Source organism: Phaenicophaeus curvirostris, chromosome 9, assembly GCF_032191515.1.
Source record: "Phaenicophaeus curvirostris isolate KB17595 chromosome 9, BPBGC_Pcur_1.0, whole genome shotgun sequence".
Lineage (NCBI taxonomy): Eukaryota > Metazoa > Chordata > Aves > Cuculiformes > Cuculidae > Phaenicophaeus > Phaenicophaeus curvirostris.
The window spans coordinates 28,797,268-29,016,886 of NC_091400.1; the positions used below are offsets into that span (position 1 = coordinate 28,797,268).

The 219,619-nt window shown below is 38.7% G+C and overlaps 1 protein-coding gene across 1 annotated transcript; it reads right to left on the reverse strand.

Moving 5' to 3' along the window:
- Positions 1-23,121: 23,121 nt before the first annotated feature.
- ADAM12 (ADAM metallopeptidase domain 12) lies at positions 23,122-206,754 on the reverse strand. Its single transcript, XM_069864168.1, has 23 exons — positions 206,485-206,754; positions 190,846-190,979; positions 159,782-159,855; positions 105,659-105,737; positions 101,651-101,727; positions 90,164-90,347; positions 85,849-85,914; positions 84,888-84,959; positions 83,031-83,200; positions 81,745-81,829; positions 75,846-75,994; positions 56,203-56,380; positions 51,370-51,459; positions 49,644-49,839; positions 42,285-42,393; positions 41,989-42,187; positions 39,476-39,553; positions 37,241-37,349; positions 34,101-34,236; positions 33,350-33,458; positions 31,660-31,842; positions 25,775-25,902; positions 23,122-24,515 (listed from the first exon to the last, which is right to left on the reverse strand). Exons 1-23 carry the CDS (start codon positions 206,603-206,605, stop codon positions 24,455-24,457), a joined length of 2,787 nt encoding a protein of 928 aa, XP_069720269.1. The 5' UTR covers positions 206,606-206,754; the 3' UTR covers positions 23,122-24,454.
- Between the last annotated feature and the right edge of the window lie 12,865 nt (positions 206,755-219,619).

Below are 219,619 nucleotides of genomic sequence, written 5' to 3' on the forward strand. Positions count from 1 at the left end.
TGGCTCCAGTAAGGTGATAAGGAGGGGGTGGGGTTGTTGCCTTCTCTTGTAGGTAAAATTTATCAAATAGTAAGCACTGTGTTGCAAATATTTTCCTGCCCAATGAAGAGCAAAGCATGTTTGATGAAATGAGAGCAAAATGAGACAAATATGATTTAAGTTAACTGCTACTAGTGAAAAGCTTTTCAGAAATAATAGTTGAAGCAATAAAATCGTACTCATTGAAATTTGCATGCAGGTAAGCTTTGGTTTCTTAGGTGGGGAATTCAGTGGCAACATTAAGTAATAAATTGAGGTAAAATAACCCAAACCACACGGTCATTCTTCATCCCTTCTCCCCACCTTAATGTATGACTTCTCATCTTCAGAGCAGGAGCGTTGTCATTGCATCCAGCTCGCTTTGATTTGTGCCTGGGGCCAAAATCTGAATTGTGCTCACAGAAGCTGCTGAGGAGATAGTGCCCAAAATGAACTAAAATTGACTTCTTTCTCCGGCACTTATTATTATTCAGTGGGTATAACATGCAGGACACTCTGAGACTTTGATTGTCCATGGAAGGTGTGATTTCCTTGATCAAAATGGCAAGATTTATTCTAACTCCTTAGAGATATAGTATTTTTAACAACATGAAAATTCTCTATTAATGATTAAAATAGTCTTACGCATAGCACAAGTTACAGGGCGGTATTTGCTTTTGCTAAGATGTGTCTAGTGGACAGATATTTATTGAAACCTGCTGTTAACTATTACCAAAGAAGATAGTATTTTCTCTTCATTTAGAGAAAATGATATTTAAGTGATAACAAGTCATGAAATGGAATAAGTAGAAGTGTGTATATGATAAAAGAAAAGCAGTATATAGTCCTCTACACATGCAGAGCTGTAAACATTACAGGTTAACTTTGAAGAAAAATAGTCTTGTTGTTCAAGTAAACTTTGCTATTCCAGACTGCAGAAAAACCATATGTGGGAGTGAGTGAGGGAGTACAGACTTCTGATAAATCATTTGTTTATACTCTTTCTCTATGCTCCAAAAATAAATAGAGGTAAGGTGGGATTTGAAAAATCATTCAGGAAATGTTTGAATTTTAACATTCATTCGAGTAGGACCTAGATACCTAGACAGCTTGGCAGCAGAAATGTAACTATAAAACAGGGGCTGGGTTATGTGATCGCCAGCTCTTTCTAAAAGCTTCTTTGGCCAGAGAACTTAGTTGGATGGGGGCCTCAGGCCCTCTAGTATGAGGTTGTTCCTTTTCTGGTTTTCAGGATTTCTGAAGGTGGATAGTAACTCTTAAGGCTTGTTTTTGCTAATTTAGCATTCTGCTTTGCGTGCATCTGGAAACTACGCAAATTGTATTTGACTACGTGTAAAAGCATAATGGTACAGGAACCTTAGAGGACTTCCCTTCAAATTGGATACTGCTTCACAGCTTTGCAATGAGATACAACTTTTCTTTAGGGAAATTAAACCATTTTATCAAAAAAGAAGCATCTGCCACAACAGCTCAGGTCCTTCTAACAAGAGCGAGTTTAGACACTGCAATAATTCAGACTGTACATTGAAAGGGGAAAGTGCCCTGAAAAAGGGGTGTCTTGGGCAGAGAGTATACAAAAACTCATTGTAGCATTCGTACCACCCAGGCTGCAAACATTAAATCAGTTATTTATGCTGTACGGATGTTGCTGAACCTAGTTACTTCTACCTAAGCCTGCCACTTTTGGTCCTCACCATGTTGTACAAAACTGATATAAGTTTTACAACCCAAATTAACTGATAACATGTTGAGAATACCTTTGTAAGGTATTTTTGCCTTATGAGAACCAGGCATTTATCCTACGTAGGCTTAAATGTGATGAATACAAAATAGTTTGAATCAGAAGGGGAATAAATAATGAGTATTTTTGTTACGTGCAGCAGGTCTTATGTTACTCATTGGCTTAAAAAATATAGTATTACTACTTTGGTACAGTGTAGTATAGCTCACAGAAAACACTTTTGGCTTCCTTAGTGTTGTTTCAAACCACTGAGTATATTTTGCCATGTTTTAAAGCATAATGGAAGAGCAATGTACATTTTTTCATGTCACTTCATTCACAGCCTCTGTAAATGGAAACTTCTTAAGGAAATCTTGCAATATTTCAGGGGCATGTTTGTGTTTGGAGTTTGACCTGCTCGCTTTTTGAGAACTACTTTCTTGCCAGACTGACTACCAGACACGCTCATCATTTGCAAAATCGAAGGTTTTACTCATATTATCTTTGGAAATGCATTTTCTACTCTTTTGCCCTTTTTATGGGATCTTGTTTTCCCTGAAGATCTATTATGCCAAATTTTCTTGTCTTTTCTCATCCTTCAGACTGATTTTTCTCATTTATGCATTCTTCTTATTAAATTCATGCTTATCAGGAGTCACATTTTATTTTCAAAATTATCTTTCTTATATCCAGAGTTCTGTATTTGGATGTAGTTTACCCAGAAACAAAAATGTTGGTTGTGTTTTAAAATTTGTTGCCTTTAACTGAATGACCCTTGCCTAACTTAAAATTCCTGCATACAGATTTTTTGTTAACCTCACTTTCTCTGTGTTTGTAGAGCAGTGTTTTGCAAGTATAGGGCACCGTGTGTTTTGTCATCCAGGCTATAACAGCTGGAGGGAAACCTCTGCTTTTTGCTGTCATCATAAAAATAGAGTTTTTCCTTTTGTACACTCAGGAAACTCAGTATTTGAAGTTGCACATTTATTAGTTATTTAAGCAGCTCTATGTAGACCCATACGGGCATAATGGTTTACTTTTAAAAAATATTATGTATTATAATAACAATTTCTTTCTTTCTTTCTTTCTTTTTTTTGCATTATATTATTAACATTTAAAGTACTTTCAAAATAAATATCTGGAATAATACCATTTTTTACTGTAAATATTGTCAAGGAATATTTTTCTGCTCTGTGGCATGTGGATTTTTTTCAGAACAGGACATTGCAACTGCTGAATAATTTCAGAGCTATTGCATACCTGGGAATCTGCCATGTCTTTCTTCTTCAGGTCTGTCATGGTGTGGTTTCTTAAATAGACTGAGTCAGTCCATAGAGGGATAGCATGCACAACTTCCATATAGACATCACTGGGCTGGTTTTGGTTTGTTTTTTTTCTATCCTGCTTATGTGTTGGGCATCTCCCAAATAATCTCTTGACAACTATGAACTCACTTGTAACAAACCAATACTTTCCACATGCTTAGTTAACTTATTCACCTTTTAGGCAGTGCAACAAATGAGTATAAATATTCTCTGTTTCCCATTCCTTAGAACTAAATGCTAAGTGGTGGTGGTAGTAAAATTCAGAGTTTGCTGGTTTGGTTAAAAAGGTCCTTTTCCTACAGACAAATGTGGTTTCTCTTGAGACATATAGAAATGTCCTTCGAAAATTTATGTAGGAAAGTTTGTCGCTAGGTGGCAGAATCAGACTGTATTAGTACTAACATTTTGTATGATTCGTCCACTTGGCTTCTTTCTAGTCCTTAAATACCCTATACCCAGCACTGAATAGTATCTAATGTTAAAAAAAATTCTAATAAATGCAGCTCTTCTGAAGGAGTATTTTATTGAGATAGCAGGTATAGTATGCTGGACTTTAGAATTGTAAATATTTTATTAATACTTCACTTTGGATCGTGATAAAACCTGTTCTTCTGAAATCTTCCCTCTCATATTTTAGAAATATTTTAGTATTCAAAATTTAGATGATCTGTCAATGAAGACATGTTATTCCCCTTTGGCATTTTCCAAAGATGCATAATATTTAGGTATTGCTGAATGGGTATATGAGGTATTTGTATGTGCAAATGTCCTTTATTGTCCCTAAATGCCATTTTTTCATATGAGAACAGCTACTGCACAGGCATAGTTAAAGTTACTTATGAATTAGGGTTTTCCTGCGTGGGACAATTTTAAATCTCCTTAATCGGGGACATAATCAGAATCCAAAAAGCTCTGCTCTACTTGGAAAAATGGTGATTATACCATTTGTATTCTGCTCTTAATTTATGGCTTAACTTACACTGAAAAAAAATCATTGTGTTTCAGTATAGATGATATCTTGGTGCCTGGATTTGACAGATGCATCTGTATGGGAGCAGTGATGCAGAACTTCAGGACATCTTACTTTGAGGGGTAATGCACATGTTTTGAAAACATTGTAGAAACATCTCTGATCATTTACTATGTGCTGAAGTGTTTGGAAAGTGTTTGGAATATTTGAAGGGCCATATGGAACTTCATTTCTTTTTCGAGGCTATGCTACACAGCATGTTGTAGGCGGCTGTGAGCCAAGAATGTCCTACAGATATCGATTAAAGGTCACTGGCCTCAAAGGAGCTTTTCCTTATAGTCCAGTTATCTCTGTGTTCCCTACTAGAAGGCTGTGCAGATTTTAAATTATAATGAAGTGAATAATTCAAGGACTCCTTAGACAGATTAAAAAAAAAAAAAAGGAATGATTAAAATAACATGTTTTCTGGGCAGACATTAGGGAAATCACATAATTTTACTTTAATAATCAGATTAACTAGCATGGACTAAAGTTATTCTGTAGATTAAAATAGAGTTATAGCAGTCTCTAGAATACTGTCTAACATAATTTTAAAAATGAAGAATAAAACATTACTTGATTTCCTTATTTCTTTTTTTTTTTCATCCGTTTTTAAAAATCTTTTTTGTCTTAGCCAAGTATAGGTTGTTTGAGGTGAGGAGGTGGAAAAACAGCTGTATACATTTTATATAGCCTATCTCATGCTTTCTGGATTTCGGAAGAATCCGATTATGATACCAGAAACATTCCTATCAATGAAAGTGTAGACATACATGCTTTTTCCTGTGTATTACTTAGAAATTTTATTGAGAATATAAGGTACATTTCTCTTCAGGTGTCCAAGACATTGGTGTGTGAATGCCTTGCTTTGAACATGTTGTACTTCTGAAATTGTTAAATATTGCTTTTGGAGGTTCTCAGTGGGATGAGAACAACAACAGAAAGGACATTCTTAAGCAAACAGAAGTAAGAGTAACTTCTGTACCTGCCCGGTGCTTGGCTACCATAAAAATAATATAAAAATCATTAATGATGAAAATAATAAATAGTTTTTTTCTAATATAAATATTCTCAGGCTTGAATCATGTCTGTTGTTCAGAGGTTGTAGTTCTGCGTATTTTTTGATGACACCCGAAATAACATCAAGAATTAATTTTTTTGTCATGAGCCTTTTTCATTAAATCTCTAACTTGGTATTGCAGATTTTTTTCCACAGTGAAGGAGAGCTATATTAAAATGTAAGCATATGTTTTTATAGACACTGTGGATGTTTAAAACTGATAGCGTTTAAAAGTTGTTGTATGGAGTATGTGGAAGACTTAGATGCAGTAAAGTAAGCTTAAGCAGATTCCTCTGTTTCAAAGCAGATCTTCCAAAGCTGAGACAATTCTTTATGCATTTGTAACAAGCCCTTAGTTTTTCAAAGAATGACAGCTTGCTTAAAATAATTTTTAGAGTTGAAAAATATTACTGTGCAAGTTGCCCACATTATTACAGGCAGGATCTAATCCCCGGCATAACCTAAGCAACAGAGTTTTATTGTCATACTCTTGCTCCTGGCTGAACTGGAATAACTGTGGAGAATCCACTGCAGCAGTAGTTAAACTGTTCCAAAGATTAATTACTCCTGTTAAAAAGGTACACCTTGTTTCTGGTGTATACTTCATTAGTTCCACTCTCCAGTCAATGCATCTTTCTCTGCCTTTGCCCACTACACTAAAAAGCTGAGATGTCATCATTAGTTTTTATTCCCTATTTAGGTAACTTTCCAACTGCATTCAAGCTTTTCTAATTCATAACTGCACAAAGCAGAAATCTCTTTAAGTAGTTTTATTGCAGGTTGCTTGCTTTGCAATTAGACAGTGTTAGTTCATGGCAATTGTCAGTTTGATCTAACATCCAGAAAGTCTTAATGCTAACATGTTGGTCCATACGTATATAGAATCATAAAATCATAAAATGGTTTGGGTTGGAAGGAACTGTAAAGATCATCTAGTTCCAAACCCCTGCCACAGGGAGGGACACTTACCCCTGGATCGTGTTGCTCAAAGCCTCATCCAACCTGATCTTGAATTCCAGATATGGGGCATCTATGGCTTCTCTGGGCAACCTGTTCCAGTGCATCACCACCCCCACTGTAAGACATTTCTTCCTAATACGTAATCGAAATCTCCCCTCTTTCTGCTTAAAACTGCTACCCCTTGTCCTATACCTGCACTCCTTGATAAAAAGCCCCTTCCCATCTTTCCTGTGGGCCCCCTTCCAGTACTGGAAAGCTGCTCTAAGATCTCTCAGGGGCCTTCTCTAGGCAAAAGAAGACCAACAAGACCACATGGGCATATAACATACATGGGAGAGTTGGTGTGTGTATCTGACTAAATAGAAAAGGAAGTTTAAGCCTGAAGTAACTTCTTGCACCAATTGCTTTTTTGTTACAGTTTATTAATGATTAACATCTAGAAGATTTTTAACTTTTTAAATAGTGTCTGCATATTATACACATCAAAACAGCATAGTTTTCTAATTTGTGTTTGTCTGGAAAGATGTTCAATAAATCAGAAAAGAAACTACTCGATTTGAAAAACATTTATCTCTCTCTTCGGTAAGTACAAGAGAATTCTGCTTAAATGAAGCATGCAATTTTAATCAATTGTACCCTAAGAAAAGAAGACAAACATCCACTGCTTGTTAATTGGTGAATGTCTTCACCAATGGACTCATCACTTATTCACTGCTTTCGATGCAGCCTTAAATTCTCTAAATGAAGGTGTTATCACCATGTGATATGACTGCCTGCACACTTGCAACTGAGCAGCGCAGACAATACATGAAGAATTAATTTCAAAAGACAAATATGTGACCTTCACCATCACAGATTCATTGTTTTCATCCAATAATCACATTTCCTGTGAAAGGTCAGATCTCTTGTGTGAAACCCAGGGGAAAACATATTTAATCTCCCTAACTAAAAGACTGGTTTCTTGTTAAAAATTACACTAAACTGTGAAGATTTCCCCACTCTGAAAAAGGGTTCTCATGTAGAACCACAGAGTCTTGTGATCTGGAAGGGGCCCACAGAGGTCGTCCAGTCGAGCCTTCTGCTCAGATCAGATCTTGCTGCAGCAGGTTGCTCAAGGCCTCGTTCAGTTGTGTTTTGGAGCTTTCCAAGAATGGAGACCCCACACCTTCTCTGTGCTCCAGTTCCAGTGTTTTACTGCCTCATGGTAAAATAAATTGTTTCCTTATATCAAGTCAGAGTTTTCCATCATCCAAGGTGAGTGTGTTTCCTGCCATTGTGCCCCTAGGAGAAGAATCTCTCCATTTTCTCTGCACCCTTTGTTTGATAGCTGAGGGCCACCATCATCTCGTTCTCTCTTCTCCGTGGGTCTTAATTTAGTTGTATTTATTTTCCACAAGCTCTCTGTTGCTTTAATTTATAGCTATTCTTTTGGGTTGGAATTTTGTCCTACACCTTTTTTCTGACTGTTCATTTGCAGGTTTGCAGTAGAGTTGCAAAGTTTTCCAGGGAAGTAAAATATGGTGAAATAGAAGACTTAAACTTGACATAGTTTGAATGTTTTCTTCTTTCCTTCTTTCCTGTTCTTTCACACTTTTTTCTCTTGTCTTGTTACCTTCTGTATCTTCTTTTCTTTTCCTCCTCTTTGAGAGTATTTTTTACGGCTAAGCACTGTCACTGTGCTTAGTTGTTATGTTCTTATCTTCTATTTTGCCCTTGCCTCTGGGTTTGTCCTTCATATTTTGGTTTCACAACTTGTTTCTTTGAGCCTTCATTGTCTCTGCTTTCCCTCTTCACACATGGACTGTCTGTTATGGGCCTCTATAAATGATTCTGGGACTATTCCAGTGCTACGAATTTACCTGAAAAATATTTGCTTTGGGTTACCTAGCAAATAAACACAAGGAACTATAAAAATGTGAAATCCAAAAATAAGCCCTGGTTTTCTTTTAACAAAAAGAAGTTAAAATTATTTGGCGAACAAAAGGATACAAACACTATATTTGATCTTATTTTGTTTCCTTTAGAGGTATTTTTAAGTTAGACTCTGAAAAGTCTCCAATGAAAGCCATATCTGAAATATTTAGTAATATCAATGATATTAGATCTTATCACAACTTTGAATAATATATTACATGAAACATAGCTAACTGAAAATTGTGATATGGGTTCTATTGTTGGAGTAAGTAAGCTGGAAACTAAAAGATATCGGAACATTGTATTACAAAATGTGAAGATTAATCATCTACCAGCAGCAGCTTAATATTATATGGCTAAAATGAATGTGCCCAACAATTGTTTTTGAAAAAAAGCTTTGTGCTTTACTTTCTATGGGAGAACCAAAGAATGGAGAGCAATTCCATTGGCTGTTACAGTAAACAATGTAATGGCAATTTTTTACATTCTTCAAGGAGGGTAAGAAAATGTTCTGGTCTAAAGCAACAGATTTAGAAGTGTTAAATAGCTTTATGATGTTATTTAAATGTTTTAATAAGGGTATTATACTAAGTTCTGTAAATGTCATTTACATTATAATTTCCATTATAATGTGAAATACCAAAAATGACATGCTATTGTGCTTTCAAAATTCAATTATCAGTGTATCTTCTTTTATATCAGGTTTAGCTATTATAGTTGCAAATTTTGTCTAAAAAATATTCTGCAAGCATTCTTGCTGAATTAAGACAGAAGAATGGAAGTGGAAAAGAAAGGTACAGAATACCTGTCTTGAATAGATTTCTTACATGATACATAGAGACTTTATGACATAAACATTGCTGTATATATCTAGAATCATATCAATATCTGTATTAAAATATAGAAGATTTTTTTTATGTAATTACTTTTTCATTTCTGGAAATTGCTATTTGCAGCCTAGTTTAGAGCACAGTTAAAAAACATCTTGTTATTTTTTTGTCATGTATTTTCCAGATATTCCTGAAGATGTTAAAGGTGAAAACAATTATATGCTTGTTGAGACTGCCGGCTGGAGGTTACCACTCCCTTAGCCCATGCATTGGATGCAGGTTCTCGTCTACTTAAGGTGATCCACTTAGTTTAATATCCAGTGAATACAGTTGGAGCTGGTTGAACTTGGTGCAAAGTGCATTAGAGTTTGTTTGATGACTCTGTAGGGGATGGTGATTTCTAGCCAGAGACCTGGTATCAAGTAGCTGAGGAATCAGAGCACACAGCACTGTAGGTATGTCTGGCACAATTGTGCATCTATGCCTTCATGTCTGTGTTATTCAGGAAACTGGGGGGCTTTGATAATCCCCTTTACCTCAGTTCTGAGCACTGAATGTCTTGGGTCAGACGTGACGTCTTCTAGATGGGATCTAAAGAGAGAAAACTTTTGCTGTGTGTATTCCTCATGTATTACTGAAGATCTCTGTTTTCTTGGCTCTAACCAGCAGGGATTTTTTTAATCTTCATTAATCCATTTATATATTCTTAGATTTGTTAAGAAAGAAATCAAACAAAATTAATACCTTTACTCAAAAATGGCTGTTCCATTAGCAGACTCCATCACTGCCAGATACTCAGCAGGCATCTTTTTCTGTGTCTGACCTCTCCACTTCATGTACATTTTGTGAGGGAGTTGCTTAAGGAAAACCTATTTCTCCATATTCAAAAGCAAAGAAGCACTCTACATCAGTGTATGCTGTGATCTACGTCCTGCTGATTATCTTCCCTGGTATCCTGAAAGTAGTATGATGCTATTTTCACTGAAAATCCAATATATAGTCAAATGCTAGCTTCTCTTTGTTGTAGGTCAGTTTTTAAGTCCCTTTTACTGAAGGATTAAAAAACTGCAGTTAAGTAGATCAGGCAGGCAAGTTCAGTGTGTTGGATGTGCAGAAAAAAACCCGTAATGCCAAAGAAAGAGGAAGGTAGCTCTGAATTAAACTTGTCTGCACTGGTCATTGTTCTTTATTTAGAGAATTTAAGGAATTTTCTATAGGCTAGATGACACATTCCCAATAATGTCAGTTTAGGTCTCATGTTCTGTAGGTGGGTAATTACATCTTTGGTTTCTAGTCTGTTACCACACACCACTTCTATACCGTGTGTTAAAGGGCATCAGCTAGGGTAGTCCAGAAATTACAGAACCTTAACAAAAAGGTTTCTTTTGGGATTCAGCAGATGTTTCTCAGTTAAGCTGTAAATCCATAAAAATCCTTGTGTGCTGATTGCTGCATTGTTTGGCACCTGTTCAGCCCTGATGGTTGGCAATCATGGAACTGATGATTGTGAGGAGGCTGATAAAATTGTTGTTAGCCTCCAGCAATCCTGTGCTTAAAACCTGTATTCCTTGTAATAGTTTTTGTTATAACAGTCTTGGCCTTTTCTTCCCTGGACTCTGGTCATCCACAGAAGTTGTTTCTTCTAACTGTAGCTTGGTACTCTTCAGTAAGAAACCCGTGAGCATCTTCTTACAGTGTCATCATATTTACTTAACTGGTAGAACAGCCACTATGTAGGTCTTTCCCTTGGATCATCCACGGGTCTGTCAACTGCCCTCTGCCAATTTTCCCATTATTTTGGTAAACAAAGCTGGTTTCACTGGGCAGCTTTATGCCCCGCACGCAGCTGTACTGCTGTGCATGGATATTTGATAAATTATGCAGGAGAGAATGCTGTTGCTTAGCTTCTTTCACAACCTGTTCATCATTCTTGTATTGCTTGAAGTGGTTCAAGAACTGATGGCCTCACTCTTTTATATATTTTCTTACACATATTGTCCCCGAGTTTGTGAAATTTATTCTGCACTCATTGAAGAAGTGTATGTTATGATTTACTGTCTTCGCTTGAAAAAAATTCTTTGTCATGTTTTTATCTCTGTCAAAATACATATTTGCAACCAAGGAGCCAAGGTTTGAAAGCTTTCTGAGTTTAGGGAGTATTTAAGGTTTCCACTGTGCAACTCTACATTCAATGGATACAGTGCATTGTAAATCAAGGAAATTACATCTGTTTGCTAATATAATGGTTTTAGACTATTTTTCTGAATTGTGAATTGCATTTACTCACTCAGCTGGCTTGTTTAAGCGATTTGCTTCCAACTCTGTCCCACAGACCTCACATGCAATTCTTTCTACAGGATAAATTCACTGCAGTGTCAGCTGGACTGTGACTCTACAGCTGACTGAGGATGATGGACAGTGATCAGACTTGTATTCTCTTTTGGCTTAATTTGCTTTCTTTACATTTTTACTATTTTTGGTGAATCATAGAACGGTTTGTGTTGGAAGGGATCTTAAATATCACCCAATTCCAGCCCCCCTTCCAGGGGCAGGGACATCCCACTGGATCAGGCTGCCCAAGGCCCCATCCAAGCTGGCCTTGGACACCTCCAGGGATGGGGCAGCCACAGCTTCCCTGGGCAACCTGGGCCAGGGTCTTACCACTCCATTGATGTGGTGTAGAATTATTATATCAATGACTGGATAAACCAGTATAATATTTTGGTTTGAATCCCATTATACTTAGCTATATATATAAGACAATACACCTTTTAATGCATCTTTAACCATACTGCAGCTGACAATTTGCATATTCATTTCCATGGCAGTTGGTCTGTTTAGTAAGTGGGATAAATACATCCTAGTACTTGGAAAAGACTGTGATAAATAGAAATTATTTCTCATTTAGAAATAAAAAAATAAACAGAAAACTTGATTTTGACATGATTGACACAGAGATGTTTTTTGTTCAAACACTGCATTAAAGGCTCATTGAATGATAGATCCTACAGTTTTCTAATTGTAACCTCTGAGGGATAAATGTGGATAATTAAGCACCAACCAATTTTGTGTCTGACTGTAATACACAGAACTGAAGAGATAACTATCCTGCAATAATAAGTTTTAAGATACTTGTTTATGTGTATATATCCACTATATATAAATGTATAGTAACACATGAGAGTTGCTGTGGAACAGGAGGAGTCATAGCAGAGCATGTCATCTGAAAATGAACTCAATCGTCTGATATTTCAATCATTTAAGAAAATAAGAATAATTTTTTATGAGGTATTTTTCAGCTGGAACAATAAAATATTACAGGGTTCTTTCACAGTATATTTTATTTTATTTTATGTATTTATTTATTTTTAAATTCTATCTATTTTCACTTTCTATTATGGTCAAGATTTTGAGAACCGGAATGGTGTTAAACTAAATGAAGTGGACCATCCAAGAACCACTAGCGTGTCTCATACAGTTAATGATGTTGAGAACACCTGAAGCATGGTGTTCAATAAAAGGAGAGAAAGAATAAGAATGAAAAAGCAAGACAAACATTTATTAGTCTAATGTTTTAAACTCCAGTGATTCCTTCAGTTTCTCTAATCCCATAAATATCTGAAGTCCACCAATGACTTGACAACAGACGTGAACTCAGGGAAGAGAGGTTTCTAATGGGTATGAGAAAAAGCTCTTCACCGTGAGGAATGTGAAATGGTGCAACAGGTAACCCAGAGAGGTTGTGCCTCATCTTCATCCCTAGAAGTTTTCAAGACCAAACTACATAAAACCTTAAGCAACTTGTTATGACTTCAGAGCTGAGACTGCTTTGAGCAAGAGTGAAACTGAAAATCTCCTGAGATCCCTGCCAGTTTTTATGATCCTATGATTAAGGCAGTTCTAGATATTTACTGAAGAAAAGGTGCAGAGTTCAAGATCTTACCATTTGTGCTGGAGATAATGCTTAACTAGAGAGCTGATGGAGACGTTAAACAGCTGCTAAAAGCTGCTTCAGGCACTCACCCTTGACTGTATGTGAAGAACTATCAGAGAGACCTATCTGCTGGTTTTATTTCAGTGGTGAGTGCCACTGACCTCCAACAACAGGTGGTATGGAAATGCAGTAACAAATCTCTGGACAAAAATAGCATCTAAAATACCATTGCCTTTTTAGTATGAAAAGGATGTTTAAAGAATTTACCCAAGCTGAATGAAACCTATTTTCAGAGCCACAGTTTGTCTCTTTTAGATTAGAGGCATAATTCCAGGTCCTTTAGGTTTTGATAGTTTCCAGCTGATATCTGGAAATTTAAAGGTCACACCCTTGCACCACTGTAGGAATTCCGAATCTAGTAGGAAGAAGAATGACATTTGGTGTGAAATGTAGATGTTGCAGTGACATCCCCTTTCTGAACTAATGGATAGTTGAGGCAGTAGGAGAGTTGAGATTCAAATGCAGGTTCCTCAGCACTTGTTTCTGTGCTTTTTTCTGTCCTCTTACTCTCCTCTGAAGTGAGGTGACCCTTCAAGAGGTTTCAGAAAGCCCTTAGGAGCATATCAATTTTTTAAAAATACAATTATGATGTTTTCCTTGTTATTGTATGTTAAAATACAATTATGATGTTATCCTTGTTTTCACAAGGCCAAATATCTTCAGTTCTCTCACACATTAAAGTTAAGCTACCATCAGTACAATTTTGTTCTTATTTATCAGAGATTTACATGGCAGTGAATACATTTAAATTCTTTTTGAACTGTGATAATGATGTCCTGGTTTTGCAGCAGGTTGATTTCCTTTTATTCTCTATTCTCAATATTGCACTTTGATGCCTGCTACTTTTGCTGGTCACCTGGATATGATTAAGTACCCGAGATCACCAGAGACCTGAAAGGCTGTACAACTTTGCACTGGGCTGCAAGCAGAGGTCGTGATTATGTTACTGAATGGATGATTGATGATGTCGGTAATGTAGGTATATTATCTATAAATTTTTCAGAGAAGACAATATTGTCCCAAATGTGAAGAGGTTAATCTTTTATACCCATGTTAGTCCTGCACTGATACATTTCTGAATCCTTTGGGCAAAAGAATGTTGCTGCTTAATAGAAACTTATTTGCCTGAAAGAATGATGACAATGGTTTGGGTTCAGAAGACTGAGGAACTGTGACAGAAAAATGAGAGAGTGGATAAAACCCTGCTAAAGTGATAACAAAAAGTAGAATAAACTCTAAGACTTTAGGACAGTCATGCTTTCTTTGTGGTAGTTTTGTACTTAGATATCTTTTCTTTAGCTATATTTAATTAATGGGAAAGTAATAGTTCCCTAATAGGGAAATTTTCTCATTAGTAGTTGATACAGGATATAATAGGTAACATTCCTTGCCTATAATTGCACACTTAGAGTTTTAATAAAAATATGATTTTTTTTTTTATGCAGGCTTCTGTGAAACAGGAGATAGGCAGGGTTGCCTGTGTTTGGTCTTACATCATAAAAAGACACAAATGTGCATTAGCAAACAACATTGGACATATTTAGTAATGACTCAGTAAACATTAGCAAATGGATGATATAATTTAATTGACATGGTTGCAGTTGATAAGGTGTTGAAAAGCTCTGATGGAGACTACTGGGAGGCTAAATGAAAAGCTGAAGATTCAGAGATAAGAATTGATAGATATAATGTTACTCTAATTGAGAATAGTGGAGAGCCTAAAGCACTGAGAAATTAAATTTATGACCTGTAAAACAAGCTTAGATTAAGAAAAAAATCATACTGATAGAGACTCTTGAAGGAGTACAGACAGAGCAAGGGGCAAGAGGAGATTGGATATGAGTGGTATAAGCTTAAGCTTTGCCTAATAGTTTTCTTAAAGACAGTCAGGGTGATATAGGTAATGGTATAGGTGTCACTCGAAACTTGTATACTGCGAGATAGAATTTAATCTTGTATTTCTTTTATAGAATTGAGGGTGAGGCTGTTTTTTTGGTTTTGTTTGGTTTTTGGGTTGTCTTTGTTGTTGTTTTTCTCCCATTAGAAATCTGCTTTCCTCCCAGAGGTGCCTTGTTTGGGAGCTGCGAGTTGTGCTGAGATTCTCCATCCCTCAGCTTGCATCACACTGCTCCCAACATTAACCTAGGCATATGGTTACTCAGTGCTGGCAAAAGCCTGGGTTGAGGGAGGAATGCTGCATGGGGAAGGCAGGAGGATGTGAAATGGAGATTTGGTCCACATAGTAATGTCCCAGCTCTGAAAAGCCAAATGGAGGAGAACACCCTCGTTATTTATCAGGCATTACTGTCTCAGCCATCAGTAGCTTACCAGAGTTTGTCTTAATAGCTTTTCACATCAGTAATTTTAAGGCTAAGGTGCTTATAATTATATACTTTTTATTACTTAATGCATTTGTAATGCTATACAGTACAACATGCTATTGATTCTTACGGTTTGATACTTCTAGATGAAATGGAAGGAAAAGTTATTTACTAGGAACTTCAGTTCTCTAGGAGGTGTTGTCCCTGGATGTGTTCTGCTGTGGGTGAACATGTCTTAGGAAGTGAAGTTTGGAAAACTTTCTGTTTAGCAGTAGCTAAAGGCACTTGTCTCAACTGTTTTTCATGCTGTTTCCAGAGTATAAAGGGCGATAATGTTTTTTGTTCCTCAAAAGACAAGACTTTGAAGAGGAAGGGCAAGATGTAGGATAGTGCCTCTCCAAGAACTGTATTGCACTGGGAAATAACCTTTCTTGTTTAAGTTTTTGCTCATTTCCTTGTTGTACTTTGGGCTGATATTGGAGATGAATATTAAATGGAAAACTACCAACAGTTCTCCGGAACTTCCTTGCAACCAAAATGATTTTATTGTTGAGTTTCTGTACCCTTGGTACTTGGAATAGGTACTTTCTATAAGAAAGGTGTTGAAATTGCTTGCTATCTGATCAGATGAGCTCTATTAGCCATTAACAGATTTTCTGGACCAATGGTTTATCTGTATTTTAAGTATTCCAAGACTCCAGTGACTACACTGTTGCACAGGTTAGAGATTGCTATGGATTTTGATTTCAACCACGGTTACTTTGTGACTTCTATAGAAAAGCTGGTCCTTAATTTTTGGTGTGGAGAGCTTATAGCTGTACTCAATCTAAAGGAATTAGATGGTGAATATGTTTGCTTGGATGAGTTTCTGCTAGCACTGACTGAGCCCTCAAGGAGACATTATCCACACAAAAAACCAATTTAAATGATCTGTTATCAGAACTTTGTGCTGGGAAAAGTACTGGCTATGCCATAATAAAGTTCTTAGGACAGAGGGAATAATAATCATTGGCTGAAGTGTTGAATAAGAAATGTGTAAAGTTAAAGTTCCAGTAGCAACCAGAACTCTCATAGGAAAAAATATTTTGGTTGGAGCCTTTAGAAACTTCAGTATGTTCCAGATGAGGGACATGTAAACAGTCAGTGCTGAGAAGGTGTTCAGACACAGGTTCACAGAATGGAAAAACAAGGTCTTGGGGTATTTCAATAATGTAGAAAAGTCCAGGTAGTAGGAAGAGAGAAATCTGATATGTTAGTATGTTGAAAATGTAATCCATCTATTCCAATCAATCCATTTAACTATCTTTCCTGTTACTTTTTATGGTGCTTCTGGACATTATTAGTGTACATCTGAGGCTGCAAAGCTTCATGGCAGAAACTATGGACAAGAGGAGGAAAAAAGAGGGAAAAAAAAAAAAGAGAACAGATTCCTCAGCGAGGCTTGTATAAGGTCTTCCTTAGTAATCACATTGAGGTCTGGGATTGGCTAGAATGCCTGGAAAAAAAGTCTGCCAAGAGTATTGTACCTCGGCAAATTTTGTGCTGCTGTTCTCTGGAGTTGTAAGCTGAGTTGTAAATTGTAAGCTGGGAATTACTGAAGTAGTAAAATCTGTAATTTGGCTGAATACCTGGCCTAGCACAGCAAGTGAACTGTACCCACAGCGCGGTTCTAGGGAGTTGGGGTTCTCCTTACTTACAGAAATACTGAGTGAGCCCATCTGAGCCAGGCACAGTGCCACCATGGGAATGACTTGAATCTGCATGCCTTGGAAAAACAAAGGTAATGTTCAAAAGAAAAGCTTGGCTGAAATAAGAGGGGAAAAACAATCTCATACATCCAGAGGGTTTGGATAAAATTGGCTAGGGGAGATGTAAATCTGTCAAAAAGACAACAAAGCACAAAGAGGATACAGGAAAAAGAACAAATGAATGAATGACAGAAAAAGACCCACAGATGAGAAAGAGGGAATACGTGGAGAAAGACTATGCTGGATGTGTTTAGTGATGGATGGGAATGGTTGGACTTGATGACCCGGTGGGTCTCTTCCAACCTGGTGATTCTATGATTCTATGTTGAAGGGCCAGACTGTACAGGCTTTCTTGAAGAGAACTAAATAGCAAAATGTGAGTGTGAATGCGTTTATTGCAGGGCTGCTAAGGCTCACATATGCCCTCCGTGGGTATTGCTAAGGCAGAGGGATCTTTGAGCTCATCTGTGGGTTGCAGTATGTGAGCTCCCACAGGCAATGGGTAAGGAAACCCATGCTTGAAAGTAAAACTGTAAGCTTAGGAAGGTTAAACACATGAATTGCATTCAAGCTATTGTTGGGTAGTTTGCTGTGTCTTACTGAATGCTTGAGAATATTGGAATTTTGCGTATTGTCTATGCTCTAGTAAATCTGGAGAATTTTTCTGTCTTCAGAGCTGTTATTTCTCTTTAATTTAGGCTACTAATTTCAGATAATAGACTGAAAATAATTGTAAAGGAAAGAATAGTGCAAAATTTATACAAAGTACATTTTTAGGGAAAAGAATTTTAAGCAGCAAATCTATTAATTGAATTAATTTATTTCTGATACTTTCCTAATGCACTGCAAAATTATGTTAGTGATAAACAAGGATGAGTTTTATGTTAGTGATAAACAAGGGAGAGAATTCATTAACTGAATTAATATATTTTTGGTACCTTCCTAACGCACTGCAAAATTATGCTAGTGATAAACAAGGAAGAGTTTGATAAATTTTTGCAGCTGTTCCTGACCTATGTTTTTATATAAATATGTAAGTCATGCAGACTACTTGGGCATAACCTAAAAATTCTTTCAGACCATCTGTTTGATGCAGTTTCTGAGTTGCTGGGCTTTACTTACTGCCAAAATCAAATTAATGGTTTCTGTACCAGTCTCATGGCTCTGTGTTGAATCCTTGTGTGGGCTCAAAGTAGGAAGAGGGGTATTAAAATAATTTGGTACATTATCATTTGCTGAAGCCTTAACCCATACTTTAATGCTGGCCATCAGCACTTTGGATTAGATCGATGTAGGATGTAGATTATACCTTCCAAGCAAGATTTAGGTTTATTGTTCCAGTATGTGCTCCAGGAGAGAGTACCCAGACCTGCAGCTGCAACAGCTTGATGTTCAGGTTGTTTTCTCAGGTATGTTTAAAGATCCTCTTTCCAACACTGATGATTTTGCAAAGTATTAATTATTATGGTTCTCCTTCAAGTCTGTAGTCACAATTGGAGCTGCATAGTATGGATACATGTTGGCATGTGGCAGGTAACATAGTGCAACTCCTCTAAAGTGCTTTTCTTAAAACTTACAGGTATCCTTATTAAATAAACGAGGATTACTGGTTCTGTTGCTGCTGAAAAGTGAAGGAGAAACTGCAGTTAAAAGTGAGATAGCTAAAGTAAACATGGATTTCTCTATTTTTTAAAGGAAAATGCTATGTTTTCATCTTTCAGTTTTGTAAAGGACTTCTGGAAGACTGGAAGTTTTTACAGGCAGGTACGAATAATTTCTAAATATTGATTTTCTGGCTCTGTATTTTTTCAAATGCATTTCCTTCTCCATTTCTTAAAATTATTTTTGTTTGTTTGGAGATTGGTCAATTTGTTAAAGGATTAGAAGGAAAAACTAAGAAAAAACCTAGCCTCTCCTTATCTTTCAGGTCAGAGATGGGTGGCTCAGATAACTGATAGGTGTTAGATTTTTTCCTCCAATATGAAAATATGAATACTGGGCCTCAGCTAAGTGATATAACTTGCTTGTTTCAGTTCTATTATTCATTTTGGGGGGTCTTTGGTACTCATTAAGTTGTGGAGCTCAGCCTCCTCTTCAGCATATATCTGTAGGATTTATAGTCACCGTTTTCTTTAATAAAACCAAACTCTTCTTGCCTACAGAGTTAGATGTAAAGCAAGAAATTCGAATAAGCAAATATACTTTTTGGCATTCCCCTGAGGATGTTGAAAACAGTTGTTAGGCTGCTGGAAATTAAATGCTGAATTACTTTTTTTCTTCTCTGCTGCTTCTTTCCCTTTAAGACCTTTTTTAATTTCATGATTGTCCCTTCAGTAAACAAAAAATTAGCATTTCTTACCCAACCTTGTTGTTACTAATCTTTACATTTTCCAAGGAGATGCTTCTTAACTTGAAATTGTGAGCACAACACTTGTGCAGCAAATTCAGCTTCAGCTCTTTAAGTGAAGAATATATTCATTCAGACAAGTTCATTAGCCTACAACTAACCTGATGTATCTTTGTAAAAAGTTACTCTCAAACTCTTGACATTCACAATTATAAAGTAATTAACAACTTCAATAGTAAAACAATCTGATATAAATGACCTCAGGACTTTTTAGACCTGTGTGATAGTGGCACTGATGTGAAGGTAAAAAATTACCAATTTTTAATTCTACTCAGGAAATGGTACTTTTCGGTGTAATAAAGGTTTAAACCTTTATTTTTTGCATTTATCTTAGCCTGATATTAAACAATGCCTCCATTTATTTTAAATTATTGCATTATTGTATGTAGGGCATTATTGTGTCATATTGTGAAAGAGTCATTCCATAAAAATTTATAGAAAATTGTATTTTTATCTCAAGATTTTAGTAGGAGGCCATGGTGACTGCATAGAAGGAGAGAATTGATGGTTAATTCCTGTAGACTGGTGAGGAATATTTGTGTTTAAATACAGACAGGATTAAATATTCTTAGTGGCCGGACTGCTTAGAAGGTCACAGGACTCTGTACACTTTGAGAACAAGGTGTAGAAATTAGAGATGTTAACTCATCTTAACCACAGCCAGTATTTGATTGTCTGCACATTACAGCATGAAATATGCATAGACTAGGATTTAAAACATTCTTTGTAATGCATTGTAATTCTTTCCAGTTTGTAAAACACTGTAGTTCTCTCAGGTACCTGCTTTGCTTTGAAATGGCCAAGCTGCCCTGCACCCAAGGAATAACCTGTGCAAACTTACAGGGGTAATTACATCTCAAAATGCACATTTTGTTCCAAGAAAAAAAAAAGTTGTGGGTTTTTTTTCTAAAGTCCAGTCAATATTTTTTATACCACATGATAATGAAAAATGACACACAGCTTTCTATTCTTGTTTGTTACGTTTTTCCCAAATATGCTTATGCTACCAGTTCTTAATACATCCTTGTTTTAAGCTACGTTGTGGACAAGTTGCCAGAACAACAGAGACATTAGTAGAAAAATGCTATTGAAAATGGAAATTAAAATGCAATTTAAAAAATAATTCCATAAGTTACTTGAACACTTTAAAAGAAGAAATATTCTAAAAATGTTGCAGAAAACTTGATCTCAATACGCTCTAGGTTTCTAATGCTTCTCTCATAAAAGTATTGTCTGAAAAGGGCAGCTCCCTGTAACATACAGAGCAACTTAACAGTTGATAATGTGTGGTACAGTGATCTGGAAGGGTGGGCTGTGTACAGAATGAGTTTTAGCATTACTGAGTTCATAAAATTTTGTTTTGGAGAATGCTTGTAAGATAAAGAATATATTTGTTTACTGCTATGTGGTAATTTATAGTTAAATTTAAAATACTGTTATTTGATCGGAAGTTAATAAAGGAGAATTAGTATTGTATACTGAAACGATCAGAAGAAAAAAAAGTTGAAACTAAGAAAAAAGCTATGTATATGTTTATTTTTTGAGCCTTTGAAAAAGCTCTCCAAATACTCCACAAAATTAAAGATAATTTGGCACTCTGATAATTAATAGCTATGAGAAAACATCTAGGAATACTAAACCCAAGAGATTTGATGGGGAGAAAGAGGTTAAGTACTCATTTTTCTTTTTGTTTACTGCTTATTTATTCAGTTTCTTTGATGGTGTTTTATACTTACTGTTCTCTTGATTACCATAATAGCAACATTGCCAGGCAGCGCTTTAGAGAGAGCACACAATGTTCTTGCCTTGCCTCTGGAAGGGGGCTCATCTGGATTGGTGCCTCAAGATGAGTAGGAAGGAGAATGAAATATGTATATGGAAGAAGACAGAAAGGAAGAGTAGACATCAGTATTGTCTATTCTCTCCCACGAGGATAAATTGAATGCTCTAAAAAAGTGAGGATATAAAGGATGATGCATTTTAATTTTTAAAGGTGAGTTAAAAGTTTCTGAGCACAGTGTGGATATATGATGACAGGACTTCAAGCCTGTGCTGATAACACTTCTTTGTAACCGGGTCCGTATGCTGAACAGCTACCACAGAGTAGCAAATGTTGAATCTCGCATCCTAATGTATCCAGTAGCAATTTGTTTGCTTACACTGTCCTTAAGAATATAACCGTTCAACTGGTTATGTTGGTTTTCACAATGGAATTTTACATGACCGCTACATGTCTGATTATACAGACACTAATCTGGTATGAAAAAAATCACACTGCCAGCTACTACTTGCATCCTGGAGAAAAAAATTGCACCTAACCAAAAGAAATATTTGATAGCTTCATTTTTTTGTTGTTTGTTGTGTTCCCCTGCCAAAGAAAGATAGAGATCCTTTTCTGCCTGTAGTATCTTGCATATGAATATGTAAAAATATATCTGCATATCTGCTAATCTGTTTTGCTATGAAAAAAATCAGCTTGTGGTATGCCAGTAACTAACTTTTGCTGGTTTCAAATAATTGTAATCATTTTTTCACAGGATGTTCAGGTTCGCTTGCCCTTGCTTCAGACAGGGAATTATGAGCATGAGCTCTCTCTCCCTTGATGAATTGTTTAAAACGGTAACAGTTATTACATTAATGAAGCCCCATTGTCTCTGGGCTCCTGCTACTCAGCTGCAGAAGCCATGGGTATCAACTCAACCTCATCCACAATGAATAACTGGACTTTGCCTTCCTCTGTCAACAGGAGATGTGATACCAGGCAGCGTGCGTTGATGCTTGTGCTGCTCATCAGCTCAGGAATATGCTAGCAGCCAGGTATTGTACTCTTTGAGGGATACAAGTCAGTAAGGCCACCCAGGAATTTCAGTCTTAAACCTCTAGTGTGCTTGGACCAGGGACACATAGCAGTGTCCTTATTATGATTCTTCTGCTGTCTTCCCCTACAGAGGAAAAAGTGTGTGTGCGGTTCTCTAGGAGGGAGGAGGCACTTGCCTCTATCTCCAAAAGGTTTTTGGTATCACCTGAGGAGCTTTCCAGCTTTGGTATGTTCAGGTTCCAGAACAGATGGTCTGTGGGCTGTTCTGGACTTGGTGTTGACGAGAGGTCTGCTTGCAATTCCATGAATAGGACTGCGTGCCCTTTATGGTTATTTCTATTTCTGTACTTGTAAGACTCCATAGGTGAGTTACATTTACTTTAAACCTATAGGCTCCTTTATAGCTTTAAGTTTACAAACATGTTAAGTCTTACCTAAGGTGGTGCCATTATGTTCAGATGTTAAAACTTCTGATGCAGATAATACAAACTTTTTAGTTATTTAATTTCGCCTTCTTTCACTACTTCGTTTCAGCTTAAAGTTTTCAACATCTGTCAGCATCATTTTGAGTGATGTCTTGTCATTCTAAAAATGGGAGTATTCAAACAAAAAACCAGATCGTGTGGCTACTCAAATTGAGATGCTTCCTCACGTCCCCGCCCCATTTAAGATATAAAGCTACAGTTGTCAGAAAGAAATTAGTGTTTTAAATACAACCTATTTAAAAAACATAAAAAGCATAATTTTGGTCTCAGCTGCATTGCTGAGCCTCAGATAAGTTACTATCAAACCGCTGTAGTGATTCTCCATACATAAAGCACTACTGCTGTTAGAGTTGCTTAAAGATGTGAGATGCTTTAGTGAAGCATTTACTTTGCTATTAAGCCATAAATTAAACTATGTCTTATTTTGATTTATTAAGTTTATCAATAAACATGAGTGTATATTGCTACAATGGGGAATAACAGGAAATTAAACATAGTTACACTTACAGAAATGAGATCCAAGTTTCTATCAATGCTTTTATTTTTGCTTAAAGAAACAAAAACTACAAGCAATGAGGAAACTAACCTATATAAGGTCACATTTCCTTCTCCCTCTATTTCAACAGATATTTGAAAACTGGTTTTTTTACAGCATAGGTGAAACAACCGTGTTCAGCAGTGCTACTGAGAAGGTACAGAAGAGATCAGATGTAATGCTACCACATAGTAGAGAGATGATTTTTATTTTCCCCCCATGTCTTAGGATAATCGAAGTCTATGTATTAAAATACGCATCTTGATTTAAGAATTAAGAAACCCAGAATGATATTTTAGAAGTTAAATACAAAACAGTAGTAAATATGCAAAATAAAGTTGATAAGCAGAGCGATGAGGCAAAGGAAATAAGTATAATACTTGATTCTTAAAATGTAATTCTGTGTATTGCTTGGCTTCCCCCCACCCACTGCATGTAATGCATTGTCAGTCTAAACAGGACAGCTATGCAGCATAGTGAGATGGTACCCCCTTACACAGTAGAGTTGAATTTAATTACCAAAGCATCAAAAAGGTAATGACACTGGGAGGCCCGATATTTGCATTAGTATGTACTAACCATATTGCTTTTGAGGAAAACAAGGTTAAAAAACATACAGCTTTATGATATACAGTACTTCTTCAGTAAGAGAACTTGCTCAAAGTGAATGCATCCTCTTTCAGCACAGATTTCTCCATGATTTCAAACAGTAACATGAAAATTGAAATTACAGTACAACTGCTAACACTGAGTGATACTTTGGTTAAATACATATATTATACATCTGTGTGCAGATATCGGGCATTTCACCATGTTTCAGAAAATATTTTTCTTTTTTACCCTGACATATTTATTCAGAAGTTTGTTATGAACTATTGAGATCGAGTTGTTCATACATTTGATTTACCCATGAGCATCCTTAAAGCATAGGTCAAAACTAAAAACTCTACGTAGGACCAATAGAGCAGAATTATTCAAGTTCAATGAAATATTACAAAAAAGGCTTCCCTTTTAGGAAAACTCAGCTATGGTAAAAATATCTACTACAGTGCACTGCACTGTAATAAATATTCAACATAAATTAATAATTTACAAGTACCTGAGCAAGTATACAGAGCACCATAGCACAGCACAGCACCAAAGGCAGTAGCTCAGAATCCTTAAAAATAATGCTATTTTAAACATTAAAAATTCTATGTATTGTCATAAAAAATGAACTCCAGCTGGAGTTTAAAGATAGTGCAAACTTCTGTCTTCACTTTCTAAAATAAAGGTGTCAGATTTTCTAGTCATTTCACATCAGCAGACTTGCTGGACCTGGATACCTGTGCTGGATGCTTAGGAGCAGGTCTGTTGGAAAGAAAGAAAGAAAATAGCAGATTTAAACTTTTTGTTAGGTCTCACTGTCAGCATCATACTTGAGGTGTGAAGATGAGTGGTAAAACCTTAGCGTTATCTGAGTTAACTTCAGACATGTAGCATGGGGCCCTTATACTTGAAGGAGCAGCTTGAAGGTGTATAAGAAGTATATACCTTACTATACACACAAGCCTATTCAAGAAGTGTAAATGGTACCAGCAGACTCCTTTTTTTCAGTCCATGCTTTAATTGCTGCCTGGCCAGTGGGATACCCTAGCTCATGGTTTCAGGTGTTGCTCTTTCAACTTTTTACTTCTTTGGGTGCTCATCATTTTTGCATCTGTTAAAAAATGCTACTTAACCTTGGAGAATTGCAGTTGGTTTCAAAAAGTTGCAGTCGTCAGCATGAAATATTAGCATTTTCAGAATAACTTAATAGAATGGACAGCCAGGAGCTTAACCAAAGTTCACTCTTGAAGTCTTTGCATGAAGTATTAGGAAACCAACCTGATTCTTTTTTCAGTATTTCTAAGCAATGTTAAGCGCCTTACTACTGTAAATCCTATGGCTTAAAATACTAACTTTATTTTCCCTGCAGCTCCCTTTTATTCATAGAAAACTGGATAAGAAAATGTCATAGACAATGCTCCTTAGCAGTGGGCATAGTTATTTCACTTCCAGCTTATTTTTTTTTCCAAACATCCTTTGTTTCGAAGTGTACAATCTGTGTGCTTTCTGAATGTCTTGGGTATTATTTTCAGATGATATAAATTGATGTTCCGTTGTGAAATGTATGAACGGAAAATTGCTTTTATTGGTAATTGATGTTAACAACATTCCGTTCTCAGCCTAATTCTGTAGGTGGTCTGAGTAGAATTTTTTTTTTTCCCTGAGAGCTTTGTTTCTCTTGAAATTGGTGCTTATTAACTCTTTTCTTTTGCATGGAATTATATTTACTGAACAGTTTTTCTAAATGTACAGTCAGATGCTTACAGTCAAACCTTCATATGTTGTATAAACTCTCATTCTTCTGTGGAAGTCAGTGCAATTGTGCCTGATATACTCCCAGTGAGGATCGGAATGGTATTTTGTGGTTTTATATAAGCAAATAGAAAATGGTTGTTGCGTAGCTTTCAGCAATAATTACAGCACAGAATAGTTACTCCAAGCACAGTGGATCTGCTCAATGACATGTTAGACCTGTTGTTGAAAGAAACGCAATAAATTGAGTCATTTTGATCAGAACTAACCTGACAGGAGTAACGTGAGGCAGAGCTTTTGTGTGTCCAGGTGCCGATGTGGGTGCGCTGCTACAGCGCGCTTTGTTGAGAGGGTCTGCTGGTAGAGGCTTCTGAGGAGGGTTTGGTTTGTGCTTTTCCTGTTAGAAAACATAAGGTCATATTAGTCTTTGGAACTGACATAAGACACTTAATACAGCAACAACTGAGATAAACTGAACATAAATTTGGAGCGGTTGTGACTGGATATACTTAAACGAGTAATGTTTTTATAAAAAGGCAACTACATTTTAAAACAAAGGTTTATTACTATATTTTATTGATTTTGCTTCTTTTGAATCTCTTCTCCAAAAATACTGAGTGCATCTATACTGGAGTTAATGACTAATCGGTTGTAAATGAAAATATCAGACTGAATACATAACAGTGTAAAAGTAGTTACGCAGAAAGATGGAAATACTAGAAATGATTTTACAATGCAAATTCAGATGCCCACAAGAACAAACTGCTCAAGTCCAGTTTGAATTAATTGGTAGCATCTGTGGGATTTTTTTTTTTTTTTCTGAGATGCTGCTGTGCTTTCATTCTGTGGAATTAAATGTTTCATTAATAAAGAACAGAAGTCATCTGCTGTCAGGCATGAGCTAATGTCTCTTCTGTGTGGTCCCTGAAACACTGAAAACATAGTAACATCTCTATTTGTGGTCTTCATTATGAAGAACTGGGATAGATTATGTGTCTTGCTCAGGGCACACAAAAACTCTCCAATATATCCAAAACCTCACTTCGGATCCTTCTACTATTTGAACAGCATAGTCATGCTTTTTCTAATTAATTTTACTCTTTACTATTAGTTTGCCATAAATAATAGCTGACCAAAAAGAAACAAGAATGATTTATAAGCATAATCTAGGTAAAGATCCCCTGAAAGATGTAATCAAAAGAAGGCACGGATTGCTCAGGATTAAGGTACAGCTTTCCATTATTAGTTCTGAGTATCCCTCTGTTTTCTCACTTTTCATTGCAAATGTTTGCTCTTTCAAGAGGGAAATGTAGGTTGACTATCAATAGACATTTTGATAAAGAGAAAATATCAGAGCTTAAGTGAACCTTGTACATAGTCATTTCCAATATATCACAAAATACATTTTAAAGTTGTATATAACATACCTCTTTGTTTTCACTCTTGTCCTAACATGTGCTAACTCAAGTGAATGAGAAATAGCATATGAAAAAGAATAATTCTGTTAACTTGTTGCTGTAGCCAAATCTCATCTTCAGTATAAATATTAGTTTTGACTCATTCAGAAAAAAATCTACTATAAACCAAACAAATTTTGCTATAAGAAGCGTGTCTTTGAGTCCTTTTGGGGGAGGAGGGGAAATATTTGAAAATATTCTTAAAATAATCAAGCCTGGCAAACAATGAAATAAACAGCATGCTTTATGTAGCTTTATTTCATTGTGCTATCCTGTTGAAAGTCCCTGAGTGTAACTGAACACTTGTTATGAAGTTCTTCAAAACATGATTGTTTCCCCCCATACAAAACTAGAACCTTTAAAATATGAAGAAAAGAAATCTTACTACCAGGATTTCTTTACTTTGTGCACTAAATGTCTTATACAGTGAAATCTTAATGTGTGTGTTTGGAACAAAAATATGCCAATTTGGAACATATTAGATCACAGTAGAAACTGACATTTTTTTAAATAACTGAATTACCTCTGGAGTAAAATATAAATTTAAGCCACTTCTTGAATATTTTTTTAAGAAATCATCACATTTATTATATGGGAAAGTATATGCATCATCACATTGACTGTGACAGCATTTAAAAAGAAACTGCAACAAACACAAACCCATCAGGATTATAAAGACAGCAAACAACAAATGCATCCTTGAACATTATAAAGCCTCTATTCCCTTGACTGCGTTCACAGAAGTGGCCTTTTCCCTCAAGTACTTTTACATGATAAATCACATGAATTAGTCTGATCACATGAGTATTCAGCTGTTTGCTTGATCAGTCCCTAATTGTTATTGCATGATTTGTATTTACTCTTCTATTGGCAGAATGCTTAAGTACAATAATTGGGAAGAGAAACTGATCCAGGCTCAGAAGTCTAGAGAAACAAAGGTCTGAAAGGGCTTGAGAGCTGGTAAGGATGAATGAACAAAAAGAGAGGAGAACTGTCCTTGTGTATTTTTTTTTTTATTAGCAGTGTCCTATGTCTGATTACCACATGCAACATCTGATAGTAGGAAAAGATCCACTTTCTGAGGAGCTCAGAGCAGCTAAGTACTAGTTGAACCTTATCAATTGCTTTGCCTGCTTTTTTGCAGGGGAAGCTGGTTCAACTGGCTGATCTAGAACAGTTCTTCAGCTGTGGAGTGAGCACCTTCTCAAGGTTGAGCACATTCTCAAGGTTGAGCATCTTTTTCACAGTTAAGCATTACGACAATGTTAGATGCCTAAGCCAAACAAATTCCTTAGTCTCCATGTAAGGAAGTATGTTGAAACAGGAATCATACTATAACTCTAACTCTGGTGGTTACACAAACTCAACATCTAATTTCTTCTTGTTTCTTTTTTTTTCACCCAGACCTTGTAAAAATATCATCCTAGAGTTAATACCCTTAAGGAGGAAGCAGCAAAGTGTCGTGACAGAAAGAATAATGTGGCAAGCTGGTAAGAAAGGGTGAAAAAAAAGAAAAACAATAGGAAGGTAATCCAGATAAAAATAGAGATGGAGGATGTGTAATGGCTGAGATGAAGCAAAATGGAGAAGCATTTTGTAGACAGAAGCCAGCACGGGACAATGCCATCAGGAAAACATACATTCTTAGAAGCAGAAGAAAAAAAATATTTGAAGAAATAAATCCCCTCCCAAACCAATTTCAAGATGGTGTTTATATTGTTTATGTGCCTCAGGAGAATCCAAACTGATACAGCTTTGTATGTTAATGTGTGGAAACTTGTTGTAGCCTTTGGTGTCCTGGCAGATCGCTAGCACAGCTCATAGTAACCCCATGGCTGCACTTCCCCAATTCATCTCGCTCTCCTTTCTTTCCCAGCCCATTACTTTTTCCTCTACAGAGCTTCAGCTTTTAACTACGAAGAGTTTATAGGTGGATACTTTGTCCAGTTTATATCAGTAACTCTGCATGTAATGCATTCAATCTCTGTTTGTATTTGGGGAACTATTGCTTTAAATATTGTCATGATCTCTTTTTACAGCTCTACTAGAAAGAAAACCATAATTCTCATACTGAGCAGCTACAAAGACATCAGGTGCGTGGAGCTTTAATCTGTTTTGCTGATATATTTCTTAAATAAGACACTGGAAGAAGGTTCTTGCCTGAAATGCACTGCGTGATTGGGGTGTCTTCCTCAATCTACTTAGACGGGAACTTAATTTGTGTTAGCCATCTGTGCCTGAAGCCAGTCTGAGGTGTCAGAGGAGAGATATTAGCAAGAATAACTGTGGCATAATGAGCAGAAGGTGACCCCAGCTCAGTTTTGCTAGGGGAAAAGTAAAAATACCAAGCTATATTTCCTGTAATAAGAATGACCTGTAAAATATGAGATATATTTTGGTAGTAAGATGATGACAGTATCAGAGGTGGCAACTGCGTGCTAACAGTGATAAAACCAAAAGGAAGTGATCAAATCAGAATGCATGGACTGAACCCATGGGTCCTATAAACCTGCACCGTTCCCTGGATTTCAGTGGTGCTGTATTGATTTATATTGACCGTGAATCTGTCCCGTAAATAAGGGATGTTTGTTTGCCTTGCAAGAGCACCTGAAAGGAGAAAAAGCTATTTATCAGTCAAAAGATTGTTAAATACTAAACTTGGCAACAGTTTGTTTGTTCAGTGTTTTTTTATTTGTTGGTGGTGGTGGCTTTTTTGAGTATTTTGCTTACATCTGTGAAGAAATTTTATCACAAAATAATAATCCATTCACTGCTGTCTCAACAGCCACTAGAGGGGAAAAGAATTATCTTATTTAGAATGATGTGCCTTAGCTATCCACTGCTTGAAGCCCAGAGGCAGCAGGAAAGGAGCTTGTGCTGAAATATACCTCTCAGACGGCAGAAGCAGAAGGAGGCAGCTGTGAAGCCATAGAAACAGTGGATAGTTTAGGATACTCTTCTTCAGCACTACGCTGCAGTACTGAGCAGCTGGATGATGTTATGAACATAGCAATGATTTTTAAAGTGCTTCCTCTTGATGACCTGATGGATGCACTTCCAAGAGAGTGTTGAAGCAATACATTCAGTAGTATTCATATAAACTGGAAAAAAATTATCCTCAAGTTAATCTGCTTCTTCCAAGCTTTGAGAGAGAAAAATTGTTGACTTCAGAAGAAAAGATGTTCTTCCCATACAGTGTTTTCTGTGTCTCTGGGATGTAAAATGTAGCAACTTCTGACAATTTTGAATTGAGGTTACAGACATAATTTTGAAAGAAGCCACTCACGCTTATTCCCTAAATTGTCTTAAGTTAATCACAGAATCATAGAGCATCTTGGGTTGGAAGGGACCTTCCTGAAAGATCATCTAGTTCCAAGCCTTCTGCGATGGGCAGGAACACGTCCCACTAGATCAGGTGCCCAAGGCCCCATCCTGCCTGGCCTTGAACATTTCTGAGGGTGGGGCAAACCATTCCAGGAACTGACGCCCTATTTGTTCTGTTTCATGCAGCAACTGAATACTGAAAAAAGTGATGAAAATTTGGAAAAAATATAAAATGGAAAAATAAAAATGAGAAAAAATCAAAGAAAGAAAAATGGAAACAAAATTAGAAAAAATGAATTAAAAAATTAAAAAAAAGAAAAACAAAAAATGAAAATGAGAAAATAAAAATGAATAAAAATTTTAAAAACCTGGAAAAATGAAAAGATAAAAAATGAAAAAAATAGAAAAATGAAAACATAAAAAAGTTGAAAAGAAATGGTGACTCTTACTTGAATAGCTTTTTCTCTGTCTTTCTTTCTTAATTTTTTTAAAGAAACCATTTGATTAAGAAACAAAAAAGCACCTGTATTTAACATCTTATCTTTGACCCCTGTGAAATATGCAGAATGTTTTAAGGAGAGCAAGAAAATAAACAACAAAACTATTTTAATCTTGCATCGTATTAAGGATAGCACAATATCTACAAACAGAAATAGCTGGGTGCCTGATTCCTTTGCTCAGACACAGTCACGCTATAAATGCAACCAAAAGAGAGATACCAGTGACAAGTAAAAGGGCAATTTAATATAGACAACTGCACAGACAACTTCATCTACACTAAATAACACCTTGAGATGCTTCTTACCACCAAAGCTATGTTACCCGCTCTATTTAAACATCGTCATAAAACGTACATCTTCACAAAGAACTGTGCACAACTACAAGTCTGTTTTTCACATCTGTTCTCTGGGAAAAAAAAATTACACAATTCATACACTCGTCAGCAGAATAGAAGCACATCAAGCTAATGTACCTTTTGCTCTTGCATAAGCCATCTGCAACCTGACTTCGTAAGTCCTATCACTGTATTTGGCACCTTGCTAACAAACCATAAAGTTTCCCCTCTGGTTTGGCAGCTGGAAAGATAAGCTTTTGTTTGCCTGTCATATGGAGTTTGTTTATACTGTTGTGTAGTCTGAGTGGTGAAGAGACAGTTCAAGATCCTAAATCTCAACTGGCATCTCAACAGCCTCAACTGGCATAAACCAATATATCTACACAGCATTTCTAAACTTATACAAAGTACTAAGGAAATACTGTGGAAAAAGGTCAGTGTGAAAGATGAGAAAACACTTCATTCCTCTTTACCACATGCAGGTGCTCACACAATAAATATTAAATAGAAGAGGAGCTTAAAGAAAATCAGTGTTTACCTGAGCGAACCTCAGCGAAGGGTTAGCTGGCAAGGGTCTTTCAGGCACAGCTTGGTGACATGGCAGCGGTGGAAGAGGTGGTAGGACTCGCTGTGGAGTTTTCAATTGTGTCAAATCATGTGTTTTCACAGGGTTACTAATGTCAATGATCTGATAGGGCAGTGGTCTTCTTGGACCATCTCTCTATAAAAACAACCCCAAGAAAAAGCTATAAACTTCAAGAGTTGACAATAAACATTGCTACTTTAAAATCTACTCTTCTACTCTGCTTTCATCTCCCCTCAACGTCTCTGTGACCAGAGAAGCAATTAACAGCTTCCAGAGTCCTACTCAAGCACTAATCCCCCACAGTTCAGCTGTAGTGTTCTGGTGTAAGCCAGCTGGATCTCTCCTGGAGACTAAACTATAATCTAAATCACCTTCAGTTTAAAGCCATTCCCCCTCATCCTATCACTACATACCTTTGTAAAAAGTCTCCCTCCAGCTTTCTTGTAGGTCCTCTTTAGGTACTGGGAGGCTGCTATAAATTCTCCCCCGAGCCTTCTATCCTCAAGGCTAAACAAGGCCAACTCTCTCAGCCTGTCCTCGTACGAGAGGTGTTCCAGCCCTCTGATTGTCTTTGTGGCCCTCCTCTGAACTTGCTTCAATAGGTCCATGTCCTTACATTTGGGCTCCCAGAACTGAACACAGTACTCCAGGTGAGGTCTCACCAGAGTAGAGGGGCAGAATCACCTCCGTTTTCCTGCTTGTCACAATCTTTTTGGTGAAGCTCAGGATATGGTTGGCTTTTTCTGGGCTGCAAGCACACATTGCTGGCTCATGTTGAGCTTCTCATCTACCAGCATTCCCAAGGCTTTCTCCTCAGGGCTGCTCTTAATCCATTGTTTGCCCAGCCTGTAATTGTGCTTGGAATTGCCCTGACCCATGTTCAGGAACTCGCACTTGGCCTTGTTGAACTTCATGAGGCTCACACAGGCCTGCCTCTCAAACCTGTCAGGGTCCCTCTGTATGGCATCCGTTCCTTCCAGTGTGTCGACCACATCACATGGCTTGGTGTTGTCAGCAAACTTGCTGAGTGTGCACCCAATCCCTCTGTCCACATCTCTGACAAAGATATTGAATGGTGCCAGTCCCAATACCAAACCCAGCGGAACAACTCTTGTCACTGGTGTCCACTTGGATGTCAAGACATTGACGGCAACTCATTGAGAGGCGCCACCCATAAATTCCTTATTCACTGAGTGGTCCATCCATAAAATCTATGTCTCCCCAATTAAAGACAAGGATGTCATGTGGGATGGTGTCGAATGCCTGCATGAGGCCAGGTAGATGATGTCAGTTTCTGTTCCCTTGCCCACTATCGCTGTAACGCTGTTGTAGAAGGCCACCAAATTTGTCAGGCACAGTTGGCTGTCACCAACTGCCTCCTTATTTTCATATGCTTTAGCATAGTTTCCAGGAGGATCTGCTCCATGACCTTGCCAGGCACAGAGGTTAGACCAACTGGCCTGTAGTTCCCTAGGTCTTTCTTCCCTCTTTTTTAAAAAATGGGAATTATGTTTTCCCTTTTCCAGTCATGTAATAACTGTGTCATAATAAATTACTTAAATGAAATCCAAAATATATATTATGCAGGTTTTTTTCCTCCTTTTTTTTTAAAAAAAAAACCCCAAACTACTTAGGGACTCACTTTTTGTATGTTTGCATTTTGTGGCTTCATGATGAGATTTTTACTGAGAGATGTGCTATGAACGTGATTAGGCTCAGATGAACTGGAAGATCTTGCTGGACTCACAGACCTGCAACACAAACATATATTTATTGAACACAACATTGTGCTATATAACATTTTTTTTAAACAGTAGCCTCATTTTAGAATGAGATTTTGCAAGGACTTTCTGACTTTTTATAGTAAACAAGGAAAGTAAAAAATTGTCTAGCGCTCCTGCAAGAATAAAAATAAATATTGATTTTTTGGAAACCAGTAGTCTGTTAAATTAGCTTCTGCAATCTGTGGGAATGCAGCTTTGTTACACCCAAGAGACTATTCTAATGAATCTAGCATTTAAACAGTAATGACCTCAAATATGAAACTTTCAGCTCACTCGACTGAATTTAGATAAAAGGCCATGCAATATAATGGAAGTATTTCAAGCAAATGAAAGTAAAGGCAATGCTTCCCTCGTGTCTTAATTTTTTATCACAAAAAGAGAAGAGGTATGTAATCAACCCCACAGCTACATTATTTACTGATGATCAATAAACTTAGACTAGACCAGGAAAACACTGCTGTTAATACTTGGTGAATGTTTTTGTTAATGCTGGATTTTTCTAAAACATTCACACCACCGGTGATGATGAATATCAAGATGAGAACTGTCACATTTACAGCTACCTTCTACTAATATTTATTAAAGCATAATTAGGGAAGATGATCGTACCTTAGTTTCTCTATTGTTGTCTTTTTACTTGTAAACAGCCATCTCATGAAAGTCTTCCGTTTCAGATACATGATTGATCCAGCAAAGACAAGGCACAGAATGGTTATCAAGACTCCTGTGGTTAAACTTTTATTATCTGCAACAAAACACATTGAGTTCTTTACTGAACTTTGTTGTGTATATGGAGCAAGACATTGCGACCTGGTCCAGGTTTCTAACGGCGATGCAGGTGAAGTGAATTAAACTATGAATTAAAGACTAATAAACTCTTATTTTTGTAGCCTAATGCTTGAAATTTGGCCTGTCTAAAAGCTATTTCTTTAATACTGGGGGAAAATTGGTTGAAATATAACATTGTAGGTCCTTTCCAGCTGAACTATTCTGTTTTATTTGAGTCAGATATCTGGGTCCAAACACCTTCATGTACATTCTATGCACCTATGCTCAGGTCCTGCTTACGTTATCCCCTGCAAATGGGGCCATAAGTTGTATGGGCTATTGGCCTCACCCAGACACTCATATGGCTGTAGCAATGCCGACTGGCATCTACTGGGAGGGAGGCAGAGGTTGAGAAGGAGAGAAAAGGGACAGAAACGCCTAGATCGTGGTTTGGTGAAGTGAAAACTTAAATAAGCAGTAACCCTTGTTACATTACAGACAGATTTTAAGGGTTTCATTGTGCTGTAAATCCGGGAAAACTGTGTGGTAATTCTGGACTACTGTGGTCCAGCCCAGATGGCTGTCAAGTCTAATCTGGAGGCAAGCATGGATCCAAAGCAAAGCCTTCAGCAACAGTATTGCATGCTCTCAGGGGGATACTCTGCTTAGCAAGGGGCTGCAGTCTCTTGTACTTGTTCCAGTTTTCAGAGTGCTTCAAGCTGCTTTAAGTGCCTTGCCGGGACCTAAGTGAGACACAATGGTGAGATGAACCCTGACTAGATGACTTGCAGCTGAAAGAAATCCTTATTTTTAGGAAGAGCTCTGATTGTTATAAATATGTGATACGATCATTGCCTGGAGGAAAGGATGTTGTGATGCTTCAGGACTGCTGACCTAAAAGATGCACACTCCTACAGCAGGAAAAACATCTTTAATCTTTGCTCTGGTAACCTATTATCACTGTCTCAGTCTTATCCTGGTTGATTTTTCAGCCAGCTGGCTCTCATCTACTGGCCTGAGCTCACTTGGGTACTAGTCAGCAGCCAGCAACACTGACTGAGCAAACTACATGTGGGGCTTGATGGGGCATGAGCTGCTACGCTTTCTACTTTATAGCCTTGTATAATAATAAAACCCTTTGCCATATATAAAAGATTAATAAAATTAATAAGCTAAGATTATGCAATTTAAATTAATTAACATCTCTGCCTAACAATTAAATATTTAAGGCTTCTCTGTAAGAAAAATACAGTGTGTCAAACACATAGGTTTATCCTAAGTCAGCAGGGTAAAATCAGTTACTAAATAATAATGAGACCATGTGCCTTGTTTGACCAAGATGTAAGTATTTTATTGAGCTAATCCTTTTGTAATTTGATTTAGAGATGTGCAAACTACTCAGATCATAATCCAAACCACCCCATCAACTGTTCATATTTAAATTCAAGTGTCAGCAATAGAAAATCAGGTCCTTTAGCAATTTCCATATTTGTTTATTCTCAGTATTACTGAATGTAGCACTGTCTTTAGAGAAAAAACAGTGAAATTACTACCCTATATTAAACTATCGTTAAAACAATTTCATGTTACACTGAATTGTTGGCTTCTGAAACACAAAATGCAAGAATTATCAAAAATGTCCTATATTTATATTCTCCAGTTAGTGTTGTCTATGCAGCACATTATTATAATGTATTTTGTAGCTCCCTATATACTTAGCTTTCAGGTAAGCTGAAAAAGGACTATAATGCTTTAGGGCAAATATTAAAAGAAAGCATTTAATACACAAGTAATCACACTTGTTCAGTGCCTGAACATCATTTCTTTGCTGTCTCACTGACTGGTAGGTAGTTTAAAAAAAGATCTTTCAACAGTGAAATCATAATGTGAAGCTTTGTCATGAAAATGACCGTGATGTCATAAATCCAGTACAATAACCCATTGCAGGATGTGGCACATACAGAATACAATCCCTTTTGGTTTTGACTAGCATTACTCATAAGAAGATATGGAGATAATTTTGCAGCAATTTTTAGTTTATGTATATATATGTGAGCACACTGCTTGCGCTGTCCCTTGCCCGGACAGAAATCAGAAATATCTTTATGGAAGTCACTAAAGTTACAGTACTCTGGAGAAAAACTGTCATGTGTTGATTGTCAAATACTATATAATTCACAATGTGTAGAAATAATTCTTTCTCAGGTTGGCCAAAGGTTAAGTAGGCTACTATAGCCAGTGTTCTGCAGACTGTAAAAGGGGAAATTGAAACACAAAATATAGAAAAACCTTGTCTCCTACTACTACCATAAGCAAGGGCAACCTCTGGTAAATGTGTGGAAGTTATCTATACAATGTAGTTTTAATCTAATACAGATAGAAATCTGCTCTTTTTTGAGATTTGCTCTTTTTGAATTTATAGTCATTACAATATCCAGTCTTCATTAGGCACACAACTACAGAAGCAGGTTATATGTACCATAAGGTGGTTCTATCCCATTGCACTCAGTGGAGAACACCGGAGCTGGGCATCTCTCAAGGTGAAACCAAGAGTACTGCAACATTCATCTACCATGGCAACAGGATTAGCTCAAGTGTGAGAGTTAGCTCCTCATCCTTGGCTTAAATCAATACCATTTCCTACTTATTGCAGTGAGCTACTAAATATGATCATGTATCTCTGGGAAAAAAAAAAAAAAAGAAAGAAAAAGAAAAAAGAAAGACAAGGAAAGGTAAAGAAAAGGTAAAGAAAAGAACCCACCAGGCCTACTGTGCCTTTTGTTACACAAGAAAATTGATGCACGCAGCTAGCCTTGGTTTTGCTTCACTAAATTTTCAAGTTGATGGCAATGCACTTGGATTAAGCTATTTGATTTACTGACTTATTTCCCCATCTTGCAAGTTCTTTGCTTACAAGATGACACTTTTTATTTCCACTTTTTATCACAGAAACAACAAGTAGAGCATGAATTACTACCGACCTGCTTGCCTAATTGGTCCGCTGTCCACGCTGCCACCAAACCCTGGCTTGTCACAGTAGGGGGGAGCCCAGTCAGCCTCACAGTGACAGTTCTTTTTATTGTTACAGACCTGCAAACAAAGACAAATGACCTAACATGAAAAGGATTGCCCTACACAGATGAGAACAGCAGTGGATGATAAGGCCTTCTAATCAGATAGTGACACATCTGAAGGAAATAAAACTTAGGGAAGAAAAGAGATGTACTGTCATGTGCCTATTGGCACAACTGAGATGGCATAGAGCAGCTCTGAATGCAAGACACCATGGAGCAACAGGAGTCCTAAAAAAGCATTATTTATTTGGCAGGTATTCATTTAAGTTGCACCAGCTGACAACTTCAATAATATTAGGATAATCACACATCTCTTCTTATTCTCACTTTGCCTCCAGCAGCAACATTATCTGCTTTCTAATTTCTGTTCCTTCTGCCTTCACAGGAATAAGAGCCTCTCTATGCTGTTAGGGCTGTAGGCTTTGTCAGCCCACTGGAACACTCCTGTCCATCAAGAGCTTGCACGAGGGTGCATACTGATTTTTCCACTGCTCAGATGCCTCAGCTTTAAGATAAACCAGTTGCTGGAAGAACATGTGAAGCGAATCAGGGCTGAGGAAACCCTCCCTTTGATATCACACCTGCTCTGCCTATAGAGTCCTCAATCTTTTTAATCTGAGCTGAGAAGCAACTAGGAAGACTTGATTTACCAAATGTTCCCTGCAGAACAAGAGAGCTGCAAAGGACTGGAGAACACCATTAACATCATTTTGTTCCCACAGACCAGAATGAGCTAGTAGACTCATTTTTTTTCCTCAAAAGGTTCCACAGTCCCAAATACCCATTTTAATTTCCTTTTGCTACCATCCAAGCAGTGGCTTTGTGACTAATACAGAGGCCAAAGCTCTATGCTGTATCAACAGAGTATGTGAAATGAACGGGCCAAAAAATGCTGTTGCATGGGACAGAGATGGCAGAGTTACAGGCTCAAACTGATTTTTAAATAAAGTTTTTGAGCTTAGGGTTAATTATCAATATGGTCCTAAATTCTGTGCTGACACTGATCATCACTGATCTACAACCACCATGGAGAAACTACACGACAGATTAATAAATGGGTTGCTCAGTAGGACACTAGTTACTTCACAGGAATTTGCAAATATGCATTTTTCTGGCAAGGTCAGCTGGCAGGCTTTTAGAAAGACCATACTGCCTGTGTCTGCAGAGTATTAAAATATCATTCACATAGCTTAGACTGGCTATGGTCATGTAAAATTAAAAAAATAAGATTTACTTTTCAAAGACAGCAAGATAATTAAAAATATGATTCATTAAACATTATTCTTCAAATTAAAGCACCACAGGAGTTCTCATCTACAGTTCCACGAGGTCACTTTTTGTTACTCAGGAGTCACCAGAGGTTCCCCATTGTACAGACATAAAGACGCTTGTCTAAGCTGAAGCTCATTCCAGCACAATGATAACATGCAGCCCTGTCAACAGTGCTCTGTTTTTCAAATATGGGATGATAAAATAAGTTAAATCAAATTAAAATCCCTCCTCAGGAGAGGGTAGAGAATTTCCTATGGCTCTTCCAGTGTGGTTGCCACAGCTTTTCACAGACACAAACAGATCATCAGCAAATCAAGGTTAATAAGGCATAGCTGGACATAATTATCATTTTCATAATAAATTACATTTCAAACCACTTTTATGTTATTAACTGATATCATCAATTTTTTCATCTTTCAGACCATGAAACTCATCAATAGGTTTTTACCTTACTTTAATACTCTTGGAAACGCTGTTCCGTTTGAATGTCAATTCAAATGCATGTTTTAATTTTTCTATATCCACATAGAAATTGTATTTTTTTTAAATGTTAATGGGAATTCTTCATGAAGGCATGTTAGACTTAAAATCACTTTGAAGATGACAAAATTCCTTTTTATCACAGACTGTTAATTATGAACAAGATTATTGCTACCTGATAAATATTCCTTTGTTAAAGAAAAATAATTCCATTTCTTGCTGTTCACATAAGGGACATCATTTGAAACAGAAATACATAATAAAAAAGTATTACAGTGACTGTGACTGATATATTACAAACAATCATAGGTCCCAGAGCTATAATGTAGAATGATTTCTTGTCCAGTGTTTACTGACTGACTGTAAAAAAAGTGTTGCTATAATGCTTACTCCACGTCCATGGCACTTTGTTGCACATTTATGTACACCAAAAACACTTGTATTCTGGCACCGGCGGTTAAGGCAAATCTGCAAAATAAGAGAAAAGGAGTTTTAATAAGGACAGAACTGTGATGCTCACAAGGCATCCCATCCCTCTCTGTATATCTGGTCATCCATCAATGGTTCTTCTAGCAGTTAAAGGTTTCCCAGTACACATGCTGCATTGACAACGTCACATTGACAAAAAGATAAAGACACTGGAACTCTGTGTCGTCTTCTCATTCTTTTGTAGGCTTTTAAATCCTAATCTGTGGAAGTTGAGTACTATTCTTGATTGGCATTCTGGCCAATACTGAATTTCAGACATAGTTCATCTTTGGTTGGTATGCTGAGCCTGTGTAAATAAACATTCACAGTTTCGCTGAAGTGGAACTAGTGGTGAGCCACTGGGGTTTGGAGATATTCTTTATGCCAATTTGAAAAACAGTAATTTACATTTTTTCAGGACTAGGAATGTATTGAGCAATATTTTTTCATGTACCCGATCTGGCTGCATTCATGTCTTCACAGCAGCAGATGATTCCTCAAGGTTCAAGTTCCCTTGCGGTGTAAATTAGCATAGTTCTGTTTATATCAATAGCACAATATTAAATTGTGCCAGTACAGAATTTGGACCCAGGACAGCCTGAATTAGTAGCTAAGGTCACTGGTAAACATGAGCTTATTGTTCTTCAGCAAAACTGAAGCCTTTCTAAGAGTTTTCCCATGCATTTTTAGTGTGAAATATAAACCAACCATATTTAGAGAATAATAAAAATCATAGAGGAATAGGAAGTAAACCAATAGCATATGCAAATTTTGTTTTCTAGTCAAATAGGTAAGCTTCAGTCTGCATATATTGCTGAAAACTGAGGGTATGGAAGATTAGTACCATCTAATAATGCCATCAAACAATCAGATGACTGATAAATATGCTAGTAATGAGATATTATCCTACATAAAACTGAAAAAAAAGAAGAAACTAGAACTGGAATAACTTTTACTACGCTATGTTGACCAGGAAGAAAAAAAGAAAAAAAATCACTGCATAATTTTGCTCATGTTTAACTGCAATTGAGTTCAGTAGTACTAAAAGTCAGTCACAATAATTAGCATTAAGCAGAGAATAGTGTTGAAGGAGATGACAGGGATGCTTAATCAGGGCACTTATCCCCTGGGGAGAAGGAAAAATGGAAAGGAAATTAGAGTGAATTGGCATAAACATGCATGCATGTAGAGAATATGGTCTGATTACAGCAGTATTCACAATTCAAATATTCATAGTGCAGTAGCTCACAGAATTCTGATCACATTAAAATGGCTGCATTTCAAATTGTGTGTCTTCATCTTAGAAAACTCAAGAATATTTAAATTCATATTCTTAATCCATAATACAAACGCACTAATGTCCTCAAAATAAAACATACAATTTCGTAAGTATTAGCCTGTGTATTCTATAGTGTGTATGTGTATGATTAGATAGATTAGAAAGATTAAATACTCATTAGTAAAACATAATGGGGTGCTTTCCCAGCCTTGAATTTTCTTTGAAAACACATTTTATAACAGATTGACTTTGAAATGTTGTTAGGGTTGTTTTCCTGTAGCAAAACTGTAATTTCACAAGGGACATATTTTAAACCTGTTCCCAATGCAGTGTGATAATCCAACATAACTCAAAAGCACTGAGAAATTCAGAGGCTTATTTGAATTTACCACAGATTACCAAAGCATTCTCTTTTTTTTTTTTTCCTCCTTATTGCAAGTAATCCACTGGGTGTATGGAAACCTCCTTCATTTCAATAGTTTTTGGGCTCTTTTCCATTGCTCTCTCCTGTAAACTCATGGCTATCTCCCACATTTCTCTGTATTTCTCTGTTCCTTTCCTCACAAAAGAAAACCCGAAAACGAGGCAGCCATGTGAAATTTGTTCTACATTCACACTGGATAATTAACAAAGATTGCAAAATATGATTGCAAGAATCAGTTTTGGATGTTGGACATCAATGAGTTTATATTTTTCTAATAGTGCATACAGAAATAGCTTTTCCTGCAAGAAAGAAAAAAAGGGGGGAGCCATAATCAGTAGATGTAATACATTTTGAAACCTAAAGGGAAGCTAATGACAATTTTGCAATGCCATACTCATTGGGAAAGGGAATACATTGAACTCAGAAATTCATTAACAATCCCACCACGTATTTTGCTGTACTTCGCAGAAAACCTCTGGCCTACAAGGACTTGGGACTGTCCTCAAAAAATCAGTTATAAACTTAAGCAACTTTCACTGCATCTGCAAATCTTTAATCCAGAAAAGTGGCCAAAAGAAGAAGGGAGTAAAAATCTGATTCAATGTGGGCATGAGAAACCATTCTTTTGTGGACAAGAAAATCCCAAAGCAAATCCAGGTCAGTTTAGTACAAAATACTTGGCAGCATGGAGGCAGTTGGGTACTCCTGTGTGGGAGTATTTCAGAACCTTACTTTTCCATCTTCACACTTGGTTCCTGACAGCACAAGACCAGGGTCGGGCATATCATCGCCCAAATACACATGGGTACCACGACACAGAATCTTGCCACCTTCCTGAAGTGGGATATTAGTTTCTATGGAAACAGCGTTGGTACCAATTACAGGTCGATTTGCTCCTCCTTGACACTGAATTTTTCCACATTTAGCATCTCTGAAGGAAACAAACAAAATCAAATATTAGTTTTAAATGTGATGATCCCTCTCCCACCACCATGCATCTGCTCCTGTGTTTGTAGGAGACACCCTACCTGGGTTCACATTTAGCGAAGGAGCTCTTGGAGTCTTTGCCGCAGTTGCCGTAAGGATCACCTGCAGAATTGACTCTCTCAAAGCAGATCCCAGGAGCAGGTTTCGCACCTGAAACAAAACCTAATCAGAACTTTCATCTCATACAAGGTGTTTTTAATAATTTTCTTTGAGCTCCACTGATGCTTTAGGGGAAGATAAGATGTGATCTGCATATTGATGAAGCACAACAAAACAGTTGTGCTGGATCAGCATGCTAATCAAAGAGCCTGAATGTGCAGCTTTCCATTGCTATTTATCTCTCTTGGTAATGCTGAGCAATAGACAATGCAGAACTCATTGTCTTTCAGAATATCTCTAGACTATACCCCTCTTGTGAATCCTCCTAGGATGCAAAAACTTTTAGCAAATGCCAAATCTAGTTTGGTGAAGAAAGACAAAGGACAACTGGTAAGTTAACTCCCATCTTTTACAGGAATCCATGTGATTCAAGTGAAAGCCCAAGAGTTGAAGCCAAAGAATATACTTTTCAAGAAAGGTCTTTTTAAGTGCAATTCAGAACAAGAAGAAACTAGCAAAAAAATCCAGTTTCAAACTAGAGTGCTATGTGACTGTAAAAACATGAACATGTGACATGGCAAAGAGAATACACTATTGTTACCTCGAGCTGAGTAACATGTATGGGGGAAAGGAAGAGAACCCATCCCCACCTTAATCCTCAGTAAATTCACTACTGAGAGGAAAGTCTAGCTTGAAAGGGTCATTTCTAACATGGTGGTTGAATTAGGAATCTGGGAAGACAGAAGCATCTGGCTCTTATCTACCATAGCCTTTTATGATGGAGACATATCCTGACAGCAAACAAATGTCCCTGATGGGACTGGAAATGCTTGTGCAGACAGAAAACTCATCCCTACATTTTAGAAGTTAAAAGGCACTATTAGAACATCTGTTCTAATGTCTTATACAGACAATCTCCTGCCCATTTTTTTTCCAGATTATGACCAAAAACTGAATATCTTCTAGGGGAAAATACATGTATTCATCTGAAATGTCTCAGAGGCAGAGGATCTACTTCCCTGGATTTACTGTAGCAATGATTAATCAATCCATGTATTAGAGTTTAATACCTTTGTTCTAATGTGAAGTGTGGCTTTTATTGTACTTCCAGCCAATAATTGCTGCTTTTTGTGAGATTAAGAGGTCCTTTGCTAAAGCCCTTTACTACCCCATAGTTTTTTTCCATGAAGATAATAAATAGCACAATCAAGTCATTGCCAACATTTCAACTACTCCAACAGACAGCTTTGCTTTGAGGAGATGATGTCGTAAGGAGATACACGGGCTAAAATTCTTAACAGATAGCTGCTAGATACATTTTTGTACTTTTGATAGATCAGCCAAACTAAAGCAAAAAGAACTGGCAAGAAATGATGTGATAGCCTCAAGGCTGAGAATATACCATTTCTACAGTGTTTCCTGATCCTTAACAGAGACAGGATATCTGAGTTAACACTACATTTTTTTTTCAGATGTTTTGAGCCACTTCTAAATGCGTATGCTTCTATCTGTGGGTAAAACATATTTATTTAAACCATTCTGCAGATTGAATTTGAACGCCTTCAAAGAAGAAGTTTTTTTAAAAAAATGAGGTCAAATTCCTGGAGAATAAAATATAAATATGATTGTAAAACTTCCAGTTAGTGTGGATCTTTTCACTAATAACTCAGAGATTAAAGCCTCAATTAATTATCTGCATTTCACAGTCCGAAGCTTGACTAATACTGTATACAGCTGAACAGCAATCTAATGCTATTAAGGACAAAATATTACAGAGGCTTAAGATGTCACCTTCTTTTCCTTCTAACATTTTTACATACTGAAATGGGAAACCTCAGAAAGAAAGGCATAGAAGGAACAGAATATGAGCTGCTGATTCCCTGGAGAGCAGGACAAGAGCTTGAAATTCTTTGGAAGATTATGATCAAGCTTGCTGAGTTCAGAATATTTCTCAAATCTGGAACTATTAAAAGAGACTCACATAGGATTCTTTCACTTTTTTTCATTAAACCACAAGCAATAATCAAAAAATCAACAAAAGCATCCAGACAAGGCACTGTGCAAAAAAGCAAAAGCAAATTTTCCATTTTCAGCATGTAGATTTCTCCTCATCTTTCCAGGGCAGGCACATTAACTATTCAGCTCGATACAAACATTAACATGTGCATATACTATGCCAGCTTTAGAAGGGAAGGAAAAAAATCATGCTGTAAGCAAGAGGTCAAGTAAAACTGCTTTTTCTCCCACATTTACAAAGACCGACTTGCTCAGACCTTACCAAAAAAGTAAGCACCCTACCAATCTACCATGATCATATGCAATTGCTATGGGTCTCCATTTTCTTGGTGAAGAGCCTCGTGACCCATCATTGCAATGACTGGAGGCCTCCTTGGAGATGCATCAGGTACAGCCCAGAGCATAGACACATTTTCCACAGAGTGGAACGTGGCTCTAAAAGCTGCCAAAAGCAAAATGAATGCTCATATCCTGTGCTTTGACTGTAAGAGACCTAACAAAGGCTTATTAAAGAAATGATGTTAAAAAGAGAAAGGGCTTAGTGAAATACTACGAGAGTTTGAGGTACTTATCTTCTTTTTTCACCTGGTGAAATTTTTTTTTTGCTTGGTTGAGTTTTTTGAGTATAGAATTCATGATGGAAATTAGCCTGCAGGGAGAAGAGCACATCTGCAGCATCCTTACAGGGATTAGACAGTGAGTTTTAACTCCAACCAATAATACTTGACAAGAAAACAGATCTCATAGAGTACAAAAAAATGCTCCCCTGCCAAGCTCAGAGCAGTCTGTGTATGAAAACACCTGGTACCCAATGATCATCTGTGTCTTGGAAACCAAAATCCAGCTTCAGTTTCTGTCTTTGGTATCAAACGAAAACATGCTGTTGCTTGGGATTCAGATGGCTGTCCCTCTCCTGACTGGTTTCTCACAATATTTGGACATTTTTATAGATGAAAACAGATCAGAGTGCAAGAAGCTGAACAGATGGAGCTACCAAGTTAAAAGGAGGATTTCAGAGGATGCCTACAGAAGAGAATTGTAATGTTGTATTTCTGAAGGAAACCCATTTATCATGATTACACCATATAAACTGGAGCAGAAAGTCCTGTCTTTCTCTATTTTTCTACCTCTGTAGGCAAAAGCAAAATGATTTGTGAAAGATTTCTAGTGGTTATTAAGTGCTTTGAGCTGGATGAGCAGAGTTTATTTCACTTTGCTATTGATAATTATGGTATTGTGACCCTCTAATTAAGGTCCTGTCGGCCTTTCCACACCACACCTCATTCAAGGGATTAAATCAGCCATTTGAAACTGCAGAAGGTCAAAGCTCACCACTGCAGCTGTCAGCCTGGAGCCTTTTTTTTTCTCCAAATGTGTATATTGATGAGCCCACTTCTTTCCCTATATGATTGCAAAAAAGAAAAAAAGAAAAATCTTCTGTGCTTCTGGAAGTGATACAGAAATCCTGTGTCTTTTCAGACCAGAGCAAGACCTGCTGCAATGAAAAAAATACCTTCACCATCTCCTGAAAAAAAGAGAGACATTTCTGACCATGGTGCTGATTCCAAGAGCAGAGAAACACCCGTTATCAGGCTGATGGCGGAAAATAAAGATGTTATACAGTGTATATGATTGTCAAAGGGAGACCCCCTACCCTAAGTAAAAGATGGGAGTTCCATTGCTCAGAGTATTCTAACTGTATAAATAAATATAAGCATAAAAATACAGTTCTCCGTTACATGATTTGTACCTGCATTTTATATCTCATTAAGTTTGTTTTACTGCACTGATGATACAAACCAAAATTCCCACAAGTTCCCCTTGGCCTCTTTTCATCTGGGTGATCCTTGTTGTTAAGTCTGTGCAAGAATGGGATTGGGCTGTTACCTTTTTGCATTTAAGGAGTATACTAGTGCTCACAACCTCTGAGAAAATGCCTTTCACATCTTCAAAGAAAAGGCCTAGTCATAAAACTGTGATGATCAAAATAGTTTGAGTTTACTGAATTCAGGTCTTTATGGTGCTTGGATATATCAGTATTTTTGCCAATAAACCACTCCCAGCTAGTAATGGTTTGGTCAACTGACTTGGGTGGGGAAGCCAACTTATTTTCCTGATGCGATTGTACCTGGAAAAACTGCAAAAGCTGTTCCACCAGTGACAGACCTCTGTGACAATAAAGCTAAGACTGTTCCTGCCTAAAGAAGGGGCTGTGTCTACACAACAAATTTAAGTATGTTCTAATTATTAAATCAATGCCTGCCATTGGCTCCCCCAAATCATTGTTCGTTTTTTTTCTCGGGGAAAAGTAGGAAACCACACTGACAAATATCTCCTTTCCTTCCCTAAAGAATCATTTTCTTGTCAATAGAAAAAGCCATGAATCTAAATCTAAGAGCTTTCTATTCCTTAGTAATCAATAATTTCTCTCTGTTAAGTAGCTTTTTCTGTGTATCTAGTTGCTCCCAGAAAATGCCAATGGAGTACCAGACATTACATAAACACATTACTATCGATGTATCTTCCAGTCACACTACTATCAATAGGTCAGAGAAGTGCAATTTGATCTTTCTGAATATGAAACAAAAAGGTCACAAGCAATTCATTCACGTTTCTCCCTAAGGATAAAAATGACATGAATTAAGGTCAGAGAGAATAGAGAAATCTGTGTGTTCTAAGAGCAGACTGAAATAAACTTGGGCTTTAAGTGGAATTTACGGTTAGTTTCAGACTGTACCCAAGTGCTTCTCCCCTCTTTCACTCCAAGCTTTCCATGCTACTACAGATAGGGAAGAGCAAAAAGTATTCCTCCATTTGATTTGAATTTATCTATTGAAAGTACCAAAAAAATCCAAGGAAGTCCAAGTATTTCTTTCCGAAAACATTCTTACTGCTCAGCCTAATGTTAACAAGCTCTGACAGTGCTTATCATTTTTCTTTATCTAGATCTACAAATATTAAGATTGACATTTATCACTGGGATACTGGACATCTGCAATCTGATGAATAAATATAGGCATACAGAAGAAGACATTAATACGGAATTCAATATACTGAATATTATTTTAAGAAAAGTCATGGTATTTTGTTCTGCATTTTGTTCTCTCCTACCGGCTAGAAGAAAAGAGGTATTAATGTAAATCAACTACAATCTGTTTTCTCTTTATGGTATTTATACATCTTCACTCTACTCCAACATACATAGTTGTTAAAAATAATTTTAATCAGCTACAAAAATGTGGTAAAAGTTTTGAATGTATCTTCCTGATATGATGTCCAGAGATAACATCTTAGAATGGCAGGTCCCTTATTGCTAGAAGCAAGGCTGGAAGGAAAGATTTTTTATCTGTTCTATAATATTGTTCTGACTGTATAGCCCACCTAGCCCTCTTCCTATTCCACCCTGCATCTGTCAGTTCATATTCCAACCAGATGTCACCAATTGACTGGATATTCACATTCCTAGCCCTTAAATCCAGAGTACAGGCCTTGTTTTTTTTGCTTGAACCCAGTCTCTGCTTTAAGTTTTACTTTACTGGCATTATTTGTAATCCATACTTCCAACGCTGTGATCAGAATCAGCTCTTTAAGTTCAGGTTTGGAAGTGGCCCACCCTCCCTTTCAAAATCTTTATCCCTGTATATTCCCAAGATAGATAAGGGTATTCCAGTGAAAGGCTGTTCGAGCTCTGTTCTTAACAAAGTCATCTTTCTCATGAGAAGACCCACATAGCCTTGACCACTGGAGACTCCCTGCACAGCAGTGCCCACATTGAATAGTCCCAAGAAGGAAGACAAGAAAGAATTAGAGGAGCCTGGGGGGGTTGGAGGACTTGTTGCCTTAGGAAACAGACCTGGCAAGGGAGCTGCAGCAATTCAGCTCTCTGACCTTTAGCTGAATTTTTCTCAGCAACTGAAATTATTAACAGTCTGACTGAGTAACTTTACATGGCATGGGAAACTGGTTTGTAAGGAGATTTTGCTTTATACAAGACAAAATGTCTCTGTATCCAAGGGATTAAAAATCCCAGTATGACTAAGACTGGAGGCTATAATTTTACATGCCTATATGAGCTCATATTAACTCTATGATGCGAGTGGGATGCAGAGGAGTGTTTCAGGTATACGGTTTGTTCCACATGGGGAGTTTAATTTTGAACTGGAACTCTGCTAACGTGTTCTTATACATACATGACCAAGCTAACCTATTAGCTGTATGAGTGGCATTATTTCTTGAGATGTCTTAATGCTCTTTAAAACAAAAATTATGAATAGTCCAAGTCCCTGTTAAGAGATAAATTCTTCAATAGACTTCTGATGAAGTTTTGACCGAGGGAAGCATGAATGTGTCATTAGATTGATATATAAGTATTGGAACAGTTAAAGGCAGAGAGATACTAAATTGAAAGAGACTAAAGGAGCCAGAAAAAATAGTTTAAAATAGATAGTTAAATCTAGCCCTAAATAATGCTTCTCTTCAGGAGAGGTAAAAGTGGTTTTCCCATTTGAGAAATGGGGCAAGTGAGATACTGAAGGACACATAACTTGTCCCCACCAATGCAGCAGGCAATAGCAAAATGCTCAGTTAGTACTCGTATTTCAGTGAAAGGGCCAAAGGACATTACAGAAAGGTGAGTGGCTCTCCTAGGCTATTATCTGTTTTGGATGACCCAAAAACTCATACTATCAGATTTTTGCAAAAAGTAAGTAAATTCCCATGGGAGAATAAAATCTCTTTCTGCTTGGGTGCATACTGTACTTAGAGTACTTAGGAGATAGGCTAACAGGGTAACACCAATTAGTAAAATACACTCAAAGATACAAGAATATTACATTAATGTCAAATACTGAACTCTGTTTCGGGATGTACACAGACATATAAGTTTTGCTGATGAACAGTTTAGAGCACAGAAGACAGCTTACATACCAGTCTGAAAAGGGATGCAAATTCAACTTGTCAAGAGCATTCAGCACCTTGTAGGATGACATAAAGCCATATCAAAGCCAGTATTAAATGATTTGTCTAAGTTCACTTAGCCATTTGCAGCAGTGTTGCAGAATGAACCTAGTTACTGTTGCTCTCTACCTCCTGCTGCAAGAAATGAACATGACTGCAAATCAAGGATAAAATGAATCACAAAATGATTCCTTCATTATTCACTTCTCTGTTTGAGAAAAGAATAGATACAGATTGGTACTGTATAAAATTCCTCCATCTATAATCACGCACTTTTTTTTATTTTCCAAGTCTATCTCACAAACGGATCTCCTGTTTCTCAGACTCACCTTGGCCCCAGAGGGTGATGCACTGCTGTTCGTGGGTCTGGCAAATGCCATTGTAGCAGTAGCCATCCACCCTGTGGCACGCGTGCCCGTCGTGCAGGTATACGTTAGCAGGGCAGTGAGGGCTGGCTCCTGTGCAAAACTCTGGCAGATCACAGGAATTACTTGACTCTCGGCAAGAAATTCCCCCTGGTTTTAACTGCAAAACAAACAGAACCCCTGAACTGTTATAATTCCAATCAATAAGAGTTATGCAGTGATATAACCCATGCAGCGCATGAATTGCTTTTTTCCGCTGGCTCTGCACCAACTGACCGCAGAGGACAGTGAAATGAATATGCAGCTCTTTAAATACTTTTACTTGACATGTGTTGCAAAGGGTTTGGCAGGAAGGAGGGCCAAACTGAACTTGCAGAGCTGCAAACATGGCTCAGGTCAGAAGGTAAATCCAGCCTTTTTGTTTGTTTTCAAATAGACACCAAAGCTATCAGCGTGCCTCCTGCAATCGTGCCTAAACAGGCAGGCATAGAAACATTTTGAGCTGCACTGCCAAGGATGCTCTGTAGCACTGACCAAAACTCAGACCAAAACCACTTTCATCCACACAGCTATAACAACACAGCAATGACCAGGGCAACCAGCTGATCACATAACATTAGATGTTATAGAATCATAGAATCACCAGGTTGGAAGAGACCCATCGGATGATTGAGTCCAACCATTCCTATCAAACACTAACCCATGTCCCTCAGCACCTCGTCCACCTGTCCCTTAAACTCCTCCAGGGAAGGTGACTCCACCACCTCCCACCAGCCCATCCGACTCTGGATTCAGCTGCCTTACAGCTTCCTGGGATGGAAGTGCATTTCCTCATGGAAATGTCACTCTGCCATGAGCATCAAGATCACCTTCAAATTATTTTTGTAAATGTTCCTTTCCTGTTTTCTCTGGATAACTACATTTTTTTCAGAGCTGAAGGCAACTAGTAGGCAATGCCAGGCTGAACATTCACTTATCCACAACAACCACAAAAGAGCGGTGTGCTCTGGGAGCAGCACAGAATTTTAACCTCATCACTGCAGCCCCTCTGGTAAAAAGCAAAAAGACATGAAGGTCGATCTCACTAAAAAGCATTCATTTGTTAGTGGTTTTGATACCTTGCTTCTACTGAGCTTTTAGGCAGGTGACATCACAGACACAACGGAAACTTGCTGAAAGCTTTATTAGCCCATATGCAAGAGATGGTCTGAGGATTCAAGAAGGTAAATGCCTGTGGCAAGTTAGCTTTTTACAGTATGTTAGGAGTTTACAAGAGCTGATATCTGCCATTAAAAATATATATGCTGTTGACAGAATTAATATTTTAAGAATCTTCCCTTAAAAAGAGGGCCCAGCATTTAATGACTTCTTGCCAGAGCACAGCATCCGTATAAGCATGAAAAAAAATCAAAGCAAACAAAAGTTCATGACAAAAGAAGAGGTTTTGTATGAGCAAATAAAGTAGCTACACACAGCACAGACACCACTAACAAAGCCTGTTGATCTGCTCCTCCAATAACTGTTGTATTTTGAGATTATTTTTTTACTTTTTTTTACATGAAATGCAAGTGTCCTAATGCTTAATGCTGCCAATTTGCTTGTTCTATATTCTTGCTTACTGCCCTGCAGTTGTGAAGACTGCAGAATCCTGCCTATCCCACATAGATAAGAAAGGTTTCCTTCAGTTTACCTGGCAGTCTTCGCAGCAAAGCCCATGTGCACACACTGCTCCCGGTTTCAAAGTACAGGTAGTTGCATTGCAGCACCGGTTTGTACATTCCTAGATGGAGGATAAATTTAGAGCAGACAACTTTCAGTCACAGTGAGTTGTAAATCAAGAGGCTGCCTATAGCCCTGCCAAGAAAAGCTAAGCATGAAATAATGAATTATACATGAAACTTGATTCAAACAGTCTTGTCTGTTCTTAGAATCAACATGCACAATAATTGTAGTAAAACCAGAGAAGCCATCGAGGAAGACTGGTTTATTCTGGCTATGGATCCAATCCCAAATATCACAAACAACTCAAGTATTCTGATACGAATCTTAATACAGTAGTATTACTACAGTATTTTATTTCCACAAAAAGCAGTGACATGATTCCCTTGCCTCCTTTGAGGATCCAGGACCTGTGTTACAGTCACTGAGCATCACCCCTACAGCTCTCTGTTTTGTGATAGCTGCTCACCAAACTTCTGTATTGCACAGAGGCTGGTGGTTGCCGTTCCATGTCATCTCTTATCAGAGTATGCCAGTAGCAGAGCTTTGAGTGATGAAATGAGTATGAATTGCATTCTCACTAACAGATACATCACACTGTTACGCTTATGGATTAGACGGTGGCATGTGTGGGTTTTTGCAAACTTTATTTTCAGTATTATGAGCTTGTAAGAAGCTTCAGAAAATAACAAATTTGTTTTTCCAAGATTATGGTCACAAGCTGCAAGTTACATCAGCTGTGCTAGAATTTCACTTGCAGAAATAGCAGCAGATAGAATTGCTCTTCAGCTGTGTTAAGTCAGTTTGACTTAACAAGGGATCACTAACAATATAGAGAACACAGGAAAAATAGGTGGGTTAGAATGATGTTCACAGCCTCTTGTTACTTTATTGGCTTTTGTAAAGCTTCCCAACTGGAAGACAGGGCTAAGACTGCACTCACAGATAAAGAGCAAAATGATTCTCAGGATTTGTTTTCTTGGATAATATCTGCCTGAATATACAAAGCTAACTGTGCTGTTCTCAAACAGCGGAACAACTTCCTGCACTTATTTTTGATCATGCCGGAAGGCAATAGGCTATGCAAATATTTCCGTGCAGCTGCTGTATTTAAGAAGTAATGTTCCTCTACACAGAAGCATATTTTATAAATGCACCTCAATAGCAATCTGAGAAGAGCAGAATGGAGGAAAGCAATGTCAGTTCAATTAAGATACTTCTGAAAGTCAGCTCCTCTACCCCATCATCTGGCTGTACACCAGCCAGCTGTGGAAAGCAATTGGCATTCCACAGGCAGGTCGGGATAAAGACATAGCCCTTTGAAAGATGTTACTGCAGCTTTTGAAATTTCCAATTGCTCACTCACTTCTTACTTATTGTAGGGAATAAGCTTGATGAACAGGTTTTGTGCCTGGGCTATTACATTGTCAGGACTGGTTTTAACATAAGCAAGCAAGCAAATAGAAAATACGAGGCTCTTAGAGGCTGCCACTGGAAACTAGTGCTGTGTTGAAGTTTATTATTATTAGTAACAACAGCAATGAAGGGAATTGGGTTTCTTGGTGTAGGTGTCCTGGAGTCATCAGTGTATCTCAAACAGACTAACCCAACAGCAATTCTGACATCACCCACGTGACGCCAGATACTTTAGACAGGATGTCTTGTTTTCACACCCTCTTTTCTAAGAACACAAGACAAGCCACATTGGGTCAGCCTATAACCCTTCTAACCTTGTGTCCCCCTGGCAGTAGCCGGCATAAAATGCTCAAGGACAAGAATGTATACATTATACCGTCCTAGTCTCCTGGATTCCCCTTGGCTCCACAGGCATTTCTATCACCTGTAACATTCAATGGAAAGGAACTCGGAAGTAATTGGAACAGTCCAGGGAGCAGATCCTTCTGCTTGTTTGAAGCCTGCCTTTTTCTGACCTAATTTGCACAGCTCTTGTCGGGGGGCAATCGCTCCCTATTCCCTCTTTCAATTTCACCCACAATTTTATCAGCTTTTGTTGCATTTTCCTTCATTTTCTTCTTTTCCAGCCAGAGCGCATCCAAAATTTTGAACTACCTTATTGCTTTTCTTTCAAACTTCTTCATTCTGCTTTATCCTTCCTGAGATCAGGAAGGGGTAGGAAAGAAATGCACATTTGGTTTCAGGTGCAGCACGCTGCAGATTTACAGAGGCCTACTGATGCTTTGTTTTGTTTTCCTATTTCTTCCCCAGTAATTTCTAACAGCCTATTTACTTTTTAAACCACTCTTGAATACTGAGATGACATTTTCATGTGACTATTTATTGCAATATGAAGTCTTGTTCCTCTATGGTCAGAGCCAGCTCAAAGTCCATCATCGTATATGTGAATGTTTGCAATATACATCAATCTGCACTGAATCCCATTTGTCATCTTAACGCCCAGTCTAGCTGTCTCAGAAGGTTCCTCTGCAGTTCTTCACAGCCAGCTTTCATCTTTACCATCCTAACTAATATCATCAGCAAATTCAAGACTATTCCTCTTCCCAAGCTGTTTATGAATATGCTGAATTGTGTAGTCCTCAGGACACATCTCATAGATATATCACAACAGATCTCCTTCCACTGCATAAAATGGATGATTTATACTTGGTTTTTACTTCTTGTCTTTTAAGCCGATTTTTTGCCTATACAATATTCTCTCATCCTACAGCTGCTCAGTCGCCTAATGAGGCTTTGGTGAAAGGCTTTGGTCTAAAGCCTTTCTGAACCCCTAGCAGGCTGCAATGACAGCATTGTCCCTTTCCATCCAATTGTTAAGTTCTTTAAAACACTGTGATAGGTTTGTAAGACAAGGCTTCCTGGCACAAAACTTGTGTGTGGTGACTCATCTCTGGCATGTCACAGCTGTTCAGGCATTAGCTCTTAATTACATTTGGAAGTAATTTGTCTCACTTCTGGTTTACCAATTTGTAGTCTTCTGATCACCCCTGCAGCACATTGTAAAATTAGCCACATTTGTCACCTTTCACTTCTCGGGCATCAAGGATTTTATTTTTTTCCCCCTTTCTTCTATCTTTCCAGGTGTAATCTGCATTAACTCTCCTTCCAGAGACACTGTAGCATGTCAGATATTTTTGGTAATAAAACAAAGTTGGGGCTTAATTGATAACATCGTCCTTGGTCAGGTCTTACACCCTTAGCCTGGCGATGGGCACAGCAGCATCCGTTATACCCAAGAAGGTGACCAGTGTCTGATGCAGATGAGACCGTAGTGTGGATAGAGGTGATCAAGCAGTCCCTCCTGCATTAGTGTTTCTAGAGTTGTCTGAAGAGTGGGAGGTGGGCAACAGTCATGACTCTCCTTCTGTCCCTTTCTGTCCTACTGCTGAGGAATGCCTATGATCACACATCTCGACATGGGGCTAATATTTTACTTAGAATAAAGGAGAAACATGCCTACCAGATGTCTACATCTATATATTCAAACTAATATTTAGTTTTGCTCTCTGATAAAATACAACTAGCATATGTTGGTGTACAGCTTTCCATGCCACAAAATGTTGCAATACTATGTCAAAACTCAGCTGGTATAAATGACTGAGTAGTGAATTATTAACTAATCTAACTGAGATTATAGCAGCAAATTCCAAAGTAATATAATTTTTGCAGTTTTCCAATATAATTAAGAAGGAAAAAAACATAGTAAGAAGAGGCAAATCAAGTCAATGTTTGCTGACGTTAAGTGGCTTTGACTTGGAAAGGTACTGCTAACATCCAAAAGGGAAAATGGGAAAGATAACTGGTTTAGAAAGACATTTGCAAGCTGCTTACACTCTATTGACTTTAAATAAGAAGATAAGCCTGCCTCCTCCAACCGGGTTACCCTGAAGAGTGAATGAAGTGTCAGGAAATCCTTATGGCTTGTGTAAATCCAATACACCATATAGACAAGACAATATCTCGCTGTTTTAATTGCCCCGATCTATTTTGTCTGAAGAACTATTTTTATCATAGGAAACAAATCCTTCATCTGATAATGTACTTAATTCAGATAATCTGAGAGAAGTTCAATACAGCCAATGAACATGGGAAGCCAAAGGGATAAGGATATCGGCTCGGATGTTATTTGACTCCCGGGTTTTACCTATCTCCTCCTGATCTAAGCAGTCCTCTGACACATTCGTTGAACCAAATGGAATGATCTTTGAAGTAGTTACAATCTTTAAGCGAGGCCGTAAAGGCTATTTCTTTTAGTAAGGTAATTGCCAAGTGGCAAAGAAATATCTTATAGTGGAGGAGGGAAAGGTCTTGTACCTAAGAACTGAAGCTGGCTGCAATGAAAAAAATACCTAGGCAATATTAATATTTATAAACTATTTATATTTATATAAATGTAAATATAGGAATGACTTCTCATATAGGGAAACAAGCCTTCAATTAATGCATGGTATCTTGAGAAATTTGAGCAATGTTAACAAATTTATTTTGAGTTTAGCTTATTAGATAGTACTTACAGGAATTTCTGTTGTTAGGAACATGGCAGTTAGTTAAGGTTAGTCTCTTGGATAAGCCATGTGAGAGTTCATTCTCTAGTGGTGAACAGAGCACGTTCTTAAGTAAAGCCCTGCCTGAATTTCAGCAACTCAAATGCAAGTCAAGCAGTAAATCCAGGCATTTCTGAGGACTTGAAAGTTTAAGCTGATAAGATATAAACAGAGAAGGGCAAGTTTTGTTTTGCAGCTAATAGGGTTAAACATGCCAAACCAATTCTTTACTGTTAAAACCCTGCAGACAGGAGGTGACCATTAATTCTCAGGTGGTGACTTACATCAGGCTCTCCGCAGTCGCATTCCTCTCCATCTTCCACATAGCCATTCCCACACTTCTGTCCACCAAAGGACTCTTTGACTTCAGGCAAGTTAAACAGACACATTCCCACTCCTTTTTCCAGGCTGTTTTCCAGGTCCTTTCTACTGCAGCTACTGAATACCATGGGAAATGGATATCTAGAAGAAAAATACATGGAGACAAAAAATTAGTGGTATTATCAGATGAAAACATTTCTCTCCTGGCATGCTGGTGAACTTAAAGCACATATGTACATGAACAAGGTGATTGTGTTCATACTTTTAACCCTTTAACATAGGATTGAGTTACAGCAATTCACTGCCAAACTGAGCCAAAACCATTTATAATATTATCTAATTATGAATAAGGGAAAATCCATCATTTTCACTTAAATTTATAGCTGCTGTTAAAGACTGGAAATGTTCATATTTGGAATTCCTTCTCTTTCTCCTGTGTACGTACTTAAGAGAGCAAATTTTGATCATGATCTTAAATGCTGGGCTTGCAAGGAGTATTCCTGAATTTGCAGGACTGAAAAATATCCTAATCCTTCCTGGAAAATGCATCCTCAAATGGCAAATTCATTTATTTTACTCTGCAGCATGGCAAACTTCCTGCTTTTTTCAGAAAAAAAAAAGAGAGAGAGAGAAAAATACCAAGTTACTTGATAAGAGCCTGCTCCTCCAATTCATCAAAGTTGAACTTGGGAACCCAAAGCAAATGTAGTTCTTATTTTAAATCAGGATGACTCTAAAGACACTACTGAAAATACCCATATTTCTAATTCACATTGCTGAGGGCAGGATTTGCTCCTGCTGCGCAGGCACATAAAGTGTTTGAGTTCTTTTGCAAAATACATGGACAATATTAGCAAAATATCTGCCACAGTATAAATACCACCAGAAAACTTGTGTTTTTTCATTGTAGGGCTTAATTCCATGACTAATGAATGTTTGCAGCTTGATTCACAGACACAAGACAAAGTGGCACCTAGATCTGGTCATCAGAGTCATGTCCTAAATTCTGCTGTGCTCTCTCTGCACCGAGATGTGCACATGGTTATATTCAAGTTGTAAAACAGCATCCCTCCTAAGACCTGGTACCTTCATCACTGCTGTGCTATGGTCCAGCAGTAATTCAACATTAGGGCAGCACAGGGAGCAAAACTGAATCACTCACAAGTCAATACGGCATAATCTTTACAGACAAGCAAGATTGTAGATGGAATTTCTACACTGCTGAAATTCAGACTTTGATTGATCTACTGTTGTTTTGACTATCCTGAAATGATAAACTTGCTTTGTGAATGACGATGCCTATAGGTATCAGAAAGGGATCATTTCTATTAAAAAAGTTGACATGTTTGCCAATTACAAATGCAATAGGGCTTCCTTTGCTGACATAAGAAGGCTAATTAGAAAGGTTATGAGTACTTTACAGAACAAAATATATTTTGGGCCAATTCAAAATTATCTCTTTTATAGATTCTTTTGCAGACAGCTCAATGGAAATGAACATCAAAATAATTCTGAAGAAGAAAATAATTTTCACGTATCACTGCAGATCTTGTCTACTTAACCTAACAGTTCTGTGATTCACTGACATATGCCTTAAGAATGTTAACAGGCATCTCGACTTAAAAAGCTGATTTCTGGAAAATATCAATGTTTAGGCAAAATAACAGAGTCTAAGATAAGTCAGGACATTTCAGAAAAGCATGAGGTGGGAGTCAGGGCCCAAGGGAACACAGGGAAGGTACTCTGAGTAATGGAACAGAAAATAAAGGCACCTGGGAAAGTTCCTACTGACCATTTTATACCAAGTAATTGGAGATGTTCTTAACAGGACAGCAAAAACTCATGCCTTACTCTTAGCTTGATTAGCTGGAAAAAAGGCCCACAAAACTTTGCTTACATGGCTATGAAGAAGTAGATGGATGTACACTACTATCAAACACCAGCAAAACCTCAAGAAATACAGACATGTCTGACTGATAAATCCTGCACAAAATGTACAAGTGATTAACTAGATGTGATCCTCCTATCAAAGTGCAAATAAATGAATTTTGCATCGTCCTGGCAAGATCCTTCACCTCAGTGACACAGACGTACTTTCATATCCACTGAGACGAACATAGGAAGACACGCATACCTTGCAGAGATTGCAATCAATTCAGGAACACAAATAATGCATTTTTTTTCCCCCTATTCCATATGTCTGAGCCACACACAGATCATGAGCTCACCAGTCAAAACCAATCAATACATAAGGGAGATTTCGTTGTATTCATGAATAGTAAGTATAATTTACATGAATGAGAGGTATTTCTGTCCATTGCTGGGAGAACAGAATCCTTACTCTCTAGCAGAGGTGAAATAATGTCATTGTTAATGAATGAGGTTTCTGTTTCCCCTCAAAGGAACTTCAAGCTGTTTCCTATTTTGAATTAAGAGATCCATTCATCTTCTGTCTCTTCCTGCTCCTGACACCGATTTCCTCATCTGACACCAGTGCAGCACATGTTATTTGATGACATTTTCTGAAAATATATTTTTTCATATCAATTAAGCCCCAAATAAAGCAATACAAAACCAGAGATGAACCCAACAAGTGGAAACAGAGAAACCGAAGGGTAACCGCATTATGCAAGAGAAGATAAAATATCAATTGATATATTTCATTGGAAACATAAGTGATCTTTAATATCATGATATTCTGACATACACCATTCTTCACTTTTTTCAACAATAAAAAATCCCATGTAAAAGCCACAGCATTTAATCATTGTGATTTTAGGCTACATTTTGGCTGTTCGTGCAATTTTTAAGCTGTTTCCTCAGAAGCATGAAATCCCTGGCAGATGGGAAGGGAATCTTTAGCTAGCAGATGTCAGTAACATTAAGTACAATGTTTAAGTGAATCTGGAAATTGTGAAAAATGACAAAGTAATAGTAATGTGAAAGAAACTCGCCCTCTGAACACACGTAGCAAGTTTCCTTGCACTGTCCTATTAAGAGGCCTCAGACCTCACCTGGAAATACTACCTTTGAGTGGGAAAAGGTAGTGGGATGTCCACAATAAAGTCAGTCCTTGATCTGTCTCCAGGATTTCAGTAACATGCTAAGCATGGACATTTGTTCTTTCTGCAGTACCCCAGACACTTTTCCTACTGGAAAGACACTCAGCTATTAGCTCATGTAGGCCATGGGAAAACCTTTTAGAGGTATAAAATTCATTAATAATTAGTATATTCCATTATCCTTCACTCAAGACATTTTCTTTTACAGATCCTTATTTTCCAGCATTTGGTAAGAGAAAGAAAACTTTAATAACACTCTAGTTCAACCTCATCACTATTCTAAGATGCTGAATAGCCCATACAATTTCTGCATTGTTTGAATCTATAGGTTTAATGCACACTGGATCATTTAGTCAAACCATTCTGGCTATGGATACCACTCTACAGAACTCAAATCATGCCCAGCACTACATCAGTCTCTTTGATGGGTTTATAGCATGGAAAATAATTTCAGAGTCTTTCTACCCCTCTTGAATCCACAGCATTCCTTGATGCCTCCTTGGTGCCTAAAAGATGTACTTAATGTCAAGCAATGAATACGCTCGTTCCCAGCAAAAAAGCTTTGACTGTTCCTGCAAATGAGAGCTTCACAGTAGTAAGAGGATGCCTGGTAATTGATTCTTTTAGAAACAGAGTCTGGTCTTGTCCCATTCATTTATATTTCAAGCACTCAAGCCATTCAAATGCCAGTTTCCTCTACGTAGTTTTGCATTTAGCCTGTATTAGAGGATCCTCTCATTAACTAAGTGAAGTGGCATCATCACTGTGTCAAGTCCTTTTAAGAATAGAGAATTCTTTGTAATAGCACCGTGCTGCCTAGCATAGGCTCTTTTGCATGAACTGTAAGTTCATCCCCATCATCTCCATTTCAGAGGCATTCCTCTTCCTAATGGGCTGAATAACAAGAGAGTACAGGCACAGAAAAAGAGTGAGTCAGTGCCCCAGAAAATTATAGTCTTAGATTAGGCAGCCAAAGAATTCAGGACAAACACAGTGGCTACTGATTTATGAAGGGTAACACAGCAGATCAACTACAGACCTAGCACTGACCCCATCCCTGAGGCTGGTGTGCATGTTTGCCATTGCTGTCTTTCCCATTACTCCACATGGAAAATCCTGGAAGGGCTCTGACTTGGGCTGCAGGAGATCCTTGCTCCAACCCAAGCCCTATCACTGCATTGCAGCAACGCCTTGGGAAAGCCATCTGAAGTGAAAATCGCTTGGTTCCTCTAAACTTCTAGATGTCTATCTACACCTTCAGGTATCTAAACATTTAGTAGCTTGACTCTACCTCCTCTGTGTGGCTCCTCCATAAACCACAACATATTTTGCCTCTTTTCAAGAAGCACCATGGAAGTGGTTACACCATCAGTGCTTCTGGCAGTCTTCCATATATTGCACACAAGGATAAACTGCAGCTTCACAATATTTTTTAAAAAAACCATTTTGATTAGTTCATAATATTTTGAAAACAAATACTGGTTATCATGATTATTGCTATCCAATCTTAGAAATTTTATTATTCAAGAACTTTAGGACTTGTATAAAGCAACTGCCTTGTTCTCTCCAAAATGCTGATTTATATACACACATTCACTATATGCATACATACATTACATATCTATTTATAGGGTTCATTTATTACGGTTCATATCATAACCTTATTATATAGCATTATGGCAATGTTTATACAGAACCTTTTACCAGAAGACCCTGAAGTCTTTAACAATTATTCACTCAATTAAAATGCACAACAGCCCCAAAGAGTGCTATTAAGTACCACCAGGCCTTCCTCCCTGAGGTAATATGATAATTGGAGATTATATTAATTTTAAAAGGGCATTTTGATTTTCCAGAGCATACTTGCAAAAACAATTGTTGACTAGTAAATTTCAAAAGGTGCAGAAAACTGTGACCTGGTTTTGTCCAGAATGCATGAAAAATCAGACCTGAGAAGCCATATCTGGAAATAGCTCAGGAATCAGCAGTGCTTTTTAAGAGCACAAAGGTGCTCAAAGACAAGAGGGACGCTCAGTCTCAGCCCTCTGAGTCAGAAATTTCACTTGCAGAGCATCTGGATTTCCAACACTTTCTGTGACACTGCCTTGTCTGAAGTGAACATCACAGTATCTCTTTGTGTCTGTCTTGATCCTAGGACCATTTGAGATTCACAAATACAAATTTGTCTCCAAAATTCTTGATTTTAGGCTGCACAGTGGCTCACTTACAACTGGAGAGGAGGAAAGTAAGTCAGATCCTTTTTTTTGGAGGAAGAAGATGTGAATTTGAGTTCTCTGCTGTTCAGATCCTACAGAATGACTTACACATATATCTATAGGTTTTCTGTTGCATATCCCAGTCTTACATAAGAACCTTACAATTGATGTTTTGTTTAACTTCTGTTGTTTTAGTTAATTTACGTATAAATTTTATTTATATATTTTACCTTGGAAAAAATGTCAGTGGCAGAGAGAGCAAGAATTGACCTTCAGAAGCTAGAAGCTCAAGTCACATGAATGTTTCTAGAACAAATGAGGTGTTGATTTCAAGGAACTATGACTATTTTCTGGCCTCCTCTAGCTCCTGAACTAATTGACATAATTCTTTCCCACTAAAAAGCATCCCTCCTGGTTTTAAACTTCTAGACATTATTAATGCTCTCCACCTCTTGAAAACAACCTTTTTATGGTCTCCTAGGAGATATCAACCTGCTAGAATAAAACTGAATAGCTATTGGATGACATTTTTTGACACTTCAGCTATTATGTACAGTATGTACGTTAATGAATTAGTAAGCATAAAGAATGTTACAAATTAGGTATTAAGCAGAAGATAAAACCCAGTTCTCTTTGATATTGAAATTGGTGTTCAAATACTACAGATTCCTTCATTTATATAGATGTGTCATTACACATTATTTCATATGCCTCATGTATTAATAGCAATTGTTTAAAGTTAGACAAGTGCCATAATATGGAAGGGCTTTTTAATCTATTATTTAAATAATGTCTTCATTTGTAAGTACTTTTGAGGGAGAAAGGCACAAATGCTATTTTAAAGTAGATCCAACAAGCACAATTAAGGGAGGCCATAGAGACAGTTACAGATTCATTCTCACCCAAAGCTTTTGCAAATGGCAAACACGTAGGACAACTGGGAAGAGGGGGTAAAATGTTGGGCTCCAAAGGATCCAGACCCTTGCAACAGCACTTGCTAGAGCTTTGTACAAGACATCAGTTAGAGAACTGAAGCGGCACAGCTTTTTCAGCAGTATTGGAACCATTTAGCTTAAAAACGTAGAGTATTTTTACATATATAAAAAGTCTTGAAATGAGAAGTTTGCTTCAAAAGGCACTAGATGTCTGACAGCTCATATTTATTTTTCTAGCCTATTTTTCACTCTCTTGTTCCTCTTTTATAGTTTTAATCCCTAGAGCATCAATAAAGTAGAGCACGGAATTGGGCCATGAAGTTATACATGACATCAAAGCTCTTGCAGTCTGAGTTCATGGTCAGTGATTTAAAAACAAGCCTAGATTTTTCCTACAGCTTTTGTCATGTTTACTACATGCTACTTTTTACACTTCCAATAAATATCTGTGAATATGTCACATTCCTGGTTAATTTAATTGATGTTTAGTGGCAACGGCTTGTTGCGCTACAATGAAATATCCAGGGTTATTGAAAAGAAAGTCTTTCCAAGTAAATGTTTAAACTTCACACACAAATGCTTTAGGTTCATTTTAATTTGGCCCTGGGGATTGTGCCGATTCCCAGAATGCATTCAAGTAATCTCACTTCAGGTGCCTCGATTGGATTGTCACAGCCTCAGCGGAGACTTGACCGTTCCCATTAAACTGAAGGTGAAAATTTAACTACCTGTAATATTCAAAAAGGCAGATTTATAATACTGAATGTGGGACTTCAGGGCAGAAAGCAGAGATGAAACAAATGGCTGCATGGTTCAGAAAAATACTTCTGCAAAGGACCAACACTTAATGGCTTTATACAGTATACATGTCATGTCTTGATATTTCTGCAGTAACAAAACTGCCAAATAAAACATTATTAGCAGTTACCATTACTTTGACAAATGTACCGTCAGAAAAGTTTTATCTTGTTGAGAGGCCTATTGTGACTTTCCTTTCTGTGTTCTAGGGGTGAAGCACTTCTGAACCAATTTATCAACCCTGACAGCATTCTGACTATACGCTGGAGTTATCTGCATTGCAAAAGCTCTATGGGAATTGAACTCAGAAACTGTTCTTCCTGTTGGAAACCAGACAGCCAAGGAAAGTAGCTATAATCAGTTTGAATTTGCCTCTGGCTCATCTTTTGCTCTGTTTCCTTTTAGACCACTACCTCATTAATAAAAATTTGCTGTATTGCTGAGAGTTCAGGTTTCACAATCTACTGCTTAGTATTTGAGGTTAATCCAATGCTGACTACAGCAAAAGTGAAAAAGCAACCAATAGTAGAGGGAGGGATGAAAAGGCCAGGTCAGGTCTGGTCCCATGCTAAAGAAAAGCAGGGCAGCAGTCACACCATGCCTGCCAGCAGCTGCCAGCAATGAAGAAAACTGTAGATAAGAAGCACAACCAGAACCCCTGTGTTTAAATTTGCAGCATGAAACACAACATCCTCAGCACATGACAAGCAAATAAAGACAAACGGTCCATCCTGTTGCTCAAAATACCTTGCTGAAGATCAGCTTCCTACTGATTTCTGGCTATATAAATGACACAGTCTGACCTGGCTTGAAATGCTACGGCAGCGCTACATCCTGATAACGCTGCATTAGTTCCCAACGTGATTTGGCAGTCAGCTTTTGGTTTAGGCAGTTATATTCTGATTGAGTGGTAACTCGGTAACCACTTTATAGAGAGAATGTTCAAGTGAAGAACAAAATCCTTTTTCAAAAGCCAAAGTGGGCTAAACAAAAGGGAATATAAAACTCAGATTATAATAGAGAAAAATCAACCCATGGTATTTATTTATGGACTTTTCCCCCTTTCACCAGTACAAAATCGTGTCCTGCCGACATTTATATTAAATACAACTCTTGAGGTACTACACCTTAAAGAGTGAAAGAAACATACAGTTCTCCTTCCAGCCAATGCTGTGATCAGTGTGACGAGCTTGATTTAAAGACAGAATCACAGAACCACCCCAAGGTCATTGAGTCCAACCATTCCTATCAAACACTAAACCATGCCCCTCAGCACCTTATCCACCCGTGCCTTAAACATCTTCAGGGAAGGTGACTCAACCACCTCCCTGGGCAGCCTCTGCCAGTGCCCAATGACCCTTTCTGTGAAAAATTTTTTTCTGATGTCCAGCTTGAACCTCCCCTGGCGGAGCTTGAGGCCATTCCCTCTTGACCTGTCCCCTGTCACTTGGGAGAAGAGGCCATCACCCTCCTCTCCACAACCTCCTTTCAGGTAGTTGTAGAGAGCAATGAGGTCCCCCCTCAGCCTCCTCTTCTCCAGGCTAAACAACCCCAGCTCTCTCAGCCGCTCCTCATAAGACCTGCTCTCCAGCCCCTTCACCAGCTTTGTTGCTCTTCCCTGGACTCGCTCCAGAGCCTCAACATCCTTCTTGTGGTGAGGGGCCCAGAACTGAACACAGGATTCGAGGAGTGGTCTCACCAGTGCCGAGTACAGAGGGAGACCTGCCATACTGTGGACACATGGCCTCAGCAGATGGATTTGGGGAAGGATGAGCCTGTACCTCAGGTGAGCAGGTCAAATGACAGTGAATTAAGGGAAGAAGACTCCGAGGAGGGCTAAACCCCACAAGGAAGAACTCAGACTGAGGAGATGAAATTTGGGAAGCAGCCCTCTGAACAAAGCACATGAAGAAGCTGCCCGCTGGAAAGAGCAGTAGCAGAAGCCTTAAGAGGACAAGGATTATGGAAATGTAAGTGAAAAAGATGTGGATGCTAGAGAAAAACATCTGAGTCCTGCAAAAAGCTGGAAAGAAGCTATAACTGGAGGACAGGTTCATACCAATTTCACTTAACCTCTCTAGTACATGATCTCTTAATAAATCAGGACTTCAATACAGGAGTACCTGACTTGCAAGAAGCATGGCTCAATTTTATTTTCTTTTAGGAGATCCAAAGGAAAGATATGTGAGACATAACAGTGCAAGAAATCAGACTGCACTCCCCCAGCATTTCCACCTTCCCCTTTTCTTCTACTACATAAGGACCGAGAAGCTTATATGTCATGTAAATCACCTCAGATAAATGGATGTGGAATTCTTTAAATAAAAAAACCCCACATAAATAAATAAATAAAAATAATATATAAATAAAATATAGATAGATAAGTATAAAATAGCAATTAATCACTTTTCCTAGCTTCCCTTTTCTTTTTCACAGAACTTGAAGAAAGAAAATAAACTAATTAGTAGCAACATTGTATAAAATCATTATTTCAAGCCATGAGAAAAGAATGGATCCAGCCATGATCTGAGACATAGGGATCCTTAAACAAGAAAATTAAAACTTTCACTCACAGGAATGAAAGGCTTCTGAAAAATCTAAAGGAATCTATAGGCATCCTGATGAAATCTTGGTCTTATTGAAGTCCATTGGAGCTCTCCTACCAACTTTGAGGGAGCCTGGATTTCACATCCAATGCTGGTTGGCTTCCAGGAGAACATCAGTAACAAAGATGAATGCAATTTCCATGCTATATTAGAAGCAGCCAGAAAGGCTCCCTATGACACAAAAGTTATTTCACCTTTTTATTTTCAGTGACTTTACACTAAAATAAGTGGTTTCTTATCTTCCTCTCACCACTGGGGCTGCACCATTCAGTTTTAAAAAGCTGAAATGGAGCCTACCTGCATTTCTGCCACAAGAATACCACAGTAAATGCTTCTGGGACTTTGTAATAGGCTTTGACGTTAGGAAAGAAAAAGAATGACTTTGCAGGAAGCAATTGTTGGGTTAAAATAGACATCTTCCCTCTCTGAATTTTAAACATTTTGCACATCTATCCCAGGCACAAAAGATGCTGTGATTCCCATGACAACTGTGGCAAATGCAGCTGTAGGCATCATTTAATTACAGTGATTCAGCCTTCCAAGTCAACATCAATTCCTTGAACTGCTTCAGGGCATACAACACATGTTCAAAAGGGAGCATTCATGTGACCTTAAGAATATGCCCGTTAGAGTATGTTTCCATTTATACTCTGGGAATTTGGAATTCATTAACGCCAATTAAAACTGGACATTGTGTGCTTAATTCTCCATGCACTGCAGTACAGATTTATCCCAGCAGGTTGAAAAGTTTTTTTGATGAATCAGAAAGCTAAGAGAAGGGGAAATGTTCTTATCTGCCTTATTCTCCTGGGCTGTGGCAATAGCACCACTGCAAGAGAAAAATGACCCTTACAGAGCTATATTTTCTATGGATATTACACTGACAAGACAAAATGCAGATGAGCTCTTATATACCAGCATGCAAGCCAGTAACACTGTACCCATTCTGGATACATTGCATGGTAGAAAACCCCACTTGTCCTTAAATATCTGCTATAAATTATCACACCAGAAGTAAAATGTGTTTTCATTTGAGAAGTAACCTCTCTCCTTGTCATTTTCGCTTACAGAAAATGCATGCTGTAAATCTGTAGTTCTCCTCTAGAATACACCAGAAAACTGAAATATTCTCGCTTCTAACAGCACAGCTACTGAAATGTGAAAGAATAAACTAAAATAAATAAAGAGATTTTTTTTTTGAAGACCTGCCCCACAGCTCACTGTGCAAATTGTTGACAGTGACCCATTCCTGTAAAGGACTGGGAAACATGCAATGTATTTCAACCAACATCATTAATTCTTCAATGCAGATCTCATTTATTTCAACTACTATATATATCTGTAATGCATGGAAATTATTAACAAAAAGGGATGCCAAATGCACTGCAGGCATAGGGCTACTTGGAGTTAAGTGAAGGACTGACATAGATCTATTCTGTAATCTTGTGGCTGTTTCCTACTGAAGGAAGGACCAGAATGCAATGTGCTAAATTAATAGGTCATAGGGATATGTTGCTTAAGTTTTTTGTAAAGCAGTCTTTGCGCTGCTGGCAAAACAGACCTAACTCTGTCACAAGCAATTTATTACATCAGTATATCAACTTTATTAAAAAAAAGAAAAAGTCAACGAAGAAGTTGTGTCTTTGTGCAGGACTCAGCTCAAACTGGTTTGGAAACATAAACAGCTTCAGAGTTTAATTAGAAACTGTTTACATCTTGAAGATAATTTCATTTTCTTCAAATTGTAACAGAGGTAATTCCAGATAGTTCTGCTGACTCCACAGTTTAATGTCTCTAAGCTGCCAGACCAAAAAAAGCAAAATGAGGTCTGCACAGCTGAAAACAAGCTGAGAGGGGTCAGGAAATACTGTGCTAACTAATAATAGTTTGATTATCTAATGTTTAACAGCTCTGCAGCCACAAGATGCTGTGAGATGTCTAGAAAGAACAAAAGAGTAATCAGCAAATTAGAGAGTCCTTTTCCACACTGTTTCTGATTTCTGTCCTATTTCTAGCATTATATGTTCCCTTCTTTTAGTTAAGGTTTTTTTTGTTGTTTGGATGGTTTGGGGTTTTTTTGAGGGTGGGGGTGGTTGGTTGTTTTTTTTTTTAACCTTGTGAAGTGTTGGAATAAGTGTTTTTCACTTCAAGTTGATTTGGTTCCAAAGCCAAGATGCTGTTTTCGTGGCATACTTCTGAAGCTAGCATGCTGGAAGAAATCTCTTGAGGATGTATGTTTTCACAGCCCAGTTCTGTAGATTCCAGTTCAGAGTCTGAATAATTAAAATCAAGGAGACCCCATATCCTTCTTCATTGAGTTAACTTTTCAAAAAGATGAACTCTGATTGAAACTAATATTTAATACAGAAAATGATACACATGATTAGTACTTTCCTAACTTGTCCTTAAAAGATTCTAACTATGCCTGATTTATTTAACTATATGTTTGTAATGGAGTTAAATATACTTTTGTACAGTACTTAAAAAAAAACAACAAATGAAAGCAGATAAGAAAATAATAAGTCTCCCCACAAAAGCCTTTGAGAGCCAACTCTACTGAGCAAAACGGTTCTCCAGGAGACATCAGCCACTCATCTATCATGCAAATATGTATTTAAGCATTATAAAATCAGCATTACTGTTACTAGTCTCTTTTTGATGTGCAGTCCTAATTCTCATTAATGCTAATGGCTGATACACAAGGGAAGAACAGACCTTCAGCACCATCAAAGGACATCAGTTGTGTAACGCTTTAATGACAGGGTGCTGTTCCCCTGGACCTGCCCTTCCTGGTTAAAGCAGATGAAGAAGCTGCTGAGCATCTCTTCACCTTGACCCAAATCCTGCTCCTCACCATTACCCCAACTACATTGAGACAACTTTCCACCTGAGCTGCCGGACAGATCACTAAATAAACCTCATTTGTACATATTCCTCTGCCCTCACAAGCCTTGCTTTTAACCTGGATGATCTTCATCATCTGGATTATCAAATAGCCCCACAAAATGCTCTTTCAAGTCATCAGAGGCGGAAGGAAATAGCAGTACAGGAGTAAGCCAGGTTGGGGTTTAGATCCATAAGACATTTTCTCTGCCCAAATCTATATTTCATGGTGTTTGCTGTGGGTGTAATGTGATAACCAGAAATATCTGATGGCTTTTGGATAGAGACCTTGTATACAGGTTCTGTAACTCACATGTCCATGACCTACTGTTTAATTTCACTGGAACAGAGAGAACAAATACCTAATCCCAATTGTGACACCTCAGTGGCTCTGGGGAGCATTTCCAGAAGCTCTTTTAGGCTGTAATAGTTTGGGGAAGAAGGACTATATTGACTGCTGGACTCCTGAAATACTAGTTACATGCAAGTGCTCAAACTTCTACTAGCCCTACCTGTACACTGAGTGTGAACACCGGAGAACTTAAAAGTCTGAGCACTGCAGAATGAATCAGAGCATTTAAACTAAGAAAACCAGGAAACAAACCAAAATAAGACCTTCAATTACATGAAACAAGCAGGAATTGGGGATAGAGGGAAGAGGAGAAAGCAAAGAAATAGCTGTTTTAGATGTCTCTGATAATATACTTGCTACCATATAGGGCTGTCAATAGAGGTTAGCCAGTACAACTGATTTTATTTTTCCAGCAGAAATGAATGCTATAAATGACACAAACTAAAGTGTAATGCACCTCCCCTTAGCCACTGCAGTTAATGCATGAAAGGAAAGCATCAAACATAACTGTTTCTCATTTGTAGGAAAGCTGCCTCTCCCAGATGATATAGCACTACCTTTCAAAACTGTTGGGCATTGGATTGTAACATGCAACAAAAACCAAATGTTTCCTAAACTAACCCTTTGGCTGCCTGGGCCACTCGTATAATGAACCCATGGACCAATTCATCACCAGTGGGGCAAACAGGAATGTCCACATTTATGACCACTGCTGTGCAACTTATAGTCTTGTTTGGTATCACTTTTTAGCCTCTTATAGACATCTGGCACTACTACTCAGGAAAAAATGCTATGTTTCAAGTTAAAGATTTTATTTAGCTTTAATAGTAACAAATGTTCTCGGTGGTCCATGCAGAATGCATAACTGTTCTTAGAAGGAATTAAAATATCATAAGTAGCAATGCTCTTTTTCAGTAATGTCTCAAAGAAGGTCTCCTGATGGTCTTTCCCATCTTTAGTATTTCTCTGTTTCTCCTCAGCTGTACGTAGATCAAGTTAATTAATTTACTTTGGTATTGTCACTCAGCTGATTCTTAACAGATCATGTTTTACTCTTGCTCTCATTCACAAACGTGCAGCTTCCCATTGGCTATCTATTTAACCATAAAGGTTTCAATATTAGTTAAAAAAATACTGATAACAGTGGGTGTTTTCTGGAATTGTTAAAAAAAAAAAAAGTCTTCTCCAAATTTCAGCAGCAAATGAACCACTATTTTTCTGCACACTTTGTACAATTTCTTCTATGTACTTTCTGTGTTCCTAATTGTTCTCCTCCCCCAAATTCTGCCTCCAAATACTCACTAATTAAAGTGAAATTGTGTGCTGAAAGGCAATTACTCACAATTAGCTGTTATTTTCTGCTGAGAGGCATAGTTCCATAAAAATCCTCTAAAATGCTGATCAATAGCTGAGAGGTTCCAGAATTGATCTCAGTTTCATTTCTCCTTTTTCTTCACTTATGATCACTACACAAAACCTAGTCCCCTGGCTGGAGCAGAGCCCCAGGCTACCCTGCAGCACAGGCAAAACAGGCATTTCCAGCAGCATGAAGTCACAGTGTTGCAGTCCCAGCTGCACTTCCCTGTAACATATGCAGTCATATTTATCGGGGTGAATTGAATTTAAAACTTAACTGAACCAGAAAGGTACTATGACTTTAAATTCTATCTGTAAAAATAGAAATGGTAACATTGGATCCAAGATAAGAGCAGGAAAAAAAAAAAGGCAGGCATAGAGGGATTAAATTCATTCTTTGACTTTTCCCAAGAACATCACTCTGAAAGGGACATAACAAAGAGGAGCTGTTGCGCAGAGAAATTATCATAGAGAAGCGGCTTCCCTATTTACTGCATGGCACCAAATATCTTTCTGTCCTTATCACTGTGCCCTGCAACAAAGCAACTCTTAGAACAGAGAAAAAAAACCCAAGTCTACTAGGGGCCTAGATTAAAATAAAAGTTTCTGAAGACATATCTTTTCATTCAAAAGTCTGTCGAACAAATAGCAATTGCCACACCCTCTCTCACACAACAGGTTTTTCACTTCTTAAATATACCACGTGTTTCATGTCTTGAAACAATAGCACATACAGTATTTTTCTTCTCCTAAGGATTTATGATTTTCAATTATTTTGCATTTATTTATCTCTTCTTCATCACGGTCTTTGAAGAGAAGCAATTTACAACCAAGGCAGAAATAAGAGTCAAAGTAGACCTAGCTGAGCTGCTGCCAGGCTGTGTCTGGTGTGCAATAGGATTTAGAAGACTAGGCACAAAGTGATGGTGCTTGATTCTGGAGTTTAAGGGTACCTGAAGGCATGCCCTTGTGTGTGTCAAAGCCCCCCATGATTTATAGCTGTAATGACAGCTTTCAGCCTGTGGTTAAAGCATGCACCCTTCCAGGTCAGTATGAGGCATTTCACCTCATAATACAAGGATAGCAAAAGAAATGGGGTGTGGACCTGGAGAAAAACTTCTATCACTGCCATAGCCAGATACAAAGGAGACTGGAGGAGAGACGTCAATGCAGCCCTTTTTCCATCATCCTCTTTTCTATCGGCATGGTGAAACCCTGCTTCTGTCTATGGAGGTGCAAAGAGAGAAGAAACAAATATCTCTATCCTAGGAGCCTGTCTGGCATTTCAATTAGCTGTGGCTGGGATGATTCAGCAACAACAAATGATCCTGGTAAAAGAAACAGCTCTGCAAGACAACAAGGAAGAAGCTTTCATAATAGCAAGTCATGGGACTCTGCAAAGCATTGGAGACTACAGTAGGATCAGCATCTGAAGGAGCTTGGTAAAACCTGGTCTTTTATGAACACTGAAACTGAGGGGGTGTGTAGGTGTGACAGGGAATGGAACAGCGTCAAGAAGTACTTTCTGTAAGAAGAAAGGAAGAACATGTTTATGGTACACCCAGCTTCCCTGATGACAAGTTGGTTGTCCAAGCAGAAGACCACACTTTTGGCAAGAACAGAGACATGTGGGTGAGAAGGAGTATAAACCCTTGGACTCACAGGAGGGGAGAAGGTTAACTGTGAAAGTTTTGCTCCCCTTAAGTCTGGCAAGAAAGTTCAAGCATATATGAATTCTTATGCTTTCAACTGCTTTGGGGGAGCTCATACAATCTCAACCACCCTGGAAATATCTGTGCTCAACTTGTATAAAGGAGCACATGCATTTCCAAATTTATTAAATAAACAAGCACTCCTAGCTGGCATAATTTTGCTCTGCAGCTTCTGCTAAATTCTGCTTTCAGTTGCAGTGGTATAAATCTACACTGATGCGTTGGGTTTCATCAGAACTCCTCAGTATTTATCTAGCTGTCAGGAAGAGTATTTTCATTCCCAAGAGTGGAAACTTTAGTGTGATACTTGGAAAAGAAAGGGAATACAGAAATGGCCATGCTGACTCAGCTAAGTCCCTTAGTTTTTAGATACTGCGTACTCAGTAAAAAGATTTACAAATCTCCTTTAGAGTCCTTATATCCCTCCTTTTCACACGGAAAAATCTATGGTTAAAAGAACTGAAGGAATATCATTAAAACATATGCATTAAAAAAGGGAACAATTTGTTAGTATTAAATATTTCCTTGTTGACACTATTTTTATAGCAAAACCACAGATTTCTACAGTGGTATTGATATAGTTCCCATAGCAGATATATGAATCTCTAAAAGACCTGGAGTGCCACAAACTTTTGGTTTTATATAGAATCACAGAATCATTTAGGTTGGAAATGACTTTTAAAATCATTGAGCTAACCATTAACTATACTCTGATCCCATGTTATACCAAATATATTTTGCAAAAGCAGTGGGTCTTTAAGCCATTTGCAGCTCACACACAAATAATACACATCTTACTGATATCTTTTAAGAGTAAAAGCTATAGGAAGCACATTAAAAGATAGATCCAACAGAATTTAAATTCCACACTGATCCCTGGAGATTTTTTTCCACCAAGAAGTAATTTCTAATACTTCTTCAAAGACAGAAACATAAGAACTGAAAGAAACAGCAGTAATTAATTAAATCACTTTTAGTTAAAAAGCTTTATAACATTCCCTTTTGCTGCACAACCACACGAATGACTCCTCAGTTAAGTTTACAGAGGCATTCCTGTTATAACCTAGATATATCCTATTCTTTTTAGATATCAGATAAGGGTTCTCAGGGGCTTGTACTTTTTACACTAGCTTCAGCCCAAAGACATTTTTTTCCTTGCATTTATTAAATTTCCTTTAAATCATCAGAAATTAGAAAACCACAGAGTGAGTGCCAATGAGTATACTGAGAGAGCAGGCTCTCACTCAAAATGTATGTGGCTTTTCTAGGATGCTCCTTGGTTTGATGTTTTTGCTGTTCTAAGAATATATTTCAGGTAGGAAATATTCATTTAGCCTTCCCCTAACAGACACATACTTTCAGAGCTGAAAACTCTTTGGTGTTCCTTGAATAAAGTTAGTCAGAGGAATATGACTGTTGACCAGATGATGAGGGAATATTAAATGTTAATTTTAAATTGGTAAAATGTAGTTTGGCTTAAGGCCTGGAATAATTATTACAGATTGACAGCACAGTTTGAAGGTAAAGCCTAAGGCTATAAACTTGATGTTAAAATTTTCATTTATAAATCAATAATCACTGCAAATAAAACAGCCTACTCAGTTCTGCGAATGCCACGACACTTCCTCAGGCGCAAGTTGTATGTAAAGTTTGGTAAAAATTGCAAGAGAGCATTTAAAAGTTGAAGTGTCCCTGATGGTCCCTTCCCCAAAGTGCCAAACTTGTGGGGCGCTGAAGTTGGGCTGAAGGAAGCGCAGCTTTTAAACTGTAAGGTACTACAGAAAGCCCAGGATAAAGTGAGCTGTGCTGCTTGTACTCATATCTGAGGAATACACGGTGTTGGTATAACCTTGATCTGTCCATGCTCTCAGCCAACCCAGAGCCAAGTGTCTGGAGCAGCACATCCAGCACAGGGGGTAGCTTCAGATACACCCAGGGGAGGCTGGTACAGAAGGCAGAATCAGGGAAGCACTATGTAATCTCAGGTTAGAGACACCTTCCCAGAATGAGTTCAGAAAGTGTCTAGAAATTTCTGTCCTGAGAGAATTTCCTGCATATATTTCCAAAAGTGGAATAACTGAACGGTCAACCAGTAATTCAGCTAGGATAACTAAAGCTTGCATGCAACTTTCAGGAGCACCAAAGCCCAGAACTCAGACCTGTGTGCCCACTGCCTGCCAGCTATAGCATCACCTCACCTCAGAGCCCTGTTTCCAATTTCAGTTTGTTTTCACAGTGCGTATAAGAGCCCTGATGTGCTGCAGAATGCAGTTCCATACAAATATTTACTACCTATTGTTTTAGAAAAGCTAAGCTATTTTTCTTTCCCAAACTGTAGAAATCACTCTTGTTCTCCTCTATACACTCAAGTCTCTTTTGTTTGTCTCTTAACTTGCTGTGCTTGGCCTCTCACCAGAATCCTTTTCTCTGCCTTGAAGGACGGTGACAGCACGTCTTTGAAGAAATGCCAAGGCTGCTGTTAGGCTGACCAGCAGGGAGCAATCCTGCCCAACACTCCCTAGCCTCTCCCAGATTGCTCTCCTTTCCCAGAAACATGCGGCTTCAGAGAAAGCAGAGGCTGAGCTGATCACAATTCCCAGAAGAGACTTTTAAGAAGCAGATGAAATTTAAGCAAACACAGAGAATGCTGGAGCTGGGAAAGACATCAGAAGATCATCTAGATCATCCCCCTGTCCCAAGGCAAATCCAGCTGTACCTACGAGACACTGCTGACAGATATTTGTCTGGCTGGTTTTTACCAGCTTCCAGTCACAGCCACTAAGATTTCTGCAGGCAGTCCAGTCCACCACATCACTTACCATCAGAAAGCTTTGGTAAATCTACTCTCTTACTCCAATTTAATCCTGTCAGTCCTTGTCTGAATATGGAGAACTCATTTATTGCATTATTTAGTTTCTAACAGTACTTTATAATACAGGGAAGCAAGCTCTAACTAGTTATCCTGGTCATGATGTCTATACTTTTTGTGTCTACAAAAACACTGGTCTTCTTTGTTGACATAGTGCCTTTATCATCAGCACCATCCAGCACTGACTCAGAGAGATGACCATGGGTTCACTGGCTGTATTTCCCATATATCTTTACTTGGAAGATCTCACTGACCAGTCCTAACCCCACTGACCTTACAGATTTAATTTGCTTACATGCTTGCTGCATACTTATAACAAGGGGTGAAATGCAAAACTGTGCAAAACTATAAACCTTCTCTGCACAAGACAAAGGCTTTACAGAAAGTCTCACAACATGCATTCTGCATTGCTTTATTTATTACACATTCATCTTAGTCTTGGCCTTGGGACGCTGCTCATTTTCTATTATGACTATGATATTAGGTTGGTAGGATGAGAGGTGAAATTTTGATTCAACACTTGCAATTCAGTTTGTTTTGTTTTGTTTTGTTTTTTAAATTAACCAGTTGCTTATGGCAATTTTGTCTTTCACACTTGTAACAGGGAAATAGAATGATACAATGGTACATGTTGTGCTCTGATAACAAGTTTAATTGTTTCAGCTTGAGGGGGATAACTGTGAGAAGATTTGACAGGTGTTGAAAAGGTTTGTCATTTTTTCTCCTTGAACACTCTTGAGACAAAAAACCAAAACAAAACTACAAGTTTCCCACTTTAACTGTAAGTTACCAGTGCTTACCCCATCCTTGCACTTACCCAGTAGAGGGATTCATGATGCAACCTCCCTTATCAGTAGATGCTTTGCAGTTACAGCCCCTCTCCAATGTATCATGATTCATTCCAAAATTGTGGCCCAGTTCGTGAGCCAGGGTGACTGCTGCACCTAGAGGGTTTTCTGAGTGATCCTTAAAAAAAGCAACAGAATTAGTCAGATCAACATTTAAAACTGACTGAAAATACAAATTGCCCATCTAAGGCCCTATTGCCTATTATTTAAAATGTTTTATAAACCTACCCTAACTGTTGTTAAAGGAACACAATTTTAAATTCATCCCCATATACCAAATGCAGACTGGAAATTTCAGGGCAGTCTATCTGTTCCAGCCATGCAGTTTCCCCAGCACTTTAGATACTTGAGTCCATTTGGCAGCTTTGAACATCTGAACATGTCTTTATCTAGGGCTTAAAATTCCCCTGCTCAGTAAATGCCCCAGACGCTGAAGACACAGCAGTGGCAGAAAACAGTCACTCAGACACAGGGTGTTGGAAGCATAATCATTTATGGATGAGGGTGCGATGAGGGAAAAGTATGAATCATAGAATGGTTTGGGTTGGAAGGGACTTTAAAGTTCATCCAGTTCCAACTCCCTTGCCACAGGCAGGGACACCCCTCATGAGACAGGTTGCTCAAAGCCCCGTCCACCCTGAACACTTCCAGGGACGGGGGCATCCACAGCTCTTCTGGGCAGCCCGTTCCAGTGCCTCACCACCCGCAAGGTGAAGAATTTCTTCCTTACATCTGATCTAAACCTCCTTCAGTTTAAAGCCATTACCCCTTGTCCTGTCACTACGTGCCCTTGTAAAAAATCCGTCTCCAGCTTTCCTTTAGGCTGGAAAACTGTTCCCCAGAGTCCTCACTTCTTCAGGATGAACAACTCCAACTCTCTCTCGGCCTGCCTTCATAGGAAAGGTGCTCTTCATCGAAGAGACTATGGGTGGGGTCTCATGAGAGCAGCGTAGAGGGGGAGAATTGCCTCCCTTGACCTGTCGGTCACACATCTTGTGATGCAGCCCAGAATACGGTTGGCTTTCTGGGCTGCAAGTGCATATTGTCTCCTCATATCATGAAGATCCTTCATGTCAGGAGGTAAATTAGAAATAGAATCATAGAATCACAGAATAGTGTGGGTTGGAAAGGACCTTAAATACCATCTAGTTCCAACCCCACTGCAATGGGCACAGACACATCCCTGCAGCAAAAGATTTCTCTTGGTCTATTTAATATTCTTCAGGCTGTTTCTTTAATATCAGGAAGTCCAAGATTTCACAAGCCTTGTAAGAATAAACAAGTACCTTTGAAAATCTCCTTTTTAAAATGAAAGGAAAAGGCAAGTCAAAATATTCGTTGGCCTCTTGTTAAAATCTATGAATATTCTAAATGTTGCAAGTGTCCAAATCGAAATATTAATGTTAATCCTTGTTGAAATGCTGATTTTGGGGCAATAATCTCTAGGAAATTCACTGTATGATCTGATTAGAAGCTACTGATCACACTGATGCGTAGGCTTACCCACATGTTAGAGACCATTTCTCATCATTCATTTTCCTTGAGGGAAAAAAATTTTAGTGTATTCATATGAAAGCTTTTCCTAAAGCCATAAACATGTAATATAAATGCATGATCCACTATTTATCAGAAAATAATTGGAATCACCATGTACAGCTGTCTGCTCTAAAAGCATATATATATTCAGTTTAAGTAATTCCTTTAGTATCTTCTAAGCCAATCTTCTCACGTCAAAAGAGGTGAAAGGTAAAACTGTATAAAATATTATCTATATATTAAGAAAACTGCTAATACATTATTTGGAGCAGATTTAAGAGTTTCTTCTTTGATATGCCTGTGCAAATATTTTCAAACAGAAAGCAAAATAAAAAAGAGAACACAGTAATTTTGAAAACAAGAAGCTATTCCTTCTGCAACTGGAATAAACTCAGAAGAATTAAAAATCTTGTGACTAACTTAACAGTCAGTTTGTGTGCAGTTATGTTACAAGATGCTTATTTGCTGAAAGAAGCTGTACAATCTGTCCTGGTAAAAGAAGCAACAAAGTAAGCCTATGCAGCAAAATAATCTGCAAGAAGAAGAAAATCTGTACCCCTGCACAATGGCTGCATATGGAGATACCTTACCTAGATACCAGTCACATACAGGATGATTTATATTTGTGCTCATAGTAAGTTTATGAAACAGAGAATTCAATGTAATCGAGCCTAATGTCATGAAAAGTGGAAAACAAGTGGAAAACAATCTAAGACCTAAGATTAAGAAAATAATGAAATAATTCCATATAGCTGACCAGCAACACATTGGTATGATGTCTTGAAATTAGGGCCACATGGACCAGACAGAAACTCTGCTAAGCTTTGAGCTACATAGGCAGACAACAACTGAACTCAGTTTTTCTTTATTTTGCTAGTATCTCTTCTTCCTACTGAACAGAGCTTACATTTATCTGAACTCCTCTAAAGTGGTAATTAAAAATAAAAACGAGAATTCACACAGTCCACTCCAGAACTAGAGCAATAAATGGTCTGAAATGTAATTTGGGTCTTGAATAGGCAAACAAATATTGCAGCTCATGCAGTTTTCATTACTTGCTCAGATCCACTTGGAATGCAATTTTATTAGTTTCTAGAGAAGGTTTTTAAAACAAGGAATGTGATGTCTCGGCAAAAGAGGTTACTTGAAGACAGCATAAATTAAGATTATCAAAACAAACAATGACATGTCCTATTTGATACTGAGACCATTTAAGTATCACAAGGAGTTAAGAAATGAATAGCAATGTGACTTTGATTTATTCCATTGGGGTCTTTTAAAGTTAACTTGAGCAGTAAAAGTAATTACCAAACTGTTTCACAATCACTGAATAAGCAACTGTCTACTGTTAAGACATTGTAAACTTGCACAAAACACACAGCTGCTTTCAGCTGAACTCTGCTTCATTTCACTGAGTTTCAGAACATATTATAATATAAAATACTGTCACATTCAGCTAGAAAATGCCCCAGTCCTGGTACTTCCCATGCAGTTTCATGCAGTTGTAGGAATAAGTTTCTTAAAACACACTTTTACTTCATTTAAGCAATTCACTGAAATGAAAGTAAGTGCATCAGTTCCACACTTGTCTTTTAGCTTAACTTCCAACTCAAGTCCATAGAAATTTGATGAGTAAGTATATTACATTATGGCAACACTGCAGTATTTTACTTTTCAAACTGTGAACTTAGTGGGCAATCTTTTGAAACAGAGTGAAGACTGAATCATGCATCAATGATTTGCTTTAATGTCAACTCTTGTTTGGTATTCTACAACACACCAAACCATCAGAGTAAAGTAAAATTATAATGATCGTGATACATCAAACCTTCCCAAACTCAGATGCCTTCTCTCTGCACTCTGAGTTTCTCTTAAAGTTAGTAGAAGACGAGATATCACCTACCACTGAAAGAATTCAGCCCCACATAAAAGCAGAGAGGGGCAGGCTCTCTGGGAGGCATAAGGGAGGACTTTAGATAATATGGTAAATCTAAGTAACTGCAAAAACAGTCAGGAAAATCAGATCACACAAGGATGACTTCAGTATTTGTATTCAAATGTTATTTGTCATATAATCTATCCCTTGTCCCTTCTGTCAGTTCAGTTTTGAGAATGTGGGAGCTTTTTGATATTGGGTGTTTGGGATGGGTAAGAGATTGGCTGAATTATAAGGATGGCCAAATGTTCAGCTGCCCAGTGTTGAGATGTTTGAGCAATGTAGCCTCCCAAGTTAACAGCTATTCACTCTTTCACTTGCACATCTTCCAAATTTAGAGCCTTCTTCTTGTGTATGTACAGGTATATATGAAAACTTTTTTGTATAGACTTGAATCAGCCTTTATTGACTCAAGGGGAAGGTTGGGCAGCTGCCCCATTTGGGTTTTGTGGGTGAGTGCTTGCTTGTTTTGGATTTGGCTCCTTTTTGAGGAAGACATTTCTAGTCATGCTGTGCGAGCCTCAAGTTAATTTGCACCTCAAAACTTTCAATTTACTGAGGTGGAAGTCTCTGGGAAACATCACACTCCCCTGCACAACTGAAGCTGCAGGCTGACCCACAATTCATACACAGTCACTGGGTTTCTCTTGGACACATATATCAATCTCTCCTCTATCAGAGCCCAGAGAGCACTTAAAGAAATGCTGATTCTTGTTTTCTTGTTATTGGAATGAAATATTTTCTGTTATTTCTGTTTAAAATGACGTTTTCCAGAGCGAAGACGACCGACTTTGCTGTAAAATACACTATAGCATAATTTAAAGCTTATGCTAAAAATTAAAAGGATGAAAAAGCCATCATTAATGGCACCTCTGACTTCAGATAAAGCCAAAGCAGTGACTACTGGCCTGAGGATGAAGTGGATAAAATGGGGCTCTCTGCCCCATATCTGCCTTTGCCAAGATTTGGAAGTACACTGGGAGATTCATACAGCTTTTTCTTCCTCTTTTCCTCCTTTTCCTTTTGTATCTATCTCCCAAGAAGACAGTAAAAAGCTGTAACAAACACCAGTAAGAGACTCAGCTTCTAAAGCTACCTTTGTGTTTTCTACAATTTTGACATGACTTTCTCCAAATTACGTGATTTGATTATTGTTTCCAACTCCCCTACATCTCAGCTTCCCTGCACACCTCATAAATCCTCACAGTCTGGACTGTCTATACGTCATCTTCCATGAATGCATATATCACCTCAGCTTGGCTTCTTGCCTCCTTGTCCAAGAGACCACAAAGCAGCCCTGCATTATAGACCAACCTCAGCTTCGACACTAGTTAAGAAGGAAGGAAACACAGGAGCTTCAAGGGACTGTATGTCTGGGATTATCCTGCTACGTGGACTGTTTTGACACAAAAGCCTTAATGTCCTGGGCTCCAGGTTAGCCCCAAGAAGTTCTGAAGAACTGAGGGCACTGAGACTATGAAAATTCTGAGCTTTGTGCATTCTTGCATTCCCACCTCATTTACACAGCGAACTGTAGCTGAGGTGTCCAGCAGAGCTGGAGAGAACCATCACATCACCTGAGATGCTGGAAGTCTTGATAAAGCTGTAGAAAACACAAAAGTTTTCAGCACCATGCAGGCTGAACTCAGAGACTAAGAGGTTATTAGGGTTCCTTGGATTTCTGCTCTAGAGCTGAGTTCTGAAGTCAGTAGCTGAGCCTGTTAGTGGCCTGAAAGCTCTGGGAGTCTACATCTAATTTTATTTAAAGTACTATTGCAAAGAATAGTTAATGTAAAACTTCTTTCCATCCCTTAGCACAAAACACTGTTCAAAATTTAAAAAAAAATCTAGAAATAGGCTAAATTCATCATGCCTAGCATCTAACAACAATATTACCAGTAATGCTCTTTGAAAGAGGCTTGAGAAGAATAAATGTTGCCATTGTTTGTTCTTGTCTGGCAATGCAATAAACCCACTGTGTTGCAAAGATGGCAAATAAGGTCTTACACAGGAAACTCTGTAAATACAGAATAAAATCAATATAATAAAAGATTCAGGATAGAGTGTTGTTGCCTGTAACACTACTATACCCAAGAGCCTAACAATACATCTTCTGGTTCTCATCCTTTATGGCACCTCAACACCTGTTTAAATGATAATTAGAAGTTGAAGATTCTTGCAAAGAGGCCATGTTATATTTTAATGCAATATTTTGATTTTTTTTCCCACTACAGAAACCATCATTTACAAGCAACATGCATGCAGATACAGATAATATTGAGACTGAAAATGAAACAGAAGGGGCTGATGTTCTGGTACAGAATAAAGACCTACAAAACTTGAGATGGTGTTGTATCTGTTGGGCCAGTTTCAAGTCCTGTGCTTCTACCACTTACCATGACAACCCCTCCAGACTGCTCTGCAGTGCACATGCTCATTATGGGCGCCATGCCAATGGTAGTCCCTTGGAAGTACACCCCGCTGCAGGAGGGAGGGAAAGGAGAAGAATCACATAATCACCATTCACTGCCAAGTTACCACCCTATTATTTTCAGTCTGGCATTTCTGCCAATCTCAAGCAAAGATCCCATTTCAAATGTGTCAGCTCCAGACATTTGCAGGTTTAAAACAATGAAAAGCACAGATTAGTCATGCCGACTTGCCAAACTGACAATGACAGCATGCCTGCTACGAGAAATATCCATTTGATCACCATCCTTTGGGTTTACTGCTGTAACAGGATACTTCTTTCCTTTCCTTATTCCCTAACTGAAGTTAGGAATAGAAATGTTAACATAAAAATAATGTCTCTAGCTCAAAGAAGGGTTATATTGATGCAGTGGAAGTTTATATGCTACTCATTAGAATACTCAGCCTAGAATGTAATCTTTCCAAACAAAGTATTATTATACACAGAGGGAAATAAAATATCTCCTGAGGGACAGTTTGGAAGGGCCCACTCTATTCTTACACAGCTAAGGAAAGACTATTTATTTAATGAGTAAAGAGCTCCTTTTAATTACTAAGACATCAGGTATATTTATCTGTATAGTACAGAGAATGGTTCATAGATTAAAATGATACCCGGTTCAAGAACGATGTGTTTTGCGTATGTTTTTTTTTAAAGAGTGCTTCTGCTTTGAGCATGTTTACTCAATTACTTTAATCCAGAAAACAGCAGCAGGGTAAAAGATGTGTATGATTTAATTTTTGAGTCACAAATGCAAAGGAATTGCCCAATTTAAGCTGCATTTTAAAGTTTAATGACATCTTTCTACTAACAAACAGGCTTCACATAGTGACCCCTTAGCTCTGCTTTTGGGGTGAGGGTAGGACTGCCTTTTTCAGTAAAAATTTAGACTGAGACCAGCTGAAACTGCTTGTAAATTCATACCCTAGGTATTTACCAGCTTATTACACACCCACACTTGTACATGAGTTGTATTCAGGAAAGGCCTGAAAGTAATGCAACTATTGCAGAGTTGTGGAAGGAAATTAATCTGAAGCATCTGAGGAAGGACACTGCAAAACGTCTGCATATTTGATGTTTACAGAGGGGAAAGACAAACTCTCAGGAGCACAGATGTTCCTCCCAACAGCTTAGCAAATGGGGAAGAATTCGGTACAGCTATTCTTAAATCACTGAAATCCCAGCCAACATTAAATATAGTGTTAAGTCTACCTTATCAGCTGTGCATTGTCGTGGGGTTTACGAGGTAGTAATTTTAGCTTTCTCCAGTCCAGAAACTCATGGAGGCTAGTGAAAGGGTCTTGGGAAATAGAGCACTTATCCATGTCATTCCATACTTCCACTCCGACCAGGGCTACTCGAATATTTAGTGGTCTATAGAACTAAAATATAAATAAACAAAAAATATAAAACCAGAAACTTATCTCTCAAACCCATTTTAGACCACATTGGACTAGAATATTTCAACAGAAGCATAATGTGCATACGAACCTTTCTTATAGAGGGTTAAATTGTCTCCTCTCCAGGGCAAAAGTGAACACTTGATAGGACTGACACAGACAAAATATTTCCATAACTTACAGAAAACAGTTCTGACCTGGCTAATCAAACATAAGGCATTCAAAGACGTCCAGAGATATGCTGCTTCTCTACGTCTCACCCAAGTTTGGTATCTTCCTTCAAGATGAAATGCTGCAACTACCTTCACATGTCCTTCACTTCTGAAAAAAACTTGTTGCTATGGCAGATGACTCTCTTCAAGGCTGCCCTCCGTCACTAGCACAAATGCAATTCAAGAGGCAGCTGTGCTGTACTACAGTTGTGGTGGAAAATAGCAGCTGAAAATTAGCTAGATTCATCGAGCGCTGCCCATAGCAGATAAACCCGAGTGATTTTAGCAGTGTGGGCTATGTACTCTATTATCCCATTAGTAAATGCCACAGTTGCTACAAGAGGGTAGCTGAAGCAGTGTTAGCAATGGAGCTGAGATAAGAATTCTAATGTGAGACTAATGTGAAGAAGGATTCAAGAATCAATCAAGTCCAGATTTGGCTGACAGTATCAGAAAAGCATATACTAGATCTTTGTCTTGTTTATATGCATTACAGTAATTCAGATACTATTGGCATTTGCTGAGGATAAAATTAAGCATGAAACATAACTATATTATAACATGCAAGATTAATTTTGAGCAGTTAACATATAAACACCTGTCCTCCAGTAATATGTCAGTGAGAAAATTATGCAAGAGGTGGAGGTGTCTTCAGCAGCTTGTTTTTAATCAAGAATGCTTCTCCTTGAGTTACTGCCCTTGAAGTATCACTTGAGAAGTTCTCAGCTAAATTAAGGCTCCCTCAGTTATAATTTCACTACTGGACTCCTAGGATTTTCTGATCATATGGTACAACAAAAATAAACTTTAGCTTGATCAAACCCCCCGTAGGGGATTCTTGGTATTTATTGTTTATTGTCAAGAAATTACTTCAAATGCAAAAAAAATCCACTGTGTGTCTCTCTTACTGCTTTCATTCAGCCATCAGTGCTTTCTTAAGCACTGCATATATTTAATTTCCGTGGGCTATATAACTTCATGGCCATATCTTCACAGGTCCTTTGTTTGTGTTACAACTGGACCGTCCCCAAAATAAGCCTTTTCCTATGGGCTGTTCCATATATGATTACCTTCACTCTCTTCCCAGGCTAATAAAATCCTAGGACCAAATGATACATCTCCTTACAAACAGTGCTCCCACAGATATATGCATTCCATATGGTTCAAGCATTCTGAGCACAGCTCAATATATTGAAGTGCACATGAAAGGCTTAAGTTTACTTTCTGGGTTTTACAGGTTGGAGAGAAAAAATTGCTCTGAAATACTGGAGTATTAAGAAAGCAACAGGGTTAGCTCCTTGAAAAGGTGGATAGATAAGGAGATGTGGCAAAGGCTGTGAAAGCTGCTGATCTGAGGATGGGGACTTTCTTAATGCACTAGCAGCAGAAACAGATCTCACATCAAAATCCTTCAGAAAGTGTTGCAAGTTCAGGAAAAAGTGAAATTATGTTCTTACCTTATCAACATAGTTTGCAATTTCTATCAGCCTCTGTTTAATTTTTTCCACATCCTTGCCTTGTCTCTGAAACTTGAAATGAAGAGAATCAATGTACCAGCAGCACAAATATCATAGTGTTTCCTCCCAACAGCCACTCTGGCTGAGTTGCCGGCATTGTTGGTGATGTTTGAGAATAACACAGTGCAACCAACAGCCATCCGCAGACTCCTGTTGGCATCATGGGACCCGGATCTGGCTCAGAATAAGGACAGGCTATGCGATAGGCTCTTGGTTCTCACAAGAAGGTTTTAAAATCCCTAAGTCTTACATAGTGATCTTCCTGGGACTGATGTTTTGTGAGAACGAAAAGGCCCTTCTGTCCAGTGGTTCATGCAGCAGAGTGACTGCTATTCTCTGATTAGGAGTGTTCAAGGAGATGAAAAATGTGAGTAGCAAAATAATTCAAATGAAGATGTAGGTCTCTGGGTGCCATTCAACTCTCTGGAACATTTCTACAGTCAGTCCTGGTTACTCACTTTGAAGCTCTCTCTTGCAAACCCGTCAGGAAGGCAGTTGTTCTTTATGCAACGTGATAGTAAAGTACTGCTTCAAAATCAAGTGCAGGATCCTATGGTGTCTTCCAAACAGTAACAGTCCCACTGAGGGCAGAGTCAATGGCAAAGAAGACTTAACTAGCTCTAGGAGATCCTGGGCAGTGAATCCATATTTGCCTTTTCTTGAGTTACTGCCAGATATCCCAATTATTTGAAAGTCAAATTCTTTATGAAGTATTGCAAGAAACTTTTACAACTGACTAGCAGTGTTGCCCTATCTTAATAATGCCTTCCATTGCTTAGCTTTAATTAGGGAAGAAGCTTTATTTTTGAATAAATATTCTATCTGAAGCAGATTACTTGCATTACCACGGAAGCTAAAACTGAGCTACCTTTCCACAACGTTTTAGGTTTAAGTTTCTTACCTCGCGATTATCTGCAACAATAACAAGCTCCACATACTTCTTTGTCTTCAGAGTCTCCCTCTTGAACTGCCAAAAAAGATGCAAATAGTATTTCATCTCTGCAATAAGTGACCCTTGGAAGTGACTTTCCCTGAGTCCAACAAAGTGCTTTCAAGACAAGATACACATCATCTCAGATTTCCAAAGATTTCACTACATACAAATTTTTATTGTATTTCTTCTCCTCATGGAAGTTCTCCTTTTATCTACCACAACATAAATAGTCTACATGGTACTCACAAACCACTTTCCCCCTATGCCCCCACGGATTTGATCACAGCAAGCAGGAAAGTGTTGCAAAGTCCCTTTCAGCTTTCTGCAGCTGAAATGTTTAAATTGTTGTTCCTCACGGAAGAATACCATCTGTAGCAGAAAGACTTTCACTATTTCCAAGGCACATTTAAAGAAAGGATAAGATGATTTTTAGCAAACATTTCACACAATAGACAGACTAACAAAAAAAAGAGAGAGATTAAGGGACATTGAGTGAAGCAGAGAAGAGGTCAAATGGTCAAGTAATAAATTATGTAGGAAGAGAAATACAAGAACAAAAACTGCAGAAAAAAACCAGAATGAACTGTCAGTGTCTGAGGAAGCAAACTAATACTCTAAAATCAGAAGGCATAAATTTAATTTTATACCTGTATATTCATACCAAACAGCCTGTCATGCTACTTGTAATTCTAAGTGCAAGTCTAAAAGAATCATAATGCTTAGCTGTAAAGAGATCACTGAAGAAAATGAAATGATTTTGTAGCAGAGCTAGTCATAGCACAGCTCCTCTGCTACTCTAAATTTAAGTGACCTATTAAAGCCTGTAAAAATTCCATGATTTACAGCAGCTGAGGATCTCTTCTATCTTTCCTCCCTTGATTCTGGAATAAGATAGTTAGGGAAAAGAGGTCTCAGCAGTATATCTGATCTTCATGCCAAAACTTAGGGAGCTTAAGTAGATGTATGACCTACTAATGACCACCATGTCTTGAACTAAACTAATGCTCTGTAACCTAAAACATGACTAAAGCTTTCCAAAGCAAACTGTTCCAAGGCCAATTGTGTGATCCCTTAAGCTAAGTCAGTGCTAGACACCACCTTCTAGCCAAATTTTACAAAGTTTTCTTCACATTACCAAAGTTTTCCTCTTTAATACCAGCAGATAAATGATTTTGAATGTTTGACAAGAAGCATTGTGTTTAGAAGAAAGTACCAGATGTAACCTTCAGTAACTCTCACTTTCAAATTCATACTTAATAGCACTACACAGCCTTCAAACTACAGTAAATGGAAAATAGTTAAGTTGCAATTGGGCAGTATTTATGAACTGAGAAAGCTGTAAAAGCTATCATTAATGAACTAAACATCAATGACACAAACACTTCAGAGGATTACACTTGTTAGGAGGTCTGGCAAATGAGCTTGGGTAGGTATTTTTTACAGCTTCTGCTGCTGCTGGGGGTCTCTGTTCCTCTGCAACTGTCACCAACACGGGGACATGATGTGCACACTGAGTTTGTGCATGTGCCCACAACTCCTCTGCCACACAGGTTATCAACAGTGCCTTGTGATATGCTGGCTGGGAATCAAGACACCAAGAAACAAGCCTGTCCCCTCCTGCTGCTCCTGGAACAGCAGTAGATATAACACAAAGGGCCTGCCATGTCTCAGTGGACTTCAGCTGGATCTATGGTGCTCTGCCAGAGCTTGATTCATCTCCCTGCAAGATATACCAGATATGAGTATGCCACGTAAGGCAAATGACCATGTGGGCTTTGTTTGTGGTGGAATTGATCTCTCAGACCCTAGAAGTCTAACAGAAACCTGACATTTATTACGTGGTCCCAATCAGAGGGAAAAAACGCAAGGTGCCTCTGCTCTTCTGAATGAAAAGATGAGACATGAAAATGCAGGTACTAAGATATAAGAAGAGCTCTGTCACATCAGTCAGTTGAAAACATTTACATTTTACCTAGAATAAAACTGTTTGGACCAGAGAAAGTTAGCCTGAGAGAAATTGGCTAGCAGCATATAATCGTGTAAGCCTCTGGTGACTGACTTGCATTAGGAATCCATTCCTGTGATTTGCCCAAAGGCTATATGCATTCCTTGCATACAGTATTTATTTATAAAATGTACCTAATTATGACTTCTTACAGTTTGCTTTCTGCAGCCAACTGCATCAACGCACAACCTACTGCCTGCGTTAATCCTTCAGAATTAAAATGAAGAGTCAATAATAAAGCCATGATAGATATACATGATGCAAGACAATATGCTTTGTTCCATGGACTGCTGTCTTTCTCCTCTGCTTCTACCCCACCTGATCCTATCACTGCTGTCCCATGTTGCTGGAGGCTGCTATAAATGCAAGGCTGTAGCATTTCTCTTTCTCTGTGATCCTCCTGCCTCAAAAGGCTCATCTGCCTGTTTTTTAATCTACCAGCACCACAAAAATGGTTATTTTGTGTGGCTACAGAGCAAAACCCATATGGTAGGGCTATCTTACACGTCAGGCTTGCTTACTGTAGGATCGTGTCTTAATGGAGCTCAACAGGAAAACACACTCTCTGCCACAGTTTGAGTGTCCACTGAGTTATGAAATAACACAGAACTCATAGAGACTCGGGTCCAACAGAGTAAAACATGGTTCTCCATACATCTGCTACGTTATCTGACTTGCTCTATTAAATCTTGTATTTGGATCTGGGAAGCTGAGTCCACTGTTTGTCCTGTCATTTATCTGTATTTAAATCTAACCTAAAGGCTAGTCTAGCTTTGTGATATATTGATCTCACATTTCAGCTCTCCTCAATAAACGTTTAGTGTAAGCAGTTGAATGAAGGGGCGGGGGCGGGCGGGGGAACCAAAAAAAATCTGCCAAAACCAGCCAAAACCCCCAACATTTTAATCCTTCCTAAATATGAGACTGTTTCTGCTTTCTTCTGTCATTCAGTGTAATTTCGAGCAGCTTTATATTTCCATATTTTACAGGTCATCTGTATTCAGTATGTCCTGACAGTCTACTTAGCTGATGACAACAGTGTAATGTGAAAACTGGCTCCACACATTACATTTGACAATTTCCAAAATTCATATATTAAAAGTGTATCCAACTTACTCATTATATATATTGTACCTATCCATATGATGTGACAGTTTTTATAACTGTGTCCACTGAACCACAGCAAAAATATTTTTCAGATATTTAAGGTGAATTCTGGCATGCCATTGAAGCCATCAGCAAAATATGAGAATCATGAGGGTAATAGCAAATCAGTTAGTCACATGCACATGTTTTATTTCAGTTGCATGGTGCTACAATGGTTACCTCAATGCAATTCAGTCAAAAGTCTCAAAGATTCTGGGGCAATCTTAATAAAATTGTGAAAGGCACTTTTTCAATGTTTTGAACCTACACACATTCCCAGAAATACTTAGCCGAGAAAACAGAATATACAAAGGTTATTGAAACAAAGATTACATTAGATGTAATATTTAATATGACTAAAATGTAAAATAATTTAATGACAATACATAAATAACCTCTAGGGATGCCATTTTGGTTGCCTTCCTTAACAATTAACTTGATGGAAAGGCTCAGAGGTACATGTAAGTATAAATTCCAATATGTGATACTTAATAAATACTGAAGGCAGATTTGTTTTGTGGTATAATTTCTGAACACCTAAACCACTCTTTTCTACAATCCCCATCCAATACGCAGAGAACTTATTACTGTTTTTCCTGATTTTTAGCTCATTTAATTTTCTACAGTTTCCATTAGCTAGATGCATTTCATATTAAGCATATTTCTTCCTACATAAAAACCATTACAACAATATATCTGGAAAATAATAGGGTGAGAATCTGGTTTGTCTGCATAAGATACTTTCCTACTAGAATGTAATCGGTTCAAAAGCTAATATTAGCAAAGTATCACAACCCATCTTGGGTGGGCAAGAACAATTCCAGACACTGCTCATTGTTCTTAGGGGTCTTAAATTTTTGCTATAATTATACATGGATCAAAATGTATTACCATACTACAAAACCATACACTTTTATGTGCAATCTCATTATTGAAACAAAAGAAAAAGCAAGATATATATGCGGGATCAAGAAAAAGTAATAAATGATGTCAATGGAATTCGACTACATGGTTTAATGTTTTGCTTACTAGGGACTCCCTGCAACAAAGAATTTTGTTGGGGAGTAATATGGGACTGCCACTGAAAGCATAAACAAAACCCACAAATATAAAAGTGCATCATCTACCTACCCTGCCAGCTTGAGAATGGTGTGATGTGTCATTGTCATCAGCTCTCACTGCAGAAATGTCCAGTTGGTGGCCACAAGACCCTGGAGCTATTTTCAAATTCTCTGCTTGGTAGATCTTGTGTTCACTTGCAGCACCTTCTAATGGCTCCAGAATGTAGCTTTTGTTTTCAAATAAAATAATTCCCCTGTTACAGAAGAGAATAAAATAAAATGCGTGGTTTTCAAGACCTAACTTATGTTTGTGTACAACAAAGTTGCAGTAGTTTTTAATAATGACAGAGTATGAAAAAGCAAAACGCTGATTCACAATGTCATGGTTAGGTGGAGCAGAAAACATCAAAGCTGTATATTTGTCATTGCAGCACACTATACTTTAAAAGAAGCAATGGCTCAAAGAAAATTTTCCTCTTCTGAAGTGCTGTCCTGTAGAGCAAAACTATATTTGTGTTTTATGTTTTCCATTCTCCCAGTAATGCATTGCCATTTCTGAGTGAAGTCACGATGTGTGGGCTTCTGAGGACCCACAGCAAACAATAATGAACAAAAGCATGGTGAAATGCTTTTGTAAGAAAAGGTAGAGAGTGAAAGCATTCATTATGATCTGCAGTGTCCATTATACCTTTTAAACCAAATGCTGATGCAAGCATCAATTCTGACAGATAAAAGAGGCACTGAAGTATCAAAATGGATTATTAAATATTGCACAGTGGGGCAGCAGAATGAAGCTCAGCTATATTAACCAGTGGATTCCTGTTTAACTCATGTTACTAGCCAAAATAATAACTTTTACAGCAATAATACCTGCTCTCTCAGGACCTCAAAGATTTTCCACCAGCGAAAGCACTCTTATTGCACTACTTTAAGCTACAATACACAAAGAGGAAAAAAGGGTTTAGGAAGAGATACAACACCTGGCTTCAAGCATGTAGAAGAACATAGGATATGGCCAATTCTAGGCTTCATTTGCCGCCTCCTTACCAAAAAACTAATCTCCTTATATACTCCAGACAACTCATAAATAAATGCCATGCTTGGGTTCTTGTTCTGGGTCCTGCCCAAATATTCTGAACTGCTATAGTAAAGTAAGTTGACCAAAGGTTGAATTCATTTCCAATTCCTCCTGCTGAGGCAAGCTGCTGGCTTGAGGCTGCTATTTCAGCTCAGCACAGAAATACAGGCAGTGTGGTATGGGCGTCCATGGTCTGTGCAGGCTGGAATAGGATTTCTTGTACTAAATCACATAAAGTAGGATGATCAACAGCAATACCACTGGAATTAGTAATCATAAATGCAACTGGAGGACCACAGAGTGAGAAGACTGCTCTACTGTACGTCAGGACTGGTGCAGCACAAGAAGGCATGAAGTAGGTTTACAAACAGGTCTCAGACAGAAATTACTGTAAGAGAAAGGGATTTAATATTCCACGACTAACTCACAAGTGCCTGGTTACATACTGCAAACTGCCCAGGAGGGTGGTTAGATAATTCCTGTATTAAGCTGGACATCAGATTTTGTTGGGTACTTATGTGACCAAAGAACGGAACACTTGAAAACCCGCTTCTCTTTTCTAAACTGGACATAAGCATTTGCCTATGGAGTGTTGCAAGCGTTCATCAACTGGACTCCACGGTGACTGCATTGCATTACTAATTCATTCCCTATCCTTAAACTATGACGGAATTAATCCCTAGGTTCTGGCAAAGGTTCAGCAGCAATAATTGCAATCTACCTAGCTGTAATTTCTGGTAAACTTTTAATTGTCCAAAGCATTCTTCCTCTAAACTGTACTGTCTATATATGCTATTAAACAGCAATCATTTTCAGCCCAAAGGTGGTTGTATTATATTAATGTATATTTTTGGTGTATAGGGAGTGTCTGCTCTTTTTATTTCTATCTGTACTGCAACAAAGGTAAGATACTGCAACTATTGTGAGACCGATTCTTCTGCAGAAACCTAAAAGAAAAGAAGAAAAAACATAAAAAGAAAAGAGAATAAAGAGGAAGGACCCAGAAACAGGTTAATGACACCATAAAGACTGATTTAAAAATAAAAAGTAAAATTACTAGGAAAAAGCTAACCTAGCTGTTCTGTTCTTAGTAAGATATGATGAAGAAACCCAAAGTCTTCGGCCTCCTAACGAGTTAAGTGACATTTTCATTCCAAGCTGACTGCACAGTTTTGCTACAAAACACCACTGACATCAATTCATCCAAGCCAACAGATGACCATTTTACTGTTAACTAGGACAGCTAGAAGTCCCAGAGAAAAACAAGACTGGAAACCCATGATACTAAAAAGGCCATACAACAGCATTTGCAGGAGCCTGCGTTACTGACCTGACCCGACCGGAGAATCAGGGTCTGATAATTAATTTGTAGCTTTCTTAGTACCCTTGGAAAATCAGGTAAGATTTATTAGTTACCCATTGTATGGGCTTGCTGTGTATGATGGATCATAGCTGGAAAAGCAGGACTGATTTATTACAGTGACCCTTGTAGCTACAGCTAGGATACACTATAGCTTGCACGACAGATGAGAGACCTCCAAGCAGGTCACATTGTGATTTGAGTAACCTTACGCCCTCCAGTTCTAAATTATTTTCAGATCTGCCTTAATCTTTGAAGAGTTTAGGAAACTAGGACAACATATTCCCATTACTCCAATAATCAGCAACTCTGTAATCAGTACAATCAAATAAGGATTGTTGTCTTTCCCTTGTGCAATTAATCATTTAATTTTGGAGGCAGCTGGAACTAGCAATGGAGGCAGAAGTCCATTAGTCACTGTTCAAAATGGGCCAGCCTGACCATCTCCCTTTATTGACAACTAAAAACTAACATCAAACCATGAAGGGTTTTATTTTTAGTGTTGGACTTATCCTGCTTAGAACATTAACTTAAAAAATACAGACTTAAGTAATTTTAAAGCCAGCATCTTGGTGGCAAGAGTTCATAGAGTAAACATGCCTCATCAATACCAGGTTTCCAATGTACCCCTTATATACCCAGCTACTGTCTAAAGTAATTAAATAACCATTAATTTACACTACATTTTCTTTAGCTGCAGAGGATATGGAGAAATGATCAGATACCAGGGTGATTAATTTTGGTTTCTATGAAAGTACAGCAGAACCAGGGCAGCTTGTTCCAGTTGCCACTGAGACTCCCATCCCAAATTAAAATATGAGCCTTTAAGAAAATTTCCATCTTTGTGTATTAAGCAAACCCATGGTGAAAAATCTACATAAAGGAAAATATACATTTAATTTAATGCACATTTACCCTTTGAGTGCTGCCTACAGGTTACCAGCACCTGGCTTGTAACCTTCTGTAATAAGATAATGAATATCAAATAGAAATTACTTTGGGCAGCTCTCTGGTTTTTACTAATTTCCTTTTCCTACGATTGCATTTTCCCCCCACTGATCAGCACCTTAAAAATCTGACTAGTCCAAAGCTATGGTTTCTTTCTTTTATTGCTGTAGCAACATTAGGTGAACAATGCCTACCAGTCATAAAGTACTAAGAATTTGATGCAAAGAAAATAAATTCATAACTATTTTTTCCTCCCACTTTTGTTAGCTGTTTCAAAAAAGCCTCTGCTACTCCTACACCACTTCTGTGTCTTCTTCTTGAACATGGTTTTCCTGCACTTCTGAATCAGCCTGCATTTCCCAAAGAACAAGATGCTACAACCTTTCCATATTTCAGGAGGCATTAATGTTAAGTATTACAGTGTTAAATAACAATAATAGCAAATAGAAAGTATATTAAACAGATTCCAGACCAAAAATTAGACAAAGAACCCCAAATGGATTTCAGCACCTCTGTGAGTACTTGAGAAGCAGATGTTCTTTAATGCCAGCTTCCACTGAAATCTGTGGAATTTCCACCATTACCTCTGTTGGGAAAAAGACTACCAGAATTCCCAAGCTTATAAACATTTTGGAAAAATGCAATATAAAGTATACATTTTTTTGGTCTTCAGGTAGCTAATTTATGGCATGTTTTTTTCCCTCAGCCCCAACCCATACTGGTGCTGGGAAGTCAGAAAGGTGTTGTAAATGAATTGGGCAGGAAAGACAACAGGCAATTCAACACCTGCCTAGAATTATCAGCCTCTCCTTTCCATTACTGATAGCAGAGAGAAGGAAAGAAAATCTATACCATACAGTATGTCCAGACATCAGTTCACAGTCTCCAAGCCTTGAGCCTGTGTTAATATTTCATTCTACCTCTTAACCAGACTTGAGCTCTGCTTATGTGCAGAGGTCAGTATCAAATAAACCACACCCACATTGCTAATCAGCTCTAAATATCAATGACTCATTGGTATTTGCCTACCATATGTCATTATATGTCATATGGACAGATGGAGAATGTGTATATGAGATGGCTCCTTCCACCTCAAAGAAAAAGATATAGTGTAAATAATTAATTTATTATTACTTGCTGTTTAACTTGCTAGGAACTTCACAATTAAGGAAATGCAATTTGATGGATTAATTCCACTGTTTAAATTGTTGATTAAATCAACAAAAAGAAAAAATCTCTTAAAAAGAAAAACCAAACCAAAATTTAATGCAAGGCCAGTTATATTTCATAAATCAGCAGGCTTCAGGAAATCTCAAAGTATAAATGGGATTTTTCTTTTCCAACTTGTCAGCAGAAGAAAAGGCCCCGCCAACAAAAACTATCAATGCATACTTGTCTGAGAAATTGTGATGCTGAAGTAAAACTTGGCTAGCACAGCATTATATGAAACTGTGATACATTATTCTGCTCTACTACACAGGGAAACCTAAGTAAATCAATAAATCTGATATCCCTGACTGCAATTAAACATTTGGTTTTAATGAAGCTCAAAGTTATATTCATTTCTAAAAAATAATAGTAAAAAGCTCTATTAGCACTGGAAGATGAATGTAGATGCCTTCAGTTTGCAAGAAATTAATATGACTATAAGGGGCTGTCATGTTTACACACCACAAATTTACATTAATTCTGTCTCTGCCCACAGACAGTGCAGGAAGGCACAGTACTCATGTGCCCCCCTAAAAACCTACAGGACCTTCATTTCATAGTTAACGCTACAGCTTCAAAAGCAAAGGGACCAATATCACAGCTGTACCACTGATTTTGATGGGAGTTAGAGGTGGATAAATAACAGAATAGGAGCCTTGTGCCCTGGGGTGTTATTCTCTTGATGCTCATGATGGAAGTACTCCAATTATTCACTGCAGTATTTCTAAACATACTTGATACCAGAAGGTGACCCGTAAAGTGATAGGGCATTTTTATTTATTTTCCTTATCTAGTCTACATTCTCAGGACTTTGTACAGCAAATTCCCAGACACATAAGCAGGCAAACAAACAAGAGAGGAAGAAAAAATGAAGTAGTGAATCATAACTGCACTTTTAGTCTGTTTTAATTAGTTGCAGATTAATACTATTGGGATAAATTAATAAGATGATCTGTGGACTGTTTCTCTAATGGGCAAGGTGATCTTTGGATAGCTTTCAAATGGTCTGTGATTTAACTTTAAAGGACTGCGAAATACAGAGAATGGGAGTTAGACTCCAGAGGCAGAAGTACTCCTGTCTGTACCATTGCCCTAGGAAGCCTTGGGCAGGTAATGCACCTCTTTCTGCATCAGTTCCCCACCTTTAAAATGGGTATATTTTAGTAGGCACACACAATAATCACCTGTTGCTGAAGGGCGTCAGACATGATCCAAGTTATACCGTTATCCCACTATACTGCATGGCATGATTCCATTAAAATAACAAGTCTGACCCAAATAAACAAAGGGCAACGTCTCAAAGGGAGGTTAAAGCAGTAGCATTATTGGTTTTACATATTGCAGTAGAGGTAGAGGTGTTCTCACATCAACACCTCATTAGTCAAATACATTTTGTTACCACCAATGCATTTCATTAAGCTGAAAATATATTCTATAGCACAGTGTCTAAAATGTATCCATAACCAGAGACTATTGTAGCACACGCTTAATCCTTTCTCAGGGCAAGGCAGCTTTGTCCAGCGTGAATGCATATTGGCTTGCCACTTTGATGCCTGAAATTTAAGCAGGGAGTTACCTGAATTGAAAGCGATAATGCAATTTTATGTCCAGCATTTTGGTATTTGTTTTATCAGGGAAAGTGTCAGATGTGAGTTCAACTGGGAGGGTGACAAGACAGTCTGAGGAAAGCAGAAAAAAATGTAGAAGGAAAGAGACATTGGCATCAGTGTCAACTTAGTAAGCGCATCTCACAGTACTGTGCAGCAAAGCCTAACAATAAAAGAAGGATTGATTAAAACTTGTACATCGCATTAAGGCTCATAGGATGCTTTTACAAGTCACAAAATGTATAGAAATATTTGTTGGTTTAGGTGTTTCATTTTCTTTATTTCTTTTCTTTTTTTTTAAATAAGGTGCTGTCAGACACAGACTTGATGGAGAAAGCTCAGTCAGGTACAAAACATCTCTCACACTTGTCCCGGTAGCAGCAGTGGTACCTGGGGATTACTGTGCATCCAAGGGTAGCATGCAAAGAGTTGCCAAAAATTGGAGATAATGTTCATCTCGGATCAAAGAGGAGATCATGATCCAGGAGCTGTTTACTAGCTGAATAGCCGAAATAAAGAAGCTATGAAACCCCAGAAGCTGAATGCTTTCTAATGTTAAGCTCAAAATCCTCCAGCAGTTTCATGGTCAGGGAGCTTACAAACCATGCAAGATGTCTATATGAACTAAAGGCTCTTCAGAAAGCATGGAGAAAAAGCACACATCCAAACCACTGCTTTTCTCAACTCGGATTTTCTCCTAACTTCTTTTTTTTAGATGATATTTCCCTTTCTGTGGGGAAATCATGCTTGAGGAGCCCTGAGGAATTTCAATTTTTTTCTCATTGGTTTTCCTACTTCCATTCCTCTTTTAAATAGTTCATGTCTGGATTGTCATATTCAAATTCCTTCTTGAGCTGACTGAGTCTGGGATGCAGTGAGCTCAAACAGACCATTTGAAAAATGGATGGCTCTAGTATTGGAGGCCTTGTGTAGCATAACTATGTAATCCCATTAAAAATGAGTGTCTGTTCAGTTCTGGAGGCTTATCCCCACCAGTGTTCCTGGGGGCACAGCATCTTTTAGTCGCTGATGGGCTTGAACAGCGACTGAATACTTTTCATATGTGTGAATGGGCTTATTATCTAGCAGCTGGGTAACTCTGCAGGATTCTTAGGATTTTCAAGAGCATTTTAGTGTTTTAGAAAGAAAAGGCTTCTAGGGAGATTTGTATGCTTGACGTACTGAGCCATTTCAGAGAGCATCTCTCAGGTTCCACCCACCCAAGAGGTCACTGCAGATGCCTTTGTAGCTGCACGGTTCTATGCCAGCATCCTCTGCCAGCCCCTGGACCATGGAGATTGTGCTTTTCCTCAGGCTGTGTTTTTGTGTGTGTTTGCAAGGTTCTGAGCTTGAAGACAAAGTAATAGCAGAAAAATCATTCAAGTCTATACAAATTCATCATAGAAGATGTGTGTGGTGGCTACAGGCCAAAAGTATTTGCTAAAAACTTGAAGAGCCTCCAAGCTAGATAAACAGAAGGGTATTTCCTGAGGACAGGAAGGAAACGACTTGACTTTGTCATACTTTCCCCTTCTCACAAGCTTTGACGGTCTAATTTGCTTTCTTATCCAGATGGAAACACTGGAAGTCCTGACTATCCATTGTTCCCATTTTGTGCATTCAGCATTTACTGTCTCCTTTTTGTCATTCAGCCCTTCTTCCTCTGGAGGAGACAGCAGGGTACAGATCATAGCATGATTTGATCCTCCTCTAGCCTGCATTTTAGACAATCTCAGTGTCAATCCAACTACTCATGCCTTTGTAATCCTATGTGAAGCGAGGTACTCAAATATTATGTCTGAGAAGATGTAACATAGCTGGAATACATGAGTGTCCATGTGTAAGAAAGCCGAGTCCACTTCTAATTTATATCTCATCCCCTCTACCTGCCTGAAAAAGGTATACTAGTCAAACCTGTCTTACTTTGCAAGTTTCACACTTTGTTCTTCCTATAGCTCCTCATAGACTAATCATGTCCTATTTACAAGTTAATAACATATCTCAAATGCTCAACCATACGGCTGCACTGTAAGACCCAGCTTAATGGTTGTGTTCAGTCAGAGCAAGATTGCTCCAGCCCAGCACCTTGTCTTTGGCTCTGGCCAACAGCAGATACTTACAGGCAAGATATAAAAACATAACAAGCGCACCCCAGTCGGTACCCTCAACTCTGACAACATAAGTGTCAGGAACATCTTAGGGTTTGACAGCCCCAGGGAGTGTCCCACATCCCCCTTACCCAAATCGTCTCATCTTTTTTGAATCCACTGATGTTTTTCACATTGATACACACCTGTGACAGTGAGCTCCACAGCTTCATTATGTGGTGAACAAAAAAGTATTTTCCTTTGTTCTAAAGTTTCATTTGATGACTCCTAATTTGGGGGTTATGAAAAATATTCAGCAATTGTCCCCTCTTCAGCATGACTTTCAATCTCGTTTCATCATTCCCTCTTTCTCCGTCATCTGCTTTCAAAAGTGGCAAGTCCTAGTCTATTTTCTCTTCTTGGATAAAAGCTGTTCCATACCTTTGATCATAATTTTTGCCCTTCTCTGTACCTTTTCTGGATATAATGCTTCCTTTTCTGGGCTGGGGAGGGGGAAACAAAAATAGCATGCAGAATTCAAGATGTGAGTGCATTATAGATTTTAAAAGTGGTAATGAGGGCTTTTGTTCTACTCTCTTTTTCTGTCTCACTAATTCCTATGATCCTTTTTACTTCTTTGACTACTGCTGAGCACTCAGACTTCAGAGCATGCTAAAATGTGAAACCTATTCTTTATAACTAGTTTTATGTCTTTTGATAAGCTCTCCTAATCTGGGGGAAAAGACACAGTTCCTACCTATCCATACCTGGAACAATGCCAAGGTGCCTGTCTAGTAGGAGTGGGAGAATATTCATGCTCTGAGATTTCAGTAAGCTAACAGCTTGCACTTCCTTTTATTAGATGTTTCTCAGGCATTTAAACTTTGCCCCATACGACCACTGTGTGGGGTAAGCAAGAATCATTAAATGAATTTCACAGATGGAGAAACTGAGACAGAGAGATTTGTACAATTCAGAAACTGTAACAAAGCCAGGAATATACCCGGAGAACTACACCAGTCTTTCCTTCCACTGGCTGCTGCAGGTGAAACCTCTGCTCCAGGGACTGCTGTCATGTGGAGCTCAATGGCTACATGACGTCTTATGTCTTTACCCTTGCAGTTTGCAGTATTTATCATGCTGTGGAAAAACAAGAGTGCCTACTCCAGCAAGTTGGTGGGCAAGTACCTCAAACCATCCTATCCTATACTATGTTATCTGTAACTATTCCTTCAAGCTGTAATACTAGAAAATTTGCCAGCAAAGTAAGCCATGAACCGTCCTATATCTCCTCATGTCATTTCAGACTGGATCACATGCAGTAAATCATAGAATCATAGAATGGTTTGGGTTGAAGGGACCTTCCAACCCCCCTGCAATAAGCAGGGATAACTTCAACTATATTTTTTCCACCCAAATTCTCAAGGGACACATTGCTGCAATAATGTTTTGGTGGCAGAGGTATACAGTGAGCTGCGGGCCTGATTCTGGAAGATGCAAGGACCAATTGACTTGGGATTTCTCACCACTTGGCCTTTCATTCCTAACCAGTTTTAATGAGAAAGCCTGGATAGTTCAAGGAGCCGACAATGCATTATGAAACCTTTCAAAAAGACCTTGCAAGCTCAGATCAAGCACAGGTAATGACTTGAAGTTATTACTATTGGCTATGAGGCTGCAAAATGAGTTTTGTGGAGTAAGTCAACAGACACCCTTATCACAAACTCTTCTCACTCATGGACACTCTCTCAACCAACCTCAGCAGTGAATGTAGCAGCTAAATGGGCACGGATACTGAGATCCGCTCTCAGTTGTTCTCCTACCAGAGCAAAACGTGTATCAGCAGGGAAACTTAAGAAACTTTGTAATGAAAAAGTTGCTGCTAGGCTTTTCCTTTGGGGAAGGAGCATCATGTTGTCAACTTGCACTTCAGAGATTTATCTGCAGTAGTGCCAGATAAGAGAAGAATGTCACTGCCAGCATATGTTGGCTTGACATACCTGATTACCTAAAACTGGGAAACAATTATATGAGCTCAACAATTGTAAAAAGAGCACATTGGAGAAGAAAGAAAATGCTTATAATGTCGAGAAAAGTAATTTCTCTTAACAGTTCTTAATTTCTCAGGTAGTCCTGGAACATGACATCGGTGCAGACCCCATCCAACATGGTACAAACTCTCCCTGTGGACCTTGCAGCAATGCAATCCCTTTAACCAAATTACTGAGAACACTGCACTGTAAGAATGGCTGGTGAAGATGGGCTGCAAGGAGTTAATTAGAGTAAACTCGAGGAAGATGTTAGATACATGCCAAAGCACTCATAAAAGCCTCTCTGAGTGGGAAGGAGCCACAGAAATGTCCTCTACTACACTCCTCAGACAGGGAGGGGGCATCTGGTAACAAACGGTTAGCTCTCTCAGCTGCTGTCTGTCCCAGAGCACCATCCATTATAAAAGCTTTGATAACACCCCTATTGCACAAAATGCAAAATCAAGAGAAAGAGACTCCAGCTACTCATGCTGTTTGTAGATAAATTAAACAAACCCAGAAAAGGTTGAGGCAGTTGGAAAACTGACAGGAAAACCGGGTTTTCCAGGGAGAACACTAGAGCCAATTTACAGTTAATTACTGTGATTTGGAACAGCTCTGTGAGTAAATATCCATCTCGGATTGTCCAAGTAAGGAAGATAATTGTTTCCTGAACTGTGTCCATTGTGTATTTGAAATCATGTCAGCCTGCTTCTTTCTTAAAGCAGGAAGAGACTTGGTTTTCAGCAACCTGAATCTGCTACTTTTCTGTTAATGTGTAGCTAAAATCCTAATGCTGAGTATCATACCTGCCATGAATGCAATTTATTGAATTCCACAGCCACATTTATAAAGCACTACCTTAATGATGAGGTTGCTGGACGCTGCATGATTTGCAGCTGCAAAGCAGTCCTGTCATCACTGGTGAAACAGCTTTGAGAACAAGGAGTGCTAGATGGCTACTGGGCATTGCCAGCCCAAAAACGTGCCAAGCACTGTGCTGCTGCAAAACAGTCTAGACAAGGATGGGGTAAGAGAGAATGCATGTCATGCAAAACCCCCAGACTGCTTTTTCTACTTCTTTTTTCTCTTCATAGCAACTAGAGAGAAAATGCTTTTACAGAGATTGTACTAATATTTGAAAAACAGTTTACATTCTTTGAAAGGCAAACCAAAAACTCAGTGGGTACTCGGATGGTATCTTAAGGAGCTTGAATATTACTGAAATATTGGCTCACCTGAGTCCAGAGCAGGTACTGAGACTGACTGAGGAGTCCGGGTACCCTCGTACATTGCCATGGTAATAGCAGTGACCCTGGTTGCAAAAAAGAGAAAACATTTCAATAACCGTAAATGCTCTTTGCTCTTTAGCTTTCTCATGGTTTTCCATCCTCTTTATTTAGAAGTGATTATCAGTTTGAGGCTACAGCACTCGGAACTACACTAACAACATCTTTTCTGCTCCACTAAATATTCACCATACTTAACAGTCCAAATGGTTCCTAAATGGAAATCTTCAGTGTCTTTTAAATCCCAAAGTGTGTAAGTGAGTTTTTGTTTCATTTTGCTTCATGCTGTTTTTTTTTTAAATAGGGTCACTAGTGTTTAAATTGCATGACTGCCCACATTTATCTGTGTTATTTTATTTAATGTTACATTATGGAATATTTTATATTAATTAATCAGAGGAACAAATCAGGTGACACAGTTTACTACTTTCTATAGCATGTACTCTTATTTAAGGTCATTTACATCTATATAGAAACATAGAATTATAAAGGTAGGAAAAGAACTCGTAAGATCATCAAGTCCTATCATCAGCTGAATACCACACCACCAATTAAACCAAGCCCCAAAGTGCCACATCTACATGCTTTTTGAACGTCTCTAGGGAAGGAGACTCCACCATTCCCCGTGTAGCCTGTTCCACTGCTTCGCCACTCTCTCAGAAAACAATGTTTTCCAATCTAAACCTCTGCTGGCACCACCTCAGACCATTTCCTCTCATCCTATCACTTGTCACTCGGGAGAAGACACCAGCACCCACGTTGTTACAACCTCCTTTCAGAGGTTGTGTGCCTATAGGAGATAGCTATGTATCAAGAGAAGTACAAAAAAAGCCAATACCAACCCTACAGTTTGAAAAAAAAAAATCAGAGTAAATGAAGAAGAATGGAAACATGTTAGAAAGGAAACCTTTTACTGAACTACCTAACCAAGTGGCTGTATGTTATTAAGAACAACACAGAATAAGAAGAGGGTCTTCTGTTTTGAGAGGCAACAATCCAGTTCCATTTTGTGGCTAGGCGATTGTATTTCCTTAATAATCCACCACTTGTAAAAGGCACCCACAACAGAGACACTTTTTCAGCACATACACATATCTGTCTGGAATCCAGGTTAATTTTATTGTTGACTAAAGGTTATAGCACATTCCTAATTATGTAACTGGCTGGAAAGCAATGATTGTGTCACGTCCAGCATTTCTTTCCTCATGGCTCCTCTAAATGCCACCTGGAAACTGAAAACGCTGTTGTAAAAGGTTCCTATCTTATTAGTGCAAAGGAAAGTTATCACTCATGCTCCAAACAGACAGTCATCTCACTGTGCCTTTTTATTGCTCTGTTCATTCACATCCATCTAGCTGCATTAATTGACCTTTTCAGTTTTGGGGCATGGTTTTTACTTACAAAGCCTCACATAGCAGACTCCTACAGACCACCTTGATTTTGTTAGAGAAAGCAATAGTCACGAAAATGATGGGCAAGATGGAATAATGCAGGTACAAATTTTCTGCAAATAAGATTATACCATGAAAAATATTTTTGAGTGTTTGTTTTTCCAATGTGAACAACTAACCACAGAACAGCAATATCTGACTTTCTAAATACAAATCTCAATAGCTTTTCTCATTCAAAGAAATGACAGAAACAGGGTAATAGTGTTTTACTCTCCAGTATTTTTATCATCAGTACTCATAAAGACTGAGTAACACATTAGCAAGAATAAAGCCACAATAGAAGCGAGGAAGTCATAGACTGGATTTTTTGGGGAAGATTGCTTCAGTTAAAATTTATATGGACATAAAAGTTTTCAGTCTGAGTGTACTATTACACTTTATTTTAATCTTATAATTTACATGCATCCACTTGATATGACAGAAGGAAAAACAACGCCCCCATCTCAGCATTGATTCTCATACAATGACTCTGACAGTGTCTAAAATCAAAAAGAAGGTAGGTTTATTCTAGTCATTTAAAGTAAGCATAAAGCAGAGGTGCAGTTCAGAACTCTTAAGAAGCCAGTCTTTGGGGTTTAGCACCACCAGTGTTAAGCACAGTCCTCAGTGAAATGTGGAGGGGAAGCTGATATCTCATCCCACATGGGCTGCTGCTGCAGTCTAGCAGTCTTTATCAAAGAGTGAATTAGGGCAAAGCTCCTGATTTCTTTCCATCTCCACACACAACCTGTTATTTTATTAACTTTGAGCTCCTCGTTGTGGCCCATTTCACAACTTCTCTGATATTCACAAGCTATAAGATGCCAAAGTTCAATACCAAAAATGCAAACTTACCAGACCATGGCCTGCAATGGACTGGTAGAAAATTGATTTCTAGCTCAGCCACTCCACTGAAGTGCAGGATTTTTTTATTCCTATCAAATCTTTTTATTCCTGTAAACTAGTATATAAAATGGATGACCCCTAAAATCAAATAATTACCATGGCTGATTTGTCTTACTTACAACTGTATTCTACCCTTACTCAAGATCATTTAACAAATACCAGCTTTTGACAACCACAAATTTTTCAAGCGCTATAAATTAGAAAAATAACATGGACACTGACTAGTGTGCTAGAGAAACCTCAAATGACAGCTTCACAAATCTGACTTGGTCTGACCTTCAAACTGAATTTGACTAAGCAATTTTTCAATAGGAAATTGGATTTGGTTTCAACCACAGACTATATTGATGTCTTCAGTGAAGAAGAGATATAAAAACAAAATCACAGAGACTTATCATTTTAAAACCATATTGCTGCATTTAATAAATAATGAATTCACTGATCTTTGAAAAAAATATTTTAGGCAGTAATATGCACTCTGACTTACCCCCATTGTGAAAACAGATTATTTCTTTTTTAATAAGGGAAAAACTAGCTATCATTACCTGCACACATATTAATGTTAATGTAAGTTAATCTGTCAGAGAGTTGTGTGCTTCATTTCTTTCTTTTTACTTCCTAAAGAAGTCTATACAGCCTTTCTATTTCTAAAACAAACGACTGTTTTCTATTAAGCTGATTTTGAAGAAGATATGAGCATCCAGTAAAAAAGAAAACACTGAAAGCAATTTCAAAATGATTGCTTTACTTGGGAAGTCTGGGGCTATAAGGAAGATGCTCTTTCAGAAGTAAGAAAAATGTTATGTATATAAATAAGGCCTTTCACAAAGTCCATTATGTATGGAAAAACAAAGCACGAAGCCTCTTCTGACAGTGTTAATAAATAAGTAACGTGACATATCAAATATTTTATAGGCCTTACGTAGATAAAAGATAAACTTTGTAATTAAAATAGCTTGCTGCATTTTTCCTAACAAGGGCTCTGATATTGTCAGAGAACAAAAAAAATACTACCCTAAAATCATTTTTTTTCTGGATAAATCCAGTTTTTAGCTACTGATTTAACAAGGATTATATTTGCCATATTTTTATATATATAAACACACATACATAAACATACACACAAGCACACACATATGTATAAAAGCACATCCTTAACAATCTTACAGCCTGGTTTAAAAAAATAAACCCAGGCAATGAACCCCCTCTCCCAAACCCCAGCCATGTATTCCCCAGTGTGGAAAGACACTCAAGCCCTCAAAACCTCTGAGCTTCTACACTACGGAAATCAGATACTTAAGGCTTTCTTCCTAACTGAACCAGCACTTTCCTCCATAATTGATCAACAACGGCTGCATTTATTATAAAACTGTAATGGGTGTATTTCCAAGAAGTTGAATAAATCATACAGATTTTGAAAGTCACTTGGTTAAAACCCCACAGCTCGCCTTTAAAGTCTCTCTCTAAAAAAATCATGTGTAGGATCACAGCAGGCAAAAAGGTACTGAAGGCAACAATAAAAATGATCACATATCATTTCATCCCATGGCTCAGATCCTGGCAGAGACCACTTTGGGTTTTAACGATGAAGTATCATCTACCCATGAAACGCCAACCTTACCGTGTAATTGCGTGTGAGAACCACATCAGTGCCGTCTTTCAAATAATGTGTTTCTGTGAAGCTGCTGGCTAACAGTCCCCTGCAAAAAATAAAGCAGACGTAATTTTAAGTCCACATCACCTTGACTTTGTCCTTTAGTGGTTCTGTTTGAGACAGTGATCATAGCCAAGTATTAAGGACACAATGACTACCGGGGCTGTGTGCAAAATAAGGAAAAATAGAACTACAAATACTGAAGCTACAGCACATGAAGACTTCCTTTGTTAACTGTGAAAATAATACAAGTTTCCAGACTGCTTTCACTTCCAAAGGTGGACTGAATGCCAGCCCATCTCAGTATTTAGTCTTTCTTCTAATTTTCAACACATTTCACATTATATCTGAAATCTAGACATTTGGAGTTTTGTTAAGTAATGGTAGTTTGTGGAAAGGGAAAACATTTTCCCCATGCTACTTATTTTACCATATTATGTGTTGTATTCATCAACAAGTGACCACCCAAAGACTGGTTTAGCTCTCAGTAAATGAAACTAACTTCTTCCATTGAGACTCCATCATTACAGAAGTTAGAGCACTGGATTTATTCTGATAATCTGAAAAGAATATTAACAAATGAAATCTAATGACTTGAAATGATGTATTAGGAGATGGTAAAAGGCCATGTCTGTGATGAGACATGTTGTTCTCATTCTCTCCACAGTTCCCTTCCAGCCTTTGGCAATGATATAAAAAATTTTGACTTGCAATTATCACTTTCCAGAAATCTCCAGAGAGGGGCATGTGTGTGACAACTATGAAAACTTCTCTTTGTAGTAAACTCACGGAACAGGGAGAACAGCATCTGACTACCTGAAACATGTTGTGCTGTGTTTATGTTTCCTACTGTCTCATTATCACAAAGAGCAGATGCTTTCTTAATTATCAGTATTATTTATATAACAACACTGCTAAGTTCTGTGCTTAGCAGGCATTCATTATCTTTGTAAAGGCAAAAGGTAATATCCCATCACTGTTGAAGCAAACAGAGTTCTGCTATGTACTTTTTTGGAAGCGTAATTTCACATAGGATATTGGAACAGTTTTTATTTAATGGGACAAAACAGAGGCAGGGGATAGGGTAACAGATGTGGTATAAGGGCAAAGTGATTGAGCAATATACTTGCTTTTTGCTCTGCTATTTCTGAAGTGTTTGACAGGAGTAATGATAAAGGTGACCTTTCTGCTTCTGTTCATTCTACCCTGAAGCACAGATTTAGAAAATATTTCATAGATTCATAGATTTTAATACCAGAAGAGAGCGCTGTGATCAGCAATCTGACCTGTTGTGTTACATAGGTCATTTGACTTGAATTGAATTAATCTTCTGGTACGATGACTATGATGGAAGCAGATGCATTTTCTTACTGTATAGAACTCTCATCTAGATCTCTCATGATGAAGAAGCTATCACAAGCCTGATAGGTCTCTAGCAGTTAATTAAGCTCAATGTAAACCACTGCCCTTTGTATCCAGCTTAACTGGGTTGCATTTCCAGCCACCACTGGATCTCATTCCCTTACATCAACATTTCATTTTCATTTGAATCTTTCATGGACAGTTCAGCTCACTAAAGTGAGGAATATAGTGGGTAAACAAATCCCTGCTGTAGCTGTCATCAGTCTCCCTACCAATCAGGCATGTTTCATCAGGATGAAAATTTGCTATCTACCTTGATGAAAACAACGTCTGAAAATAAAAATTCTCAATGTGAGTGGTAAAAGAAGGGCAAGAGCACTGAGATGATGGAGTCCCAATATTGGACTAGCCTAATAAAATAAAAAGTATGCCCTAATGTAGAAGCCAAAGTAGGATTTTAAATCACTGAAGGACGTATTTAAGAAATGGAGAATATTTTTCAGGAGTCTGCATTAACACTCTTTCAGGCTAGTAACTAAGATATCATTGCTGAGGCATCTGTTTTCCTGTCATGTATGGTGCTAGTATGAGTTTGAGAGCAAGCCAGAGGGAAGGTTTTCTTCACACTGTAGAGGCTGGGGACCTCTACAAGACACCTCACCAGGGAGTCCAACAATTTCTGGCAGAGAACGAAGCTGTTATCCCCACTTCTAAAAGGTCTAATATCTTAAAAGCTGTGTAGCTGAGCAAGTACACAGCATGAGTATCCAGGGACAGAAAGTCATGTAAAGGCATTTCTTGAAAGGTTATGAAAACTAAGTGCAACAAGCATTCAAATTCCACAACTGAGTGTGCACCACTTCACTTTCCAATTATGGCAATAATGTTTAACATACCAACAATGACTTCAACAAACATATCTATTAGGTAATTTAATTACTCCCCTGCCCCCCAGAGATATGCAACGTAATAGATTGATTTATATTTCTACTTTTAATCCACTGTAAAGGAGATTAATAGACAAAAGTAAATTAACTTAGATGCCAAGCTACTTAACCTAATTGGATCAATGTAATTGTGGAAGAGCAGAGATCAAAATAACATTAATATATCATAGTGCAATTCATCATCATGTCTGGAGTTTCAAACGTTGTCAGCTACAATACTCAGCAGTACCAGATTATTATCACTTTTTTTGCACTGCATGAGGAGGCAGAAGCAAATGCATCAACAGCTGGATATGAGTGAAAAAAAAATCAGTCGAACCAACACCACAACTTTCTCATTTTTTCTCTGGAGATGTAAAAGTGCATTTCTTGAGCTAGATTAGGTACTTAGTCACTGTGTTTGCTAGCACCATGGATTTTTTCATATTTGTCAGAGGCAGATTAACAAGTAGAAGCTTCAACGGTCCAGAAGGACAAGTTTTATCCCTCCTGATATATGAGAGGCACAGCAGAGCCTTCCTCATCCTCTGCAAATCGGCAGGAAGCTCACCTGTTAGATTTGCTGAAACATTTTCAGGTGTCAAGTAGCTTCCACTAGTGTAAGCTTCAGGGACTATGACGAACAGTATTTAAACTTCTAACCCTCAGTTTCTCAGCCCTCTACAATGTGGAGTCTTAGGCAGCTTGTGGGAGGGGGGAAATGTTCTGTTTTAAACACATCGAACTTTTTACTTAATCCATTTAATGGGAGATATAGTAATTTAACACATCGCCTCTCACTTGCAAACGAGAAAATCACTCTCTGCTCTCCAGGCACCAATATATTATTTCAAAAGGTTATAATGATATTTCATCAGCCAGGGAGAGTCAGAAAGAGAGAGTCGCAGAAGTTAGAAATAGAGACAATCAAGTGGATCATATACACAGCCTCCCTGGAAGCCAAGTATGCTGTAGATCAAACTAGGTTCTGTCTCATCGAGCCTTAAATGTCAGAAGCAATGCTGATCCCACCACTTTCAAAGAGAGATTACTTTGCACTCCAACAGATGTTACTGTCATGATGCATTTCCTGATATGCAGCCTTCTCCAGTTTTTCCTAGTCACACTACTTTCATTAGCTGAACCAATTGCTTCTCTTTCTTGGTACATGTATCATTCAGATAGGTGCACATTACTATTAAATTCTCCCTTAACCATCCACATGCCAAGTATAGCACATCAGGATATAAAAAAATGGTAAGAGCTGTGTACTTTTCATGCTAGTGAAAAGAGAAAAAATGAAGTATTATCACACTAGGAACAGACACCAGGGTTTCCCTTGCTGATTTAGGAGAAACAAGTAGACAAGGGCCTAAAGATCAAATATCTTTCTCTCAGGACATAGGCTTCCTTTCCAATCTGCCTTTTAGAATAAACTTCTTTGGTCATCTCCCTGTTCCAGGTCATCCCCCTGCAACACAGAAATAAGGGAGAAGACACTGACATTGTTATCCATTAAAATGGATCTTCAAGTCTCTCAAAGCTGTTTTGTGAGACTGCAGTGATGCCCAGCAGCCAAGATTCAACAGCACTGGTTTAAAGGCTAACAATACGACGTCTGGATGGTTTGTGGCACAAGTTTCTTCAAAGTCCTGGGTGGTGTGTGGCACACTGGTTACACACCTCAGAAGGACCATGCTCACAGTACTGACACATATGATCTGATTTTTGTTTCTCAACTCCTTATCACGAGGAAAGGTTTGGAAATGCAGCCACTAATCTTCAGCTTATATCTTGCTTAAAATATGACCACGCATGGACATATCTGTTCTGGGGACCAACATCACAGCAAAGCACTGTTTGGTTAGGAGGCTTCACACAGTTGTTTTTAATGATACAGAAAAGGTGTTGTGAACCTATTGAGCTTCAGAGAGGAACATACACTTTCTGTGCTCTTAAGTTGGCTTTTCTGCTTACCTTTTGTTTTGATTAACATCTTAGTATAGTAACATTACTTTAAGAACTGGTGTTTCAGGAAGAACATTAAATACATCCGTGACTTCTGAAATGATGACAGCCATCTGCTCTACCTACTCTGTGGGAGCATTGATCATAATAAGCCGCTGGTAGTGCAGAGCTGATTCAAATCTGACTGTGGTGCTTCCCTTCTCCTCAGATACGCTGCCTGCAACTCAGACAGACATCTGACCTTTGCTGATACTTGTTACTCTTTCTCCTCCTTCCAAGATAAAGTACATGTTTTCTTCCCCATTGAAGCACTGCTTCAGTCTGTTAAAAAATTTCTTATTAAAAGCCCTTCAGCTATGCATTTTAAACCTTGTCTACAAATCGGGGAGGTGAGGAGAATGAAACAGGCTGGCATGTAGGCAGTTAGAAAGAATGTCATCTAAATCTCTGCCTACTGACATCAGTGTACTCCATTAATCCTTAAGCATTTCTATTCAGGTTATTTTGACCTTTACAGTGGAATTAGTTGTTATTTCTTCAATTGCTGCATCTCTTCACGGGTATATCTAGAGGAATAAACAAGTCTGTCAAGCCTGCTGGTTCTGCAGTGGTGGTTGCAGTGCAGGTACCTCCTGATACACACAAAGGTGAAGCGTTTTTCAGTTCTTCTTCCTCACTACAGTATAATGAATGAGGGAAGCATGGGTAATGAGTTTCTCATGCACAGGCACTTAACATCATTCTATTCACAAAAGCACCACATATTCTTTAACCATGCCACATTCTTTCCCCTTGTTTAATTATCTTAAGTGATTTGAAATGCTTTTGGACATTTTCCCATTGAATGTCTCCACTTCATAATATCCTATCTGCTACGCTCCAGCGTGCTGCCATAGAGGGACTGCAATGTCATAAATGAAGAACCTGAGAGATTGAAATTCACAGAGCTTAATTAGCTCAACAATTCTGAGGAAAAGAGCAAAATAAAACTATAATGGCTAAGAAATCAACCAAGCATCCAAAGTTGCAATATTAACTCTATGCTAGTAGCCTTTGGCTTGTTTCACATGGCCTGTAGATAGACAATTTGAGTACATCATACACTACATTTGAAAAATATGTCTCTCTACTTCTACCCAGTTCTTTTGATGTAGAAATTCACATAATCCTGTGTCTACTGGACTCTGTGTTAAAATCCCACTCCCATCCCCTTGCACAAGTTGAACAGTGCCTGTCACAAGTGGGCAAATTTTCATAAACAGATGCCACAACATAAAAAGCAAGAGCCACACTCTGAGTTATCCCTGGACAGTATGTTGAAGCACAGGTACTCTCATCGACAGTTGCTCTCTGGTATGCTGAGGACAGAGAGACAAGGTGGACCAGCATGGCTTTTAAGGCCTACAAGGATCTTGTCTTCAGAACTCATCACTACGTGTGGTTGCAGTGTATAGAAAAGAACAATCTAAGCAAACAAATCTGAGCAACCAAGGAAGAAAACCACCTCCCTAGCCGGCAATCACTGAGTGATTGAGAGCTCTCTTGTTCTTGACTGCTTGGAAAATAAACCATAAACGTCACCTCCCCAAACTTCAATAGAAAAAGACTGAAATGAAATTAAGAACAGCAGAGGCCTCCCATGCTGTTCCAGGCTCTCCATGCACACTCTGTTTCCATCACTCATTGCAATGTTTACAGCAAACATTTACTTGAGAAACTGTAGCATTTATTTCATCATTCTAATTCCAAAAGTTAATGAAGAGAATACTGCTAACCAGTGTTGCAGTGAAAGCATGTTCTCCTTTGGAAGAAGATAAACAAGATGTTTTCTAACAATGTGGATGAGCAAAACCAAGTTCTTTCCCTGGCATGGTTTAACCTTGGCCAAAAACCCTCAGGGAAGTCATAATGGGACAGCATTAGGTACCCTGCACCTCAGATGGTCATTAAAGGAAGAAGCAATCCACATGGCATGTGTGGAGCAATGAGAGGAATACCAGCAAGGTTCGCTCTGTCTTTGCAAGAGAGATTGGAAACGTAACAAAACTTATCAGCAGAAGTTCTCTGACTTAAGAGGGAATTGCACCATTTACTTTGCTGAGCTTTGACTAAAACTGCTCATCTCACACATACCAAAAGCCAAAGTTAAAGATGTTTTCCCAGCAACCTGACCGTATTAACTTTAAAGTTGTTTTACTTTTGTTTTTCACCGGCCAACTGCAATATACCAGAGTGGTGTATTTCAGCATCTCTGTCACACAGTTGCCCTAGAAGAACAAGGGTGTGAGGAATATTTTATATTACCTCCTTCAACTTCCCCATGCAGCAGAATAATAGAAATTACATTATTGGCTCAGCTGGGGAGTATGCCATGAAAAGCAAACATGGTCAGTAAAGGCTCCAGAATAATACTGGCCACAGACTGTCATCAGCTACAAAGAGATGACAGCACTTACTGGCTAAATGATTTTACATGAAAAAATATAATTCTGTGCATTTAGGCAAACTGTGTAGGCTGACTAATTTAAAGATGCTTTACTCTGTGAGATACATTAACTACTTTTTAACATAAAATAATGGAAGTGTCTGTGAAACCCTGAAGCAACGTGCCAAAAGTTAATGCATTATGCTGGAAGTAACCATTGAACTACTGCTCCTCTGAAGTATCTATGGCAAAGATCAAAAGTAATGTGAGCTGCTACGCTGCAGGCTGAACCCAGACAAATTTATACAACTCAGTATTCTGAATTGGCTTTGACTAGGCTAAAGACTAACATGACGTGGCTCTGGAACTTCTAGCTCCCTGTTCATGAATCTGTTCCTCACATGACAACACTGTGGTTTCCGCTTAAATGCTTCCACTAAAATTTGTACAAGATAATCTAAGGGCTTTTTCAGCATTCTGATCTTGCATGCAGAAGACAATTACGTTTACAGATGCAGGCAACACAGACAGTACCATAAAAACATGGCTCAAAAGACTCACTAGAAAACATTGAGATGTTTCAGAAGCTAAGAAGTACATATTTCACAACTGGCAGACATAATATTTTAAGGCATTGCATTCTAACATCACAGTACCGTCTTTCATAAAACAAATTCTTTATAGTCCCTATGACACTTGTAGGATGGTGGATTTTCATTAAGTAGTACATCTGGGGATTTACTGGAAAGCTGTCAAATTCTATTTAAAATGTTTCATTCAGTTAAATATGTCATTTGTAGCTGAGTAAAATTATGCTGCTGAACAGGCATCATTGGGCAAATTGTCTGACTATGCTTTAAACTGAGCATTTTCAGACTACAACAGAATTCAATTTAAAATTTCTGCTAAAACTAGTCCTAATTTGGAAAATTTATAAACACAGAAATTTAAGCAATTCCAATGAAAAAACCAGAAGTTATTAAAATATAACAACTAACAAAATGTAAATAGTGCTGTGGGGGTTACATGCAAGCATCTGTAACATTTTAGAAAGCCAGGGTCTTAGATTAACAAAAAGTCACCCAGCCCAGGTTTATTCTTAGACTCTAACCAAGAATTACATCGTCTCTGAATCTTATTCTTGATTTTCAGTGTGTGCCTGTAGGTTTGCATTTGCATTTTTATTTTAAATGAAGTTGTCTTGCCATTTATGCCAGTTTGTTGAAACATAAAGTAGCATTTTTATTTAACTAAAGCCACAATTTTTTCCTTGCAATAACATTGAGCCCTTTGCTCTAAGCAGGCTCTACTCATCATTCACTTGCAGAACACTACTGACTTCTAAAGACATACCTTCATTTTGCCCTACGCCTCACTCTCGCTCCTTTGCCTTTTAAAATTCTGGATGAAGAGGGAAGAGTAGTGTTAGAATATTTTTACAAAATTTGTGTTCAAATCCCAAGCCTAAAAACCTGAGAACACATGCTTATTTAAAAGTAGTCCTATATTCTGTCTCCAGCAATGACCAATATTAGGGAAATAACACATAAAGAGGACAAGCATGCTACATTTTTCCAAAATACTGCTCCCCCTCTGCTTTCAAAGCCTTTATGAGCCAGGGACAAATGTGGAGTGGAGACTGAGATTAAGCAAGAGCTCGCAAGGGCTTTCTTGTTCTCCCTTGACACTCTTCCTTTCCAGCTAGAGCAATGACTTCCATGAAGATCAATTAATGTAATAACACAAGACTGCAGCTGCAGATTTCAGGCAACGTGTTAAGGCTAATGGCAGCAATTACAGCTTGGTGTGTTCGGAAGTCTGCACCCATGGCAGTCGATGGATAAGGCTTTGACTTTGGTGCCTAGCACAATCTCACTGGGACAGAAAAGCAGCCAGTAAGATACCCCCTGTCTCAGTAACCTGTACACTTTTGTTAGGAGGCTGACTGTGAATGCTCGCGTGGTTTTCAAGTGTGTAAGCATTGTTCCTGTCGCAGCAAACAAAGCTGCATGAGATCATGGACTCCTGTTAATACTACTCTGATCCAATAAAAATACAATCACTCTCTGGCTCTGCTAGAAGCATCATTCCTTGCACAAATGTCTTGTAAACCACTTCTGAAAGGAGCACACCCTCTACTGCTCAGGCTTGAAGACAGTGGGCTGCTCCTGCCCTACTGACTGCCACAGCCCCAGCAGCAGGGAGGAACATTACAAACACCACATCAGCTGTTGGCAGATGGCACTTCAGGTGACTCGGGAAAGCCTGGAGTGATTTTTCAGGCAACACTACACAATACTCTCACAGGATGACGGCTCATTTCCAATTAATTCACATTCAACATATGGCTTGAAATTAGGATGAGGCGATTTGAGTGTTTGCAGAACAAAAACATAGGCCTGATGTACCAAGCAATAAGAAGGTTTATAGAGTGGAGGCATCTAAGAGAAAGAATTGAGTTAAAATATTTCTCCTTCCTTTCTTCTTTCTTATCCATTAATTACTTTCCTACCTTTCCTGCTTTTTATCTTAGCCATTCTTCATCATCTTTCCATTCCACCTCCTTCTCCCCATATTATTTCTCCATAGCCCTCCTCTCATCACCTCTTACATGCCTAAGTTTATTATCACACTGTTAAAAAGGAGAAACATTTTTCTTAATAAGCAAGACAGACTCCAACCCCCAACATAAGTCATTTTCTTAAACAAAACTCAGATCTGTGAGTATCAAAACACATATGAGGCTGGCAGTTACCAGGGCATCAAGTGACCAACTTCACAAGATGTGACTTCAGTGGGACTTCTAATAGAGAAAACACAGATCATCATCTCTGTTTGTAAGGTCAGGCCCCATGTTCACCTTTTCCAGGCAGGAAAGGAAAAATTTCCAGTGAAATCAGGACATGGGGTAAGGGTAAAAGCAGCTTTTTAGTGGGGTTTTTTTCATTTCTCTCTCTGCTGCACACTTCTACTGTATCCAATTCCTCAACTCTGCCATGTGTCAGAACCCTTTATGAACCAATCAAACACATTAATTCAAGAATAAATGTCCATGGTTATAGCCAGGTAAGCTGGCTTACTGGAGACTATGAGCATGGAAGAGATGCAGCAGACAGCCGTGAGAAAGAAGGACAGAGAGTGGAGCTTGGGCATGAGGATCCCTCCTCCCCACTTCAGCAGCAAGCCTAGGGTCAGAAACACATAGAAAAACCCCAGTGCATCAGCTGCTTCTGATTTTACTTATTCAGGAATTGACTAATGTCAGAAACAGATTCCAACTTCTTTCTATCTCAAGGGTCCAAACTTGCTTCTCACTCACTTTGAGGGCATCTCGTTGCACTGAAGATATGCTGGTGGACAGCTTGGGAGAGAGAAGGATCAGGCACTGCCTTTTAGCAGTTAAGACACAAAACTATAATTTTCTTTTCAATTCAAGGAAGTAATTAGTTTATAATAACATTTAACATTTAGTTGCTGACAGAGATATGACACTTATCTTACATCAGTCATTTTAATTATTCCTACTAACCATGACTGAAAAATATTGTGTAGTCTAAGCTAACAATGCCTTTCCAGATATTTTTGATTCTACATCCATTTGAAAAATTGATACCTAGAGCATCAGCATTTATCAAGCTCATTATAGATTTCATCTGAATGACTACAGATAATTAAAAGTATGCTTCACTCTTATTGTAATGTTTTCCTCTCCTAACACTGCAAAGTAATTCTATTGTTGCTCAGGGTTTTAGGAATTAATGTAGACTTTTCTGCCAGAAGATAAAGCACCACAGGACTATAAACAAACTATTAATATACACAGACATGAGGCAAACATGCAGAAATTATATGTGCAGACACACACACACATACATATATATAATGTACTTTGGAGCACTATATGTATTTGCACAAACATAAAATAGTCTTCAAAGTGAATGGATTTTTCAGATACACAGTTTCAGACACTAGGTAACCATCCTCTGAAAGTCAGTCTTTTCTAAGGCACTTGTTCCACAAAATCCCTGCAGAAAATGTTTGTCATACATATCTTTACTTGGTACCTAAACGAAGTAAATGCACCTGATGCCCCATCATCTTACACCACACAGAATTATTCACACTTAAATAAAGCGTATGTATACTACTACTGCAGAAACGAGTAGGGAAAACTTGGCTGTGTATTGCTTTATTTTGTGCAGGTGTTACTAATTTTGGAGATGACCACAGTGAAGAAATGAGTCTTTTGAGAAACTATTCAACAGGATACTGGAGAGCCATCCTTCCTGAGCTAAGATTTAAGTGATATATTGGAAGTTCCTTAGTGCTGTACATCCCATTAGGAGACTTCTGAGCTAACTTCACTTCCTCTGCATTGGGAGCTACATCATTCACGTATAAACAGCCAGATTGCTGCATGAATGCAGGGGATACATTTCCACACAGCATTGAACTAACATCAGCTTAAATACGTTTTTCTGCTATTCGTACATCAGGATATGTATGTCATACCGGGAACTGCTATGATAACTGTTGATAACGCTCACGCAAAACTACATATGATTTTTTTTCTTAATGTTCATTAGTTTGCAATAATTAGTACAACACCAAGCTTGACTTGCACAAGTATAATACATTGCACCTAGAAGCCTGCTTCATTCTAGGATCCTTAATTGTACTTCAATTAAATAATATCATATATGATGTATTTTCCTTGGCATGACTTTATCATCAAATGCTTTATGTTTCCACATGACTTTCCAGGTTGCTTTGAAACTAAAATCACCCATAAATAGCAATGGCATTAAAAAACAATTACAGATACATGCCTTTTTAACGCCTCTATTATCATCCACATTCTGGTAATTCAGAGAGAGACTATTAAATGATAAAGGCACAGAATAAAGTCTCATGATTTAGTATCAACATCTATATGAAGCAGTGCTAGCAAGACGTTGGTGTCAGAGTGAGGTAAGAAAGAGGAAAAAATATAACGAATAGAATCTGACATAAATATTAGGAAATATATCTATATTTTATAAAGGCTATTTTATCCAAGAGAGTTTAGCTTTGCTACTGCTCACAGGATGAATTCACAGTGAATAAACCCTTGACTCATGAGAATATTTCACATGCAGATTTGGATTTTATGTAAATTATTTAAGTATATCTTAGAAACTTTGGGCAGTGATGTAGAAATATTCCCCTGCCTATGCATATCAGTCAAAGAAATAGCACTCATCACCAAGGAATTCATAAGGGTAAAAGTTTTGCCAACAGGCTTGAGACTAGACAGTGGCATGGAAAAGATGAGACTATGTTATCCTATCCATTAAATTTGCCTCCTCCTGACAACAAGAGGAGAAGGCAGTGCCTTACACTAGGCTGTGCTAGCAGCACAAAAACCTCTGCTCAAAACAGCACGTTGCAAACTGGAGAAACCTAACCCTGGAGAATGTGGAGATACACATCAATGCCAGCCAACATCCAAAAGGAAAATTTTGCAACCTTCACATCTGGAATATCAAAAGTTAATTCATAACATGAAAGTATATAACTTTTGGCTTTATCTCCTTGTTATTGCCAAACCACTCAGAATTGTCTTTATTTTGTTTGAATTGCAATCAAGCCAGGACATATTCCTTCATGTATCAGTGTTGGATAGTACCAGATAAGGCTAGAGACTGCTTTTAACAACAGACTGACAGAACTCCTACAGTACGCTCCTCCCCAAAATAGTTCTCCAAAGAAGAACCATTGAGACATCACAAAAGGCTCGAGGTAATCAATGTATTACCTCGACGTAATCAATGTTTACATGGCAAACACAAACAAAAGTCAGTTTGCTTCCTTGCACACTGCTGAATTTTTATTCTTTAAACTTATTTATGTCTAAAAAAGAAATACATTATCGTACTGTTGACTGTCCTACCTAAAATAAAGGCTGATATTTTCTATTTAAGCCGAGCTCTGCCATCAGGTCAAAAATGACACAAAAACCATGAAACTGTTTGATTGGATGAGAGATACTACCTATTACTCCACTGAAGAAATTAGCTCCAACACTTCCACAGAAAAAAGCAGGAGATAAGATTTTATCAGTACCATGCCAGCTGCCCAAACAACATAACACCCACTGAAGGTGTATGGGAGAAGCTCGTGTGGCTACCTGTAACCCAAAGCCAAACAAGACTACAACAGTGTCGTTGACAGAGGTTAAAGAGAAAGCACACATTACAGAAGAGAATGCAGGTTGTCAGGGAGATTTCGATAATATTGAACAAAAAAGCTCTAACCTAGCTCAGATAGGTAAGGGAAGAGAAGACAAGATCAGAGCTAGGAAAAAAAACAAACCAAAGCAGCAGGGAATTCAACAATTTGCGAAATGTGTAATGGGATACTGAGCTTTTCCCCTCCAGACTTCTGGTTTTAATTAGATACATGTCCAAAATAATGGAAAGGTTTTTGCAACTGATGGCTGATGTGTAGATTGCAAAAAAATGAGCCAGTCTGAGATTAGACAGTGATATCATAGTACAACACACCCAATCTAGCCACAATCCCCTTTCCCCCTCAATTCTGTCAATTGTCTATGTTGTTATCAGTCTGAGCAGGAAGGAGATATACTACAAATTCCCAACTATTCTCTCAGTATTAGGAGACAAGAGGCAGTGTATCACTGAGGCAGATGAACTAGGTAGAGGATAGAAGGATACAGTAAAACTGGTTTACACATTCTGCGTGCAAAGGTCTTTGATCCCAAGAACGTTAGTCCAACATCCGAGACAGCTAACCAATGCAGCAAAAAGAACAGACAAAACCCAGATATAAACACCTAGAAATTCAAAGCAACAACTACCAAAGAAGAATGCAAAAGTTTTCCTTAATATTTGAAGATATTTTTCAGGTGTCAGTAATGCTTTGGGTCATCCTTCTACTGCTTTGAATGCATTTCTTCCCCAACTCCTGAGTATCTTTCTGTAGAAATTAGTTGGTTTTCCTTAATGTAATTTTCACTGAATCTCCATTGTATTCACATTTTGGTCTCATTTTCTACATAGGAGTCAGGCCCTTCATTTCAGTAATAAAACATATTTACCCTGCCATAGCCGTTAGGTAGAGTATATGTTTTTATGATAATCACTGTTACCATAACCCTAACACTTTTAGATGCCATTAATCAAGTACCTCTACTTGATTCTGCCCTTGAAGGCCAATCTGTTTGGTCTTGGTCTGCTTGGACCCCTTGGTCTGCTCCAGTCTGTCACACTCTAGGAAGGACACTTTGGAAAGTGCAGCGGTTTGCAATTCACATGACCTTTTGAGACACGCTGTTTTCCCATATCGTAATGCTCCAAGAGAGATGATCTTTGGTCTGCAGCCCAGGAAACTGGTTTTTTTCAGTATCAAGACTGATGAGAAAATTTTCCTTGGAAGATGGTCCCCAGTACAGCAGTTCATTTCTTTACCTTGAGCTGATAGAAATGTTTACTCTTAAAGAGCTCATCAATCGATGAAAGTAAATACTTGGTTTCACAAGCATATTTTGGACAGAACTAGAAAGTGCACAGGCAGCAGCATTTCATAAACATTAGTGCAAAACAGCAGAACCTCGTTACCTCCTACTGAGCTATGGCAAGTCCTATTAGCTAAAAGAGAAATGACATTAAAAAATAGAATGCAGAAGAGACTGGGTCCTTCGATTAAAATCAGGAGGCAAACAAATGAAGCTGAGTTTTGAACTCAATGCAAGATGGTAACTGTAGGTTATGAAAGACTACAAAACTTATCACAAGACTGGAATTCCAGGCACTTGCTCTCCTAAGAGGAAATTTTTCTTATCCTTTCTGATGGATGAGAGGCTGAAAGTACAGTGTCACTGAAACAGGAAAGTAACTGCAGCTACAGAGACCCAAATCTGCCAAGATACAGAGTGCGCTGCCAAAAAGGCATTTTAAACTTTAACAAGACCTGACCAGAGACTATTTGGCTTGTCTCAGCTTCCTGATGGTTAAAAACTATAAAGGTAGCAGAACCTCAGCAAAAATACCTGGAAACCCTGGGTGGCAGAAAAATAGCCAGGAGTGTGTCTGGGAAGGGGGAGGACACAGGAGCATCAGTTTTCAGTAAGGCTTCACTACTGGAGAGTTTGCTGCTGTCTTGGGGCTTAAAGATATTGTTTACTTGAAAGCTTTTCTAAAGATGGCTTGATAATACAGTACATCAGCTTGGCTTGTGACTCCACACCTCAACAAACAGAAGGCAAACCTTTCTCTGCTTCTCAAAATATCCCTCCACATCTCACTGAGCTTATTTTTATGTATATGTCTTCATATATTTTTTTGCTTTGACAGTCTAGAAGCAAGAAAGTCATATAACTTTTCTATACACAAATGATTCTAGTATGAAAGCAATGACTGACCACCCTATGAAAGGATTAGCAAGAAAATATTGATGTTTTGTATGCTCATTTGTATTTGAAGAATCCCCATTGCCAATTAAAGTTGGCTGCTGTCAGAGAGCGTTACCCCTAACAAGATCTCCAGAAACACAAACCGAACACAATCTCAAAGTTTCTAATACTCCAGATCAGTAGAAAGCTTGAGGACAGTGATACTGTGCTGCCAACAGCTGTCATAAGTAGTATGGTTTCATCTTGTTGTTGGCCTAACAACTGTCTTTCCCTTTTCTGTTTTGTGCTTCAGCATATCTTCAGCTGTCATAACAGATATGTCAAGCAATATTACCCTCCCAACAATATCAGTTTAAATTATTTCCCAGAATATTCTTCTTCTGGCCTCTCAAAGGCATGAGTCTATTTTTTCAACTGCAGTCAGTGCAAAAGTAGAACTCATTTATTTTCAATCAGTGTATCTTTTCCATAAAGTACCAAATTAAAGATGTCAAGGATTAATATGAAAGGCAAATTCATATAAAATTGCTAAATCACAACACTCATGTGCTGAGTTGCTATGGAAAACTACTCAGCTAGAGGAAGAAAACCTTTTATTTACAGCATCGCTGCCAAGGTAATACAAAGACTGGAGTGCAGATCAACTGACTACCCGCAGGCTTTTCCCCACCAGCAAAATGAAGAATGAGTAATGCTCTTTTAAAGCTTTGCTATTTCCTAAAAATTATCTGCTTCTGGAATCACAGATGCGACACTAGTTTACAGAGAAGTCCTCAAGAAAAAAAAAAAACCTTTCCAGCAATAAAGTGTTAAAAATGTCTACAAAAACACCCCTATCCACCATGGGGGAGGAAGGGAAACTGGCATTCCAAGAGCTACGAATTCACAGAAAGCTGCCACATGTAACAAATATATTACAGGTCAGCCTGCATTCATGGACACATTTCCAGGTGGACTGTTTGGCCCTCTTCTGTGCAAATATTAGTGTTTAGGAATTCTATTCTTTCATGAAGACACAGCTCTTGCTGTAGCAGAGACTTGAACCTACCATGTATTTATTGTAAGGTGTCAGCTGTGGGAAGCAGTGAAGAAGAAAGGCTGACAAATCCTCTTTCTTGCTGTACGTCTCTATGTTAAAAAAGCAGGTGTGCCACAGCATGAATATTTTATTTCCACAGAGAAATTATTTCATCATTATAACATACTAACTTCTCAGCACAGCTGATTTCACACTTGGTTGGTATAGGTGATTCTACAGGTCACACAGCTGCTTCCTGACATACAAGATAAAAACCTGTCTGCTGGAGTCAAATCCAAAGCTGTCTTCACCGGAGTCAGTATTTGACTCAAATCATTACAGGAAATATAGTTTATCTGTAAGCAAAAGAAGAAAGGACTAAGCCAGCAGACAGCATTCAATCTGAGACAGACATCCAGAAACATATCAGATAATGCACAGGAGAGCTAAATTGTGTCTGTAGAGAGGTAGACATGCATCAAGTATCCCAACAGGGAACTCCTGCCAAGAAAATGAAGTCTAGTCAATTTAAATTGCAGTGAAGAGTATTTTCAAGTTTTCTCATTTCCCTTTATTCGCCTGCCAATTGTGTGTGTGTCGGGGGGGCTGGGGGGGTGGGACAATTTCATTTTCCTGTTTTGAAAAGTATCTCCTCCTCTTCCCAATGGGTAAAGCTTACCAAAACTAAGTAGGAAACTGCAGAATTATGGCTGGGATCCAGCTGAGATTTCAGCACCCATTTAAGTAAAAACACATGCTAATTTCCAGCTCTGTTCAGAGAAGTCTTTAAGCACATGACTGAAGCTTTTAAAGGATTTTTTTTGGAAACTGTTTGATAAAAGCAAATGTTAAGCAACCAAGCCCTTCAGGATAGAAGCAGCACTCAAGTGTGTAGCCCTTAACAGGGACTTGTACAGCATATAAGCCAAAGTTTGCTTAGGGCACTTTCTGCCAAGATGTTTCTATATCTAGAAAGCCAACATGCAGCAAAGAGGAAGGCAAAAAATGAATTGGGCTTCATCTCCTTTGAAAACATCCAGACAGAAGTATGAATCTTAACTGTGGCCCATTTAACAACGAAATCATCTGTAAGACACAAAAAGCAAGAGCAGAACCATGGAACTTGAGACCACAATTTGGACTGCAGAGGCTCTTATATCCAGGAATAGACAGGGAAATGCTGGCTCCTGTGAGCATGAAAGCAAATCAAACATTAAAAGAAGAAAGTATGACAAGTCCCTCCCTATCCTATCATGAAGGAAACAAGGACAAGTTAGCAAAGTCATGTAGCAGGTAAAGGCAAGAAAAGAAGTGTTTTCATAAAAAGACAGTTTAAAAGAGAATCATAATCTGGCTTACCTGTTCCTGCTACTTCACTGTTCTCTTTCTACAGCTCTCCTTAGGCATCTGGCTTAAGTGGCTAAGAAATCCTTGACTCCTGTCTCCCAAAAACCAGGCCAGCCCTGAGCCATTGAATGCCAAGTTGATGGATCACCAGCAGTTTGGTTTCAGTGGTCTTTATGCTGCTGCAGGATCTGTGCAGCACATGCAACAAGGGCAGCTTCTGCATCTCTCAAGCATTATTCATGGTCATCCATAAGTATCAGAAGTTTTCTGCCTCATATCTGATTAACTCCAATACGAGTTTGGAAAACACTATAAAAAAAAGTCATTAAAACAAAAGAAGGGGTAACTATAGAAAATAGCTTTTTTGAAACCACCATGGTATTTACAGTTCCAGTATTAGCAACTTCTATACTCCAGGCAGAATGAAATCCAATATAATTCATTGGAGAAATTTCAATATATATAAAGTGGAAAAGATGAGGAATATGGCTCTGAAAAATCAGAAGACTGCAGAAGCCTTAGAGATAAAGCACAATTTACAATCTTCTCAAGTTATTTATAGCAATTTAAAAGCACCTGGAGATTCAAACACAGAAACTGCTGGGTTGCTACTACAGCTCCTGACTTGTTTTTGCCTTTTCCAGGCCAACAGCAGGGGCTACTGGTGCCACTGCAGCTGCAGTGATCCCTGTAACATTTGGGCTTACCAGCATCTTAAGCCAAGCAGGACAGAATAGCAATAGAAATTATGGTACACTACAAGGGAGGATCATTACCCTGTACAAGTGGTCCAAACAGTACTCTGATGTGTCAGTGATCACACAATTCAGAATATAAGCACCTTTTCCATGTGGCCTCTAAAATGTTCGTAATCAGTTCAAGCCAATCACTGTGGCTTACTAAACATGCAGCTAGTTCATTATCTTTTACCATTTTTTACTGTACCGTTAATATCTCAGGCTTCAATAATACTTAGATACAGTATTAAACGTCTGTGTGGGTCTGCAAAGTGCTGAGTCACTATAAATGGATTTAAACCATCAACCGATAACAGAACAGTATTTCCAACACAAGCATGAGAAAAGAAAAAGAATGAAAGTGGCAAGAAAGGCCATTAGTTTAATTGCTATAAACCAGGGAGAGAGTACATCCTAGGTAAAGGCTTTTGTAAGGGTATTGATAAAATATAAAGTGAAATAAGCCAAAGAGTTTAAGTATGAAGAGGTACTGGCAGACTTTCATTAAAGGAATTGCACTATGATTGTATCTCATGGTGTGAAGGTGAATGGGTTTTGCTGTTTTACAGGAAGACTGCTAAGGAAATTGAAGAACATGTCTTTTGGCATTACTATCATTCCCTGTTGAGGTCTGGTAATACTCAGAAGTTCTAGGATAGATGTAACCCTTCTATCCCTTACTAGAATCACTATCCACCAAGCCTCCAACACACACACTGAAGACTTCTTCGTATGATGAGAAAAAAGGGAAGGGGAAACAAAAAACATCTGACGATTAAAGTTCAATCGAAAGAGAAACAGCTGTAATAATACTTGACAGTAGTCAAGGCACGAAGACAAAGGAGAAAACTGATGAGCAACAGCTCCTTGGGTTTACTCCTAACTCCTCTACCACAGCACCTTCAGGAACTGTGTTCATTTGTCTGATTCCTTAGTTTCCTGATCTGTGAAATGCAGTTATGCTCTCCTGACTTAGTACTGAAGACTAGATAGTGCCACCTGTAGATCTTCACTGCTTATATCACATAGCTCTACAGAGTCTGGTGCTAGAATGCATATATAGTTCTGGAGTTATACAACATGAAAAGCTTCATACCTAGCTACTTCAAGACAGGAAAAATGAAAATAAAACTAAAAATGTAGCAGTGTTCGGGAACAAACATGGAAGAGAGGAACTTCCATGTTCAGAAGAGGAAATCGGCACAGCAGAAAGATGTTTAAAGAGGAGTAATGGTTTGGTGCAAGCAGTAGCATCTTGGGTATGATGGCAGAGTGCTCCAGTCTAGGAGGGAAGGGATGCTATTATTTACATATCTATCTTGGCTACAGCCACAGGTAAATTAGTTGACTATAAAACATCACAAGCTATTCCAAAGATGGAAAACAGTAGCCGTGTGGGTAGCCTGATTACTATTAATGATGAACACAAAACACATTATCACATCAGCAGCAGAGAAGGAGTTTATGTCTATTACATATCAGCTCTTAACAATTCAAAAAGAGAACAGAATCCTATCATCAGGTGACACAGAAGATCCAGAAGAGGGGAAATGGGAAAGCAAAGACTACTAAATAAATAATTTGTAGTTAAGGTAGATTATTAAGTAATGAACAAAAAATACATTTACCAGTGTCTGCATAAAAATGCATATCTCTCCACCGTTAATTCATTTTAGAATTGCATCAATCTTTATCTTTCAAAAAAAACTCTATTGTAACCTCATTAGATGTGTTTTCAAACAACAAATGTGGTGTTCTGCTGTCAGGTATTCATATTGTAGCTGCCAGAGATATTCTAAACTGCTATGATATTCCATCACAATACTTAGCATTTATTACCTTTTAAAAAAGTTATTTAGCCACTAAGAAACAATGCAGAACAATGTGAGCACAGATGCAGATCTGGCAGCAAATGGCCTCTATTTTGTTCTCAATCACAGTAAGTTTCCAATCAGTTATCTAAAGAGGTTATTACATTCACAGTCTTATCCATCACCCTTGTCCCATTTCATCAAAAGACAAAGCTCAGATTCATGTGATAAGTTGTAGATAAATAACAATTATCACTTCTTTCATGTGTAAAAGGTATTCTCACATAAAATATTAAAAAAGAGACCTTGCAAAGTCATTTATTTTTCAAAGGCATAATCCCCAAACTGTTAGTTTGAACATCAGTTAGTTTGTTGAAGGAGAACCTAGAGAAGAACTCAGCATTACTAGCTAAAATACATTAAAATTGTAACTCACCTTTCCTATCTTAGCATTTCAAGGCACTTTTTTATTACACGTTTAAAATCATACCCTGTTCTTCAGGAGGATAAGGCTTTCAGCTGCTTTGAAAGGTGCAGACAAGTGCATTACAAAGACAATATAAAGCAGCCAGACCTGGATTCTGGCATCTTTCAATGGCTATTTCTCCAGCTCCAATTTTTGCAGTGATTCTATAGAAAGTGACTTTGCCCACTCTTGCACTTACGGACCCTGCAATCTGATCATCTTGGCTGCATCTTACCAAAGAGATCTCTTCAGCTTCCATTGTACTCTCCATCTTATAACTTCAGCTTTTTACTCACCTCAGCTGTATTCAAGCTTGTCTTCCACTCACATATGCATCCATTTGCTTCACATATTAGGAAACTGAGATTTTTAAAGGGAATACGTGATGGAGCTTCTGTCACAGATAACAAAAGGCTCAGAATCTGACCAACTGCTAAGTACAATTTATAATCCTAAACTGAGCCAGTAAGACACTGTTCAATACGCTAAAAGTTACAGGTAAATAGCAATGATAATAATACAATTTTATTTCAGTTCAGACAAGAAAATATGTTAATGAGTTTTATCCAATAAGCAAGAGAAATTTAGATAAGGTTATATTAAATCCAGGATATTTAATATCTCAGCCTACATTAATTTAAGAACATTTCTTAAAGCAGCATCAGAGAGGCTTCTATGTGCTTCATTTTTATATCAGGCTATATTTCATGCTTCTAATTGCCCTTCCGTTATTTTCCCCATTGTTACATGGCTGCAGAAGACACTGAACCAAGAGTGACTCCAGTTCACCTACCTCTTTTTATGGAGCAGTAGTATAAGATTACGCCTGCAGGGTTTTCACAGTAAGCTGTTCTCCCTACCAAGAATGTAAGAGCTTAACCTGGATTCAAGACAAAATCCACTGAACTAGCATTTACAAAAGGCTGAGACCTATAAAACAATTATAAGCAAAAGGAAGTTTTGTAACTGCATCTTTGTCAGCACTGTTGGAGGAAAATAGGTCACGTCAAGCAAACCTTATTTCATTCATTGACATCATTACATGTTTGTTTTTATAAAGATGATTACACAGTCTAAACTGTTGTAAAGCATTTGACCTAGTACTGTACAGTGTACTGACTAAAGATCCATGTACCAGACATGCTAAATGAAACAGGAATTAGTGGAGCAGGAAAACTCAAAAATGAGCGTCAGCAAAGAATGCTCTTATTCAGTTCCTGTTGGGATTCCGCAGACTTCTGTAGCAGGCACTGTGATGAACAACTTTGAAGTAAACATGAAATATGCAGTTTACTCAAACTTGGAAGGAAATTCATGTGATAAGAAAGGACTATGCTGTTAATTGGGCCACTTCAAGGAAGGTGTCTATTAGTGAAGCGAAATGCAAAGAAAGACATTGATCTGTTAGAAACGCCTCATATCAGTGATGAGTTTGATTTTCTTAAATAAATAAGAAGGCAGCATACACCCACAGAATAGTGAGAAAGGAGAGGGGAGCTTTTTCTGGGAAAGCAGTGACTAGAATAAGACAGGGTCATAGGTTGCAACATCAGCCATCCTAGTCTCTGGACATGAGAAAATGTAGCCAAGAGAAAGAATGACCCCAAATTGAGAGAATCAGGAAAAGTGACCCCAGGTAGCAGGAAATGGAGACAATCTGGTGAGTGATTCAAAGGATATTTACAGAGAGTGAGGCAGCTTCAGATTTCTGAGGGCTTCATTAAGGGAAAAAGATAAAAGTATTGAAAGAAGATTCTTCTGCTCTGGACAGAGCCTCTCTGGAAGGTCTGAGTTAGCTCACCAGGCATGTCAGAGAGCTCTGCAGCAGCCGAGGGAGATCTGCACTGTGCTGCCAAACAAAAAGCATGTCCCAGGTAGCTACTCCGCCAACCATTCCAGCACAGCCAGAACTGAACAGCATCCAGTGGTCTGGAATAAGTAAAAGGTCAGAACAGAGGAAATAACAGTTGGACCTCATGTTCTGTAAGCATCTGCATGTAAATATCCACCATGGAGGCAGAAGGAAATCTTATTAGTCTAACTCTTGCAACCGCAAATGAAGGGATTAGATGCAAAAGTATTTCAAGGAGAAAAAGGCTGCTGGGAATGCATCTCTAAGAGCAACGCAGCACGAATTCGGGATTGAGGGTATAGGATGCTCTGGCCCTTTTCACTGTAGCCACGGAGGGGACAGATAGCAGCATATTAAGTGGTCTGGAGAATACCAAGACGCTTATGATGCTATTAAGTACCAATGTTTTAAAATAAATGTCATAACAGTGAGATTTCAACTTCTGTGTCATATTAGACTTTCAGAAAGTTACAAATTTCTTATGCAGAGAACGTAAAGATGAGGAGCATTGCTGGCAATAAATTTGATGACTGCTCCTACTCAGAGGCCTCCTTCCTCCTTGAATTTAATGGAATCTTTCTCAACTGCTATTGTTGCCTGTAATTACTAAACATCCATCAGGTCATTGTGAAGCAAGTTAAAATACGCAGCAGGAAAAGTTGATAGTTTTTTTAATACATATGTATTTATCTAAATAATGCTATGGCCTGAAAACTCATGTATAAATTTCCAATAAGGACTTTTACTCAGAATTAATGTGAATTCTCCACAAACACCATTATTTTGTTTAGGATAAACAAGTTGGGCATTGCTTTTCAAATGGACAAGTAGCAGATAATCAGAGTGCCTGCTAACAGGCCAAGAATGCAAGGTATTTCACTATAATGAGATATTACAGATCAGGAGACTTGATACTTCTTTAACAAAATAGCATTTCTCTGGCAGAAATCTTTCAAGGTTAAATATGTAGAACAGCTACAATTTATGCAAGTAAAATCTAACCTGATTCTCTGAGCTGATAACATCTATTTTTTATCTCAAATGTAATCTAAAAACGTCAAAAACATCTGATTTCCCACTTCTCCCTCCCACAACTCCCTTTACTGAAAATAGTGATGGTGCTTTCAGGATAAGGTCCATGAAAGCACCACTGTTTCTCTAAGTTCACCTGTGATTTTTCAAGTGTGCTTATTTTGACATTGTATTTCTTATCTGCTATTTGAAATATTTTAAAACCACTGAACCATGTTGCAGTACATCCCTCTCTACTGCAAAATTCACCAAGAAGCAAGTTAAATAAAAAAGTCTTAAAGAAAATTCCTGTACATGCAATACAAATTAAGTAAGATGCACCTACTAGGTCACACTAAACACAATTCCACTCAATAGTTCCTTTCACTTTCTTGGTATGGTTCCCTCCCTCTTCCAATACCCTTCCTTTCTAAACCTCTCTCCTTTACCACTGATGTTGACCAGAAATTCATGTACTATTGTAAGTTTTATCTTAATTTAACGTGTTTTTTAAAATACATCTACTCTTCCTACATGAACTCATTGAAAATATGATTTACAATCTTGCTTTTCATTTCATCAGCCAGCAATCAAATTCTTAATGTGATACTATTAATGCCAAATAGATTTTATAGGAAGAAATATGAAAACAATTTTCATATGCTCCATTCTTCCTGTTTCTTGACTCTGCCTAGGTGACAGGGCACAGGAAAAAAAAAGGCAATGTGCAGTGCTCATTAGAAAATGACTCTCAATGACTATATAAGCAACAAAAACCACCTAAGAAATAATCTTATTTGCTTTCTGGCTACCTTAAATATGAAAGTTTAAATGTTGTAAAACTGGCAAATCAAGTTAGTACCTGTGCTATGCAAGGCTGCTGGAGATACGTGTATATATTAACCATCTATTTACAAGATACCTCTGCCTTCAAATCACAGATGATCACTGTGGAAATGAACACATCTCTACATAAATAAGTGAAAAATTTACAGGAAAATATCAAATGCTGGTCAAAGGCGCATCTGCTCGTTGTTGGAAGATGCCACATGAACTATGATGTAAATAAATACATTTCATTCCCTGCTATATATCACAGTAAGTAAAATCTGTCAGCAAGTCGGCCCAATGAAGTGTCAGAATGCAAAATGAGAAAACAATGTAGCTACAGGTGTTTAATAGAAGACCCCTTTGTTTCCCCTTTACTGACAAGAAAAAAATGAGGGTGATGCAGACACTGTTTTCACTGGCTCTTTCAGAGAGATATTTGCCATCTGGTTTGTTGAGGCAAAATGAGTTGAAAGAAAAAGCCAAGATCTCTCTTTGAATGTTAAATGAGTTGTTTCTTTAGAGAGTAGATATTAAACTGCCTAAGTAGACAGTTCTTTCTCTTCCTTTAAACAACCACTCAGTTGTTAATATGCTATTCAATTACAGGTAATGCAGCATACATGAGAAAATCTAATGACACTATAACAGTTATAAGTTAAAAGCAAAGGTTTCAAATGCTGACAATGAATTGCAATTTTTATCTCAAGGTACGTATGCTTACCCTTTCCAATGTTCACTTTCAATTCTGTAAACTATTTTTTCATATTTCATGTATATTTATGAATATACAATTACTGCCAAGTTCCTAGCTTAGCTATCCTTGCAGAGCTTATTACATATTCAAAAGTCACAGCTGTGACTAGGAGGAGATGAGTATTTTTGTGGAAACCAATTTTTCTCACATATCAAAATATACTTCCTTAATTTATTGTCACATGTTTGTTAAACCATATTTTAGATTCTCTTCCTAATGTACACTTACGCAGAATATGTACTGCAGCTTAGAAGACTCCTACAATTGCAGCTGATACTTATTTAAAGAAAGAGTTCCTTCAATTATGAAATAGTGTGGGCAAAACACTGGCAATAGCATTTGGTGCTTAACAGGAACACTTGGAAAACTAACAAAACTCTAAAATTTTATTAACATGCAGAGTGTTGATGACTCTCCCACAATATCTGTGACAGTTATTATGACTGCCCTCAGAAATTACCGCTAAAGTAACTCAGTAATAAGGATAAATGATGACAACTGAAATAGATTTAATTCACGATAAAAATCCCTCTGCATACTACAGAATATAGTTGTGCTTTATAAATTCTGGGAAAAGCTGTCTTCTAAAAAGAAAACTGGGAAATTTACTGTTTATCATTCAGTCTTAACTGAACAAATGGCTTTTTAAATCTCGATTTCACTGAAAAATGTGACTGTTGGGATAACAGTAAATGTCTGACACTACTCATAGGCAGAGCGAAATGTATTGCTCCTTTTGGCAACGTTCCTATATAAAGGGAAAGTTTCAGCAGTTTTGTGGAACATGTAGATACTAATCTTCTCTAAAAATGCAACTAAATATTTAATCTAAAATATTACAAATTTCAGTTCAGTAAAATCTAGGTTTGGATCTATAACAGAATGGAAATTTTCAAGTGGTCATTCCCATCCCTGCTGCAGTCTCATTCAGACAAAATCTACAAGACAAACCAATGAGACTAGTGAGTCCAGCAGAAGTGGCTCACTTAGCTAATTGGTACCTAAGCCACTCCCTTCAGAAACTCCCACAACAGAAACTCCCATTTATTCCAATGGACCCAGGCCACCCAGACTGGCAGAAAAGCTGCTTTTTCAATGTTTCTAATACCACACTTTAAACCCAAGGATGGAAAAAACCAAAAGAGCTGTTTAGGTAATATTAATAACCCGAGGGAGTCGGGCTGAGAGAGTTGGGCTTGTTCAGCCTGGGGAAAGCTCCGAGGAGACCTCATAGCGACCTTCCAGTACCTGCAGGGACTATAGGAAAGCTGGAGAGGGACTGTTGGTAAAGGCTTGTGGTGATAGGACGAGGGGGAACAGGTATAAACTGGAGAGGGGCAGATTTAAGCTTCATATAAGGAAGAATTTTTTCACCATGAGGGTGATGAGACACTGGCACGGGTTGCCCAGGGAAGCCAGGTTGGATGGACTTTGGGCAGCCTGATCCTGGTGGAAGGTGTCCTTACCCAGAGGTTGGAACTAGATGATCTTTGAGGTCTCTTCCAACCCAAACTATTCTGTGTTTCTGTGTTTCTGAGAGAGTTGGTAGATAGATTAAGTAGCTAGAACCTCTTCTGTCTGTACTCTTCAACCATTTTGATAACACATCTAAAGTACGCTTTTCCTTTCCTAGTCTGGACAAACTCAAAGAACTGTAATTGTTAAGCTATAACAAGATATGCAAAGAATAAAACATCCGGCATTAAAATACAGATGTAATATTCTGCATACTTTGCACATTTATAATGGAATGGCACTATCTCCAGAGCATCGATTTTCCCAATATCATTTTCTTCTGGTGAGTGAGCCAGAGTTTGTTAACCATCTGCATATGTGCAGTATAGATTTTAAAAGTAATTATTTTTATAGCACTCCAAATTGCTATTGCATAAATAGCATATATTTCTCAGTGAAACAGCTGGAGGTTACATAAGTCATAAAATATAATTTCACATTCATTTAGGTTTAGTTGTTGTGCAACTAGAAGATTGTGTATATCTATTTTGTCTCAAAGCAATGTAAACAATTTGACTGAAGTTTTAAGGCCCCTTGCTGGTGACAATGTTTGAAGGAAGACGTTTTGGTGTTTTATTTTCATCCCTTTAGGGATAAACTTGGTATGATATCTATCATGACCAAGGTCTACAGAGATTTAATTCAGATGCAAGTGGCTCTGATGGGGTTTTGCAGGGTAGAGGGTTTTCAGATACATGACTAAATTATCTCTTTTTGCTTTTTTCCTACTCAATGAACACTACCAAAATTCTGATTTACAAAGGAAAACCAATGTCTATAAACCCCTTTGTTGCTAACCATGGGTTGAGGTTGTGCTGTTGTCTTTATTGTTTAAGATTGCTTGGGGCTTCGAGGGGAAAGGAGGATTCAGTCTAAAGACTTCCGCTGTATAATTTGTGAAGTAATTAATTAAAAATACTCTAGGTTTCTGAAATATGTACAAATATAAATAAAATAGGGTTGAACTGTAGCTGAGTAAAAATGACTTGGTTTCAAACTAAGTTGCAATTCAACCTTATTTTATTTATATTTGTACATATTTCATGGTATTTTCGTGATATTTCATATCTCTTTCATGGAGACAATAAAATTGAAGCTGTAGTTAAACCTGCCTAACAAGAACCTCCACTGAAAACTCAGTGAAGTCTAATATGCATTTAAATTACTCACATATCCAAAGTCAGAGTAATTTCTCTTCAAGATAGCCATCATACCCAAAATAGCAGCTCAACACAGTCCCAGACTGCCTAAGCTGCACCTTCACTAGGACAAACTACTTTGAAAACATCTCTGTTATTTGAAAGGTCAGAATGAGACTGAATACCTCAAAAGCACTGAAAAAAAGTTACTGAAGGCTACTATTTTGTTTTTATTTTGATTTCTTTCAGAGAAGAGCATGCCTGGCAGCTCAGTCCACATAGGAATTCATACAAAGTTAGGAGGCTTCTGATAAGCAAGCCTTGCAAAGTACTACACTTTTTTGGCCTCAGGCAAACAAATTTTTTCTGGTGGATAAACAACAATATCATCCTACTAACATGTGTAAATTCTATTCCTTCATGCACAAATTCCATAATTATTTTTCAGGCTTTGATAAATAGCATGAATTCTATATTATGCATGGTCTTCCCCTGTAGTGAATAAATTTGCTTTTTAAAGTCTGCAGCCCTAATAACATGAACAGGAAGTAAACAAGAAAAAAAGAAATAAGAACTGTTTCAACATGCTGATTGTAAATAAGTTAAAAAAAATAAAAGCAACCCCCCTAAAGTGTATTCAAAGTTTGATAATGATTTCCAAATGAGACTGTTCTAAATGTAACACCTTCAGAAAGCTGTAAATTTGATCTACAACAGTAACAAGCAGAGCAGTGATTCTAATCGGGGATTACTAGCCCTATCATGTCTGGTACATTTTTTATTCATAGTTGTACATTTTTCTTTTAGCATCCATTTAAACAGAGCTGCATATTTTTTAAATAAAAGGTCAAAACTGTACTGTTGCTCAATCAATTTAAAGCAAATAAAGAAATTAATATTTTTGCTTTCAAAATGCCACTGCAATGGAATTCCTTTGCCTTAACAAAACGTGTTCACCAGTGCCAAGAATGTTTTAAGATTTTAGATCCATTTCTATTATAGGTGCATGCAAATGCCACTACTTACATGTCCTTATCCATATGCTTTGATCTTAAAATGTGATGAACACTATGAGATAACAAAGAATAAAGACCTGCCTATATGATTCCTTCTGCAGAAATTAGGAAATCAGATTAGGAATTAAATAATACAAGGTGTATTAAGCATCCAGATATGCACAAGCTAATCTTCTCTGAGTTCTACAGGTCAAAACTGATGATGTCATCAACCAATTTGGTTGTGGAAGAGTGCACATGAATTATTTTTATACTAGGCTTGCTTTCTCCAACTAGATACTTGTATGCATAACTATGAGCGTTTGAAAAGTACCACTGAAATCGACATTATTCAAATATTCAGGGTTTGCACAAGCTGCAGTCTTGGACCCGGACATGGAACTTTGGAGTGGGAGAGAGCAAAACACTGACTTTTTTCTGCTCTGTAGAAATTTGCTTATATTAGTCTACTATTACAAATCATCACTTTGAAAACAAAGTCAAGGAACCTGAGCTACATGGGAAATAATTTTATCATTGGTGCTAAACAAGCTGAAAAAAAAGATCCTAAAGAGTTTTCAAGTCAAGCAGCCCTATGAATCTCTGCTCACATCATCCAGGTCAACAAAACATTACGTAAAGAATACTGCCTTTTGTTATGCTTTCTTGATTTCGTCCTCCTTTCTTGGACTTCAATTTGTCCTTAGATTTCATTCTTTCTCTGCATGTAGTTGTAAGTGCATGAGAAACAGATAAAGGGAGAACGAGGGAGTCTTGCATCAATTCCCACACTTCAAATAATAAAAGAGGGTTCACAAAACTTTGCCAGTTCTGACCTGTAATCTCAGTAGTCATGCCCTCTCCATGCAGAAGAACAAGATTCAGCTTTGAAGTCATTACATTTTTACACAGATACGCCTCTATTTACCTTTTGCTGCCTGCCTTTTAGGGATGCCCTTAGGGCACACGAGTACTGAAAATCTAAATGAAGACACAATTATAATGAAAATCCGTAAAGAAAAAACGAATCAGCAGTATACAGTGCAATAAACACTTGTGCCCCACCAACAAACACCAGGTTGGAAGTGCTAGATCGACTGGCAAACACTACATATCTTAGCATGAAAACCTGCATTTGCAATTGTTTCCCCCTGCACAAGTGTTTTGCCCCAAAGACAGTAGAAATGCCAGGTTCTCTCTCCTTTCTTGCAACCCAGTCTATTTTTTCTTTCAGGGCTCAGTCCTTGGAGTAATTCCAGTGCAATGAACATCGAATACCCTCATTCACAGCTCCCTGCCCCAAACTAGTGGGTTTCCTTCTGGAATCCAGTTGCAAAATCAAAGTCTTGTGTATCACACAGCACAAAGCTCCTTGTTCCTACAAGACTAACCATCAAAGTATATAAAATTATTACAACTGACAGCTACTTATGTATGTGGAAACTCCATACTTTTTCTGGTATATTTTAGTCTACAAGCCAAAACCAATTCTATGAATGTCCAAGGGTATGAAGATTACAGCAAATTAAGAGCACTTCACGTCTGAGTGAAAGCATCTGCTGAAGGGAGGGTGGTGAGAGAGGAATGCAGATATTTTCACTTAGCTTGCATTAACTTCATATTTTTGATTAATGTATCTTCACTTTCCAAGCTTTCCCGTGTAAAGGAGTCCTCAGAGAGCTTGAAAAGGCTGATATTGTTGCTGCTGTAGCAGCTCCTGTCACTGGAGGGCACACTGCTGCTGCTTTCACAAGTTTTCACAGTCTCATCACAAAAATTTTTTGACAAATATTTTTTTTTTCCCTTTGAAAAAAATATTTTATCTCCCCTAATTATCTGTATGCACAAGTTTTCCTTTTATAGATCTCTGAATGCTAACTGTACAAGAAAAAACAAAATCCGCAAAAATAAAAAGTTGAAAAAAACCCAGAGTTTTTTATTTCCTTTGTGGTGTTCCAGACAGTGTAACTATTCATTAGCTTTAAAGCATAGAGTTTAAAATTCTGTTTTTCTTTTGGTCTCAACTTTATATATCCTGGAGTTCATTTAGACTAAAACCAAATCCCTGGCTTTCATTCTGCCCTTAATGTTAGGAAAATTGGTCTTCCATCCATTTAGCCTGTTATGCTTATTCAGCATTTCCTCTAGGTACTTGAGGAAAAACCTGACCCAGGTAAAGCTCATTCTTTCAAATATGCATTAAACCCCCAAAGAAAATCCTTCTGCATCATGTTATGACTGTGCACTTCTGGCAGAGCTCTCTTGGCTATCAAGTGTCCAGATTACATGAAACACCGAGGTTTGGTGTAAATGAGAAAAGAATTAAGGCAGGGTGTGAAAGTCTTCCTAACTGTATTCTCACACAATAGAAAACATAAAGCAACGAATACTTTGTGACTGCCTGTTTCATGCAGCCTTTACGCAGCTTGTAAGTTTAATTGCAGCACAGAAGCCACCTTCTATATTCCTGCCAGGTTACTCCACGTGATGCTTTCGCTCTACTAGACCTGAAGAGGGAGACCACAAAGGCAAATGCACAAGTAGATTCTTCTGAAATGGGCCCTCTGTGTGGTTTTCCCTTCCTGCCACAGCCTACAAGATGCAAATTTGAGCCACTCAGGGCCAAGAATTATTTTTCACAGTTCTGACTGTCTCCTCAGCAGTTCTGAAATCATATTGTGACCCCTGGCTTGGATAGGTTGCACACAACTAGTGGAGAAGCTTTTTGGAAAGCAATTTCATTAGCACACAATACTGGCCTGAGTCTGCCTGAAAAGTCAATGTTAAAATTCAAAGTGATTTTAATGAGAGAAGAAGTAGGTCAGTACTGGAAAATCTCATGCACAGCCTTTATATCCTGTCACCGATTCCTTGTGGTCCCCAGAGAAAAAGGAATAATTCGGAATCTCCACGAGCAAAACAGGCAAGTCTGTTTTACTGCCCTAGCTGGGGTTTTGCAAGACCTGCTGAAAAGCCCTTTGCAGCATGAGAGTTTAGCTGTGACACTTGCAAATGAATGGCAAATGTATATTTGCTGTTGTCCCAGTCTTCCAGACTATCTCACTATAACAAGTTGCCTTTAAAAAAAAGCCCAACTTTAACACAGATTTAGATTAAGATATTTTAGAGGATAATGCAGTAAGTCTCATGCAGACGTACAAGCTACTAGAGAACACATGCAAGTGTCAACAATTCAGAAATGGTCAGTTCTTAATTCCCTGAACAAATCAGGTCGTAACACAGCAGTACTGCTCAGACTTGGAGGGTTTCTTAGCTCTATTTACAGTCTGAGTTTGCCTTTGCCTAGAATTTGTGTTAGTCGATCCTGAGCACCTCCCAGCCCAGACTCTGAATGCTTCATTTCTTAATCTGGTAGTATTTCCTCTATAGTTAAACAAAAGGATTCACAGTTGATGATTCGGACTGGTTGCTAAACAGCTGGGTCTTCTTCCAAGCCTTTTTTACGCTATGCCTTTTCGCATGCTTGAGAGTTCAGCTACAGCTATATCATACAAACTTTTCAGCTAAAGGAACAAATTAAAATACTGGATTCCAAACCACTTTAGACTGGCAACCACATACAATTGCTGAATCTTCCTAAGCTATAACAAAACTGTTATGGAGCTCAGAAACCTATTTCCAAAGCCTTCATGGAAGTTTTCCATTCCAGGCTGGCTCATCATATCACTGACATGCAGCGACACGTTGATCCCCACATCCTTTTGGTAATGCCATACACCACGATCCTCACTCTAAATACAAACTTCACTGGCACAGAGAGGGCCCAGGATTCCCTGCAAGACTCTGATTTACTGTGCACCATGTGTGCGCAGGTTGAATTCCCCACATAGTCTCCGGGAAGAAGGTGCTCCTGCACTAATGATGATTTATCAATTCACTCGGTCCACTCCTGAAAAAGTCTCTGGAGAGAGGGCAGGTGGACATAAACTTCACATCCATCCTTAAAGATGACATAATCCCCTGCCAGAACTGCATTTCCAAAGCGTTAGCTTCCTACCAGTGAGCAATAGCATGACAGACCGTCTGAAATTAGATAAACATGGCTAATTATCAAGGGAATGATAATTGCGGCAGTGAAATATGATGATCTACCAGGTCAAATATTTTCTTCAAAGAAACATGCTTGCATGTTATATTGAAAGCTTGACTTCAACAGATTGCAGGGAACTGAACCAACACTGTGTTCGAAGATATTTTTCCCCTGAAGAAATCAGTCACTGCACTGCACAAGACTTGCACAGACACAAGCTCAAACACAAAAATAATGTAATGTTTATTCTGACTTACCTTCCTGTGTAAACATCATTAGCATTGATCCATACTGCAATATTAATCAAATCTTCCATACAGGTTTTTTTGCAATACAAGTTGAGATCTTAAATTATGTTAAGTTCAAGACATGTTGAAAACCCCAAAATGTTAATATTGACTATTTTTTAAGCACTAACTATAGATAATTTGTCCTCAATAAAGTAATATTTTCTACTCAATAGAAAAGACTCCCTCAGTATGTATTAAAAATTGATTGTAGTTTTGCTTTCAGGGAACCTACCATTTATATGCTTAGGTCTAATTCAAATTCAACAGGCCACAAAAGTTTACACAATATCCTATGTTCCTGATCTGTACATTTCCATCTTCAACTGACTGAATTATGTTGTCGCTTGATAAAATCACATGACACAAGAGTTTGGAAAAGAATCACAGGAATGTAGGACTAGAAGGAATCACCTGGTAATAAATATTCACTTTGGAAGAGTGTGTATAGTGTCAGCTCCACTCATCTTAGATTGAGAAATTCCCAGAATATCATGATAAAATAAAAGCCTTCAGAAAAAAAAACCCAAACAACCCAGAAGTTATAAAATTCTGCTGTGCCAAAGGGGACAGTAGGAGAAATCAAAGGTATTACCATTGTTTTAGATCCCACCGTCAGCAACATATTTGCTAGCTGAAAATACCCAGACAGTTAAATTATCTGGAGACATTTATACTTGCTTATCTGCCTCCATATTCTAGAGGAAATCTTCTGTTACTGGCTATCAAAATAGACATTCTTAAAATAAAATGTATTATGCCCAAACAATTCTGCAAGCAAGAAGTACTTCAATTGGATATACAATTCTGCAACAATACTATTCTGCAATGACCATCTAGATACAGTATTAATAATAAATTAAGTACAGTTGAACCCAGATAAGTTACAGTTGCATCCAAATGCCTTACAGTTGCATATCGTTATCTCTGTCCATCCAGATGTCCTGGAAATCATTCAGTAAACTTACATCCTGTAACTATAGAGCTAGTTGCATTGTGTAAACATCCTATGATTTATTGTGTAACTGCTATAGGAGTGAACCTCGATGTCTAGAGCACATTCTACTTTCCACGTCATGGTGCAAAGGTCTTCAACTGTGACCAGGTTATTAGCTGCAGGCATTCAAAGAAAGAAACTACTCTGTCAGGTCTCAGCCAGGAGAACATTGTCTATCATGACTACAGACCATGAATGGTATTATGCACAGCTTTGGAGATCATGATTGTAAATTTATTAACCAAAGATAAGCACTAATGATGAACGTTTGGTCATTACATCTACTTTAATATGCTCTTTCTACTACCTCTTGTATGAGATCACCAGCTACTGTAAATCAACACAGCTCAGATAAATAGGTGTAGGGCCATTGATTTTATGTCAATGACAGATCTACTCTATCAGCTTCTTTGCTCTTATTTTTCAACTTTGCCTAACTTATGCTGCTTACTTTGCCTGCCCCTGATATGCTGCCTAATACTTCAATACGGTGTCATTCTGGCAAGCTGATGCATACATTAAAACACAGAAGAAGTAAGAATATGGAATTTGTTAAAAAAAAAAAAAGGTGCTGGCAGCTGCAAGATGTCAGCTGCATTTTTAATAATAAAGCACATAAAACACAATTTTCAATAATTAATACAAAACCCAAGCTCAGTCAGTAATGCTAGCCAAAGGTGATAGCATGAACATATTTTATTAGTAGAACATCATCTATTTCTTTTTTTCTGGCATACAACATTACTGCTTACATTCTTTCATGGCATGTGAATTTGTATTATGGTCCTAGATGCTACTCCACCCTCAATATACAAGAACTTTTCTTTCCATTGTTAAATGTCTATCTGTTCTTTTTGGCACATCAAGCTTTCATATTGGATATTTCCTGCACTGAATTGTCACCTCAAAAATGCCCATTTGGAGAAATGCTTTAAACAGATCAAGTAGTGCTAAAAGCACTGAAAGTGTTCTATCCTTCCCTACACAGGTCATGCTAAAATCCTGATGAACCACTGATTACTGGAGATTGCTTCAGGACAAAAAAAAAAAAAAAAAAAAAGACCCTTGTAAAAGATAAAGAAAACTAAGATTTCATATTAATATCAACAGCCTTTGATCTAGCAATATATCTACCAAATATTATTCCAGTATCATATTCTAAATCTTTATCTCTAAAATGATGTGGATTGTCAGAACTTCATACATAAATTTACAAGAGACTATCTTTAATTTCATGCAAATGACATACCTAAATGGCCCTAGTAAAATAGTCACTGTCTTCTACTACCACAAATTTCACATTTCTTTCAGTTTTTCATGAACTCTGAAGATGAATGACATTCTAACAGTTCTCAATACACATTACTGTGTTACTATGCTGAAACATTACGTTCCAAGAAAAAAAGCTGGTATCAAGCAAAAGTTTTAGAAGTTCTGAAATAAAATTCTCTATAAAGTTGGGAAATCAAATGTTTTCACATGCTCTAAATGGCCTTCTTACTTCCCATGTAAAAATGTACACAATATTCAGTTCAAATTCATGATTATTTTGGAGCCACACACACTGTACTCTGTTTATTTTGTTAACTTGTGGGCTTCATTCGGCTCTCCCATTTTCATTACACTAATGACCCCATCTAGCCTTCCTGATGGAATGGCTAAATGTTTTCCTTTTAAGTATATCTAGTGCAATATGTCCCTGTCCATGACAGTGGGGTTGGAACTAGATAATCTTTAAGGTCCCTTCTAACCCAAATCATTCTATGATTCTATGATTTTCTCAGGAGAAAAAATTCTAGAGACTTTTTCCAAAATGCCTGTCTCCGGAACAGAAAAATAGGAGGCCCAAGGATTCCCCAGCTCCAATCCCATAGCCATGCTGCCATCCTGCATATTTACTAACCATGTAGTGATATTAAACTGTGACTAAGCTAGATCACGTGGCCAGGCTATGGTGTGAATTTACTGGAACCCAAGCATGCCCATAATTTGTAAGACTCCACACCATCAGATGACTCTTAATGAGTCCATTTCCACTCTATGTGTCTTCAGCATTCAAAAACCCCGTCAGCAAGGACAAGGTATTAGTTCTTGAAATGCACCCAGAGCTGTGACAGGCTGCAGCAGCTGGGCCACAGATATAAATAGTTCAAATCAATTAACAGTATTAAGGTTCATTTACTACAGCTATGGGGAGCAATTCTACATTCAACCTTCCAGCAGAGCTTCTGTGGGATTTAAGAACGTGAATCAAACAAAACAAGGATCTCACAGGTCTTATTCTATATCACTACAGAAATTTTACTGTAGCCTTTCAGAGGTAAGAGAATCAGAAATGGATGCACTTCTACTGCTGCAGGCATTCCGTTCATTCAGACCCACTGAAAGATCATGGTGTCAAACCTATTCATAAGGATGTTACAGAAGTTGACCTTGGAAGCCACCGTGTGTAATTAGAACCTGTAATATAGTATAGAATTACCACATGTATGGTTAAGGATCTATATGAACACACACAGTGAATTCCTCTATGTCATGACAATAATGAAGAAATTCAGAGATGGGGGCCTGGAACTAGATGACCTGTAAGGTTCCTTCCACCCCAAACCATTCTATGAACTATGATGCCCTGCAAGGGAATGTGGAACCAGCAAAGTATCTGTGACTGTTCTTAAAAATTAATGATTAAATTGCAAAAGCAGATAAAAAATAAATGGTACTAGGATATCTTCCCATGTAACACAATAGAAACAGATCAAATCAAATTCACTACTGAGAACATGAAAATGATAAACAATGACTAAGGAATCGGAGGAAACAAGAACCTGCTCCTCTTTCCTATTTATCCACGGAGAGATTAAAAAAGGAAACATTTCTTAACCACCACTTCATGCCTTTATTTAAGAATAAGGCTATTACGGTCTTTCAGCATTTAGGACACTGCTGCTCAAAAGATACTTATGAGTGTAAATATAAGAATCTTTATTCAAAACATTTCTTTTATGTTGATGACAGATGTATCACATGAAGTAGCTGTGTCCTAGCAACTTCATAAGTCTTGCTAAACTCAGGCAATTGGAAAATCAGTCAAATTCAGACACAATTAAGATTAAATGTCATAACTGACAAGGTATGAAAAATACTAGGCCTTTCAAATTTAACCTTTTTTTAATTCTGATCTCAGTATCTTTTGCAATGATTCATGCAATGACATTAGTAATACACAGAAATAAATTAAAATCGACTTCCGTTAGAAGATCTGAATAGCACATTAGCTCTTCTCTAAGCATGTCTGAGTGGAGTTCCCATTCTCCTCTGAATGGAACACGTGCAGCTGGTAGAAAATACAACTGCATCCAAGCTCCAAACTGGGCTATTCTAGTACTTAAACGTTAAGTCACGTTTTAAACTTCTTTCTGAATCTGAAGGCTTCCAATTTTTCCTTCACTGAACCTCAGCTCAACACCATTGCCAAGTCTTTTTCACTTGCTGTTGGATTCAAAGATTCCTGTATATGCTCTGAATCTGATGTTTTCATCCCTCTTAAATATAAGCTATTCTATTTTGCTGTAGAAAATATGAGTTTCCTCCTCTTCTATCCACGTTTCAACAATCAAAATCAGTCAGTCAACTTTGGGATCAATAAAACTTTCTCCAAGATCTCAGAGAAAATAAAGAAATGACACATTATTACAGAATCAACATATTTTCAAGTCTCTTCAGTTATTAGATTTCATTCTACTTCTCTGCTACGGTATATCTTCTGGCATATTTTCTCCTTAACATAAGTTTTGTAAAACAAAGAATCTATTCTGTGACCAGTTTGTTCTCTCCCATTGCTACCTGTTGTCATTCTCTCTACATTTTCTCTTCTCTAAAAAACATTTGAATAATAAATGAAAATAATTATACAGAGAACACACAGGAATTGCTCATGGTAAACACTATTACAGCTTTATAAATTAGGATGACCTTAAGTGAGTCATGTGTCCCCTGGACCTAACGTATTCTTCATGTACAATTTTTAGTCAGGAATTATCATGTTGTGCTGGTTTGCTTATACCTCATTCCTGACATAATTTCCTAAGGGGAAAGATATTTTCCCAGCATCCTCTTCCAATACCAGCTGGGAAATCTACCTCGTACCCAGTGTGCAACTTCCAGTGTTAAAGGAATTTGCATATATTAGTCCTATCAATGGTTGCACTGTCAATCACATACTTGACACTCTTCCTTCACTTGGACTGAGGTATTATCTTAATTTTTCCTTATCTCTGGATTGCAATAATCCCTTGCTAATAAATTCTGTTCTCAGAATCCTTCTGGGAGTGAAAACCAAAACAAATTTTAGCAGTCCAGCTGGGTGCATATGATCTGCATATGATCTCCTGACTTCCAGGGCTCACCACAGCAACTCATTTTCATTAACAGCAGTTTCTGCACAACCTTGCTGTGCAAGAAAAGTTCTCGCTAAAAGATTCCTATGCCTGTAGCCCACCTGAGTCTCTCTTCTCTGCCATCATCCACACAAACCACACATCTGCCTCTCTAGTGCTCCTTAGCCTGCTGTGAACAGCTAGAAATGTTGTCCAGGATGGTGTGTTAAGTAAAACAGCTTGCAATCACAGCCTCCTCTCATGTCTTCTTGGAAACCACCTCACTGCATGATTTCATGCCTGTGTGAAAGGTAGATGAGTTAATTCTGTGATCTCATAGGATCAGCATACCCATCCATATTCAGTGTGACCGGATCCCCCTAGATTCCTTACCCTCATAGTATCAGCACTGTCTATTAGATCTTCCAGACTATTAATTACAACTTCTCTACTAACTTTAGCTCTCTTTCAGATCACGTCAATACCATCAAGAGTTCTTTTCCTACTGGCCTTTCTACATTTCGGTGTTAAATCCTTACTGAAGGGGTCTCAGTAATGATAAAAGTCCTACTTCTTCCACAAAAAAACTTGCCCATATCAATTTTGCTCTCTATCTAGATCCAGTTCCTCCCTCAGATGCTTTTGCCTCTGATCCACCACGCTGTTTCTCTACCTTCGCATCAATAAAACTATTCAACAAGAAACAGGAGTCTCATTAAACTGGTTTCTGTCCTGTGTCTGATATTTTCAGTTATTTAACTGATGTCAAATATATTTCTGCTAACAATGCAGACCTCCAGAAGAGTTAACTGGATTATGACCCAGCCCATGTTTAAAGTAAATTATTGACTTATATCCACATGAAGACACATTTCTGTTCAGTTACTCCCTGAGTGCTTTACACTCCAAAAAGTGAAAATACACAAATAATTTATTACCCAAAAGCTAAATTCCAGTTTGTCTCTTTCACCATCAGGACAAGTTTGCCCGGTATTATCACACCGTTAATACAAAATTTTACATATGAGCCAAGGATAGGATTCCTGAGAAATTACTACCAAAAGCCTCAGCCCCAGTGACAGTGGTTTCATTTTGGTATTAATATCAAGCTATAAACACAGCTAAAGAAACTGCCTATATCCCACATTCCTATCTTACACATTTGCCTAAAAACTGATGCTCTGACTATGCATTAGTCCTCTCGCATTCCTCCTCCAACACTTCTAATAATGCACGAGCACTACATTGTGTTTTACAGTCCCACAGCAGTATCAGAGTACTGCTCAAGGCAAATGTCACGAGCACTAACAGTCTTTTAGGAGATCCTTTTAGATAAAGTTAAGAGAAAAAAAGTCATCTGGCTGAAGATTAATTTCATTTTTAAGGTAGGGAAGAGCTCAGGTTGTAGATTGCAATCACCAAAACACACTGATTTCTTAAAAAATATACAGTAATGCAAAATTTTGGACTCTTGTGTGATCTGTAGCTCTTGGGGATTTCAGTTATCACCTGCTGAATTTCCATGGGCATATCCACACTTGCATGGTTTTCAGGAAGCATGGCAAATCCATAGAGTTGAGATCAGTTCTCAGAACCTGAGTCTCTTGCAAAACAAGTAGTGCTGCAGGTTGAATACTCTCCCAATAGTCAACCTGTACAGAAAATCCACACCTTTCCTTTAATGAGAGGATTATGGGAAAACCAGCAAAACAGGGATTTTCTCCTTTCTGTTCTACTGCCAAAAAGCAGAATGTTATCCTGCTGAAATGAAAATAGGCATCCTGCTCTCTTTTACCTCTCAGATACTGACACTCAAAACCTACTTGGTAAAACTGCTCAGACACAGGGGTCATTACACTATATATTCGGCTGATGTTGTGAATGAATACAAGTATGAAAACCCAGCTTAATAAAACTGCTACATCTCTAATTGTCTTAACAATAAGTGAGTAAATATTCAGAAAATCTATGAAATCCACCCCAGTCCAGAAAGCCTATGCAAAAATCCAGCAATGGCAAAAGCCCTAGAGATGTGGTTTTGAGACACTTTATAATCTTCCACAGTCCCCCTGCTCCTGAAGTGATTTTCACCCTGTTTGAACTTTGTGAAAAATGTGTATAAAGAAGAAAGGAAGAACATTTAAGATGAGAAAAGCAACCATGTTATGATTAAATATGTATGGTAATGCCAGTACTACTTCTGGAAGTACAAAAGAAAAGCAGCTGGCTATTAAGTAACACTAGACAAGGCACCCACCTCTCTGCAGATTTCTAATAATGTAAGGATAGTTTCCAAGGAAAAAACTAATATCACTGTAATACGTATTTTTTCCCAGTAAAATATATATCCTTTTGCAGAACAGGATTCACTTCTGTACCAACAAGTAAATTATTCATAAAAGAAGAGATAAAAGACAGAACATTTCAGAGTAATGTATTTAGACCCCTCTAGCTCCAAGAGCGTGATCATACTCATACTAACTGGACATACTCGGAATCAAAATGAACCTAAATTAAGTGGTACAAATTATGCACATAAAATACATAAAAAGTCATAAAAAAAGAGGTCTCCTGTACCTACATTTCATCTTTCATGTTAAACTAGTTCAAATAGAATTAAGCAAGGATGCAATTAGTCAGTGCTCTGACATTGTGTAACTTATCAATACGTGAGTGTAAAACTTCAGTAAAATAGGATGCTTAAAGGGCTGCTAAATTTATCAATATTCAATTAAATAATGTTAGTAAAGCCGTTAAAAGAGCATTAACAAGAGTTTACATAGGAAGTATCTATGTCTGACATTAGATGGCTCTTTAAACATTTTCTAAAGAAATACTGTAAAAAGCTACTAAAATATTTATGCAATGCTTGCATTAGTTCTATTTAACGGGCATAGCAGAAATAATATCAGCAGTTTAAAATGCCTCACTTCTCAGGGCCACATGATTATCCACCAGTTATGAGAGATAAGTACGTTCCCAGTTTTAGAATTGTAATGCTTTTCATTACAAAGAAAAGATTTTCAAACCCTTCATTAAAGCTCATAACTTCACCAAAATTAGATGCTTCCAACTATTTGCTGGGGAAACTATTATTAAACAGAGTATGTTGCAGCAGATACTGGGGCTGGAGCTTGCCACCAGGGCTCTTGTCTGCTGCTCAGCAGTTCAGGTAGCCCCAGAGGAAATTTGGGTCTCACCTCAAATCTTGGTTTATTGTGAACTCAGGCCTCACAGGCAAACACTTCATGGAGAGCTAAGAAAGCAAGGAAGATTATTTCATTCAAATAGATTGTGCTGGTGCAGCAGTTCTGGGGTTAGTGGCTCCTCCTCTATTACCGAGTAACAAAAAGCCTCCTAGGACTTGTTAAATTAGCCAATGTAATGAAGTCCAATTCTGTGTTATTTGCACAGGGACTGGAAAAGATTTCATGTTTCCATGTACATAAACAAAACCTGGCTCAGCACACCAGGGACTTGAGAGGTTTATAAAATATAAACGACATTCACACTAATCTGTTAAACAATTCATTCCCTACCCTGCTCTTTCCTACTAAGTGAATTCATTACTTATTAAAAATATATATTTGCTGCTGGCCCTCCTGCTTCCAGTGACTCACTGCTGGACCTAACACCTTGCAGCTCACTGGCCGGGGCAGTATAATTCCTGCCCCTGGGGCATGTCCAGCTGTGGGGGAAGGAGAAAGAACTGCACTGGCTGCACAAGCACTGGCAGAAAATTGAAGAAGCAAGTATACCTCTTTCTACCATTACGAAGACTTGCATGCATAATAATGTCAGCCTTGCTGTAGGAAAAAGGACAGAAAGTCTTTGGGACAGTGCCATTGATCTGACTTAAATTATTAAGAGGTGTGGAAATTAAACAATTAATTCACCTCCTGGAAAACAAAAAATAAAGCAGTCTCTCTGATGCTGCCTAGACTACGGTGAGTATTTTTCTTCCAGGAATTGCTAAACTAAGTGAAAATGCTTGCTTCTTACAGAACAGCTGGGCAGACTTTGTCAAGTTTTACATTCAGGCATCTGTGACTCCTCACAAGGAACTTTCACTTGCAATTTTGATGGATACTCCTCTAAATTTGTATTAAAATCAATATTTTTTCTGAAAATAACACTTATTATTTAAAATTATCAAACAGATGCTATTATATAAAAATATCTTGACAATAATTGCTTTTTGGTTTTTTTTTCCAAAAAAAAGATCATTATACAAAGCACTACACTTCCGAGGTCAAAGAAAGACCAACATACACCCTACCTGAGCATTATCCTTTCAGTATTTTAGGAAGACATTCATTTGCCACAAAATAAAGTGATAAAGACATTTAAAGATGATGCAACTCCTTTGTGAACAAAGTTTGTACTACTCTTCAACCCAAAAACAAGCAGAAGTGAAAACAAGAGCTACTTGCTCTTGATTGTTTTATTTTCAAAAGACACTGATAGCTCCTCACTTCTTTGACAAAACAAAAAAAACTTCCTATCTTGTTCCCTCCTCTACTCCTTAAATAATTCTGTTTCAGAAGGATTTACATTGCAATCATTCCCATTATTTATGCTACCTTAAAGCCATCACCCACCTAACAATATGACATTGCCTAATTTGTATTTGGGAAAGGGCAGGCTGCTGTTTATGTAGGAATAAGAGATATATACTATTTTCCTTTTCTTGTGCACCATTCAAAATCCCTACCTTTTCATAAACTAGATTTTTATTTTTCTAACTAAAACTGTTTAAGCTATCCAATGCATCTGTGGAACAAGTTAAACTATTGTAGCTTCCACCAATCCAATCCAATCCAATCCAATCCAATCCAATCCAATCCAATCCAATCCACTCTCCAATTAGATCAGTTTCTTATCTAATCAAATTATGATACACCTAACAAGCACCAGCCAGTTCATAACGGGAAATTTGCACATTTCCCAGCCAAATGCATTGGGTCAGAACACTCTTATTTTCATTTTGGTTCCTCTGCCAAGTTATTGTACCGTCATCTTTCATCCAGTGATTGTATGAGTGTCTCTTTTAAAGCTCATATCCAGCCAGGGGACACATCTAATACAGGAAATTGTGTTGCACCGGACTTGACACGTATGGCAAAGAAACAAATGTGTACATTGAATTTATGAGTCACCCCAATACATTTATTAAGCATTAAGTTGTGCTTTTACAACTGGTCTTCATCAAAGATATTTCATCTGTTAGCCAAAGCGTCATCTTTTCTAATGACTCATAATGAAGACTCATTCCGTTTAGCCTGATTTTACTGGCTCATCAGCCTCTTGTTCTCAAGGGGCTAAGCTGTTCTTTTCAGCATGTTCAACCCACATATAAGTGGCCATTAACTATACTTTCTCATTATGTAAGAATCAGCTAATCAAGACTGACCAAGAAATAACTGATGTTGTGATTAAAGAAAGAGAGACATCTGCTTGGAATTATCCAGACCGCTGTTTCAAAACTGATAAGGCGTTTACTGCCTTAGTATTAAATTATAACAAGAACAAATGATTTTGGGGGGTGGTGGGGAGAATGTGGAGTTTGCTTTATCTCTATCACTTGGAAGGGGAAGAGGTGAGAGCACAAAGTGCAAGCAAGGACCTATGTTAAGGGGAAAAGCAGAACGTGTCTGTAAACGACCTCACTACAAGTCACAGAGGGAAGCAGACCAAAACTCTAGGCTACGTTTGAGATGTTACACATAACAAAGAAAACTATTATTTCCATGGTTTTCAGAGGTATAAAAGGGTAAATTGTAAAAATAGCTCTACTTTCATTTCTTAGTTCCCATTCAGGTAGTTTTTTCACTTTTTTTCTAATATCCAGACTAAAAATAACATTTGTATCTATCAAATGCTTTTCTCATGTAAATGGGGAACCATCCCCTGAATTCAGTGGGCTGCATACACGTATTTCTGATTAAGTTTGACTAGGAGGCTTGCTTTACTTTATTTCTAACTGTCATATGCAACTTTTATGAATCCAGAAGTTTACTTATTTTGATCAGAGAACAGAAGATACAAACTTCCTCTTACTCTTTCTTTTTACAGAAAAACTGTAAGAAGATATGGTCTTTTTATACGTAAGCACTAGCAAAACACTAGAGTGCTAGTCAGCTAAAATTTGTAACGTGATAGCAACTGCATTAAAACTGAATCATAACTTGAGGTGTAACTGAACATAACTCTTTCTTCCTTAGGGGAAAAAGAGCATCACATAGGAAGAGGACTGTGCTTTTACTGGACTACACAACACAGAGAAAGTGCAAATATGTGGGTCATATGAAGGAACAGGCAAGCTCTGCTCTCATCCTGAGAGGACTCGGGAAGCATAAATTGCCAAGAACAGTCCCATTTAGAGGGAGTATTACAGTGTACTCAGATTACCTTATTCATACAAAAAGCATACTTCTACACACAGCCAGGTACTTGATTTTTTTCATAGCTACTTCAAATGAACAAGTAGCAGGTAGTAAGATAAAAGCACAGAAATAAATTGGACCAATTTCTTGAAGGAATGTGTCTGGATTACTGAGGCCAGACATCAAAGAGAGGGGGGAAAAAAGTGCCTTATTGCCAAGCTTATGTTTCCATATATGTATTTCCTCCACACTCAGATTCTTCATATAGGCTCTGCTTTTTGAATCATCCTTCTTGGCCGATATTGCAATACTTAGCACTCATACGCTGCTTTTAATCTTCAAAATGTGAACAAATTAATTCTCAAGGCCTTGCTGAAAGGAAATGAAATAAATAAATAAATACCATGAGCCCTACATCCCAGTTGGACAGCCGGTGGTGGGGAGGTGAGCTGGCTTGGCCTGGGGCTAGCAGAGCTGGACATGGTGCGAGCACCTCCTGGCCATTCTATCCTGCCCCACCATGCTTTGCAAGTGGGTATTTATTTCTTCAGCAGTGCTTTCTGCCATCCTCTGCAGCCCTGAGAAACTGCTCTGTCACTTGGACAGGAACTGATATTTTCTGGAAAGAGTCTCAAATTTAGCGTCCAGGAAAGTATCTGCTTCTCTGAATCCAGCCCTACACAGAAGATTCTTGTCTTGAAGTACCTTGTGCCTGGCTCCTTCTCTCCCTCTTTCTTAATTTCTTTTTTTTTCCCTTATTTTTCTTTTATTTTCCTTTTTTTTTTTCTTAGAGAGGAAAACCTGCCATAAGTAGATGCAGAGAAGCAGCTGTTGCAGCTAGCAGGTCTGCAGACATGCCTTCTGCCTGAGTCACATAAGCCTCTCTCAAAAAATGTAGAAGGAACTGTTACAACAGTGATGTTGAATCAGATCGTACCCAAAGAATCATACAGGGATCATACCCTTCTCCTGTCTATGTGGAGCATTTATTTCTTTTTCTTTCTGTCCTTCCTTTTCCCCTGTATTTTGTGAGACAGGAAAACAGAAATATTTTTAGAGAGGGGTCTGTGCCTGCTCTGCACCCCTGGCAGAACAGAAAAGCTTAAAATGAGGAAGGCTGCCCTACTTTGCCTGTGGAAATTCATATACACCCAGGGAATTTGAAAAAGGGCAATAAATTCAAAAAAAAAAAAAAAAGTCAAGAAGTAAAATGGAAAAAAGGAAAAAAAAAGATAACAATTTATTTGGAAGTTCCTGCACTCAATTCCTGACACAGATTCTTAAAGGAAACTGACGTACGAAATCTTCATGAGAACAGGATGCCTAATTTCTCCTTAGCCACTCAAAACTATTCCTACATTCAGTTCTTCATAAACAGCTATTGCTTTATGGCTACAGGGATGTAAAACTATGTCCTAGGACCTCAAAACACAGATCACCTGGGTTGGAAGATGTTGGAGAGGAGAAGTCTTCTGGGACCTTCAGGTACCTAAAACTCCATGACTACAGCATGGCAATTTTTCCATGACTGTGACAATATTATTAGGGTTTTGGTGCAGTGAGTTTTTTTTAAACTCATGACAGAGCAGAAAAGCTTAAGGATACGAGTCTTAAACATCACAACAAAAGAGAAGGCTAAAAAAACCTCAAATCCTTGCATTTTTTTCCTTTTGGCACTGACAGGGACATGTATTGACAGGACACAAGACATCCTCCTCCTGCTGTTATCTCCTTTCTGATACATACATCACCCAGCTAAAATCGTAGGAATGAACACTCAGGGAAGGGATTATTACCTGAACGGACCATGATACAAAGAGGTGCCAATATCAGCAGCAATCTGACACACAGAGAGTCTATCACATTAAAATCTGTGTTTTTAGGGAAAAAGTAAGTTGTACCTCTTCCTTGTAGATGTGCAGTTTGTGCTTTGGCAGGTCAGAGGGGACAGGTTGAGTGGGTGTTCACTCAGATGCTGAAGATAAATTTGTTTTACATGACTTTGGACATACATAGACACAAATCTCCATTACAAAATGTGACTCCATTACCCAGTATTCACAGCAAAGAATCAATGACAACAGTGCAGGGTGTGCTTTGGGAGGAGACTCCTGCCACCATATACGCATGGACAAGGAGAGCAATTGTTAATGCTTCTAGGAATGATCCCCTGCAGACTACCAGCAAGGTCTGAAGAAGATACACAGCCAGTTTTGGTGGAGATCAGTCAAAAGCTAGGAAGCTAGTGCCCGCTTTCAGGAAGCACGTGCTGTGCAAAGCCTAGTGCCTGGCAGGGATGTGGATTGGGCTCCAAGACAGGGATTATGAGCAGAAATGAATTGTTCCTTTTTGAATACTTCATTTCCACATGCAACACAAAATAACGGAGAATTCATCTGAGGAACTGTACTTCAGTGTACTCTGAATTTACTAACCGCCTAAAAATAAATACATGAAACAGAGAATGCTATAAGCAAATTAAAGTGCTGGCATCTTTCCCTATAGAATTTTATGAAGGCAACACTGTTCTTCTCTCTGCAAAGCCTCCAGGAGAAGCTGAGATCCTAGGACTCTAGCATGTGCCAGAGAAATGCCACTAGATGCAAAAAGAGATGCTGGATGTACTGTCACATATCTGCTCTTATTCAAAGACATCGGACCCCTGGGACTAAGCATCAAAGTGGAAACATCTAATAGAAAATTCATTAAAAGCAGGTTCAGCCTCAATTTTAACTCAAAACCTCATTTACAGTCCTCTCTGTTTCTGAAGCCAAAAAGCAATACCCACAAATGTCTCTGCAAAGCAGGAGAATCCTCTCAGTTTTGGACCGGTATCTTTACATGCGTTGTGCAAAAAGACAAAATATCCTGGGCGCTTGATGATGCAAAGCAGAATTCAGCGCTTCCCCTTTGCTGTTTTTGAAACACTGCCTCAATCTTGTTAGAAACAAATTAAAAAAAAAAAAACAACCAATAAACAAAAGCAACGGGAAACCTGCCTAAGGAGCAGATAGCAGAACCATGTGAGGAACACCCAGGAGCTTTGCGAGCAAAGCCTGGGTGCAGCTGGACGCACCCGTACTTTGTCTGCCAACCTGTAAAATGACATGGTGTTGGCTGTGAGGCCACCGCTCCTCAGGCATGTAACGCTTCTGCGCCACGTGGGCTGGCAGATGACTATCAGTAGGAGATTACAAGGTTTCCAGAAAGCAATTTTTATCTCCTGTCTCACCCCTAATTATTTATTTTACAGTCCCAGATGATTACATTTTGCCTGTGTGTTCGTTATCACTGCGATCAAGCTGACTCCAGCCTGCCCACAGGAGGGAGGGAGTACACATTCCTATTGTCTTTTGATAGCCAGCTCTCCTCCCTGCTCTCTCTGCTGAGCAATGTCGAAATGAAATGCTGAAAACCTCACATTCTGCAGTACAAAGGGAGATTAAAACACGGTTCTGAAAATATAATATTCTACTGCTGCAATATATCTGGGGAGTGAAATCTAAAGCAGGCACTTCTTTATTAAATTGCACCAGCAAGTATATTTCCCTCTCCATTATTGTTATATATTTAATTGGAAGGTACAGCTCTTGGGTTGCTCTACTGACAGACACTGAACAAGCAAAACCTTGTGTTAACTTGGTTTAAAGCTGTCAACCAATGCAGCACTAGCAACTACCATTATCAGGAAAACATCTGCGCAGAGAAAACAGCACCTGCCCTACCCATCAGACTTATTTTTTTGCATGCTATGTACACAAGGTTTGTAGTTTCACGGTACATACAGAAATGTCAAGCTTCCCCATATCTCAGTTCTCCCCTCTGAAAAAGGGGATCATTCTCCTAGTCCATCACACGTGCCAAGGCTGTAGGGCAAGGACAGAGCAGCACTAGCTCTCCTGACCCCACATACTTCCCTGGACCGGGGGTTTGGGCTGTAAATAGGACACAGTCCTCTTTTCCCTTCAGGGGACTTGGCACAGGGCTATTGTCCCACTGATTTATGGTGTATGGGAAGAGAAGCTTGGCTGTGTTAGAGATTATGATATTTGACCATAAGAAGGTCTCCAGAATAGAAATTCCAGTCTTCTTATCCTCTCCATTTCCAGTATATTATATCAGTGTATAAATATCTTCTCTCACTGTTCTTTTCTTTTGGTGTATTTATGTCAGGAGAGGAAAAACAGATCCAGAAAGCAGCAGTTTCTCTCCTGATGGAGCTGAAGCCTTTCACTTCAATGCACAGCACCAAAATGACCCAGGCAAAAGTAGCCTCAACTATACAACCTTCACTACCATTGCTTATACCAACCTATGCTAATATTCACTCAATCACAGGAAAAACACTTTGCATCTCAATGCCCATACTAAATATATCAGCCTTATACCACGAAGCTATAGTAAATACCTGTACCCTTAAAGCCACGTATTGATACCATCTCATTACTGTGTCTGCAATAGCTGAACCTTCACATTTCACTGTAGTGCAGACTGTTGCCATTACAGAAGAGAAAAAATGTTACTTGTATTAAAGTAATACTTTTACTTCACTTAAGGTGAAACCCCAATTGTCACCTCACACTGAAATGTTGCAGTACAGCTGCCAGCTCCAGCATTTGCATGTAAAACAGTCATGGGTCACAGTTTTTTTGGCTGAGTGACAGCACAGGATTATAATAGAAAGTATATTCTGAGAGGTCTTGTTTCTCTGTTTGGTATTTGTTTGTTCAGATTTGTTTCCTCTATCTGTATTTCAAGCCCTTGATCATATAAAAGCATGTAATTCATTAACAAAATTTTTCAGCAGTTTTGTTTGGCAATAGAAATGGGTTGTTCCCCTGCAAAACTAATTCAGCTCAAATGACACTGGCACACTGATCTGTGCTTCTATTCACAAAGTTCAGACAGAAGAGAAGAGAGAAATAGTACTTTTCTTTTGACCAAAAAAGAATACTAAAAACTCATTGGAACAGGTTGCATTAGTATTATACATGAAGATTTTGCCTATTGCCTGCTTTTCTGACTGAGGGAGCAATTACTGGAACCTCCTCTGTCCTGAAACTAAGCTTTCAGAATGTCCTCCAATACTGGACCATTAGATCCCAATGGATCCCTTGTACAGTGTCTCCATGTAGAAGTGGTAAACATACAAGAAGGACAGTCAGAAATGCTCTAAACTTCTGGAGATCTCTGAGATTTAAAGGATAAGATGGAGACTTCTACCATGACCTGAGACATATTTCACCTCCTGATAAAACAGAAGAATTTTTACTGAGGGGATAAAACGCAGAAATCTTGCCTCTTGTATTCCCTTTTTAATATTGCTTTGTTAAAGGCTGTGTTAAACACCTGACAAAATGGAGCACAAAGCTGTGGGGAAATGAATAGTGAACTCTCCCTCTCTAAAACACTTGAGATTTGTCTTCCCATTTCCACGTTCCCCTGGACACTGCCAATGGCCTGTAAGCCAAAACTGCACTGATCGTACTTTCACTGCTCCCTCTGCAAAGCTGGTCAACAAATTCCCACCAGAAAGACTGTCCAGGACACGCCTGAGATGCTGCCAGTGTCAGTGTCTTTAGGGCAAAGCCATCCTACCTCCACACTTGCCTTCACATGCTATTGACCTATCTCAGTTTTTCATCTTTATCTACCATAGGCTCAAGTATATACAGGAGTCAGCACTGAAAAATCTCCCTAACATCTGTTCAAAGTTATATTTCCTTGACATTCATAATTATGACCTTTGTCAGCAAATCATTTAAGCATGAAATTAATTTTGAAAATAAGTAATTCCATTGACTTTACCTGGATTGCTCATATACTGAAGTTAAAAGAACACTTAAGTACTTTGCTGTATACAGACCTATTTCTGACTGAGTGTAAAACGTTTCCAGTTGCAGAAAAACAGCCAGTAGTCACATACTGTTCCGCTCTCCAACTCAGATTTAATCTTAGAGGGCTTTTGTTTCATTTACACAATACTAAGCCTACTTTCCTCTAAGACTCACACACTGCAATCAACTTTAAGAGAATTTAGATGTGCATACGTTACTTTCCTTTGCTTAACAGAAGTGCATCAGTATTATTGATGTAATGCACACCAGTACAGTCAGTTGCTGTGAAGGGTAGTTTATTTTGCAGCTGATCGATGATTTGCTGATTCTGGAAATCTTTCCACATGACAAGTGTTTCTAAAACATTTAAGGTACTACGGAGCTTAAGGTTCTCAAGAGTGCAATCATATTTTGCAACTAAATCTTAGTAAGAAATACACTTGCAGCATAAGCTCGCTAGCAGGTTTTCTACAAATTGAATTCATGGCAAATAATTCTAGTTTTGTAATAACAAATGTGCAATGACTGAAAATTAGTCACTAAAGCATTTAATGAATATGTACAAAAGTAAACTTAACTGCTGGAAACCATAGAAAAGATTTTAAACCCTAAGCTGTGAAAGTTAGGTACCAGTTAACTCTTCCAGAACTAACTAACAACATCTTGCCCAATACATATGAACATATCTCACTGTGTCTAAATATCAGAAAACACCAAACTGACATTAAATATTTCCATAGATAACAGATGGTTTAACACATCAGTCGCCACTTGGGGTTCCCTAATGCATCTGAATCATGTTTTGAAATACAACTCAAGGTTTGGAAAATCTCTAAGGTTTTCAATAAATGGAGTTTAATGTCAAGACTACTCAAAGCAGCTGTTTTCTACTAACCATGGAAAATCACATCCAGGCTTTTTTTTTTTTTTTTTTTAATGACCCAATGCAGAAATTATGTAATTTAGGGGTCCCATTCACGTCCACCCCGTCATTCTCCAAGACGGAACATGCTTTACATGAAACTACAGTAAAATGACAGCACATACACCAGAGCTTCATAAGTGTTGTCACTTATTACTCAAGAAATGATGTTTATGTTTAACACTCTGCTTCTACCTAAAGCATGCTGATTTAATGGCTATTCCAATGCTCAACATCAATGCTTTGAAGATATTTGAGCTGCATGTTTCATGCCAGCATGAGGAAGATTGAGGACACAGAGTCTGTGTGCACATCTACTGGTCCTCTCTGCAGCCTTGGAGACTCAGGGACGGGAGTTGCAGCATGGAAACATTGCTCCCTTCTGCAGGTATGTGATGACCTCACACCTCTGGAACCCACAACCTCTCTTAGGTCCAATCTGGCCTGCTGCCACCAGCTGTTATTCCTCATCCTTTGCTCTGCAGAAATGCATTCTCTCATTTCTCACCCGGACATTATATTTCACTCCATGAATCTGTGGGACCCTCTGGAAGAAGCAGCAGCAGCCTTCATACTGCAAAGCCTCACCTCTGCTGCCACTTGTGCTTCCATGCCACTGAAAACATGCTCAGTGCCATCATTACAGACAGAAAAAAATGCAACCACTGACTTCCACAGACAAGCACAAAGGCCTTGAGATTGCCTGTCCTGGGGGATCACATGCCAGTCGTGCGGACTGATGCACTGTTATTCACTGAAACAGGTAACAGACAAATAAACCTCCACATCCACCCACCAAAGCAACAACTGCATTGACTTACAATACCCAGACCATAGTTTCTTCTGAAAATCAAAATCAGTGATATCAGAAAAAACAAAGGGAGAAATGATTTTGCAAAACTACGACCAACATTTTCTGTGGTTTGGGATCTATAAACTGCCTCATGCTACAAATCCCAAACACATGCAAGGCTAATTGTAGCATTTTACAATATTTTCTAGAAGCTCCTGCTAAGACGAAGAACATCATGTTGTTAACATCATATACGACCCTTCTAGAATATAAATCTTCTGGTGGACACTCCACCATAGAGATAGATAAATTAGAAAATAACAATTGATAAATACTATATTTTTTAAGATGCAGAGCTCAACATCTCCAGCTTTGGTTAGTGAAACAGATGCTATTAGGAGTTAATTTACTATACTTTTATCTATTGTTTTTAAAAGAGATGGAGATTGCATCTTACAATTTTCTAAATCTGAATTTACTACAGGTACAAGAGAGTTCGGTATGTTCAGCAAGCCTGTATTAGCAGTTTTATGTTCTTTTAATCGCTGACATGGAACGTAAATAGTTTCCTCAATTGCTGCATACTTCCCATTCCTGAAGGAAGGCACACCCTTTGACGAAGATTAAGAGAATATAAAGTTAAATCCCTGTTTACTAAAGGAATTATATCCTACTTTAATTACTGAAACAGAGCAACCTGTGCATGGGGAATCTACATACCCCTCAAGGATAGGAAATGAACAAGTAAGCAGTATTAAAAATAACACAAAGGCAGCTCAAGGTTTGGGCCTGATGTTGAATAATGAAGGGAACTGTATTTTATTACAGCTGGGTAATGTAAGGTTTCACCCAAGTAACTGGAAATAAAACACATTTTGTGTTGTTTTACTACAGAGGCCTAAAGAGGTGCCCCAACATATTCCATTGAAGTTGTTCATCACCAGTCCAAGGCAGCGTATACCTGGCATCCCTTGGACATTTGCTTTCACATGCACATTTTTCCCTCTTAACACATAAAGCAGCACTGCTTACATCTACAGTCTCTCTATTTACAGTAAAAAAATACCTCTATCACCTTCATTTCACAGTAGGGAAACCTACAGAACAATTCTGAAGGTCAGCTATGACTTTGATGACTTTGATTCCAGTTGTCATGGACTTCCTGAGAAATTACCTCATTTCCCTGTAGTTCTGTACCTCTCTTTAAAAACTCTATGGGGATTCTGTCCATGGGACCACCTCTACAGTTGCCCATGGTATCCTTCTCTGACAGCTTCTGGTCTTGAATAGGAGTTATCAAGACCGCATGGAGGAAGACACAATACTTACAGCCCACAAGTAAGGGCTCAAGGTCTGTTTTTGTCACGCGTTGTGTGAACAAATATTCTATCATAAGCCCTTTGAAAGCAAACTCAGAGACCCCCATTTACAAGTCCAGTTCCTTGAGCTGACACTGACGGCCACTGCACAGAAGCAAACATGGTCACTGGCAGCACCAGGAGGGATAAATCCTCCAGGAAAAAAAAAAAATCTGAAGACCGTAGGGTTTTCCATGTTACTGTTAAAAGAAGGACTTACCACAGGAAAGGAGAATAAAACCCAAATCGAATAATCAACAGGAAAACACTGAGAGGCAACACGTCCACTTTCAGTCACATGTGATTGCAAATGACCACAAAGATTCTTGTTCTACAGGCAGCGCACAGATACACACACTTCAAATTGTAACAAAACTCTCTTGCTAGGGGCCTGTTCCATAAGAGACTGGTAGCAAACTTGGGCCCATGTTACACATAAACCATCAATTTTAAAATTATAACCCTTCTCCGAGAACCTCCAGTACAAAGTGAACATGCAACAAGGGTACTTACTCATTCCTCTCCAGATCGATGACTAGATGTTTACTTTCAGCTTGTATTACAAACTGCAGCAGTGCTGGGTGATTCTGAAAAAGGAAAAGAAAGTTGGCTTAGTCTAAACCCAGAGCCCATCATCCTGCATCCTGACCTGACAGGATGCTGGACACATATAGAATTATAGAATAGTTTGGGTTGGAAGGGACCTTAACGATCATCCAGTTTCATCCCCCCTGCCATGGGCAGGGACACCTCCCATCAGACCAGGCTGCTCAAGGCCCCATCCAGTCTGGCCTTACAACAACTGTTGTTTCAAGACCAGGTCCTACTTGGGAGACAAAGCTACAAAGAGAAGTGTTTGTGGTCACAGCTGTTTAGCTGCTGCTAAGTGCAAACAAACATGGAGAGGCAGCACGGCATTGCAGGATTTTACACCCAGGTCTTACAGACACCATGGTGCGCCCCTAAGCAATTGCATCACCTGCAACTTTGCACATCAGAGAACATCTTGTCTGGGAAGAAAAGCATAGCGATGCAGTACACATCAATTCCAGAGACTTCTGATACAGTTTTGATTTTTCTCTTCTTCCTCTCTGTACAATAGCATAACTACAATGAACACTAATACAATCTCTTCTTAGTGCTCAATCTTGTTGTACTATTTTTTAAAGTGAGGTACAGGTAATCAGGTTTACAATCTGCTTGTCCATTTTCAGTTTAAGATATCCATGTGCAAAGCTAGTATCTCCTGCATTAAGAGCAGAGCTGCAGTGCAGTGATCACAGTCAGCACTGTGGCTCTAACTGAAACACCTTCTCTTGTAAGGCTGAGAATGCTAAATATTCACATGTAGAAATGTGTATAAGATTTAAGACCATCACGTACATGAAACTAAGTACAGGCATGCTGAACTGTTTTATCTTTACAAACAGATAAATAATGTATTTTTTAACTTTTCTTAAGGCATAGTTAAATTTTAGCTTAAAAAGAAGAATTGGTGTTGGGACCGTTAAAAGTACAGTCAACAATACTACCAGGTACCTCTGCGAGAAAAATACAAAAAGTATTTGTACATATACAAGTATTTAAGAGAATTCTCTAAACAAGACATCAACAGCAGAGCACACGGAAATCCCAGTTGCGCTCCAACACAGAACAGGGATTAGGACATCTGGATTGCATTTCCAGCACCATCAGGACTGCGTGCAATCTTCATATTGCCATTCCCCTGATTATAAAACAAGTCCTTTTTAATCTCAAGCATCTGAAGGTAAATACACTATTTTTTCGAAAGCTGCGAAAGAGCATCAGAAAACTCTGGTGATCCATTCGCTCTCAGAGGCAGGAGGGGCTGGAGGCGCAAACACTTGTTTGCCAAAAGGAGCAGTGCCCCAATACAGGCTCTTGAAACTGTACTTCAAACAAGAAAGCACAGTTTACAATATGCTAGTTACTCTTAATCCAAAAGACAGAACTGACATACATTTTAAGACTGTTTACACTTAACTTACATTTCATTAAACAAACTTAGTGGATTGCAAGACAGTATTTCCTTGTTATGAAATTCCGACAGTAGCTCAATAAATCAGTTGTTCTTCTGTGCACTCAATATGCTTTTCTGAAGATTTATGTCAGCCAATTGTAGTACTGAAGCAGGATAATTGTAGGGCTATAGCATTTGATTGATTTATTGAGAAATGTGTCTGAATTTGTATTTGCTCCAGTGGTGCCTTGATGGAACCCCCAGCTGCGTGACAGGCAGAGCACCCCGCCCATGAAATGCAATGATTTTTCAATTTTTTTGAAAATTGTAAATGTTTATTAAAAAAGTAAAATTATGAGGAGGCTGTTGTAGACTAAACAAAATTGTAATTTTGTTAGAGTAATAAATAGCTGACAACTCCCCAGCATCCTGAGACATTATTAAGCACAGATTGTGACTAAGATACCATTGCTTCTTTCTAAGTGTCCTGCCCCACTGTTCATGCAAATTCAAACATGCTTTCCCTCTCCCCATGCAAAATATCAACAATATTGAAATTCTGCATCTATGTGAACTTTGCAGAAACGAGATCCCACTAGAATGCTAAATAAATGCTTCAGACTATCCTTGGCATTCAGCAAACACATGGGAGTCATTTACTGGCATGAATATTTAGAAGCAGTGTTGATTACTACCTTCAATTTAGCACATTGGTTCCAAACCCTGTAAGATACACATACTATAGAGTTTTGAGATAGTAAAGTACAATTAATTACAAAATAACACAGTAAATAATTAAGATATTGCAGCAGCACAAATGCATTCTTTTCAGCTAAAGGCTCTGTGTTAATATGTAAATGATAACTATGTTTATTCATGAGTTCACAGTGGTACTTATTTGACAGTCAATTGATGTTAGTAAGTTGTAAAGTTAAAAAAGCAGCTGTGGAATAAAACAGATCGTTACAAGGCAAAAACATCTCTCAGAGAGTTCCTAAAGCTGAAACTTCTTATTATTGAGCACAGTAATAACTCCAGTTAGGATGCTGGATGGCTTTGCCTGAGACCCAGGTTCGGATTTTTGCTTCACCGTAGATTTTTCTTTCAAACAAATGGCTCATTTCCTTCTTTGCCATCTGGGAAGCAATGAAACTGTACTTTTTCTTATTCTGACTGGCAGTTATAACCATAAATACTGTAAAAATTACACACTGTTCAGGTGGTATGTTGGTTGGAAATATATAAGCACTTAAAATTATACATACATAATGTGAAAGAAAAATAAATATAATTCAGAAATTATATTTTATGTTTTGGGTGGGGTGTCCGCTTTTTCAAAATGTGTATCCTTGTGAAATGAACTCAGATGTTATACTCTACTTTTTTTGCAGCGGTAGTGGAGTCTTCCCTAAAGCACTTGCACCACTCTGCTACAAGACTTTAAAAGCTCATTTTGGACCTCATGAAGCACCATAATACAATCAATCCCCTTACAATTCATATTTTCAAAACTGAGTTGCAAGGTGAAATGGGAATTAGCATAAATATAGGTATTAGATGGCTGGTTTATATTTTCTATTAGAATAATTGAAAAAACAGTTGTAAGGAAGCATACTTTTCTCCTCAGAACATTTCAGAAGGAACCGCTTGTTATAAGACTTTCTTAAGAATCACACAAAGTAATTCCCATGCTGATACCAAAACCTATTCCCACATTGATTAATGGGATAATCTAAAATTATCAAATGTGAAAGTAAGGCAAACCTTAGGAGAATAGCATTATTTAAAACATAGTAAATAATTTTGTAGTTTCTACCTTCTTTTCTCTACAGATTTGTGTCTAGTGCTTTCTACTCATAAACTGCAATTTGCTGCTTTCTTTTTGGCAACCTTTTTTTGTGGAATATGAGAAGATTTCATCAATGCACTTAAACTGTTCCCTGACATCCTAAGAGGCAGAAACAACTTCAGGATGATTGAAGCAGTACTTTCTGAAACTTACTCCTCTTATTTGGAGCGTTTCCCTTCAAAATCTATTTCAAATTGTATTAGGAGAAAAGGAAAAACATTCTCCCAGTAATTTGCTCTGTGCTTGCTTGCTTAGGGATGCTGGTTTGAATTGGCATCAGTGAAACAATATTCTGAAGAAAATCAGTGAAAGAATAAGGCAAGGCTAAGCAAGAATTCTCTCTGATAAAGCAGACAACAAAAATTAATAGAGCGCTACTTGAACAACTGGAAGCTTGTGAAGCAGCCTGTTTCTGAGTCACACAAGTTCTCCTGTTTTCTTACAATGGAATGAAAATCAATACACAATAATAAAACTAGTCCAACTGGTACATGTTTTTATGTACTATTAAAGTTTATGCCCTCTATTAAATCACATTGATCTCCAGATGTTTACATAGAAAGAGAAAAGAAAGGATGGTTTGGGGATTAAGGGCTTCCCATGTGAACCTGGAGATGCACTCAGGAGCCCAGCTCAACCATGAACTTGTGTTTTGGCTGAGACAATTGTGTTTCCTAGTAGGAAACAAACAGCAAAACCCTCAAGTTGCACATCACCTGTTACACCTCATCTACTTTTGTGCTTCCTTTACCTTTTCTATCTTTTTCCTTCAACTTACCTCCGCAAAATGGACATAGCATTAGTTTTCATCCTCCTGTCCACTTAGCATGCAAACTGATTTGAAGGCTGCTGTCTAAACACAGAGGTGAGCAAATAGGTGTTTCTTGTGAAGGAATCACGGCATTACAAGAACTGTGGCTCAAACATAGCAATAACACTTCTTTTTCCTTCAGTTCCACCTGTTTTATCGCATCACCATGAATACCAAGACAGATTCTCAGAAGCAGATTTTGAACTTATACTTGCAGAGACTACTTCCTTGTAATAATATACGGCAGCCTCAAAAAAAATTATAGATCAGTTTTTATTCCTGAAAAAGTAGTAGCTGTCCATTTGGAGTAGATTTGTTCACCTTGGTGGGATGCGAGTTCTGGAATTTGGACACAAAATAATTGTCACTGAGTATATTTTTCTGCACAGTAATGTAGGAAAAAGCCTTAATTACTGCTGGATCACCTCTTCTTTTGGGCTGTGAAGCTGTATTCAGCTTTTCCCTTGATACTGCCTGTTCAGATTGAGATTTGAAACTGATGAAGTGGACGGTCCTAATTAATGCCTTTACACCTTCCTCTCTATAAAGGATAAAGGATTTTGCTGGGTTAAGAAACATAAGTTAGACTAGCACATACAACTCTAAATCAAAAATATTCTAGCCATTAGATAATAGAAGTAAAAGGAAATATCTATAGACAGAGGAAAGAGTAAATAAACTCAAAACAGTAGCATTAATTCTTCTGGAAAGATAAATGCATTTTCAGTTGTACTGGGTGTCCAAAACCAGTATTTGAGAATAGAGATCAGCTCAAATATAGTACAAAAAATTATGATTATGCTTCTTGGGTTTCAAAGTTTTAAATTATATCCTAACATGGTAGACTGAAATAGGCAGGTTTGTTTAATCCAACAAAGTGGTTTCCAGTTCCTCTAGAACTGCTATTAACTTTACTAAAGCCAACCTTGCAACAGGGCTGACTTTGTATGTGCACTTAAGTTGACCTGCACCCACAAAGTGCCTGTCACACGCCAGGCCACAGTTTGCATGAACTGTCCTGAAATGGGTCAAAACTATCTTAAATGGGTCAAATTGGCAAGATGATGAGGAAAAAAATAATCGCAAGGAGAACTATGGATTGCAATTAGTTGCATGCAACAAGTCTTTGACATTAAATATGGAGCAAAACCAGAAATGCAGCAAAATCTCATAGACATAGTTTAGTGTTTGATAGGAATGGTTGGACTCGATGATCCGGTGGGTCTTTTCCAATCTGGTTATTCTATGATTCTATGATTTAATAATTACTTACCTGGGCTTTAAGTAAGAGAAAACACACCATCAGTGACAAGCACAGAAGACATTCTTGAGTCCATTGTAGCCTTGTACAGAGCTTGTCATCACTGTACCAGATCACAGCAACAAAGTACAATTTTCTCATAGGATACATAAAGAACATAGAAATCCAAGAAGCTAGTGTCATTTATTTTGACCAGCACCCACAAAGCCAGCCTGGGTCTGACATTTATGTGGCCATGGATGGCCACAGATTCACACTAGGTATAAGGAAGAAGTTTTTTACAATGAGGGTGGTGAAACACTGGCACAGGTTGCCCAGAGAGGCAGCAGATGCCCCATTCCTGGGAACATGCAAGGTCAGGCTGGACTGGGCTCTAAGCAACCCAATCCAGTGGAAGATATCCCTGCTTACTGCAGAGTGTTGGACTAGGTGACATTTAAAGGTTGCTTCCAGGTTGCTTTTAATCCAGAGTTTTCAACTGTGCAAAAAGCACTATCTCTAAGGATAAGACCCTTTCTCCTCCATAATCCTGAAAACATAAATTCCAATGCAAAATAATAAGAGTCATAAGTTTGTGCTATCTCTTAAGCATAACTCTGGAAATTAAGGCCTTCTGAGATATATCAGATCGTAGCATTCCACAAAAATCGAGATGCTTTTTCTTGTACTTGAATAGCTAACACCAGGAATTAGAAACTGCATACCTGAGGAAAAAGTACATTATTCCCTGTAGGGATAAACTCTATACCATTTTCTCCTATTTATATGAAAATACCTTTTTTCCTCTCCTTATTTGTTACATATTGATGTTCTGTGTTGGTGGCTTCACAAGCTAAAAGGTATGTTTATAGGTATCAGATTTTTGGGCTGGTATTATCCCTTTACTATCTGTAATACACAAAGAGGATAAACCTGGAAAATCTATAAGAAAGCAAGCCACCTAGGGAAACTTACTATGGTAACTGGAATTCATTCCAACAAATGCAAGCTTTCTACAAAGGATGTACATTTAGGATAATTACAATCAGCAATGACCACTAAAAATTTCATGCATTGCATTTATATCAATTTTTCTCCCTTTTCTTTTGGCTTTAGTTTAGAAGCGAACATAAGAAGGTATGTTCCTTGCGAACACCTCCAAAACCAAACATTTAATTAATATTGTTTTGCAAGTTCCTAAGAGCAGTGAATTCAGCTGTGCTTTCTTTGCTGTCAAATGACAAACAGATATCCCTGTGGCTGTATATAATGAGTAGCAATAAAGAGAACAGAGTGTTTTGCAGTTGGTTGTGCTTTTTTTAATAGCGTAGTAAAGAATCACTGCCCCTTAAAAAATTGGCTGAGCCACTCTAATAACGTAGGAAACCAAAGAACTTCCAAGTTTGTTCCCAAATTTATTATAAAGTTATTTTGTGAAAACAGAACGATCTTACTCGTCTCTTTCTTGCTGACTGTAAGGTGCAAGATTCTTCCATCTGGAAGGCATAATTTCTAAGGTAAATTTTTTCTGCCCCTTTTTCTTACCTACTTGTGTAGCAAATCAACCTGTTGCCTGTAGTCAGGCTTTTCCACCCTATTCTTTTCCTGCTTTCTACACTGTCAGTCAGCTATCTGTAACTGGCTGCCTGCCATAAGACACAACAGAACTTGTTGCACCTGAGGTCAAAAAGGAGGGACAGGGCAAAGGCAGCAGCTTGCTGTCCCTTCCCCGTGTTCCTTACAAGAACAGAAAGCCCTGCCACGTGGCATGCACAAAATTGGAGCAACAGGACAGCCCTGGGATAGACCCAAATCCAGCAGGCTTCTCTTTGTAAGCTAAAAAGACTTTCAATTAAAATGTTAAAAAAAAAAAAACCCAAAAAACCCAAAAAAAACCTGTTTAGGCACACAGCCTCTATAACACTGGCAGACCCAGCTCCTGGCCATCAAGTTATTTGGCAACATCTGCTGAAGCTCCTACAAATTCCTATAGAGGGCTTTTCAAGTTAACAGTTCCTTGCTTACTGTTCGTGTCCCAGTGTCCCTATCCAGAGTTAAAAATTCAAGAAAATAAAGCGCAAGAAAGAGGAAACTGAGGAATTAATTGTGCCAGACCAAAATCAATAAAAATACACAGCTCTAGCACACAGTTTCCTGGCTTCTATGCAGACATTCAAAGATAATGACTACCTGGGGAAAGGAAAAACATGATTAAAATTTAGCTACATCCTTTTTATGAGGTATTCCTGATTTATATTTTTTAAAAATCAAAGAATAACCTAGCTAAAACATGTGCAAAATGTCATAACATTATAGATCAAATGTTTCAGGAGCAAATCCAAAATAATCAGTTTGATGTTTTAAAGTAAACTGCATCTTCTGAGGCTGAGTTGTTATGAATTTATTTGGTGTCTGTAAAATGTCAGGCATGAGAGCTGAATGCGATATTTACATCATATTTTAATTATCAGGCATGGAAATTGCATTAAAATATATTTATGAGCATTTGGCCAGCTAAACAGGGATTAACAGAAAATTCACAATTTTTTATATGTTAAAAAAGAAAAGTCAAATCTGTTCTTTCTTTCTTTTTAATTAAACCTAAGCAGAGAAAATAGGGCAGACTTGGTCTTTAAAGCAGCTATCCAATTATCTGCTGATCTATATTGGTTAAAAATAGGTCAAAATCAATAGTCCCTTTTCAGGCCAAATTTTGAAACAAAAATCTTTCAAAGATTCACAAAATCGAGTTTGGACAACAAATACTACTGAATTATGAAAAAGGGGACTGGTGTTGCCAACACTTTGAAAAAGCCGATTGGGAGCGAGCTCTGCTATCCCCTGTTTCAGGATGTGGTTTGGGAGAAGGATGCTTGCTGTAACAAAAACCAGCCAATGTGAGGTATTGAAGCCTTTCCTGTATCTTTGTAGCAGGATGAATGCAAACCAACATAAACTAACTTTCTATGTGTATTTATTACACTTCTCTGTGTGCCTGATGACCTGCAAGGAGTCTGTTCCGCATCTGGGAGTGGGTGATTCGTTATATTCAAGAATCACAAAGGAGGGAAGAAAGGAAAATGAAACAACATATGGTTTTGACTGAATGGAAATGACTGCACCAAACTGTGAACTCTATTTTGCATTAAGGACAGGTAATAAAAATCATTTAGAAACATGTACATTTTTAGCCAGCTCTCTTTTATCGTGATATACCCCAAAAAGAGCCCCGTTTCAGGTGCTGCCTGCCGTCTCTTTGAAGGATGGTACTGACTCAGCTTCATGGAGCACAGGACTTTCAAATGAGAACATCAGTGCACTGGGTAGGTCCCCAGCTTGGAAACAGGTCAAGAGCAGTAACGCTTTTAAATTAGAGTTTGATGGAGGGGTGTGTTGTTTGCTATCACAACCTGTTCCCTAAACTGGCTGGAAAGACCATGCCCTGCCTGTTCTCTGACACACTGTGACCTTGCTGAAGAGGTCAGGAGGAGACTGATCTCGCCAATGCATATTTTAGGTTTTTCGAAAGATCTGCAAGTACAAATGTCTTTCCAATAGTACAGAAAGACTTGCTAAATAGTCCTGTTTAAAGATTGTTTTTCCTTACTGTGTTGCCCGAAAGGTTAAAATAGAAATACCCACAGGTATGTCTCTTTGGGGTAGTGTCTGTGCGGCCTTTGATTCAGGAAAAGCAACTAGATACCACACAGCCCTGGGGGGCTGAGAAGGGCATTGCAGCTCCTCCTCCCAGTACCCACTGCTCTCAGGGTCTGCTCATGGCAGACTTTTTACCACCACCTTCGGACAATGATGGGTCATTCTGCTACAGGGTTGTTTAATACATGAAAAAGATGAAGCGTACCATCAGAACTATTTCCCCAACTCAAAAATAGACTATAACCTGGCACAGGAATGAAATAACCTGGAATTTGCTCAATGCAAACCCATAGTGATTATACAGTATTTACACTGTATGTAGGAATCACAACTGTCCATTTTGCTATCAAGCAGATGGGAGCAAAAAGTACCTCACTGGAATACATTATGTAGTGCTTAAACAATGCTTTGTGAAAGGCTGTGCAAAGAAAACAAACATGTCTGTTCAGTAGTAAAGTGTTACAAAACAAAACTTAATAGAGCTGGCAGCTAGGAAGCAATTGCAGTGGGTCTGGGTAGTCTTAGTTATTAAACAGAGCTCGTTGCAGACAGTCCTTTGCAATCTGGGTAATTATAACGGGAGTGAACAGCTGTTGATATTCACCAATTTAAAATGTACGTGAACTTCTTTGAGGACTATGCTATGTAGATTTAGTAGATCCCATTTGAATTTAAAACTACACAGAGCTTTAAAAGGAAAACTTCCCCCTCTTTGTAAGGACGCCTGGAACTGTGACCTCCTTTTACTAGAATTTTGATTACAACATCATATGCTTCCAATGTACTCAAAAAACTAAGGTAAAACATGGACTATGGCAAAGACTGTACATCAACTTGTTCCCCACTGTCACTGTATTTTATGCCCCTTACTCCCTTTGCTCTGCCATACTTTCTGTATTCCTATAGATCTACATTTTACCACCCACATTTCAACTGTCTTTTAACAGAGCCAGAGCTGAACTGCAAACCTGACCTTTTTAGAAACATCTCTTCTCTCCTTCTATGCACGTAATTATTGCAGCATACAATTGTGGGGAATCCACAATGTGTTCTGTACTACGAAGGATAAGAATTACGACGATAATTACTTCTAAGTCCCAGTGATAAGAAATGACATGTCCTCCAGATCATATCTGAAAATGTTCTCTACAGTGGAAACTGTCTGGCATGCCAAGGAGGGTACAAGCAGATGAGCTCCAAGTATTTTGCATGGGGACTGTATGCACAATGTATTTGTGTATGCTGGAGAAAGATCAAGAGAAATGCGTTTCAGCGTCACTAGCAAATTAAGTCCATTTGGAACTGTGCCCCTTATAGACATTATCTGAATCAACTGCTCGCTCATTAAGTCCCTTTAATGTCACCTGCATGCTCAGAGCCTCCTGCAACTGCAACTGTCCCTAGATGGAGGATCCTCCATGTTCATACAGAAGGGTTACAAAGCCACAGAAGACCAAAACCAAAGCTCACAGCCAGCTCCCTCCCAATATTTCCATGGTTCAGCTAACTGAGACAGAAAAAATGAATAGAAAATACAGCAGTAACTGTGTCCACCAAGTAGCAAACTGAGATGGCAACCCATTTCACTGAACTGAAAGTCAACTCATAACACACCAAGAATGCTCATAAATTATCCTATCACTGAAACAGGTTTTCAGATGCTTTTTGTCTTCCATCAGTACAAACCCAGCTTGTCCTAGTAAGTTATATTAAATGCATATGTATCCCCTTCAAGCCACATTTTATGCTCTCCAAACATCTTTCTCTAAATTAGATCCTTTCATATTCCTTGAAAAGCTCAGTTCTTAATTAGGAAAGAGTTCTGATTTTCCATTTTCATTAATTCATTTGATTTCCAGATTCTGAAGCCAGAGCAATTGCAACTAAGTGAAAATTACTGAAAGGCAATAAGATACAATCACTTTCAGACAATGAGAAATTTAAGTAATAATGCAAGTTAACGTTAGACCTAAATGTCTTGGCTAAATGGAAACATTGACAATGCAACAATCTCCGGAGAACCAATGATATATGTTTTGCTTCTCTGAATGAACTCAGAAGGTTGGCTAGATTAATGCTTAAATCACTTAATTATTTGGCCTAAATAACTTAATTATTTGGCTTAAATCACTTAATTATTTGGCTTAAATCACTTGCTATTCTTCACTTTCAATCCTTCCTACTCCTCTCCAATCACATTGCTCCTCTGCACCAGGTCTGTGCCAAGATCTCTGACCTCAGACTTCATTCTCTCTAAACATCTTTTCATATTATGTGGCTCAGATTAAATCTTCTTCACTAATTTGTTATTGCAATCACAGATGTGCTTCTGGATTCAAGTTCCCTTTTGCATCACAAATGCTGGAATGCAAACCAGAAGCGAGGAGCTGGTATCTAATTTCCACTCTTTCAAACTGTAATTAGACTCTGATGAACTTTTGGAGATGATGAATGAGTTATACAAAGACAGCTAAAATATTAATATTTTTTAAACTAATGGAGGGGGTGAATTCACCCCAGTCTTGGGCTACTCAAGGTAACTTGACAAACTTTCCAAAGCTGTACTTCCAAGACACATGAATCATTTTTATATCCAGGAATGTGCCCTAAGAGAAAGAAGGATCTGAAGACTTCCTGGTAAAGCAAATGATATTGCAAACCTGTGGGCAGCATCTCACATTTTTCTACCTAATTTGAAAGAGACTTTACTTACAGATACTCCTTTGATACATATACATTTTTGTATAAAATAAATGACACTAAGTAGTGTGGAAAGCTCAGAAAACTTATCTAAAAAAGCAGCCCTAGAATAAAAACACATGTTGTATTCTGAATGATACCCAGAAATCTAAAGTATTAATGACCAGCATATTTCTTGCCATGAACGTAAAGAAAAAACACAGATGAAAAGGCCATTACCATTAAGATACATACAGAAAAACTGTAAACAAAATGTATCTATTAATTATAAAATAAATTTTAAAAGATATCTAACTAGATTACAGAAGGCCAATAAGAATCTAATTCCTCCTGTAGAGAATTTGCTTAAGTATTTCCAATTGCTAACTGAGCTTATAGAAATTCTTTTCTTATTACCCATAAGTTCAATAAAAATAAACTATAAGATTATATTTCTAGAATAAGTTCTCTCATGACATATTCGATAAATTTGAGTGTCTAAAAAATAGCCCCTGTATTGAGGCTATATAAATTGATATTGAAGTTCAGCAAAAATCTGCTTTACACTAAATCATCTAGAAATAGCGCACCCTTTCTCCACTGAAGGGCATGAGGTAAATAACTGAGGAGGAGGAGGTAAAAACAGATAATCAATTATTTCAGTTGGCTTCAGGGTTAGTGATGAAACTTTCAGCCCCTTAGAGGATAAAAAAAACCAAACCAAAAATCAATATAGCACAGTATTTTGAGATAAAAAAGAAAGAAACATCTCAAAGGCATTTGCAACATGTGATAAAAGTATAAAGAAAAGTCCGCTGTCACCTTCAGCTGCTCCACCACACATTGTAAATGAACAAAAATATTCCTGTTTCTGTGCTGAGCTGATCGCACAGAGTTAGAAAACAGAAAAATGAGAAGTCTACAGAAGGCTCATAAAATGTTTCAATTACCCAGCCTCAGTCTCATGGACCAATGCAGCAAAACAGAACAAGCAAGGATGCTGGAGTCAAATACCCATAGGGACTGTCAGAAAATAGCCTTGACAGTAGCTTTGAAATAATACAAGAAAGTAGCAATCACCCAGGCAGTAAAAAGATGAGGAGCAAGTAGAGTTATATGCTGCAAACTCTGTTTTAATTGTTCTTTACGTCAGTGGACCTCTTTCCAAGATCTGCCTGTGCAAAACCCAGGCTACCAGAGGATCTCATCATGAGAGAACACTGCTGATCTGCCTTTCTGGACAGCTTTCAGTTACCTTTACGCTAACACCATTCAAGCATTTACTTACAATGTTTCTCCCTGTTCTTGTCACTCCATTCTTTGTACTAAACCTGCTTTACTTTTCCCTGCCTTCCTCAATACCAGAAGACAGCATATTAGCACAGGTAAAGGAGAATAATAAGATTATCAGAGAGACATCTATTGTATGTGGTTTTGCCTGAGCTAAAACAGTAAAGCTCTGACAACACACTGATTTAAATGTTGGTGATAATCTCAAATTGAATGTTTCTTATTTGAGCTCCAAAGATATTCCACCACCCCCCCAAAATTTAAATCCAAAGGGGAACTGAAATAGAAATATTTCCCTCGAGATGGGCTATGATACACCAAGTATTTAGGTATTTGTGTGCTATATGCTGTTGAATTTCCATCAGCTATGGAGATTTATTGTCTTGTGACCGAAAATTCTCACTTCTAGACATAGAAAAGCCTTCCTTTTAGACCTAAGACTCCAAATCAACTACTCTTCGTATGAAAAAAATAAAGATAAAATGAAAACAGAAAAATTAAATTTTCCAGCTTAGCATTGGGAAGAGAGGAGTCAGTAACCACAAAAGAGATATAGGAGTACTAAGTGAAAAAAATCTGTTGAACACCTGAAAATTTCTAACAATAGGCCAACCACAGCATTATCTGCCCCTAACATGCCATGCTCTGCATCCTGTCTACTTCCTTGACGGCTACTGACACAAAACTGCAGAAGAGATACTGAAAGCATAAAAACCTCACAAGCTCTGGACTGAATATGTTTTCATTCAGTTGTTCCTTCAAAAAAAACCCTTCCAAACCCATCACCATGTCTCTGTTCACTGCTAATTAAAAATAGGACAGCTCTGCAATGCAGCGCATGTGATCTAAAAGGACTTTACAACCAAAACGTCCCAGAATGTGTTTTGAATTACTTCATGCTCATTGTAAACAGTTGAAATTGTCATCTCAGGATTTGGTCTACTTATAATGCACTGCAGTTAAATCCTCTTCTCCCTCCCCCCTTCCTGAAAATCTTTTGAAGCTTTGATGATTCTCAGAGTAACAGATGACACAGATACAAGCCTGCTGCTGCTACCAAACATTTTTTATGGTGTAATACTCCCAGAAAACCACTGAAGAAGGGTGAACTTTTGGTGAAGCTAGATTATTTCCATGTAACAAGTTCTCCATAAGCTCCAGAAAGATATACCAAAGAGAATACACCAGCTTTCAAAACGTCAGTCTCCCCGCGCAAGTTTTGTTTACAATGTTTTTGTAGAATCATAGAATCACTTGGCTAGAAAAAGGCCTTTGAGATCATCAAGTCCAAATTTATGTTTTATAGCATATACTTTGAAAAGAGCAAATAAAGAAGGTGCTGTTACAAAACCGGTAAACCTTTCATATGGACATCCTATTTTTTCACTACCTGTCTGAACATAATGGCTTATACATCTCTGTCTTGAACCTCCAAAATTCCTCAAAGAAAGGTTTTCCTCAGGCTGTCTACTACAGCTTTCTAAAATTATCTTTCATATTCATGAAAACCTCTACCACTGCTACAACCAAGCACCTGTGAGACAGATGTGCCCCATCTCCAACTTATAGATGAGCAACTACATCATGGAGAAGATAATTGATTTGTCTGTGATTACCTGGGAATTTTGCAGTACAACACAAAATTTAACAAGTTCTTCCAGAGCCTTAACTACTTCCTCCCTAAACCAAACCTCTTCAGGTTATAAATATACCAACCTCCCTGGCATCCTGATCCGCATCTGTGATTTCGGTGCCCATCCTTGAATTAACAATTAATTTTTAAACAACAAAAAAGACTCAACTTCTGCTAGGACACTTTCTCTTCTCCCAGCTGAAATAGGATTACAGTTAATGTTTTAGTTGCCTGTGTATTATTTGAAGTCTGGCTCTAAGTTGTGAAAAACTAATAATTAGACTATAAAGAAAAGTTCCACATCAACAAAATCTTCATCCTAGGCAAAAAATGCAGTTTTAGGCATTTTAAAACTCAGAAAAACCCAGGTCTTATTCTTTGAAATGTAGAGATGGCAAAAGTTTGTAAAGCAGGTTTTGATAAAGGAAAACAATGGTCTCTGCTTCACACCAAGTCATAGAAAATATGGCTTATGGGTCCTCAGAGGTTCCTGCCCCATGTCAGGGTCAACTATACCTCTCTCTGTTTCTCTGGCTTTCCAGAAAATAAAGTGCACTCAGAGAGATTTCAAAGCTTCCCTTCTTCACAATATGCATGCAAATACATCCTTTTCTCATTATCTTCATTACTGAGCTCTTACTTGCTGCCCTGTGAGGCCATTCTTCTTGTTCCTGCTAGACAGCGAACACATATAACAGTGACAGAGAAACTAATTACTCCCACTGTCTTTCCTGCAGCCTTTTACATATGGAAGATTTATCATGTCTCTGCCCAGCCTCTTCCTCTCAAGACTCATAGTCGCAGTTCTTTGGTTCTCCCAATGGTTTCAGACCTCCAACCATTCCCTGCACTCCTTCCTGTGTCTCCCCTGGTGACATCTCTCTCTCATCTATTTTAATGGCTGTTCTCCTTCTCAGTAATTATTGAGCAAGGATCTAGCATGAAACATGTACAGTCTCCAGGGCTGCAATTTCCTGTGAGATTCAATGCCTCAGTGGTCTGATCCACAGCCTCCCACCTGTAGTCATGAGTGCTCCAACCACTAGATTATTAATGAACAGGTCTGCACCCCACAGTTTCTCTTCAGCCATTTCACACTCTTCTCTTTTTTATTATTTTTTTTTTCCAGAAAGCACGAAGTACAACCTTTCCTTGAGTTATGCACCTAAACTACTGAATTATCACTCCTTTACAGACCTTTAAAAAAACCACCTTAACACAGCACTATCTTGCGTATTTAAATGAAATTAAACAACATGACTGTATGAAACTTTGCCTGTTAAAACATGACATATTGAACCAGGCTTCTGGTTTTTGTAGTCCTGAGTTATTTAAGTTAGCAGAATGCAAAGAGGAGAGCTTCTGGAAAGGTTCATTAGTGTCTCTATAAATAGCAGGTGTTTGCCAGATATGGATACTATGGTGTTGTATTGCAAAGTGCCAGCAAACGGATTTTGTTTAGAGCAGAACTTTGAAGCACTGGAGCAAGCCAGAGTCTTCTGGCAGGCTCAAAAATATATATCTTCTTGGGAAAGTTTAATCCAGGCTTATCAACGTATAAATAGAGAAGGGGTGTGCAGAGGTTCTCCCTACTGCGCTGATTCCCTGAGATGATGAGGAAGGAGCATTTTAGAGCCATATCACGAAGCTTAAACAAGAAGTCTTGCTCACCAGAAAACTGAAGAGTTTCAGAGAGAAACTCAGATAGACAACTCATCAAGGTGAACCAGAAAATAACATCTGAGGACTGAATAAATTGGTTACACTTAGACAAAGAACTAGGAAGAGCAAAGATGCCACATGTGTACTCATCCTCTGAGGGACTCCTGAGCAAACGGCTCAACTGCTTTAGCTGAGGGATGCCAAGTTATTCCCTCAGACAAAAATTATTTGCTTTTCCACAGAGGATCTGTTTTAAAGAAACATAAATTTCATCATACATTTGATAAAGAAGGTATGTCAATTGCTTCTCCAAAACAATTCGATCAAATTTTAGTTTGCAAATAAAAATTCACAGATAAGAATACCTTGCATGTACAAACTTTACCTTAGGCTAAGTATGTAGGACAAGTTATTTCCTTTCCTTATATTAAGGCTGTGACGGTGACATTGCAACAACAGACAAGATACAGCTCCCTAAAATTGAAGCAGCAAATTTATACATTTTGAGAGATGCAGAGGAATGATTTTGTAGGATAGGTAAAGACAGCAGCAAATTGCCATATGAATTTATTTTATACTGAATAAATTTCTCACTAGCACGCAGTAGACTGTCAGGTGCCAGACAGCACACCAAAAGATCAGGTCATTAGAGTAATAATTTCACTACTACTCTTGAGGAACTTCTGAAACTCTCAGTGCTATGACAAGAAATGTACACTTATAATATAGAAATACAGAATGCAAACGTGTAAAGTAGTACAGTGGCTGCTGATTTGGCTTGATTGTGATGGCTAATATAAGAATTCACATTCAGCTTAAGTAATATACCTTGGTGAGATACAGCTTTGTATTTTACCAGCGGTACATTGACTCATCTTTCACTAAGAAAGATAAAGATTCTGCTGGAAAAATAAATCAACATTGCCATTAACAACTCCAAGCAGAGACTGGACTCTTCATCTAAATTGTCCGGTAACAAAGGCTGTGAAGAACCTTTTTATATTTCTGTGAAAAAAAAAAAATCTCCTTTTTTTATTAGAATTATAGAAAATACTGTTCAGCTCTAATACGCAATAACAGGGGAGCCCCACAAGTCATATTTCGTATACATCATCCAAAATGCCTGTAGCAGCTGATCCTGCTGCAATTTTTAATCTCTCTAACAACGACACAGATAATATCCACACTTTCAGTCACTGAATACTGGTTTTATTTCTTTTACCATATGTGTGGGGTTTTTTTTCACTGCCAAGTCCTAAAATTAGAACAACTCTATCTACATGTATGAGGTTCATGACATTGGCAAGAATGTTACAAGGACACACCGATAAGCTCTCTGCTTCTAAATGCAATTCCTTCCTAATAACATGTCCTAGCAAAGCAGAAACATTGACAGGAATTTCACTCAGTGGTATATATCTTCCCTCTCAACTACTTTTTTATGATTTGATTTCAACACACAATCTTGCCATAACCTTATTCAACCATTTTTTCCTCACATATTGTTGAAAAAAAACCAAATTGTGATTTAAGAGCTGTATCCTGAGGGAACATTGGAAACAGAGTATCTGTATGTATGTACAGACGTAGATGACCTAGATAGCGATACAGATATTGATATACGTACTATGTCCATATAGGTACAGATATACCTGTATATCATTAATCATTAATGCAGTGGGGAGACCTCAGGAATTTCTTTGAAAGAAACAAGCTCAAACCTAGCTGTCATTCTCTCCATCTCACACAGAGATTTGGAGAAATTGCTAAATACTTATTTTGTGAAGGCTGAAAATAGAGTTGATGTCAATTGTACACAGAGGTTTCTTTTTTAATTAGTTAGCAAAAGAGGTATGGAAGTGTGTTAAAACTAATTATTTCAATTGTAAAAATAAATATATAGTTGATGACTAAATTGCATATTTGAGAGTAGTAAAAACGTACACGTAAAAGAAAAATACATAATACACTAAAATACAATTACTCAAAATGTTCCTTAAAATAAAGTGGTTTTACATCAATAATTATCTCCTTGAAAGAAATGTGATCATGCTAAATTTGGACTAATTTATATGGATAACCATATCCTATAAAAATCTCTATTTATGTTCTTTATAGTACTTACAAGCTGCTCTCCAATTGCCTCCAAGGTTGTAACAGTGAAAATCCCTGTACACAGCATTGCACACACTCCTCCTCTTTAATTCTTTGAGAGCTAAAATCTTGAAAATATTTGTTCCCTTGTTCTGACAACACATGTGATTTATCCACACATGCAAGACATCCCTCTTTCCTCTAGAACAGCAAATTCTTGCTCCCTAAAAGCTGTAGAGCAATAGTACAGATAAAAATAAGATTTTTAATCTGAAAAGGTCATTACCAAATTCAAATTGATGTCCCAAGGCTTGGATTACACTTTGTTCCTATTTTATAGATGGAAAAGGACAAGACAATAAAAGGGGAGCTGTGAGACTGTACACAGAAAACAATTTAGGCTTCCATCTTAAAACATAAGAAACACCATAAAACCAATCAAAACTCAAAGAACTGTTTCTATCCATATCTTAAATTTGCCCTCTGTGACACGCTGTGTTCCCAGGCTCTTGACACTTGCTTTCCATAGAGTAGCAGTTTCCTTTCCTCTCTCCCTCCTATGGGGATCCTGGGAATCAAGCGCTTTGGTCTGGAGGGTTCCCACAGATCACAGTTTAAACCAGCCCAGCCCTATTCTCTTTTTTACTTTATAATCAACATACCATGGCAGTAAGCAAATCTGGACTAAACTTGCAAGGAAAAAAGGTCAATAGTTTGAAATATTGTTTAGTTACTATTGAAGCTTCAGAAATACTGAAGTAATAAATAGAAACTCAATAAAGTATGAAACATAGTACATTATGCTTAAATATGGGATTTTAAATTGATTTTAATTTTTTTTTCTGCAGGGTATACTTTTGGGGTTTTTTTTTCTTGTTTTTTACCTACATCACTCACTTATTCACAGTAATTTACATGCCTTAACGTATCTCATATCAATAGCCACTTCACTAACAGACACAGCATCTCTTGGAAATAAAAGGTTAAAATTCACTATGCCCTCTAACTATAACAGAAATACCTTTGCAAGCTAATGACTGTAACAGGCTGGTCTGTTCCTGAATAAACATTCTATGGATTTCCTGAGGTGTTGGTTTGTTTTGGGCTTTTTTCCCCATCTTTTTAATTGAGGGAAAAGAATTTGGAGGGCACAGCCAGCTTAGATGCTGCTTCACTCAAAAATATGTAAATGTTGTCTTTCCGTACACTTTTTAAACAGAAAAAAATACATTTACACAGCTTCTGGATATTCATTTTATAGAAAAAAAAAATCTTTAAAGCTTATCCAACTCATCTCCTTCTGCCAGTTTTCCTTGCCAACTCTTTCTTAGTAATGCCAGTAAATGCCAAAAAAGTCTGGTTTAAACAATGTTTCTGTCTGTTGAAACCAAAAGAAAGGCAGTTTATGTTGGAGATACTCAATTTAGGGATCCCACTTTCCCTTGTGTTGCTGAAAATGCACCCTGACCATGTCAGTGTAGGCAGAAGGGAGTGTGCAATATCAAAATGGTAATATACTAGAAGTTTCTTTGAGGACAAAATTACATAGTTCCTCTTATTGGGTTTTCCCATAACAGATTCATTTCCAGAAACTCCCCCCTCCTTTGAAAAAGGCAGATTCAGTATCTGCCAAGGAAACGGTCCTTTTTGGGGCAGGGATACAATGGCTGTTTAGATTAACACATCGAAAAACTTTGTCTCATTGTCACTTGCCAGGAGTTGAAGCAGACCTCCTTCAGCAGCGTTTCTTCTTCAGTACAAGATGTACTTACTGTGAAAACATCTAGGGAAAGATGATGGAATGGGTGAAACTAAAATAAATAATGTCATCTGAGAGACACCAGTGTAGGATTTCATACAATATTGCTGCCCGAAGGAGCCTGCCATCTCCAACACTCACATAAATGAAGTTTGCCGGAAAATAGCATTCACCAACGTGTAAAAATTAGGTGTTTCAATTAAGATCCGATCCTCCCCTAGCTAGGCAGCAGCTTGGGCTAAAGAAGTTTGCTCCTGTGCCTGCTTAAGTGGCCTCAGGTAACAACTACAATTCTCCTGAATATTAAAACAATCTATAGGCTTCACTTTAAACACACGATGTAAAATGCTGCCATCACAGAAGGTGGCAAATCAGGCCAGACAGTGATGACTGGCTGGGAAGATTTTGATGGGTTCAGCCCCCAAAAGGTCATTTTTGTGCAGGAGTGCTGAAACGCTCCTCAAAGGTCGCAGTCAGTGAAGAGAGAAGCAAACAAGGAGATGAAGCCTGCCAAGAAACCATGCAGTAGCTCCTGGTGGAGGGAGATGGCCAGAAGAGGAAGAGGGAACAAGTTCATTCAGAAGAAGCAAAATAAAGTTGATCCTAAGGCAGAAGACACAGTAAGGGCAAAGGAATGAAGGCAGGACTTAAGAACACTTCATTTCCTGAGAATGATTCAAATTTCAGAGCAAACGATATAGTAGCGTCCTGGGACTTGGAGCAGAGGATGAAAAGGCAATGACAAAGCCATCTAAACAGAGCTTAATGCATTTTGGTTTGCTGAGGAGCAACAAGAGGTGATGGCACCTCTCGTTGGATTTAGTGGCCCTGTCAAAGCGACCCTGTGTGTCTAACTGCTGCATCAAGGTGAGCAAACATGGACTTCAGGGCAAATAATATCACTAGCAGATTTATCATTACATTTACCAGGAACATCACACCCACATCCTTGCAGGATGGGGATGAGATCAAGTCCAGTAAAAAGTCTGCAGAGTCTGGCAACACCCTCACCATACACACATATCGTACAAATGGAAATGCATCGCACAAATTAACACCAAATGCATTTTGTCTGCAGTCTCACTAAGCTCCATCACTCCACCACGTCTACAATGTCATAAATTGCAATCGTTTTGTTAAATTAAGCTTTAAAAGCACGATTGTACTTTAAAACTGTGTCCTTGAGGAAAGACAATGCACAAAAGAGGCGCACAATTTCCTCAAGACAGAAACTGAACACAAATTTTCTGCTACAATATCAAAATGATACAGATAATTTTTACTTCATCTGCACAAGCTTTTCAGAAACAATTGGCAGATTTTTTTGGCAGACATTTTATTTCTAGAAAAATAGCAGCACTTTGAAATTCTTTTATTGTCAAGATATTATTACTGAATTTTAAAAAGGCTTATTATCAACCCTAATTATTTTTCTTATCATGCTTAAACTGCATATAACCTCTATGATTTCTCATTAAAATTCTGACAAATGAGAAATATTCCTATAGAAGGGGTAAATCTACTGGGTTTTGAGTGAAAAACATTGAAACAGAGTTGTAATTGAACAACAAAGGCATCAGGCCTGTTAACGGCCCTCAGTGGATCAGCCTGCTAAGTTTATCTCTTCATCTTGAAAATATACGCTGAAAACAACTCAATTTACCATGGCTTCCTGAGAAAAGGGTCTTCATCAAAGCATATGTCAGTAGCTCCTAGTTTCCATGGTCTTCCCCTGCTCAGAGGACTTTAGTTGTTCTGCTGTTACCTGCCAGCCCTCACACAACCACCCCTGTGTGCTGCAAGAATTGCATTGTGTTCAGTTTGACTCAAGACAATCATAGTCAGAATTAAGAACAAGGGATTTTCTCCTTTTGCCTGTAAAAAAAAAAAGATCACACGTTCATAGCTGGAAAGCAAACTATTATTTTAATCCAACACTGAAATTCATACCTTACGCTCGCAAGATCTGTTGCAAGAGACATGAAATAGCCAAGTATAAGCTAAATTAATTCAATATGAAAATGCCTCAGTACAAGCACTTTACAAACCCAGCAAAATGCCACATAATTGCAAGAACTTAGTTTTCAATTTAAATACCACGTTAAAGGGTTTCTAGCATTAACTGGATCATTGAGATCAAAACAGTTTTTCCATTTTATTACGGAAAGTATGATGTGTTTGTTTGATTTTTTTTTTTTTTTTCAAATACCAGTCTGAAAACTCATGCTGAAGAACACTGCCTCAGCCCCATCACCTTACAGAGGAACATACGAATGGATTGCTCTAGCTCCAATCTGAGACACTACCTCATAGCTTGTGGCCCACAGGCAGCAAATGCAACAAAGCACTTGTGCAGAATCCCATTGTTGATGCTCGCTGGCAGTGGGAGGCCGGGTGGTACGAGGAGACAGAGCTCACCCAAGACTATTATATCGCTGGCAATCTTTACTGGCCAAGTATGACAAAATTCCTCCCAACAGCTCAGCATGATACAAGCTCATGAAAGGGACTTTCTCCCTGTTGAGGGCTCCAAGATGCTAAGGCGGGGGGGCTGTCTGGTGGATGGTTAATATAAAACTCTACATTTTCTGTTTATTGAAATAGCGATCTCTCTCAATAATATCTGCTATTTATATTGTGCATGAACTATCCCACAAAACTTTACAAACTTAACACGCTGTATCACTTAAGCTAAAAATGAAATGGACGGTTTTCTGGGATGAATCCCAATTGCTTAACACTTCCCAGTATGCCCAAGCGTTTCAGGCAGGAAATGAACACTAGTATATCTAGTTGAAACTAGGGCACTGATTCAGAGCAGACAGAGAAAAGAATTTCCCCTACTCAATTACCAACACAAAGATTTTATTGGTGGTCCCAACTCCAGGAATTTCTGAAGCCTGTAGCAGCTACATAAGATCCAACAAGTCTCCAGAATCAGGATACACCTACTGACATTTCTAAAAAATATCGTAAATTAAATTATCGGATTGATCAATTGGTTGAACATGGGTACAGGGCTGGCTGAGAAGCAGCAAACATGTTTTCCTCCGTGAGGATCTGCTCATGCACAAGATAAGGTGAGAGGGATGGCTTTAAGCTGCTTTTGCTCACCCAGTGAAGCAATCCAGCCCTACTAGCACAGACACAGAAATTCAGCCAAGTACCAGAGGAGGTGACATACAGAGTCTCTTGTCCTAATAGCTTCCATGTGAAAATTATGCTACTTCTGAATTAAACAAATGCAGAAGAGTTGTTAAATAATAGAGCATATTTCAACTAATTAGCCCTGAGAGTGGCCCTACGAGGCAGGGGTATAGGTATAATAAAAAGTAAAAGAAATACAATAGATTGTTTACTAGGCTATTAAATTAATGACTACTAGGTTACCAATTAAAGGCTCAAGGAACAGATCTCCCAGAGAATTTTATCAGGGATTAGTGTAGTTTCTCACATCGCTGAGGCTGTCCGTGCCAAGCTGCATTCCCAGCTGATGACACAGCCTGAGCAGCATGCACAGTGCTGCCTCTTACGCTCGATACTCACAAGTCATAAAAATATGGAGAGGACTATAAATTCTGTTTATGCCGCTCTCTCTTAAGATATGTAAAACAGCTATGTAAGAGAGCTATGAAAGCTGTCCTCTCAGTCTTCAAAGGCTTGTTTAAGCAGCACTGTATTACTCTCCTTAATACAATTGTCTGGAAGACTAAACTTTGGTAATTATTTCAAATGAAAAAGAACAGCAGGAGGCTCTGTTGAAAGGAATATAAACAATTATCACTTGCACAAAGGCTATGCCAGTTATGAAATAAACTTGAATGGGTTTGCTCTTGAAAACACTGAGCACTAAATTAATTATCTGACATAGCAGGCCTTTCAGCTATACTCCATGCATCAAACTCCATGTTAGAGTCACGCGAGAACACCAAGAGGTGTAGCAAAAAGGGCAAATATGATCTAGCACAGAGATCTTATTAAATTGGGGGCTTCCTAATGGATGTAACAATAAATTTCATAACAATACTGAAACTGGTGTGCACACCACAACTCCAGATGATAGACTAGACTATGATAGTCTATGCCTGTTCTGCCAGTTTACAAGAGAAATGTAGAAATGCAAGAGCATAAAGATAGGATCACATGGTTAAGGCTTATCCCTGCTTGGCAGCTTCAAACATGTTCTTGAATCTCCAGTACTATTCCTGTAACTTTTAAACAAAGTTACTTCGTGTTCCTTACAATGATTTTTTGTTTCAATAGCAAAAATCTCTATTGCAGTAGGTGCTGAATTAGGTCCTTACAGTAAAGTCATGAAAAAAATGCAAAAAGGTGAAAAGAATCAGTGTGACACCTGATACATCTGATAAATCTAGAGAATGGTAAAGATGACTAACGACTGTCAGAGCACAATGCTTTTATGACTAGTGGAGAATTTCACATTGAGATTCAAGTAATCAGCGTCCAGAATGACATACAGCGAATCAAGATTCTGATGTTTGTTTATGAACGCAATCCACAATGCAATACTTCATGAATGAGGCAAAAGAAATGCAAAAGCCACTTCTTTGCAGGCTCAATGAGGTGCAATGCATGCTAAGCAGTAAAAAACTGTAATCTTCTGCCACTTTACATCCAGAATCTTTTGAGCTGTGACAAGCGTACACTTAAAAATGAGAAGAAATGTAGTCTAAATATATATTTATAGCTGGCCTTCATCTTTATCTTTGAACATAAACTCTAGCAAAGAAATGCAAAGTATACTATAACACAGGGAAAGGGAAAGGGAAAAGTACTTCTTTGAGATTTCTGTTTGCAAACCTGATGTATAATAGCCCAGACAAAGGAAGGAAACTGATTGTACATTAGCTCAGAATCCGGCCTTGAAAGCTTAAGCTTAGTGAAGCAGTTTTAATGTTCTCTGAATACATCCTCCCCTCCCCCAAGGGGAAACTGATTTCTAACTTATTTGGATTTAAACGTCATCAGTGTCGGAGTCACGGCTATTCTTCAACAGTAAACTCTCTGCAGGTCTTCCTGTCCTCTCTGCCCACCATGAGCATCTCTCTTTCCTTTGCTTGTCTCTAACCCCAACAGCGACAGATCTGAATCCTGCAAGATGGGGGAGAAGTTGCTTTTCCAATACACTTTTTATATATTGAGGTCAGTACTTTAAATGAGTCAGGTGAGATTCGTGATGATTGAAGTAGATTAAAGGTCTACTCATTTGGCAGGTATATTGCATGCATCTACTTTCTCATTGTTAATTATTTTTAAGAAGCTACACAGCAAAATTTGCTCATACATCACCCACTTTTAATATTAAAAACTAAATTCTCTGCATAATTTGAAAGGAATCTTGACTATCAACTTGCAAATTCAAATCAACCTAAAGCACATCAAGGCTTTCCAGCTTCTCAATATATTTCTTCAGAAACCATGCTTAGCTCCATGCTGCCTCCAACACCTGCCTAGGTTCAGCTACATTAAAATTTGTCTTAGTACTAATGACAATTGTAGCCTGACTGGAGCGTACACGTATGTATGGAGAGTTAATATTGGACTCAGATGGATACAGAGTTCAAAATTATAGAAGTATGTGCATAAGTATCAAAAGGTGCAAAGCATCACCCAGGAAGGAGAGTTGCACCCAACTTGTATGTATGCTTTTAGAAAGCTCAAGAGGATTTTTAAACCACTTGATTAGCCACATGATTATATTTGAGTCTTTGCAGGTGCCAGCAATGGCATTATAGATCCCGCACAGCCAAGACAAGAGAAAAAACCCCACAACTGAGTGACAGATGCTGCAACCTAAGGACTCTGCATTTACTCACTTAATTGACTGCATCATATACGCACAAAATCATAGAATCATAGAATCATAGAATAACCAGGTTGGAAGAGACACACCGGATCATCAAGTCCAACCATTCCTATCAAACACTAAACCATGCCCCTCAGCGCCTCGTCCACCCCGTCCCTTAAACACCTCCAGGGAAGGTGAATCAACCCCCTCCCTGGGCAGCCTGTTCCAGTGCCCAATGACCCTTTCTGTGAAGAATTTTTTCTTAATGTTCAGCCTAAATCTCCCCTGGAGGAGCTTGAGGCCATTCCCTCTTGTCCTGTCCCCTGTCACTTGGGAGAAGAGCTCAGCTCCCTCCTCTCTACAACCTCCTTTCAGGTAGTTGTAGAGAGCAATGAGGTCTCCCCTCAGCCTCCTCTTCTCCAGGCTAAACACCCCCAGCTCTCTCAGCCGCTCCTCATAAGGCCTGTTCTCCAGCCCCCTCACCAGCTTTGTTGCTCTTCTCTGGACTCGCTCCAGAGCCTCAACATCCTTCTTGTGGTGAGGGGCCCAGAATTGAACACAGGATTCAAGGAGCGGTCTCACCAGTGACGAGTACAGAGGGAGAATAACCTCCCTGGACCTGCTGGTCACACTGTTTCTGATACAGGCCAAGATGCCATTGGCCTTCTTGGCCACCTGGGCCACTGCTGGCTCATGTCCAGTCGGCTGTCAACCAACACCCCCAGGTCCCTCTCCTCCAGGCAGCTTTCTAGACAGACTTCTCCTAGTCTGTAGCACTGCATAGGGTTGTTGTGCCCCAAGTGCAGGACCCGGCCTTTGGCCTTGTTAAACCTCATGCCATTGGACTCAGCCCAGCGGTCCAGCCTGTTCAGATCCCTTTGCAGAGCCTCCCTACCCTCCAGCAGATCAACACTACCACCCAGCTTAGTGTCATCCGTAAACTTGCTAAGGGTGCATTCATAAAATGCTTTCAATTTCCCAGAAACTTAATGCATTTTAAGGTCTGGACTAAACCCCAGATACAAAGCCAAATTCATTAATGAGCATGTCACTTTGGGAGAATGACTGTCAGCTCAGGGCAATGCCAATACTAGGTTCCCCCCCAGCATTACAACTATTTCATGCCTGTCCTGGATGGTCCCTGGCAGGCAGTGTTTCCCCACACTTATGACCTTTTAAGCACAGAAATGGTGCCAAGAAACCCTTAATGTCGATATGAAATGCTTCCTGCCTACTGCTTGTCTCTCCAAGAGAAGGCACATGCCTCAGGCTCTGGTCTAACACAACCGATATTACCTTGACCTACAGCTCCTGTGACTCAGGGATCTGGCACACATTAACCAACGTGTGTCCCTAACAGGGTGTGAGGATAAAAGCTGAAGCCAAACAGATGGTCATCTAAAAAATCTTCCCTAAAGTGTTCTGTGTACTAAAACATCACTTACCCAACTCTCATCAAGCCCAGCTCGATTTGCAAGTCCCAAGCCAAGTTTGAAGAAAAATATTCAGTTGGAAACATGCAGGGAAAGAGTCTTTTTCCTGCACTTGAATAATATAAAAATGAAACAATTTTGTTCAAACCTTAGAAAAATTTAAGAAAAATAGAACCCAACATTCTTGGGCTTAAATCAAGCACTGGGGGAAAAATATGACAGAGAATGCAGAGTGATGAAGAAATGAAAAAGACAAGTGGAAGGAGAACTGAAGCTATAACGTATAATGACCTATCAACACATTCTAAAATGCACACAAAATTTCACCAAAGACAGAAATCACATCTGCACTGAATATGGGCAGCTATTGTTTGAAAGCACAGAGCAACATTGCACAACACTTCAGGGTCCTGAATTTGCTGTCACACACCCACGGTTACCCATCAGTAGTCCTGACTAGCAACAGCTGGATACTCAAAATAGTAGCCACTAATTTTAGCAGCATGTTCAGGATTAGCAATGGAATATTATATCCAGTTAATAAAAGAATTTAACTGGGAAACACTAAAATATTCCAACTGAAAATGATCTAAATTTTCTGAAGTCAGCTGTTTATGAGGTGCGGCTGAGGAAGCTGGAATTGTTTAGCCTGGAGAAGAGAAGGCTGAGGGGTGACCTTATTACTCTCTACAAATACCTGAAAGTAGGTTGTTGCAAGGTGGGTGCTGGTCTCTTCTTGCAGGTAAAAGTCATAGGATGAGAGGAAATGGCCTCAAGTTGCACCAGGGGAGGTTTGGATATCAGGAAAAATTTCTTTACTGAAAGAGTGGTGAAGCAAAGGAACAGGCTGCCTGGGGAAGTGATGGAGTCACCATTCTTGGAGGTGTTGAAAAAACATGTAGATGTGGAGTTTGGGATATACTTTAGTAGGCATGTTGCTATTGTGTTGATGGTTGGGCTTGATCTTAGAGGTCTTTTCCAACCTTAACGCTAATCCTGTGATTCTATAAAAGATGCCAGGAGAAATGTTAACAACAACTAAATAGATGAAGAGCATCATATACAGTTGCAAAAACAGACGTGCATTTCCAGAGTAACTTCTCTTAAGTATACATATTTTAATTTTTAAATCTGCTTCACTATATCAAGTGTTTGCATCAGCATATGCATCTTTCTTAAACAAGAAAGAAGCAATAGCATTTCTGAAATAATACTACCACAATGAGATCCTGGTCTTGGTCTGTTATAACTTCAACTTGGGGTGGGGAGGGAGAAAATTGATCTGCCCAGCAAATGATAGGTTCTGTCTAGAAACAAACACTACATTTATAGTTAGGGAAACCCAAATTCTTTAAATATAATCTGATTACATGTCTGATTTAAAACTGGATTTTTCCTACCATTAATTTGAACTGTCATTCTTAGGAAGTACCGAAAAAGTACACCCTAACTGTATTAAAGTAAAACCAGGTTATAGGTAAGTAACTGTTTTATTGTTTTTCTTCTTGGTAAATGTAATTTTATTCCTGCTGGTGAGCAGGTCTGCGTGCTTGTGTGATTAGCCAGTGTGACTAGCTTCAGCTTTTTTGCTTCTGCTCTGCACAGTGTACTATATAGGCAGTCCTCAATGAGAGTCATTAGCTTAGTAATAACTCCTGACAGATTCTGAATGAGATATTCCAACAGATATTGCAGTGACTCTTGGGGTAAATAAAAGGATGGTTTTATCTTCAAGATAGGAAGGCAAGAGTACACTGCACTAAATGACTAGCATGGTTTCTCAGGGACTAATTGTTAAGCACGAGTATTTACAATCAAAGGATTGGAGAATGGGACTATCATTGCAAGGCAATTATCTATACACAAATAACATTAATACTTTGGCATTTTTATAACCACTACATTATTTATTTTACTACATATTCTATTGCAATGCCATTCCCCTGGTTACAAGCACACAGTATTTCATACTTTTTTTTCTACTACACATAAAATTACAATAAAGCTGGGGAACAGTTTGAAATTAGTTGAAAGACAATAGGTCCTATTTAACCAGCAAATACAACAGTATTTAACTTTTGTGCTATTGATCAGTATCTATGGGATAAACTACTACTCTTCTCCTCTACCAGTTCAGTGCTGTTGTTCTTCCCACAGCCGGATCTGCACTTTTGTGTATTTAATTTATAACAGTTTCCATGGAAAAGAAGTATTCAAAGAAAAAAAGTGCTGATGCAGCACGTGGATCTTTCTACCAAACCACAAATCTTTTCTAATGTTCATCTTAAAGTGAAAGCAATTCTGGGAAACAAATTAATGATATAAATCACATTATCATTACTTACATAAATATACTCTGTTTTAACTCTTTCAGAAAGCTACAGTGATCAGCTAAAAGAACTCTACAAAGAGAATGTCTGTTTCTAATTAAATAATCTAAAAATAGAGTTGCACATACATCTAGGACCAAGCCATCTGTGCTATCTCGCAACGATAAGCCATTATACACCCACACTGATATCCCTTTCATCTCTGTAGATATTCAAAACTAGGACTGGCCCTTCTTTCCCATTTGGGAAGGGAAAAAGAAAAAGGAAGTAAAGTTTTAATTCAGACAAGATTTTTTGAAAGTCAGAGCCCTTGTATTGAAATCCCTTTTCACACCTACTTCTGTTAATGACAACCATGATTCAAAATCACGTCCTACAAAAGGTGGCAATAGTCAAGTAGAATTTCACCATAAAACACTTTCACAATGCATTAAAGGAAGATGTTTCTAATGGGCTGTCTGAGCTATTTGCGTTGTGCATGTGTGATTTTTTTACCTTTTTCCTCTCCTTCCTTTTTTTAAAAAAAACCAATAAATGAACTTTCTTTTTCTCCTCATTCTGAAAGTTAAAATAACAATATAAAAAGTAAGCTGGAACAAAACTGGACCTGAGTTAAAAAGGCTGGATAAAAAACTCCCATGGCATCTTTGGTGATAATAAAAAACAACCTGTCTTCATACTTCAAGCAGGAGAACAAGGAGACAAAAAAAAAGGAGCTTTCTCCTAAAAACAGCCACCCGTATTATCAGCTAATGTCCGAGGGGAAAAAAGAAGGAAAGCTTATCAGCCTGTCAAGAGCGGGAACAATCTCTGCTTAGTCAGAGCCACTGACAGATTATCCCCTTGTTAGGCTGAGGGAAAGCAGAACGTGAAGGCAGACTCATCCCAGATTCCCAACGCAATATATGGGATGGCACTGGGAGCCACGTCCCATGATGGGCTCCAGGCAATGCCTCACACTGCAGTCAATGAAGCAACATTATTTATATATTTCTTTAAAGACTGTATTTAGTAAAACAAATGTGGGGGTTTTGTATTTGGTCCCCAGTTTTGCTGTTGTATGATACAATCTCAAGCAATGGATGTTAACCTTTTTAAATATACACTTTCATGTTAAGCTTCTGTTTCCACCATCAGAAATAAGAATGACTCTCTACAATAAAAGAGTATTAATTTCAACCAAAGGCCTTATTAATTTTTATAAAATGAGTTTTAGACAGCAGAATCTCTACAAAAACACAAAAAATACACTTATGACCGACATAATGGAAAAAGCGCATTTACTTTCCTCTAAAGCTTCCCAATTATTACACATCTTATGATAAAATAGTAGGCAAAATGAAGACTAACCTTTGAATAAATGTCATCTACTGGTCTCCACTGTTCTCCATTCAAAAGGAAAGGAACTGTTATCTCATAATCTTTTGACTGGTCCTTTGGCATCTGCTGTCTCGAGGACTCCAACTTGCTGTCCACATTCTTGCCTAGGGACAGGGAGAAGCACTTCATCTTAGTTTGGAACAGCATCTGACTCATGAACCCTGTTATTTAAGAGACCTGGCAGCATATTTCAAAAGGCACTAATTCAGGAAAATAATTAAACATTAAAACACTGTGGGGTCATACTGTCAGTGTCAAAACCTACACAAATCTACAAGAGAGCTGGGGTTTTGGGACAGAAGTGCTGAGGTTATTTCCACTGCTGATTAGATGGTGCATTTCTGTAGCAGCAGAAGACGAATACTGCACAGAAGAAGTAGATACCCAGGTACAAAGATAAAGAGTTGGGATGCAAGACTTAAATAAAAGAATCTGGAGAGGTATTGGAACCACAATTTGAAGCGTTACATTAATAGTAATGCAAGAGTTTTCATTATTTTTTTTTCTACTGAAGATGTTAGCAAGGGGGAATGCAGTCTTTGCAGGGTCAACTTTAAGATGGAAAGCAACCTGCAGGGATTTGTAAGAGAGAAGATTTTATCAAGACTATTTTTCCATAATTAAGGAAAGAAATTAGGCTTGATCATTCCACTCCCCGATCTCTTCTCACCATCCCTCTTCCCAAATAGTCACACTGGATCAGATCCAAATCAGTGGTGGCAGGAGGGGGGACAGTGGCACAGGCTCCCTAAGGGCAGACAGTGATCCCAGATTTCCCCTATGCCCTTCCCATTTCTGCTGATCCTCCCGCTTTGCAAGCTGTAGTCACAGTACAGATGTAGCAATCCAGTTTGGGGTTCCTGATAGCTCCTGGTTTACTGTACACAGCAGATTTAATCAGGTTTAATCCTCAGTATTTTACTATCCCCCAAATGCTTTGTAATGCACCATCTTACTCTGCTAAACATGGAAACACGTACAGTTGTAGTCCGTTTTAACAACTCTGAACTGTGAGCAACAGAAGACTGAATCTTCACTTAGCAGCTGCAGCATTTCTATATGAACATACAAGGAGGTCAGGTAGTACTGTGAATCCTGTAACATCAAGGATGCACATTCTCATTTGTGGAAAAAAAACCTCTAGAAGAGAACATAAATTCTCCCTGAAATAATGCCCTATTCCTACACAGTCTGATTTCAATTCATACTACCGTGTCAAAAAGCTATTTGCATGCAACATTTATCAAGTGTGTTTCCTCTCCCTAGATGTAATAATGGTATTGTGCCTGTCAAAGATAGTCCTAAAAACCCATATCATAGTATAAGAGCTGGAAACAACATTGAGAAGAAAACTTAAAGAGAAGATAGGGACGGCTTCTAGGTGCCATGGGACAGTCCAAATACTGTTGGGGTTTTCCACACTCTTGACCTGCCCTCACACTGAGCCCTTTGGTGCACTTGGACCCCACAAGGATCAGACCTGAGTCTTCATAGGTCCTATAGAAACGTGTCCACCCTCCCTTAGGATGAAGAAGGGTCAGAGTTACCTCTTGTCCTCCTTCCCCCCATTGCCTTTGTGCTAAGAAGTCCACAGGGAAGGCGATGGGGCAACTTTTTAGCAACTCAGCCACAGCTCAGGGCTTAACCGCTTTACAGGAGTGAGAGAATAGCTCTAGGGTCAGACCTGCTCACACAGCTCAGTGATCAGCACTGCCATCCCAGCAACCTCCCCTGTCCTCTCTTGTTGCCCAACACGCTCTGAGGATCAAGAACTGTTTTGGGCAGAATAAACTCAATTTATTCACTGTTAGAATTAACTTAAAAACATCTATGCAGTCATTAGTGAGAGGAAAAGTAATTTCCAGCATGCTTTTAAAGATATACTTTACCTAAAACACACACAAAAAAAAAGAACTGAGATAAAAAGATAAAGTATATTGTGGAGAGGAAGGTCGTGAGTTATACAGGTGTCCCTGTAGAGAAAGGGTTCCCACTACACCCTCAATGCAGCCCAAGCCCAAGTGGCAAGGGTCTGGGAGTTTCAGCCTTTGGAAGGGATGCTCCAAACCCTGCACACAATTGGGTTCCCATCTGCCAAGGAGGATGTAGACAGAACCTCACAGCTCTTTATTCTGATTATCAGGCATGAAGCTCCCTGTGCAGAATAGAAATTTATGAAGCATATCTCAGCTAAATTAGAAAAGTTCAGCTTTAGCCCTGTGTTGGTTTTTTTTTTTCTCTTGGCTCACTAGAGCAGTCTGATCTACATGAATTGAATGAGTCAGGCCCTACTATAATTTTGTAGGATTTGCACTCTAAAGTTTTCATGAAATCTAAATCATAAGAAACACTATGTACACCCATATCCCCCCTTGGATGCATTGTCGGCATTGCTTCTTCATGGTCTTATTCTGTGGAACTGCAGGAAGCATCAAAGTCTTTCTGGTACTTTACACATGCACGTTACCTTTCTTATTAATTCTGCAAAGGATTAACATCACAACATTACCAGAAACAGAAGAAAAAGAAGAGAAGGAGGGATCAGCATTTGTGCCCAGCTGTGTAGTTCCCTCATTATATCGCATGGTCCAGAAAGTGCAACCACTATAAAAATATTAGGGGGAAAAGGGACAATATCTTCACAAACTGTGGTTCAACTTCACCACTCCTGTTCTATGATGACAAAGTGATGCTTCTGCTGAGTAACACAGTAAGGTTAAAAAGAGCAAATCTAATCTTACACGCATGCTTATTTATCTGAACACTGAAAATGCATATTGTACAGAAGCATTGATAGTCTGGAGACAGACATCAAGACAGGTTTATAGGCAGCAGTTATATCTTTATTGGAAAAGATAATTTATTTGGGTGAAACAAAACAGACAGGCTTTAGGGTTTGCAAACTCTTCTGAAGCCACAGCATTTATAAAACACAAGATCAGTTTCTGTCTAGTTGCCTTCCTTCAGCCAAATATTTTGCTGCTTATCTGAATGTTTTTATTTAAATTATTGGGTGTGATAAAAATCACAGCTTCCTGCAGAAGGCAGAGAAAGAACTGCAGCCCAATCACGGGGCCTCATTCTGAAGAGCACTTGGGCACATGTTTAATGTCATGCACTTGCTGAACTCCCAACTGTCCTCAGTGTGATATGTGCACATTAAAATTTCTTTTGTAAATCAAATAACAGCGATTTTCTGACTTAAGGTCATTATATTTACATAATATGTATTTTTCTGAAAGACTACAAAATAAAGAAACCTGTATAACTGATAGGTAAACAATAGGACAGCCTTTCAATATAAAAGTAGAGGGAAGATTAAAAAGTACATCCTTTAACTAGGATCCTGCAGCCTGATTGCAAAGCTTCAAAGAACACATTGGAGAAAACAAAGGATCATAGCCAACAAAGAGCAACCCCCACGTGTCTGTCTGAGATGGGAAAGATGACAGCATCTAAAGGGCCACCGAGCCCAAAGGAACAACGGGATGCAGACAGGAAAGATATGGGTAGAGAAAGACTCAAAGTCAGGAGAAAAGAAAAAAAAAAAAACAACAAAAACCACGAAAACCATAAGAAGAGAGCCTGGCCAAAAAAAATCGTAGGCATATAAATTGAAGGTGAAGTGTGCAGGAAACTTGGAAAAAATGGGACAAACAGATGTGCAGCCCCAGAGCAGCCCTCAGTCTGAGCAGCGGTGTGGGCTTCTGAGTAGCTACACAGGTGGGATGGCTGCTGGCACCCTCACAGAGCCTTTGGCACACACAGCCCTTGCCTCAAAGTTGCAAAACCCAAAGAATTTATCCCAGTGAGGGATACTTCACGCAGGCTCTTGCACATTGGCTGAACAAAACACAGTCCCAGATTTCCTCTGTGGTTCCAGGCCACTCATCTCCAAGCATAAGCACAGCCCTCCCAAAGAGCATCTGAGGAGCACCAGGAGAGCAGCACGACGGGACGGCACTAGAGATCTGTGCTAACAAAGGGTTTCCATCACCTTCATCTCAGTGCTGTGGCTCCTCATGCACGCTGGTATTTCCTCTCTGCCACTCTTCATCTCCTTTACCCATGTTCATTGGGATTTCTTTGAAGCCAGAACCATTAGAGTTGTTTGCATTACATTAATAATGAGGCCTTTTCTCTACAGGGACTCTTGGTATTACAGCAATATAAATAGTGTAATAATTGAAATCAGGGAATTTAAATTTCTGTAATGTGTCATGAGAGGGGAAGAAAATCAGGCCATCTGTATTACCAGAAACTTTTATTAGGCCCAGGTTTCCTATCTTGCGTGTCACGTGCACCTACTTACTCACCTACTTATTTTTGATTGCAGTGAAATTCTGTCCAGTTCTTCCTGACGCAAGGTCGTCTCCCACTTTTTCACATGAAAAACTTCACAGTCGTATCTATCTGTTTTCTATTTTCAGCCTGCACTGAAGGTAACGCTTTTGATCCTCAAGCAGCCCACAAGCTGATGTAGTGCCCTTCCTTCTTTTTTTTATCCTTAATATAAAAGATACTTCGTACAAATAGGGAGACGAGTAGATGTTATCTGTCAGGGACTTTTGTGCAGCTTAAATATTTTTCATCTGCCACGTACTTCTACAACTTTTCTTCTTTGCACAGTATCATACAAGGACTTGCTGGCTAAGAAGAATAGTTTTCATATTTTTGCTTTGTATTTCAGTTCCCCCAAGCTCTGTGCAAAACAAATTCCAAGCATGCAATATGACATCTCTGTTTAATGGCCACTGCCTCCTGAAGAAGCCCAGGCCCATGAGATTTGTGTTTACTTAAAATTAATAAGCTTTTAGTCGGGCAGTGCAATTTATTTGTCCTTATGATAAACAAAAAGGTGAATGCTCTCAGTAGCAAGTGGGTCTGGAAAAAATGGGCTGAAGTGGAAGGAAAAAAATAAAATGCCCCCTCTCTTCAGCTGCATGCCCTTGCTGTCCTGCTAATGCTGGTTTTGCTCCCCTCCCTCCTGGCGTGGGACAGGAGAGAACGAGTCAGACCTGAGGTGGTTCATAAATAGCATCATTTTTTTAACATACAGATTTACAACAAAGCCAACGTTCAACACTCTGTTAACTACCCGTTGTGGATGTGCATGCTCTGGGAGTCCCATCCGCACATCTTGTCCCACTTGTAGTTACGTGATTCTGTCAGGGTCCCGAGGCTGCCAGATCTCTTACAGCCCCAGCACCCCACAGCAGCTCAGCCAGGGACCAGCAGCCCAGCCAGGGACCAGCAGCCCAGCCAGGGACCAGCAGCCCCAGTGATGCTGCGGCAGGTCCTGATCCAGCCCAGATCACTGCCCTCTCCCCACAGCCCTGTGCCCAGACACCCTTCATGTCACCCACTTCAATCACTGATGAGTTATGAAAATAACAGAAGCTGGGGGTGAGGTAAACAAAAAAGGCTAAATTAGATTCAATTATATTACTCTTGTGTTACTTTACAAACTGCAAATGGGCAAATGGGAATTTTAAGTTGCAGTCTATCTATATTTTTCTTTGCAACAAAACACCAATGCACCAGAATAATCTTAGCGTAGGAAAGACTAATGGAACAGAGTAATCTTTCCACAAACTGAAAATGGCTAGTGGCACAGTTTGGCAATGCTGTGGAGGACAGAAGGGATATACTTTATCCACGTCCCTCCTTGTTTTCTCCAGCTTCCTCAGTTCATTGTCAGTGGGGCCCACAATTCAGATGGATCATTTCTGTCTATGGGGAAAGGGCTGAGTATACGTGGTTGCCTCCAGCACTCACTTGACTCGTGGCAGTCAGTTTTGTGGCATCTCCACAGACCTTGCTACAAGCCAACTTCTCTTATAGCCCAGGATACCTCGGGTCTGCCCTGAGCCACCAGCCCCAGCGAGCTATGCAGGAACCCCAACAGAGACACCACTGCCAGCAGGGATGTCCATCAGGTGGGAAGGAGCTTTCCTCCCCCCAACAGTCACTTCTCTCTCGTGTCTCATTTGAGGCGATACTTTTGTCAGGTGAAGGATGGTTTCTACCAAGGTTCAGTAAGAAAATTTATTAGGATAAGTCTTAGTATTTCTATCAGCAACCTTCACTCAACGTGCACAAGTGGCTTCTTGAAATCCAATGCTCCAAGTCCATCTGCACAGAGAAGGACAGGAATATTATAGAGGCTCCAGCAACATGAAGGCTGGAGCAAAGGGTTGAAACCAAGCAGTACAGAATGGAGGGCTGTACTCTCAGGCACTAGTAAGATTTCTGCTCTAAGCAGTAGTCTTAGCAGAAGGAAGGAAGACCACAAGGAAGACCCGTACATGCTATTTAGCATAATACTGATGTCACATTAAGCAAAGACAGTCTGGGAAGTATGCATCAAGAGGGGTGTGTCTATTGAATATTAAGATACTGAAGTTAGTTACCAACACAAGAGCATCCTAAATTCTGTGGGCATTTCTCCTCACCTGCATTCACAAAAGATGAATTCAGTCTAGAGATGGTGGATTGGAAAGGCTGCCAGGGGGATCAAGAAAGTGGAAAGACTGAATTACAAGAACTATATGATGCTAGAAAAAAAAAAGGTCAACTGTCCAACTACCTGGCCAAGGAGTGGGGATATGTGCTTTCAGTCCTCTATTTCACACCAGCTTTCAGCAAAAGCCAAAACATTACCCAAGATAAACATGATCTAGGCACAGATTTCGCTGAAGCCATCTTTGAGAATGGTACATGTTCTGTTTGAGATGGTAAAGATAATAAATTGTCACTTGTTAATATGACAAAAATGCAAATTACAATTAATCTAATAATAACTACAACAATGTTGCAAAAGTAAACCAGTACAAGATTTCCAGTGCATAACGGTTAAAGAATGAAAGCCCAGTAATTTGCATAGGGTCAAATAAGGAATAGTTTACCTTAAAGTCAATCATTCATTTGTCTTAAATTTTACACAAACAAACAACAAGCTGAAAACACAGACACTCTCTCAAAAGAAAGGACAAAAATCAGAAATTCCACCACACTGATAAGGTACTTCCCCTTATCCCACTAACAGCTTTAAAACAGACAGTACATAACATGCCAGACTCTGCCCTCATCTCTATGGAAGCACAAAAGTCTGTGCAAGATTTGACAGCGCATAAAATAAAAATCTTATCTCCTGCAGTAAAGTTTTTATTAGTTCAAAATCATAACTTATTTTTCAAACTAGCCCTTGCACATCCAAGCAATACATGGATTCTCTCCACAAAATCTAGTAAAATTAGTCCTTTCATGGCCTGCCTGGAAAATAATTATAAAAAAAAAAAAAAAGGCAAGCCACCTAACTAAACACAAAGTTTTACTTGTTTTCTCCCTCCTCCCCCATTCCCAAACCCAAGACCTCAGGCATTTAAGCACAAGCAACTTATGGAAAGCAACTAATTCCTTGGATCTTCTTGGGGTTTAATTTTATCTTTCCCTTCACATTGCAAAATAACTACTCGTGTACAAAACTTAAAACAATAAAAAGTCAGCAAAAGTCATTGATGAGCCTGTAGACAGGCAGCAGAAAGACAACTCCATGCATTTCTGTATTTAATTTTCTGTTATTTCTGCTTCTGGTGGAAAAATATCCTCTCTCCATCTTGACAGTTCTGTCAACTTCGGACTGATCAGTGTCTGACTCTGCAGTGTGCCCACTTGATCTTTCACACTAAGCAGCTTCATGAGCACTGACTTTTTGTAAAAGAAACTGGAGTTCAGACGCACTGACCCCCTTTAACTGAACAGCATTAAAAACATGCTTTTTACTATTTCAGTTTTATAATTCTAAGAACTATTTCCTGTCATCGCTTGTTCTTCCATGAGTTATTCCCTTCCTAAATCTAATTCTGCTGATGAAATAATCTTCAACAGGAAACAGCCCTCCCACCCCTCCCCCACGAAATCCCATAAACTCCATGGAAAAAGTCATGTGTTCAACATTTTAATATAGACATGAGGGTGAAAGCTTAAATTTGAAGGTAACTTGCTGCTCTTCTCCACCAAGGGCTCTGCAGGCAGTGTCACTGTGTGACCAGCTGAATAAACTAACGACATATTTTAAGGCGAAAGATAGAGGGGGGGGAATAAAAATAAAATGTTCATTGTGGAACATACCCCCTAAGCAGTTGGATCATCTTAATCTTCAAGCTTCTGTAATACAACTGTTGGAAGGCTCTTAGTCTGCGCACAATAAAGTGCTTTATTCAGGGAACCATATGACTCCATCAGTCATTCAAGCACATGTTTGGCACAGATTGAAAGTGAAAAGCATAGCTAAGTCGAATATTTCAAAACTGAACTTGTCTTTCTAACACACATGGTTTATATATTGGTGTAATATCTATATAACTTTTCAGTTCTCATATACGGTAATGTCATGGCTAAAGTACAAAATGATGTCTGCTGTACTAGGCAGCACTGCACTTCTTGGGAGTTAACACATGCCAAAAAGCCATTTACTGGAAAATTAAAAAGGAACTATCACACTTGACAGGTCCTCAAGAAAACTGTAAAAATAGCTTTTGTTCATCCTCATTCTTGAATATCTATTTCTCAAATCAGGATGCTACACCGCTCTTACTAGAGAGCTGCGCTGTAACAAATCCAGGACAGGCAGTTCCTTCCTCGTCATGCACCCATATCTGCCTCTTCTGTTTGCAGATGAAATATTGCTCATCATACAGAGTTACTCCCGCTGATGCAAATGCGATTAAAACAATCTTGGGAGAGCACAGTGTGATTAAAGCATAAGTAATGCAAGAAGGATTTGGGCTCTCATTATACAAAATACATATTGAAATGCACTCAAGGAAAGAAGCCAGTATATCTCAATATCCTCCCTGTTCTCGAGAACAAAATGTGACAAGCGGAGTTTTGAGAATAACATTTCCCATTGACAGCAGGAGGGGGCAGGGAGACTGCAGAATATTTCCAATAGTGAAAACCAAGCTTTATCACCATGTATAGAATTTATACATATACTATATTTGGGAAACAGCTGTCCAGCCTCATTTGTCATGTTACGTTTGACTGAGGAATTACTATTCAGGACCAGTCCAAAGACAAGGTTGTCTTTTTTCCTAGAAGGGAACATTTTAAAATATGAGAGAAATAAATCAGTGAAGCATTGAACCAGAGGGCATTTTGGCACATTGGGTGATGGTTATATATCAAGAAGTTCCCCCTATGGAAGAGCTCATAGCCTAGAGTTCACAGAAAAGGGCAAGCGGTAAATGCCAGATTCAAACCCAAAGCAGCTTTGAAAAGTGAGTGACATAATGGGTTAGGAGAACTTCTGTCCTCTTACTGCAAATCCTGTGTTATAATTGCTGCTTTTCCAAGTCCTGATGCACGCTATATAAGTTGTCCCAATCATTATTTCTCATGAAAACAAGCAGGACAGGACTAATAAAAGGTGGAAAACAAAAGGGTTTCACCCTGCCTTTCCCACAGGTATTTCCAGGATGTCCTATCTTAATGCAGCATCACACCAGCATCATTCCAGCATAGCCACTAGTGAGACATATCTGATTCTTCCTAAACCCCTCCGCCTTCCCCAAAGGATCCCAGCCCCAGTGATTCTCCTGTTGATTACAAACTCAGCCATGCACCCTTCAGCATCAGCAAGACAGCACCTAACAAAAACACTAAAGAAGAGAAAAAGTAACCCGTGCTTTACAATAACAGACACAACTAATCCACAGACTTCCAATGTCAAAGAAAAAAGTACTGAATATATTTACTTTTCAGCTATGAGTCCACATAATTACATAAAAACTCAGACCCAGAGTTCCTCTCCAGCTCTTCCTCTCCAAACCCTCAAGAAAGGCTACTTTCCACTGAATGGAATTCAAATCCACCCCCCAAAATACCATTTCCTCTCCACCTTTTAAAAGGACAGTACAATCCTTTTTTCCAGTTATTTACTAGCTTTCCCCACTGAGCTGTATTAAGGGATGTTCCTTCCTCTACATAATCATCAGTAAAAGGAATTATTGAGTGGGAGTTTTAGTTGTGCTCGTCACATGCACACAAATCATTCATTCAGAGGTTCTCAGGGAAATCACACTGAAAACATAGCAAATCCAGCTGAGGCAAATTTTAGTATTAATTTAGGTAAACATGCATGAAAATTGATTTGTAGTTCTTTCCCAAGCCTAGCAAATGAGCTATTGGGCTGGGGAGTTAATATCCATCATTTGTTTTTGTTTGGATGGGGAATACCTGCTACTCATATTACACAACAGCAGAAAAAGAAAAATTAACTGCACCTGTACTAGTGCAAGCTGTCACTGATGTTTATCTTCCTATTTTTTGAAACATGAATGAACATAAAACTTAGAGTTACTTAATATTCTCAAAGCCATCTCTCCTGCTAAAGTTTATGTGGGCAACCTTACAAGTACTACCATAAGCACTGGATCAGTCCCGATCTCCTGAATTCTACGGACTTTGTCAGGAGATAAGTAACAGGTGTAATGAATATTTTTTTTTTTATTGTTTCCTCAGGGCAGGAAGAACACTCAGGATATCTTCCCAGGTCACTAATGCTCATCTAACCTACACATCCTCCAATCCTGTCAAGCATATTTGAAATGAATAGTGCAGAACATAAACACCAGGTTGTACAAAGAAGCCAGACCCATCAAGGTGAGACAATTTATCCCAAGTGATGATCAGACCCACAAACAAGGAATATAAACACAAAATAAATAGACAAGTTTCTTTCTAACATGTGAAGAATGTGTTCATCTGATCAATGGTTTTGTCACATCAACCTCGTGAATGCACGGCCCTTCATCCCCAAGCTAAGCAAATATTTCACATTCTAGCTCCAAGTCATGAAAAGCAGCAACCACATTCCTATGAGGTGTGAAAAATTAATAATACAAACTGTAGTGATTTAACAGTGGGGCAGCATTTCCAATTAGATGATTTGGTTTATCAAGTAACATTCTGAAACACCAATGCCAACATCACACTTGATACCAATGTAGTCGCAAGGTGTTATGTGACACTAAAAAGAGAAGGGTCAACATCCAGGAGCAGGGGTCTCCCAAGAAACAATGCTTTCTCTCAGTTAATGTGATCCTTCCATCAGAAAGATATAAATTTAACACAATTAAAGAACTTTGCTTTGTATTAGTGAGAAACAATAGGACTGCCCCTTCAGACTGCACTGTTTTATCAAGAATCCACTGCAACCTACGCTGTGGAGGCACCTAAGGTAGCCTGAGCAGGACTGGACACTGTGTGAGATGCAGGGGTGGAGAAAGCCTGCTGGTGTAGCACAGACTGGCTGTATAAATGCAAAAGTATTTCAGATCTAATTGCAAACACCCTAGAAATGTCACTTACTGGTTTACAACTCTCACAGCACAAATCAAGACAAACTCCACCCCATCAGCCCTCAAAGATGCAGTCTCCATTAGTCAGTCTAGAACAGGAGGCTTGGCAGCACCTCAAGTAGAAGCCGGGCTGTTAAACCACACTGGACATGCACAATGGCATCTTGGCTTGTATCAGAAACTGCGTGGCCAGCAGGTCCAGGGAGGTTATTCTCCACCTGTACTCGGCACTGGTGAGACCACTCCTCGAATCCGGTGTTCAGTTCTGGGCCCCTCACCACAAGAAGGATGTTGAGGCTCTGGAGTGAGTCCAGAGAAGAGCAACGAAGCTGGTGAGGGGGCTGGAGAACAGGCCTTATGAGGAGCGGCTGAGAGAGCTGGGGTTGTTTAGCCTGGAGAAGAGGAGGCTGAGGGGAGACCTCATTGCTCTCTCCAACTACCTGAAAGGAGGTTGTGGAGAGGAGGGTGTTGGCCTCTTCTCCCAAGTGACAGGGGACAGGACAAGAGGGAATGGCCTCAAGCTCCACCAGGGGAGGTTTAGGCTGGACGTTAGGAAAAAATTCTTTACAGAAAGGGTCATTGGGCACTGGAACAGGCTGCCCAAGGAGGTGTTTGATTCACCTTCCCTGGAGGTGTTTAAGGGTCGGGTGGACGAGGCGCTGAGGGGCATGGTTTAGTGTTTGATAGGAATGGTTGGACTCGATGATCCAGTGGGTCTCTTCCAGCCTGGTGATTCTATGATTCTATGTTGCCTGCTCTGCCACCCCGCTCTGGCCGGATCCTGCTGCATGCCTGGCAAACAGAGCTTGCTGCTTGCCATCAGCATGCAACACCGCAGCCTTGGAGCATAAATGGTACTGCCCAAAAGGATGCACATGAATACTAAGCAAAACAAAGCCCAGCTGGACTCCTTAGACAATTCGCACTGGCAATGTGAGATATGTTAGAAGCATAGGAGCTGCTAGTGATAAATCTGTCAAGAATACGATACGTAAGGTCTGAACAAGGCTGGTGGAGGACCAAATAAGCCTTTACATGAATTCAGCCTTTTTAAAACAGAATTTCATGATCAATAGCATCAGTGGCAGCTGACAACCTGAGTGGAAGTAACAGATAAACACAGCCCTGATCCACTGCAGTCAGTCACAAGTTAGAGAAGTGCCACCAAGGCAGCCTCGGCTCTGCGAGCAGGGTGAAAGGCAGCCCACAGTGTACCCTGTCAATCGTCAGTTCAAGGAAGCTCTTGCTGCTGGCTGGAGACCTTTCCAAAAATCTCAAGGAAAGAAAGAGATGAGATGCCCGACAAAACACCAGTGAACAACCCAGCAGCTCCCCAGTGAGCAGAAGAGTTAATGATGTGAAGATGATTTGAAGAGTGGGCATAATATCCTCAGCTGGTGTATTTTGGCATGGATCTGTGGAGCCCCATGGACAGTGACAGCTCATGCCAGGCTACCTGCAGGGGACCTGATAGGGATAATTGTCAGACAAGAAGATGATTATACACAGACCGTAAATATCTGCCATAAACGTTGGAACACTTTGAAAGCAGACAGTATTTGAAAGTGAGCTCTAAAACACACAGTGTTTGGAGAGATCAGGTTCTATGATTTATTTCCATTACAGCCAATGCAGTACCAATCAGTAACAAAAATAAAATCTGACAGAAAAGTTATTTTAATTGAAGGTAAAGAATTTTGGACTGCAGTTTTAGGATTTTCCTTTTTCTGCTGTTCTTCCAGCTGATACCTAATATCTAAAACGATTTAAGAGTTGCCCCCCACAGACAGATTTGAAGTTTATATACCATCACTTGCATTGTCTGCTCTGCAGATACAGAAAGGCCTTGACGATGCAGAAAGCTTATAGAAATAGAGATTTTAAGGCACTGATCTACAAGATTAGACCTTATCCTACTAGATACCCTCCACCAGGATAGCAAAGTTACTTTTGGTTTGTTGAGGCTGGTACCTCAATAAGTTTTCTTTTTTGTTCATGAAGTCCCTTACCTAATTACCGTAATAACCAATAGCTAGCAATACTGAAGACTGGAAAAGGCAATCTTAAAACCATAAAAACTGGAAAGGAAACTCATGCTAAAACTGAGTGGCAAGGCTACTTTTAAGTTGTCTAGCTCATAATCTGATAATTTCTGTTTAATATCAGAGTTGTTACTAGGGCAGTCGCACATTATGCATACCTCAGGTCACATTTCAAAACTGGTTTTCAAGGCATATCATAACTTAAGCTTCTCTCTTAATCACTAAGCATATGTTTATGCATAAATTAGGATGTGCTGGCAGCACCTCAGATCACTAACACCAGGCCCAGAGCAGGCACAGCAGTAAAGGCAGCTGAGGCAGAAGTTGCAGAGCTTCGTAACACCCAGTGGAGATGAGTGCCAGCACAGCTAAGAGGACTTTTCATCACTGGGCAGCTTTGCTGTGTCTAGAAGCACGCAGCTATAACTTTCAGCACCTCTGAGACCAAGAAAGCAGCACAAGCTCTGGCAAAGTTAAAGCTGTTCTCTACTTCCACGAGTGAGAAAAAAGAAAAAAAGAAAAAAAAAAAGGAAAAAAAAAAAAGAGGAATTACAGGAGAGGATGCTCACTGAGCGTTATGGGAAGAAGACAAGTAGAAAAGACATAGGAAGGCAAACCTAAAACGCAGCTGAGCTGCAAGGTTCAGCAAGCACTGCTGCTGCTCAAGCTTAGACATCTAAAGGAGGGCACCATAAAGGTAAGCAGCTGACATGAACTTTACAGAGAGCTTAATTCATCAGTGCAAACATAACCTTAGAGCTTCAGCTTGGCTTTTAGGGGATCCCAAAACACAGGTAATAGGATTTCCACCTCCACTTACCACTCTGTTCTCTTCATCTGTATGCTAGATCTGTCACCTATGGTTTGCCACCTTATTTTATTGTAGATACAACTACTTCGAGATACGCTCATTTCTTCATTTCTGTCCAATCTGAGTGCCTGAAGCGTCTTAATTTTAAACTTTCCTGGATGAGTAGTCAATGTTACCCCCTGTCCTAGGGCACCTCCAAAACACAGAGGGACCTGGCCAGCCACAGCGTCATGCTTGCAAACAAACCTAGTCTCAATCCATGCAAAGGGAAGAGTCACAGGGGAACAGGGGACCTATATCTCCTCATCTATTGAGAATTTCTGCAGCTTTTGTCCCCAGGGTGCTAATTTGGTGTAAACAGAAATGTTGACCAAGAGAAATCAAGACCCCTTACAAAGGTGAAGCAAAGCTTCAACCCCTGTTCATCTTTTAACAGAAATTCTGGGAGCTCAATTAAATGCAACAACTTGCTCTGTCTGCCCTAGGATTTCCACACACTGGCTGACATGGGATAAAGCTTATCTCTGTCTTCCTCTTAGCAAGTCCAGAGTCAAAGTCCCAGTGAAAGTCACTGTGCATAAATTTGGAGGCAAGGAAACATTTACAAAGCTTAAAGTTACAAGTTAAAAAAAAAAAAAAGAGAGAGATCCAAGACAAGAGTTTGTAGTAACACATAATGACACGTGCGCTCTTCAGCGCTGTGACACGTATTTATACAAGAGAATCCCCCTTCCTCTCCCATGTGAAATATGCACTGTCAGCTGCTGCTTCATGAAAAGGACAGGGCCTGGGGCCCCCCGCGACTCCTGAAAAAGCCCCAGATTTGCTGTACAAAGAGCCAAGTCACTTTTTGAAGCCTGTTTCCCCATCTGTAACGCGGATATCGCGGAGCCAGCGCTGCAAACCAGCTGTAAAACCGAAGCCCCTGCTCCCTGACTTTGTGCTGACTTTGAATGAACGCAGGAGCAAATAAACTTTTACTCCTCGAGGACGCTTTCACCGTCAGGATTTGGCTTTTTTTTTTTTTTTTTTTTCTCTTTCCACATCATTCTTCCCGGCGGGGAGCAAGAGTGGGAGCTCGGAGAAGCTGAGCTCAGCCCCAGCCGCCGGCAACGGGACCCTGGGGGGAGAAGCGCTGCCTCCATCCCCCCGGGACCAGCCTCCTCCTCCTCCTCCCGGGGCTGGGATGCCCGGGTTCCCAGGGCTCGCAAAGAGGAGTTTTCCGGGGAAAAGGCTGCACAGAGGAGCCGGGGTTCCCCCTCGCAGCCTCCCCCCATCCCCGCGGAGGAAGCGAGAGCTGCCGGGTGCTGCTTGTCCCCCTAAAACGGAGCATAAGGGTGAAAAGGCATTTCGGAAAAAAAAAATATAATTGTGCATAGCGTTAACTTACCTTGGGCTGCGGGTGATGCTAAGAGGAGCCAGCTGAGGCTGAGCAGCAGCATGGAAAGCCGGGCTGGGGGGTGCGGAGGAGGGAAGAGCTGCTGCTGCTCTGCCTGGAGACGCTTTGACATCTTAGCCCAGACTGAGGGAGACAAACTTTCATCAGCTGGGGCTGGAGAGCAGCACCATAATATACAGTTACAGAGAGGAGCGAGCTGGGACTCAGGATGTGAGAGATTTCCTGCATGCAGTTAACTCCAAAACCCCTCCTGCTCCTGCTTGAGCTGCTGATGAGTTGGGCTCGGCTTTCTTCGGGATGGGGGGGGGAAAGGAGTTGTTTTGTGGGTTGTTTTTTTTTTTAAAGAGGTTTGGGGTTGGGTTTCATTTTTTTTTCTTTTCTTTTCTTTTTTTTTCTTTTCTTTCTTTTTTTTTTTTTTCTTGGCAAGGAAAATGCTGTTGACCATGGTAATAAAGGAGCAGCCTGTCAGTGCTGGCTTGTGCTCTCCATGCTCCTTTACCACCCCCCTCTATGGGGTCCCCCCTTCCCTCCCAGCATCGTGGGGCTCCGGGGTCCCCCCTGGCCGCTGAGGTTCCCCCGTTTCTGCTGCACACGCAGCCCTGGCTGCGTCCTCTGGAAAGTCATCTGCATACGTTAGAGCTCGGGGAATATTTATTGGTTTCATAATTATTTTGGAGTTGTTTCTGGTGCCTCTGACTTATTTTATATTTTGTGGGTTTTTTAAAGAAAACAAAAAACAAATAAACAGAACACACCCACAGAGTTGCCAGATGCATTTTTTAAATCTTCTTCATTCAATTTACTATTACTAACTGCCTTGGAGTATAACAAAATACAGATTATCTATTTCTTAATGTACCACACCACTAAAATACATAGAAAGCCCACATGTTGCACAGAAAGCTGCAGGGCAGTAGAAAGAAAGATCCTACTCCTGTAAATCCTCACAGAATAAGGTTGTGTAGTTTTATTTTTAATTTATTAATAGTAATATAATTATAGAATAGTTTGGGTCAGAAGAGACGTTAAAGATCATCCAGTTCCAAGCCCCCTGCCACAGGGAGGGACACCTTCCACTGGATCAAAGGCTCAACGACTCATCCAACTTGGCCTTCCCAAATCTCAGTGTTTGGATGTTGGTACTTACTTCTGCAGATTGACCCATATTCCACGTGCATGAAAAAGCTGGCAGAACTGACCTAATACGTGTCTGTACACCAGAAGGAACATGAAATCCAACTTTAAAAAATTGATTTTGGAACCACAGGTCTGGGTCTGTTCTGGAGCAGGGGCTGGTAGTTTATTTGCATTTCCCCAGCTCAGAGACTGAATTAGTGAACAAAAACTCGATGGATGCAAAATGCTGGCTGTGCTTCCCACACCAGAGCCCTGCACTGTTCCAGCTTCAAGCTGTTAAGAGCATCTCTGAACCACCTCGGGTACAGACACATCCCCAGGATAACAGTGGTAATGTCAGGTCATCTCCACACAAATAAACCCGAAGAAGAGCTGGAAAGGTGAAGCATATGCAGGAAGGCCTCTAATTGGCTGCTTTTCTTTACAGTTAAAAAGTACATTTTCAGATCTTACCCCTCTGCCCCAAACTAGACCCATGGGCTCATGTCCAGTTGCCCTGAATTTTGAACTCCATATACACTTATCCCTCAAGTCTCACTTCAGGCACACACATTTTCTTCATCATACTCCTTCCAAAGAAACATCTGTCCTTGCAAGCAGTCAGGGATTATCATGTATGTAGCTTTAAATATCCAAATGCTAATTTTTCCCCACTCACCCATTATCAATTACATTTTAACAACTATAGTCAGCAAAATTTCAGCCCTTAAAATATAAAGTAGTGAACTCTATCAACTATCTCATTAAGGACATGGATAATCCACACAGCACATTGGCCAAAAATATTAAAATTCAAACAGACAATTTATTTGTGGAAGGTCACAATAAAATCCATGCAGACATTCTTATTCTTTGAAGGTATTTTCCCCATTAAAAAAATAAGTCAAAGGGAACTAAAGATTTTCAAATAGAGTTTTGATAATACTACACGGCTTCTCACTTAAATGGTAGTATTTTTATTTTGAGTAAAAATCTTGCCTAATGGAGAGTATGGAGCCAATTATATCTTGGTCATTCACTAGCATGAATGAAGTAGATATTATCAGAGTTCCTTCTCCTCCCCCAAAACTTCACCAGAAAGGAACACTTGCATTTTACTACACTCATTTTATGGGCTTGAAGTTGATAAATTGATAGTTTGTCACAAAAGAGCCCCAAATATTTTATTAATGACATGCATGTAGGAATGCTAATGAATTAGTTATCTCTGGCTCTGGAGAACAAGAGTGCGATTCCACAGCAGTTTCAAAACTCTTCTGGAAAAAGAAAATCCTCAAGGAAGAGGGAAATTAAGCTGAAGTGCCCCTGCTTCACTGCTATGCGCATAAGAGAAGCCAAACCTTAACTTTAATTTCTCATGTCAAACCACCTCCCACAATTAGTTTTACGAGGCTGGTTTATCCACTTCAGAAGAACAAGGCTGAGTTTCCCTGCAGGAAATGAAAATTGCATCCAGGTTGTGTGGCAGCTTCAAAGGGGACCACAATCCCGATTCTCCAGGTTATTCCTGTGGGCAATGACTCTCCATCCATCCATCCATACTTCCCAGCTTTGTTCTTTTGCACTGTCAGGGGAAGAGGAACTTGGGGGGGAGGGGGGATGGAGGTGCCTTACTGCCTCTGGGGTTCTGTATACCTTTGTATCTACCTCCTTTTTTTTTTTGTCTTCCTTATCTTCCTTGCTTTATGTATTTAGTATTCTTTACTTCAACCACAAGCAACTTTTCCTTCCAAAGCATGCACTCCACTCTACATGAGTAGAGGGATATCCTGCAACAGTATATGAACAGCTAAGTAGGCTTTTTGCTCTCATTTTTATCTCCTTGGGAAAGGGAAACCTCACATTGCTATTTCTTCTCTATTACTATAGTCAAAGAGTGGCATAGGCTGGTACCTTGGTTTGCACTTAGCTTTAGGCCTCAGCCTCCACAGGAAAAGCAAGCCAGTCACTGCCTATGAACTGAAGAGCACTGCTGTAGCATCTCTGTGCTTTGAGATGTGTGGATGAAACATCTTCCCTTGGAGCTGTGGGATCTGAGATCCTACCAGGACTCCTGTTCAAGAGTGTCTTTCAGCTGCGTTGCCCCCACTTCGCCTCAAAGTGGTTTGGAAACCTTTGACGCCTCTTTCAGCTGACTGCTGTGAGAATTGGTTAATGCTTACACGGTGCTTAGGTGTCCTGCATTAATCGTTACTTCTCGTCATTAAGGATGCAGGGCTACAGCTACGCATCCTTTTCTCTCCAGCTCTCATACCTGCCTGACTTGCCTCACAATGTCACTTTAGCAGACCAAGTTGAAGTAGCTTAACTTTCAGTTTGCGTTTACATGTGAAAATAATTTGATGCAACAAGCACTCATGATTTTTAGCAGTTAATATTTGACTGTAGGACAATACAGGCAGTTAGCTTGGACTTTGGTTACTGAATTACTAATTCATGCAGCAGCTTCAGTTCACGTGGAACTGAAAAGGAAGAGACAAGTGTGGAATAGCTTACCTGGAAACATGCATAGCGTATGGGTTAGTATAGACACAAGAAAGGAGGAGGATGCACTGAGGGAAACATCAACTTCCATTAGTTTCCCCTCAGTTAAAGAAGGAGTTTTGAGAAGGAATTAGTTAATGATGGAAACAACATTTAAAAAAAAAGAATGGTCTGGACTATGATACTGTATGCTTTCATGACATTAGATGGAAGTCAGTGTAACAAACTCTATGGCACTTGTGAGATGGATTATGGTACACTATAGGGAGAAGAGAAGAGAAGAGAAGAGAAGAGAAGAGAAGAGAAGAGAAGAGAAGAGAAGAGAAGAGAAGAGAAGAGAAGAGAAGAGAAGAGAAGAGAAGAGAAGAGAAGAGAAGAGAAGAGAAGAGAAGAGAAGAGAAGAGAAGAGAAGAGAAGAGAAGAGAAGAGAAGAGAAGAGAGAGAGAAGAGAAGAGAAGAGAAGAGAGAAGGAAAAAAAAAAGGAAATGTAAAGAATAAAGAAGGAAAGAAGGCTATTTCTGCCACCCTTCTTTGCCAGAGCAGGAATCGCAGCCCTGCATCACAGCCTGAGTTAAAGGAAGAGAGGATAAACCGCATAAGATAGCTGAACAATTTCAAGAGAAGAGGTTCTTGTGGGGAGAAAACACCTCTGTAATACTGCTCTTGCATCTTCCTAGATTAGTTGTGATCTCCTTTTGGATATCCAGGAAACCTCACTGTAATCACAGCATTGAGTATTACCCAGCTATGCAAGTTCTCTTATTCCCATATGCCAAAATGCATGAAGACTTGTCTGGGCTTAGCTACAGGGATCTACAGTTTTGGGGCCTCCAGGCTGAAGTTTTTGCCTCTTAGAATAAACAAAACAAAACAAAAAAGCTTTTCCCTTTGAAATCTGTGTGTCCCCCAGCCAGCTGCTGAGACTCTGTGTCTCCAATCCTCTCTCACTTCATTAACTCTCTGCAAAATCAAGATCTAGCTGAATTGTGACTGCAGTGGCAGATTACAGTCCTCTATAATTAACAGCTGTAGCTATAGCATAATACAGCATGACCTTTAGCCACAGAGTTTTACTATAGACCTCTGTCACAACATTCAGACATAAAATAACATGCTCCCAAAAATAGCATCCATCAGCTCTGCACACTAAAATAAAACACTGACTGTAAAAATTGTTTACTGCACATACTTGAGAGCCGTTGCATTCTATAGATTTCCTAGTTTGCAAGGACAAGTTTCCATCCTCTGTATCATGAACTCCATGCACGCCTTGCCAAGGCAGCATGCTGTCCTGAGCAGCACAGCAACTCTGAACCAAGCTGCTAAGTCCATGAAATGCAATGCAAGGTCAGCAATCTTACCTATCTGTTATCAATAATCATATTCCTACCTTCCCCTCTACTCTCTTCACAGCTCCCTCCTTTGGTTATCATAGAATCATAGAATCACCAGGTTGGAAGAGACACACCGGATCATAAAGTCCAACCATTCCTATCAAACACTAAACCATGCCCTCAGCACCTCGTCCATCTGTGCCTTAAACACCTCCAGGGAAAGTGAATCAACCCCCTCCCTGGGCAGCCTCTGCCAGTGCCCAATGACCCTTTCTGTGAAAAATTCTTTCCTAATGTCCAGCCTAAACCTCCCCTGGCGGAGCTTGAGGCCATTCCCTCTTGTCCTGTCCCCTGTCACTTGGGAGAAGAGGCCAGCTCCCTCCTCTCCAACAACCTCCTTTCAGGTAGTTATAGAGAGCAATGAGGTCTCCCCTCAGCCTCCTCTTCTCCAGGCTAAACAACCCCAGCTCTCTCAGCCCCTCCTCACAAGGCCTGTTCTCCAGCCCCTTCTCCAGCTTTGTTGCTCTTCTCTGGACTCACTCCAGAGCCTCAACATCCTTCTTGTGGTGAGGGGCCCAGAATTGAACACAGGATTCGAGGAGCGGTCTCACCAGTGCCGAGTCCAGAGGGAGAATAACCTCCCTGGACCTGCTGGTCACACCGTTTCTGACACAAGCCAAGATGCCATTGGCCTTCTTGGCCACCTGGGCCACTACTGGCTCATGTTCAGTCCCTGTCAACCAACACCCCAAGGTCCTTCTCCTCCAGGCAGCTTTCCAGCCAGACTTCTCCTAGTCTGTGGCACTGCATAGAGTTGTTGTGCCCCAAGTTCAGGAACTCAGCATCTGGCCTTGTTAAAACTCTCTTCCTGTCCTAAAGGTACTATAGCATTGAATTCATCTGACATTTCTGCCCTAAAGCTTTGAATTCACCCATGCAGCTGGGAGCAGCAGGCGGAGGGCAAACCTGCCAGCACCCTGCTGCAGCCAGACCTCACCACAAAGCCATGACCTGCCTGTTCCTCTGAGTCGAGGGACTCTGAAAGCCCTGATGTTGCCCCGTAAGTTTCAACAGAGCTCAGCTTGATTACAGGGATGATCTTCTCCTGACTTTGAGAACCAAGGATTTACTCAGGTTCTCCCTCCTTTCACACATGCAAGGGACATTTTTATCAAGTTGGGGATTTGTTGAGCGTAGACTGTTTCCTTCTGAGATGTACCTGTGACCTACTTGAAGTAACAGTGTCCCTTGTACTTTTCAAGAACCGTGAACTGCTACAGCCCATTGATAGGCTATAATTCTGAACAAATTTTATCATGATCACAGAGCCCCCAAACTGAAATATTTCTAAGTACTTTTTTTTCTGATAGGGGAGAACCTAAACTAACCCCTACCTTGATTGAATGATACAGCATCATAACATTATATTCAAATATAAGAAAAACAGCCATCCTGAAGTTATTCATATGGTTAATAAATGAGATGCAGTATTTTTAATCTGCCTCAGGGATAAAACATAATCTGAAGAGGCAAGCAAGTTCCACTAAGCCGTGTTTGGACAATCACTATGATTTCTACATGGGGCAGTAGGGCTGATAGCGAGTCATACGTACTCATTGTACTCCTCTCCTCCCGTCTGCTCTGCCCAGTTCAGCCTGACACTCCACTGCAACATTTGGGAAAAGAGCTCCTCTAACAAAGCAGTAGAGTAAGCTCTGCTTTACTGCTGATTAAGCTCTATATACTGCTTTATAGGGAAACTACAGAGAGACTGTTGCAGGCTGCTGTAACAGGGCCAAGGGTGAAAAAGCCAAGAGGAGTTCAAGCAAGAGCAAACAAAGAAACCCACCACTCCAACGATACAGGACCTTAACAACAACAACAGCAACCCCCTAAATTCTTCAACAGTTAAAACACAAAAAGCCCAAACCTCACATGGTCCCTAGTTGCATTCTTTTCCTGTAGCATAAGCCCTCAGTCATGCAAACACAGAGGTCTCCGCAAGCACATCCACCAGCAGCGGCTGAGACTCCTTTGGAGACTCCTTCCCACCTTGGGGCACCCTCCCATCCCACAGGGACCCCTCAGCACCCTGCCCTCAACAGCCTCAGCTCCCAGCTCCACTCCGCACCAAATGAGCCGCTGACATTTCCCTCTTCCAGACTTTCTACAAAAAAAGGAAAAAGCCACACCAGTTAAACTTCCTTCAGTTGTAATAACACATGGCCAAGTACTTATCTTAATAAATAAACAATAAACAATAAACGATAAATGATAAACAATATTCTTCTGCATGCCTACACATCCCTAAAGCTCTACTTCTTATGATAATGGTATCGGACCGGAATTAATATTCTGCAAAATACAAAAAAAGTTTGCACTCTCTTTCCATTCAGTGCACTGCTGTGATCAACTTCTGTTTACTGTAGCAAGAAGGCAATTCTGCCATGTAGGAAAAAGCACCAAGGATTTTCTGCTCAACAGTCTGCTACAGGAAAACTCTGGAAATGTCCAAACCAGAGTAATTTAGGGCTATGTTCTGGACATCCTATACCTGCTCCCTCAGGACCTGAATATCTCCTTATTTTTCAGACCACCTGAACAGATCCTTACCTTTCCATAATAGAAGAAACATAATTTCAAGCTTTCTTATTAATATCAGTACACATTCTGAGAAGTGATGATTCCATATCAGGATCCTTATATCAGACAACTTTTTTGAGAGTATGGCAGGAAGGTTTCTTTTGCTAAAATTCCTTTAAATATGACAATAACCCATTAAATATGGGTTTCTCTTTAGACAAGACATTGAGAATAAGCACTTTGATCTGTTGCTACAAATTTCATTGTCTCCCAGTAAGCCAAAAAAAGAAAAAACCCACGAATTTTTACGTGTTTCACAAGAAGACAGTGTTCAACTCAGACTAAACATTACAGTCATATGTTTTTCACATTCTTGCCTAGCCCTCTGTAGACCACAAAACAATGCAGCATCCATCATCATAAATGTTGGGACAGTAAATTAGCATATTTTTGGTTGTTTTTAAAGAAAAATAAATATTCCTAATGGAATAGTTAAGACAAATAATTAAAAAGTACTGTGGTATATATCATGGGAGAACGTAATCAGTTAGGTCTTAAACTCATATTATTTATGAAAGGAAGAGTGAAACAGAACTTCTTTTGTTATAGACATTTTCTGATTGTTAGATTCTGTTGCAAAACTTTCATTTGCTTTGGGTCACAAACATAGCAAGTGAAACCTCTCAAAACTAAAACAAATAGAAGTAAAATGTTGGCTTTGTAACATCAGCTAATAGCATTAGATAGAACAGCCACCCCATAATTATAGATCTTTCATACTGTTTAACTTACACCATTACAAAATTACATTTAGACCATTGAGCCCTCAAAGTTATATTTTTATATAATAACAAACACAAAAATTATCCACGTGCTCCCAGTAGCATTACAAGTTAAGTATATATTTGGTGACACCTTACAGTAAATGGGTATTCATTACTAATTCCTCTGGTATTCATTGTAACAACATTAGTCATAAAGAACTAATGTGGATATAATATTTGAGCACTGGTTTATTTCTCTACCTATCACCAGTGTAGGATACAAGGGTAATTCCCTTTTCCCTAGCATCCCTGTAATGCAGTTGAAGACCACACCACTGTCATTGAGGGGGATATTAAAAATATCCTGTGTTATTATCATTGAGAGCAGTGCATCCAGCCGCCCTGGCTGGGCAGTCCTTAGGCACTTGAACCGTGCGTCCAGCCTGTTATTTATCCGTGGAGAGGAACATTGCCCTTACCTCATCATTTCTCCCCTAGATCATGGCTTATGTCCATCTCCAGCCTATTTCCTTGCCTTCTTCTGCAGTGACATGGTTTTTTGGTTTTTTTTTTTCCTAACTCCCTAGTCACAGTTCTGATTGCTGAGGGACCTTTCTTTCAGACACCATTATCAGGTAATATTCTGATTAGTCCAAGTTCATATTGGACACCATTCCCACAACCACCCTAAGGTCACAATCTTCTTTAACTTTCCCACAACACTGCAGAAGGGGATACAAAGTTCTTATTCTCTTTAGTGAACAAAATGTTCTAAAAAAGCACAGAAATATGAACTAAAAATTGAGATTTCCTCCTTCTTCAAGCACAATTTCAAGAGCTGCAGGTGTACATTAGATGGTGTATAAACACATGGCCTGAGTGAGAAGATGAAGCTAAAATATTTTCTTTGCTGTTTTCTACTGGCAACTTCTACAGGTAATTGCAAACCTGCAGTAGCTTTAGAACCGTGGAACATCCTACATGTAATAGGTGTTTGCACAAGGATCTGCTTATAAATATGTTTTAAGTAATGTGGTCTAGTGATTGTAAGCTACTGTAGAAGACAAAAGTATTTGGAGCATAAATGCTAAAAATACACCACTATGACCAATTTATAAAAAAAACCAAATCTCTGTGATTAGAGGTTCTTTTTCATATTTTTAGCTATGCAACACATACTTCAAGCAGTTCATTGCACTATTCCTATTTACTAAATTTATATAATTGTGTGTACCATGAACAAACACATTTGTGCAGATTTTTCTTTTGTTTTTTAATCACTCTGCAGCTGGTAGGGAGATGACACACCTCATTATTTTGTTCTGTGGGTCATCTAAAATGAATGTTAAGTAATTCTGCCTCCTACAGCTTTGATACAGAGACAAGAAGAACTAGGAAAGGTAAGATGCTTGACTTAATAAAGAAGATGCTTCTTATTTTCAACATAGTAATGTGTTTTCATGTAACATGCTTCTTTCAGCAGTTTTGTCACAGCTAAACGTATATTGCAAGAAATAAAATCCTAACCTCCCAAACACCTCTAGACAGTTCAGCTGGCAAACAAGTTTCGCTTCCAGAGCTCAATGAGCTACATGGGCTCCTCTCTCTGAATAAGGATTTTGTGCAAAGATTTTTGTGGTATCAGTAGATGCATATTTAAATCAATGCTTAGTAAGTATTAACATGTATACGTTTTGCTTCTCTACTTCCAGTGTATTTCAGTATCTTCTTTTACCATAACCCCTTTTTCTGCTTGGGCGTCCCTTCATTTTAGTTGGTGTCTCTGCTTTCTAATCACTTCTTATTCAGAAGATTGCAAATTGGGAATGGTCTCAGCTGGGTATGGGACTTCACAGCCCCCACTGCCTGGTGCTGACCTGTGGCCACAAGAGCAGGAGAGCACAGTGAGGGCATCTCACAGGCATCCAGCCGGCCATAACCCAGCTCAGCAAGAAGCATACTGAGTGATAAACTACACAAGCTTAAGTCATGGTACTTGATGAAATATGATCCTGTGCAACAACCCTGTGTATATCCTGATATATCCTGTCAGTGAACAAGAGGCCAGTCAATGCTCCTGGAAAGATAATTACCCACTCATCAAAGCACACAGGCATTTTTGTCCCTGAAGTCAAGGGGGAAAACATGTCTATGGACAAGGCAAGCTGGGGTATTTTTAGCCAAGGAGCTCCTACTGTGACTTATACATTGGGGAATGGCTTCTTCTGGAGAGAGCTGCCAGAAACTTTATCCCTGCTTTTCTGTGTTGTTTTCCTTGTAAATCAGCTCTCTCACAGAAAACATTACACTAACATGACCAATTCCAGATACTCAACAACAAAACTCCTAAAAAGTCTTACCCAGACAATCTCCTCATCTATCTGAACAGCTGAGTAAACTCGGAGAAGTAACTAATGACTTGCATACATATACACGGGAAAATATTTGGGTTTAAAATAAATCCTTAGAATACTGTAATTCTGAGTGCTTTACATCGCAATGACTTTCAACCCTTAATGAGGTATTTTTGTCAGATGAAATTAATGATACAAGGGAGCAAACAGACACCATGTTTTGTACACCCAAAAGATTGTGCATTCCCTCTGTGGGCTCCATTTTGAATAATGCAAGACTTCAGCCCTACTGAGAGGTTTTCTGTTTTGGAAGGAGAACACCAAGTCAATGTGCTGGCAATCTACGTGGTCTCTATGCCTTAATGCCTCCAAACCATCTCCACAGCTCACCTCAACCAACATTTGTTATAAAATGCTGTTCCGCAGGCATGCGCACATCAGCAACAAGAAAAGAGATGACCCAGTAAGGAAGATGGGAGAACAAATAGAAATACTTGTTATCAGAGATGTTAATCTTTCTGTAGTTGTACCTGTGGGAAAATATGTCCCTCCTGAAGACACATGGCGTGGTCCAACAGCCCAAGAACCCAAACCCAAAGACTATCCAATAAGTAGGAAAATTCCAGAATTTGACAAGTGTGGGTGATCTCCAGTTTAGGCTGAGGAGTGTTCTTTGTTGAGTATTATGTGATGGCAAGTGTACTCTTTACTATAAAATGCTTGCAAGTCCAAAGTGAAATTACACCGTTTTTTATCCTGACTCCAAACTTCATTAATCCGATGCCTGATTGAATGGGACTAAGCCTGTAAGGCCTCTGCTTTTCTGAAGTAACATTTCCCTAGACAGTCTTATTTTCTACAACAATGACTGGATTGTAAAGCTGAAATTAATGTAAGAATTGTTTTCTGGATACGTTACCAGATAACTTCTTTTCTGAGGCCCAGAAGGAGAAATTAGGTTTGCAACAGAGATAATTTTTAGCTTTTTGAAGCAAAGGTTTCCTATTACTTAAAACATTCCTAGACAGATAGTTGCATTACACATTTTGCTCACTAGCTATACTCCCATTATTTATCCAAGAGAATTTCCACCTCAAATTGCCACATATTTGTCCTGCAGATTTTGAAAATCACATTTAGAGGAAATAAAAACATTTGGAGTTACCCAAACGATTTTGTAAACAGTGCACCAACTTTAAGTCTGTGAGAGGGTGCAGTTACTCATGAGCCAGGAGACATGAGGATGCAGGAGGTATCCATGGCACCCCGTCACCGAGAGTGGTCAGCAGAAACGAGAAGAAACCAGGTGAGTTGAGAAGTGTTCTGTCCCGGCCAGCAGAAACGAGAAGAAACCAGGTGAGTTGAGAAGTGTCCTGTCCTGGCCAGCATGCCAGTGGGCTTGCCAAGGTGCAGAAACCAGGTTAAGCCATGCCACACCAACCCTGTGCCATTCATCTCAGTTGCTCAAGTGGTTAATTTCCTCATGAGGACCTAGGTGCTGTGATTTCTAAGGAGTATCAGCTCCTGGGTTTGATTTTATCAGCCAGACAGCGAGAAGCATGTAAAATATGTATATAAATTTCCATAAATTTATATGCATATCTAAAATTGTATGGGCACAGGGGAGGGATATATTATGGCAGATAGATTAGGCCATGTCTCCTTAATTCCTAGATATCCTGCAGGACAAATGTCTGATTTCAATGTGAAATACTCTTACTTCTGATGAGAAATGCTCTTCCCACTGCTCTGGCAGAGCAGGAGAGCCAAAGTTTTGGGGCTCTCTTCTCCTGGTGGCACTTGGTGTCAGTCCCATATCAGGGGACATGCCTGACCCAGGCTGTGAGCATCTCCTGTGTGCTCCTCTGCAATCCATCCAGATACCCATGGATATAAAATACTAAATGTTCTCTCCATACCAAAATATCTTGCTGTAGCTTTAAGGCAAGACGACAAATAGGCTTAAATATATACACTAAATGTATATGGTATTTCTCTATGGATGTGTGCAGGAAATAATTTTCCCGATGGGTACAAACTCGATGAACCAAAATTGCATTTCTCTGAAGTCAAGAGTCTAGAGACTAAGGAACCAATGGGGGAAATACTGGGTTCCTACTGAAATCAAAGGCGATTTTGGCACTGACTTCTATAGGAAATGTATCTAGTTGTTGTTGTGAGCTCTAATTGGAATAAAGCTTGAAAGATAATCCTTCAGATTCAGCCCAGGAGACCATGCGTGTGGGTGTTTTTATGACTATAATTTATCACTCTGTGGTGGAGACCCAGAAGGCCACCAGAGAGAAAGGCCCTCCTGTTCAAGGCAGGCCACGTGTTTTTCCTGGAGAGCAGCAAGAGAGATCAATGAACACACAGGAGAGCAGATCTACCACACAGCTGAGCTGTGAATCTTGGAGGGTGCTCCTTCTTGGAGTCCTTTTTACAAGTTCTACTTGGAGCTATGTGTTGT

Bases quoted from the DNA above. Each gene is read 5' to 3' on its own strand.
- ADAM12 (XM_069864168.1), bottom strand. From the start codon at position 206,605: ATGTCAAAGCGTCTCCAGGCAGAGCAGCAGCAGCTCTTCCCTCCTCCG. The intron at 42,188-42,284 runs GTAGGGTGTCTC...TGTTTCCTTCAG, and splicing joins TTCGCTAAATGTGAACCCAG to AGATGCTAAATGTGGAAAAA. The intron at 34,237-37,240 runs GTCGGTAGTAAT...GTTTTGTTGCAG, and splicing joins CGGACCAATTAGGCAAGCAG to ATAATAAAAGTTTAACCACA.